This window comes from Lipophrys pholis, assembly GCF_963383615.2.
Source record: "Lipophrys pholis genome assembly, chromosome: 2".
NCBI lineage: Eukaryota > Metazoa > Chordata > Actinopteri > Blenniiformes > Blenniidae > Lipophrys > Lipophrys pholis.
The window spans coordinates 25,180,704-25,469,061 of NC_137636.1; the positions used below are offsets into that span (position 1 = coordinate 25,180,704).

The 288,358-nt window shown below is 40.1% G+C and overlaps 13 protein-coding genes across 18 annotated transcripts in view; 10 read left to right on the forward strand and 3 right to left on the reverse strand.

Moving 5' to 3' along the window:
- Nucleotides 1-42,943: 42,943 nt before the first annotated feature.
- On the forward strand, nt 42,944-74,058 carry dok4 (docking protein 4; the record flags this gene model as incomplete). Its single annotated transcript, XM_080458628.1, has 8 exons — nt 42,944-43,009; nt 67,689-67,796; nt 67,993-68,107; nt 68,681-68,800; nt 69,788-69,977; nt 72,168-72,306; nt 73,010-73,127; nt 73,913-74,058. The coding sequence occupies 8 exons, from the start codon at nt 42,944-42,946 to the stop codon at nt 74,056-74,058; spliced, it is 1,002 nt and encodes a 333-aa protein (XP_080314754.1).
- A 7,698-nt stretch (nt 74,059-81,756) lies between these two features.
- On the forward strand, nt 81,757-94,645 carry nadsyn1 (NAD synthetase 1). The gene is made up of 22 exons (XM_080458802.1): nt 81,757-81,783; nt 81,878-81,994; nt 82,764-82,824; nt 83,034-83,150; nt 84,372-84,425; nt 84,506-84,595; nt 85,025-85,076; nt 85,798-85,886; nt 85,962-86,079; nt 86,254-86,385; nt 86,522-86,593; nt 87,412-87,536; nt 87,608-87,656; nt 87,755-87,857; nt 88,984-89,152; nt 89,326-89,461; nt 90,368-90,474; nt 90,991-91,122; nt 91,232-91,301; nt 92,501-92,629; nt 93,516-93,692; nt 93,862-94,645. Exons 2-22 carry the CDS (start codon nt 81,910-81,912, stop codon nt 93,895-93,897), a joined length of 2,103 nt encoding a protein of 700 aa, XP_080314928.1. The 5' UTR covers nt 81,757-81,783; nt 81,878-81,909; the 3' UTR covers nt 93,898-94,645.
- A 1,373-nt stretch (nt 94,646-96,018) lies between these two features.
- Nucleotides 96,019-122,900, forward strand: tpcn2 (two pore segment channel 2). The gene is made up of 25 exons (XM_080458165.1): nt 96,019-96,334; nt 101,578-101,633; nt 102,382-102,458; nt 104,152-104,329; nt 104,434-104,550; nt 105,246-105,352; nt 106,906-106,978; nt 108,897-108,996; nt 109,079-109,144; nt 109,227-109,291; nt 111,492-111,583; nt 111,840-111,921; nt 113,218-113,307; nt 113,390-113,509; nt 113,585-113,644; nt 114,046-114,174; nt 114,590-114,639; nt 115,664-115,766; nt 116,948-117,019; nt 117,341-117,414; nt 118,659-118,764; nt 118,900-118,982; nt 119,065-119,146; nt 120,396-120,487; nt 120,573-122,900. The coding sequence occupies exons 1-25, from the start codon at nt 96,184-96,186 to the stop codon at nt 120,649-120,651; spliced, it is 2,304 nt and encodes a 767-aa protein (XP_080314291.1). The 5' UTR covers nt 96,019-96,183; the 3' UTR covers nt 120,652-122,900.
- A 409-nt stretch (nt 122,901-123,309) lies between these two features.
- pop4 (POP4 homolog, ribonuclease P/MRP subunit) lies at nt 123,310-130,513 on the forward strand. Its single transcript, XM_080489014.1, has 7 exons — nt 123,310-123,446; nt 125,579-125,634; nt 126,201-126,430; nt 126,521-126,598; nt 126,700-126,761; nt 127,756-127,857; nt 129,719-130,513. Exons 1-7 carry the CDS (start codon nt 123,440-123,442, stop codon nt 129,853-129,855), a joined length of 672 nt encoding a protein of 223 aa, XP_080345140.1. The 5' UTR covers nt 123,310-123,439; the 3' UTR covers nt 129,856-130,513.
- A 3,866-nt stretch (nt 130,514-134,379) lies between these two features.
- On the forward strand, nt 134,380-135,705 carry plekhf1 (pleckstrin homology domain containing, family F (with FYVE domain) member 1). The gene is made up of 2 exons (XM_080491944.1): nt 134,380-134,658; nt 134,851-135,705. The coding sequence occupies exons 1-2, from the start codon at nt 134,397-134,399 to the stop codon at nt 135,429-135,431; spliced, it is 843 nt and encodes a 280-aa protein (XP_080348070.1). The 5' UTR covers nt 134,380-134,396; the 3' UTR covers nt 135,432-135,705.
- Nucleotides 135,706-139,726: 4,021 nt separating this feature from the next.
- Nucleotides 139,727-159,299, reverse strand: pcsk6 (proprotein convertase subtilisin/kexin type 6; the record flags this gene model as incomplete). Its single annotated transcript, XM_080458078.1, has 21 exons — nt 139,727-139,962; nt 140,460-140,572; nt 141,859-141,988; nt 142,211-142,314; nt 142,403-142,490; nt 142,630-142,826; nt 143,423-143,525; nt 145,559-145,711; nt 145,789-145,925; nt 148,720-148,908; nt 149,865-149,982; nt 150,086-150,189; nt 151,119-151,219; nt 153,013-153,225; nt 153,307-153,479; nt 155,063-155,151; nt 155,798-155,874; nt 157,036-157,179; nt 157,260-157,370; nt 157,978-158,082; nt 159,135-159,299. The coding sequence occupies 21 exons, from the start codon at nt 159,297-159,299 to the stop codon at nt 139,865-139,867; spliced, it is 2,712 nt and encodes a 903-aa protein (XP_080314204.1). The 3' UTR covers nt 139,727-139,864.
- Nucleotides 159,300-161,383: 2,084 nt separating this feature from the next.
- Nucleotides 161,384-167,594, reverse strand: rwdd3 (RWD domain containing 3). The gene is made up of 5 exons (XM_080491917.1): nt 167,374-167,594; nt 165,701-165,933; nt 165,267-165,491; nt 163,766-163,884; nt 161,384-163,637 (listed from the first exon to the last, which is right to left on the reverse strand). The coding sequence occupies exons 1-5, from the start codon at nt 167,456-167,458 to the stop codon at nt 163,523-163,525; spliced, it is 777 nt and encodes a 258-aa protein (XP_080348043.1). The 5' UTR covers nt 167,459-167,594; the 3' UTR covers nt 161,384-163,522.
- Nucleotides 167,595-169,241: 1,647 nt separating this feature from the next.
- Nucleotides 169,242-186,763, forward strand: plekho2 (pleckstrin homology domain containing, family O member 2). Its single transcript, XM_080458279.1, has 7 exons — nt 169,242-169,633; nt 180,494-180,643; nt 180,726-180,848; nt 182,779-182,883; nt 183,005-183,103; nt 183,853-184,167; nt 184,254-186,763. The coding sequence occupies exons 1-7, from the start codon at nt 169,625-169,627 to the stop codon at nt 185,601-185,603; spliced, it is 2,151 nt and encodes a 716-aa protein (XP_080314405.1). The 5' UTR covers nt 169,242-169,624; the 3' UTR covers nt 185,604-186,763.
- Nucleotides 186,764-187,688: 925 nt separating this feature from the next.
- Nucleotides 187,689-198,960, forward strand: ankdd1a (ankyrin repeat and death domain containing 1A; the record flags this gene model as incomplete). Of its 2 annotated transcripts, none has more annotated exons than XM_080490886.1 (15): nt 187,689-187,775; nt 188,826-188,929; nt 190,733-190,831; nt 191,343-191,441; nt 191,528-191,632; nt 191,709-191,807; nt 192,574-192,672; nt 193,774-193,872; nt 193,964-194,062; nt 194,399-194,497; nt 194,624-194,722; nt 196,043-196,138; nt 197,474-197,669; nt 198,625-198,756; nt 198,899-198,960. In XM_080490886.1, the coding sequence occupies exons 1-15, from the start codon at nt 187,742-187,744 to the stop codon at nt 198,958-198,960; spliced, it is 1,521 nt and encodes a 506-aa protein (XP_080347012.1). In that variant the 5' UTR covers nt 187,689-187,741. The 2 variants fall into 2 exon arrangements, with proteins under 2 accessions (XP_080347012.1, XP_080347013.1); XM_080490887.1 differs by having other exon boundaries at nt 196,046-196,138.
- A 3,427-nt stretch (nt 198,961-202,387) lies between these two features.
- Nucleotides 202,388-206,086, forward strand: znf414 (zinc finger protein 414). Of its 4 annotated transcripts, none has more exons than XM_080458895.1 (6): nt 202,412-202,549; nt 203,845-203,955; nt 204,167-204,272; nt 204,366-204,880; nt 205,231-205,307; nt 205,430-206,065. In XM_080458895.1, exons 1-6 carry the CDS (start codon nt 202,498-202,500, stop codon nt 205,433-205,435), a joined length of 867 nt encoding a protein of 288 aa, XP_080315021.1. In that variant the 5' UTR covers nt 202,412-202,497; the 3' UTR covers nt 205,436-206,065. The 4 variants fall into 4 exon arrangements, with proteins under 4 accessions (XP_080315019.1, XP_080315021.1, XP_080315020.1 ...); XM_080458894.1 differs by lacking the exon at nt 205,231-205,307 and having other exon boundaries at nt 202,427-202,549; nt 204,366-204,554; nt 204,639-204,880; XM_080458893.1 differs by lacking the exon at nt 205,231-205,307 and having other exon boundaries at nt 202,388-202,549; nt 205,430-206,086.
- Nucleotides 206,087-208,265: 2,179 nt separating this feature from the next.
- On the reverse strand, nt 208,266-217,769 carry mtch2 (mitochondrial carrier homolog 2). The gene is made up of 13 exons (XM_080458184.1): nt 217,640-217,769; nt 216,667-216,751; nt 214,667-214,773; nt 214,339-214,365; nt 213,950-214,006; nt 212,857-212,914; nt 212,652-212,703; nt 212,515-212,574; nt 211,167-211,260; nt 210,081-210,128; nt 209,931-209,998; nt 209,780-209,855; nt 208,266-208,380 (listed from the first exon to the last, which is right to left on the reverse strand). Exons 1-13 carry the CDS (start codon nt 217,724-217,726, stop codon nt 208,294-208,296), a joined length of 906 nt encoding a protein of 301 aa, XP_080314310.1. The 5' UTR covers nt 217,727-217,769; the 3' UTR covers nt 208,266-208,293.
- Nucleotides 217,770-249,882: 32,113 nt separating this feature from the next.
- Nucleotides 249,883-272,685, forward strand: LOC308126487 (prepronociceptin-like). 2 transcript variants are annotated; one of them, XM_080490923.1, is made up of 3 exons: nt 249,883-250,054; nt 267,173-267,306; nt 270,203-272,685. In XM_080490923.1, the coding sequence occupies exons 2-3, from the start codon at nt 267,187-267,189 to the stop codon at nt 270,815-270,817; spliced, it is 735 nt and encodes a 244-aa protein (XP_080347049.1). In that variant the 5' UTR covers nt 249,883-250,054; nt 267,173-267,186; the 3' UTR covers nt 270,818-272,685. The 2 variants fall into 2 exon arrangements, with proteins under 2 accessions (XP_080347049.1, XP_080347050.1); XM_080490924.1 differs by having other exon boundaries at nt 249,991-250,054; nt 267,176-267,306.
- Nucleotides 272,686-280,639: 7,954 nt separating this feature from the next.
- The window catches only part of pdpr (pyruvate dehydrogenase phosphatase regulatory subunit), a 13,808-nt gene continuing 6,089 nt past the window's right edge, over nt 280,640-288,358 (forward strand). Inside the window, exons 1-11 of the mRNA XM_080492513.1 lie at nt 280,640-280,747; nt 281,322-281,595; nt 281,856-281,989; nt 283,273-283,354; nt 283,480-283,643; nt 283,770-283,891; nt 284,184-284,301; nt 285,195-285,344; nt 287,606-287,798; nt 287,920-288,044; nt 288,209-288,358. The exon at nt 288,209-288,358 is cut by the window's right edge and continues 6 nt beyond it. Of these exons, the coding sequence (XP_080348639.1) occupies nt 281,333-281,595; nt 281,856-281,989; nt 283,273-283,354; nt 283,480-283,643; nt 283,770-283,891; nt 284,184-284,301; nt 285,195-285,344; nt 287,606-287,798; nt 287,920-288,044; nt 288,209-288,358 (1,501 nt within the window). The 5' untranslated portion in view covers nt 280,640-280,747; nt 281,322-281,332. The remainder of the gene's footprint in view (nt 280,748-281,321; nt 281,596-281,855; nt 281,990-283,272; nt 283,355-283,479; nt 283,644-283,769; nt 283,892-284,183; nt 284,302-285,194; nt 285,345-287,605; nt 287,799-287,919; nt 288,045-288,208) is intronic.

The window sequence follows — 288,358 nt, forward strand, 5'->3', positions numbered from 1 at the left end:
CAGAGGCACCGGACGACCACCCGCATCAGCACCGCAGCTTGCACGCGGACACGCAGCATCCCCACGGGATCACGCGGCTCCCTCTCCTTGGATTTTACTGTGTCGCCTCACGCAGCTGCACGGAGCCGGTGGAGCCGCAGCAGGAAGGTCAGGAGCGGAGCAGCGAGACGCACGGACCCCAGAACAGCGCACCGGGACCCCGCCCGGACGCACCGCTGCTGGGGGCCCCCGATCCACACCAAGGTAACCCGCAGCTCAGAGTTTGGGGGTGACCCCGTGTTTCTTTATCTCCATCACACTGCTGCAGAGGTGCGACTTTCATACACAGTTAAAACTGTCACTTCACCAAATAACCAGGAGCATTTCATAACAGTTTGTTGAGCTTTAATGGATCATGATTCTGCAAATAAAAGTTACCGTCATATGGATGAAAGTTTGTTCTTATTGTTTAAAATCAAATGACTTACTCTTTAAAACGATAACACGTATAAAGATACTTTATTATTAGATTACGTACTGTAGTCTAGTCAGTTAAAGTATTTTATTAGGGATAAATGATTTTGAAATATTTCAAACTTATGTCTTATTAAGTGGTTCTTTATACACTTTTTTTTTTTTTTTTAATAATCGATTCTCAGTATAAAATCTGTTGTATTCCATTAAACAAATCATAACATGCATGTATATAAAGGTGTGAACTGAAATTACAGAGAACATAGTTGTCCTACCTTTCAGTTTCTAATCTGTACAATTTTAGTCAGAAACTGATTGAAAATGACAGCTCTTGCTCTGATGATTGATGAATGTTGAGGTTATATATAGACCCCCCACACACACACACACACAAAAACCTTCTCCAATGTTCTTTCACCTGATATACATTTCATTTCAGACGTGACTGTGAGTCTTTACACAGTCATATTAGGTAGCAGCATCCCAGCGCCTAAACTGTCTTGAAGGGAAATTATGCAGCAGCAGCGTCACAGCCCCCATGCCGTCCTCACCCCCCCTAGTGAAATTCATTCAAATCAGCCAGAGTTCATCTGAGCGTTGACTGCTGTCATCCAGAATAGTGAACACAGTTTGTTTTTTTTGTGTGTGATTGGGCATGTGTGTGTGTGTGTGTGTGTGTGTGGATTGTGTCACTTTCCAGAGCTGTGCTGTGGTGTAATGCTTCACCCCATTTAAAAGTATGATAGAGTAATGTTTTCTCGTGGGACTTCTCCTCTGCTCATAATGGAGCCCCCCTGTTTAAGAGCTGTTAATGAACCTCTGCTCTCTGTTATCTCTGCAGCCATAAAGTGATCCTGGTAATAAGTAAGTTTGATGATGCCGGGGAGGAGAGCGTTGGGGGTTTGGGGGTGAGGCGGGGTCTTTAACACAGTTACCACGAGAACATTGTTACTAAAAGCAAATGAGGGCAGAGACGGGCAGCCTGGTAATGTCTGTGGTGAATATATTAGCACAATAAAAATCTGTCATTAGGAGTTGGTTCGAGTGTGTCTGCTGTGTGGTCCTTAGGGATTTACACACACACACACGCACGCACGCACGCACGCACGCACACACACACACACACACACACACACACACACACACACACACACACACACACACACACACAAGCGACTTATATTCATTTCTTGCAGACTGATTTTTAATGCAGTCATAACACCAACAAGTCTCTGCCAAAAAAAAAAAGATTTATTTTACTCATGTGTGCTTGTTTATTTATTAAATTTTTTATCCATACGGATAGCAAGTCTGCATAATGTGAGCGTGTAAATATTTTTACGTACCGTAACAGAAACACCAATTACCTCGATTTGTACTCCCTGTCTCCAACCTTCACTGCACTGACTATAACCTTAACCTAATGTCATCCCACCATGGAATTAATTCATCATTATGTCGGTGCTGTGTTTAAAGCACCTCAGGAACAATGTACTAGTTTTGACCCCACCAGTCATTTTGGTTCGTCTTAATAGTGAGCTTGCACATTTTCTCTGCGCCTTCATATGCATCTCTCAAAGTAAAATCCATCATGACTCTATCACAGGCGTCACTGTGAGAATGGCTGGTCCTGCTATGATGGCTGAGAGACCTATTCAAGGGCTCATCCTCCACTCAGTGCCCAGTGGGGTCGTCTTGAGCTCCATGTGACAGCAAGGATGTCCAATTGTTTATCTAGACGGGGCTAGGTTAGTAGTTGCAGGTTCGATTCACCATCTGCCCCTGTCCGGGTGTCAAAGTGTCCATGAGCAAGAAACTGAACCCCAAATTGTTCCCAATAGATGGATTGAGCGCCTTGCATGGTAGCCGCTTCCATTGGTGTGTGAGTGAATGGATGAATGTGATTAACAGGGTTAAACACATTGAGAACTCTTCATGCAGTGTAAAAGTGCTGTATAAGTAAAACCCATTAACAATTTTAATTATCCACAAATAACGTGTAATAGTATTTTATTACAAAGTATGAAACATTCAAGATTTAAATGTCTTTTTGCAAAACATGAATCTAACTATTGAAATATAATTTTTTAGGGACATTTTTGGGAAAAATCCAAATGTATGCGGCCTTCAGCATCAGTAGTACAAATTCCCCTTCACCCACGGCGTTGGTGCTAATGCTACATGCTAACTTACCACTAACAATAAAGCAGCTACTGTCATTGCATCATCCCGTATCTCGCAGCTCAGCCAAAAAAAGAGTTATTTGTAATTGTCACTCTTGTCAAGGTCGTCCTGCAGGCCGTATTGAACCGTCTGCCAGGCCAGTTTTAGGCCTCCGGACGTCTTCGCACCCCTGACCTATGGAGCAGCTTTAGATGACTTCTTGCTCATAACACTAATCTCTGTCACTTTGTCCACATTGTGTTCTGCTAGAATGATCAACCTCCACTGATTATACCACATAACTCAAAGTCTCAGGATACTGTTTGGAAGGGATTACTGCCTCCTCTCCTTGTGTAGGACGAAACAAGCTTTCCAGGCGATTTGCTGCCAGTCTTCTCTGCAGACCCTCTCTCTCTCTGTCTCTGTCTGGAAGCGTCTCCTCAGAGACGTCAGATAGGGTTTAAGTCAGAGCTCCGGCCGGGCCCATCCAGAAATCTGTCTCTCAGCCACTCCTGTGTTTGGATCACACTGCAGTTAAGGTCGCGGCCCTCTTGAAAGGTTCCTTCAGTCCAGTCAGAGGTGCCGAGTGCTCTGCATAGGTTTTAATTAAAGATATTTCTTCATGTCCCACTGATACAACTCCTTGTCTGAAAAGCACAGCTGGTGTGGTCGTGGGTTGGTGATTTCCTGCTTACAGATCAGTAGATCTCTGCAGTGGTATTTGTCTCGAATTATTTCCACTGCTCAGAGGCTTTCTGTATGGCTCAGCCTCACTGTCACATCTTCCCCTCTGACTGTTCATTACATCTGTGAAGAGTTCTGGTCGTTCGTTCTTCCATTTAGGAATAACAGAAGAAGTCACTCTGCTCTTTGAAACCTCAGGATAGCAACGTGTGAGCGTAGCTCCGTAGCTGTGGCTCATCTCTGAGCCCGACACAGTCAGTTTGAACCAGGGTCTGTAGTTGGCTCCGGTCTGTGTGACAGTGACGGCCGTTTGCCCACAATTTGTTCAGGTTTCTGTGTATAAAGACGGATGCAAACGCAATACTGTGTGCTTACACAGGGAAGCTGATGATTGCATTGAGGTTTGCTTCTAAGCAAAGTAAGACACACTATGCATTTATCTCATTTGCCTTCATGAGTGTGGAACATTGGGTGTGATTCAGATCTCGCAAAGCAGTGGAAAGAAATTTATGCTAATAGATTAACATATGCCTTGTTTCTGATTGCGGCTGTTTCGAATAATTGCTGTTGTTGTTGTGAAAAGGAATTCCCCTGCTTTCTCCCCACATTGTTTTGTTTTTCGACTTTATTGAAAGCCTTTTCCTGTATTGTAAAACTTCATAGGTCTTGCGAGCCTTTCTGAATCTTTTCTTTTGCTCTTCTTTCTTGTGTAAACATGGCGAATGCATGAAAAACCCTCATCTATCAACTGTTAATGCTCATGTCCCTTGTGATTTTTGTTCTCGGCTGATCGTCTACAAAATGCGCGCAAACTCTCAGTGAGTCGGGCCCACTGAGTCCAATCAGTGTGTCGTAACTGATCAAAGATGATGGAGAAAATTGAGAGCTCACTTTGAAGTGTCATAGCAGAGAGTTAGAATTTCTATACTTATAGGATCAGTCAAGTAGAATTTATATCAAAGAAAAGTCAGTTTTTCTTTTCGTTCTTATTTTATTTTTTTCTTACTGTATTTGGTCCGACTTGAATTCTGGATCACTGTGGAGGGGATCGACCTGCGAATCAGGATCGACCTGCGGATCAGCTGAGATGAAGCTCAGGTTTCTTTGATAGCAGCCCCCAGTTCTTCTGGTGGGTGCGATGAGTCTCATCTTCTTCCAGATTTTCTTTTTTTTTTTCTAGGTTTCAGATCAGGCTAGTTAGCACAGCTAAGCAAAGCTCAGTACTATTACACTTAGTGTTGAAGTTCTGAATACTTTTGGCACTGTGGACAAGTGGAAAACCCTGCTGGAGACCGGAAGTCAGTCAAATGGAAGCAGGAAATGAAATTGGACATACAATCTGGTGTTGTAGTGGCAGCAGAGGACACGACAGCTCAGATCCTCACTGTGGACTGGATTGGAAAGCTCTCCACTCTTTCTTTACGCTTTGCTCACTTTTGTTCAAGTTCTCCTGTTGAGTCCAGGTGAGACTCTTCTAACGCTGGTTCCCTGCTTTAATATTGTAAATATGAGGTTTTGTCTCCATATCTGGGACTTACATGTTTCTGCTGCTGCCTCTAGATTCTCCGACTTATCTACACTCTTTGTGAATGTCTTACTTTACTTCTCGAATGGATTTTGTTTGACAATCTTCTCCTGGATGGTCCTCCTCCCTGAGTTTAGTCCGACAACTTCCCATTAATCTTCTTTGAAAGCAGCTTTTACCAATCAGATCCGGTCTCTTCTCTGCAATGTGGAGGCTGCCATTAAGTGAATTAATGTGATATACACAATGTGATGGACTGTAATGTTTTGATATTACTGTTACTATTTTTATATTCAGGAATTCAATCATTCAGTAATATATGCATGGTTACATTATGATATTGGCTTTCACAAATTACCCATTGATGTGTGTGTTTGTGTGTGTGTGTGTGTGCATGTGTGCGTGTGTGCGTGCGTGCGTTTATGTACAGGCTTGCATATGCTCATGCATGTTCACATTTCAGCGTGTCTGTGCTTATCATGCATGTTCATGCATGATGTGTGTGTGTTTGTGTGTGTGCTGCAGTCTCTGGTTAAAGGAGGACAGACAGAATGGAGATAGGGGACGTGGAGGGAGAGAGTAAAAGAAAGAGGGTGGGGGATGGAGGGCAAAAGAAGAAGTGATAGTGAGGAAAAAGAGGTTGAAATAAGAATGAGGGGGGAGGAGAGAGAGACCAGGGAGGGGGGGAGGGAGGGAGGGATGCAGGCTTCTCTCCGGTGTTTTTCCTGCTCTAATTTGCTTTGACAGCAGCTTCATTGGCTCGGGCTCTGAAGGAGTCTTCTCGCTCTGTGGAGAGAGAGAAAGAGAGAGAGTCCTAGTATTCTTACTGTCTCTTCAGCATGCTTTAATTGGTGATGCTACAGCGACCACAATCAGGCTGATGTAGTTCTGTAGCTCCGCTGCAGACTTCACTGTAGTTTACCTTCTTGTTAAGTATACAATACCCCAACTGTTTATTATCAACCAACCTGAAGAATGCATGTTTTTCTGTTAGAATAAACAGGACCACTGTATTTATCAATTTATGCATTGTAAGTATCCGAGCCGCAGCGATATATATTTTATAGTACATCACGACAAAAACATGGATGAAGATCAGCTCTAATCCATCGATTCATTTGAATAATACTAAGACTCTGACAATGAAGTGAATTTGAATGAATTACCTAGAAGATTCTGCCTTTTTTTTCTTCATTATAATATGGTCTTATTACCTGCTGATTCCTGCAGACAATAGATTGACCTTCACATCTCACACTCAACAACACCACTAATTCCCTAAAATACTGATTTATTTTCCTGTGTCGGAAAGGATCAGTGAGGTGAGATTTGCAGGGGAGGAAAGAAGGGATAAGTATACCTTCCGTGCTGCGGGGAGGATAACAGATATCTGCCCACATTGTGAGTGAAGGTCTATTTAAATCAAGCAGAGCTGTTTCCTCTCAATCCTTAAGAGTGAAAGTGGAGCGATTAACTCTAAACACACTCTGCACCCAGTCTACCTCACAACAGTGAGAAAAGTCCAGATAGCTGTAAAATATATTGTTTTCAGCAGCTGATTTGTAAGTAGCAAATGACATTTATTGATGAGTTATAGTTGGATTTGGCATGTAATAGGATTTCAAAATCAGTGGACCTGTAGCACTCATTATAGTCTTACATCTCATTTTACCTGCATTCAATCATTTCATTTATTATAAATAACTATAGTTTCCATATTCTTATTGAGTTATTTCCTTTCACTTTTACTGCCCTGAGTCTTCATCCTACATCCACGAGCAACCGCTGGAGTGTTTGTGACTAAATATTGCATCTGCTTCCTCAAATGTTCCCTGCAAGATGCCTTTTTAAACAAATAAAGGGCTTCCCATCAAATACATTCTCATTTTCTTCTAGTGCTTACTGTTTTATATACCAGAATTGGGATGTAGTGTGATAAATGTAACAAAGCTTATTGAACTACAATTTTTCATTCATGTTTTAATGCCATGCTTTTTTATGTGTTCTCTCAATATAAAGGCACATCTTAAAAAAATTGGAACGTCAATAAATACTTTTTAAACTAATCTGTAACTTTTCATATGTAAAAAAGTTTCAAGCACTTCTTGGATTTTGATTATCAAGGAAAAACATGTTAATTTATGAAATAATCTAATATTTTACTGGATTTTCTATTCTCATGATTTACCAGTTTATATTGAGGAGAGAGAAAAAATAAAGAAGCTTGAAACTAAACTATATGGAACTTTTACTATTATGGAGAGTCTTGCACATAGAGAATATATAAAACTAAATATTAATAGGTGGTGAGGAATAACTCAATTCTAACATGAAAACACTTCCAGAGGAAGCAGGCTGAGAGGTGACAGCATCTACCTCGACAGGTCGGGGTTAACACAAGAGACTTAATGCAATATTTATTTAAAATCCCCTTGAATTGAAGTTAAAAGTTCACCTTGTAGGAAAAGGCTGGGTAGTGAGAGGAATCGAGGAAGGCTGTTTTTTTGTTTGGTAAATCCCAGAATAACCTCTGTGCAGGAGTGTGTGTGTGTGTGTGTGTGTGTGTGTGTGTGTGTGTGTGTGTGTGTGTGTGTGTGTGTGTGTGTGTGTGTGTGTGTGTGTGTGTGTGTGTGTGTGTGTGTGTGTGTGTGTGTGTGTGTGTGTGTGTGTGTGTGTGTTAAACGTCTAGGAAACCTCATAAAGCAGAGCTGGGTCTAAAGCCTAATTGTCACATTGTTGGCGTATATAAACAGGCTGCACGTTGTAATAAGCAGAAATAACAGTGCGGAAAAGAAGGTACACACATTTTCACTACAGGCAGGTGACTGCATACTGCAATATTCTTATTATAAATTAGTTCACATTAATTAAACAACAAGCTGTCAATGGCTCAGAAAGATCTTCACACACACACACACACACACACACACACACACACACACACACACACACACACACACACACACACACACACACACACACACACACACACACACACACAACTGAGGTTGGCTTCAGTCCAGAGCTGTGTGTGTGCGATAACCGGGATGTGTTATCTGTGGGCTCCTCCGTGGGCTCAGTGGGTTAGTGAGACGAGCATGTACTCATGACTGGCTGAGTGTTCATTTGCACACACGGCCTTTGGCAGTGGAGGAGCAACAGCCCTCCGGAGCAGATGGATGATGGGATAGGAGGTCAGAAGTAAATGATGAGCGGAGCTGGATGAGGGTGAGGCAGTGGATGAGGGATTGAGCAGACACTATGACAGATAGCTGTAGGACAGAGGGAAGTATGTCTTCATGTAGCACCCTGTGGGTGTCGTATGTCAGCTGTCACAGCAGTATGTGCTCAGAGCCCAGACCTTCCTCCTGCTATTCCTCTTCCTGAAGCACTGTCCACACCGGAGAAATTGAGGTGAACACTTGATTCATGCCCCGGGAGAAACGTCGTCCTGACAGTACTTTATTTTTTAGGAAGGGATCCTAAAGTTTAGTCTTGAAGTGAAACCTTGATTTCAGATGACGTATAGCTCAGAGAGAACAAAGAGCTGGATGATCAAAAGGCTGCAGAAACACTGAGGTGTCACAATTAGTTTGATGAAAATAAATTGAAATATGTAATTCGTCCCATCCATTAATTTACTATATCCTCCTTATACAAGGGGCTTCAGTCCATCACGGAGATACACACACACACACACACACACACACACACACACACACACACACACACACACACACACACACACACACACACACACACACACTTGAACCGGGGACATTCTCACTGTAAGGCGGCAGTACAAAACACTACTCTATGCAGGCTGGTTCCATTATCTCTAGACTGTGGTCTTTTCCTCCCGATCTGAGAGAACCATAACTATAATTCACTGGTTATTTTTCCTACATCCTAAGTGTACTGTTGAATGACAATTAAAGCAATCTGGAGTCTTGAGATTCCAAATTTTCAGTTAAAGAAAATGTTATTTTGGGTTCAATCTTCAACTGTTCTACTGTTTGTTGTGTCTCTGCTTTCAGTCTGAACCTAATCAGATCTCTTGATGTTGTTTTTTAGATTTTGTGTACATCTGAAATAAATCCAAATTGCAAATCCAAATTGAATGTGCCAAGCAAAAAAGCAACTGTATTTTATCTTCTTTGCATTGTCTCTCATTTTCAATTAGTGGCCCTTGTGGAGGGAAATCAATGGGCACTCAATATATTAGAAATTTATCCTAAAAAAAAATTGTTTTCAACCACCTTTTTTACTTTATTCCAAAATGTTTTCATTTTTCTACATTATTTTACAATGAAGCAATGTTCTTTTAGTATATTGCTTTTTACTTTAATAGCATGAGCTGGCATGAGTGTTTGTGTATATATATATATATATATATATATATATATATATATATATATACATATATATATGCTGGAAAAAATAAAAATAAATAATGAATTAAAAAAAATCAAAAGGTAGGATCAATAAGATCGTTTCAACAGGTCTATTAAGTGTATATTTAGAATTTTAAACAACATTTCATTATAACAAACAAGACCACCGAGAAAACAATTAATCTTGTAAAAGCAAAGCGTGAGGAAATCAAACGATTACAGAAAAGATGTAACGCCACACTTGTTTTTCTTTATTTTCTCCATCAGGTGGAATTTTAAACCGTCTGACAGCTGGTGTAAATGGAGCATTAATAATCTTCAAGAGCTGCACCAGAGAGGTGCAGAAGATACTGTCTATGGTCGGCCCACCATCTAACACCCTCCTCCTGTTTATAGTGTTCTTCATCTCTCTTCAGCGCTCTCTTGTCCCCATCCTGGGTTTTGTTCAGGCACCTCTTTAATTTGCTTTAAATGTTGTGTTCAGTCATCCTGACTGCTTGTTTTCTTTCTATTTTCCACCTCCAGTAAAACAACCTGAGTCACTTGACTGAATGACTGAATGAGCTGGTTGATTTCAGTGAATGGAGGATAATCAGTACGGGCAGGTTCAAGTGCTGCAGCAGGAGCAACAGCATGTGTGTAACATGTGTGTTATTTATAACCGTTGTGAGAACCTAAATCTGTTTACACGCTCACATAAAGGGACACTCATCACCGTTAGGATGGCAAAAAAATATGCTCCTGTCAGGAAAATCATGACATTTTGAAGTGAAGAGATGTTCTAAGGTCAGACTAAAGCTATGGTTAAGGATTGGGATTGTGGAAGTAGTAGGTATGTTAGAGTAAGTCTGCATGAATGGAATTAATGTAACTCAATGAAAGATTTCTGGAAAGTATGAATATATAAGATGTGTATTTGTGTTTACTGCAATAAGACATATGCTGAGAGTTTCTTGTGTCTGTGGATGGAATCTTAGCGAGCAAAGGATTGTGTGTGTTGGTTCTCCTTGACTGCCTGTGACAGTGAGAAGGAGAGAGAAATCCAGACAGACAGACAGAGAGAAAGAGAAAGAGAGTCTGTAATTAGTGCTGAGGGCCAAACAACTGCCACATACCACATCTGTGAATGACAGAGTGCAGCGTGGACTCTCTCTGAGTCTGTGTCTCTTGGCCTTCGAGTCCAATCGGGCCAGGCTCATTGTTTTCAAACCATCTAAGAAGAGAGGCGTTTCTTCTACTTTTTCTGTTGTTGTCTTTTCCATACTCCTTTTTTCATTCCTTCTTCAGTAAAACATTGTCAAGTCAAGTCCTTGGGACCAGTAAGTGTGTGCATGTTCAGTTTGGTACTTGTTGTTTAGTTAAATTCCTCCAACTCACCCCTAAGTCTCAACGTCTTCTGTGTTTAGATGTATCATAGGTAGATTTTCAGAGACTATAGCAGCCAATATCCATCCATCCATCCATCCATCCATCCATCCATCCATGGATGGATTTGGATGGAGCTGAGGTGTTACTCTAGCTCAGGGCAAACACAGAAAAAGACACAAACACACACTCCTCTCAAACACATCTCCAAGTAACCTCTGGACACCTTTAAACACTGTGTCGGTCAGACTGCCATCAGAGCAGAGATCAGTTTTTATTTTTCTATTTCTGATCATTTTTCTGAGAAAACTGGAATACATGGTGAGAACATATACACGGACAAGAACCAAATATGCAAACAACTGGATGTTCTCACTGTGAGGCCAGAGTTCTAACCACTGCTCTGTTGTGTCTATCCCAAATACAGTGAAGTAATAGATGTAATAATCTGTACTAGTAAGGTACATTATAATCATGTATGTGGTTGAATCAACATTAGTACGACAAGTCATTTAATATGCATGTTCCATGCATCCACTTATTTGACCCATCATTTGAAAGCTTGTTGATACCTTTATGTAAAAGAGTAGTGTTTGCCTGCTAAAGATTTTAAGCTCTCAGCACTCTGCACTGATGGCTTAACACTTGTTTTATCCAGGAAAAATACGTACGATCCATTTTTTGTGTCAATCAAGTACAAAGCACAGTATCTCATGTACCAGACTACTGCATGAATATCCAGCAAATACAAAGGCAGTAAAAACTACAATAAGGGTGACACAGTAGTGTAGTGGTTAGCACTATTGTGGGATGTTGAGAAGACCCCGGTTCAATTCCAGACTTGGTGTTGCTGTGTGGAGTGTCATGTTCATGTTCTCCCTGGATTTTGACCTGGAAACCTGGTTTCTTTCCACAGTCCAAAGACATCAGTGTTAGGTTAATTTGTGTCTGTGAAGTGCTCAGTGTGTGAAAGCCAGGCTCTGTTTTCCCTGTGATGAACCGGTGATCAGGTCAGCATGTAAACTGCCTACATTTTTTGTAATATTCCATGATGTTATGCATTCTTCTGTGGATTTTCCATTTTTCCCACAAGAATTAAAAGCAATCCAAACAGAGCATAGAGACATGACTGATGAGTCTTACTCATATCTCTGTTAGACTTAGGTAATAGAGTGTTTTTCCTCCATGCACTGTGTTTATTAAGTGCAGTACCAGCACGATAAGGCCTTCGTCTTATGCTTATGTCAACTTCTCCCAGACAAAGAAAAAAAGTCAAGAGTGGATTAGTTTGTCCTCTGTTCTGAGGCTCTCCGCTCAGACATGAAAATCAGCCTGGATCATCAAAATTATTTGTTTGCGTTTTAGGGTATTTAAGACAGAGTCAGAGCGTTTTCAAAAAGTCAATTTTCAAAAAGTTGCGTTTTCAGTGACAATTTAAACGGACCCCGAGACACAACAAAAATTTATTGTTTTCACTTGAAAACATTGCGATGTAAATAGAGCCTCCATTGGATCATTGATTTTTATGTTATTTCAGCCTGTTCAGTTTATCATAAATAATAAACCTCTGTTGTTTCAGAGCAGGTGATAGTGAATACATTATCGAGTCTCCATAAATTAAATATTTTCATTCAATTAGCTCAGTGTATATTATAATGGCACAATTTTGTGTGGCGCAAACAACTCAGACGTTTTTGTGTGTGTGGGAGTTTGTTTGTGTGTGTTAATGGAATTGATATATGTCTTTTAACTGAACTGTGAGGGGCGGCCCTCCATAAATCTTGAGTGGGTGTAATGTGTTATGGTCCGATGATTTGCAGTACAGTTTTACACTCCGGTCCCCTACTACTCAGTGTGATGGATATCAGGGTGCTGGCCAGTTGTCTGCTGTGTCAAACTCTTTTCTGATTAGCTGGCAGACATTCAGTTTGTATCTGACAGTCTCCCGAGAAAACTATTGAGGTTAAGTCCTCAAGTCATAACCAATTGGTACCAGTTACAGTCTGTTTTTATCCGTTGGCTCCATACCAGCATAGCTGCTTTCATAGAGCTGAAATCAATAACACCTGTCAGGTGTCACAAAGCCAAAGACATGGTGTAAGGTGAAGTAATCAGTCACTTTAATGAGAGGAGGCAGGCGCAGCAACTCAAGAAACCTGGGAATAAAAAAAAAAAAAGGAAACCAGCGGAGATCCAGAAAAAAAGCATTACTAATTTTATAATCAGTTGCTGGTGCACGACTGCCAAACGACGTATTGTTACAGTAATATGTTTCTGTATTATGTAGTATTTCTAACATCCCTGGTGTCACACTCAGAACAATGAATGACAAACAAAAGAAGAAGTTAATGAACTTTGTAGTGAATAACATGAATGGTAACTGTAAAGAGGGTTTATTCAAGAAATATCAGTAGCCATGGTAACCCATGCAAATTAACCCTTGAATTCAGTTCCTCAGCATTAATAACAAGTAGATATAGTTGGGCTACAGTAACTATTATGTGGTGGCTCAGCTGAATGAGCTGGTGGTCTTAATGTTGAGGGTCGACTCAAAACTCTAACCTGCTCTGGATGGTGTGCGAGCGAGTTTGTGTGAACGAACGGGTGAATGTGACTGATAATGTGACGCGCATTAAAATTGCTGAAGCAGTAAAAATACACTCTATGAGTCAAGTAATGTACTTTCATGTAACATTTCCTACTTGTCAATACTTCCTACAAATGGATGCCATCTACAGCCTAGATTATTAATGAGCATTATTTTCTTTATGCATGCTCTCTGTGACCCCAAAGAGAAGAAATGAATTATGTTCAGTAGAGTGCAGCATGACCTGCTGTCTATCTCCAGGCTTTGATTTCCTCTGTGGGTCATCATAACATTGAGGACACAAGGGGATGTCACCAAAACCGTCCAGTGAATGAGCCATTATATCTTTGACCCAACTCAAATTCTCCAGGTTTTAAGCACGGACCCGTGATACTGTGTAAAGGGTTTGGACTCATGATAGAGTCAGACACAGAAAGATAGAAGAGTCAAATCCACTCAGGCACTGTTGCAAATTCTCCAAAGTACCAAAAGAGTTTGAATCGGCCCATGCTGATACTGCCTATTTATATTATCTACCTAATCTGTTATTGTAACAGGGGGCTCATGCTAAGAACAGTAGTTGGTGCCCTTACCTCATTGTGAAAACCTCATGGAGTTTGCATGTTCTCCCTGTATCTGGGCTGGGTTTCCTCCAGCTACTCCAGTTTCTTCCCACAGTTCACAAACATGCATGTTAAGTTACTTGGTGATCCTAAATTGCCAATAGGTGTGAATGTGAGTGTGTCTTTGTCCGGTGATAGACTGGTGACCTGTCCATGGTGTATCCTGCTCTCACATATAGTTAGCTGGGATTGGCCCCAGCGCCTTGCCCTGAACAGGGAAGAGCAGTACAGAGGATGGATGGATGGAAAATCTGCTGAATAAGTTCCAGTTTGAATACGTGGGACCGTCTTTGTTCATATGTTATCGTGTCTGAGCCACCTGGGCTGGCCGGGCAGAGTGAAGGCGCTTGACACCTAAATGAAGCAATCAATCTAAGTTAAGACACTCTTAATCTGACTCTGTCGCCAGCCAAAAGTACTTCTGGATCAGTTCCTTCAGAGTCTTGACAGCAGTGGTGTGCTAGAAGTGTGTGTGTGTGTGTGTGTGTGTGTGTGTGTGTGTGTGTGTGTGTGTGTGTGTGTGTGTGTGTGTGTGTGTGTGTGTGTGTGTGTGTGTGTGTGTGTGTGTGTGTGTGTGTGTGTGTGTGTGTGTGTGTGTGTGTGTGTGTGTGTGTGTGTCTGGAACAGTGTTAAGGCACACTGAAATATTGATGGGAGTTTTTGACCAGTCTTTGCCTTCAGCTGCTGCTGGCTGAAATAAGAAGCCGCTGGATCTTATATAACAGGAGAAACTGCTGATCTCTGAGCTTTGCTGCTTTAAAAGTCACAGCCATCTGAATTATAAGTTGGGTAGCAATGTGTATTTTCTATTAAATGAGCTTTATATTAAAGGTAAGTATCAGCTGTTTGACGTCTGCGGTATTGATCTGTGTGGAGTCTGTGAAGCCTTAAATTAGGACATGTCAGTTATTGTCCATTTACTCGCACATGTGCAGAACTATTCACTACGGCCGTGATGTTCAGTAGCAGCGTTTCAGTGTTTTCAGCAGCTCTGAGCAACGTTGTCATCGTTGTAAAACGGACAGCCAAAACGCAACAGAAGTTTTGCATTTTCACTTGAATCAGCGGAAATAAGTAGTAATCGTTGAGTGGTGCTCTGATAGATAAGCTTCTTTCTTTCCCGGCTGACTACATCGTCCTAACGAACAACTTCCTCCCACTGGTGTGGAGAAGTCACTGAAGGATGACGCAAGCATTTCCGGGTTTGCAGAGGCGTAATGACGTGTCTCTGTTGGGGCTGTCAGCGGTGTAGAAAAGCAGATTAGCTCTTCAAAGGTCCTTGATGGAACCAAATATGTCTGGTTGTGGCAGCAGCAGCCCAGAACCAGCATCACGTTCTCTCTTCTTGTAAAGACATATGAGACTTAAATGATGCTCTAATGCAGGTTTAAGAAAGGCGTTGACTTGCTGTATGTGACTTTTTCTGGTACAGTGTGGGTTTAGCACTGCTCCTATCTGCATGCTGCCAGAAATGAGAGTGATTAGACAACTTTAAGTAATGTTGAAGCTAGTCTGTGGGTGTTATTCTTCATCCTGCAGCTGAAATTGGAAGTAAAAACCACTTTTCTGTTTGGACCCCGCTCAAAGGGCCTGAGGGTCCCTGCAGTTCTGTGAAGGACTCTCAGTGAGTCTGACTAAACAAAGCCTGGCAGGATGTTTCCTTTCTTTTCTTTCTGCTAATAAATTCTGCTCTTGACTGAAAGCCAGTGATGAGAGGCCAGTTTTGAGGGAAAGACGGGGACCTCTGTCTCACATTTGCCAAAAAACTTCTCAGCAGCTTTGTGTGCAGCAGTAACCTGAACCATTGACAGAGAAGTGTGTACTCCAGCAAGTGAGATGATTAAAAAGGGTTTCTGTTGGTGTAAAAAAAAGCAAAGAACTACTGGAAGATTAGAAGTTGAGGTAGATCCACATCATTTAGCCGCCATCAGCCCCTCAACAGCTCAGGTATTAAAAGAATCCTGATCCACAGTTCATCAGACTGTGTTCGCTGTTCTGTCACTTCAGAATGGTACAGCTGTGTTCACAGGAAGTCAGAGAGAGTTTAGCGCACAGAGAAGTTATTTGATAACAGCTCAGTCTCTCAATCCTCTGTCCTCATCATCATTTCATCCTCTATCCTCACCCTCACTCTATATTCTATCCTGATCTTCTGACCTCAAACTGCCCTGACCCTATTTTTATCCTTTGTCTTCATACTCGCTTCATCCTATCGTTTATTCTCAGTCTGTCCCCTCTCGCCATTTCTTCCACCTTTGTTCTTTCTCCTTTCCTCACCTTCATTTTATTCTTTGCCTTTATATTCTATCCTCGTCTTTACTTTATCGCATTGTTTCATCCTCTTCTCTCCTTCCTCAGTCTTCATCCATTCCGTACTCACCCTCATTTGATTTCTGTCCTTTCCCTCTGTTCCCACAGATTCTTGGTCCTTACCCTCATTTCATCTTCAACCTGACTTCATCCTGTGTCCTCATGCTCTTTGCATTCCCTTTCTTTATCCTTGTGTCTCCTCGTCACCTTCTGTCGTCTCGGTCGCTACATCTTCTGTGCTTGTCCTGTTCCTGCCCTTTCCTTTTCTTCGCTATTCTTTGTCTTCAGCCTCTTCAATCTGTGTACATCCATCCGTCCATCTTCTATACTGCTTTGTCCATCATAGCCCCTCCAGTTAGATCTGATTCCAACGGGCTCTTGGTGAAGGCTCGGTGATTGTCTTCTATATTCACCCTGAAGACCAGCATGTGACCATTCAGTCCACTGGAGTTTAAAAGGATGAATCAACGAAGATCAGAGACAATTAATGATTTTCTCTTAACCTTGCTTCCACTCATTCCCAGACCCTCTGGTTACACCGTTGTTTTGGCGTAATCAGTCTGCACTGTGAAATACACGTCTGCTATGTTCAGCTCATATTCACAGATCCTCTGAATGTCATCACACAAAAGTCATTTTTGTGGAGCCAGAAATGGAAAGAAAGCGTTCATCCATCGATCTTCTTCTAAGTCACTTCATCCAACACAGGGTCACAAGGAGCTGGAGCTGATCCCAGCTGATTGGACAGGTTGTCAGTCTAAATAGAGAGAGACAGACAATCCTACGCTCTTACATTCACCTAAAGGGGCAAATTCTATTCCAATCATCTCTATTTGAGCAACCAGAAGCACCCGGAGAAAACCCACACATTCCTATGGAGAACATGCAGACTGTGAGACGAGAGTGCTTACCACTACACCACTGTGCGGGCCCGAAAGAAACCATTTTAAAAACGTTGAAATGTTAGTGTTGACTTTGGTTGATTTGGGTTGAAGACGTCGTCACCTTTTCTTTTATGTAGCCAAACGGTGTGTGTAAAATCACAGAGCACAAACGTGTATTTCCTCCCGCCTCCTTCCTCAGTGTCTCCGTCCTTTGTGTTCTTGTGTGAGTGGGTGATGTGCACAGCTGCATTGTGTCCGTTTCCTGGTGCTTCTCCAGCTCGAGAGGAGCCGTGTGATTACTGTCAGCGCTGCCGTGTTACGGCCTGTCACACTCTGACAGAGATGAGTGGGGGTTGCGTGGCTGTGATCACTGACCTTTTCCTACCGTATCTGTTAGTATGTGAAGGAAAAACCTGCTTTTCATTGTTGATTGTTATGTTACTGCTACATGGAATCCCCTGCAGGGACATAGCATGACGTTGCAGAGCCCCGGGGATGATATTGATGAGTCCTCGGCGATGAAGCAGCGGCAGCTGCCGGAGCGTCTGCTCGGGCTTTGTGCTGCAGAACTGCTCCAGATAAGAAGCAAGATTTAAAGGATTGTTCAGACATTTTGGCAAATCGGCTTTTTTTCTTTTTCTTTCTTCGTCTTCTTAGTTTTGTGTCAGATGGGGGGATTAATAAGTGTTTCATCTCAGCAACAGGAGGTGTAAAGCTTAACTTAAAGCACATCAAAGTGACTTTCGTCGGGCTGTTTCAGGAGTGAAAAAAAGAAAAGAAAAAAAGAAACACTTTCCAGCTGAGTTATGGTGTAAATATTGTGTCATATGTTTGCTCACAGCCAAGCATTGTGAGAAAGTGCTCTGATTCATTTTGTCATCAAGGCTTTTGATGTAAAACTGCATTGCACTGCAGTTTGAATTACGATTGGGTTACTGCTTTGAAAATATGCAAATTTGCTAATATCTGTACTGATTAAGGACCTGTCCGGTGTGCAGCATGCCTTCACCCACAGTCAGCTGGGATCAGCTTTAATCCTGTTGCAACCCGAAGTTATAAAAGGTGGTAGAGAAGATAAGTGGAAAATTTTGTACTCCTGTGTCCCAGATTAGAACCTGTAGAAATACTGTTTGGAATAGTTCTTCATAAAGAATACTCATAAATACTCTGTATTTACCATCACTATCAGTGAGAGTATTTCTCTTTTAAGTAAGCTTTTGCTCTTCAAGTGCACTGCTGATTTAAGGCAAAAACCTCATTCTGAAGGCATGTGCTTCAGGAACCACAACATCCACAAATATATTGTCATTAATTCAAAATACAACGTCACAACAGTCTGTGACATAAAGGCTCCGTTTTTAACGGCACTGTGTCATATTGAGTCCTTGACACGAATCAAATAACGTTCAGTGCATATGAAAATAAGACCGTGATAAGGTTTCTGCCACTGGCCCCACTTTGAAGATTGGGAATTGGATATGGGCAAGTATTGATCTCTTATCTTCTAAATATCACTTGGGGACATTTTTGAAAAACTGAAACCTGATAGCATTGGGAAGAATTAATGAAATCATGTGTGACGCTCCATCTGTCTCACAATAGTTTGAGCCATATGGACCAGTGGAAATGTGTCCATGGGGAGGTAACTGACATTACTCTAGTTCAACAATTAAACTAAAAATTCAACAGTTTTGTTACATTTAAGAAAAAGTTAGAAATGACTCAGACTACTACTCTAGTTCAATGTAGTTTTCCAGAGAAACAATGTAGTAAAAATACTTTGATTTAATAAGTGATGGCTCTTGCTTCGGAGAAACATATAATAATATTTTGTAGCCCCTCAGTATCTTGTAGTACTGTATATGTGAAGTATCTGTATATGAGAACAACAGCTTTCATCACTTTCTTGCTTTCATAATGTGTGTGCTTCGTGTCATAGAAAACCGATAATGATTTAAATTAATGGAGAAAGGAAGAGTGGGAGTTTTGGCTTGTTGTCAGGAGACACAGAGTTTTAAATTCGGAATATATCCAGAAACCAACACATAAGGACATGAGCGCAGCACGAACTTAACCGCGGAGTAGTTTCAAAAGGTTAAAACAAGAACATAAAAACATTGACCCACAACTAGCGGTCAAGACCTTGATAATGTGGAGTTTGGTTCAGCTACCAGAGGACCTACTGATGTATGAATGCAAGACAACCAACCACACTAGTGTTCAGTTTTAATGGCTTCTAGGATCATTTTATTGTCTTACATTCATTTACACAAACATTCCCCGCTGACAAACAAGCCTGACCTCAGTTTTAACCTAACATCGGTCTAACTTTGGAACATGGCTACTCGAGCACACACACACGCAGCATACTATTCCTCAGTTGTGGGCAGCTTTTCTTTGTTTTGATGATGATGAGGGTATTGTCCCAGACCCTTCATCTTCTTTCTTCCTTTCCCCCCTCTGGTTTTGAGGTGCATGTCCGTCATGCTGCAGTTTTCTGAAAAGTAAAATGGGGTTGTTTTATCAAACACTACTGGTGAAACATCTCAATGCCAAATGTATGTGTTAAAGAAAAACTAAAGTCAGCCAATGGTTAGTTTAATAAAATGATCATTTGTTTGTTTGAAAGGTGAAATCTGAACAAATAAATACCTGCTGACAGACTGAGGGGGTCAACTTCAGTCTGTTTGTGTGAAGTTTGCACGACAAGTCTTCCTTCTGGCTTCTTCTCACAGTCGTTAGTGTACTCAGCCTTCATAGTCGAGGTGGGATCGCTCCAGAACGCTGAGTTGGCAGATTTCCTGTTTGTAATGTAATGTAATGTTTGTAAAAATGGACGATCAACATTGACCAGCCTGACTACTCGTCTTCCTTATTTTCAGTCTTTATATAATGATGAAGAGTAGAAATCGCTTCCCCAGCTGTACATATTAACAGATATTGTAATCTATTACCATAAACTCCTACAAGGATTTTACTCCATTTATGAGGTGTGGCCAATATTTCATGCTGAATGCATGGTGTGTGTTATTTCACTGGTCTGTTTGAGTTCACCAGCGTTTGAGCCAACTTGAACAATACATGGAAAAAGAGACTTTGGTTGAGAACGTAGTTGCTGATAACGTTGGAATAACATATAAATACTGATGAAATGACTAACAGACCAGAGAAGGCTAGAACTGTTTTGATAATCACATGTTTTGATGATTTGTCACTTTAGCGTGTTGCTGGATCTGAGACATAGAGCATGTGAGGCCAGTTCCCAATGGTTCCTACAGCTGAAACTGCATCAAAATGGTTCTGTTAAATTAGTCCGCCTGTGGCAATATCACTTGGTGTTTGTATATTTCTAGAACATATGTTACTTGCATCGTTAAATTTTGCGGCTTGGTATTTCTCACGTTCTCACCACATGAGCAGCACAGGACCATTACGTGGAGGTATGGATGCAGTGCAGCGGTCTGCAACCTTTATTACCAAAAGAGACGTTCTTGTCACTTTTTAAAACAAATCAAATTTAACTGGAGCTGCAAAACACATTTATCTTTAAAATGGATCCAACACAGCTTGAGAAGTTACACAAATACTTCAGATTTATGAAAAAAATATTTGCAAATTTCCTCAAGTTTCAATTATAATTTAGGATGGGAAACCTTCCATTATATTGTCAGCTGTTTTTTGACCTGGTTTCCGTGGCTCTCATTTAAGCAGTTGTGCATCTTTTCCCCTAATTTTTAAGCTTTTTTTTTTTTTTTTTAATTTAGTAATTCTAGTCATTTTCATTTTATAAACTGTTTTAGGATTTTTTTCATAATCAAGGTAGTTTTTTCAATTTTTTTCCCATTTGCACGATTTTCTTTAAAGGCCTTTTTCGCCAGGAATTACGAGTCCTTTGGAAAATGATGACTGGCGTGTAAATAAGCTGAAATGTTTATTCAGGTATAACTTTCTGAACGCTTCAGGGAGCCGCTGCAGAAGTGCGTAAGGGCCACATATGGCTCCAGACCCGCAGGTTGCAGACTCCTGGTTTAGACATTTTTCATGAAAATGGAACCTTTGCTTTTATGTCACAATGGTCATTTATTTGTGCACAGTTCCTTCCACCTTCAGGAGCTCCTGTTACACACAGACACACACACACACACACACATATTTGTGACAGATGGCGGTCCGTCAGCGGTCTGTCACTGCATGTGGAGCACGTGCTAACAGGACAGAGTCCTTCCCCTCCTTTGTTCCCTTCTAATTCTTCCTCTCTATACGGCACTTGCATTTCTCCTTGCAGTTTGATTTAAAGCATTCATCTTCATCATACATCAGTCATCTTGAACTTTAAAGACATCAATCATAAAATTGCAGCTGACAATTATTTAATAGTATCCACTGTGTTGTATCTGGGTGTGAATGCATGTGTGTGCATTTAGTATTTTAAGATGTCACTTTTCAAATAAAAGTTTGGTAAAATCCTATTACTGCAAAACAAGATCAGCAATTAGTTTATTTATTTTTTCAACATCTGCAGATGAACGCAGAAATATACCACATTTTTCATCAATGCAATAATTTCAAAAGTACCAAAAGGCTGCTGGTGTGTCACTTTAGATCCATGGCCAACTGCTGTTTAAGTATTTTATGGATCATAGCTTACTGTCCTTGTGGCTTTGTGGACAAAAAACAACAAGAACAACAAAATCACATCCAGGTGATTTAAATATAAGAGCCCTTCCTTGTAAAATTGTCCAATTTCCGGACATTTTACCACCAGTTCCTTATTTATTTACCTATATTATGCTGGTTACTGATAAATCCTGATCATACTGTGATAAAACACTTTTAAACCCAATATTATTGTCAAGTTGTTTGACCTGTGAAGGACTAGCGACCTATCTAAAGTATATACTGCATTCGTCTACAGTCAGCTGAGATTGGCTCAATGAATTGGTTGGATGGATTGTATGATGATTTATTCTGGTGTCTTCTTTAGGTAGTTGAGATAAGGGAGCGTTTTTACAATTACATTTTTATATGGACATTCACAAACAATAATGGTCAATTGTTTCATCCCCTCCTCCACTAAGATGATCCGATAGAAGCAGACACACTTTGACAGATTGAGCTTATGTTTTGTCCTGCATCATTAATCGTTGTTGATGATAATTATATATCATGAAATGTCCAAAAAGCCCTAAAGACTAGGATTATTTGACATATTTTGAACCGGTCTCGAGCTTCGGACCTGTTCAAACCTGTCAGATTTGTCCTACTTGAAGGAAAAACTCCAATTGTTTGGAAGTGAGCTTGTTCCAGTACAACTCCAATTGGTCCCGCAAAATTAATAACTAAAACTTTTCCCAGAAACCTTGAATTTCTGGAGATTCCCATGCAACGTGAATAAATGAGCCAACGGCTCTGTCGAAGCAGAAAGACATAATATGAATTAGGGTCCAGTCATATTTTTGATGAATAATTCTCAGTGCAAGATTCTCTGTAACAAACATTTACATGCAATATGAGTGTTTGGAAACTTCTGAAGTTCCATCACAAATCACAGCGTTTGTCCCTCTGAGATGAACGGTCATTGTTCTTGGTTTTCCAGAAAACATCACATTGCATGCATTCAAATTTTCTGAGATTTTGCGACGTTTTGTTGGATGTTGTTAACTTCAAGCGTCAGTAGTTACTGTAAATTGTACTATCGTGTTGTACTGTCTATTTTGCTTTATCTATATCGGTTTGTTGGAGATGATCCCAGCTAACAATCAGCCTTGAGAAGGATACATACTGCATAGTTCACGAGTCCTTCACAAGGCAAACACAGAGAGACAGACGGTCACAAACACTGAAATTCACACCTACAGGCAATTTGGAGTCAACTCTGAAACTAAAATGCATGTCTATGGACTGTGAAAGAAAACTGAAGTACCTGGAGAAAACCCATATATGCAGCCACATACTGGGAGAAGATGCAAAATTGAGAAACCCTTGCAGTGTAGAATTTAATAAACTTGGCAATTTGATCCTATTTTGCAAACACAATGTGAATTTTACACCCAAAATGTTGGACTTTATGGACTGTGCACTCTGAGTGCACGCTCAAAGAAAGTACAAAATGTTTTCTTTTTCTTTTATAGATGTTGCTGAGTTTTCTGTAAGAGAGGGTTGGGGTTAGGGGTGGAGGTCATAATCCCGACGTAAAGTTTTCCTGGCAGTAAGCCTTAGAGTGAAATGTCACAGTTTTTTTCGTTCCACAGCTCACGTTCTCACAGCAGCATTTTCTGACTTTCTTTACCCTCATATTGAAGAATTACAGCACTTCAGCCAGATGACACCAGTGACCTTCTTATAATACATCCATCAACCAGGATTTTGTGAATTTTGTAATGAATTCTTGACCCTAAGTGATGTACACATGTTCTAAGCTACTGTGTGTAGTCTAATTCATGATGTGGTACAAGGGCACAGGTGTAATCTAATGTACATATTAATTTGTTACTCAGTGAAAATAGTCATGAAGGTTACACTGTCACTTTGTAAAGAAGTCTCCAGAACCAATTTACTGCATCTTTTCTCAACACTAAGTCAACATGATGAAGTGGATGGCAGCCAAACAACTGAGGCTGCTCCTGCTGTTGCACTTACTGCAGGTCACTCCACAGGCGAGCGCCAGAGAAACGTCTGAACTGGAACTGATGTGTGGACGCTGTAAGTACCACTCCTAGTGGAGTAACAGCAGAACCTGCAGAGTTCTGCCCTGGCTAATTCCTCACGTAATTATGTTGGTGCTTACGAGGAGTGGTTTTTTGAGAGCGCGGCTTTTCGAAATAAATATATTTATGTTATGATCTTTAGATATCTTTAGATTCTGCATTGTGGCCAGTCTGCTTTTTGTGCATCAGTGTATGAAGAGAAATACAAGAACCAGTTTTTCTGCTCTGGTACATTGACACCAGCCAAGCGGAGACTGTTCTGCTGCATGTTCACATCCCTCGACATGGTTCTCTGGTTGGTTCTCCGGCTGAATCTTTCACTTTGCGCTTCCAGCAAACCTGCTACCTCTTGAGTGCTGAAGTCCAATCCACACTCAGTCAATGTAAAGATGCATGATTTTGTAGTGTAACTGATTATCAGGTGAGATTTGACAGCTTAAAATCAACAGGGAAGCTATTCAGAAGTTGGACTCGTCTTAGTTACCATGTTAAACAAGACAGAGTCTGTAGAGTCAGACTTAGGCACAACAGTGCTTAGTGACATTCGTTGTCACCAACGTGCTCAGTTGTTCATCCAGGTGAAAATCCAGTTGCTGGATGTATGAGTTTTGTGTGTGTGTGTGTGTGTGTCACCATAAATCAAAGAATTACACAAATTAAAATGGCTTTAAGAACAAAATCTTGTTCAGCCAGAGCCGAATATGCAGTGTATCCATTAAGTATTTCAGCCTTCACTAAAGTGATAGATTGACCGAAATAAAAATAAAAATCTCTTTCCTGTGAATGGACATATGGATATGCAGGTGTTGTTTTTTCTCTGCAGCCAACAAAATATCTATGCAAATCATTTAGATGTAAAAGCTTTATACATGAATTTAAACCCAACTGAGGACGTGTCGGATGATTTATTTCATCCTACCAACCTGTCTGAGAAAGCCTCCTCATGAATTAAACATGATCCAGAGATTTTCCCTCTCAGTTACAAGTTTTCTCTGGGACGGGAGCTCAGGTAGCTGCACAGTGGAATCAAGTTGCCAGTGAGCTCCAAATAGGAAACTCAGGACAAACAGAGCGAAGGCTCAAGCTTTGAAAGTGACTTCAGGTCCTGTTTCCAGTTTTAAAAACCCATCTGCGCCATTCAGTGTACACGTTACCCTGTGGAGAACCTCACTGCTCACTGAAGAGCGAGGAGACTGCAGGCAGAGTCAGCGGAGGGACCGAAGCTGTCGCTGACTGGCCTGCTTTGTGTGCTTTGTCGCCCTGCCACTCATTTGTCCACTCCGCTTTGTAACCAGCATGTATAAATGATGAGTTTACATATGCTGTACATCAAAGCACCATTCAAGAGAGACATAATACACACAGAATGGATAATGGTAGTTAGTCAGCAGGTATTAGAGGTGAAATCGAGTCAATTCTGATGAACCTTGACAGAAAAGTGAAATGATAACTTGCCTCAAAGTGAGAAGACCCTGGTTTATTTACAACATATCATATCATATCATATCATCTGACAAACACTTTCCCTCTGTGTCGCCTGCTACTAATGTCTGGATGAAGCTGGTATAGAATAGATGAATTATTGGGATAAATAGATGAAAAAATGGGAATGCTAAAATGTACACAGTCTCTGCTTTAGAGCATTTAATTTCAATGAGGTGTCCAACTAATAATGTAAAAGTAATTACTCACGTTGGTCTAAAAAGTGTGCAAAGCAGTAATCAGTATGATGAATTATTTGACAATGCGACGCGCTCTCTGGTCAAAATAAAACCATCTCGAAAAAGAGCTCCACCAACAAACAAGCTTCAGGCCAAATGAGATCTGATTACAATTACTAGGCAGGCATATGTGCAGGCTACTTGGTTTTATGGGCTGTCTGACATAATATTTACAGTATCATTTGCAATCAACTGAGAGCAATACAGACTCGAATTCAAACGTCTGTATTTCATGGAGCGATCAGTCAAAGTGCAGGTTTTAGTAATGTAAATGTGTTTTTTTTCTGCCCGCATTTCTTTTTTTAACTCAAAAAGAAACAGACAATTTGGAGCAATAGCAAATGAAATAGCCCCCTTTTGATTAAAATGAGGAAATTGGATTGTTTTTTTGTTTTTTTTATCATACTTTCACATGTAGATAACATTTGAATGATCGAATGGGCAATATGATACCTAAATTCACCATTATTTCATGTTAATTGAATTGTCTTCTGTTAAATAGACTAACTACAGATTTGTATTAGTCACATATATGGGTGTGTAATTAAAAATAAATGCACACACGCACAAACATTCAATATGTCATATTACACTCATGAAAGAATCCACTGAATTATTTGCTGAAAAACAGAGGATGTGCTGAGTCTGACCACACAAGCCTGTTTACATGCAAAAGCAGTAGTTTTGTTTCCTGTGCAGCCATATTTCAACCTCTTCATTTATCTTGTCCAGATCAATTATGAGATTGAGAGTCATTAAAGTTTATTTTAAGTTAGCGGGGTTTCTGTGGACTGAATTCACAACTATAAATCCAACATACGAGCAGACATACTATAATCATTGGGGATGTACAGCTGTGAGGAGCATTAGATGTCAGCAGGATGTGTGGATTAATACTGGAGCAAGGAGGCTGATTCAGCTGAGAAAATGAAATAACGTACAGCTTTTTTACAGGAAGCCACCACCGCAGAAAGACAGGCAGACTTCCATTGACTGGGATACTGTTTAATTTGACATTACGAGGATACAAATGCAACTTTCATGACGGTCCGACTAAAACAGTTAAGGATGACTATAACCTCATGGGACAGTGAATGTCAATGAAAATGTCAATGTCAATTTACTCGAAAATGTTTGCATGGCCCAAACTGGACTGGATAGATGAGAGGGGGTTTTGCAATGAAATTTATTCAAATCGCAGATAAAAAAAACCCAAACTAGTTTCAAATCATCATGTGAACCTTTTATTGGTGGATTTTAGATAAAATTTGTATTAAAGTTACTCTACATTGCCAGACATATTCACTTGCCTGCTGCCTTCACACACAAAGTCTTAAACCATCGGATTTAATATGATTTTGGTCCACTCTTTGCAGCTAGGAGAGCTTTAAATCTTCTCGGGAGGATTTCCACAAGGTTTAGGAGTGTGTTTTTTGAGACCATTTGTGAGGTTTTTGAGGAGAAGGCCTTGTCGCAGTCTTCACTCTTGTTCATCCCGGAGGTGTTCTGTCTGGTCAAGGTCAGGACTCTGTGCAGGACAGTCACACTGGATCATCCAGGTCCCTATTGACCTTGCTTTGTGCACTGGTACAGTCATGGAACTGGAAGGGTTCATCTCCAAACTGTTCCCCCAAAGTTGGCAGCATGAAGTTGTTCCAAATATCTTGGTGTGCTCAAGCTTTCAGAGTTCCTTTGACTGGAAAAATTCTCAAAAAACAAGCTCACCTCATAATCCCCCCCCCTTCAAACTTTACATTTGGTAAAACCTAAACTCATCCATAAGATTACCAGGTGCAGAAACGTGATTGGTTACTCCAGAGAACACGTCTCCACAGTTGTAGAGTCCAGTTTGCTTCACACCACAGCATCCGACGCTTTGCATTGTGCTTGGTGATGTGTGGCTGTGATGCAGTGGTCATGGAAACCCCCCTTGAAGCAACTACACACAGTTCTGGAACTAATCTGAAGACGACATGAAGTTTGCAGGTCTGCAGCTTTTGATGCTGCGGAAAGTTGGCGACCTCTATAATAAATATTTTCAAAATTCTCTAGCTTAACTTCCAAAGGAAATTTTTCAGAAACTTTCAGGAAATTTGCCAGAAATTATCCAAAGATTTTCAGCCCTAGGAACTTCTGAATTCAATGATTTGTATAGCTGAGCAAATACTTTTGGCAATATGTGCTTTAGTCAGTCTTGCCCACTTATCAATGAAAAATGTATGGATTTATCTCACATTGTCTCTGAATGGCCTATTTTGACAATGTGTGTATTTATTACATTATCAGATAATATTTACATTTTCTCCAAAGTCACGCCAACTTGACTTTTTCAGCAATTTTTACATGGAAAGTGATTGAGCAAAAAGAAAGTTTTAAGCAACACAGTGCCGTAAAGAATCAATAAGCTGAAGGTTAATTAAAAAAAAACAAGAGGAAACAACAAAACTGTCTTGTGGAGAGTTGGATGTGGATGTGGGATGTACAGTGGGTTTTTATTTCTCATATTGCTGGGTGGCAACTTCACGCTGTGCAGAGCTTTCTGTCTATCATTGTGAATCCAGACGTGCTTTGACTTTCTTTCATAAAAAGTGGCCATGTGTTCACGAGAGCTGTAATAGACTCGGCCGTGTGGTCTGAAAAGTCTCTAAAGTGAGTGATAAGGGCACTAAATGGACAGCGATTGCAGGTCCATGTGTGTCTGTGTGACAAACCCATCAATGTTCCAGCTTCTTGTGAGGCCTTAGTGAGAGCAGAGGTCCAAGCATCCTCCCAACGTCGCGCAGCAGCTTTTAATCTGTATTGACACGTCTCTCTGGTCGGCTGAACAGTGCAAGCAATGTCACGCCAAGCAACAAAATGAACATAATTGGCACTTTGCTGTCACAGTCACTGTACCGTCTGCTGCATGGAAACAAGCCCTCCTGTAGTCTGATTGAGAGACATTATCCAAAACTCCCTCCCAAGCATTTAAGCTCGGCAACATGTTGAAAATCCCAAATCACATTGTGTCTTCTGGCATTCTTTCAGTTTTCTGTTTTCAAATGAAAGCTTCACTTTCCTCTTTTCAGTTTTGTAAGAACACAAATCTAAATGGAGCCCCCCCGTTCCCCCCCCCCGTCCCCGTCCCCGTCCCCGTCCCCGTCCCCCGCCCCCCCCGTGAAGACCTGAAAGGGGCTGTTTATCAAGGCTTTCTCAGAGCGGATGTAAAAATGTGTCCCTGACGACTAGAATGCCTTTTGTAAGATAACTATAAGTGGCTCTGGCTGTGAATACGTGTGTGTTTGTGGAGTATGCACGCAATCATCTGATACGGGTCTGGAGACGGAGTGTCTTTGCTGTCTGTGGCCCATCTGTCCAGGGGAGGGGTGTGTGTGTGTGCGTGTGTGTGTGTGCGTGTGTGTGTGTGTGTGTGTCTATCCCTGTCGTTATCTGTGACAGATAGTTATGAGCAGACAGACTGACGCTTTCCCAAGTGCTAGCCTTGGGGCAGACAAGGGAGAGGCATGAGGGTGTGTGTGTGTGTGTGTGTGTGTGTGTGTGTGTGTGTGTGTGTGTGTGTGTGTGTGTGTGCACGTCTGAGAAAGAGAGAGAAAAGAGGAGATGAGCATTTAAAATGTTTTCCTTAATCTCCTACTCCCCCTCTCCGCCTTTCATGTCATTTTTTTCCACTGCATCCCTCCTCGTTCTCATTCCCTCATTGTCTGCCTCTGCAGCCGTGACTCCGAGTCATTCACAGAGTTCAGTCAAACATCCACTGGAAAAATCTTTTTCTCTTCACTACACCCATCCATTATGAGCCATCTGACCTCAGCATTAAAGAAATAGCATGCAATTTGGGGAGAGTGATACAACTCTCATATCTGCCTGTTTAACATGATACTACATTAATGGGTTGTTTAGTTTCCCTTCGCACAAAGACTGGAAACGGGGTGGAAGCACAAGCTGGATGAGCTGAGTCCTACACAATTACGTTAATTTGTACAGCTTGCTTTTTAGACATTACATCACATTCAAATTTGAAAATCACAGTAAGATAACTCACTCCTTGAGACAAACCTAATTTTGAAGATGTTAAAACATGTTGAAAATAGCAATGACAATTGACTAATGTGAAAATCATCCACAGCTCACATGGGTCTATGGGTTACTGGTTTATTTATCTATAGATCTATACCAAGTAGTAAATATATATATATATATATATATTTTTTTTTTTTTACAGAGTATTCAGGTCAAATATCTGCTTATTACCTGGAATGTGTTTCTTATTTCTTCATCCAGTAAAACTGCTCGACAGATATACAGCTTTGCGACATGTCTCCATGGGGGATTTGTAACCAATATTGAGTGCAATTAGCTGCTAATAACATCAATCAAATCAGGAACATGACTCCATTTTGAAACGTTTACCCAAAATATGTAAGGATACTGAATGAAACATCACTCTGATGCTATTTCACGGGATTATATGCATTTCAATATGAGCTACAGAACATGTCATGATTTAGAATTTGATACTAGGAGCGTGTATGAAAGGCCGTTTGAACAATGCTCCACTTGGTGTTGCATCAGCTCTTGATTGAACGGATGGAAACCAAATGTTGGGGTTTGAAAATGAAACACTTTCACATTGTACATGTTTTTGGAGTTTCTGTATAATCTCTTAAACTGCAGTGATTCATCATGAGCCTCTAGCAGGATCTCGTCAGAGAGAAATTCGTTCAAAATGAGAGTGGTGGTTTCTGATGATCCGTATAAAGAAGACTGACTCGTATCGTGTGTCGATCATTGAGGTCAATACTACAGAACTATGAAATACTACGTTGTGACATGTAGATTTGGCTTCTTAACAGTATTATATTTCCTTTTTTCCTTGACATTTTTGCTGATGCTTCCAATATATATGTCTTTTTTTTTTTCTTTTAAGGTAATAGCTTATTTTCATTGGTGATTTTTTTCACTTGTACATGTGCCAGTACCTGTACCTGTACCTGACTCACCTCACTCCAAACCTCTCTACATGTACTTGTTCATGCCCCCTGTAGTTGACACACTGCTTCTATCTGCACCCCTAAACTGTACACCCTGAACTGTGAAATAGTTTCTATTATCCTTTTATTTAGCTTTTAATTGAATAGTAGATGCTTATTTGTTATCTGCAGGCCTCCTATAGTTCAATCCCAAGACCTTAGAATCTCACCGTCACACATAAATTGGTGATGAAACAAGCATGATTGTCAATACTTATATAAAAATCAGCATTTTCACAGGAAAGAATATTTTATTCTTCAATTGAAAATTTGCTATATTTTGTCGAAAAAAGATGAATTTAAGTAAAATTAGATGGTGGCAAGTAGTGATGGACATTATACACATATTTTAGAGGCTTTGAGCAACCCATCCGATATTTTTTCGGCCCTCTTTTTCCTGAAAATTCACCGTCCAAATGACGGCCGGACAGCTCGCTGCCTAAAACCATGCCTGGATCCTAGCAAATGATGCTTTGAAACCTGTAGATATATTCAAATGGAACAGTTATATATACAAATCACTCTGGTGAAGAAGAAGACAGTTGAATAAAACACAAGAGTCCAGCTTCAATGACAATGGACCCAGATGCATTCGTCTTTCAGCATCCTGTTATCATTAGGTTTCTTACTTTTGGATGCAGATGTGTCACTTGCAGTAGTTTTTAGAGTAGTTCTGACTTGTCTCTGTTTTTAATATGCTGCTGCTTGACATGACAATCCAGTCTGAGCTAGTTACGTCTGCCAAGAACGTAATAAAATCATCGGCATATATTAGTCTGTAGTCCCTTAGCAAGATTACGTCAAAACTACTGCATGGTTTTTTGTTGGACATTTCACCGCACATAGATATTAGGCCATGGAAGATTCCATTAAATTGGAGGTGACCTGGACCCGGTTTCTGGATCAGGTTTTCATTCTATAGGCTTTTAAGGGTTTCACCACTAATAGATTAGAACCTTTGATCAGAAATGTCTGATTGAGCTTGTTCTTTTTCTTTACATACAGAGATTTTGCCAAAATTTCCAAATCAGTTTTATATATGTGTTAACCATAGATGTTCAAGTTATACTTATATTAGTTCTGAGATATTTCACCAATCATTTTGATCAATACACGTCTTTTCAACTTATTTCATGCTTGTGTTCCAAAAATCTGTACCTGGCACCAGTTTTTAAACAATTTATAACATTAGTTTCAACATGTTAGACTTTTCTGGCTTAAATTTTTATTTCAGGTTGAGAAAGTTTTTCCAATCTATTGCAGAAAAGTTGGTCAAAATATTTCCAAAAATGTCACGTTTTAAACTCACTGCAATAGCTTACGAAGTTCGGGGCTCCAACTCACAGTCACACATGAGCAAGTCAATTATATTATGGTGCAGTTTTGCTTAATTAGTTCTCAATTATTGTTAAGAATCGAACACATTTTAATTCAAACCCATTTTAATTAAAACACATCATACATTTTGTAAGGGACGAGAGAAATAAAACACAGCCACCATGACAACTTACATAATTGAACATCCAATGTTGTGCACAGCACAACTACGACGCCAAACTAATACAGAACTCATCTGATTTAACACTGTTTGAGTCACCCCGCTTCAGATTACTTTGACCTTTGTCTCGTGTTATGGTGCAAATCAATTTCATGCAGCATGCACAAATAAAAAAATTAAGAAAGAAAATGAAATTACAAAAACATATGATCATCAACGTTGGAGTTGCATCACCTCACCATCTGCAGCATTTTTCAGTCAACGGATCAGTTTTATTCCTCGTCACTCCTTTTATTTATTTAATTTCTTACAAAAACTTTCAGATAAAGCCAATTTGCACAGACACAGAGACTTGAGAGTCATATGGAGCATTCAGCTGCTCACAAGACTTTTTTTTGTTTTTTATTATTAAACCAGAAAATCTCATTTTAAAAAGCCAACATAGAATTATATGTCCTGGACAAATTACCAGTCCATCGCAATAACAGAGAGAGACAGAGAGAGAGATGACCACACAGTCACAGTCATCATCAATTAACTTCATACAGGTTATTGTTGAAAGAAACTGGTGTACTTAAACAAACCCCTCACACAGAAATCCAAGCACAGACTCAAACGGGGGATAATCTCGCTGTGAGGTGGGAGTGCAAACTATTACACCACCATCCTCTGGCTCTGGCTCTGGCTCACTTTCATGACTTTAAAATGTTGTTGATGTCTGGCTTTTGACGGAAGCAGCTTCTGTCTGAACTGAAAAAAGCAAATAGGGAAAGAAACTGTTTAGGATGAGTGTATGTAAAGACACACAAGGTGGAAAAAGTGGACATATTCACAGAATCAAGGTAGAAGTTATGTGTAAGGTTGTCATCATATGCCTTTTCTTTTGCCCCCACTGAGGCAGACTATAACGCTCTCAACCCTGACTGGGATGTTTGCTCATGTCTATGAATGCAATGCAACAATTAGGGCATAAGTTGAAATATGTGTGGGTTTATGGCTTCATCTCTCCACCTGATTAAGCACCTTGCTCTCCAGATACAGTGTGTTTCCATGTCCCGGCTCCTCCCACAGCACAGCTGGTCGCTGAGGCCTCATTGAACAGCAAACTCCAAGTATGAGAATTGATGTAATGTGACGTTATGAAGTGTGACAAAAAACATTCAGTTCCAATGCACACATAAATAAACTCTTTTTCAGCTTGGGCCGTGGCTTTAATGCTTCGTAAAGATTGACTTAATTTGACAAAACATCTCTCGTCCCTCATAGTGCTGCCAGAATGGCTCTGTAGTCAACAACCTGCGCTCGCTGACGCCTTCAGTCGTTGATTTAAAAAAACTTTAATGAAAATTTACATCACTGTGTGGATAAATCCTCCTGGATTTGAAATAAAATTATGATGTTTGAATACAAGTGAGGAGAGGAGAGGAGAGGAGAGGAGAGGAGAGGAGAGGAGAGGAGAGGAGAGGAGAGGAGAGGAGAGGAGAGGAGAGGAGAGGAGAGGAGAGGAGAGGAGAGGAGCTGATTGCCTGACTGATTTCATGAGTCACCTCTCTGCAGGAGAGGACACAGAGACAGGTGGCTGAGTGAGTGTGTGTGTCCTCATGGTTCACTGCAGTGTGTGTGTGTGTGTGTGTGTGTGTATGTGTGTGTGTTAAATTAAGTCTTGTATCTTCCGTCTTAACAGTTTTAACAGTTCGCCCTGTTCAACAGACCACAGAGTTAAAGCCAGCCGGCTTGATAAACCTGCTGGGCGGTTTGTGTTTCCTTCGTTCCGCCCGTGACAGTAAATACAAAAACGCTGCGAATGTGCTGATGTCACTGTAGCCTACTTCTATGGTACTATTGCTCTAAAACAAGGGTGTCAATCACGTTTTAGTTCAGGGCCACGTACAGCCCAATTTCGTTATGTTTGACACCCTGTTCTTAAAAGGTGTAGTTTTTAGTATTTCTGTAAAGTCACTTCTTCACATCGCAAATGATTCTTTTCCCTTCACTTTTTCTTCTTTAACCGATTGTAATAGAGATGGGCAAAGGTACTACGTGTACAGATTCACCATTCATTTGAAGGTGAAAGTGTAAATTCTACACTTTTGCGAATGCCATTCAAATGAATCTCAGCCGTCCTTAATCCATCCATGTCTATTGTTAAAAACGTCAGAGACTCCAGCATTCAACCAAAGGTCACTTCTTGTTGTGAGACATGGCGTGCTGTAAAGCTTAAGAAATATCTCTGTGAGTTTCGTGAGACTTCTCAACCCTGCTTTAGATCTTCTGCTGCAATAAAAAAATTCTGGGAGAGAGGACACAAGTAGACCTGAGGGAGGGAAACAAACGACCCCCCACCCCCCAACCCCTCCTTCCACACACATCATTCCCTGGGCAGATTGCACCCTGCTTACAGATGCTCAGCTTACTTTAACACACATTGTGATTGGCAGCATGCCACAAAGTGACTTTCTTCAATGTGAGCAAGAAGAATTTGAATTGCTTTTGTATGGTTTTTTAGGACTTTCCAGGGAATAGACTGTGTATACTGTATTGATTCAGTGTCCTCATCACACACACACACACACACACACACACACACTGAAAGGGCCACCAGCACAGAGATGAGCGTGCATCAGTAAATCGATGCCGTGCCCTTGTTATAAAGCTTGCATGAACAGGTTGTCTTGTTGTGTGTGTGTGTGTGTGTGTGTGTGTGTGTGTGTGTGTGTGTGTGTGTGTGTGTGTGTGTGTGTGTGTTTGTCTCAGAGATTCATTTGGAGCATTTTATGTTTTTATTTGAAAGTGACAGTGGAGAAAGAGAGGAAATGTGGGTGTAGAAGATCAAATTCAACCATAGATGGAGTTCTTGTGTTGGGTCTCCGCCAGCTGGTGTGTGTGTGTGTGTGTGTGTGTGTGTGTGTGTGTGTGTGTGTGTGTGTGTGTGTGTGTGTGTGTGTGTGTGTGTGTGTGTGTGTGTGTGTGTGTGTGTGTGTGTGTGTGTGTGTGCGCGCGCGTGCGTGCGTGCGCGTGTGCGTGTGCATGTGCGTGACTCATTGAGTTTGATGGCACACTTGAAAACCATTTTAAAAGCGATTAGTATTTTCCTTTATGTATATTGGCCAGGTTGAAATGTGAATGCTGCGGGGAGATGGACTGCATTGCTGTTCAAGCAGCAGAAGTAATGCAGTCACTGCAGCAGACTCTTCTGCTGATAACGAGCTTACCTGTTGGTACCTCACCCTCATCTGTGATCAGGAACTCTGGGTTGAGATTGAAATCTCAGGGACAAACTGAGCCAAAATGATAAGCCATTGGAAAAATGAAGAGAGCTTCAAGTAGAGTCATTGCTTCTCTGCAATGGGAGGAACCAGTAGAGGTGTCAGATGAACTTCCTCGCAGCTTTCGTCAGGAGATGTGTTGGACACAGTCTACAGGATCATTCTCCTTTGTTTTAAACAGTCCCAGCTGAAGAGTGCAGTATTGGTCTGACCTAAAAACAGGAGCAAACCTGATATCACCTGCAATCATATAGAGAAGTTGATCTACTGCATCTGACAGGCACCCAAAGTAAGGTGCACCATGAAGTGTATTTATTTCACGAGTAGAGAATGTCTTTACTAGATTGTGCAAAACGCTGGGACAAGTTTATGCTAATAAAATAATTTACAACGTGCATTGTGATTGACTGAAAATGTTTGCCTTGTTTATGATCGCGTCCATTTTTAAGATGGAGGTGAAAATTGACTCAGCCTTGAGCAGAGTCGCTGCTTTTATTGTGGTGAGAGACATTTTCTTAGCTGGTCCTCCACAACTTTGCTTTACAGGGACTATATAACAAGATCATTTGTTTGTTGTGCCCCTTCTTTTCTTTGTCTTCACTGTTACTCTTCTTCTTCCCACAGCTTTGACTTTGTGACAAATCATCTCCCGTAATTTATTCTATATTATTTCTATAGCGCCAAACACAAAAGTTGTCATATCAGAAATGCAACAATTCCACTTGAGCAAGCAGAGGCGACAGTGGAAGGGAAAAACTCACTTTTCACTGGAACAAACCTGCAGAACCAGACTCAGAGACTTTCTGCTGCTCCAGTTAGTGTTAAGCTATAGGAAGAGAGAAAATAGGACAGAGAAAGAGAGCAAAAATGAACAGATTGACATCAATCTGCTCACTTTTATAGTTTCCTTTCTTTTTTAACTCTATAATATAATGTTTGATAACTTCCTCCACCAGCCATCCAACTTGCTCATATCACATTTTGCTTTTGTTTGGCTTCATCCAGTGGCTTCACGGTGAATAGAAGCAATATTGTATGTACAAAATACTCATTTGAAAACTTGACTTTTCACGTGATAACACTCGTGGCGTTATTCTTCGTTGATCACCTACAAAACGAACGCAAACAAAAAGCGCAATCTATTTCCACGAGGTTCCAATACAGCAGTCTTTATGAAGGATCTTAGTTTATCATCAGTGCCTTTATCTCTGGAACCAGAGCGAGGACTTCCTGGAGTGGCTGTAGGATATTGTGTTGAACAGAAGCACATGGGCTTCTCTGCTCTGTGTAATTCCTCGACAACTCTATGGGCTGGGCATGAAGTTTTAAAGAGAATTATTCCTGCAGTGGTGCCCAGGATTCATCGAAAAACAACGTGTGCTTGTCACAGGCAAACGGCTTGAAATCGTAGCTTTTTTTCCTCCGTTTGAATTTAATGTTTTCAATTATAAGCTGGATGGGTCACTTTAGAAAACGGTGATAATATCGATACCTATAGACATTTATATATCTGATAGTGCAATTTTGTGATGTGTTAATCCATTAGGAAAGTGAAAGGAGGGCTGGAACTTTCTTGGGAGAAGGCCTCTTTAAGTGCATTACATTGTCTCGCTCTCGTCATGATGGGGCTCATCCACACACGGTCATTATTGCTCTTTTTATGCCGACAGTGAAGCTCATTGGTTTCATTTCAGTGGACTTAATGGCGTATCATCAAACCTGAGTTATGATAGCTCTGGCAGTGGATCGTTGAGTTCTGTATGGGGCATGCGACCTGAAACACAGACAGTCAAAACATAATGGGAAATCCGGTTTCATATGCTCATCATATTTGGAGACAGTCAAATATTTTAAATCCTTGTTTTTATATAGTGAACACAAGGTTTCCTTTGACTTCTGCCTTTCCTGGAGCTCTGAGCGGAGGATTTTGTACCAGGATCACGTTGTTCCTCCACTTTCAGGCCTGAAAGAATGATTTCAATGTTAGAAGTGTGAATAAGTATAATTTAAAATCACAATAGCCTTGATTTAAGGGAAAATCTAAATTATACCCTGCCAATGCATTGAAACCACTGAAAGCACTGATAGGACTGTTCCCAGGGAATTTATGGGGCTGTGTCTAATAACTATTAAGCCAGTGTGAAACCATGACGTTGACCTCTTTACGTGGTATACCCACCAATATCAGACCATTTTACTCTGCATCTTAGCAGAGTTAAAGGCAAAAAAAACTTTTACTAAGTGTTTGTATGCTGCATTTTAAATGCAATAAAAACTATTCAACATAACTTATATAGTCCCATTGCTGCTACTGCTCCTACCAACATTTGGACATTGAAACATCAAACATGCCTACCATTTCAGCTTAGAAAACCACTGCAATGGATTCAAAAGTCTTTGCTGTGGAAGCAACAGTGTAGTTTGTAGGTCAGCATCCGCATCAGCATTCACTGGAGAATTATCTTCATTGGTTGCAATCTCAATGTCGAGAAATGATGCTAAGATGAAATTCTGCAAACGGTGGCAATCCCATATCTCCACAGTCAGGGAGTCTAATGCTCACGCTGCCACAGAGCGAGGCTCTTCAGAGGCTACACCCTTCACAGGGAGATAGCTGAGGATTCAATGCAGTTCTGAGCCCGCAGAGTTTGCAGGTTCTCCGTATGCATGTGTGGGTTTTCTTCAGAGTTTCTTCCAACACAACCATGTTGGCCGACTTATAAAGGATGCCGATAGAAGAATGGGATCCATCCTAAAGCAGCTTGACGTTGTGGCAGTGAATTGTTCTTCCACACTCGACTGAAACGCCGGCTAATTAATTATTTGTGCCACTAACTCTTGTTTCTTCAGACGTCAATGATTCAATCCACCAAACAAGAGTCAGAAAAGCTGTTTGGTATCGCTAAAGAAGATTTGGTGATTTTTTTTTTTCTTTTTTCTCCTCCACCCACATACTCTGGATCTCCAGCTCATCCTCCAAATTGATGCTTCTTACAAACGTTCCACCGTTTAAAGGAAATTGGTGTGAGATTTATTCCCAAGAAACATCGTTAAAACAAAGAGATAATGCCTGAATTGGCTGCTTTGGAAGAAAATCTACCTACTTGTGTGCATTAGATGCCATCTGGTAAATATATAAAACAACATATATATATATATATATATATATATATATATATATATATATATATATATTTACCAGATGGCATCTAATGCACACAAGTAGGTAAATATAAGATTTTATTTTCTTCCTGACTTGTTTCCCAATTAACTTCATGCTTTTTCCCCATTCAAGTTAATAAGCCTTTTTTTTTCAGTGGGACTATTTCTACCGTCACCGTGAGGCAAAAAGCTTCCGTCAGCCTCCTGCTAAGACCAAGCTGAAACTACTCAGTGCATTTCTTCGCTCTGTCTCACCTCTCACTTCGCTGCTTTCACAGAAAAAGATACAAGGTTATCTGTGGTGGGTTTATGTTAGTGAATAGACTTGTAGCTCTGTGCATCTCGTGTCAGGCGGTAGAAGAACTTAAGGTCCAACTTAAGGACTATTTCATAGCTTCTTTTATTGTCTGTCGGCAAAATTGCCCGTCTCTGAGTGCAGAGGTTGCTACTCGTCCTCGCCGGCTGTTTAAGTATTTATGGAAGGCATGCTAATGTTCACAAATGATGCGTTTAATAATGACTCTGTGAATAGAACACCTTGAACTTAGCGCGGCCAAAACAACAATGTTTATTTGAGATGCTGCAGGATTATAGGCTCAGCGTGAGAACCCCAGGGCCAATCACTTTTATTAGGAAGGTGGCATTTACACACTGTTCTTCTTCAGTGTACGTGAACATTGCATTCATGACACGTTGGCATATATTTCCATTTAGATTTTCTGTGTGTTTCTTTAATGTTTAATAGTCTTTTGTGCATGAACCACTTAGCTAAACCAACAGTATCGTAATGATAAGCCTCTCCCATCTCTTTTTTTTTTTCCAGCCAGTGTGCAAGTGCGTGTGCGTGTGCGTGTGCGTGTGTGTGTGTGTACGTGTTTGTGTGTGTGTGTGTGTGGGGGGGGGGGGGGGGGGGGGGGGGGGTGCGTGCGTGTATTAATGATCCCCTTGTTAAAGTTTAATGTCTCTCTTCCACTGTTGTCAAGGAGATTTACCACTGAGCCCGATGGGAAATGTTTGCCCCACTGCTCTCTCTCTCTCTCTTTCTCTCTCTCTCTCTCTCTCTCTCTCTCTCTCTCTCTCACACACACACACACTCTGAACATGTGCATCATGTGTATGTACAGGAGTAATAAATGTGTGTATACATTTATTGTCCTGTATATCATTTTCATCACGTGTTGGTATAGATGGGTGCTGGTGCTCTCTGAAGACGGGGTTGTATCTCTGCCCTGCTTCACATATGGTTTATGCCGGCAGGGTAGGTCGTACACATGGTCGTCCTCTGAATGACTAAATCAAACTTTATTTGTGTTGCACTTTTCAAATTGGTTAGTCCAGGTTAAACAGTAAATGACACCCATGAAAATACAGAATATATAAGGCCATGGAAACTCCAAATACAGGATTGAAACAGAAGTATTGAATTGTACTAAGAATGCTATAGTTTGTAACGTGCTGTGTTGTAAGTATGAGTACAAGCTAAGAAAGTAGCCAATCAAATTGTGTTGTCCTCAGCCTATTAAGAAAGATAGCAGTTTGAACAGTCAATTTAAAGAGTTGAATTGGACACAAACAAAAATGCAAAAATTATATATATTTTCACTTGAAACAGTTCCGAGAGCTCACAGTGCTTTCTCACTCAGCTATAACTTTTCAAGGGGTATGACTCGACTTTCAATTAAATGCATGAAGATTTAAACATAAAAAAGTGTAAAGTCTCAAGATTGATAAGGAAGATGAATCCTTTTTTTCGTCTTTATGACAGTTAAACAAAGCCCAAACATGATCTTTTTATTATTCATTTGTTTACTGGGTTCAGTCGTGCCATTCCCCTCGCTGACTGTCACTCACTGTCGCTCTCTGAGCTCCACCCACAGCTACTCCCAGGAGGAGACCTCTATTATTCTAGCATTGCCAGGAAAATACAATCAAGGACTCTAGAAAGAGCTCTCTGAGCCGGTGAGGCTATACTTCTCTGGTAGCTGAAGGGTTCAAGCAGATAATTGGCAATAATCAGGGGGTTTGGCTCCAGACAAGACAATTACAACTGAATCCTTGTAGTCTGAATTTGGTGTGAAATGTTTTGAGCAATTTGTTGCAAGTTGTGTTTCTGGGCGTCATCTTCCTGCGTCTGTTGTGTCATTGTGCAATTGGCGGAGAAATCTCTGAATCCATTAAAATGTCTAACTTTGTTTGAATGAACCGCATTTAAAATGTGATCTGATCTATATAGAAGTCCCAAATGTAGACAATCACAATGCTTATCCTAAATATATGCAATCATGCGTATGGAAGAGCTTCAACCCGATTATTTAGTTGATGATCCAAGGTGCACAGTTTTCCCATTTTCCTTATGAACTGCTTCACAGATTGTAAAAGCATCTCTTCTGGACTCATGTTTGGGTCATTCAAAAATGTAGATTTTCTTCACTTGAGGTGATTTTGTAATAGGTTTCCTTCTACTGAGCGTCATCCACATTATCCTGTGGGATATATTGATGAACCCCACAGCTTGTTTTACCTTTTTGTTAAGTGATCCAAGCAGCCACATATCATGATGCTCCCTCCACTGTACTTCACAGTGGGATTCTTCGATATCGCAAAAGCATTTCATTCAACTGGCTCAGGAGTCCACGTACATTTGAGCCTGTTTTATTGAATTTTGTAACACAGTTGTTGTGTCTGGTGTTTTTTGGCAGCACTGTGAATGTTGAAAGTGAAACCTTGGAATGGGAAGATCCTGCACAGAGCGTGCTAAATTGCACTTTCACAATAAAAATATTGTGCTTCACTTTAAATGGATTTTTCAGGTTGTTTACAGAGAATAACACCATGGGGGACTCTTCACACAAACACGGGCATTCCTACTAGGTTTTCTATGTGCTTTAACCCTCGTTAACATGAGAACATTCCGCTTGAAACGGTGACGCTGAGCTCCCACAAGTACAAATGTGTTATTGTAGTTAGTCTCCAAAAGTTGTCAAACATTTTGGAGAATTTGAGCAAATAAAGCTTAATTGAGTTAAAAACAAGAAAAGTCAAAATTGTAAATTTTGGGTACAACATGGAAAATATTTTATGAGAAAGTCCCCAAGCATAAAATTTGGTGAGCCAACAGAAACGATTCTCTTCACAATAACTGTTGCATCTCTTTCTGTAGGCTGAGTCGCCTTGCATCATTATTTCAAACAAGGTAAAAACAGTCTTGAGCTTAAACAATATAACATTTTCAGAGTTAGCACATTAACCCATTGGATTAAACTCTTCCTGTGGGGGAAAAGTGCATGATAATCCATGTTTATAAAGGCAAACGGATGGATGTTGGGTTTTATGTCAGGATTTTCAATGCAAACCATTAGGAGGTCAGGTCCAGTGTGTTGTCTATACTTGTGATTCAGACATCAGTCAGATTCTACCAGGTTGTGCAGAGACGTAGGAAAACCCTCAGCGGATCAGTCTTAACACCACATATCTGTGTTGAAAAATTGCAGACAATGAGATGCCATCTGCTTTGATGAGTCATAACCTGTTAGGTTGCAGATCACTGGATCCTTTTGTATTTCTCAGCTGTACAGTGAGATTCAAAAGTCCAACACCAAACACTGAAGCTCACGTTAATGATTGGGAAAAAAAAAAGATTCATGCAGCTTTAAAGGGACAAATGAAACACCCCAGGATACTGGATTTCTGTTTACACATGTGTTTTCACTGCAACCTAATATTCCCAGCAGCAGTGGAAAGTAATGACTGCTGAGAGGAAAAGATGAAGAGATCAGTGTGTTTGAAATGCAAATATAACAAGATAGAAGCAGGAAACAAACATGGCAGGACGGATGTTCGAGCTGTGACAGCAGACCTGACCTCAAATCTCTTTATTCTCCACGATACAGCTCCTCCTACTAGATGCCACATTTTCTGGTTTTCTTTGTAGTGTTTCAGCTCACTGTCGTGAACAAATGCTCTTTCACTAGATTTCATTCATACAGGCTGAAGCAACGGAAGGCAAATACAGCCAGACAGCAAATAACTGCATATTACACAGAACAGCCAACCAGCCCTGAGTTTGCAATGTGTTCCACCAGCATGAATAATGGAGGATAATGTTGTGGTACTCCCTCTTCAATGAATAATATATGTATATTTATCCATTCCTACCTTTCTCTATGTCTTTGTCTGTCCACTTCCTAGAGGTGCCCAGAAGGGAGTGGAGAGAAGAACCATTCTGGGATGAATGAATGAACGGAGCTCAAAAGAAGTGAAACAGAGGAAGAACGAAACACCTCCAACCAGGAAGAACAAAAGAAACACAAACACAAAGACCTTAAACAGAGGGGAAACGTCTGGAGCTCCATGAAGGCGGACAAAAACTGAGTTCTGGAATTTTCTTTTTTTTTATAAAAGAGGGAAAAATAAAGACTCAAAATCTTGAGCCGGACTGAGAGTAGTAGTGGTGAAGAGGCTGGGAAAGATCTGGAAGGGTAAGCGGGAAACGAAAGATACTGTTTGAGGGAGGGAAGAAACATCTGGATGGTCTCCTCGGCTGCGGCCAGCAGGTTTCCTCCCCTCCGAAGATGGCCTCCAACTTCAACGATATCGTCAAGCAGGGCTACGTACGCATGCGCAGCCGCAAGCTGGGGGTGAGTTCACATCAAATTCATCTCAATGCAACAGTCTGTGGAGCACATCATAACACTAATATCCTGTCCCAGTCTGATCAACATGTTTATCCACCGTCAACGATGATCCGTTATAAAGTTGCTCATTAATAAAGTTGTTATTGGAAGCCATTGTTTCTAAAAGACCGCTGTGACTTGTGGCATTGTCTCCCAATTTAATGAAGAGAACACTTTGCGTGTTTAGAGCAATTTCAGAGATTTGCTTCTAATTGTGTCTTACGTATTGGAAAATGATTGCTTTTGTCAGTGAAAGTTGTCGATCATCCAGGTCATGGTATATCCAGTTCTTCTCCTGAAGGCACCTGGACTTGGTTGAGGTTTCATCTGTTAAAAGAAAAGTTTTTTTTTTAATTTTTGAATGAAAAGTCTGAGAATTCAGGATTTATCCTTTTTTTTTGTCCATTTTGATTCTGTGAGTTTTCGACGCCTCTGGTCGTTTGCCCCTGAACAGTTCTACACTATAAATCCTGAATCCCAGACAAGCTCCTTAGACCTGACAAAGCTTTTCAAGATGAGAGAGAAACTTTTAACAAATCCAGCTGCCTTCAGGACAAGAATTGAAATGATTGCGTGTACCTTGTGAAAAGACTGTGAACTACGTTGTGCCAAATTATGGCGCTGTTATGTGGTGGAGAGGATCGCCCTGCAGATTCAAGGTTGGCTGTGTCGGCCCCATCTCCAGCTCATGTGCCAAAGTGTCCTTGTGTAAAACGATAGAGCTCCTAATGTTTGGTCAGACCTGTGCATATTGTTATTTGTATACTGGCATGTCCTATAAATGAAATTTCTGTATAATTTCAATCATCTCCATCACTTTTTAAATCAAAATTGAAGAATTTATACTCTGAAATTGTGCATGACCTCATATTTTCCCCGCTACTGGATGTTTTTGCACTAATGTTTGTAGACACTCCAGAGAAAGAAAAAGTAATGCATTTCATGTGTATCTGTAAAATATTCAGGGACATAAAACCACAGTGAAAGAGCAGGAAGTTAGCAAGTCACTACCTCTACCTTACTGTAGGGGGCAGTGCTGAGCTCACAGGTCCATGCTTGTTCTTCTGTTGCTTTACTTTTACTCTAAATCAGAATCAGGTTCAGTATGCGGGCTTGGCTTATTGTTTTTGTGAGTGAAATGGAACATTTGAGATCCAAATTTGAAAAATAAAATGGACTTTAGGTCAAAAACTGTTGAATTTAGAACAAATTTAATTCAATATTGATTCCATAATACAGTCTGTATTTTTAAATCAGCTTTTTTATATAGTTAAGAATATTTCCTTAATAAACCGGAGTAATGATCAACTTTATTTTTAGCTGATTTCTAGAGTTTTTAGTTTAATCTGAGTCAGTGGTCGTGGTATATTATGGATGGTTCTGATGTGACTTCACTGATGTATTTTTAAAAAAGATGTTTAATGAGATACACTTCAGAAACAGCAGTCAGTGTGGATACCGGCCATTGATTCATCAGAAAAGACAGATTCACTATTAATCTACTGATGCTGCTCAATCTCCTGCTCAGCTTTTAACCTCTCTCGTCAGTAACTTCTAGCTGTATTAGCAGTTTTACTACCAATTATTGTAAGTTTCTTTGAGAGTTTATAGTCCCTAACTTTATTAGCCAGCGGTTGTTGATTTTATAAACAGTTACGCCTTCACTATGTCGGGGCAGTCTGGATAATTGATTGATTATATGAAGACCTAATTTAAGTGTATTTCCTGTTTTTATTTTTCCATTGAAATTTGGCTTCAATATATTACTGCTTTGTGTCTTTAAGTGCCACAGTCTGACAAAGCCCAAATGGAAGGATATTTCATTGACGCTTTAATTTTTTATATATTTTTTTTGCATCTAATAATGCTAATTATTGCCAAATAATGATGACAAGCACATACATACTGCAGTATCCTTCCTTAAATATCATTCGTCGGATAATTTTGCATCTGACCAGCTGCTTGTGAAAGATGTCCTTCTCTTTCTTTGTTCATTTAAAATGACAAAGTTTTTATTTTGTCCACTTTAACCATCTTCACAAACTATTCAATCAGTCTATCCACCCATCTGTTTTATAAAAGAGGTTTCATTCTGTCTTTGCAGCCAATTTTAAGTTTTACTGCGACAGGCTGTGACATTTTTCAGAATTTCAGTCTTCAGTGGATTTTTATGTTACATGGTCCAAAAGTGTCCGCTTTGTAACACAGAAAAGGCGAATTTATGAATTTTCTCAGTGGTTATATAGAAATTCTGGACCTTTTCCTAGTGGGTATACGGCGTATACCTGCGTATCACGTAGACTACACCACTGGGTCTTATCTAATAGATAGTTTGATGCCTTATTTAAAAATGAAGATTCTGCTTATAATACATGTTGTTATTCTATTCTTGAAGTGACATGGGAAATTAATGGAGCTGAAAGAATAGAATTGCTTCATGTGGAAGTCCTACCCATTGATAATTTAAATTTGCTAAAACAGCCTCACATCTTCTCCATGTAGCTATATGATCAGATCATTTGTTTCTGAAATCTGGACGTTAAGTAGGCAAACTTTAAAAGTAGAAAAATGACGGCTCTCCCAGGTCTTTGATGTCTTCAAGGTGTTGCTTAAAGCTTGAGTAACTGGCTGGTTTCATTTGGCTTCACGGATAAATAAATGACTGCAGTGCCTCCTATGAATATTGCATGAAAACAGTATAAACTCAAAATTTGTGTAAATATTTAAAGTTTAGAGCGGCCTTCCCTTTGATCACGGCGACATGCCCCAGCCTCTGCAGGGAAATGTCATGCTTGACGTTTTCCTGCGTAACAAGTTCTGTCACTCAGCATCCGGACAGTCCCTGAAACAGGCGTATTGACTGAATGAGAGGTGTGGCCTTGTTGGAGTTTTATGACTTGATATGTTATTAAATGTCCTGGAGATGACGGTGTAGTTTGACCCGGTGTTAACAGACTGATTCCACCATCTGCTCTGTGTACTTCCTGCCCGTGGGCTCAGCTGCGTCGGCTGCAAAGGGAATGTTAATTTTATGGGCATGAGTCACACATTCAGGCCGTCTAGGCAGCAGAATTCAACTTTGCATGACTCATATTATGGAAACGAACACTAATCAATTTGAGTCAGGTTCGGTTCACCCGCTCACTTCAAATAATGGAGCCGGCCGCTATCGCCGCTCGCAGAGCCGAATGAACAGCGGCGCTCACCTCTCCCAAGAGACCCATGAAATATTAATTCCTCTCTGAATCCAGTGTTTAGAATGTCACCCGAATAAAGCTGATTGTCCTTAAGTTTTAGTCCAGTTAATAGTTTATTTAAGAAAACATCTGGCAAGGGGATAATCATGTTAAGTGACCATTTTGGTTTTATTGCCTTTTCTCCCGTTCACATGTGGCTGAATATAAAAGACGTTAAAGAATTGCTCAGAATTGAGAAATATGAAGTGTATCTCTGTGTCCAGGTTTTCAAAACCAGCACTATCTGGTGACATCCACCCCTGATGTTGTAAAATGTCTTATCGGATCTCTGGTTGAACACCAGGCTTTGCGACACGTTATGTTTATTGACAAGCTTTGGAAATCAGATAAATGAAACAAAGCAGGTAACCTCTGAAGGCATCTGTTGTGTTCATGGTGGGATTTGCTGAAGATTTCCTCTCTCTGGTCTCCATATCTGCTTTTTCTGCTTCACAATGAAATTATAGTTGGAACAGTAAAGTCAGATGTAGTTTGTTGTCACCTTCTGTACTGAGGCCCATGTAAACACAACAAGGAGGCTTTGGGTTTGTTCTGATCCTGGTTCCATTGTTCTGGATCTGGATGATGAATGGATACTCTTCAACAACCTCTTAGACACTATATGAACAGAACAGTACTTGTTTTACAATGCTATATTGCATAGATTATTTTTCTGTTCCAGTTTGGCGTTTTTTTAACTAATGTCTTTGTTTTGATCTTTACCACTTCTCACAAATTTGCAAGAGAATTCACAGCATGTTGTAAAATAAAATGAACCAACCAATAGACCAAATAACATCGTCTATGCAATGGAACACAACACAAAATGGTACACAATACTAATAAACTGAATTATATAAAACGCAATATGGTGAAAACATTTATTGTGGACCAGATACACAATGAAATACTTATATACTCTACTTTGAACATGTACAGGTGTTTATGCTGTACTTATCTGAATGTTTTCATTGTTAGACTTGGCTGCGTGCGGGACTGGAAGGAAACAAGGGATTCATGTAATCCACCCTCATTATATTTCACTGATATCATCCTCAATGTGTATCTAGCTAAATCTATAACAGCCCGCTGAGCTGCTGCGTCACAGCAGGTCCAGTCTCTCAGTGGTAATCCCCGATCTTTTGTGTGTCAGCACTTTTTGAATTGCATGATGCTCTTCAGTTTGAACTCACAAAACATTTTAGAATTTCACCAATATTTTGATTGATAGCTTGAAGAATGATTTTGAAAAAGCTAAACAGAACATGAGCAACAAGGAGAGAAGAAACTAGATTTTGTCAATGAGAACACTCCAAAAGGACCAGACAGAGCTGCAGACTATTTGCCTAATCCAGTTAGAACTAGATAATTAGTTTCCAGTGTGGGATCCGAGGGACTCCTGACGATGGTGCCAAAGATCTTATCAGGCACTGAAGCTCCTCTTCACTTTTATTTGTCAGGAAAGAAAAAACATAAGTCCCTTTCTATGAACTAGAGAAGACCCGGGAAGATGCCCTTTACGTTCACCTTGAAGGCTCCTGCTATAATATATTGGCAAGAAAATGTGTGTAGAAATGTGCCATTTTGGCGAATATGTCATTGGAGATGGAGTTCACAGTCTCACTTTGAGGCAATCTGAGGGGAATGCAGAGAAAAAAAAAAGGTTGGTAAGCACCAGTCTCATTTGTAAAGTTTCTTTGAAAAACTTTCAGAAGTTGGATTGAAACAGAAATGTGTCCTTTCAGCTCTGATTTGAGTCGAAGCTCCGACTGCAGCTTGGGATCTTTGTCCTTAATGAAGTCACGGGTTCCTGCCACTCAGCCGGCACTGGGACACTGGACTGTGCTGGAACCATGTGCTTTGTGTGAAAGAGGCAGTGCTTTGACATAAAAAGGCTGGACAGCAGAGTCGGTGCAGATTATTTTCCTGCCGGGGGCTTGTGAGGACACAGTGAGCCCTCCTCTTGTCCCCCTCGTGGTGTTTGTCCTGTCCCAGTCCAGGCTTTGTTTGAGCGGCAAAACTTGACTGAGTGGGGCTCTAAGAAGGATTGTTTCCTGTCCTCCATCACAGACACACGCAAGTCTGGATAATCTGTCTTCATTTGTTCTCTTTACAATTTTCATCCCTTTTCTCGGTGGACTCTAATCACATTTAAAGGAGTCTGAGGAGTTCTTGATCTTGTAAAGTGAAATGATTGGTGTGTGAAGTTGTAAAGGCAGCGATGAAACAGTGCACACAAGTGACTGGAACCCATCTGATATGCATTGTTTCTATTCTTTAAAAATAACTTGGATATCGACAAAGCTGGTGTTTAATATTTTTAATCCAAAATATATATGATTTTACATCTCTCTCTCTCTCTCTCTCTCTCTCTCTCTCTCTCTCTCTCTCTCTCTCTCTCTCTCTCTCTCTCTCTCTCTCTCTCGCGCTCTCTCTCTGACAACCTCTTTGTGTTGGATTCCGGTGCTAACCGCTCCTCTTTCTCTCGCTCCCTTTGCTATTTAATTGCTCTGTGTCTCTTTTTCCCTCTGCGGTTTTCTGCCCACAGCTCCGATTCTTCACATCTCTTCCTTTTCTGCCTCATTATCTGTATCCCTCCTCTATATTTTGACCCATCCATCTCTCCTGCTCTTTTTTCTGGACTATTTATTGAATGTGCTACTTCAATCCACCACATAGTTACTTGCAGTCTCTCCATTGGGTCTGCACAATATAGCGCAAATCTGACGTAATCGTGATATCAACATGCACAATATACATATTGGGTTTTCATGCACTGTGCATTTGCATGTCAATATGTTTGGCCAATCAGACGAACGCCAGTGAGTAGACGCTCGCCCACTAGGTAGATATGGGTGGTTGAAGTCACAAAGTGTGTGGACAGAGCTTGAAGAGCATTGAGATAGGACAAATATGAGCAAAGTGTTGATTATGGGCAAGAGAAAAAGCATTAAGCAAGAACATTTCTCAAAGCACAAATGCATTAAAACAATCTCCCCAAGTGTGTTTATTGCAAGTCATATTGCAATACTATGACAAAATGATTGCATATTGTGTGCAGCTCTACTGTTTATACATAGATTCAGATGTTGGCATAGTGACTGTTAATGCAGATCAGAAAATATATAAGATCATTATGTTTCTACCAAGGAAACTCAGCTGAAATCCTTATCGTTGAATTTGTTGTATTGTAGCGTCTGGGAAAGTATCAAGAGTGATCTTGGCCTGACAATTGTTACAGAGAAGAAACAGACTGCTATAGGGATATATCCACAATGCAATATTTCTTTAAATTTACCTCAAAAGTGTTGCCATGCACCAGCATAAACTAATGAAGCTGCTATTGAAGCTCAGCTTGTTTCGTTAAATTTCCGTCCTCATCATTTCAGTCACTTTATTGTTCTGGAGCTTTCAAGAAGGCATTGAAACTTGGATATACATAGATTCATAAGCCTTACTGACTATAGTGCTGTTTTAAATAAAAGCTCAACTCACTCAATAATGCCAAGGTCACACTCAACCGCTAAGTATTGTAGCTGTAAGTAATGTTCTGTGTGGATATAGCCATACGTGTTTGGCTTTCATGATAGATTAAAAAGCTTGGCCGTGTGAGAAACACTCAGAGTCGAGCTGCTACTCCTCCACACTGTGAAACGCCACGAGAGGGGCTTAAGGAATGTGATTATAATGCCCCTGGTCACCTCTCGTTGGAGGTGGGCCAACAGGGAGGAGTCCTTGAGGTTGACTTTTGACCTGCTGTAGAGGTTATATCTCTAAGTTGACTTGGGATTGGCTCAGCGTCCCTGGAAAGAAACTGGAGGAAAATCCATGGGATGTATGAAAAGGACTTAGTTTGAATATCTGAATGTATCATTTGACCAGACTGGAAGCAGATGTGTCTATATGGATGGATTCAAGGGTTAATCTGTCATTCAAATGTACACAACCTTAACAGCAAAGTTAGCTGTGGTATGAGTTGCGATCATGAAAACAGTGTTTTAAATTAGTCAGTATCCAGGAAATAGGATCATACAGCTACAGATTTTCTGTACAACTGTTCTACTGACAACACAGTCAGAATGTGCAAAACACTCACACTATGCTATATAAGCAGGATAGTTCCACAAGTAGAGCCATCAAAGTCCAGCGCTGGACCCAGGATCTAAATTTAGTTTGGAGTAATGTCTCTACCCTGAAACAAGAGCCTTAGTGTCGTTTTTAAAAATGTTGTCTACTTTTTTCTGTCATCAAATGGAGGAAACATTTCTGGTGTTTTAAATCTGCCTTGTTACGAGGGCTGATCTCCTTTCCAGTGTTGTCTCAATGAATCAGTTTACAACGCAATAAAGAACGATCGCAACCAGCACAAGTTGAGCTTCCTCCATGTTTATAGTCCATCAAATGAGGAAGCTGCCTTCCATTTTGCTTTTATGGCATCGTTGTCGTATGAGTTTGGTCTACCTCTTATCATTCCCCAACCTCCCGGGACTGGAGGTGCAGTGTTTTTATGTAAATTACTTTTCTGTACATCATCAGTCTGCAGATGTAACATTCCTGGATATTTAGACCACAGCAGGAACGCAGACAACAAATGGTACAGGAACCTTTTGGTTCCTTGAAAGTAACTTTTTGTTCCAGATACTCTTGCTCAAAATGCTGCTATGGTTTGTTGATCTGATTCTTCAAATCTTATCCATCCCTCCATCAATCCATCCATTACCTCCATCCCTGGTACTTGCTGTGTAGTTAGATTCCTCCAACTCACCTCAAAGTCTCAACGTCTTCTGTGTTTAGCCCCACATATCCACTGGATGTATCATAGGTAGATGTGGACCCATAAAGGGTTTGAACTTGATAAAAAATTGATTTTCAGAGACGATAGCAGCCAATATCCATCCATCCATCCATCCATCCATCCATCCATCCATCCATCCATCCATCCATCCATCCATCCATCCATCCATCCATCCATCCACCCATCCATCCATCCATCCACCCATCCATCCATCCATCCATCCATCCATCCATCCATCCATCCATCCATCCACCCATCCATCCATCCACCCATCGATTGTTGCATGTCCTAAAGATTTTGAACAGTTCAAGTACTTGTTTTTTGTTTTTCTGTCAAATAACCTCTTGCATGTCTGTGTGAAATAAACCTTCTGGTTCTCAAGTTAAGCAGGAAGGTGAACTGTCTTAGAGTAACACTACTGAAGAAGGAAGCGTAGCTGTTGTCCTGTATTTTGTAGCAAGATGGAACTGCTGTATGTAGCTGGTGTGATCATATAGTAGTAAGTATTGTTGCTTCACAGTGGTAAACCCTGGGTTCATCGACGGTAAAATCCAACCTTTTGAGACAGACTTTACCTTTGATAAAAAGGCTCATGAAGGATGGCTGGATGTATTCATGGCTTTTTCGAAGTCTATTCTGTTTTATGGATCTGTTTCCGTTCACACAGAAACAAGATGTAAATAAAACACTGACACATAACCCTTGTGATCATTATGACTGCAGACTTCACTTCCCTGCCAACTCTCTTTTGATCTATAGAACACATTGTGTAAAGAAACGGATCTTTAGCAGTTTGTGAACAAATAACCAGCTTCTCTTTGAATTAGTGACACACTCAAGTCGGATGAACGCTAACAAAGCCTCACGTTTTTCTTTTTTGAAGGGGAAGCTTTACTCAGTGAGTTAACGCAGTGTAGTAGAAAACCCAGAGGAGGCACGGAGGCAGACACAAAGACAGAGGGGAGGGAAGGAATACAAAGAGAGCTACATGGAAGGTTATCCGAGTTACTTTCAGTGTCCTCGGGGCATGGAGGAGTTGCACAGCTGAGGTCCTCCTCAAGGCTGAGTAGATAGACTACCAAAGTCATGCTTAATTTATTTCAACAGGAACAACAAAGCCATGTAAAAAAAAAAGGAGGGGAAAAAAAAACTCCAGACATGCAGGGCTGCCTTTAACCAACTCTGGTTGTGTATTAGCCATGATGTTTCCGCACAACCATCTGTTCTTAGTTTCCTGCCTTCGTAGCGCCCCAGTCTTCTGAGGATAATGAACTATTATATTGATGAGATTGATATTGATCAGCCTCTGTATGTGGAACAAATATTTCAAACGCCAACACCCTCTTCAAACAGACGTCCTCTAAGCAAGCACAAAATCAATGTTTGGATGGTTATTAAGCACCACGTCAAAAAGCATATGTGAGATTTGTTAGGTTTTTTTCCTCCATCTGTCTATATGCATAGTTTTGCCTTTTGGGTCTGAGGAAACACTTCCTCATGTAGTGTTTCCCCCCCAACATTCTCCAGCAGTACAATAAATTTTCCATCCTTCAAATGCATCGGCACGGTGATGCGTTGGATGCATTCCAGACTTTGTAATTAGTGGATACGAACAGAGTTGTTCTTAATGCATGACATCAGCATAGAAGTTGTGTTTGCACATCATTTCCAGTAATGACACATTCTTGGGTGATTCTGCCATATAGTTCATTTGCATCGTGGTCTTCTATGTTTCATATTCCCACCACTCACAATTCAAACCACCAGTCTCTGGCATGTCGCACAAAATATAGACTCTGCTCTGCAAAAACATATGTCAATGAGTATTTTCTGTTGATGCTCAAGTAATGAATTGTCTGGTGCTGCAAAAATAGTGATTATTTACAGTACATTAAAGTAACACTATTGCTTTGGCAGCACTAAGTTAGTAACTGGTTACTAGTATGCATCAGTCAACTCATTAATTCAGCAATGTTTCAGGTGTCGAATTTTTGTGTTTTTGTTTCAGAAGATTTTCATGTTTACATGGCAGCATTTTGAAAACAATGCCTATTACACCCAAAAAGTATGTAGTTTCCACATTGGGCCACTAGTGGGTACTGTTATTAGTTTTTTTAATTGAACCACACACACATGCGTGGAGACAAAAATATGCCTTGAACATTAAATCAATGGGAATACACGGACATTCGTGTGGACAGATGACCAAGTTGGATAGCTATTACAGGTGACTCAACTATAAAACTATCAGGACCCAGGTGAATGTGCCCTGGTGGTTATTGTCCATCTACTGGCGCATGTGCAGAAGAACTGTTTACCATGGCCATGGTGCACAGGCACAGTAGCAGCGTTTCAGAAAAGTTGTGTTTTCCCCCATTTACGCAGGGATGGAATTGGAACATTTTCAAAAAGTTGCATTGTCAGTGGCTCTGACCACCATTGCTGTGTAAACGGTTACTCAAAATGGAACCAAAGTTTTGCCCTTTCATTTGGTAGCGTTGCCGTGTAAATGGAGCCTCAGCTGTCTTGTATTCCTTCATAGATCTATTAGAACTATTAGCGTCATTTCAACTGCCACCATTACATTAAAATCCTGTTTTCCAGTCGAGTAAATAACCCTGACAACAACATTAAAGGCAGTTTTCCATGTGTTGTGCCTGTGTTAGGCGTAGGTCTACGATCCAGGTTGAAAAGGAGGTTTGAGACTTCCAGTGTGGGCTTGTCTGTCCAGTTTCCTGCTGCAGGATGAAGAAGTCCTGCTTGCTCTCAGTTCTGAAGTTGAACAGAGAGCTGAGCAGACATATGGTTATAGTGTCCACAGAGCTTCTGCATCCCTGTGAATGGTGAGCAGACAAGCTCAAGAAAGCACCTGAGAAGAAAGACATTGATCGTCATCGATTCTGTGATCACTGCCTTTGTTCAGAAGTCATGCATAACAGCTCTGACACAGTGTTGCCTTTGGTTATGAGCTCACGTTGTTCTTGTGATTGAAATGCATTGTAATGTTTTCATACATACAGTTCCCGGAAAGCTTCCAACAAGAATAGGTTCCCTGGTAGTTTCAACATGGTTCTCTGACATGGTGGAGTACAATGCTACAACCCATTTTATTCAGTGAGAGTGACACCATTTGCAGTTACAATGCAGCCTACATCTAAACTCACCATGTCTTCTCACTCATCTGTAAGTATGCTTTGCATACAGAAAGTGAGACAGCAGCATGTCCCTCCTGGCCTTCACTAAAGGATGTGTCCTCTTTCCAAACTCACACAGCTTCAAGCAGCACTGTTGGAAGACAGCACATTGATTGTGTGGTTGATCTCTCATCGTCACCAGCAGGCCACACAGTGACAACCTGACTGCCTTAATCAGACCCGTCTGGGAAATACTTATTTTGTGTCCAAGAATGTGTCCAACATCAAAAGGACGTTGTTGGGGATTCTTGCACATCAGCACTTCACTACAGTCATTGAAGTGACACAGCAGCACTTGTATGGTCTCAGACGTCTCAGACATTTGGCCGACGGCCCCACTCCTCAGGGGAGACATCCAGGGCAGCATCCTCCTGGGACCCAGCCTATTGTCATGCGACTGGATGTGTTGGCCTCTTGACAACTGGAACGGTCTTCCAACAACTGCTGCCAACAGTTTTGCCTGAATGTGCAGATGCTTTTCCTCCGTGAGTGGTCACTGCTGGATAACCCAGACTGTTGAGATTACCAGCAGTTTTGAAAGAGAGATGGAGGCCAGTGAGGCCACTGTTTGGCTTCACCATTCTCAGATTTGAACTTGTTTGAAGGTGAGGATCCTTTAGTGCCCAGACTGATGGGCTGGGTAGCAGTTAAAGAGACCTGGTCACTTCTCCGCTGTCAGTGCAGACACACAGTAATTGAATGTCAGTAGACACCAAGACATTTTTGAATATGAGTTGTGGTTTTGCAGAACATTAAAATCTCTACAGCTGATTTATTTCCTTTATGTTGTATTTAAAAGAATAGTAAACACTGAAACTGTGCCAGTGACTGTCCCATGTTAAATCACTGCTGAGGCAGGAGGGTTATCTAGAGTAAACAAAATGTGACACTATCTAAGTTTATAGTGCAAGTTGGAATGAATTGTTGTGGGAGGCAACTTATCTATGGGGATTATGTTGGTTTTACTGTATTCTGGATGTGACAGTCACATGGGCCAAGAGGAACTTCATTACAGTCACTAGTTACACATTTGTGTGTTGTAGGTTTTTTTTATAGTTCAGTGTAGAGAATAATGTAGGATTTGGAGTTTGTATGTCACATAATCATGTTTTTGTGAAAGAACTCCATAAAATCCATTTAACACAAGCACGTTTAACAGTGCACAGAACCAAAATCCTGAAATGTTTTCATCATAACAACTAGTTAATGCAAACACATACTCTATATTGATTCAACATTACCAGAAACCAATTTGTTACCAGTTTAGATATTGCTTGTCATCACCTTTATTTTTTGTCATTTTTGTTTCATGGTTGCTTTTCCCTCATACCTGTGCTTCTTAGATAACATGTTTTTTTTTTTTTATAAATTGCATAGATTGCTTAAAGTGATTTTAAAATGTAAATACAAATTTATGTAGTAAAGAATCAAACTACAATAAATCACAATGAGAATGAATGTAGGCCATCCAATATGAACAATGATTTGTTTTATGAGTTGAATATATCGTGGGTTTATTTTCTATGTCAATATGTTTTGGGGGGAAACAAACAATTAGATTTTTGTAAATATAAAATGAGCTTGTTGCTCATTCCAGTGGAAATTATGGAAAATGAAGCTTGAAAATGTAGGATTCAGTGTGGTGCCCTTAGTTTTTTCTTTATCCCAAATAAATCAGAAATAGGAGAAAGATGTGCAGTGAAACTTTTTTTATTTCCTCAAGCGCTCTCCCAGGAGGATCGACACCTTCCGACAGGCTGCCTGGCCACTTGTTATGCGCTCTATGAATGTTTCAGTTATAAGACAGTGTGCAGGGTGGAGCACAATTCCCAGATTTTAGGACCCGTCCACACAGCCGAGCCTCAGGTCGTCCCTGAGGGTCTTGAGGGACCTTTCATACTCACATGACAGCCTGTCTGCCCTACTGCCCTCAGAGAGGATGTACAGGAGTCCCCAAATGAACCCCAGTAGAGGGAGGATGATTCTGTTTTCTTTTCTTCCTGAATAATATGCCCACACTCATTCTGTTTCACTTTGAGGGACCCTTCTCATTGACATAATGCATTCAGAAGTAGTTTTCCCTTAAGAGTCTGTCTGTATAACAAAGTTTTCTCTGAAAACCATCAACTTTCATTGAGCTTTGACTGTTTGTTACAAGATAACAGCGTTAGGAGTCTTTGCAAAACTGGATTTTTTTTTTTAAATGGCTTCCACAGTGCAAAAACACTACTGCTATAAAACACTGAGTACTGCACATGCACTACAGTTGCGATCAATAGTTTTTCTGCACCTGTGTGAGAAGATGGACAACTGTGACAATTGCAGAACACAGAGTGAGTTCCCTGCTCACTCTTTTGAATTTAAAAGCACCTCTCCAACGAAGTGCATATTTACTAGTACATCAACCGAGGCTCATTTCTTCTTTACACCATACAGAGGGCCTTGAAGGACAGCTTAAAGGTGCTTGAATGTTTACAATAAAACTTTGTGCACAGACTTTCCAAAAAACTCAGCACCGGCTTGTGCTCTAGCATGCAAACGACTGTGTTTGCATTGTTTCTCATGTTCCCAAGTGTACAGCGATCATTATCAAAATGATGCTATCTGGATGTCACATATTGACATTGAAAGTAAATAAAATAAATAAATCTGGATGACTTTTCTGAAACAGAAATGGGAAAACAATAATGTTTTCAGCAAATTCTATCTAAATTCTTATTTAAAAAGGGCCCAAGTTATACTAATTGTAGGTCCGTGTATAATCCTAACCCTGATCCAAAATGAATTACCGAAAGCCAAACCTTATTTTCCTTGGCCACCTTATACACAAGTGTCAAACTCAAGGCCCATGGGCAAAATCCAGGCCCCCGTGTCATTTGATGTGGCCCCTGAGAACATCAAAATGACACTATCCTGTCTTGATATTGCAATGTTTTCATCTTGATGGTCAACTTTAGTTTTGGTAGTAAATAATTTAATTGAAATGGTAATGGCAAAAAATAGAAATACCTACGTGTCCAAAAAGAGCCCAAATTTCTTCTGAAAAAACATCTGAGTGAGGTGTAAGTTTAGCCTTCATCAAATAATGAAACTCTCCCACAATTAAAAGGCAGACTGCGGTCACCCTGGAATATGTTTCCAACATGGTTTCTTTATTTCTGTTCTTTGGTAATCATGTGGTGCTGAATGAAGAGAGGTATTCAAGCCTTTTGTATTTTAATAACAAACAGAAACATTTCACACAAACAATTATAAAGGTTGATTGCAAAGACACTTATTGTGTGATTAATCTTCAAATATACAACCGGCCCTTTAAGAACAACTATGACGTGGCTCTTGATGAGAATGAGTTTGACAACCTTGCTCTATAGATTGTAGATTCCCTCTCAGATCGTTACGGTGAAGCCGAATGGTGATGGATTGTTATTTAATTTGACTCTGACGTATTTGATTCTGGACTACATGTTGGAAACCTTTGACCTTGGGTGTCACAGAAGTAAAGTACACAGCATCGCCTGCTGTTAGAGCCTCAGTCTTTTTTCCTCCTGCCTGAGAATATTTGTGAGTAAACAAGTGCCACATATAAAAAGCTTATCGATCCACTTATGCTGTATGTATTTATTAAACCTACAGAGGAAAGATTTTATCAAGATGGGTTGAAGCAATAAACACAACTTCAGTTCCTTGCAACACACCAGCAATGTGGAAAAAAGTGTTGTGAGCAACTCCTCCGCAGCGAACAAACTCTACAATCTTTTTGAGCACTTGTTCAACAGTGCTAAGGTTCTACTTTCATAACAATCCTACAAAGCCCATGACCACTCTTCATTTTAACACCAATCCTCCCACGAGGGTCACAGAGTACATCTGCTAGTTAAACAGCGTGGGTGCTCCATTGAAAAATGACAGCCGCGCTGGTCTGAAACTCACAAAGACATCTGTACTGCCCTCACTGCTGCATCGGATTGAAAAGTGAAGCTAAGAGAAACTTTTAAGTTAGCAAAAGTTTTTGTTTCCACAGTTGAATTCACATCCGTTTTAAGATTTAAAGAAAGCATATCTTTACTGCGGAGTTCACTCAATGTTAATTTAACTAACTGAACAATATCAACGTAAATAACTCTCTGAGTTTCAGCGCACAAAGGAAAATAACCTGATCCTTCTCCAATCTGGCTCTCTCTCGCTTTCACCCTTCCACATCGAGCTGCTCTGCTTCACCTGTAAATAGGCTTCATATGCCTTGAGGGCATCATTATGTAAGCAGCCCTTTGAGACTAATGGGATAGCCTGCTCTGAAGAGCTGGAGCTCCCTGATCTGGCATTCGGCTTCACCTCTCCTGCCAGCGCCGCTCTCGCTGCAGGCGCTTCGACCTGCTCCTCCGCAATATCAGTGCTGAGCACAGGGCTACTGCTTCTCATCATTTGGAGCTCCTTTTTCTTGTATTAGAAAGAAAGAGCATTAGTGGTTATTAGGAGGGGGATTTTTCGGGGGTATTCGGTTCTGACAGAATTAGCTTTGATCTTTTTTTCTCTCTCTGCTCGTCTGTAAAATCTTGGTACACGTTGGGATGATTCAAGAAAAGAAGAGGCCAGCACTGGTCACTGCTGGGATTTTATAAAGCTGTTTTCTGTAATTGCTGCTGTGCAGGAAAATGTTTTAAATGCACACATGAATGATCATAATATGTATGCACAGGTGGCCATTTTAACAACCGATGCCTTCATCACAATAAATATGTTTTCTTCCCAGATGGTCATTAAGGCTCATTTGGGGATTATGAAGCTGCTGAGATATTAAACTGTGGACTGGCATCACCTAGTTAGTAGTTATTTTCCTGTGAGAAAGAAACCAACTGGACAGCTGAATTAGGTCAGAACATGACGGTTTGAGCAAGCTGCTGTAGGGCCGACAGATCAGATCAATGTTTTATTTTTATTTCTATCAAAGAATGCTAATGTTATTTTTGTAAGATCTCAAGGAAAATAGATCTATCATTTTGTTGAGCACAGGAGTTCAAAGACTCCATGGACATGATAGATAAATGAAGTTGCGTGTGTGAAAAAGCCTTTGCCTCCGTTGTGTTTCGTTACTTTTCGGACACGTTTACAAGACGTTTCAAATGTAAAGGTATTGTAGCTGACCCCCTAAAAATGAAGAAAGTGTTGCGGTCACACTCAGTCGTGTTAATGGGGCCTTATTTTAAGTGGCACATAGTGCCAGTACCTGCTATGTGCTTTTCTCCAAGATCACCTTCCCAAAGACTTTGTTAGAAACTGAAGAGAAACTACTAAACTATTTTCTCCTTCCCCTGATGTCCTTGAACGACAGTACTGGTACCCTGCAGCAATGGGTATAATAAACTATATTCTATCTAGATATACATTACATGATCATTGCAGATAGCATTATGTATATTCTCAATATCATCCAAAAGTCACTTCTTATTTTTTTATGAGCTGAAACTTATTTGTTAAATGAAAAGAAATAGTTACTTCGGTATTAATTTAGTATGTCAGCTGGGACATTTTCATCAAGCCTGAAGGCAGTCTGCTCCTCATTTATCATATCGACAGCACACACATAACAAAACTTCATTAACTTGGCAAAAGAAAGTTTGATGAGTGTTTTAAACTTGATGTAGTTATTTTCCGTACATCACATGCTCTCCTACACTGTAACTGTCCGCCTGAAACTGACCAGAATCCTTCTATAAATATATAATAAGAATGAAATTGGAACGATAACACAATAGATGGTCAGAACATCACTGCTTTAGGCCCTTCTCCTCCCACACATGCACTTTCCAAACTACAGGGTCACTTGTCCACCTACTCTATGTCTTGACAGCCTGATAGAGTCTGCAGAGGGAGGAGGTCTGGGTGGGTGAACGGCTCAGCACAACATCGGACATTTTAAGAATAGACTGGTAGGATAGAATAGAAGCTAAAGGGACTTATTCAGATCAGTTCCAAAAGTTTTTACAGAATTTTACCCCCAAAAGTGTCCATACTTCCTTTTGGCATTATATGTGTTAAAGTTGTATGCTACCCAGAGATAGAAAAAAAAAAGAATTTTTTTAAACGACAATCTTGGAAGTTGTGATTTCTACAATAAGTAGATGTACTGTACATTCTTTCAATGCTCATATGTCTGGAATATTGATTAACATTGAATTAAAACAAAAGGATAATAAGTAGAGTAAATAAAGGTTTTTGTAGGTAGTTTGATGCCGTTTTTATTTTCTGTATTATCTGTGAATGTGAGTGTTCAGTGTTGTGAGTATTAATATCATATTTCGCTTTCTGTGTCATTGATTTCAATAGAAAGATTAAAAAAAACATTGCTCACAATGTAGTTTTCTTTTTATTAAAATAGCATTAAAATCATTGTTTTCACATGTGAAAACAATGTGTTCCTGTTCTTCACTTATATCAGCTAATATAGGCCTTATTTTTGCCTCAGGTTGTGTTGGAAAGCTTCTCCTCTATAATCAGAATATGGAGGTTCTTCTTTTTTTTTTAATGCAGTGGAAGTAGGAACATAGGAACACTGTGATGTTGTGGTTAGTGGTCCAGCTTTACCGTGATAAGATCACTTGAGTTTGCATGTTCTCCCTGTCTGTGCACAGTTTCCACAAAAGTTCCAGATTGCACCCTTCCTTTGACCAAATGTCATCTGGGACTGGCTTCAACAAAAGAATTGTTGGTATGAAAAGAGGCACAAACTGTGGTGCTGTGTGCACCCATGTGGAAGCTGATCTACTGAGGGGACATGACACCACATACTGGCGTTCAGCATGTTTACCTTCTCAAATATGAAATATGGAGCTTCTCTCCCAGAACTCATAGATTACTGGGTGGTGGTGGTGTTGATAGATTAATGAGCCATACTTGCTGTATTGGGATTTACTGCCTCTGAAAATGCTTGCGTTGTTTATTGTTCTGTTTCAATGAAAAAGTGGTATCAACCAGCAAAGCCTTTAGCATTGATCTGGTGTTATTGTGAGGAAAGTTATTTTGTCATCCGGCTCCCCACGACTTTTGACTGTGGACTTTATACTAAGTTATGTTTTTGGTATTTTACTTAAATTCAGTGCTTCTTTTGGCACATGATGTCACTCAGGGTTTTATTTATAATGTACAGTTTTTTAAATCAGACCCTTAATTGAGTCTGATTATTAAAAGCAGACCCTCAATTGGGTAAAGTGGAATTAGATGTTTTTTGGGGGGTTTTTTCTGCAGGAGAATGTCTGATTTCTTTGTGGCTATAGATGGATTCTACATGTTCTATCTCGTCATTTCACAGCTAGATGGATGTCCCAATCACTGTTGCTGTCTCTTTTATGTCTCGCGCAAACTCTCTCCTCTGGAGTTTTGCGAGCAATCCACAGCATCTTGTATTCCCACATTTTATTGTCAAAATTACTCCATTAGGCCTTTGTGTTTTCCTCTCATCTGTTTTGTTTCATTTTCCCCTCCTTGAAGCCTCTCTGCGTTTCATTTGACACAAGTTGATTGGCTTTTTTATTATGAGGCAATTTGCAACAGCTGCTACGTGTGTGTGTGTGTGTGCGTGTGTGATTGCATGCGTGCATGTGTGCGTGTGCGCATGCGTGTGTGCTTGCGTGTGTGCGGCACATTAACTACTGTTGCTGATTTAAGCACCATGGATGTTTTAGTGAGAGTTGTGAACATAAGACACTCAGGGCCCGTCGACTGGACAATGATTCTAAGTGGAAACACAAAACTTTCATTGCGTTTGGTTTGTCCGTGTACACAACAATGGTTCACAATTCATTGTGTGCCTTCAGAAAATGTAGGACAAAAATAGAATTTGCATATGAGCGAATATAACGGTCTCCGTCATTCAGTAGAATTCTTCCTTCGGCTTCCACTCCCAAGCATCAGTTCTTATCGCTAAATTTCTTCAACCATATTCCCTTGTCCAACCTAAATGTGCTGAGTCGCACATTCTGGTCTTAAAACCTGTGGTGATCAAGCCTTCAAGACTGTAGCAACCTAAATAATGCTTGTACCTGCTTTTTCATGGTCATCCAATGCTCTCTAAAGTCTGGCCGGTGGTAATGTGCAGCGTCAGCGTATTTCGTAAATTACCTTTTTATTTAGTTTTCTTGTTCTTTTTGTTGATCTTCCCTCTTTTCGCTGGAGGAAACATACAAGAACATCTGTTCAACCTGTTGGAGCTTTAGAATTTAAACAGCGATCATCACAGCGCCGGCTGAGGGAAGCAGCAACTACGAGCCCCACAGTGAGAGAAATACACATGACAGCACAGAGGAAGGATGGAGAAGACATACTGTGGCACAGGCTATCACAAGAAATAGGAGAAAGACACCAACATGTGTTTACTGTTTTTTTCCTACTTCTTCCACTTTGTTGAACGGTGGTGTTGAGAACAGGAATATATCAATTTGAATTTACATTGGTTCCATTGCAGTTTCACCTTGATGAACGTAAACCATGGCAAAGCTCATGTGTAGAAGATTTTCTAGCGAGAATGTAGAAATCTTGCAATTTGCGTTCAGTGTTAGTAGCTTAGACAAATAAAAATGGCCAAATCTGAAAGCTTATGGACTGTGAATGCACAGATATGAATTGTTGATTAACCATCTCAGTGACATTAGTGACAGACCGGTCCATTCTTATATGATTTGATTTCGACAGTGTCAACAAACACTTGCAGCCTCCTGCTGAACCCCTTCTCCTCACTTGGCTTTCAGGGATCTGGAAGTTTTACATGGTAAGGGTATAAAACAGGAAATGATTATCCTATATTCTGTCATAAGCTGCACATATCTTCCTCTTTCAAGCCACTCTCTCCTTTCACTTAGCCCTTCCTCCTCTTCATCTTCTCTTTTCTGGTATCTGCTCGCCATCCCGTGTTTGAAGTAATCAGCTCTCAGCAGACGAACAAGCTGTGAGCAGCGCTAAGTGAAGTTAAAAAGAGGAGACAGAGAAGGAGGAGGCGGATAGAAGAGATAATTGCTCCCTTCTCGTAGCTTCACACATGAAGCTAATGTGAGAGTGATGGGAGTTACACCGAGTCCAGTGGGGTTTGCTCGCATGAGGGATATTCATCCAGGCATATTATTAGTATAACCTTGAAGAGCTGCGACAGCAAGGAGGATTAAATAGATACAGGTGCATTTGTTTTTCTTTTCACACATTTGTCCTTCACCTAGAAGCTGCAGCAGCTCGGCGGTGTTTTTCTGTGTTTTTGAAGTATTTGTACTTGCACACCTGGAATAGTACTTAAAAGGAGAAATGGTGATCATGGACTGGAAATTACTTTAAAAAACAAGCTGCATAGAAGAAGACAGAGCCGTGAAACAACTATGTTGAATGGATGAAAGAAAATTGACAAAGTTTGCATGTTTTTCTTCTGCGTGCAAAGGGTTTTATCTGCAGAACATGCATTTGACCAGAATCTTTTACAATCGCTGAAATGCTTGCAAATAGAAAATTCCAACCAAGGGACGTTTTAAAGGGTTTTCTTTTTTTTTTAGATTTAATCATTCCTGCAGCCTTGTTACAGTCATTTATTTGTGACAAAAAAAGTGGAAAACTGACCAAAATTACAAATATATCCAAGTTTATAACCTATAAATCTGTGTGAACTGGATTTATTTCTCACTCTTTCTGTGAGGATTTATAACACCTCATTCAGCACTTCTAGTGTGTGCATGATTCCTAACTTCAGGAGACGGTCTCACATCCATTAGCAATAGCATTAACATACCTTCCAGTTTCACAAAAGGAGAATTTGAGAATTAATTGTGATTATTAATCACATCAGCAGCTTCGGCACAGGCCATGGTCTTGTAGACGCTGCCCTATGGTTTGGTTTGGTTTGGTTTGGTTTGGTTTGGTTTGGTCTGGTCGTCTGACCTCGGTCAGAAACTCAAAAAGTCATCACTCCAACAACAGGACGAAATCAATTTCACTCACACAGCTCACCACCTCGTTCCCACAAGGATCCCATGGTGATAAAAATAAAACTCAGGGTCTCAGCAAGTGTGTCGTTTAAAGTGACATTGGCAGCAGACTGGCTCTGTATGGAGTCAGACCTCCATCATAAAAAGAGTGACCGTACACGGAGCAATTCAGTGATGCATGTTGGGATTTTAATGTGAGAACATTCCTTCAAAAATTATTTTTCATAATTAAGACAATAGAGTTGACACACTATTTTCATTTTACATGTACTGTGCGTGTTCCACAGCATTTGTAATTTTTATAAAGATATCTGGGAATGTGTTTACATACATATTCAAACTAATGTGCATTTACAACATGTTTTTAGAAACTGAGGGTAATTTTAAACCACCGCTTAACCTCAAAGGCGTGTTTATCTCCTGTGGGAGGAAACCAAAATACTAAGAGAAAATGCATACACAAGGAAAACTCACATACATCCAGATTTAAACCCAGGACATACGTGATGTGAGGCAAGATCACTAACCATTTCAGCACTGTACAGCCAAAAGGGAATTTACAAAACTAATGAAACGATCAAATGAACCTAAAACCGAAACATGGGTGATTTATTTAAAGGAGTGTGTAAATTAATGTTGGTAATGCCACATTTTGTTTAAGGACACAGTGTACAACCAATAATGTCATTATTTTGGAAGAGATTCAATTCAATTCAATTCAGTTGAATTCTATTGACACACTGAATAAAATATAATAAATAGATTTGAATGTTAAAGAATGAAAATGATATAAGCAGGTTGCTTTACCAGTGTGTGTGTGAGTGAGCGATCATGTCGGAGCAACAGTGAGAGATGCGGGGGATCGGAGCAGGTCGAGCTTCGGTACAAAGAGCTGTACATGTATTGAGTTAATGGCAAGTAAATGCTACAGGTGCTGAGCATGAAACCGAGTCCCGTGTCCTGCTTCCCGACTGCTGTGAATAGAGGGAGTTAACCCTGGAAGCTGAGGACAGCAGAAGTTAGTCTCCCCTGTGTCTCTCGACCACGGTCTGGAGGCTGGTCCAGGAGAGACAAACTTCTGTAATTGAACCATAAAACTGTCCACACAGAAACAAAATACCAACCTGATATGAAATGGGCACTGCAGAGTCCGGAGTACTGAGTTGTCTCCCAGCCTTACCTCCTCACAGCTGCGATCCATCTCTCCATTCTCTCAGGGTTTGGGTGATCAAATGAGAGGTATGGACAGCTTATTTGGGCCATCCTTGTATTGACAGTTTTCCAATGGAGTAATAAGTTATTATATGATTGAAGTAGCATTAAAATTTTATTTTCAAAATTGAATAACTTGAGCCAAAACTATAATAATACATAATGCGGCTGCATTTTTTTTTATATAAACATTTTTTTTGCAGTTTGCTGATCAAAAAAAGATATAGTGGATGGCACAGTCATCGTATTCATTCATTGTTAAACAACACTATGAAGCACTCTCTCAGTTATGGTTGTAAATGATCTTTTGTTGTTTTATTACACTATTAGAAAGTTTTTTGCACTTTTGGCTTTATTCCATAAATAATTGCCAGAACTGTTGTTGGCCATTATTTCATTACTGATGGCTGCAATCAGGTTAAACCAAATATAAAAGCAAAAGTATGCTGTAAAACAAAATGCATCAAAGTAAGTAGGTAGCTTTGATCAGGTGGGTCTTCGTTTGGGATTTAAAGATGGTCTGGGACTAAATGTGCCTGCTTATGATCCAGAGACTCTGATCCCGCCTCAGGCACAGTGAGTCTGATGGATGAAGCAGACCTGAGGGTCTGGGTGTGAGTGGTACTGTGGAGGAGGTCTGAAGGGTGGTGGAAGAAAGAGTTTGTGAATAGCTTTGAGTGTACGGAGCTACACTTTTAAGTCGGTACAGTATTTGATGTGAAAACCATGACGTGTGATGTGATTAGTGTCCTGGTGATGATTTGGGCAGCAGCTCTTGACCGCGGGCGGCTTGTGAATGAGTTTATGGAGGAGACCAAAGAGAAGTGAGTCGGTGGAGTTATCCAGGCGGGGTGTGACTGAGGTGTGGACCTCAGAGTTGATAGTGAGAGTAAAGTTTGATTGATGTTTCATAGATGAAAGAAGCTGGACCCAAAGTGCCAGAAGTTGAGGAAATGTTAGAAGTACAGTGTTGAAGGATGAAAATTAATTAGCTAAGAAGCGCGTCTCTGATATCAATTTCCAAACGAGTCTTTGTGTTGGTATTGGCACATTTCCATCAAGTTGGCGGAAACATTTTCCACTTTTTCCATTTTCACATGACAGGTAATTTTCATGTGGAGTTGATAAAATGCAGAGAGAGCAGCCAGTTCACTGAAAATGGGAGGTAATTTTCACTCCATTACTCTGGAGGGGGTGAGAAAACACTCATAGAAGAGAGTTGGTTTTTTTTTAGATTCCTGTCCACATCGTTGAATGTTGTGTGGCACCGCCGCACTTCAGATTTGAAATTGGTGCATGCACCACACTTTGTGTCCATTATGTGCAAATGTGATGTCGTTCAGCTGGGAAAACAGACATGGAAAACATGAGGTCCGTTAGAAAGAGTTGAGACTACCGCATAAAGAATGACTGTTGAAATCAGTTTTGATCCAGTGGGACTGTAGTTTTTGGCTGAAATCAGATGATTTGAATTTCCACTCACTCGTATTTAATGTGAGAAACTGAAAAGGTTTTCCAGTTGGGCACCAGTTCACTATATCAACACTTACATTTTGTTGGTTTGAGAGTCTTCAGACAAACTACTGAACTACGTATGTCCTTTTGTGTTGGTTGGGATTGACTCCAGCACGATGTATGGATGGCCCAGTCTGCATGTGCAACAGTTCAGATATGTCAGTGTCCTATATATATTGCATATATCCTAGTCAGTGTCAGTGTTTTGACTAAGATTTAATTTGGGTTTCTGTTTCACTACATTGTCTGCTAAATGGTTTGAGAAGTGAGTTAATCTCCTTTATGTCTGTACTACCCCCGATCAAGTAAATAAACTGCATTCAAAAGCACAAAAACATTTTCCTGCTGGTGTTTTTCAGAACAATTACACCCGAGATACTTTTTTTTTTTTTTTTTAATGAGTTCATAATTTTGTTTTGACAAATGAACAGAAAGTGCAGCGAGTCTATTTTGGAATTTTCCTCTTTTAAACCCAGTAACAGTCACAGCTCGTTCCCTTTGCATAATTCTTGTTTCACCCTCAGGATTTGCAGACTCTGCCACCTGCCACCTGCCACCTTGTCTCTTTTTTTATCTGGGTTGTTTTTTTTTTGTCACATTCTCAGATTTCAGTGCATCATGACTGATAATGATGACCTGAGATACACAAGTCCAAAGCGATCTGTCTCAGTAGGTTGTGTGTTTGATGCACAGTGATAAACTTAGAAATGATTTGCACACACTTCTACTTTACAGATCTATAGGCGTTGCTGGCTCGTTTTCAAGAAGTCATCGAGCAAAGGACCTCGTCGTCTGGAGAAATACCCCGATGAGAAGGCCGCCTACATTAGAGTCTGTCCCAAAGTAAGTGTAGACCTTATGTAGGTGGGCGCAGGACAGGTGTACAGTGTTCATACGGAGAAAAGTGCAGATGGCTCACAGGCATGTTTAGTTTCTCTACTTTCCAGGGACAGAACATTGACTTTAATCTCACGCACACTTCCTCTCTATGTTTAATAATCTACCCTGATTCCCTCTGCGTCGAACCCTTTTCTCCCAGGTGACAGAGATTAGCAATGTCAAGAATATCACGAGGTTGCCGCGGGATACCAAACGACAAGCGGTCGCCATTGTGTTCACGGATGACACTTCACGCACCTTCACCTGTGAATCAGGTAAGATGTGGACGAACTCTCATTCGGCCAAATGTAGCTGATAAGCACATGAAGCAAACAAAACCCCCCATAAGCATGATGGACCAAAGTGTCTGTCTTTCACTTTTTATTGACCTCTGTCTCTTATGTTTCTGTATCTCACTATTTCTATGTCTCTCTCATTGTGCCTGTTTGTCTTTTCTCTCTCTGTCTCTATTTCTGTCTGTCTGTCTGTCTGTCTGTCTCCTGTTCCTCCCTCTGTGTCTGTCTCCTGTTCCTCCCTCTGTGTCTGTCTCTCACCCTCTCTCTGTATCTGTCTCTCACCCTCTCTCTGTATCTGTCTTGTTGCCTGTTGGCTGAATCTGAATCTGTCCATTTCTCTTTGCTCACTTTTCCTTCCCTTCGTCTCACTCACTCTCCCTCTTTTCTGTCTCTCTTTGGGTCTTGCTGTTGCCTTTTATGTATGTCTTCTGATTTGTCTTTTTGACTCTCCCCGTCTTTCTCATTATGTTTGGTTGTCTCTTACTATTTCTCTGTCTTTCTGTCTCTGGTCTTGCTCATTTTTCCTTCCCTCTCTTTCTCTCTGTCTGTCAGAGCTGGAGGCAGAGGACTGGTTTAAGACCCTGTCGATCGAGTGTCTGGGGACGCGGCTCAATGACATCAGTATGGGCGAGCCCGACCTGCTCGCTGCTGGAGTGCAGTGTGAACACACAGGTCCTACACACGCGCACACACACTCACGCTCACACAAAATCAAACACTTAGAGTATGTAGGTCCCGTCTCAGCGGGCTGTTTAAGCTTCTGCTATAAACCTGTGGTAACTCTCCATTTAACAGAATCTATAGAGTTGGGAGTTGTTACAGCTTCCTCTTTGCATTGGGGGTTTTTGTCTGAGAGAGAAAAACATTACATGTAAAGATGTAAAGTGACTCATGCATCTTTTGAGACAACGCATTAGATTGTTCAAAGCTGTTGAAGGTCAAGAGCAACTTTTAGAATGTTTTTATATATTTTCATTTCCTCAAAATGTTTGTCTTTATTTGTCGGAAATTCCAAGTTCATCCAGATGTACAGTATTTTCCCATCTAAAAATCATAAATGCCTCGGAAAAGATATGTTTTATGGTACCAGTTTAACTCGATGTTTCATGTCAACCGACACTTCTAGTCTAGTGAAGCTGTTCTTACACAAGCTCTTTCTGAGTTGAAATAAAAATATTACTGCACATTTCATTCACACAAGCTGCTTCTGTAGCAGAGCCGTATCCACCAGTAATTATGACCGTCAAGACACGTCTGTGTGCTAAAAAAACAACATTAAAATACAATTTGTGCGGTCATGGCACATTGGAATCTTGAGGTTCCTGAAGCTGCTTTGAGTTTACTGTTGGGATAGTAATATAAAGAGGACCAAGCTTTATTTCTTATCCTCCATAACACTGAAATCAGCTTGGATTTATTGTAAAGCAGAAATATCGTGTTCTGAAACTGGCAGTGAAGCACCCCTGGTATTACACACCCGTTTAACTTTCTCATCTGAACAAGCTTCTTTGAAAGACTAAAGAAAAACGTGCATAAGGAATTACAGCGTCCCAGAAAAAGGCATTTACCCAGGCTAAGACTGTCAGACTCCGGTGCCTGGTCACTGAGGTGAAGTGTCTTACTCGAGCGACTCATTCCTTTGATTCTTTGTCTCGTCAGAGCGCTTCAACGTGTTCCTGCTCCCCTGTCCCAACCTGGACATCTATGGCGAGTGCATGATGCAGATCACCCATGAAAACATTTACCTGTGGGACATTCACAACCCTCGCACCAAGCTGGTCACCTGGCCTCTGTGCTCGCTCAGGCGCTACGGACGCGACGCCACCAGGTTCACCTTCGAGGCCGGACGGTGAGGGAGATGTCTGAATAAAACATGTCCTCTGATCAAAACCAGTCACATTTTATACCAAGGTGTAACACACCTCGTCTATAGCAGCTGAATGCATGCGTACGTGCGTGCGTGCGTGCGTGCGTGCGTGTCAGTCAGTTAGTCTATGGTCAATTCAAGGATACCTGTCTCTCACTGGCTGTGTTTGGCTGAGTTCCATAAAGAGATTGATTGAATAGATTAGTCGATGAATCAATGCTGTGCCCGGCCTCCTTATCTTCTCCTCTTTGATAAAACCTGACCATGACTGGGTCAGCAAGATACATAGTGGTCTGTGTAGGTTTGTGTGTGTGAGAGAATGATTGTGTTATAGTGTATGACCAAGTGAGATAGCAAGAGAGCCCCCTGGCTGTTGATGTGTAGAATAATTTGTAGTTTATTCAGAGTGTACACTACCTGCACTATTCAAACCTAATGGAAACGTAATGGAACTCACCTTGTGAACTATTATTGAATTGACAATCAGAAAATAATAATAGATATTACAAGAAAATCCAAGAGAGTAAACTGATTCTTATCAATTTGGGCTCACGTTAATTTGTTGGATTGCAGAATGAAAGTCAGTGTGTCTGGATTAAGACTTGTGTATATGTGATTGAATATTTGTGTGTCTGATGATATTTGGGTGCGCATGCTTATATTCGTGCACACACAGATTAGTTTGTGTGTCTGTAACTGACTGATGCCCACAACGTCTGTAAACGCCCCTTATCCACTGCCAGTGACGGCAGCGCAAAGCAACCTCTCTGACAGAACCTACAAGTCTAGACTGAGGGCAAACAAAACCTGGACCTACAAACAAACCTCTGTCCTGTCAGGAGAGAAGCAAAAACCATTTGTATAAGCAAAAAGAAGAGTCGACTGAGAGGCCTGAGGTGGACATGAAGACAGAGACATTTATAGTACAGCTCCGCGAAAGAACACTCAAATCTCATTGTGCACACACAAAGCCAATTACATGCGGTGAAACGAAATTACACTCACACAAATTAGATTGTGAATGGCCCCCCTTTTGTTATGCACACACAAATATTGGTATATATACACACATATTGTATTACAGACACACACCAAACAGTGCACTCAGAACTCCAAACACTTCAACTAAATTCTTACCACATCCTATTATCTCATCCACTCAGATCAGTGTGCACACAAATCTAACACATATTTCTTTAATCACACACAGATCAGATGATACACCACAGAAAAGTCTGATGACACACATGTGAATTGAAATTATTCTGCTGCATTATCCCAAAGCCAAAACATGGAAATGTAGATAAATGATATGAATACTTGTTTTAATTTATCTGTTGTCTTCAGAGCTTTTTGCATGTAGTTCACAGTAGTTTGTATTGAACAAGAAAAATTTGCTAAGTTTCATATTATGGTCATATTAATTGTTTCCAAATGGTTGTTTCAAGCTTAAAAGAATAATGCCTGCACACATTTATGTCATCACAAAAAGATTTATTGATTTTGTCAGGATCCTTTTTGGGTCTGTGGATGAACGGAACACAAACAAGTCTGTGTGTCTCTAAGTTGGTTTCCGAGTTTTGGATATATTTATAGATTTACAGCATTTACAGTATTGTGTTGAATTTTCATTTTGATACTGCATCTAATTTCTATATTTTTTAATGATTTGTTGGAATGAATGGACTTTAGTCTGAACTGATTGATGGATATAAAACATGTATATTGATAAATTTGTTCATTTTGATTCTTCTGAGCCTTTCTGTGTAGAATCTGCATGTGCAGATTTTCTCCATGTTTTCCAGTTCCCTTGGCTTATTGGGTCAATTTGCATCTTTTAGTTGCCTTTAGGTATATGCGTACTTGTGTAATTTTGTGGACGTCTGTGGTTGTCCAGTTAGTCGCTGAACTAAATGTCTGTTTTTATCAGCTTGTGTTCACGCTGGTTTATTGTGAAGTAATCCAATGGTGTCAACGCAAAGCCAAATAGAGTTAAGGCTTAAATAAAGTAACACCAAGATTGTGTGGTACTTCTAAACGTCTTAAGTGTTTCTTAATCTTTTCTGGAGTTACAGATAACCCAGAGACGAATACCTGAAGTTTTAATCCAGACAGTAGAAAGGGCTCATATTTCCATACCGCTCAGATTGAACAAATCTCTGTTTTGTGTAGGATGTGTGACAGCGGCGAGGGTCTCTACACCTTCCAGACCAGAGAGGGAGAGCAGATCTACCAGAGGGTTCACTCCTCCACACTGGCCATCGCTGAGCAGCACAAGAAGGTCCTGCTGGAGATGGAGAAAAACAGCAGGGTGAGACTCGCTCTCACAATTTATCCTCATGGACTAAAGAAAAATAAAACCCTGATTCCAAAGATGTTGGGGTCTAATGTGTAAAATGTAAACAAACACTAAATGCACTAATTTGTAATTCTCAATAACCTGTAATTTATCATAAATAAAGTATCACACGTTTAAATTAAGACACATAACCATTAATTTGTAAGTAACTGCAGTAAGAAGCTCTAGAATTGTCAGGACAACCGTAAGCTGCCAAAGTGAGTCGTGCTAATAAAAAAAACACCAGTGGAGCGACATTTTATAGGTAATCAACAGTTGAGTCACCTGATATGGTATAAAAAGAGCAGTTTAGACAGGCACAGAAGTGAAGAGAGCAAACTTCGATTTATCAATCAGAGCAGAAATGTGAAAGATTGAGATAAATGTTCCTCGTTAAGACTTCGACGTTCTACCATACAAAATGTTTACAGATGATTTAATGAATGTTAGGAGCAACAAAGTGAATCCTGCCTCACAGGACTTGTTGGGCTTTGGTTCTGTACATTACCAGAACCTCAGGCAGGCAAAGTTTTGCAGCTGGACAGTTGAAGTTAAACTCAGCAGCTGAAAACTCTCCCAGATATATTTTGATGCAGTGCGTTGTCTTCCAGATGTCTTCCAGTTTGCCAATGTCTTCATAGTATCAATCTCACTGAATCTATGATTCTGTTTCCAGTTACTGTCCAAGGGTTCAGAATCTGGCTCCTACCCTTGCACACCAACTGCCATCCTGCCACGATCTGCGTACTGGCACCACATCACTGGAAACCAGAACGGCATGGAGCCAGGCAGCGGTAGGCCAAACACCTGCCTTTAAATGACTTTTGATTGTGCTTGGACCTGACTTTAATTCTTAATGAACTTCTTGTACACACTATTTGGAGGCCAGAGAGGTTTCACTGTGACTCCTGTATTTATTTCCTTCTGGAGTTAAGCTCAACTATTACAAATCAAACAATCACGTCAGTGGATCTGAACAATCGTCCTGGACCCATTTGAGAGGGAACCAGTGATCACAGGACAGGCTGGGGCTTGGCCTGTTCTATTGTTGTCAAATTTAGATTCACACATATCAAAGAAAATCATAATAAGACACTCTAATCGGACACTGGCTATTCGCTTCTGAAGGCTCAAACTTTTCTGTCCACCAGCTTTTGGCCTCTCTGTAATGATTTGACAGTATAGAGATTGAAGAGACGCTGCAACTTTTCTGCAAAAGGGCAATCTATATGGTAGGGGGGCTCAAAAAGATTGGAAATGAAAGTGTCTATTCTGGCCTTGTGTAATGAATTATTCCTAATTTAATTCTCAGCCTCCGAATAAATGCTAATGATTTTTAAGTGGTTTGAGATCAAATGATCCTTTTTACAAGCAAGGATTGGCCAAAATTGTATAGTTTACCTTTACCGATCAATCTCTTAGTGTGAACAAAGACACAATGATTAGCTCACGTTGTTAATTGACAAGGTAGTGAGGCTTTTTTCAAATGTTCGTACGCAAACCGACCTGCTCCCGTAAACCTTTCAAACACGGAGCTTTGGGGAGTTTTTGTGACGGCAGTTTCCTGCTCTGTTTGCAGGCGACCCTGCAGACGACGAGCTGCTGTCCACCCGCCTGCCTCTGAACCACCACGCCACGCTGCCCCTCGCACATGCACACACGCAGTCCCAACCGCACATACACACAAGCTCCCCAACACACTACCCCACCTACCCGGGACAGTGACACACACAAGACTTTGAAAAGGAGGCCCGGACACACACACACGCACACACACACACACACACACATACACAAACAGACATATATACACACATTCCCACATGCATGCAGGCACACACACTGAACGACACACACACTCCTTGGATGAGCTGAACAGACCAACATTACACCTCACAGGACGTGTCGTCGGCGCAGCAGACACTGGCCACCTCGAATGCAGAAAGTGACGGCGGAGCAGACCGAGCTTCCCTCCATGACTGCACCTCCCCGTGGTAGACGAGGAGATTAAAGCTGAGAAGCCCGGAGGACCGAGGAAAAGCTCTCAGTATGCTTTAAACACACCGAGGTTGTCTGAAAGATGTGGTGAAGAGCCATAAAGATTGTCGGGACACTTACATTGTATTCACTTCATATCACCAGTTTTCTTTCTTAATGTAGATGTTCATAAAAGGCCAAATTAGATCCGACTTTAATAGAGTAGCATTTTGCTTTGTTAGGTACACTCATCAATAACCTCACAATTTTTATGTATTTTATCAGAAAAGTTCAAAAGAGGTTGGAAGACATACAATCTAGGAATGTGAACATTGAATTTTGTACTAGTTGTTTTTGTTGGCTAATTAATGATCAATAATGATCAAATGGTATACAGGAAAAAAAATAAGAATTAAAACACAAATCTTGATATAGCAAATGAAATAGAAATCATATTTTCCACCCCACCTTTTAATGAGGCCATTCAAGACACTTTCAGCGTGCTTTATGACAAGCTAGGTCATAAATGGTGTTTAGCGGCAAATCTATATTGTAATGTAGCTACCTGCCTAGATTGGTAGTTTTTTTTAGTAGGTTATTTATGAAATGCAAATTTTTTCGACCAAATTTCCACACTTTTTTTATATGATGAGTGTACAGTAGGACACCCCCTGGTGGATCGGATGTTCAAGACCGCTGTGGGATTACTGTCAGCAGGTGTCGGCAGGTGTCGGCAGGTGTCGGCGTGCCGGATGAAACACTGTGTGGACCGGAGCTGCACGGAGCCTTAAAAGGAACCACATGGACTGAACTATGACTCCAAACACACCCGGGATTGGCTGTGTAGAAGGCCCCCGATGTGCCGGCTTCAGCCGACACACATGTACTGAGAACAATTTCATTGTTTGTCCACGTCTGGACCGATGCCTTTGATTTTGATGGAAAGTGTTTGCTGAGGTCCCAGACTGAGGGATGAAACTGTGATTGGATTTTTAGTTTAATTTTATTTTTTTCTGTGAAGTGGCTCCTGCACTAAAGCGGATCATCACAGTCAGAGCCTCAGACTTTCTCTGGGATGTATCCGATTACACTTCCAAGTATCCACATGCTTGTATTGAGCTGTATTTGCACAAACCTGTTATTGTCATATTATTTATGGGTCAGAAGGGAATTAGGAGCAGTTTAGAATTCGACACATACTGAAGATACAGTTGCATTGAGCCTGCCAATAACTGATATTTCACATCTTTACATTTGACTCCTTGAGTATTATATATTGATTTTATTTGTCATTTTCCAATTTTCTGGTCACTTGAGCGGAAATTCCTGAAACAGCAGAAAAATGTGTTGAATACCAACATCCATACTTTTAGTGAAGAGGAATATAACACTGGGTGAGGATTGTTTTTCACCCCAATGTTTTCCTGATTTGAGCAGGTAGTCTATACAAGAGATCACTTTCAAAAAGCCCATCCCATTGGGTGCTTAGGAGGTAATTTCTGTTACTATAGTACTCAACATGTTGAATGTCTGAGGATTAAATCAGCTCAACGCAAGTCCATCAGAGGAGCTGAAATGAGTGGACGGCCATGATAAGTTACAAGAACAAACTGAATTGGCCCAGTTGGAATCCCTTTGGGGCTTGAAGTCATTATATGTGTCACATGTTAGGTGGTGACTTGATGATTGAAGCCGGAGAATCAGATACTGCAGTTCTGTCCAACTGCAATCATGACCACCAATGAATGGAATAAAGGTAACATGTAGTACTCAGTGGGATTAAATCCAAAATTCAGTTGTATCATCAAAGTTCAGATGATGTTCAGGTGCCTCGTTACTCCGGTTATCCCTGGTCATCCCTGGTCATCGGACCACAGTTTGGCTCTGATGCTATTTTAAGCCCATGAATTATTTAAGGGGTGGATTGAAGAAACGTTATTGCAAGAAACTAGAATCAAGTTTGGTCATCTTAATCACTAAACTGTCTCCATCGGAAGGTTTGATCATCTTAAACAATGTCCGGACCTTGATTCATGTGGTTTCAGCTTCACTATATCCGTCTGTTTGTGTGTCGCTCCAGTACGAGTGACTCCGTCTTTCCTTTCCCATCAAACTCCTCCCCTCCCATCCAAACCGCCCTGCTACTGCCACCCTGGCCTTGGGAACTACCCCCAAAGTTGTCTCATCGTTTATCATTGCTGTCAAAGGAGAGGGACGAGTCAGAAGACCGTTCTGTCTTTCATCTGGATATGTTGCCTTTCGCTACATTACTGCCTTTGCCTTCTATTACACTTCGACGGAGCATCAAGTCATTGGTTCAGGACTGCAAGTGCATTAGTGGTGGGACGAACTGTCCCTAGCTTGTGCTTTCTCTCCTGCTGTGGACAGAAATTGGGGGGGGGGGGGGTCATTTTTCGATTTGATCATAAGGGTTTAAGACTGTTCATGTAAAACTTCGGAAACACCGCCACCACTCTCACCCACTCCGTTCGCCTCGTATCCGGATTGCGCGACTTATTAATGCTGGAATCTTTCTATACTTTATGGTTTCCGCCTCATTTAAACATGACAGGGCTAAACATTTTGTTGGTTGTTTACATACTGTTAGTTGCTTACTGTGTGTACATGTGTTTGTATGTACTGACAGACTTTTTTTTCACCCTCTCGAGAGCCTTGTACATATTGCTATTTATTTTGTGTGTATGTGTGTGAGAATGAGTGAGTGTGTTCACAAGCCACATTTTGGGTTTTTTTTGCACCTTATACTGTTGAAGCAGCAGATGGTAGCCAGTCCACTTTGTCAGTGTGGGCACGTCACGTATAATCTACACCTGAGTGAACACACGAGTACTTATAGACCCTTCAATCCAGCACCGGACCCTCCTACAACGTTTGTCTTTTCTGGCCCTGGATCCATCACTGACCGCCTTTGTGCCACGCTGCTGTTTTTTTTTTTTGTTGTTTGTGCCGGGAGGAAAATGTTCAGAGGAATATTTCATACAGCCGGATCAGAATGAGCCAAGCTTATCATAAAATGGTTTTGTGTGAGTGAGCTCAAGAAACGGAACCAGAATTAAGTTAAAAACAACTCAGAGCTGCAGAAATCTCAATGAGCGAGGCCTTTAAATTTCCAATAAAGGCAGAAACATCACTAAATAAGACCGAAAATCACTTTTTAGACAGAATTTAAGTATTGTGCATTAAGTAGGACACAAACTTTACTTAAGCTAAGATGTTAGATTGATTTTAAACTGCAGTTCACTCATAGTGTCACAGGATAAAGTCTGACTTATTTACATATTTCTTGTATTTCACATACTGAAAAAAAAAACCTTTCCAAGGTTACACTAAGCCATTAAAGCCATTTTCTATAAGGATGTTTTCCCAGCATGGTTCATTCTTTGCATTTTTGCAAAAATAAAATTACGAAAAGGGGATAAATGGAATTCAAAACTCAAAGACGTGAATGTATGAAGACAAATTAGGATTATACCATGAATTACATTACTACGCCATGAATGTGACGAGTCTTCTCAAAGGTTTCCAATAGCCATTTTTTATTCTTTACAATTTCCATTGATAATACAATTCATTATAATGATAGTAAAATTACACAGAACCTCGCATTCAATAAATTATTGCCACCACCTGTGCCACCTGTGCATGAATCCCTTTTGCTATTGATGCCTCAGAGTTTGCAGCCACGCTTTTATTTGATTTTAATTAAGCTATTTGCTCATGTTTGTCACATCTGTTGTTGAAATAGCTTTAATTGGTCTGACTGTGAGATCAATTTAATTCAAAATCGTTATTGAAGAAGTGCAAGAATCTGCACAGTGAGAAAATTGATGTGTTCAATAAAATATCCAAAAATAATTAGTTTCAATTATGTTCCTTAACATATTCTCTTCCATTTGTCCCTGTTATACATTTGTGATATCTAATCATGTATCTGGAACATATAAATTTCAAATGCAAAAAAAACTGTATTCCAATATCAATTCAAAAATGTTATTACCTTATTGCCAAGTTATTACATCACTGGCTCTATTACATTTAAAATGGCCCAAATCGGTATTTTAGGGGCAGTTATTATAACAGATGCTCAGTGAAACACGTTTTTTGCACCCTTGCTATAGACAAGCAGCACCCCTGAGGTAGTTTGCACATATTCAACCAAGAACTGTACAAACTGAAAAGTAGAGCTGATAATGGTGATGGGATGAAAGTTTTAATAATGTAAAGTTCCATCCTCCACTTCTATTGAACCTCGAATGTTACCAGAGCCCGTAGGAACCATCACCCTGCTAATTCTGGGTGCCTGCATCAGTTTGTATTAATCACATTCTGAGTCTAAATCACAGGAAAAGCGAGTGCTGCAACCAGTATAAATGAAAATGGGGAACCCTTTAAATAATTGCTGATTTAACCTTACACTATGAGAGAATAAAATCCTGCAGATACTCCTCATCTCTTGTGTTGAGCTTGGCTTACATCGGTGCCTCTCCTGTATGAAACACTACTCTGGCCTCAAAAGCAAAGCCTAAGTGATGAGTTGAAGAGGTGATTGATGGAAGAGGCTGTAAAGTTTCCTTCCAGCTCGGTGTGAAAGCAGCAGACGGCTGTAGTGTGTGTCTGTGCTCGTAGTGTTTCGACAGTGAGTCCTCTCACCAATGGCTATGATCTCTTAGCTTTCAAACTAGTGACACAATGATGTCCCCCCCCCCCCTCCATTTACACTGTCTTCACTAAGTGCATGTTTTGGAGAAAAAAAAATGAAAATAAAGTCCATTACTTACTTCTGTTGTGTTGTGATATTATTGCTATGAATGAGTCCACTTTGGTTCTATTTCCACACATATTTCTTTAAAATCAATAGTCTGATTGATCACCTAGATGAATAATAAATACACAAATAGTAGCAAGGCTGGGGATTGCTGCATTTGGATGGATTTACCAGATGTTTTCACCTGATTCACTCTGAACCTTTAATCTTTATTCCTTACAGTTGTGTCCTAGAACAGACATTTTCAGTTTCAAAGGAGAGAGAAAAAACACAACTTCCTTTTGAAGGTTTGATAGTAGTCTTTTTTATTTTTTTTACCTAACTTTTTTTGTGACAGCATGAAATGCTTTGTAGTTATTCTTCTCAAACTTCACTACTGTTTCTTGTGGGTTTCCATGGTGATTCTTGCAGCTCAGAACTCCTAGTTACCAGGTGGGAAAGTCCAATTCCCACTTTGGAGTGTCCCAATGACAACATGAAGTTGCGCAAAAGTCACCCTTAAAAACCAACGCAGATGAAAAGATATTTATAAAGTTGATATAAGTGTAAATCTTCTCTGTACAATTATAAATAATGTCATTGTTGTAACTTATTTTACTCGCACACTGCATGTTTATCATGAAGCAATATTATTTCTCGCGTAGATGTACATTTGTTTTTGTCTGTGTTGTCACATCACTCCGAGCTTTCCCAAACATTCTACTTCCCCTTTGGGAAAGTCCCGGATTGACAACATACCGATGTTGTTATCTCTCATTGGGAAGTGGGAAGTTTCCCTGTTAACAGTTACTCATGAAGATGGCGCTAACATTGTACACGTTTAGCTGCAGAATGAGCAAGTTCATGGAAAGGTCTGATTCATTATAAAGACATTAGTCTGGATTGAGGTTCGCCACAATACTTTACAGTCTGCACTGCAATAATTCCACATGAAAGTCTAACTGTGTGAGAAAAACAAGTGCACACAAAGAGACAGACACACACACACTCATATCAATTTAAAATGCATCCCACGGGGTCACTTGTAACAATTTCCTCCTTGTCTTTGAGAGTTAAGCTTAACTTCTCTGTGTTGCTATGATAACTTTCCCGCATCTATCATGTTAATACATTCTTACAATTTTCCTCCTCCATACATACAAGGTAATGTATAGAAATTGAAGTTATTTTTGAAGATAAAGCTGCATTGATGACTGTTTATATGCAACGAATGGATAAAATAGCCATTTTTATGTGTATATGGTCCCTAAGATCAAACTTTTGAAGTTTTTTTTTTGTTCTTCTTCCCATCTGTGCAAAGCTTTTTGTGTCCTTCAGCTCATTATTTTGCTTTACTGCTCCCAACGTAATGATTTTAGAGAAATCTCACCACTCCCAGAAGCTCCCAAGACTTCTTTATTGCCAAATAAAGTGGTGAACATTTTTTATTTATTTGCCAGTGGAGACCAAACGTGAGCAGAAAAGGGAGTGAATATCTGATTTCAACATTACTCTGCCATTGAAGTGTAATATTAGTTTCTGGGGTACAAAATAAATTGGATTGAATTTAAGCTATTGTTCCTCCTTTGACTGTAATAAAACTGCTATGAAGGACCTGAATCTCAAAAGGGCTGTTTGAAGAGGGGGTTGGTGCCAATATTAGAAACATTTTGATGTAAAGTTTACTTTCAAACAGCACTTTATTAGGACCATCACTTCTGGCCCACCTTTGAGTTCCAGAAACGTCTTCTGAGATATGTTGACATGATCCATCACTTAATTTCTAAACATGTCTCCGCCTCCATTCAACCACATTTCATAAGTGTCATGTTAATTTGTGGCTATATTCTTTTGTGAAATGTGTCCTGATCCTACTGGCTGTATGCTGCGGCTGTGATAAGAAGAACAACACTGAGACAGACCGAGGCATTTAGAGCATGATTGATGGTTGAGAACCACTAAGCTGATCTTCCTGGCCGCACGCCGCCTCACCACCGTGTGCAATAATTGCATCAAAGGCATCAGCTTTAGAAGTGATGATAGCGATGTTACTAAAGAGTTTAAAAATGTGCCCCTGAAGAAAAACCATTGACAAATGATGTATGGATTGATAGAAACATACAGAATCACATATGAAAATCTGTTGAAAGATTGATTCTGGTAATGCAACTGGCGTGTCAGACCTACAGCCCGGGATCCAGATCCAACCCACCACAGGATCCAGGAATGAACTTTCATAGTATAAACATTACAGAGAAGGCATTCTCTTTTTTTTCTTCTTGTAACTATTGTTTATACACTGGATATCAGGCTTAATCGTAGTGGACATGTAATGATGCCAAGACACAAACTGAAAAGTGACAGGCTTTTATCAGTAGTAGCTTCAAGAGAAATACCATCATTCGGGGGTCTCCAACCCTGGTCCTCGAGAGCCCCTGTCCCGTATGTTTTAGCTCTCTACAAGTTGCAGCACACCTGATTGCAATGAGGGGCTCGTTATTGGGCTTTTTCACAACCTTGGTGATGACATCATCTTTAGATTCGGGTATGCTGAAGCAGGGAAAGAACTAAAAGAGTGCCCTCGAGGACCAGGGTTGGAGACCTCGGATTCTAATATCTGATGTAATACCGTCTTTGTCCGCCTGGGAGCAGCACCTCTTTCAGAGCCTCCAAACAGACCAAACTGGAGAAGAAGAGAAAGAGAGCAGGTTGTAATGTACTTTCTGTTCCCTCTGATTCTCCTCTCACTGTTTGTTTATTTATTTACGCCCTTATAAACTCCACAACCCTTGCTCCCGCTAGTTTTTACTGACACCACTGGAAGTGCACAGAAGATGGGCCGTAAAGTGACGGTGGCCTCCTGCGCTTTGAATCAATGGGCTCTGGACTTTGAAGGAAACTCTGAGAGAATATTGAGGAGTAAGTGTGTTTCTGTTTACTTTATTAAACTGTAGGAAAAGTATGTTGGAGTCAGCGAGGTGTGTCTGTGGGCTACTTATGCAGTTTAAATCTGTTATGAGGGAATGTGGTGGGGGTCATTGGGGCGGCTTCCCTCGCTGTGCAGCTATGACACAACCTGGAGTCACGTGCCAATCACCGTATCAGCCGTGTTGCCAGATCTCGCGACAGAAACAGGCAACCAGGTATCTGAAAACAAGTACTGTGACTCATAGTATGAGTACAGGATTGATCTGCAGAGGGTCTTAATTCCTAAACCATTAAAACTGCAACATTTGCAAACTTAAACACTTTGAGCAAGTAGATTATATACTCAGTACTTCCTTCAGAACGGCACTTCATTATTGTTTCCATGCACTCACCTTCCTTTATGTTTTAGCTCCCTGGTTCTCTAGATCGAACCAGGAGAAGGAACCCAGTTCGAAATCGTGCTTTTCCTGCATGATATGAGGTCAACATATGCTTTGCTACTGAGTATTGCGATGGCCTCGTCAGTTGCAATTAAAAAAAAAAACAAGAAAAGCCGAAGTTTAAAAAGTTCAAATCTTTGTTCTTCAGAATTTGTAATTTCAGTTCAGTATTTTTGACAATTGATATTATATTTGCCACATCTGAGCATGCTGCTGGAACGTCTAATTCGTTGATCTTTCAGTTAAACAGTATGTAGTTCTTACAAAGCATTCTGACAGGCTGTACACTGGTACATTTGACACGGTCCTTCTCTCTCCAGGTATTGACATCGCTAAAGGTCAAGGAGCCAAGTACAGATTGGGTCCAGAGCTGGAGATATGGTATGACATAAAAATACATGCATTCATTTTAAGTTTTCTAGATACATGTATACAGTGTATATTTTATTGGCACAGTGAGTTCACATGAAAATACAACACAACCCGGAGCTGCTATAAAGTCATTATCCTCCAAGCTATCAATGTCCAGCTCCCACAGCGCCAGGTCTTAAACAGGTTAGAGGTTTGACCTCATTTCTCATCCTGCACAGTGGTTACGGCTGTGCGGACCACTTCTATGAGTCGGACACGCTGCTCCACAGCTTCCAGGTCCTCAGGAATCTCCTGGAATCTCCCGTCACCCAGGACATCATCTGCGATGTTGGAATGTGAGTAAAAAGCAGCTTCACTGGCTCATTTGTGAGGCTTTGGCACCATCTAGTGATATTAGGAGACGGCTTGTGAGGGTTTTCTTTCACGCACAAGAGAAAGAATTGCTTTTTAGGTAAATTTTTTTTTGTTACATTTCCCCTTAAATGTGAATATATTTGAGTATAAGTGGTGGCCTGTCCAGTTTGTACTCAACCTTTCACCTCATGATGCGACAGGCTCCATGTCCATGTGACCATAACAAGGATACAGCAGCTATAAAAGATTGACGGATGAATATGTCTTTAGGGGTTAGTTTTACTTTTGTTAGTCTGAGTCTTTCCGTGTGGAGTTTGTATGTTTTAGCTGAACACGGATTCTCCTTTCTCCTACACTTTACTGTCTTTACACAATCCAAAAACTGACTGGTCAGGTTAATTAACGACTATAAATTGGCCTTTAGGTGTGACTGGTTTTTACCCACTGTGTGCAGTAATTTAAACTTTAATGATGAGCTCTTTGCTATTCACCAAATAAAATATCAAGAAACATGTTTAAACTTAGACATAACTCATAAAGATGTAGTTTTGTCAGATGTATAACTGTTTAAGCATTGGTCATTTTTAGGTTTCAGTGCTTTTTGTTTTTTTGCTATTTAAGAGTTGGGGTTTTTTTGTTGCTGTTTTTAACCCGTTTTAGACTTTTTAACTATGTTTACCTGTTTTAGTCATGCCTAAAAACATCTTAAACAAATAGCAATGTTTGCTGTTTCACTCTAATTAACCTCTTTCAGCAGCCTACAATTTTTCTGTTTTAATGGATTTAGCCATCCCAGCTGTTTTAGCTGCTTTATTTATTTGAGCAGTTTGAACTTTGACATAAATGTTTTGTAGTTTTAGCCATTTCTGGCTTATGACACTTTAATCATAGCTTTTTTGCTTCCTAATTCTCGCTACATATCAAGCTTCATTAACAATTTAATCAGATGAGTCCACATTGAATAAAATTGAACATGTATCACCTGCTGTGAAATACAACAGGCAGGTGAAGCATGTATTAGTTGGACTACCATTGAACTCATTTTTTTTTTTTTTTGAAAGCTCCAGGGAGCCACTACAGAGGAGATGACGATCCAAATGTTTGGATTAATGTGTGAATTTCACTAACAAACAGAGCAACAGTTTTCTAAAGTCTCACCCTGTTTGGTGTCGTATTTAAAGTGTTTCCATTGCTCTGCTCAGGCCCATCATGCACCACAATGTGCGCTACAACTGTCGAGTCCTGTTTCTCAACAGGTACGTCACAATGCACACGTTAGTCTGCTCACAGAACTCAGATTCTACATCACTCAGCACTTTTTTTTTTCATTTTGCAGAAAAATCCTGTTGATCAGGCCCAAAATGCTGATGGCCAACCACGGGAACTACAGAGAGATGCGCTGGTTCTCACCTTGGAGGCGGATAAGGTCAGTAAAGCCCTCACAGACCTCCACCTCTTCTCTGGGTGACACGTTAAAGAGAAAATTGAAGTAGTCCTGCTTCTGTTGTCCACTGGATGGCAGTATTGAGTCATTTTAGCGCCAGTTTCTTCTGCTTTTTAAAGTTTTGGCTCCTATTTATCTTTGTTGAAGTGATGATAGATGCTGATACCCATTCATCACAGAGACATTCAGTAATAGTGGTAATTATTCTTCCTGCCGCTTCTTTGAGTGGCCAACTTTCACTGCAACACCAAACAGATAATATGCTGACTTTGGTCGAAATACCTGCAGGAGAACAGGCACAGGGAGCCCTTTAACCGAGGAAATTATGTTAGAATACAAGGGATTATTTGTTTCCATAATTCCTGAAACATTGAAGGTGATTTAATCTAACTTTGTGTTTTTCTTTCCAAGGCAGGTAGAGGAGTACTTCTTGCCCAGAATGATCCAGGAAGTAACAGGCCAGGTAAGAAGACATCATTCCTTTAAAGCTTGTTATATTTGGTGTTTGATCCGTAGGGAGGAGCAATTTAGTTGAAGGTCTTGATAGGAGACCAGGCCATGCTGGCAGCCAGTATGAAATCACACAATCGTACAAAATATGTATGAATACATGTACAATGATACACAGTAATATGTAGTTAGGGCATGAATTGAAGTATCTGTGTGTAAATTAATAAGTCAAATATTTTGATATTTAGGAGTGTGATTTTTCTAACCGTCTTTTGAATAAAAAAGTGTAATCGTGTAAAAAAAATTAAATAAAAGACCACAGTGTTAAATATTTTTTACACAATTCATTGTTCATTTTCACATTAAAATGTGTTAAATTAACCCTGAAAAATAGACTCTGACCTTAGAGTACATTTCACTGTAATTTTGAGTGGGACCAACTGTTATCTGAGATCAATTTAACTCTAAAAGTGGTGAATTGACGCTGCTTTATTTGCTGTAGATCTGTCCATTTAAATATTATTAGTGCTTGTGGAAGCAGTCAGTGATGTTTGCTTGAATTCACACTGATGAAAGATGGGCTGAAACCTGGTTCAGATTTCCTGCAAGGCATTCAGTGCAACACTGTTCACTAATATGACCTAGTTTTACTTCAGGAAAACTTAGGAAGAACTCTTTCTTCCTAAGGAACGTCAGAGGAGAAGTATATCTGCTATTTTCTCTGTTTTCATCAGGATACTGTTCCATTTGGTGACTGCGTCCTGTCCACTAAGGACACATGTATTGGGACTGAGATGTGTGAGGAGATGTGGAACCCGGACAGGTACAGCAGCGGAGGATTGTGTTGATGATTGTTACTAAAGACAGCTCTAAGTCTTATTTTCCTCTTCTCTCTCAGCCCTCACACTTACATGGGACTGGATGGAGTCGAAATCTTCACTAATTCGTCCGCCAGCCATCACGAGCTACGTAAAGCCGACCAAAGAGTCAACCTGGTGAAGTCTGCCACCACTAAGGTATCTATTTCTTATGTTTATTCCAATGGAAGTATTACAAATACCTTGCCCCTTCTGGTGGGCCAAAGTAAAGGGAGGACCACCAGAGGGTAATTTGTATCAAAACAGTACCACATTGTTTTTATACAACATGCTGGAATTTGAGCACTTATTATATTGCTGGTGATGTTCCAGAGCGGTGGTATCTACCTGTATGCCAACCAGAGGGGCTGTGACGGAGACCGCGTCTACTATGATGGTTGTGCCATGGTAGCCATCAACGGAGACATTGTGGCACATGGAGCTCAGTTCTCCCTTAGCGATGTGGTATGTGTACACACAAGGAGAAATACACGCATGCGTCAAAACGAGAGTGGAAGCTGCATGTCTGGAAAAAGAGATATGCAGTGGCATTGGTGTGGTGCATCGGGTTGGTAATTCCTGATCACTGTTTGTATTGTAGGAGGTGATCACCGCCACGCTGGATCTGGAGGATGTCCGAAGCTACAGAGGAGAACTCTGTCAGCCACAGATGGTGAGGGAGCACCAGCACGGAGCTTTTAGAATGCTCAAAGCTTTTTACATTGTTTGGCCCTGCATCTCTCACAAAACTTTACAGTCTTATTGGGTTCCAAAATAAATGACTCCAACCATTCGCCAATGTTGTGCAAGTCACTAAAAATTAGCTATTGATTTGAGTTTTTAGGCATTTTCTTTCTTGTTTTTGAAATATCCTTGAAAGTAACTACTGCTTGACTTTTAATTGTCCCACTCAAACTAGAAACGTACACACAGCTGTTGATTGTAGCGACGCTGTGACACGTGAGCTTTGTTGGCACGATGTGGGTCAGTTTAATGACTGATTCTTTACATCAATTAATGGGCGGAAGATGCTCTATAATCTGGATGTAGAAAACGGATTTGAAAACCAAAGATAATGAGAAGATGCACAACAAAATAGCAGCGATAAACTACCAGTGTTTGTGTAACGATGCTAATCTATCACAGGTGCAACTAATGTTAGTGTAACTTACAGTCGGACATCTTTTACGTCACGAGAGCCGAGTTAGTTCAGGTTAGACCAGGAGCCACTAACTTCATAAACAGGAGTGGTATTGCGGTATCATGCCACCAGTTGTAAACATGTATTTTCTCATCTTTTTTCTTCCAAGCTTTTAAAATGTCTTCATAGTTCATATTTAAGGTTAGTCTTGGTCTTTAAACACATGTGAGATGGAGTCAATAACAATTTATTTTATAAAAAACCATCAATCTGTTGTCTGAAGACATATTGTGATCATTATGTGAAAGTAGTTTTAACTAAGAGTCTCTTTGTTTTCCACTCTGCTGCAGGGGACTGAACCCAGACCATGCCACAGGATTAAAGTCGACTTTTCTTTATCCAGCTGTGATGATGTCTACCTCCCCACCCACCAGCCGATAAAATGGCACTTTCACACACCAGAGGAGGAGATCAGGTACTGACAATATTCATCTTTGACATTGACAGACCCCTTCAGAACCTGTGTGACTTTAAATATGTGTTCAGCCTCGGACCCGCCTGCTGGCTGTGGGACTACCTGAGGAGAAGTGGACAGGTGAGGAGGCACACACTCTGAAAACAACCAAATCATATATGTCTCTTTTCGAATAAGCAGCTTTACAATCATGGATTGACTTAGTGTGACGGTTTCAGGCTGGTTTCCTGTTGCCTCTCAGTGGAGGCGTGGACAGCTCCTCCACTGCCTGTATTGTCCACTCTATGTGTGTGCTGCTCTGCCAGGCTGTAGAGGACGGCAGTGAGTAACATTCACTTTGCTTTGACTGCAAACACACAAATTCTCCAAAAAAACCACTGAAACCAATGCTCTTTTGTTTGAAAAATCTGATGATTGTTTTTTTTAATTGCTGTCCACCAGGATTTATTGATTTGTATGAACGTGATCTGATTTGCATCTGAATCACTTAGTGTAGACAAACTCTTAAGTGTTTAAACTAATATGTAAACAACGCTTATATTTCATGTTTTTATTGAACAAAGCCATTAAAAATGTTCATGGCTACATTAAAGAATTTAAGTAAACCTGAAATTGAATCCCGCACTAAGCACCCCATTCCTAAAAAGGAAATTAAACCCAAAACAAGGAAACAGAATTTGCCTTTTAGCTTCTTTTCAGCCACTTGATTAACAGCTGATCGGAAGCTCCTGCTCCCAGTGAAGTAGCTACACACACCTGAAAGAGAGAAAGAGAAAAGAAAAGCCAACAGAAGGAGTGTGTATCAACCAAGCCTCACTTAGACAAACAGGGATCAGTTAGTCCTGGAGCTACTCCCTCCAGAAGCAGTCAGCTGGCAAAGTTCATTCTGAAGGTAAAATGCAGGATGCAATAGGAAAGAAAGAAGCCTGGAGTAATGGCTGAAACATTTAAGAAACCACGTATGTGGAGGGATGTCATGGAGGTTATTGCTTCTTTTGTTTTTCACAGCACCTTCAGTGAGGTATGGTGGAGGCAGCATCATGATTTTAGGATGCTTTACTGCACCAGGGCATCAGAGGCGAGGCTGCATTCTAATAAAGGCCTAGTAAATACAGTGTTCATCTGGAATTATAGATCATGTCACTCTTTACAACCATGTAGAAAACTAAGAAAATGTTCCCTTATTGTTATACACGTGTGCCATACACTTCACACTGTCCACACTAGACAAACAACATCGGTTAGGTTGACCGCTGTAGTTAATTTTTTTAATGCAATTAATTCTACATTCATTTGCCATCAGTTTCTTGTTTTGCTATTCTTCTAAAGTATAAAGTAGAAGGTTGGTCAAAGTATATTAAAATACAGACGCAATAACAGGAACAAACAGATTTTCAATCTGTTTCTTCTTCCACCCTGTTTATCTTTCCGTCTGTATTTTCCTCAGGCCGTCAGGTGCTGGAGGATGTCCGGCGTGTGGTTGGAGATGACTCGTATCGCCCGCAGCACCCCAGAGAGCTTTGCGGTCGCGTCTTCACCACCTGCTACATGGCCAGTGAAAACTCCTCGGAGGACACGTGCAACAGAGCCAAAAGCCTGGCCCACCAGATCGGCAGGTGAAACCATAAGAACACTAAAATGACTCACTAGTAAGACGGTCCTAGTAAAGCAGATCTTCAGGGATTAATTAGCAGGGTTTTAACCCCAAAAAATCTATAAGTTATGAGTTTTCATGCTTTTTTTTTTTTTTTTTTTTTTTTTAATCTTCTGTGCAATCTTCTGTCTGCAGCACACACATGAACATTAACATAGACATGGCAGTGAACGGCATTCTGGGCATTTTCTCACTGGTCACTGGACGCTGGCCTCAGTTTCGTGCTAATGGAGGAAGCCACAGAGAAAACCTGGCTCTGCAGAACATACAGGTTCGACACTCTTCATCACAACTGCCATCAAAATCAGCGCTTTGTGTTGGTGGCGGCGGTATTTGGTTTTTCTTGTCTTCATGCACACCTTGAAGTTTTTCCAAAGTTCAGGGGTGTGCAGCCTGCCGCTCTGGAGCCACATGTTGCTCTTTAGCTCCTCTGAAGTGATTTCCTGACATTTTCTGAAAATTATTTATGAATAAACATTTAGCTTTCAGTTTTATTTATTTGCGAATCATGCTGAAAAATGGTCTAATCAAGACTAAAAAAGATAAAAGAAGCAGAATAGCTGGACTTGTCAAAAAATTTATTAAATTGCTAAAACTACTCAAATAAAAATACTGCAAATATGGTGAAAGTAAAATGACAAAAAATGCTTGTACAGAGTTTTTCTTTTTTTTGTCAGGAAAAAAAAAAGAAAATGGGTAAAGAAAGGAAAGAGGAAATAGAAAAAATGGGAAAAAATTTATTTAAAAAAATGCTAGTATTGCTAAAACTACTCTAACAGCAGCTCTAAGTATTTAAATCGCTAAAGTGGCTAAAATAGCCAAGATACAGTACTTAAAATGGCTCAAGCAAGCAAACAACCTCATTTGTGTAGCCGTTTAACTGCGGTGGAACAAAGTTCTTGGCCGTACAATAAATTAGGTGTAAAAATCCACAGTGCACAATTCACACAGAATAGAATAGATAAAAGATATAGATAATACAAGTATAACAAAACTTTTACTACGAATAGAAGGATACAAGGCAGGCATCTAAAAGACAAAAAAGAATTAAATAAAAATTATTGAACGTCGATAAAGGAAATAATAAAATATTGGTAAGAGTGTGAGTGACTCAGGCAGTAAAAGATTAATAGCAAAAGAAGTAAATTAAAAGAAATGCCTGTGTGTGTGTTCCCAGGCCAGAGTGAGGATGGTCCTGGCCTACCTGTTTGCCCAGCTGAGCCTGTGGGCCCGGGGTAAGCCTGGTGGATTACTGGTGCTGGGCTCGGCCAACGTTGATGAGAGGTACTTCTGAGCACAGGCTGTGTCCTCTGCTTATTTAAAGATAAATACTGGGACTGCCTCTGCTTTGTCTTGGTTTTTGAGTTTTCTAGATACCATAAACTGTTTCGAAGTTAGTATGAGGTCATTAGAAGCATGAATAGTGCCAAACTGGAATTAAAGGGTTAAAGTTACGATTACCGTGCAATTCATTAACTTCTTATTTGCCTTGAGCATTCCCACCTCCAGGGTTGACAAAAGCAGGGTCATTTTAAACTGGACAGAACAGTTTCCAAAGTCGTGTTTCGATTCTCATAGTGTCATATTATTTCTTTGACATTTGGAGAAGTTATTTGCAGAACTGTACTAATACTCCTACTGCTGGTTGAGTTTTCTATTTTTTTGAACATGACCGACATAAATGGGAAAAGCATCAGTTATGAAACCTTGTTTGTGGGTTTTTGAGCAGGAAGAATTTTCTTTCTCAATGACTAAACACCGCCTTACATTTCTTCTATGTCCTCCGCTGTTCCTGCTCAGTCTGACGGGTTATTTCACCAAGTACGACTGCTCCAGCGCTGACATCAACCCGATAGGAGGCGTCAGTAAAACGGACCTGAAGAGCTTCCTGCTTTACTGCGTGGAACAGTTCCAGCTCTCCGCTCTGAGAGGGTAAAGTCGGTAACACTACAGCGTTTCTAACATGCCCGCTGAGGAAGATGTGGTTTCACAAGCATGTGCGTGCTTCTCGGTTTGTCGCTGGTTTGTGTTTCCTCTGCAGCGTCCTGGCGGCTCCGCCCACTGCTGAGCTGGAGCCGCTGACTGACGGGCAGGTGTCACAGACAGACGAGGTGAGACCGGTTCAAACACCTCGCTGCACCAGAAGTCACCGGAGGAGTCTCAAACAGACATGCTCATGCTCGCTCTTCGCAGCATTTTCTCCAAACACTCAATACATTTAGGTTTCTGCTCATCAGTCTCACAACACACACACATTCTCATTGGGGGTTTTTAAAGGGGTTCTGAGTCAAACTGAGGGCGTTTATTTGCCTTGAATTTGGGTTTTTTTGTTGGAAAAGTGAGGAAATTTGGGTTTTGTAGATTCAAATTTCAATCATCAAACTCACCGAACGAGAATCAACCGCAAAGAAAAGCTGTTTGACAGAAAAGACCTGATAAACTTCAGCTGTGCTGCTCATCCTACAAATGCATGTTCTTTATAATTGTGGCCCAAATGGTAGAAGATTATTTGACAAAAAGCATTGTTACAGAAATGTACTTATTTTTCCTGTATAGTTTAATTGAAGCAGCTCCATTTGAGAAAATATCTAGACCTTCAGATTAAATATTCTTATTAATATCAATTATCTTGTGTAAAATTTAAGCTTACATGTTGCCATACTTAACAAATTTCATAAACTCCATATTTCTGTAACAATAGAAGTTTTTTCAATTACTTCGTGATATTTATTTTCATGATTTTGATAATATTAGTAATAGATGTAAAAAAAAAAAAAAAAAAAAAAGTTGTTACAGAATCAGAAATACTTTATTAATCGATGGGGGAATTATTGTAACAGAAGTATGTGTGTGTCCAGCTTCTTGTGTCTGCGCTATGTAAACATCTGTAAACAAGTCCAACCTGCTACCAGTAAAAAGTACTCATTGTGTAGCTCCTGAGTCCACAAATTGTAGTATGTGTATATTCAAGTCTAGCAAAGAAAGATTTGAAGAGTTTCTTTTTTTTTTTATTTCTTGAGCAAACATGAAACTAGATCTCGTCCCCAAGTCAGAGCAGAGCAGGTTAAAACCTCGTCATGCTGCTGGTTGAGGGGAATGTTAAGGTTAAATCAGTGTTGGTTCTCTTTTGTTGGGTCTAATTGTACTCAACTTTGTATCAGATGAAGTTATAACAATTTCAAAATGCTTTATGTGTCCAAGATCTTCTCTCTGATTCTGGGCCCGGGAACTAAAGTCAGTCATTAGAATCAAATAACTACACTTGTGTGAATTGATCCTAAATCTTTGACCCCTTTCCCTCCCTCGTCAGGCAGACATGGGGATGACCTATTCTGAGCTATCTGTGATTGGACGACTACGGAAGATTGCCAAGTGCGGCCCCTTCAGCATGTTCTGTAAACTCATTCACATGTGGAAAGACGCGCTCTCGCCGTCGGAGGTCAGTCGGATTCCTCACAGTGTAAAGTAGATATCGTCATGTCCGTTGTTTTGTCTCAAAGTTTGATGAGACAGACTTCCACTTCGAATGCCACTGTAGTTGTCGGATGCTACATGAGGAATGAAGTTCTGCCCAGATGATTTGGTGAGAACTTCCAATCTGTTGCGGGAAATAATGATATAGATCTTTTGCCATAAGCCTGAGAGAGAACAGCTTCCTCTGTTATGTTGAAGTGTGTGTAGTTAATGTTGGGGTTTAAGGTTCAGGGCTACCATTCTAAATATGGGGAGGCTAACCCAGAACGTAAGATCTGTGTTATTGATTAACTGTTAGGAGATAAGTGCCTGCTTTAATGGAAGACGGGACAAATATGCTCTCTGTTTGTACTCAAATGGATAAGGACGGAGCCTTCTCTCCATCCTCTGAGTTCATTTCCTCCAGAATTCGGTAAGTTGCCAGGGAGTTTATGGATGCATCGTTAACGGAGTATCACCAGTGATGACCTGTGGGGGGCAGTGTTTTAGCAGTATAGCTCATGTGTGACCAGCGAGAGGAGCAAACCAGATAACAAAAATAATGATCGAGGAGGACGATTCGAGAAGAGTCTGCAAATGTGTGTGTGGCTACAAGCAAATCTGCAACGTTGCTTCACGTGGACATCGAGATGAAGAACATTCAGATTACTTGTGTAAAGAGTTTATAAATGTTTTCACGTTGCAAAGTTGAAAACCTAAAGCACATGAAACCCACAATGTGTACATCTTAACGCAGGCTGTTTGTTTCAGAGCAGACTTTCCTCTTGATTTAGATGTAGTTGAGGCCGCTGCCTATAAGATGCTGCTTCATGTGATTTCATGACTGAGAGAAATCCTGGGTTACCCTTCAGGTGGCCCAGAAGGTGAAGCACTTCTTCAGGATGTACTCGGTGAACCGCCACAAGATGACCACGGTGACGCCGTCCTACCACGCCGAGAGCTACGGTCCTGACGACAACCGCTTCGACCTCCGACCTTTCCTTTACAACACACGCTGGACCTGGCAGTTCAGGAGCATCGACAGCCAGGTAGAAATCCTCGCGGTGGCATTGGGGTGAATTCAGCCTTGACTGAAAAACACAAGATTGAGGACATTCAAGGACGTTCGACATAATCTTTTATTTAGTAAAGATGGATACAAATCAGAAGTCGATACAATTTCCTCTATTCTGATATTTTTCCTGTCTTTTCCCACAGGTGTCTGAGATGTCAGCAAGCACTCCAAAACAATGAAAGTCAAAATCTTCCTGTCGCACCGGATCAGAGACAACAGGAGGATTTCTCTAAGTTCCAGTACAGATACAATCTTGTGTACATCAGGCGCTATGCAGTGTTTTTCTACCTCAAAGAAGGCATTAAAAAAATCTGACTCTTCTGTCAGCTGCCTGTGCAACTTGAGCTTGTTAGTCTTCATGTGAATATGGAGGATTGTTAGATATTTTCCAGGAGCTTGTAAGTGAGCAACTACATTTTTATCTGCAACAAACACCTCCAATATTCCTCTTTGTTTTCCTTCGGTACAACTGAACTGATTTCCATATAAACCTCACATGCACACAGTTAGAAACATGACACTAAAATCATAGTTTGACAGCCTTTTAGGCTTTGGTAGAAAGTTGCAAGCTTTCGTGATTTTTAAATCGTGTATTTTAAAGGACATAAAAGTGAATATGGTAAACGGAGAAAGCGTGGTCATCTGCTAAAACATCCCAGTCACACAAGATGTCTCTGACATGTTCTTAGGATGTTCTCTTTATGTCTATCTTTGAATATGTATGTCTCACTTTATCCTCCACCTTTCAGTCTTGGGTCTGTGGGAATTTTTTTTTTTTTTCCAAATACATTTCACCAAATAATGTAATTTGCAAAAATAAATGACTTCAACATAAAAAGGAATTTGTGGTATTTTCAGAAAAAAATGGACTTTCAATGTCACATACTGACATTCATAAATTCTCTATTAAAAGCACAACAAAATGCCACAACTGTTTACGCGTCTGTTTATATTTACACACAGCCTCTCAGCAATCATCCATAGCAGTATGACTACTGGCAGGTGACGGGATTAACACATAGTGGAGGGAAATATTCAGTAGTAAGAAAATATTTTATCCAAAAAAGTCTCAACTTCTCAACCTTTACATTTGCATATTTACACCATTGTAGTTTATATTGCAATTTTGAAAACACGAAATCATCAATTTGGCATTCCTGAGGCCTCTGATGCTTTAAACACGAGTGTTTACCAAATAATGTCATCATAGTAGTTTAAAGTCTGAGATCAGAAACTCAAAATCGCAGAAGGCTGTCCTGAAGATTTAGAGCAGAAGTGTCAAACTTGACCTGCAAGCCACTTGTGGGCCATTCTTTTCTCACCTCTGGACCGCAGTTAAAATAATGAAAAACAGCTCAATAAAAAGCTGACTGTGCCCGGAGAAGAAGGAGAAGAAATAAAAGATGTTTTGAAATGCATTTCCACTCGCTGTCAAACACTATTGGGTACACATCTGTTTTGGTTTAATCTGGAGAATGTGGCTGGTCAGTCGAGACTATCAATTTGTTAACTTTTGATTGAAAAGTTTCAATGATGTACATTTTCGAAAAGGAAAATACAGATTTCACTTGCTGTTTGCATTCTTTTATTATCATCCGATATTTTCAATAAAAGAATACAGTTTTTAGAATGAATTGTCCAATTTTCATACTCAAACAGTGAGGTGGCCTTCCAATCAGATGAAACTGTTGTCATGCGTGAGTGGAGTTTTCCTACAATAGAGTTGGTGAAAACCTAGTTCAGATCAACTGATGAGACATTAAGGAATCTGGTTGTACTAAATGTTGAATGTAAGAGAGTGAAGACTTAAAGTATACATTTTAATTAGATTTGGGTTTTCTTTAAGAATGTCAACTAATGGATTGTCATATTTCCAGCATGGTGGATTATACTGTTACCTAGAAAGAGTTTGTTTGTATATGTAGAACTAGTCTTTATATGACCTCTTTTCACTTTTTGATTTTCTGTTTAAATTTTGCTTTTGCACCATACGCCACAAATCTTCCTTATAGTCCTGTAAACTGTATTCTACTGTAGGCCATCTGGCAATGAAGTGTTTCTGATTCTGAAGAGCGGTATCTGTGGAAATGACTGTGAGGTGTTTAAAGTCCACCTTAAAACTTGAGACGGGTTACTTTTCCCACTGTTTTTCCTCCGTTTTCCATGTTTTCCCCAGCATTACTACCTGTCCAGGTGGAGCTCGTGCCCTCACAGCCCACCTCGCCTCGTGCGCCTCTGCTCGGTCATGTGACTGCAGTGTACGGGACGCGTGCAGGAGGAGGAGCCGAGCCTTTAAAGCCAGTGTAAAGTGAGACACGCGGAGGAGGAACAGGGGAGGAGCGGGGGAGCGACTTCGTAAAAACAGGAGCGCCTCCTGCACTTTCTGTTTGACTTGTTTGTTTGTGTCGGACGCTCCGTCCCGAGCGGACTAGCAGCCCCCCTCCCCCCGTCTGGAGACCTCCCGGATGGAAACGGACAGTCTGCTGAGCGGGACAGTGAACGGAGCCTCCGAGGACTATGGCTCGCGGCGGGGCGCGGGGCTCGCAGGGGCCGCGGGGCGCCGGCGGATGTCGTACTCAGCGGCCGCGGGGACCTGCAAAGTGGAGAGAGGCACAGGTAAGACAGAGGGGGGACACAGGTGAAGGGGAGGGGGTGGGGACATAGGTGTGTGAGAGAGGGAGACAGTAGGTAAGGTGGGGGGTGGGAGGGGGTTGACAGGTGAGAGAATCTTGTCATGAAAGGTAGAGTCGCGACAGAAGCCTGGACCAAATATTTCACTGTAAACACTATCATGGGACTTATTAAATGCTTGTAGTTTGTTCTGTGGGTCATTAACATCCATAGCTTCTATCTCATTGATACACATGGCTCACCTGTGTTAAACACTGAGAATAACTCTTTTTACAGTCACACTGGGCTTTACAGTAGCCTTATTCATCTGCTATATTATGTTCTGAAGTTATTATCCTGGGACCACTCTATAATTGGTGTACTATAAGTTCACAAACGTGCCATGATCACTCATATATATATATATATATATATATATATATATATATTTATTTTTTTTTTGTCTGGTACCGTTAAAACAAAAACACGCACACGTTTTAGGAGGAAACGTTTGGGGTGCAACAAAAAAAAAAAAAAAGCAAAGTAAATCAAAAAGTCAAAAGAGGATTGGTGGGGGTGTCAACTGGGGGAGTGAGGTCGAGGGGTCTACTACCGTTCAGCTGTCTGACTGCAAAAAAAAAAGTGAGTTTGAGTTTCTCAAAAAAAAAAAAAAGAAACAAGAATGTGAAAGTTTGCTTTCAAAACAGAAATCTGTGAAATTCATCAAATAAACTCCTTTTGGTTAATTTCTCAGTGATTCAATGACCTGCACACACCTACGATCTGAGTCAGATTATCAGAAGGGCAACACGTCTAAATACAGCTAAATAATCCAGAGTTTCAACAGTTTGTCATGTTTTCAACAAGTTGCTCAATCACCAAGATGTTTACATGTTTTCTGGAAGTGAAGCAGAGAAGAAAGTCAATGAGAGAAGTGTGTGAAGGTCAGACACACACACACACACACACACACACACACACACACACACACACACACACACACACACACACACACACACACACACACACATACACATACACATACACATACATACAAAATTTTGTCCTGCTCTGGGCTGGAGCTGATGAGAGCTAAGTTTGGATGAAGGCAGGTTACACTCTGGATGGGTCACCAGCCCACCACACAGGCTGCCATATACTTGTTTTAACACATTCACCAGCCCACCACACAGGCTGCCATATACTTGTTTTAACACATTTAACATGCAAACGTGTAAACTCCACAGGAGCGGTCCAGAATGGAATCAGGACCTCAAGGATTTTAGGATGATCATCGAATATCAACCAGTAATTTGTAATTTGTTCGGATATTTCCATTAAAAGACATTGCCTTTGTTCTTGTTAAATAACTTTGGGAGTTTCATGAAATATTGTGATTTTACAGTATTGGTTCAAATGTGTTGTGCAGGTAAAAACAAGAGCTGTCTTGCAAATAAGCAGATTCAACAAATCACCAACTAATAATATGACTGTGTGAAACTGGTTTAATAAAAACTCACCAAATCATTTTAGTCAACATGAGATCAATGCTGAGACGTACAAAATATAAACTCTGCAGTTCCCATTATGAGTCTGAATTTGTCGAGCTGTGCAGGCCTCTGCACTCATTGTCCAATTACTCTTTATATTTAAGACAAAAATAGTCACAATTATCACCCACTGATGAAGATCGGCCTTATTTAACCAACATTATGTTACCACCTACTACTCCTCCATCCTCTACCTGCAGAGTCCCATCTAATAGTCCAACTGCTCTCCTTTAGTTTTTTTTGAGTTTATCTTATGTTATATTCCCATCGTGTTCTCACCCTCTATTATACCTCGTGTCCAACCTCTTCAGTTGCTCTTCTCACTTCTCGTGTAAACCTCCAGCACGTTTCCCTTAAACTGCTGTCTTTAAAAGCTTAAGTCCAGTGATGGAATCAAGCTTCTTTTTGTGACTTATCCCCCCGATCAAACGGTCACACATCAGAGTTATTGGAGTCGACTCGTCTGTCTGCCACTGAAGGACACTTTGAGTGTGAGGACAGGACGAGCAGTGTGGGAGCTTCCTGGTTAGAGGACTTTCCAATCTGACACCTGAGCTCAGTCAGTACAGAGGAGCTTTTGTATTTGTGTTGAGAAAGTGGGGGGTGACTAAGTGTTTTTCTACTAACCGGCAGGTAGAAATACTTTTTTTATAGCCTCTTTGACGCGTATTTAATGCTGAGACCTCACTTTGGAAACAATCAGGTGATGAAACAAGGCAATAAATAGAGTTGGTTTGATCACGTTCAACAAGATTGGGTCAGGGGAAAGAATGCTTTAACCTGATTATCCAGCTCCTCAAATATCAACATACATTGTCAACAACATATATTTTTAAAAAGCAATGTGCGTTGTTTAGCAGTTAATCTAAAGGCAAACATGGATTCTGATCGTTGCACTTCTGCCCTGTTACTTAACTCTGCATGAACAAACTGGCAACGCTGCTGTATTATAGAGTCACAAAGGAGCAGTGCAGCAAAGGCGAAGTACAGATTCACACAAATTAGTTCTGCAGCGTCTCAAAAAACACCTGATTGTAGTAGTGCTAAACCGCTAAAGGGATGAGCATTGAACTCGGACCATCAGATAGTTATTAGATATCAGTAATATCTATATCTCCATTAAAATCTCAAACTATAACTCACAAAGTCACTCAATGGAAAAGAAGATAAAAAGAATGTCCACTAAATAGGTCAGACGTTTCAGGGAAATGTTGATAACGTGGTCGTCTATCTTCTAGTCTGCAAAACAAAAACTGTCTCCTAATCCTGAACTGAGAGGGAACTGGAACACATTATTAACATTGTTTGGAGTGTGGATGCGTCACATTTCCAAATAAGTATCTCCGTTGTGAGAAAATAAAGTTGTTTGTCAGGTAAATTCATGTACAGTAGGTGTGTTTGAAGGAACATTATTTCACAGCTCATGACACTGAAGTTATAAGATTAGTCAGGATTTCCCTTTGTGAGTGTGTGTGTGGTTGGGGGCGGAGGGGGAGGGGGAGGATGTGTGTGTGTGTGTGTGTGTGTGTGTGTGTGTGTGTGTGTGTGTGTGTGTGTGTGTGTGTGTGTGTGTGTGTGTGTGTGTGTGTGTGTGTGTGTGTGTGTGTGTGTGTGTGTGTGTGTGTGTGTGTGTGTGTGTGTGTGTGTGTGTGTGTGTGTGTGTGTGTGTGTGTGTGTGTGTGTGTGTGAGAAAATGCAGCAGTTTGCAGTGTTCCTCCCTCAGAAACAGCCCTGGCCGCCACTATATGACACATCCTGCTGTGACGCAACAAGTCGCCACACCAAGTGTGTGTGTGTTTTTGTATGGTGTGAGTGAGTCATCATTTCTGTATGTGTGCAACTGCTGGCTGAAATAGTTGCAGACTTAAAGTATCACCAATCAACTGCAGAACAAGTCTGATAGACTCCATGTTTTTCTTTATTCTCATTTATTGTATGTGATCTGTGAGCAGGTTCAGTTTACGGTCCACTCAGTCCATTTAAAATAAACTAAAGCCTTTATCGTGACCATTTTTGGACCAAAATTACCAAAATCCATTACAATCTAAATTATTTAAATAATTCACATTTTTCAGCATCTATTTGGCTAAATTCAGCTTCTATCATATTAAAGGTCAAAAATACAGAGTTAGCAATTAACAAGTATTTTCAGCAATGGTAATGCTTCTAAATCATTGAAACGTTTAACAAATTAGGTTAAAACGTTTTCACATTTAAATCTGAGTTGCAGTAGTTTCTTGTTTTAAAATTGAGTTATTGGACATTTACAGGCAATGTTTACTATGTACATTTCTATTTTGAAGATATGAAAAAGAAATGCTAATGGTCCATAGATGGCAAAGTGTGTGAAGTTTTAAGTAGTTGGACTTCACTTCTACAGCCCCTTACAGCTGCGTGAGCAGCCCCAAAGCGCTTTACATCGTTCATCACATTCACCCACACATTCACACACCAATGGAGGCTGCAGCCATGCAAGGTGCTGTCACTCCAATGGGAGCTGCAACCTTCAGATAGGGAGACGACCGCTCTACCAGCTGAGCCATGCTGTCCCATGCAGTTTTGTTTATGTAGCCTTGACTTTCTTCTGCCAATGATTAGATCTATGCTCCTTTAACACACCCGGACTTAACAAGATGTATTTGTGAACCCAGGTTAGAGCTTTATTCTTTACATGCAGGATCTTCAGAACTTTCAGAAAGTAACAGAACTCTATATCTTTTACGTTATCTACCCGATGGCAATATGATGCTGCAGTTTTCCTTTCATATGAACACACATTGTTAAAAACTATTTAAACTGTTTATGAATACAGTTTGTTAAAGACTGTTTTAACCACAGTTGTCATCATAGCAGCCACGTTTTTAAACTGAAAAGTTCTTGTGGTTCTGTTTGCGTTTCTTTGCGGCTCCTGTGACGCTCACATTTGCATGCGGGAGCTCACGCAAATAGTTGCGAAAGTGGTTAAATGCGCTGCCAGATACATGCGGTGGTGGTAACTACAAGTACTGAAGAATTAATGCTTCAGCACCTCCAGTCACAAAACACTGTGTTACTGACGACTGAGGCATGAAGCCAAGGAGGTTAGCGTCAAAGTTGGCTTTGCATTTAGATAAAGCCTCATTGAAATAAGTGAAATCTATGAGGAGTGTGGCGTTTACACTAATGGACTTTTGTTAAATGAAATTACTAAGCATTTTTACACTTTACAGCAATTTTAGATTTCTCGGGGGTAATACTGTTCCCTTTGAAACTCTCTCCAATATTAACTGATAAGTGCACCAAAAAAAGAACCACATAGGTTTCCATTGAGTGGAGCGGTAAAAAAGACCATATTCAATGTGTTTATAACAACGATGTAACGTAGGAGGACATTCAAGCTGCTCTCCATTTGATTCCTCCAAACAGTAATTACATTTTCCTGAGAACTGATTGGTCAGAAAGCAGATCTTTCATATCTTTTCCGGACTAAAACCAGGTCCGAAGCATGTTGCCATGGTGATCTGTTTATCTGGATAGTTTTGGCCTTCGGAGGAGATAAACCTCAGGAAAAAGGAGTTTTCACCACTAAACTGCATCTTAGTTCTCATTTTGTCTGTCGAAAAACACGGTGCTTTGTCTGTGCTTCCAGCTTATCCAGTTCTGTTGTCAGAAGCATCTCAGCTTTTATCTTTCTGTTCTTCTTATTTTCTACCTCCACAGGTGATGAGGAACTTTACATCCAGCAGGCTGTTGTATTCATTGAAGACGCCATACAGGTAAGTCCAGTTGTATTCTGTCAGTTTATGTATTCAAACACGCAGTTTACGGCACTTTTAGTCATGGCGCTACTAATTAATAATAGTCATGTTGGGGCTTGTTACACAGTCTGGTCAGGAGGCAAAAACAAACACAGAAGTTGGTATGGGAGGAGAAATGATTATTTGTAAGTCTTGGAACCCAAAATTATGAATAAAACGCTGCACAAATTGATTATATTTGCAGGATTAAGCATCTTGATTTCTGACAATAATGGTGCATAGAGGTATTTGAGGAGGGCAAAAGTCAAAGCCCCAACTTTCATAATCCATCTAGCTTAGGTTCTACTAGAGTTGCTTTACTATAAGAAACAAAGCGTTCCACGAGGAAGGAGAGGAGCCCAGACTTGAGTCTGTTCTACAGCCAAGGCTGAAAACTGAAGGTTCCTGTTGTTGTTTTCAGCTTAACAACTCGTAGAAAGCCGAACCTGTTGAACCTGGAGGAGAAATGCTGACTAGGAAGTGATTTCAATGCAGTGAGAGAAGAACAAATAAACTAAAAAGCAACATTCATGCTCATCCCACCATAACTTGCACAAATGTTGCTGGATGGGAATCATAAACATAATGTACTATAAGTTTGGCTTTCACGAGACTGAGAAGTGTACTGTATTTACATATTGTATTGTGGCCTTTCTCTCTATTGTTACTGCACCAGGTAATTAAAGAAGTATTTCATATTGTAAAATGAAGGTCTGTTTGTCTGCAGTACCGCTCCATTAACCACCGGGTAGATGCCGGCTCACTGCGCCTGTATCGATGGTACTACTCCAGGATATGTCAGTGGTAAGTTTCCTCAATCCATCAGTTGATTTGTGTTTGAGGCGTTCCAAAATATTTTACTGAGGAGAAAATATGTGTCAAAATGTTGGGGGGGAAAAAATCCAAAACAACTTTTGCTTATAGAATTGCTTTTAGAAAGATTCATGTATATCATATTATTGAAGTGAGAAAAACACAATGTCTCTCACCTCTGTGGAAAAGAAGCAGGGTTCTATTTGTGAAGCAGCCAGAGAGGGAGTGAGGCATTAATACAATTTACTCTTATTAAAAAATGCACATTCATCACTGAATTGGACTAAAAATGTATATTACAGATGCAGTTGAGACAATAAAAAATCCATAACCATGACTTGCGGAAGGCTGCAAATAAATACTTACCATGCTTTTCAAAATTAAAAGAAGTGTCAGCTGTTGTTTATGGATCCATTAGCAGCAGTATCGTTTGATGTGAAGTTTATTATTCAAAATTACCGCTTGGTGAGAAACAAAGTGTTTGTTGGATCTGAGCTTGAGTTTACTCCTGATGTGTGAGAGTTGAGGACTCTTGTCTCAGATTCATTAATCATTTAATTCAAGGGTTTTGTGAAGTTGGGGTAAAATAGCCTTGGCGATTATTAGGGGTGGTTAGATTTTCCCAGCTTTAAAGTATTTTGCGTGTCCCTCCAAGCTCCCCCGAATTAAACCTCAAACACAACAGAAAATGGAAAGCAATTTATTGGATCATTATGGAGCTACAAGGGAATAAAAAGAAAGTTTTGTTTCCTAGAAACTGTTTTCTTCCCTTTTTTTAAAACTCCATTTATTGAAAGCTCAAGTCATGGTTCAGCGACACTGAAACCACAAATGAAGAAATTGTGTTGAATGCAGTGAAATATGCTTCTATTATCGTTCGTGTTTGAAACCGCTCCTCTTTTGTTGTCGTACATATGGCATGTGTCGGCCTCACAACAAAGCAACATGCTAATAGGGACTAATGGGGAACGTGATGTAGTAATCCTGTGTCAATGTTAATATTGTTCTATTCACATTATATTCAGTTGTCCGTAGACTAAAGATAACATCTTAGGTGACCATTCATGCACGCCAGTGTGATCTTTTTCAGCGTTAAATGTGTGAAAGGATCATGCTGACTGTTTGTGGTCGGGTGAGACGGTTTCTCTTCACGGTTTGATTTCTTCCTGTTTGCCCCTGTCGACCACCACAGCATCGTTATACAAGTCATCTCAGTTTGAGCTTTGCTGCTTTATGGGGGCTCTGGCCAACAATCCTTTCTGCAGTTTTGGAGGAGCAATTGAACTAGTTTTCAGCAGCCTAAAAGTCTTAAATTATAAGAAAACAATTGACACTATTCCCGTCTATAATGGCATGCCTACTTCTCTTCACTGAAGGTGGAGTAAAACTCCACTTGCAGAACATTGAGAGTTTTAAGCCGTGCAGATTTTAACCTTTTATAATGCAACAATTACGTTAGGTACCAACGATTGTTATCCTTTGAATCCATCAATCCCTTTTATTTATTTAGCAACTTATGTGGAGGTTAGTACAACTCAGAGTAGAGAGGGGACAAGAAAACATTAAAGACAAGACTTACTAAACGTGATCCTTAAAACTGAGTAAATTAGATGATTTCAAACAACTGCAGAATCTCACTCAAGAGAACTTGTCCTTTTTTACACATCTTTTGTCGTTGTTTTAGGGGTTTGGGGCTGAACATCGCAGTGGTGCTGTTGCTGGCGTTTGTGGAGCGCCCGTCCTCCCTGTCCATCTCATCAGACCCCCGGTATCGCTCTGAACCCTGGCAGCCCCCCTGTGGCTTGACTGAGGGCATTGAGCTGGTCTGCCTCCTCATCTTCACTTTAGATTTTGCTGTAAAGGTAAGTTCATGTTGTTTGAAGACGTTTATTTTCACTCATCTTGCTTCCTGTTTCTGTAGTAGGAATTTGAATATCATCTATTTAAACGTCGACTTTGTCTTCAGAGCTATCTGATTGGCTGGGAGGAACTGAGGAAGAGCAAGTGGCTGATTGGCTACACGGTGGTCATTTCGGTGTCCATCATCGACTGGGTGCTGTCTGTCAGCATGCTGTGTGACGAGGTGAGGCCCGCGTTTCCAAGCAATTAGTGCTCAGGTGTTATCTAATCCGAAATGAGTGTTTAGCCAGGCCTGATATCTTCAAGTAAAATACCAGGTTCCCTTTGCCTGCAGTGTCTCTGACTTCTCATTACTATGAAAACATTTGAAAATCCAACGAAGAATTCATGATGCTGGCCCCATTCCTTTAACAATATATACATATAGTCTTTAAAGCTAAATGTTTTATCCATTTCTAAAATCAAAATTCCAAACATTGAAACTTCTCGCAGATCAAATATAAAATCTTCACTTTTACCTGAAACTGTTAGAGCGTCACCAACCCGAAGTTTGAAATGTGAGAAATTTTACACCTGAAATTTTCAACTTGGAAAAATTTCACATTTGTGTGAGGATATGATGCAAACCTTCAAATAAGTTCATGTAGAATATTAACAAAGTGTTTGAGCGTTTGCTGGATTTCAACGCAATTGTTGCTAAGGTGGATTTCTCAGCTGTTGTCAACGCTTCAACACAACTGCAACAACTTATCGCCTCAGTCAGCTAAACTGAGGTTATTGTGCAAGAAAAACCTATATTTACTCACTGAGGTTTCTACAGTCTGCTCTTCAAGATCGACTGTGTGAATTCAAATGAATCGTCTATGATAAGATAAAACAATCCATCAGTGATGTTTCCTTATTTCTTTTTTTTATTAGAAACTGAGGGTCCGGCGACTCCTGCGGCCGTTCTTCCTCCTGCAAAACTCGTCTCTCATGAAAAAGACCCTGAAGTGCATTAAGAGGACTCTGCCAGAGATTGCCAGGTATCATAACTCTTCACCCTGTCAGGCTGAGATGAAACATGCAACATATTTCAAGCTATTTGAAGGCTCCTCACTTCATTCCTAATTGCACTACTAAGATTGGTAAATCTCCCTGCAGTTAGGAGGAAGAGTCAAGATTTGCATTGAAGGATGTTGTACCATGTTAATAATTTTTTGAGGAGACTGTGCACATCATAACTTAAAGCCAACTAGAGTTGCTGGTTCTAGTTTGAGTGTTTGACTCGGCACACCAGACAAACCTAAGACAAAACTGTTTCTCAGGGTTTGATGCATTGAGGCACTGTGCCGTCGTCATGGTAACTGACCTTGTTTACTGGATTACTTCTGCATTAAATGTGAAAGTAGATATAGAAAAAAAGAGATACGGTTCCCAACAAAAAGCGGATTATGTAACAAGTAGATCATGTGTCTGAAGTCACAGGTTATTTTGTATTTAAAATTCTGCATGTTTTCCTTGGAAAATAAAAGCGACTGTATTTTCTGGACTGTAAGTCACATCTGTCAAACAAATATACATTATGAAGAGGGAAAAAAACCTAAGTTGCACCTATTGTTCAATGTCCAGACTTAACTGTAGCCTTCATAACCCTCAGCAGACTGCAGATGTTCATCTGTGAAGTTGTTCCTTCAGCTCTGTCCAGCTTTCTTGGTTTTGTTCATCAGTTTATCTGCTTTTCTCCCTCAAAAGTTTATCACACACTCTTAATCTCTCTGTGATGCTTTGTTTCCATGTTATGCTACAGATTTAATCACTTCCAGATTAAATTCTGTTTGCTGGCTTTTTCTTTTTGGTGACATTTTGCACAATCGGCCAAGTAATGGAGGTTTTTCTGTGATTCAGCATCAGCTTTCTGTTTACAGTGACATCTAGTAGTCCCAGATAAAATTCACTGGTCTATTTTGAATATAAGTTGTGTGACAAGCTGTGTAAATATAACAGCATGAGGTATCCTTCAGAAAGTGTCAAATGGCCAAGCAAGCAAACATAAACACCGGATGAAAGAAGCCTCACACCATCGCAAAAGTTAGACTATGTTATGTAGCGAAACTCACTTGGGGCAATAACCCTTGGTCAGTGTTTGCTGTGATGACAATGAAGCCTTGTGATTAAGTTTCTGCTCACCTGCCCTGTCACGTCTGGCTTGATGCCACAGTTCTAGTTCACAATGGCCCATGAAAAGATATACCTCCTTACATTAAAGGTTTTTCCAGAGAAACATTGAGGATATACATCAGGCCCAGCTGATGTTAAGAGTTAATCGGTTAGTAATAATTTCATGAATAAAAACTGCTATACAGCATCATCAAGTGCATTTAAAACCAGATTCTGATACCTGAATAGAGGGTTTTTTTTTTTTGCCAACGTCTGGATGAACTTTGGAACATTTCATAACATCAAGACATGAAATATGAACAAAGCAAACCCAGATTAGACCTATTAACAAGATAAAGTTGTACAGGACACAGTGCTGGATAAGAGATCTGAAATTAGCTATGAAACATAAGATCCGATGGTTTTTCTGTCTTTGCAGCGTCATCCTGCTGCTAGCTCTCCACCTCTGCCTCTTCACCATGATCGGCATGCTGCTGTTTGCAAAGACAGAGGTGAGTCCGGTGTGTTTGTGTGTGTGTGGCCACGCCCTGTGAAACATGCTGGCTTGTCGTGACGTGTGTGGCTCAAGTGTTAAAAGTTGTCTGGATTTAAATCTGGAAATACGATGACAATAATGAAAAAAATGAGAGCCTTTGCAGCTGATGTGAATGTTCCTTTGGCAAATGTTGGGACGTGATGGTCTTCAGGTTACAGAAGTGAGCTTGTGGTGGAAATCCCACTGCTGACAGCACGCCACTGTGGAACCATGAGCAAGGCACTTGAACTATAGTAGCTTCAACTATGTGTACTTCATCTATGAGTGGTGTGGGTTATATGTAGAGGAATCATGATAATCCTGGAGGGGATCAATACAGTTTACTTTCTAAATATAGATATGGAAACAAGCAAGTGAAATCTTAAAATTCAACATGAATTGCTTAAAAGCAGATTATTACCACTTGCAATAATTCTCTTTGGTGCATTTGTGTTTACAGTCCTTAATGAGGCTACTTTTCTAAAAAAAAAAAATGACTTGTAGTTATACTCCTTCATAATATTTCTTGACAATATGACAGACACACAAATCTGGTTTATTGCATTTCATTGTGTACTTTGAGTCCACACAGTGATGATGGGATGTTGATGTTGTTTTTTCCCCACTGAGAAATGGGAACTTTCCCACAGTTACTCATGAACACGCCACAAGTCATCCCGGACTGCACACAGCATCCACAAATACTCATGAGAACTGTAAAGGTTGTTTGATGCACAGCTAAGAATAATCCCGGAGAATTCCACTCATTCCGGATTGTTCACAGCGTCTGATTGAATATACGAAATGTAAATGGAAGACAACAAACTGCCACTGCCGAAGGTCTGTGAAGCAGATGTGCGTTTGTGCTGTTTACATAGAATTTATTGAGAGAGTACTTTAGAATCCAACATCATTGTTTTGTACAAATTAATATTTTAAACTCTTAAAAGGTTGTGTAGTGCATTTGCAGATTCGGGACATATTTTGATGAGGCTGGTTATACAGGAGCCGTGACATTTATTCATTCATTCATTCATTTTCTTCCGCTTATCCGGGGCCGGGTCGCGGGGGCAGCAGTCTAAGCAAGGAAGCCCAGACTTCCCTCGCCCCAGACACTTCCTCCAGCTCTTCCGGTGGGACCCCAAGGCGTTCCCAGGCCAGCCGAAAGACATAGTCTCTCCAGCGTGTCCTAGGTCTGCCCCGAGGCCTCCTACCGGAGGGACATGCCCGGAACACCTCCCGAGGGAGGCGTCCATGGGGCATCCGAAACAGATGCCCGAGCCACCTCAGCTGGCTCCTCTTGATGCGGAGGAGCAGCGGCTCTACTCCGAGCTCCTCCCTGGTGACTGAGCTCCTCACCCTATCTCTAAGGGTGCGCCCAGCCACTCTACGGAGGAAACTCATTTCAGCCGCTTGTATCCGGGATCTCGTTCTTTCGGTCATGACCCAAAGCTCATGACCATAGGTGAGGGTAGGGACGAAAATCGACTGGTAAATCGAGAGCCTCGCCTTTTGGCTTAGCTCCTTCTTCACCACGACGGACCGATACAGCGACCGCATAACTGCAGACGCTGCACCGATCCGCCTGTCGATCTCACGCTCCATCTTCCCCCCCACTCGTGAACAAGACCCCGAGATACTTGAACTCCTCCACTTGGGACAAGGGCTCTCCACCGACGTGAAGGGGGCAAGCCACCATGACATTTAATTGTGTTAAAATCAGGGAAGGCTAAAATGTTTCTGAGTGGAGGCAGCTTTTACACACTCTTAAGATTTTTCGTGATGACCCACAAACACTAAAGATATTAGGTTTTTATCTCCTTATAGTGTGTTTAGAGTGTGATGTGTGTCTCTTTCTCTCCCCCCCCCCCCCCCCCTGCCGTGTTTCTGCTCAGGACCCCAAGAAGAACGGGGAGTGGGAGCTGCATTTCAGAAACCTGCCTAACTCCTTCACCTCTCTGCTGGTGCTGCTCACCACAGCCAATAATCCAGACGGTACACCATCAGTCGCATGATCAGCACACACACGTAGCTGTTACAGAGCATAAACTTTTCATTATCTTGTGTCCCATTGCAGTTATGATCCCCGCCTACTCCCTCAACAGAGCATACTCCATTTTCTTCGTTGCGTTCAGTGTTATTGGTGAGCAGATGGTTTCTCGAAGCGGTGCAGTGGATTCATTATTGGTGCTTTAGCGTGACATATTTGCTTTGTGTCTTCCCAGGAACGTATTGTCTGATGAACTTACTGACGGCCATAATCTATAACCAGTTCAGGGGATATTTACTGGTGAGTCACTCAGAGCTCATTTTATTTATTCCATTGAGCCTTTATCAAACAGGGTTGTAATGATGTGTGTGAGAATCACAGTAGGATGATGATTCAGACAACGGCGTTATGAAAAATCACAGCCAACAACGTATACCAACAACTAACTTGAAACATTGCAGGGACGCTCGTTACTGGAGCCACAGTCTAGGTCAGGGGTATAGTGGCTCATTATTAATCTTTTTAATAATTATATACACAAAATGATACATTTGTAACTGTAAAAAGATGATCCCTCCTCCCTCATAATGGTTTGGTCCATTTTTGTGCCTGTGGATCAGTGGAAGTGTGACAGGGTGAAGGGAACTGATCCCAGATTGCTGCCTAAAGTAACTTCACTGAACAGAAATAAAAACGCAGCCGCACCTGTGAGCTAGATGGATTATCTCGGCAAAGGAGAAGTGCTCACTAACAAATTTGTGAGTAACGTTTGAGAGACTTTGGCTTTTTGTGTATATAGAAAAACTCTTAGCTCTTTGAGTTCAGATCATGAAAAATGGCAGCAAAAACAGAAAGTGCTGCATTTATATTTTATTTCAGTGTACATAGATTAAGTTCTGAGACACTTTTGAAAAGTAAACAGAATTAAGTAAATACATTTTTTAAAGAGAACTGAACACTTAAATGAAATGAATCCAGTGTGGATCCAAGTGTTAGACGGTTGTTTGAATTGTTTATTTTGAGGTAATAACTTTGCAGGAAATCATCGTGTGATAAATGTTACAGCTGCTGAGTTTTGTTTTGTTATCAGAACACAGCAATAATATTTACATTATTGATATAATTATTTGGCCATATCACCACATCCCTGCATTATCAAAAGTGATATAAATCAGCATACTGAATAACAAGGATTTATTTTTATACATTTTACACAACTATATTTGACAGCCGTTTTTAAAGAGCCCAACAAACATCTCATAGTGTTTTAAACATGTTTCCTCAAACATGGCATAGAATTTCCTCACCTTGACATCACGTACAGTTATGTGAGAGAGAGTTTATTTCTATTGATCATATTCACAACTGCCATTCCCAGCTGGGAAAATTACATTTTAAAAACTCTTAACTTGTGAAAACACGTCTGCACAGAGTCATTTCATGAGCCTCAGTAAGGCTGAAGATTGTCAGTTGACGTTTGTTCTTGAGCTCCATAAAGAAAAATCTTTTTTTTCCACATATAGATTCTTTTCTCTTCTGCTGCCGTTCACTGAAGAGTTCAGAGCAATAATACAGTGAATCTGTAACACTGGAAAGTCACAAGATGCAGTTTATACTTAAGAAAACCAGTATAGGTCAAACGGCTGGAACCATTATCATCACGTCAGTCAACCCTCTTTCACTGGAAAACTTCACATGCAGCTTTGTTAAACACAGTTTTCAAAATAAGTTTGAGTCTTATAATTCCAAATGAAAATATCCCAACGATGATGGCGTTTCCTCCATTTAAAGTTCCTACAAGCTGAGTAAGCTTCTCCACGTCGACAGCAGGCTGCACCCATCAGGCTCATTACATCCAAGACAAACGGCAGAGAATCACTCAAAGACTGGAAAACGATCAGATACATAAAAGACATGTCTAAGATGCTCTGAAAGAGCTTCGAGTGTGACATTCTTATGAAGTAAACTGCCTCTTTAAACATGGACGTTTGTTCTCTTTTGAATCACACTTGAGTCAAACTGTGAACAAAGAGCTTCCTTGAGAATAAATCCAGAAATATTAAATTGTTCTGCTTGCATTTCAATTTTGTCAGGATTGTGTGTAAAACAGCAGCAACTACACACACACTGACACTAATTTCTCAACACTTTCAGGCTTGTGTTGAGCCACCACGTTGTAACTGAGACAAGACTGCCCTCTGCTGGAAGAGGAGCAGAGTTGAACTAAATTGTGCAATGAAATGTGCAGCGACCAGACGTTGCGTTCGACTTTCTTGTTGTCTGACATTTAAACAAAACAAAAAAAGTAGGGGGGGGGGGGGGGGGAAACACTTCTTTAAGTCAAAAAATAATAATTATGTTCAGCTGATGCAGAAATGACATGTATGTTCTCTTGGAGGTCTCTGTATGAATTGAGCTACTCACACCAAACTAGAGAAAAGAAAAGACACAAAAGCTGTAAAGCAGGAGTGTTGAGAGGATCTGTCACGTCTTTGTTCAGATGTCGGTCCAAACGTCCATCATCAGGAGACGACTCGGGATCAGAGCTGCTTTCCAGGTCCTCAGTTGCCACGGAGCCCAAAGAGCTGCTGAGTAAGAGGCACACACACACCCAAGAAACATACTTCCTGTATGTCTCCAATTTTAATTAACCTGCACGTAGTAAATGACGGGGTAAAATAGTTGTAAGTATGAAAACACATATTATTAATAGCAGATTACATTGTGATGCTCATTTGAAACGCGGATAAACTTTTTGATGGACTCGATCACCTCGGTCCAGTTCCTCTTCACGTTCCATAAATGTTCTGAATCGTACTGCAGTACTCAGTGCTGTTTTCTCTGTCAGGGAGCGAGTTCACATCGACGCTGTGATGGAGGTGATGTCCAGAGTCAAGACGAGGAATTACTACAGATCGGCCATCACCACGGTCAGAACGCACACACTCTTTTGCGCTTTTTGGCACATTGACACGCATCCATTTATATCGGACTTCATAAAATTCACCTGCAACTATTGTAGTTTACCTAATAATATAGAGATGCTACTTATGACTACAGGTCCCCGTATTATGAGTTTATAAACAGACTAGGTCTTCACTATATTGCATAAAGTGAGCACTAAAGATGTACATATGCTGAAGTTTACAAAAAGACAAAAAGAACCACCTGGCATCGCAGCTGACTGTATAAAACACTGAGGTGCTGAAAAGCCAGCTCGGTCTCCTTGATGCACCATTTGTCAGACTTTTACCATCGTTATTACCAACCTGAACAAGCCCGATTACTTGTCTACATCTAATAAAGCATACATTATTTATCAAATGATTGTTTACTGGTAATTCTATCAGCCACACTGTACAAAGCAACAGCATTATAACAATTAAACTCCTCTCATAAATACAGCAAGCCACCACATGAACAACTGATTTTCATTTAGAAAATATATATATTATTGCCTATTACTTTTAATTGCATGTATTATATATTTTTAGTATTTTGATAACTTATATCTCATTTGACATTTCCTGTACCAGTAGGAGGGGTTCAGATACTATTAGTGGTATATAAAACACAGTTTGAGAATCAATGCCTCACTGAAAAGCCACATGCATGTCCAAGTACAAAAAGGTCCACGTTTATTTCTCACAATGTGTTCATTTATTTGAAATATTTGATATAAAATATGAACATTTTTCATACAGGTTTTTCATCGTTTAAATTGCACAAACATCATTATTTTAATTGCGCAGAGAAAACATACTTAATTAGTCACAAAATGTCGCCATATTTGTGACAAAAAGAGGAACGGCAGCATGTATTCAGCTGTAACATTGTGCAACCTGTTTCTTTATAACTTTGATTTCATCTAAAATGATATTGTACAGAATAGAAATCAAGACCCAGGACAGTCCACTTTATGCAGTTGCAAAGTAATTTAATGTACATATAAGTAAAAGAAATGAGATGCGGTGATGGGAAAATGATCTTCACGGAAGAATAACCAAGACATCACTGACAAGCCTGGTATACAGTGGAGATGAACCTTTGAAGTTCTTACCATGCATGTTTCTTAGTGTTACATTTTCAACAACGGGACAAACTTACAAACTTTCTCTACTTATTCTGAAGTTGTTTTTAGGAACGCTTTTTTTTTTTTTAGTTTGCTGTCTGAACGTGTCTGTGATTGCAATGCTTCTCTCTTCACTCATGTACACCTCCGACAGGCAGCCCAGCGCTACGCTGACGTGGGTTCGATGGATCGAGAGCAGTTCAGGAAGATTTTTGACGAGCTGGATAAAGATCGTATCAAGGAGGTAGGACTGTGCTCACTTTGTATATTCATTCAGCGCTCCGTTCATTTCTGAAGTGTGTGTGTGTTGTTGTTGTTGTTTCCAGCACCCCCCCTTGCCTCTGTACACGTCTCCCATCCTGCAGAGACTCCAAGTGATCTTCAGTCACTTCTACCTTTCTGTGCTGGGAAACGCTGTTGCCTTGGCCAATGTTATATGCATATGTGTGAGTTTCATGCACACACACATTTAAACCAAGCCTGCCATCAGATTGTCACCTACCCTCTTTTGATTGTTACAGACCATCCTGGTACTGAACTCTGAAAAATCCACGGAGGAAAGAGACAACTACAACTTGGAGGTAAATAAAGTAAAAAAAAAAAACACTCCATGGTAAAGTCCTGTTATGTAAATCGAGAGAAGAATCTCCTGCAATGATTATGAATAGTATTAAATCGGTAAAAGAGTTGATGAGATTTAAAATACAGATGCATTAAGAGAATCGTTCCTAATGTCACTTAGACTTTTTGCAAACTTGTTCCCATAATATAACAATTACATTTCAAGTATTTTCATGTGGCTGTTTATTTCTGATCTTTCTTCCAGATCAAATTAGGCCTTTGTCTATGCAAACGTCCAGTTAAATGGATCATTTGTACTCACTGATTATTTTCTGAATGCCTGATTAAATTGTTAACAGCAGAGAAATCTGTTCTTTGCTTTGTGAACTGATATCACGGTTAATCTGTCCGACTCTTTCAGATTATCAACCTGTGTTTCATCCTCTACTACCTGTTTGAAATGTGCGTGAAGATCTTTGCCTTCGGCTGGAAAGGTTACCTGTCTTACAGGAACAACATCTTCGATGGTTTCCTCACCATCCTGTTGCTGGTAACTCCGCTCAGACTTCTATCTTCATGTTTAGTTGGATAGTTCAGTCATCCATCCACCCGGTGCACACACCGAGACTAGAACCCATCAGGAAGCAGTGAAAGAAGTGACAGAACACTGATGTTCCTGTGCAGTTTGAGCCTGCACAGTTTTAAAGAGCAGGATTATCATTGACAATCAAGTATTTGCTTTGAAAGTGTTTCTGAGTCAAGGGATTTGTCAATATAGTGGAAGTTCAGTTTGATCTAAAGACAGCTGCAACCAGCCGCTGTTGAGGTAAAACCTTTTTATGGCAGCATTTGTCAGAAGAACAGTTGCTGCTGCTTTTTGGGGAGAATAATACTTTAATTTGCAGTTCCACACATTTTCACGTATTTTCTATCCACTGATCCTCTTGTTTGTTTCTCTTCCTCAGACCCTACAGATAACTATATTTATCACTTACAAACTGCCCTTTGCTTACTGGTAAGTCTCTACAGTTTTTCACTGGTTTTCCAGAGAATGTTTGTGTATTTAAATCCAGCTTGCCAGTTCAGACTGCAGAGATGAAGCTCATTCAGTCAGATGGGGTTAACCAGATTCAAAGTTCACACGAAGCACATCCTGGTCCTTAAGCTGAACTTCCTGATCTGAAGGTTTTACTGTCTGGCAGTGATTCATGGCAAGTCAGATGGTTTGTACATGTGCCGACACTGCACTTTTGCTTGACTTACTGGACTCTGCGTGCAGTCTTCGCTCTGCCACCTTCAGCTCTTCATCACATGGCCAGAGAGGAGGAGCTTCTCCTCAAGAGTCAACTAGGTGACTTTTGTCATCTTGGCCCAAGTTGTTGTGATTAAATTTATTAGAAATTGGAAAATGCCAACAAAGATACAGAGACAAAATCTCACCCAATAAACAGTAAGGATAATAGTTTTCACAGAAATGACTGAGTTTAAGCTTCAAAATGCTTTCACACACCACTGTAGGACAAGTTTTATTACTTAGTAGTGTTAAGTCTGGTTCACAACTTGTGTGATTTGTAGATGAAATGTAGTGAAGCGCTGAAGTTTGTTAAATTTTAGCAGATTTTGCTTTGTGTTGATTCATCGCCTGCAGCTCTCTGTGTTCCTGCAATGTTTATTATTGACATGTCCTCCTCAACATGGGAATAAAATGGATCACGAGCTGATGGCACATAGTATTTTGGATTTAACTTTATTCACAGGGAAAACCTTTATTTTTATTGTTACATACTGAATAACTTCAGGCTTTAGCTAACATTCTCTCTTTTCAGCGACTAGAAAAATCAACCTTCATCATAGAAATACACCAAAGTGTGAAGCTTTTAGAGTGGAACTCGGATGTTCGTCTACTTAGAACCACGTCATGAGAACTTGTAAAACATGCCCTGGCAACAGCCACTTTAGAAGATTACTTCCGCTGGGTTTATCATTGTACTTCATCTCCATAGAGAAGTGTGTGTGTGTGTGTTTGTGTGTGACCACAGGGACGATCACTCCTCCAGTAGAGCGATATCTCTGTGGGAGATGGTTCGTTTGGTCAACATGCTGATCGTCTTCCGCTTCCTGCGCATCATCCCGGATATTAAGGTACATCTCAGTGGGCTCGTCCTCTGCACTGTTACAATCAACACATCCGCAAAGCACATAACAGACCTGCCACCTCACTCGGTTGATAATTTATTCAGACCAGAGGGTTTTGACGTGTGTGAGGATACTTTCCTCCGTCACAGCTGTGCGTGTAGATTCGAATGTCTGTTGTCTCTTAAAGGGCCAGTATTAAAAGAAAAAAACAAATGATTCTTCAGTTGTGCCTAATGGAGCCCAGTTAGTCATCAAAACTCAAAACCGTTTTAAAAAGTTATTTTATTAGAAATAGGTTATGAAAATAACAGCTGAGCTCTTTCTGCAGTTTAAAGAATGAATTGTGTTTTGAATTTTACTCTCAATACAGAAATACAAAAATAAAGCAAATATTTTTACATTTAACATTTATCATCAATGGTATAATTTCACCTGTGGATAAGCATATTATATTTGTGATCAATTATGTATTGAAACGTAGGTTAAAACTACTGCGTCGTTGCTTAATTGCTTTATTTGATTGAATTTATTTTTGAACATGTAAACAGGGAACTCTATTGATAAACTATTCATTTTGAGATGTATAAGGATGACAAATTGACTACAGGAAGACAAGAAAAAACTAAATGATCAGGCATGTACCCTGTTGAAAAAGAGTAGGAACAAGTCTACTTTTTAATTATTTCCTTTTTTAGCGCTTGACTGGCCTAATAGCTGTATGTATATACTTTACAACACCATCACTATACATGTATTAAAAATATACAATTTTATATGAACATAATACATCTAGCATTCACATATTCATGAATACAAATATACAGACACCCGCCTTCCACTGTCTCACTGATCTACAATGAACTACAAATCATTAAAAATATATATATATTTCAGATTTGAAGTTAAATTTCATGTTTTCTTATTTAAATTTAGCAAGTTTTTAATTCAGGTTTTCACTTTCTTGAAGAAATAGACGGTGATTCTCACAGCAGCTGAATGGTTGTTGGATTCATGATTACATCAGCATTGTTGCTGAAGAGGCACACAGTTGACTGACACTAGAAGCTCAAGTTGTAACGAGGATAAGACCTAAAACCACAGTTGATGGGAGCTCCAGAGCTTCATTATCAGACGAATACGAACAGAATCCGTCCTTGGGGTTCATATCCACTTTGGTCTCTCTGCAGCTCATGGCTTTGGTTGCCAGCACTCTGTTGGACCTGGTGAAGAATCTCCGAGCGTTTGCAGGGATTCTGGTGGTGAGTTTGTCGAACGCGTCACAGGAGAAATAATCCCTCTGCTGTCAGTGACGTCCATCACAGACGTGTCACATGCTCAGTATGTAGTAAGTGTAGTTTCAATTCAACTGTTTACACCAGTGAGGTGAAAATGAATATCTCTTGACGTTTCCTGCTATGGCACAGATGAAATGGTGACCATACACTGTATATTCTTTAGTAGCCTCTGTGGCTTTTCAAACTTTATACATGCTTTAAATATAACACATTGAAGACAGCAAACTTACTAATAAATAATTAATCATCACTTTTCTTGCTGATGCCTTGTTATTTTCTCCGCAGGTGGTGTACTACGTGTTTGCAGTTTTTGGGATCTGGCTGTTTGAAGGAGCCATTAAACCTCCACCAAATATGAGGTATGAAGCTGTGGAAGCAGCAAAAAAAAACAAAAAACAGGAAACCTTTGAGTTCAGAACCCAGAACGATAACACAACAACACTGTACCTACGTATGGAAAACCTTCCATTTTTATGGACTAGTTCCAAAAAACCAAGTAGGCAGCTTAGATTGCAGTTATGAACAGTAGATTTACAGTCGTGATACAAACATTCCATGACAAAGACAGACAACATAAACAGGAGGACTTTTGAGTTTTGGTGTTTTAGAATCTGCTGATTGGCTTTGGATAGCAATGATTAAAAAAAAAAGCACAATACATAATGAGGTAACACATAGTGTACCACCACCATTTATGTCGGTAACATGCTCTTAAAAGATTATAGTTACAAAACAAATTTAAAATGACATTTAGTTTTGTTGATGCAGTTATCTTACTACACATCAGTTTGATAAGATTAGCATGCATCCACTGTAACGTGGCTCAACAAAAACATCTACCTATCTTTAGAGGAATCCACCTTCTGCTGATTGTTCGGTTGTAGGTTTTCTTTTTTTCCTCAGTTCATTAAGATATTTATTTTTTCCGGACCAATGAAGCTACAGATTTGGGGGTTTCAACCTCTAAATAACTTCTTCCTGAGACGGGCCGACCCAGTGTGGACAGAAATACAAATTCTCAAGTGATGCCTATGTATTCACTTTTTTTGTTTTTTCCTCTTATTTGTTGCATATATGGTTTAAGAGCACTGCGACAGTATCAGAGTTACTTTTGTACGTCATTAATATGTTTAATATGTAAGAAAAGAAAATTGAGAGGCAAAAAAGACGACCATGTGACTGCCAATAAATTAGTATTTGTGATGATGTACTCAGGCCAATGATGTAATAACTTGGCAATAATGGCAGTAAAAATAATAAAATAGTGAAAGATTTGCGTTTTTATTTCCAAGAAATGCAGCCCTACTTGTATATCCTTACGTCACTGGCTGCAGTTATTGCTGATGTTCTAATGTGACTTCAGTCATTTAATAAATGTTATTACCATAATGGATGACATATCCTATTATACTATTGATAGGTTCTTATTTTATGGGTTTTCTTGTATTGAAAAAGGCCCAAATTATTACAATATTGTCAGGTATTCTACGTATATGTTGCCATTGTTACATTCTAGGTTGTTACACAGCTTCCTGTCAGTGAAGAGACATCAGCTGGTTCAATGAGCAGTTGTTGTGTTTTAAAGTGTTGGTGTCTCTCCCAGTGTGATCTCTAATAGCTCCATGGAGATCGTCACCACTAACTTCAGTGTGGAGTGCGGCACGTATGAACAGCTCAACTACTGGCCAAACAACTTCGATGACTTTGCAGTGAGTTGCACTGAAATCCAGACTTTTCATCTAATCTGATTTCACCTGGACTTCTCATGTACTATTTAGAATAAAAATGATTCATTTCGGGATTGAAATATAACCTTTTTTGTTAAATTCTTCTTTTCTTGACAGGCGGCCATCATTCTGCTATATGATGTGATGGTAGTGAACAACTGGCAGGCCTTCATGGAGGCCTACAGCAGATACACCACAGAGTAAGAAACACACCGCGCACACACATCGATCAGCTGTCGATGAGCGTATCTGGTCACCAGGATGATGATTATCGTTTCCCAGGTGGTCCAAGATCTACTTTGTTAGCTGGTGGCTCACCTCCTCCGTCATGTGGGTCAATTTATTCGTGGCGCTCATCTTAGAGGTGAGTTCAAGAAAACACAAACAGCAGGTAGATGGTTCAACTCCACATGTGGTTTGTTTTGCCGGTGTGCGCTCCGAATGCACGAGGCTTACGACAGCTTGTTTTCCCTGCTGAGCACTGATTGAACTCATTCAGCAACGTCTCTCTATCTGACTAATCTGATCAGATTACTGCACAGATTCTCAGATTTTCACTTTCTAACAACAGCAACAACAGATCTGGCACAGTTGTTCAGGTTTCTGCTTCAGTGGAGCCGTGTGAAGAATGCTGAGGAGGCCCTCAAGACAGATTGCTTTTACTATGGGAACCAGTGATGCAGTGACACCGTAACAATTGTTTTCTTTGGCCTCAGTCTAAAGTCACAGACTCATTTTAAACAATTTTGGTCCAATCCAGGTCTTCTCATGTTCTATTTGAAATTGCTGAGTTTTGTTCCAATGCTACTCGGTTAAATGAAGCAGGTGGAGCTAATCGGACAAAGCCTGTTCCTCTCCCGTTGCCACCAGGTTTGACGTAATGTTGAACCAAGGGGGAAAAAAAACAACCAGCATAGATAACAACCAGCGAGATGATTCATCCTGATAGAGATCTCAATGCTTTTTGTGTTCAGACTTTCTGTCTGGTTGGAATTCTTCCTGTAAATTCATGTAGTTTCCCTCAAATATAAACCTGCTTCCTGTTGTCAGTGAACGCTGAGCCTTTTTCAACCCGCAAGAACAGGATTACTATTAAAAAAAAAACAAAAAAAAACAACTCATCAGCAGGGTGAAACTAACCTGTCACGGCCGTCTAAACCAGCTCACGTTCCCTGTTAGAACTATCCAAGGCCTGGTGAATTCTGGTAACACGACCAAGAGAAAAAACTCACGGTTCATCTCTTCAATTATACGATTGAATTGCCGGCGGTCAAAAGACTTAATAACACACAACCTGACAGTTTGTACCCAGGGCAAAGAAACAAAACTCCACCAAGATGTCTCTTGCATGGATCTTTTTTAAATGAGCTTAAATACGTTGGGGAAATCTCATTAGAAACACACTTACACCTTTAACATTAAACACACACCTTGCTATTCTATAAGTCTGCTATTCTCCTCAGGACATGCTGACTCAGGATTCCCTGACAGGCCTAAAGTTTACTGAATATTTTACTTGTTTCCAGGTACATTACCCAGCCTTATGTTGCAAAAATTAACCTTTTTACCTGTTGAACGGCTTCGGTTTTTTGTGTTTTGTTTCCCTCCATTAGAACTTCATTTACAAGTGGGACCGCAGCTGCAGCTGCTCTGTTACAGACGTGGAGAAGATCAGATACGAGACCTCCGTTCAGCTCATGTTCAGGTACGCCTCCTCTGTCTCTGCTGCGAGTCTTCAAGCTGAAGGACCGGATGTGTCGGTGTGTAACGGATCTCTCCTCCCCCTGCAGAGAGCAGATCCAGGAGCCCACAGAGGAGGAATTAGTGTGTCAGCTCCACCAGCACCCCCACTTACACCTGCAGTGGTGACACTCGCCACCAGCGTCGGTCTGAGATCAAAACACTGAGGACTCTATTCCCCCTCTGAACTGCTCCTTTGTGTTCCTGGAAACTGTAACCACTTCTACTAGACCAGTAGGAAGCACTTTTTAATTGTTACTCATCTTGTTGTTCTGGGGTGAAACCACTGCCAGCTGCAGCCAGGATTCCCAAAACCACACTGACATATGACCCAGCGTCTTTCACTGGATTATTAATAAATATATGCAAAACTTCCAGAAAATGTTATATTTACCAAAAAAATAGAATAGTAGCTGCTAGAGGTTTTTTATTAAGACCTAAGGAAGAGTGAAGAAGTGTTGCCACGAATGCTTAATCAGTTAGGATTTCTTTTTGAGAAGATGGTTTTTCCAGACATGCAGCCATAAAAAAACCAAAGCAATGTATGAGACCTGCTGCTGTAACCAAGTGCCTTGTTTATGGAAGCACAATGCAGTCGTGCAAGAAAAGACAAAGCCACTGTTTGTCCTAATTATTGAAGGTTGAGAAAGTTTATCTTTTTGTAATCAAGTAAACAGAAAAGCTGTATTTTCCACAGCTTTTCTGTTAAAAACCTTCATTTGAAATATTAAAGCTCAGTAAGTCGTCTTAGAAGTTTTGAGGAAGATCCTCATAACAGACCAAAGGCTTGTTTAAATGTAAATTGTTCTCAAGAAACGAGTCCTTGTTCTGTGCAAACTTATTGCATTCACATATAAAACATCACAGCAGTTCTGATCCATTCCATCTGAGGTTTTGACTCGGTGAAAGGACTAGTTGTGCCTCGCCAGCTTTAAACCAATCCTGATCTTTGTCCTGTTGGAGCTTCATCCAACACAGGAGATTGCATGACTGCAGTGTAAATGTCTGAATGCACCGAGCTGGGTTCCTAATATCAGTTCAACAAGCCAACTTGGATGATGACGAGCAATCGGGTACATTCTCTTATGTGTGTTTTCCTGATGATTTACACCCGTGAGCTGCACAGTGGATTAGTGGTTTGCCCTTTGGTTTGATAGTAAAATGACCCAGGTTGAGTTGGTGTGTAGGTGGCCTCTCTGTGAGACGTTCCCACATTCTCACTGTGCGTGCATGGGCTCTCTCCAGGTGTCCTGGTGTCCTACCGTAGGGAAGAAAACATGCTGCTGAAGCTGATTTGGAGATTTTAAAAATGTCTATGACTTGTTCTGTCCATCTGTGATGAGCTGGTGACATTTTCTAACCTGCCTTGTATCCTATTGATCTGGGATGAGCTCCAGCACCCAGTGACTCTGAGTAGGATGAAAGATCGCAGGTGTGCCCGGGTCACAAAGGTTCATTCCAATTCATCATCTTCATCTGATGGGGATTCCCTGATGGCGCTTTATGAACTATAATTGACATCCATCAGCGCTGGTAAAAATGCAGCACATCAACCTGTGCGGTTATCAAGCCCGAGCCAGCTGGCGGTTACATTAGTGTCACATCGTTGCCTGTCTCTCTTGTCAGGACATCTTGTCACACTTGGCTTGATATGTAGGTTAGTTTCATCAGAAGATTTACTACAGATTGATAATGTTGATGGCTGGGAGAAGTTATTGAAAAACGTTGGATTCTTGGTGTTGCGGTGGCTTCTGTTTGCCAGCCATAATTGGAGCTGATGTTTCCTTTGTGTCTGCGTCCATTAATGTCCAACCATCAGAGTTACACCAAAACTCACACCCGAGGTGCCAAATGACGTCTTGAGGTCATTTAACCAGCGATGACAAGTATCCCGCTTTGTTTTCTTTCCTGCTTGTCTTGTGGACTTTTGTTTTATTTTTATTTCCTTGTTGTGCGACTTAAACAGGATGAAAGACACATTCAGAATCAAGAAAGACGCCTGTATCTGGCACTGAGCTTGCACAACAAGGAGGGGTTTTTAATTTCCCGTAAGACAGCCGAAAGGATGGCGTGAAGCCAAAAACAATAATCCATCACCAGAAATGGATATTGTGTTTCATACAGTGACAAACGGTCATACTTTGTATTTGTGGTATTTCTAAGATATTTAGGTCATAAAGTGTGAAAGAGTGCTTTAAATTATGTGGTTTTTGGTTACTGACCTCACAAGATAACTGATTCATTCAATGTGATAACTTAAAGGGTTAAAAAGGGATCTCAGAGTGGCCGACTCCTGTTATTTGAGAGGGTCAACTTTGGTATTTATTAAAGATGATGTTTGTTTTATGTTAGGAACATTTTATCAATGTAATAATAAATGTTTTGCAAAAATGTAAATGTGTTCTGTGGATTGATTTGTGGCATTTCCTGAGGTTTTACTATTGTGTGCAGGAATTTTCTGTTCATTATTCTTCACATGCATATAAATTACAAATATTCACATTACTGTAAATAAGTACTACTTTTGAAATCAATTTACACTCCAAATACCAAACAAAAAACTAGCTGCTTTTTTTTCACATCTTTTGTTTTCTTAATTATATTCCAGCATTTCTTGTGAAAGTCTTCTATTAAAAAAAGCAAAAACATTATTCTATTTGCATCTAAATGGTTCCAACATGTGTAAAAGGAAATTATGACGCATCTATTTTCCCCTGTGGAGTCCAGCTCAGGAGTGTGAATACGTTTATAACCACCAGGGGGATTAGAGCGCAGCGAAGATCCTCTAAAACAGACAAAGAAGAAAAAGGCGGAAGTAATTTGTTGTGATGTAAACACGTGTCTAACGTTCCAGGTTTAAATAAAAAAATTAAAAAGGTAGCCTTTCACGGATCTTCGTGTTTCAGAATCTCCAGTAATGGAAGGTGAGTTGGTTTAAAAGACGCCGGTTGGTTCTCAGGTCCGGGAATCCTGCTACTTGATCCAGTCACGTTGTTTTGTGTTTCCATCCGGCTTGTTGCTCCTCTCGGCTCGTAAGTCAAGAAGAGGGACATGGAGCTCACTGTCATGTCTGTCACATCCAGTTTCCTTCACCTTCAGACAGATCAGTTACAGCTGTAAATTGAAGGTTTTTAGGTGGATTAGTGTCTGTGAGCTGATGTGGTTTATGTGAAGATGATTTATTTATTTATTCAAAGTAAGACTGATTAAAAACGCATGGAGCACATTACACTTATCACAGCCCTGTCTTTCAATAAGACTCTTTAAATGATTTTCAAGTGTTGTTTTCGATGACCTTCATGTTAAGTTCATCAAAGTTTTCATTGCAGTATTTGAAACCACATGCCCCATGTCTAAATAGCCAATATCAAAATGATTACTGAAAAATAATCCAAAAATAAGCCACCAAGTACGGTAAACAAAGATTTCCTTGTTCTGGTACATAGAAATGCCTTCGTATTTTAATATTCTCTTCAGGTGCATTCGGTCTGCTTGTTTGGAGAACACCAGGGTGTGGAAGGCAGCGTGCACACATGCAAAATAAACCATGTTAATATATTAATCACTGTAGGACCTATCTAAAACGTGACAAGTGTGAACACACACCAAAAGAAAAGCTGTGGCAAGTCGCCTTTGAAGACTCGACGCTTAAGTGAAATCCTGGCCAAAGTTCAGGGAAATACCAGTGTGTGGTTTGAAAGCGTGAGAGTTTCACTGGGAGTCTGGTCAAATCCTTTCTGACAGGTTTGTAAGAGATGCTCAGGCTGCACACACACATTTCTGAAAGGTTTGCTGCAGAAAAAAGTTGCCCCACTTGTTTGTCTGGAAATACTGAGGCCAGAAGACAACAGAGCACCTCTGTTCATTGTTTTCTGAAAGCTTTGAGGACCGCTGCTAATGGTTTGCTGTTCAAGAGCCCTCCAATTCTATTTTGTCGTCTCCTCATGTTGGTTGGACTAATGTTAAAGGTGTCCCTCAGGGTTCAGTTCTAGGGTTTATTCTGATACCTCTGCCTTGAGTTAGATATTGTTTATATGCATCTGGTTTTACATTTCATAGAGACAATACCATGCAAATCTGTTCAGCACGACTTTCTAAATGATCTTATTTGACATATCGCCACTAAACTTAGAAAATGATTCGACGAACAACCCAACTTCCAAGCCCAAGTGGTGGAGTAAACAAGTTGTCAAATATATTGTAGAAAAAGATTCAGCGAATACATTCAAAACTAATATTGTGCACATACATGAGCATGTTTGTGTGGTTTACACTTATTTACATGCAGGTGGTCACACCGACATATGGAGATATTTACACGTGCATGCTTGAATCCATAAACGTATCGGTGCGCGTCGTCGCTTGAAGGAGCCTCAGTGTTCACACTGGTCACGTTTGGTCCTGTTAAAAATAAACTCAGGTGTTTTTACAGTTGACACAAAGGGAGAAAGCTGCCATTCAAGCCGTATATTTAGAAAGCAGGTCTCACCTTACCTCCAGACAAACGTGGCATGCATTTTGTTGCACATTGTGCAAACACGCTTATGACAAGGCAAGGGAGATTTATTTATAGAGCACCATTCAGACACAAGGCAAATTCACCGTGCAAATAAGGAAATTACAGTTTCCTTTATCACAAGAGAAGTGCAATTAAGAGTGGTTATTGTAAATAGAGAAGCTAAAAACAGCCCTTGTGGGTCAGTCTGTTCATGAGAATAAAAGCTTAATAAAGTGTAAAGTCAACACAACACACAAAGAGTGCCAAAGAATAGAATCATCGCTCTTTTTATTACCTTCTTGGACACACCCAAGACTTTGCTTATAGTTTTATTTTGAACCAGACTAGAAAGTCCAGTTCAGCTCACAGTGACAAGCAGTAAAAAAAAACGTGCATTTTACATAAATGTTCGTGTTTTGAAGAAAGACATTAGCAGTAGTAGTAGATTTTTTTTTTTTTTGCATGCTTTTCTTAAGAGCCTTAATGAATTTGTTGATATGATGGGGGTTTTTGTGTTATTAAAGCTGGATAAAGGTTTTCTGTTTTGTTTTTTTACAGAAGCACTTCTGCGAGTCGCCATTCCTCATGAGATTGGGAAGATTGTTGGTGTAGCGGTAAGTGGGAGGAGGGTTATCTGCACCTTTTATACACTTTGAGATTGTATGCCAGTCATCAAAGACATAGGGCTGACATTAAACTAAAAGCTTGACTGGTCAACATCCATCTATCCAGGCAATTTCATTGCCTAGTTGCTGGAGACGATCCCGTCTGTCTGTGGGTGAAAGACGGGTCACTACTAGGGCAGGTCATCGGTCCATCACAGGGGAAACGCAGGGAGTTATGGACAATTCATAATGACGGGTTGACCTCAGAAGCATATTGTTTGACTGTGGGAGGAAAGCCAGCAGGACCAATGATTTCTCACAGTAAAGCAGGAACATTAACCACACGAATGATTTTTGGTACAGCAAAGATATCAGTTTTACCTTTTTAGTGAACTTTTGTCAAACACCTGCTGTTATATGTCCCTCTGTCTTACCTGTTGCTCTGCTCCGGTCTCTGCCTCACTTTCATTCACTGCCTCCAGCCCTGGATGCCCCAGCCTGGCATTCATGTATTTACAACAGACCACATCACACACTAAAGTAAAATATTCTTGCTGCCACTTTCTGGTTTTCAGTCTCAGACCCCTCCGAAAGCCGCTGCCTTCACTGAGGCCTTCCTGAAGAACAGCCTCCAGCAGCCTGAGCGGTACGACTTGAAGAACATGCTGAGTCACAAGGCGCTGATCCTGAAGTACCACAGGCCCAAGAAAGACTCCGCGAAGAGGAGCAGCAAGAAAGCCAAAGGTCTGAACGCCCGGCAGAAGAGGGCCTTGAAGATCTTCCAGATCAAGCCGGAGCACCAGAAGTGCGTCGGGAGTTTACTGTACCTCGTGTGAAGAAATGGTTTCCTGAAGTATTACGAACTGAAATGCATTTCTGTGTCGTGTCCTTGTAGATATGAACTTTTCCTGCCTCTGCACGAGCTCTGGAAGCAGTACATTATCGACCTGTGCAACGGATTGAAGCCAACAAGGTAAACCAGTGAGACGCTTCTATACATGCTCAGTCGCCTCTTCAGCTCTTCACTAGTCCCCTTGCTTTTACTGAACACTCAGCCTTGCGTTACTTTCTCAGCAGCCCACAGTCGGTGCAGCAGAAGCTCCTGAAGGCAGATTTCCACGGTGCCATCATCACAGGTACGTCGTTTCTCTGTCACACAGCAAATGTTACTTCAACGGCCCCATCTCAGAGCAAAGTTTACTGTGCTTCCACAAAACGGTAGAAACAACAATCGGCGACGGGTCAGAGGGATTAGCTTGTTCGACAGGTTGGTCCAAAGGCAGCTGGTAGCGGCGGCTTGGTTACCTTGAAATGTCACTGTCACCCTCTCAGCTAGAAGAACCAGAAGAGACCCGCCCGACATTAAACTTCACACGGAGTCAATGATAAGCCGCGGTGATGTTTAACCTCCACGAAAGGTCAGACAGGGAGGAGGAAAATGACTTGAAGGGAGAGAAGACGAGACAAAACAATGCAGATGAGAGCATTCTGGTAAAAACACTACAGTGTTCGACATTTGATTGGTATTTTCGGTTGCTAAACATGCTGACACAGCGCCTTATAGTTTGAGCCAAAGCTGATGCTGTTGTTGGTGCTGAGATTTCAAAACTACATATGTATCTCCATTGGAGGCGGGCAGAGGAAATATTATTGAGTGCAGTTGTAATATTTGGCCACATTTTGAATGTAAATTTAAATACTCCAGTGGTAATATTTTGACAACTATCATGCACAAATCAAGCTAAAAATGAAAATATTATCTGATAGACAAAACTGATTAAATGTATATTTTCATTTGATGGAGTCTTGCAAACGCAGTAGTGAAGTTCTTCATGTCCACTTTCATCATATTGCAGCACAACTAAGCAGTAGTTGTCATCAACTAATACATTTAATCAAAATCCAAGTACTCGGCGCGCTCAGAGTTAAAAATTCAAACTCGGCACGAACATCCTGTGAAATTGTTTTAAACTCCTACAGACTTTAGAGCTACAAAACCTTCAGAAAGTATCAAACTGTCTCTCTGCACTCATGGAACGCACTTATCATTTGAGCCTCAACCTGAAGAGAAATGTATTCTAAAGTGACTGAATGCATTGCTAATGCTTCCTGATCTGTCCCTTGTCCCAGTTGTCCGCTCCAGATGTCCATCGTATGTTGGAACCACTGGGATCCTCGTGCAGGAGTTCAAACACATCTTCAAACTCATCACCAAGGAGGACAGGCTGAAAGGTTGGCTATATAAATGTGTGTCAGTGTCTGAAAGCGGGCCTCCGGCTGTTTGGCTTCCTGTGAGTGAAGGTGTGCTCACGCTTTAATCTGATTAACGAGAAACCTGGAGGAAAGAGGCCAAAAGGTCTTCAGCAGACCGACCGAAGGTCAAAGGGTCAGTCTCGACACATCATGGCGCCTCATTGATCTTCATGTCTCATTGAAATGCCGAGAAGAAAATATTCTGCATAATCTCAAGTACGTGGACGTTATTATGTGTCATGTTAACGACAAGCCAAGCCACTCGCATGCAAAAGTTTTTGTAGGCCAGCGTTCAGGTTTGTGTGGCATTTCAATGATGTAGATATTTGCACGTCTGTCAGGAGCTCTTTGGTCTGAGCTATGTTTAGAACTGGAATAACACCAATGTTTATGTGCAGATGATACTTATTTTCTACCTATCGGTTGGTCGGTGCATGCACAGATTCAGATTGAAGTTTTCACTCTCTTCACATTTGTAATGCACAAACAGGGCGGTAACTCCAGGGTTTGTTTTCGAATAACCGAGACGTGACGAGTGGAAAAACACACTTTCACACAGACAAAAACACACATTTGTTTGCCAAAGCATTCTAGTCCAATCGCCCCACGCTGCCACTGACGCTCGGCATTTGTTGTGTTTTGAAGATGTTTTTTTTTTATTTTATTTTATCTGTTTTTACTGTGAAGCACTTTTTGACTCCATGTCTGTGAAAAGCGCTAGACAAATAAAATGTACTTACTTGCTTACTTACTACTACTTTAATCCATCTCAATGAACATCGAGTTTCAATGTTTTCCTGCACGATGCACACATTTGTTTGAACCCACCTTTTCCACATGCAAGCAAAAACAGCATCAATTTTTCTTCTAACCAGCGTGCAGATAATGACACACAGTCACATTCACACCTAAAAAGAGTCACAAATTAACTTCCATGTTTTTGGAACCTCTGAGGAACCCTGAGTACCTGTAGAAGACTCCACACAGAAAGATTCCAATGAAGTGATTCTCGCTGTGAGACACGAGTCTCAAACCTCTACATCACTGTGTGGCTCTCGGAAACATTGGAAATAGAAAAACCAGTAAGAAAAGACATTGTGGGTGTTTTTTGTGACTGCAGACATTGGACTTGGTGCCACAGTCCTGCTGTTTGCTTGATGGCGTGTTTCCAACATGTGCCACTTGTTGGAAAGAAGCCATCCCTCATCACATTTGTCATCAGCGCTTTAATGCAGGCAAACAGCTGCAGTGTCAACATTGAGAATAGTTTAAGAAACTTGTAGTTCGTCAGTGTGAGTCAGCTCTTCTTCACACAAACACTACGACTGAAAACCAGCAGTTTCGATCAAACAAAATCCAGCTTCAAGAGATTTGAGCATTCCTGATTCCAGGGGATTGGTTGGAGACAATTCATATAAATTAAATGAATTCAACTCATCCATTTTGACATGAGCTGTATGAACTACTCTATCTGTCTAATCTAATTGGTTCTATGACAACAGTGCTACACAGACTAAAGTGAAGGAGACTAAATGATGCACCGAGCCACTGATCAATCAGCAAATTGACACCCCACTTCAGTACACCACATGTCCATTTTGGACCAAAGTCGCATTAATGAATTGAGCAAATTCCTCGATCGACAAAACACACAGTGAAAATTTAGATGTCATCAGCATCCAATGAATGTACATTTTTAAAGTAGCTTCATTAATAAAATGTTTGTACTTTTCCTCATTCTATAAAAGGAGACACCTGATGTCCGGGTGAATTTGACTTGGCACCATGTTCACAGCAACGCTCGGCTCTTCTCACCCTTTCCTTCTCCTTTCCACCACAGTGATACCAAAGAGGAACAGTGTGTTTGCGGTGGAGATCAACGGCTTCGTCTCGCACATCTACGGCAGCAAGTTCGAGCAGCGAGCCAGCGAGCGCTCGGCCAAAAAGTTCAAAGTGAAGGGAACCATCGACCTGTGATCGCGTGTCATGTCGTGACCCAAATACGCTGGTACGAAGCGCCTCGGAGTGCCGCGCCGTGGACAAGCGTGTGTCTCTAAACGACTTTACTGCAAACGCAGTCAGACATGTGCGTCTGTATTTGTACTCCAGTGATTCTGCAGACCTGATGAATTGTAAGTACAGTATGAATTCAAACAGTCTCCTTGAAGAAGTCATCCAGGTTATTGTTGCTTGTGCTGGCCGTGCAAAATGTGAAAGATGTGGGCGGGGGGGGGGGGGGGGGGGGGGTTATGCACAGGGAGGCCTTAAAGAGACTGTTGAGCTGGTAAATGGTGAACTGTGACTGCAGGTGCATACTGGCAGGAATTGTTCAAATTTGTATGCATTCATAACATCTCATTTACAGCTGCTACTGTTGCATAAAGGCTGTGTCAACACTGAAACATGCACACCAGATGAACTGCTGATGATGCATTCCAGTGTTTATCGTTCCCAGCAGCCTCCTCATAGTGCTTTAAGTTGTGTGATTTTCATGCTTGAAACGTTTTAGTTTGTATGTTATGAGCATAGAAATAACCAACGAAATGACATTTTTTTTTTGCATGCACCTGTACTTTGTTTTCCACAGCTGCTCCATATTATAATAAAACAACCTTAAAGAGAAAAGTGTGTCTTCAAAGCGAAGTGTGAACTGGTCCACTGTGTGCTGTTGTTTGTCTGATACATTAATGTGCAGAACATGTAGAAAGAAGAACACTAATCTTTCAAAATGATCTGATGCCTGAACTTGAGCTTCATCCAAGTCACAAATATCAGGTGAATTTTGCGTGTTTTCATTGAACGTAGCTGTCAAACCTTCACTGTATCGCTGTGGTAACAAAGCAAATGATCCGTGGATTTAACAACCGGTTGAACTTCATTCGACAGCAAACATTCAACTTAAAGCTCCTCCAGATCCAAAATCTGTTTTCAGAGTATCTCTATTGGATGATAATCTTGATGATCCCTCCACCTTACTTTATTGTCACATTTCGGGGCCCGTGTCGGTATGTGCCGCCCTTTCAAACGCTATACGTGTTTGTATTGTTTTCTTCAGGAGTTCAGCCTCACTGCTACCAGTTCATGTTCCTGGTAGTTGTTTGGTTTTGATGTGTTTTGACAAACGTCTACAGCTGCTTCCTCTGTGGGATATTTCCATTGACTCAATAATAAACTAATAAATAAGATGTTAATTAGGGACCGAGCACCAAAGGCCAGGCCTCCAAAGGTCTGGAGGCAAGGACCCTGTTATTATGGGAATGTTTCTTAGGATTCTTATTCCGACCCAAGTTTGACCCACTAAACACGCTGCAAAACTCCCCAAGTTTGGTATGCTCGTCCAGACTGGCCAAACATTGATGAAAATGTAAAAATTAACCCCCAGAGTTCCAAAATGTGCTCTCTTGCGCCACCTAGAAACACGAAAACAGCCACCACGACCCGTAGGAATGTTGTAGAGAGATCAAATCAAAATTCAATAAATCACACGCTGATACCCCGGAACTAAATCCAACAGGAAGTCCGCAGTTTCCCTTTCAAAAAAACCTTCACCCAAAACAGGCACTCAGGCAAACGTTATCTCCTTCTGAGGGCGAATGACGTATTGGCTTCGAAACTATTAAATGTCACAGGGGGCTCTTCTGTTCAACTTTTTGACGAGTCGAAACGTTTTTATTAGCCGTCAAAGCTCCAAATGCCAAATCTCGCCTCCTCCCTCCTCTCATTCAAATACATGGGAAGACCAAAATGTCTCTTAAAAAACAGCCGTGATAGAACACGACATAACACATGACCTTTTTGGTGAGAGGGAACCATGCTGTCATTTTTTTGTTCTCGCATTTTCAAGGAACATTTCTCATTGATTCAGATGGAGCAAAATCGTGCGTCTGCGTCAAACTGCGCCTCCTAGTGTCTAAGGTTTACGTCTGACTGCTTCAAAACCCACACAGGCTGCAAATCCAATCAGTTATTTCGGGAGTCATGAGACTTGGAGTCCGGTTTTATTCCAGCCATAATGTGAAACGTTAATGACGATTAAGATACAAACTATCCAAAATATTCACCTGGTATTATTGTTTGTCAATGCTTGTGATTTCTATGTCATTTTAATGTCATTTAATGTTTTTATTCTCAAGAAACTGTCAAGTCTTCTTTTTGCTGGAGGTCTGACACAAAACTGGACATTTATTCTGACGACTCAGTATTTTGTTATCTTTTCTTAGGATTGCTCTTGAGTACCTTTTTAGTAGAAACACCCCACACTGCCCATCTTACAAGGTAGAGGGAAATGTGTGTCTGTCTCTGCGTCAGCGTCAAACTTTTCGCAGCACTTCCCTTTCATCGCAGATGTGACACACAGTTTGCAGCGGTGTCTGCTTTGGTTTACTCCCTTCAGCCGTGTCCTTCAGAGTTGTTCTTTTCACTTTGTCACTCAGGTTTTTACCACAGTCAGTTTGATTTATCACATTGTGTGAACCAGGTTAGATACTAAATCAATCAAACTTCATTTTCATTGCACAGTTTAATGCTGGAAAGCTTCACCGTAGGTTCTTGTATTAACGGTGGGAGTGACTAAAAGGACCTGAGAATTCATGATGGTTCACGAGACACAGGGAGCCTTCAGAACCAGTGTAGTGTGATTCTGGATTCTGGTCCTCGTCAACACAAGAGCAGCTTTAGTTCTGGAGAAGCTGAAGGTGAGATGGTAATGATCAATCCGACTTGAGACAAAGTCATCCGCATCTCAGTGTTGGCCTGGGAGAAAACGGCGGGCTCTGCATATGTTCCTAAGATGACAAGAAAAACAGTTTTATCCACATGCTTTACATGTAGAATAGAACCAAGCTTATGACGCCCTGGTTGTTTACTTGATCTGATCTTTTTAAATCCAATACCTGTAATGTTTCTCTCTCTTAGCATCAGGAATGAAGACAAATATTGGGTTTTCTCCCCATTGAGTTGTAGAAATCCTCATCCCATCCCAGATTGATTATCTGAATTACAATTAAAAAGGTCATCAATTGGCTGCATGTCTTCAGGAGACATGGGAATGTACAGCTGTGTGTCGTCAGCATATACAGTAGCTGAGAAAATCGATGCCATGGTGCCTGATGACAAGTCCAGAAGAATTGAGCCTGAAACTGAACCTTGGAGCACACCATGTTTGATATCATGAATCCCTGAGGAGCATGTATGCAGGAATGTTTTGTGAGTGAGCACTAAGATCTTAAGTGAGTCCAAGTTGCATCTAAAAATCATCGGTACTGTGGTTCATTCAAAAACTATTATTTTTCATTGAAAAATAATTCAAGTAAAAACAAGTTTCTCAAAAATTGGCTTAAAAAATTGGATAAAAAAGTTGAAAATCAATGATCTAATATAACACTTTGCATATGTAGGAGTGATGAGCTGCTGACATGAAAAACAGTAGCACCTCAGGAATAATAAAACTGATCTTCAGCCCTTCAATTTTATTTGTGACTAACTTGTTTCATCCAAAAGTAATTTGTATATATTGTATTGTCTCCTTCATCTATGCGTTTCATAATAACATGAAAATAGCTGTATAATTACACTTTAGCTGAGCATTGCGTGACTCAGTCACTGAGTCACTCATTAAATTCTGTTACATATCTTAGCTGGATGAAGTTGCTTTATATAGTTTGAATTAACTCCAAAGTAAAAAAATAAATAAATCTCTAATCTCATTATTCTCTCCTTGTTGTTTTTATTTTTTTGCTCTTATCATATTTGTTTCTTACTGTAAGATATTAATTATTCTCACACAGCTAAATAAATAACACACCAGGTTTGGCAACAAACAAACATTTGACAACGTTTTCCCTCCCAGACTGAGCTGTTCCGCAGGTCAGAAAGGATTGCTGTCTGTGTCCTCTCCAGTGTTGTCAAGTTTTTCTTGCTTCTCCATTTCTGGCGACTGAAAAATGTCTCATTGGTGCTTTGTTTATGTATTTATTACCTAAAGAAAATAAACTCCTATTTTGTGCAATTTGGATTTGCTGTGATGATTGAATTTCCCAGTGTGGAAGTCTCATGTGGTTCTACCTTAATAAAGGTAATATTTGGAACATGTAATGCAAATAAAAAACAATACTTGTATAATGTGTGGATGTGCTTTAATCCTATTCAAGGCCTTTTAATTTTAGCAGTGCATGCATGGTTTTTTTTCTCTGGACATTTCAGCCTTGTTATTGCTGTCCTTTACCCATTGTCTGAATCTAAAGTGAGTATAGGAGATACATTGAATTTCTAAATTTCATCCAGTGAATCAGCCATGCCCACGCACAGATGAGTAGTTTCAGTTGTTGTTATTCTTTGAATGTCATTACTCCTTTCTGCAGAACGTTTTTTTTTTTCCTGAATTCAAATTTTGCTCACGCCCTCAAATGTGTTGCAAAACGCGTCACTTATTTTGGAAAGTCCCGTTGCATCATCGAGGGCTTAGGCTATAAATGGCTCTGCCGGCTGAAGAGCGACGACAGTCTCACACCCGCAGAGGAATGATGGAGCTCCCAGCAGCAACACTCACGTTTGCACAGGAGAACCGTGAACGCATCTATGCAGTTCAGCACTCCTTTGGCCCACTGGGGAAGCCGTTAGTGGAGCCCAACCGAGTTCTCATCGGAGAGGGCAGACTGATGAAGATGAGCCCCCGGGGGGGCCCACAGCCCAAAGTCTTCTTCCTCTTCAACGACGTGCTGGTGTACGGCAGCATCATCCTGAACGGCCACTGGTACAAAAAGCAGAAGATCATCCCTCTCGGTGAGCGTTCTTCTGCAGGACGTAATCCAGCTGAATAGGAAGTGGTAGACACTGCAGGTGTAAAAAAATATTATAAAAAAAAAACATTAAACCTGCAACTGTCTGTTTTAAACAAGCTGTATATTCGAGTGGAAAAAGTAGCCTAAACGTTTGGGCTTTTTTGTATTAACATGCCATTTGTCAACATTTCAGAGCAGATCCAAATCGAGGAGCTGGAGGACGGAATTAAAATGAAGAACCAATGGTTGGTCCGCACGCCGCGCAAGTCTTTCTACGTGGGAGCGTCGTCGCCTGTCGAGAAGCAAGCTTGGATCGAACACATCAGGGACTGCCAGGCCGCGCTGCTGCAAGGCGGTGGCCGCCAGGCCTCCTCGGACTTTGCCGTCACCTGGATCCCCGACAAGGCCTCGGCCATCTGCATGCGCTGCTCCAACAGGTTCTCCCTGACGCAGCGTCGACACCACTGCCGCAGGTGCGGCTTCGTGGTGTGCGCAGCATGCTCCAAGGCTCGAGCGGTGATCAGTCACATGCACCCGACGAAGCCCCAGAGGGTGTGCACCATGTGCTACTCCGTCCAGACCAGCACGTGGAGCTCCGAGAAGATGGGCTCAGAGGAAGACGAGGTGGAGACGTCCAGCGAGGACGAGGAGGTGGAGGAGATTTACCAGGAGGTCCATGACCCCGGCAGGTGGATGGACCCTCAGATGAATTCATGGGCTGTTCATGTGTACCTCAATCCAGAACACACAAAGCCCCAAACAAACGGCCCGTGAAGAGTGTTCACAGCCTCGGACAATGCCATGCACAAACTACACGCCTTCTCATGCGAGGCAAAATGTATAAAATACTTTTACTTTATTTATTTTTGTAAAAAAATATATGATCACTGGCTGCTGTTTTTTTTTTTTTTTTTTAACATTATTCTAAAAACACTCTTGCTGTGACATTCCAGTGTGTTGGTGTAAATGAGAACATGTGACCCCAGCCTCTGCTGCACGTGCATCTTTTGATACAAACTCAGAAAATAAAGAATTGAGTACATTCATGAACTGATTTGTCCGTGTTGTTTGTGATTGAACATGTCTGCTGGAACAATTGCTCAGGAAGTAACATTTAATATAAGTTCCTTAAATGGTATTAATCTAAGAACCAATAGACCAGTTTTTCTATTTCATCCATCCATGTTATATATAATGAATTTGTGACCATGATTGAACATTGAATAGTGTGAGATGCTGCACAGTATGTACATACTGCATGCAACAAACTCGCAACTCTTTTTTTTAAGACACAAATGATGTGATCGTACAAACAAACGCTTCAGCCAGAAGGTAGGAGTTGATTCTAGACTGAAAACTTAAAGCTGAGAAGCCACGTAGTATGTATTTGATCAAAACAGAGACATTCTTTTTACCAGAAACTTGAACCGACTGAACCTTTTTTTAATGTTGACATACTGTTAATATGACTTATTCCACTTTAGCTACAGGCACACATCAGTGAAGAATAGAGGTTTTATACCACTTTATCCAAGTTGTGCTTCCGGGGATCCGGAGCTAATATCAGAGAAAGAGTTTAATCTGGACAGATTTGCAGTTCAGAACACAACCAGTCACACACACTTCTCTAAGTATCTATCTCAACATCAAATGCCCACCAAAATACACATTTTTTGGATTAACTGCAATCAGTTTGTTTAAATGCTTAGTTTTAAACGAGCAATCTATATTTGTCTTGAACTTTTTGGACACGAAGGAAAGGTATTTTATACTTGTACGTAGGAGTATGACCATGTTCATCTAACAAGCACGTCATTATTAGACAGGGTTTTCCCCTGAAATTTCACCAATCTCCAATTTTCCAAAACTCTGAGTGTAAACATACCACAGCAGGTCAGCCTGCCTTCAAGCACTGCTCACACCACCTCAGGGACTTTGTGACGTTAATCTATTTTCTCACTGCAACCTGGAAACTCTGCCGTCAAACCTGTTCGACAGACTTGCCTCTTGGCTTTGGATTTAGGAAATACAGCCCATATATATTACACAATGATATTCCATGATTCGTCCTGACAGAATGGGTTCATTCACTCAGACGGTTGGATCTTTCTGCTGTTGCAGGTCAGATCTAATGTCTGCCTTCTACTTCCCCCTGAAATTAAACAAGATAAAATTCTCAGTAAGTGAAATGACTTCCAGTGTTTTGAAAGAATTCATAGTTGCTCTCACCTCCAAATGACACCGCTTCGACAAGTACTGCAAATGAAAAGTACAGTCAGAATGGATCAGCCTTGCAGAGTCGTGTCAAATTAGCATCACAAACATATTATTCTGTAAATCTGATAGAACATGCGTGTTGAAAGCAGCAAAATGTTTCAATCTGAGGACATAGCCGTGTAATTCACATCAAGTAGCATTGTTGACTATGGCTTTTATTGATCGATTGCACTTATTTTCCTTCAACTTCTTTGGGTTTTTTTAATTGCAGACATTTTTAAATTGTACAAAACGCACTTAAACAAGTAAAAAACTTTGGATTTAAAAGGTTATTATGCTGCCATTTTACTGGTCCGGCCCAGTCAGGATAAAAATGGACTTTATTAATTAAATATTTCATTTTTAATGATGATGATGTGAGAAACCCTGGCTCAGTTTTAATTATGCCAAAGAGTTTGTGAAGTTGATAGCACTGCAGGGTGTAAATCATCCCCAAATAATTGTATGGCTTAGAACCATATTTATGCCAAATTAGTGGCTCAAATGCTCATGCATCAATAAATGATGTGCAATAATTTGAACTTTTAGTAATGAGGTCGAACGGAGTTGTCCATGTTTGGCATAATTGGTCAAAGTTTACATAAAATCCACAATCCTGCAGCATCATAATGACTCCTGGCCTGACGTCAGTCTAAAATGATGAATAAACATTGATAAATAACATCAGTATCGATGTATTCAGTACAGCTGCAATCAGTCATCCTATGAACTGTGTCAATATGTTCATAACAAAACCCCTACATAAAAAAAAAGTGTAAATATGCCTCTATATTCAAAGGTAATAACACATAAATAACTATGAGATGAACATTTGGAGATCATTTAGTAGTGCAGAGTCAAGGCCTGAATTCAAAGTGCAGACGGGTGAGAGAGTCGAGGCTCTCTTCACTCCAACCAGCAACATTTCAGATAAAGGAGAAGGAAATGGTGACTGTGTAACTCTTCCTCTGTGGTTTTCTCAGAATGTCACGTTGCTTCCGACTGGTTCTTTTGAGGATTTCCAGATATATGCAGATATTCATCTTATGACCTCACTTCATCTCATTGTTTCATTTTTTCCCTAAAAATCAGTTTCGTGTTACCTTACACATATGTACAGGGAAGGATAAGGAGCAGATGAGAGATTCGAAGGTCAACATGTGGATTTTCAAACAACAGATTCTTAAAAAAAAAAAAAAAAATAAAGTTTTTGAGAATTTGGAGATATTGTCTTTCATTCTTCCTTTCATGATGCTTTTGTGGATCGACATGTCGGAGATGATATTGTATGCATTGTTTAATCTAAATTGTATTTGTAATCTTAAACAATGACATTGATTGCAACTTGTTCCTTTAAATGCCTTTTTTTCTAATTAAGTGAAATGGTTAACTGCAGTGTAGAATTATTCTTTTCAGATGTAGAGTTATTCTGTTGATTTTTGTTAGGCTCATTTGTGCAAGGCTTTGCAGCAGCAAAAGCGACTTCACTGTGAACTCATTAAATAAACCACAATACAGTATTACGCAATATCGGATTTAAAAAGAAAACAACCAAAAAACGTGGTGTCATCTTTCACCTTCAACCACTGGCATTTCTGGTAAATGAGAGGATAACACGATAGTATTTTAAAATATTATTGTAAATTTTCATTCAGTCTTTAAGACCCATTGGTTATTCCTAAAAAGAATTTCAAGTTGTAGACTGAAATCAAAAAGAAGTGTTTTTGTGTTTTTCAACTATAACTCCAGGTTTTACTACGTGTTATATATGAAATGAGCATCACAACAGTCTGGACTTAGTATTTTAAAGGCTGCGTTGGTAAAGAGAGACAGTAAATAAAACCCAGAGTAACACATCTAACAGGTTCTTGTTTGCGCCTCAGTACACACACATCAAATGCATTACACATGCATACGTGGTATTATACTGTTTGCTGTTCTGACAGTCCCCTAGAAGTCCCCTCGACCTCATAGGTCAAGATAGAAGACGACTCCTCAGCGTTATGATGACCCTGTTATGTTTCTCAGTCTTTTCAGAAGTCAAACCGTCTCACATACAGGAGCTCAGTCGGTCCATGCAGATATAGAAAGTGCTGCAGAGGGCAGTAGAGTTTCATGAACTCACTCGGTGTTCTCACTGCTCCATGCACTGATTCTTCTGCTTCCAGGATTAGGCTCAATCCATAGTCCTCATCTCTGACATCTGTGTTCTTGACGACTTTGATGTGTGTTAAACTAATTTAACCTTTATGGGTGGGGGGTGGGGATGGGGGGGGTATTGAAATAAGCATCTTTTACTTTCTTTAAACTCAATTGTTGCAATGAGGAAGTCCAACTTTTGCCTCTACCTAAAAATCAGACACCAGTGCATTTAATCTAAATGCAGAAAATACACTGTGAAAAGCATCAGTGACTAGAATAGTGACTCAAGTTTCCATATTGAAGCAGCCTTAACAAATGAGTTCACTCACTGACCTTTGCCCTGAGCTGAGTTGTTGACCAACACAGGAAGTAGTGACGAGGAACATAATCCCTCCATGACGCAGTAACCAGATGAGTGCAGAAGAAGACAGGTTTTATTAGAATATTGTTTTTAATTAACCTAAAAATAAACTTTGAATACAATGAAAAAAGACTAGAATAAAAGTACTGTTTGGTGAGACTCAGCTTCAGACAATTTCTATGAAAGCCTTTATTATGTGAACTGTACAAGTACACATTCAGCTAATTCACTTAATATAGAAAAAGATTCATGGAAATCACATTTGACTTCAGCAAATTCAATAAAAACAACGAGAGCTTCACTCCAGTGAGACCCTGTCAAATAACAGATGCCTTTTAACGAACAACATAAATTACTTTATATATATATATATAAAGTAAAGATTAGCAAACTGGGGCTCTTTAGTGTTGAGAAGAAGCGGCTGCTTGAGAAGAAGAGGCCCGGCTCCTCATCCGTTCATCAGACAGGTGCGGCAGCAGAACTGACGATAGAACTTCCTCTCACACAGTCGGTTGGACTTCACCGTCTCACAGAACACCTCCTCAGCTGGGACACAACACACAGCAAGCAGGGAGTCAGACAGATGTACAGCCTGCAAACTCCATGTCCAACTCATTCGCTTCAGAAAGACAAGATTTACTGAAACAGTCTTCACACTTCCAGTTCCAATCAGAAATCCCAATGTGGTCCTGATTCCACTCTTTTTAACTGTTATCATAGCAATAAATTCCATGTAAAGTAACTTTTATTTTGCCCAAGTCCAGTTGATTTCAATCAATCGGTTTTTGGGACAAATGAGCTTCTTGATAAACAGCTCCACATGTGATTACTCTTAACTATAAGTTCTGTTACTATGAACCCAGACAGACACCTGTAAAATGACCGTTCTTGTGTTTAAGACTAAATATGTCATGTCTTATGTTTGTGCTGCTGCAACAATAATAATAATAATAATACCTTAATAGAAGACAGTTGTATCACATTTTAACAGCTTTAACCTTAAGAGGTCAGAAACATTAACAGAGAATGATCCTCCCTCTTACCATTATTACAAGAAGCCTTTACTATACACATCTTGCTGATTAGACTGTAACCCGCTTTGCATTCAGTGCAGGTTGTTCCAGGTCCGCTGCAGTTCACGCAGTTTTCTTCACACCTGGAGACACACAGCAACGATTTGATTGATTTCTTTGGAAAATCAGAGAAAGACACAAGTTTGTTTCACAGTCATGGATTCTGTCATTTAAACAATGTTACACTGAGATAACACAGAAATACTGCATATTTATATTTAAATGTAGGGTTGCTGCAGTAGGTAGGAGCTCTACTGTGGTATTTACAGCACATTGCACTTACTTGCAAAGAGTTAAGGAAATACTGTATGCAGGGATATTATATTATGGAAGTATTCTACAACAAATGGTATTTGTTTTCAATGTTAGTTTTTTTTTTTTTTTTTATATTTTAGTGTTTTTCCAATCCTCTCATAATTTAAACTACTTATCCCAAGTGACCAAATACATATGGAGGAATAGACACTTGTAAATAATATCAGGTGTTGTGGGTAGTGGGATTACAATTTTTACAGCATGCCAAGGATTTACAAAACTAAATAAACATAATTAAACTAAACTAATCTAAAATAAAATGAAACAAAGCCCTTGGTTTTCTAAATGTATTTCAAGGTTTACTTTCTATTGATATTACTGTTATTCTTTTGTTTATCTGTTTACAAATACCTGCCTATAAACAGTATTATTGCTGCTACGAAAATACAATTCTGTTGCATTAAACACAGTATAAGTACTGGCATCCAGCTGCTGGTAGGTTACTATAAAGATTTATAGCAAAGTTGCCAAAAACTCTCACATTTTTCAGTGAAGTAGAGACACATCGTAACTGTTCTCACTGTAATAATGTCTTTGTCCGCAAGAGTTAACTTGAAACATAGTTTTAGGTCAAAAACTGAATTATTTTCTAAGAAAAAGGATAAAAACCTGTCAGTTGCAAATTCGATTCCCAAAAAATGTAAGTCTTTGCAATCAAAAAATAGTAATTAACTTATTCAGTATGAATAACTGCTACCATCGTTGTCTTTGATTGTTTCACTGCAACTCAGAGTTTGATAGAAATTAGACACCTTAGGAATGTAAGAAATAGAAAATACAATATCCAAATACAAAGGCCCAAAAGTAGAGATTTTAGGGAAGGGAACTAAAAAGTGAAGTAAAGTACAAATACCCCAAAATATAAAAAAAAAAGTACAGTAACACAGTAAAAATACTGTGTTATTTTCCAAAGCGGGCAGCAAAAACAAAAATAATGTGTGAATATAGTTTCGAATAAAAGCTACAGTTGCACATTTTAATCCCAGTGTGTCTGTAAAGGCCGACACTGATAAAACAATATTGATGATGAGGTCACGGTGAACGCCGCACTCACCTGTGACAGATCCTATGTGGGAGTCCTTCTGCCTCTGCAGAGTAATATCCAGGCGTGCACGCCTGCACACACTGCCACTCCTGCTGCAGGAAGCCCTCAGCACACTGGATACACTCCTCCCTGCCCGGCCCTGAGGAACACCAAAACTAATGTCAGGCTACCTGTGCACACACCACAGCTTGAGTTTGTTCTGCTTGTGACGAATTGCAGACTTCACTGGCATGGAACCTCTCTCAATTTTCTCTCTTTATTATCCTCTAACTGGTCTCCACCTCTGTGTTTGGAGGTTTCTAACTTTAAAAACAGCATGCTGTGACTAAATAAATCAAACTAGATTAAAAGTGAACCTGACCTGTACAGGTCTTGCAGGAAGAATGGCACAGGCTGCAGGTCATGTCCTCCAGCTGGAAAAAAGTTCCTTTAGTGCATTCAGGCACGCATGTCATCCCTGCCAGGCTGAAGGGAGAAACAACAGCTCTGCTGCAATTTGTTGTTTTAAACTGAAGCAGGAAACCTTAATGAGAGTCAACCTGGGCTTACATACCTGTAACCTTCAGTGCAAGCGGTGCATCGGTCTGCGTCCCTCAGACATGTCTGACAGGTGTCATGACACTTCAGACACTGCCTCTGATCTGCGCCACACATGATAAACGCATAAAAAGCATGAATATGGCAACATGACGCAGGTTCTTGATGAGAACAAACATCTTATTTATGTTCCATGTACTCACTCAATGCAGGCACAAACATTCTGTGTCTGTGTTTACTTACTCTCATCACCAAAGTAACCTGGAGGGCAGATGTTGATGCAGCTGGAGTTGAGTGTGTTGAGGTAAAAGCCTCCTCGGCAGGAGAGACACTCGCCGACCGATCGCCCAAAGCATTTCTCACAGCCTTTATAGCAGCGTCTACATCGGCGAGATGCTACATCCTCGTAACGTCCCATTGGACAGTGGCTCACACAAGTTCTGCACACACACACACACACACACACACACACACACACACACACACACACACACACACACACACACACACACACACACACACACACACACACACACACACACACACACACACACACACACACACACACACACACACACACACACACACACACACACACACACACACACACACACACACACACACACACACACACACACACACACACAGAGAGAGAGAGAAAGATGCAGTGTTTACAGATTAACCAATTAAATTCAACTTTATTGATATAGCACCAAATACAACACTGTATTTCCAGGTGTTTTTAACAGAGGGAAACCCAACAGATCCACATGAGTAACTGTGGAAAGGACAAACTCCCTCTAACAGGAAGAAACCTTTGCAGAAACCAGACTCAGAGGTGGCGGCTTTTCTGCTGCCGGTTGGGGTGAGGGGATAGAGGAGAGGAAAGGACAGGACAGGAAGTGTTGATTCAGAGATGCTGTACAAAATGATGTCAGTTCGATTTTCCAATCTAAGCACAAATTGAGAATCTACGAATCACAATTGATCAACTTTTAAACTTTGTTTTCCCTTGAGCAGCATGAATAAACCTCACCTGCCACTTTTCAGGCTGCCTAAGCTGAAGTGGACACAGTTGAGGCAGTGGTCAGCATCTGGTCCATCGCAGCCCTGGTCTCCACACTCACTGTCACAAGGTCCTGAGGCAACACCACACAGATCATGAGCCACTGCATCACCAGCTCCATCTGCTGTATCTCCTCCTCCTCCCTTCATCATCACTATGATGCTTTATCATCATTGTAATCATTGCCATTATCATATTTACCATTAGCATAATGGTCACTGTCATAATTCTCATTATCATAAAAATCATCATCATCATTTTGGTTGATTTAGTCATCGTCAACATTGTAATCATCAGTCACTGTCAACATCATCATTATATAAATTATCATCATCATCATCATCATCATCATAATTATTGTCCACATTATTGTCGATATTACTGTCATTGTTATACCATTAACTTTATTGTTGACATAATCCTTTTTGATATCGTCATCTTTTTTTTACCATTACCATCATTGTCTTCTGTATCATCATCATCATCATCATCTTTAATATTATTATTACAGTCATTGTCATTATCACTGTCATCATCATCATCATCATCATCATCGCCCCAACACTGTGGCCGCCAGCTGTGATTGAGCATTTGTAGGTGATGTTATGTTGTATTTCTGGGTAGAATCTAGCCCCCCCCATAATGGCACAAAACTTGTATAGTCTAGACACTATGATTAATCTTTTACTATTTTTTCTCGGAATTGTCTCATGTTTACCTCAAGAACCTTCACGTCACCCTCAAACTCCCCTGGAGCATTACTTTCTCCACTGTCACTGACTATTAGGACTTTGTTCCTGTGGCTGAATGCTCCTCATGGCATCCTTGTGTGGCCACTGGCACTTGAAAACCATTTAATTTGCTTTGCTTATTGGCTTGTTCCCAGCCACAATGTGCAGTGAGAGGACTGGCTGTGCTGTGCTGTTCAAACTATGAGTTACAATAATGTACGAGCACCTTGTCTCAGTTTAAAGGTGATTGACTGTTGTTGTAGAAATTACAAAGACCCGTTGGAATGTTTTAGAGGGAGTTAATCAGAAATCTGCGACTCTATGAAGAGAGTAGTGTAGAATTATTGCTTCTTGGTCGTTTGCCTCGGCCAACAAGTGAGGTAGCTGACTTTCATGCATGTCCAGACACGTATAACAGATGTTACGGAGACTGTGAGGAATGTTAGAAAACGTATTCAATCGAGTTTGAAATATTGATTGCACAAACTTCAGAACACTCTGTTCTTGACCCTTTGACTGTTGGCCACCAAAGTATATTTGTTTCATCTCAGACTAAATGCTAACACACTATTCTTATCCTTATTCAAAGAAATTCCATGAAGGGTCACAGTTTGTCACAAGTGATTGTCGAAGCTGATCTCTCTCATACTTAAATGTGCGGGTGATTTCATTCAGGTGAAAAGCAAAGGACAGCCCAGACAGGCTGTGGGTGGAGGGAGCACACTTAGACTGATTTTATAGAGTTAGTCTGTGTGTGTATATGTGAAGCAAAAAAACAACAAAGAAATATACAAACAGACACACTGCTTGTATCGGTATTTATGTAATCAAATACATGATCAGGCTGCCAATAGCACCACAGGCCGAGGCATAATAAAATGTTGCTCTACTTGATTACTTGTTTATGTCATTTCCTAGTCATATGAAAATTTGCTACTAAGCAGTTTCAGTCTATTGACACAGGGTGTGATAAGACGTGCAGTTGGATGATCTTAATAAGAAGGAATGGATATTCTCTTTAATACTACTACTACTACTACTACCACTAATAAAAATAATAATAATAATTTGTGGTGACTTATCAGAATCGCTCTTGCTTGACAACTTTAGTCTGGATGCAAATCGGAGGTCAACACAATGATAACATTGTGTGTATGTGGTTTAGCTTGCAGAGATGTTCTAAAACAAGACATCAGAGGTGCATTCAAAAACCTGTTGTACATTCTCTGTGGCATTTGCATGTTTTTCCTGGCCCTGTGTTCATTTTACACACTTTGGTTGCTTCTTCCCTTATGTTGGACTCCTGATCCATGCAATCCTTGCCTGGATTAATCCGATCCTTTTTTTTTGGTGTGTTTCTTATTGTTGTGCTCACCATCAAACTCATCGTCATCCTCATCCTGCACACCAGGCTCCTCCAAAATCTCCTCTGAGATCGGGGCCCCCAGCATCCTTGACCGGGAGTGCTGCAGGCTGTCGGGGGCCTGAGATGTGCCGTGAAGGATCAGAGTCCATTCTTTCAGGTTACCTGTGCCAAGCAAACAGCATGTTATTAACTTGAGACAGGAGCAATGTAGATTTAATTGTGAGCCTGTTGGTTCTCACCGAGCACCTCCGGGTTGCGCAGCTTTGACGGAGAGTCAGTAATTTCCAGAGTCCATGTGCCCTCTGCCCTCTCACCCCAGAAATGAACTGTCATAAACTCCCAGTTCCTGAAGCCCTTGTTGGAATTGTCAAACAACCTGTTTAACAACAAGGAGCTCAAGTGAAATGAGGGAAATGTAAATGTAAATCCTCTGTGCTTATGGTGCTATGGAGCCACAAACAGCCTCATGTTGAGGACTCATACCAGGTCAGTTTGTATATATTCATCATTCTGAAAGTTTGGCTGCGGAATGCATTAACAATTCCTATTCTCCTGAGATCCGCACTAAGCTCCTTTGTTTCTTTCCTTGTTAACATGAATTGCAAAGAACTCCACTCACAGCTTTGAATGTTTCTCCAGCTTGTCATAAAGATGCTCTAATAACTTTAACATTCAACATGTTTGGAAATTATTCTCTAGGATTTTCCTTTTCATGTCATCTGATACAACAATACTCATGAACACAATCTTGACAATCTGCCTGTTTGAAATATCAATGAGGACCACTCAAAGCCGCATTGGGAAGGAGATTCAAACATTGTGTGCAAACAGACTTTTACCCAGCTGGACTTGATAAGAGTGTGTTGTGAATGTTAATGCTCTTCTAGATGGGTTAAGTGGTTTACATTCATCATTGTTGCTGCTGTATATATTCAAAATATTTGTTAAAAGTATTAGTATTATAGGCCATAAGTAAGGAAGGGAGAGTGCTGAGAAGCTGCAGCACCCCCTGTCTGATGGTGTAAGAACTGCATATTCACAAATTTAAACATAAAAAATGAGCATCTAAACCTATACTTATCAAAAACGCAAAAATACTGCACAACAAATCTTATACTGGTGAACCTCACAGCATCCCTAAGTTGAGATATATTATCACATCTATGATCGATCTGAATAAAATCATTATAACAGCTCATGAAAATGTCAGTGCGATTAAGCAAATGTTTTTATAAAATATTCCTCATTCATGTAAAGCGAGCTTGTTTTGTCAAAGAGAAGAGGAATAAAGTGAAGCTACATTATTACAAATAAAATACAGTAATCGTACAGTGAATGATAATGGAGCTTGAATACAGAATATATGAACACAGTAGTAAACCCAGGAAAGGAAAATAAGCCTCTTTTATACCAAAGTACACAGTTGGCCTTTACTCTCAATTCCTGCCTGTCTGACTCCACTTCAGGTCATGGGGAAAAGCAACAGCACAGAGGCCATCGCACTGCTTTCTATTATTTTTTCCTGACCAGCACCATGAGTTGCACGTGACCAGATAGATTATGGGGAAAAAAAACTGCGTTTCCTTCACTGTGCATCATTATGGATGTGGTATATGTATGTATGTATGTGTGTATGTATATATGTATGTATGTATGTATGTATGTATGTATGTATGTATGTATGTATGTATGTATGTATGTATGTATGTATGTATGTATGTATGTATGTATGTATGTATGTATGTATGTATGTATGTATGTATGTATGTATGTATGTATGTATGTATGTAAGCTATTATACAGCTGCACCACTTAAAAGATTTTAGTTGGATTCAAAACTAGAAAAAAATAATTACATTTGCGCCGAATTTGACAGAGCTGATGAAAGATATAAAATCCCATCCTGTACTGTGCTTCACTTCAGACTAATGTTGGTAAGGATATATGATTTGTTCATGCATGCTTTCACAACTTCAGTCATGTTATTACAAACACATATTTATGACATGCTTTGCACAGTTATTACAATCAAATACACTGTTGACACATTATTTCATTATTGGCTGTTACAAGCTTGGCCTTGTGTTATGTCAGCTGTTCTTTCTAAAACAGAATATACTCCAGTGAATAAATTAAAAGCAGAAGTTACTTTTATCAAAGAATCAAAGTTGATGTATATCATAAATTTTACAATGTGTAAGGTAATTCTGTGGGCCAGAATAAACCCTGATGGGCGGGTTTTGCCCTACAGGTCTTATATGTTACGCGTGTGCTTTAGATGTGTAGTCACAGTACTGTTCCAGCACTTTTTCCTTCATTTGGATGCATTCAAATCATTTTGAGACTTTAAAGATTGTTTTTCACAGTGTATGCAGGACATTATTGGTAGTTGTTAACATTTTTTTTTCTTTATCAAACTTTAAATGCCAACACTTCTGACAATGCAGTTCAATAATTAACGTTCTCCTGACAGAAAGTGTCCTTCTCGTTGCTGCTTGTGGGGAAATGAATAGCAGCTGCAGCAAAGAGGTCTGGAATGGTATTCAAATTCTTTTCAAAATATAGTTTTTCAGCCAGTACTCAAGCATTACTTTGGATGTCCTTCAGAGAAACTACAGGCTTTATGTAACTTTAAACACATGTAGCACCTCTTCCTGGTACCTGGAAATGAACAATGCTCACTTGTCTGATTTTATTCCAAATGTATTTTGTAATGCTCTAAAAATGCAAAGATTTGATCCAGCAGCTCTGTACAGAAAATCCAGAAAACTATAAAATAATGAGCTGCCATTCCAATAAATGCCTTCTCTGTTGGTTTTGGAAGCACATAATGAAGAATACCTGGTGTTAAACAACCAATCCTCTCTGAGTGTCAAGTGGATTAAATAGCCATAAGAGAAAGCAAACAAAGTTAACTTTGATTTCAATGGTTGTTTTCCAGCTTTTTAAAATAAACTGGAAAAATGCTTATCAGACAAAAATCGAGTCTTTCTCAAATCCTCTGATGACACACATTCAAAAGCAACTGTGTAAATCAAAAAATTTGCTTTTTCTCCACAAAGAGTTAGAATAGATACAGTAAGAATTCATTACTAGACATCACAGGGGTATTTAGTTTTACTGACCTGACCTCTTCATTAATGTGCTGCTGTGAGCAGTGTGGCTCTCACCTCCTGGCCAGCAGCTGCGATCTGGTTCCAGATGGAGAGACCAGGTTGATCTCCAGGTCTCCTCGACGCGGGTGGAAGATCAGGACCTTCACCACAACGTGCTCCAGGTAATCCACGTGCTGCTCGGGGTCTTGTGAGCATCCAGAGGTGAAAACACTGCTGTTCAGACTTTGGCCAGGATGGATGTGTCTGAGAGAAGCACAGCCATTATAGAAATACCTGCATAGTAAAGACTGCTTTCCAACAAGTTCTTCACTCCAGTGATCAAGACGTGTGTGTTACAAGATGAGATCTGGTTTTATAAAATTACCTATACTGCATTTCAACTGCCATGAATACAATTAATGTCATTCTTTATGGGATTTATTTTAGACCAAAAATATAATCTATTTTGGCAACATAGTGTATTTGTCATATGTTACATATGTATTTTCTGTTTGATGAATGATGAATGTGGCTCTGTGAAGATGTGGTTGAAGAAAGAAATCCATCAGTCACAAAAGAACCATTTGTTTTGTTGATGGCTTGAGGCATGAGCTTAAAAGATCTTGATTACTAGATGCATACTGTGTTTGGTTTATCAGGTCGATTCAAAGACAAAATATCCACATCTGTTTCTATATTTGCATGAATGAACCCATGAAATCACACGCACGTATTTAAACATAAACATGCAGGCATGCAAAAGAACAAAACCACTTCAAACAAAACCCCAAAACAACATTACAACATGATGACAAGGTCCTAATCATCATGCACCACCATCTTCACTTAAGTGCAACAAGAGTTGTCTATCATACAGGGCAAGATGCACTCCAATCTTTTTGCAGGTGGAACATTTCTCTATTAACCGACCTACAATGGTAACTAACTACAAAAAACACAAATGCTTCAAATTTGAAAATGTGTCTTTCTGAGACAGCTAGACAACGATGTGCTTTCATTCCTGACATACCCTTTAAATACATTACGATTGTGAAACTTCATGGTTAAATTTGATAAAACATAGACTATAATTTGGTCACTTTTACATTTAGCTTTAAACCAAACACATGTCCACAGTGCACCATGTTACACCACTGAGCTCTTACTGTGAAAGTGGGTATACCTATGAGGTGGAAGGATGGATAGATGCATGTACTCACCTGGTGCGTCGCTCCGGCATCTGTGTGCAGATGTGCTGAGCAGGAACGGTCCTCCACTTGGCGGCCTCCAGCACCATGGCCTCCGCATCCACCAGGCCGAAGCCGTACAAGTGGCTGACTGAGAAAGACCATAAGACAAAGACAGACTCACGACGTCAACACCGAGCTTCAGACATGCTCGTGTTTCGTGTATGTAACATTAGAGGAAGAAAGCAGTGTGCCTCTGTGTCCGGCAGCGTTGGTCTTCCAGTCGTCAGCCTTCAGGTGAACTGGTCTGGAGGTTCTCACCAGCAGGTGTTGCACATCCCTCCACGTCAGTAAGAGGCTGCAGGAAACAAACATCTTAATCTTATTTCAACAAAGACTGACTTAAAGAGAGCCGGTTTAGTTTTTGCCTCTATGACAACTCATTTCCAATATTTTACCTAATAGAAGTTTGGAAAAAAAAAAAAAAACATTTACAATTTTGATCATGTTTATTTAATTATTTTTTATACAAATGTACCACGAACTGAAGCCACATATCAAAGTGGCAGTGTGCTCATAGGGATACAGCCCTCAGCCATTCAGAAACAATTGCAAGATCCAAGAAGACTGAGAGGGTATGATAAAAGATAAAAGTTGTAGTGAGCCAGCCGTGAAAAAAGCCTCCCACCACAGAAACAGCAGCATTTCAGGCTGAACTTATTTAAACTTTTTCAAGCACATTAAAGAAAACAAGAAATCAGAATCAAATCGCATTAGACACTGCACTTTCAGGTATTTGCATGAACTGTCCTCAGAACGCATGTCATGTTCATGAAGGCAACTTGGCTAGACTTATATTGTTATTTTGTACATCTGTTGGATGTTATATTACTGCTTCCCTATAAAAGATCTGATTCCATATTGTATGTCTGTAATATCAAGTTTGAGCCTATTTCTAAATGTGCAAACCTTGAGTAGATCATGTTATTGGATGAAGAGTCTCGATATAAAGCCTCCAGTGATGACTCTAGTTTTGTATTGTGACTTAAATTAGAATTCATATCTGTTGAAAAAATTAGCATTTTAATCCATATTTCTTCTTTCTAATATGGGTTTTTATTACTGTGGGTTTTGATGTATTTATCCACACTCTCACGGTTAAAACACATAGGAAATTGCATGATATCATGTTGAATAAATGGTACCAATTGTTTGCAGAGTAACCCTAACAGGACAGCTGTAAGAACGAGTACAGAGACAGATGGTGATGTCGAAGAGTGAACTGACTTGGCCTCCAGAGCGAGAGCTACAACTCCGGCCGCCATGGGAGCGGAGACAGACGTGCCAGTGTGGCCGTCAGTGCAGCGCTGCGACGCATCTGTGGTGAACTGCCGGGGAACAAATGATTCAACTATTACGTATATGTATTATTCATATATACCTCTATCAATGTCATGAGTGTTGTATTGTTTATCAGTCATCAAGAGAAATTTTGCAACGATTGTAACTTTATGTTCAATCACAAAACATCTGTTAATTATAAATGAGGATTTCTACAAATGTTATTTCTGCTGTTGGTTTTTCAAATATAATGCTGGAAAAAGTAGCAATCGGGAGCCTAAATAAACTTACCGGTATATCAGGGATATTTTTTATATTTTATATTTTCCTTATTGCGTTTTTGGGAAATTATAATGACTTCAATGTAAAACTGAGTTAATTTGTAGAACACATTAGAATAGCATATAGCTAAAAAGTGCTTTTAAATGAAGGATAAGATCGAAAATTCAGAATCTACAACAACTTTTTCAGAAAAGTTAGGACATTCTGTCAAATGTCAATTACATAAAATTCAAAGATTTGCAAAGTATTTTTTTTTAAGTGTGATGTTGTTTGAAATCATAAAGAGGGCATTCCTCGCCTCTCTAAGAGGTAAACATTAGGACTGCAGGGTTACATGTTTGTGTTGTGGTGGGTCGTCACGATGCAGTGAAACGAAGTTCACGTGACCTGAGCGTGGCTTTACTGTGCCAGCATGTGGCTGTTGTACTGGACCGGCTCTCAGACCTTGACCCAGTGGGGGGTCTGTGGGTTTTTGTTATCAGCGAGTTCAAACAGCCGACATGAAGCTGCAAATGAATCAGCTGTGTGGGCTCATGTTTATACACACCTCTTCAAGCACACAGGAGAAGAATCAGAGCTCAGTTCATCCATGTATCTAATCATCCTCTACACCTGTATTGACAATATATAGCTTTATCCACTGCTGCTGTACCCCAAACCAACCAGTTATGTTCCAAAGCTATCCTCCTAAAATCCCAAACAACATAGACTGAAAACAACTTAAACACTATTGAATATATAATAGTAATATATAAGAATATTTTCCCTGAAATCACAGCCCCCCCCCCCCCCCCCCCCCTCCCCCCATATTGCTTTGGTTACTTATGATCAAATGACCAGATGAATGGACAATTTAGCTCTGTTTTCATGAACGTGTCAATAAAGTGCAGTTGGACATAACCAGCGTCCAGCTGTTGTCTTTATTTGTATGTTTAGAATTCAAAAGCATAAATACATTGGAAAACACTGTCAATTGGTTCCTAAGAGAAACCTTTCCAATCAATTGACTTCAATCTACATTTCAAATCATTTTCTCAGCGAAACTTGCAGGAATTTTAGGAAGCCAACCATACTATTAAATTCATTTTAGACAGATTAAAAGCTTTGAGGCTGATCATTATACGGTAGCCCAAGAGTAGCCATCCTGCTGTACAGTCATATTAAAATAGAGTCTTAGATAATAAAATAGCAGTGGTGTGTGTGTTATTTTGTGAAGCATTTTGACTAAAACTGCTGGTAATCTGGTAAAGTAATAGTTTCTGCTTTCTCTCACTATCGCAATACAATCCTGATAGTGGTAGTGACCCACAGGTAATGAGGATGTTTGTTATGCCACTTGTGGTTGTGGATAAACCCTCTACAAATGTAACCTGGTCAAGATCTGTCACATGTCTGCCTGGACTGTGTTCAAAAGTGCAAATCTCTCTGTGCTACTTCAACCAGAATCACTAGAAAAGAAAATGAGATACAGCTTCTGGTTTCACTTGTAGATTAGAAACCACAAACACTCATAAATTGTTTGTGTTTTTTTATCGACATTACATGAATGAGTACTTACAATCTTCCTCTCATTAAACTCTCCGCTGCTGTAGGTTGAGGCCATGATGGAGCTGCAGGCCTCCAGGTACCAGGGCTTGTTTCCATTCTCCGTTGTGCTGGAGATGGAGATGGTGTAGATGCTGCTGGTGTACCCGTCACATGAGCAGTGATCCCCCTGCCGACCTCCGTTACCTGAAGCCCACACGAAAATGGAGCCCAAGCCTCGACGGCCCTGTGTGAGTTAAACAGACTGTGACGTGCTCATGTAACTCCACACGTGCAACTTACACAATCACATCTTGACTTTAATGACCTTTCTGATGCCTTGCTCAAAAGCCCGCTTGGTTAGCGGCCCAGGGCCGTCAACTGTCTTGCCGTCGTCTTTTGGCCCCCAGCTGGCACTGTAGATGTGGATGTAGTCGGGTCGAATTCCCAGCGACTTGGCCTCCACGATATCGGTCACGTCGCCATCAAGCATCCGGATCCCTGCGTGCAAGATAACATCAGCCTCAGTGGAACAGGATCACTTCATGTGCGCTGGACGCTATCTTCAATGTGGATGAATAAAGAGTCACGAACTATATCAGATTTTTACAGCTCCAATGATAATGTCCAACAGCTGCACAAGTAACTTGACTTGGCATACACAGCAGATGAGAAATGTAATCTCTTCAGTTTAAACAACTCTGCAGTATTTAAAGTATAAGGAAAAATGTGTTGTCAACCACAGCCAAACTAAATAATTAAAACAGATCAGCCACTATATGAAATTAATCTCATAATCATGCAACAATAAGCAATATTCTCTGCTCTCAAGTGGTGAAGATCATTTTTCTAAAGAGGAGTCAAACAATGGCCGTCCTGCAGCTCTTGTACACACCGGGTCAATTATAACACAGATTTTATTTAATTCTGCAGACTTTGTGTGAATTGAGCTAAAATGATCATTTTAACACAAATAGCTGGAGAGGAAGTCTCTGAATTTGAACCCCTTTAGCAAGAATAACACATAATTCATGAGCCCCTGTCCTCTCTGATCAGTTAGTGAAGTGATCACTGCAGAGGAAGGTGCAGCTGATAATCCCCAGCTCTCCATCAACATGATCTTTCATAAAAAGGTGGGGGAACAACATAGAAAGGTCATAAATAAGATCATACTGAGTGGAGCTGCTGTTCTGACTTGCTGTTAGCAGAAGATCCATTGTCACCAAACATGTTCGCTTTTATAACAGCAGCATCCGGCAGTACAAAGAAATGGTCCAAATAAACAACACTGACATCTCAAATAATGAATCCTGACCTAAATCTGACTGAAAACAATTGGAGACTCTGAAGTATGTCACAAACTTAAGAGAACGGGAACAGATGACAGTGGAAAAGACATGATCCAAGGCCTGAGACAATAAGCTCCGCAACCAGTGCAACAATGTTCTTGTTGTTTAACCAGAGGCACATGACGACTTTTTACATTTCAAATTTTTGGATCAAACAAACATGATTCCTTTTGCATGTACTTGTCAAAATACTCCGAATTTTGATGGTCGATCTGCTGCAGATTTGGATTTACAGTATATGGCAGATTTTGGACATGCCGGTACCAGAGATGAGTTGTAAAGCAAAGCCCTTCGTTAGTCGACATCTCCACCCTCAACTATGGTACGGACTCTGGATCATAACTCCAAAAAGGTGACCACAGATACCATTCGCTGAAATGAGGTGTTTGGCCTCACTTTGCCCCCCAGTCACATCCCAACTAGACGTCTAACCAGGCATGTCCCAATGACATGAGACCCCAAAGTAAAGAGATTGCATCTGTTTGTATCAGGTTGCAGCCTGGGGTCCTCCTAGAAGAGCTGAAGAAAAAATGTCTGACCTTATTTGCTGAATTAGAAAAGTACTGAAAATTTAAGGGAACAATATTTGTTGTCTTCCACTGAACTTCACATCTAATGAACATTTCACCCCGATTTGTGTTCAAAATGAACATTAGTCATTTTATCAGGCTTGTCTCAACGATTGTCCAAGAACATGGACACGAACACAGATGTGGAAAGGACATCAAAGCTTACCTCCAATGCGAGCGTTGTAAGCAACCCCAATGATGCAATGGGAGTTGTTTGCTGCTGCTGCAACTTCACCTGCACACCGAGTTCCATGTCTACGAGTCAAAGAGCAGGAATTACATCCTGATCCACAGTTGGGATCTGTTCAATGCCTTTATCCAAGGGCTACAGTATGAAACAAATAAAGCACATCGATGTCCATTCATGTCATTTGCAGAGTAGCTGCCGTCACATCACATGCACCGAGATCTTTAGGGCATACTTTTCTCTGCACGCTCCAAAAAAAATCTTTTTATAAAGGCTGAAACATCGTATTTCTCTGTCAATCCTTTTTGTACAGGAAGCGAACACACCTGGGAGTTAAGGCAAAAATAAATGGTCTTGCAGCCATTTTCCAGAAAAGTCAAAGAAAGAAGTTTTCAATCAAATAAAAGAAAGGAAATCCAGAACCAAAGGGAAGAAAGGGAAGAAGTAGGTTGCAAGGAACGCAATGCTAAACTAATCCATAAAATAATTAATTAATCTTATTGGTTAACATTGGGACAAAGGCAGGAACAAAACTCAACAGGGTGTTCTGGCAGCCATCTGCTTCCAGTGGTTCAAATATCTCTTGATCTAGAGAAAACCTCTCTGATCTGTAACATGAGCCATATTGTTCATTGCACTGGTTTGGAGGGCAGAGTTGTTTAAAAAAAAAAAAAAAAAGGGATGGATTTATTATTACATTTGTGGAATTCTTACATGTTCTCACTGCGTAAGCCATATCGAGGCGTGGGGTCGTGATCGTTTCCATTGACGTCATAACTTGCGAGATGGTCCTATAGAAATGATAAAGCACCAAGTGACACAGATGTGACAGAGAAAAGAAAAATCCACCTCACCTTTCTTTCAGTCGTCTCTGTGTGATGTTAATAAGGTTGATGGGCAAACTTACAAGCAGTGTTACGAATAATGAGTTATCAAGCAAGTGTGTTACAGAAAATTACTGAATTCTCTGACACTTCCATGAGATTTCTCTCGTTCTTTTGTTTTGCTTATCAGACATAAAAACAGCTGCTGTCTCTCTGTCCTGCTCCCTGTGCAGGCTGTAAGCTTTAATGTTAGCCGAACGTCTTAATGGTTACTACACTATACCTCATCTACCCTGAACTCACTCGGTCGTCCCGATAGTAAAATGGAAGATATTAAACCATAGGTAACAGTAACATTATAGCCAAAATGCTTCTGATGTACTTGTAACCTCAATTAAACACCCGCTACATGTTATAAGAGCTGTTTACAGCTTTGTTGTTGCTGCTTTTTTCTATTTGTCATTAGTTTTCAAATCTGATTTAATGCAGTTTTTTTTTTTTTTTTTTAAATCAGACTGTTCAGACTGCGTGCACATTATTCGGACACTAACAGAGATGGTAACAAAATAATGTCCCACTAGTTCCTAGTAAATAATCCATCTTATGTTTGACCCCTTTGAAAACATGTTGTACATCTTTGTCGTTGTTTTAGTGTTTATAAGAGTTTTCAACATATTTCCTGTTTTATCTTGAAGTGTTTTTATTTTTAAGGATGTTAGCAGAAGAAAAAGACGAGGGGAAAAACCATGAAAACCAATGCACACAATGAGAGAGTGAACTGAAAATGCACTCTACGAAAAAGGTTTGATTTAATTCCAAAGCTCCGATAAGACGTTAAAGCTTTTATCGCCTGGTTGTACAGGTTTATGTTGAGCCAGTTTATTTCTATGGACCTGTTGAGAATGTATGTTAAGAACATTAATAGTGTGTTTTTGTGCTTCGTGCACAACTCTTATGCTGCTTTGGGGACTTTCAATAAATCTTACATTTGTATTACCTTATAAAGTAACGAACAAGAAACTAGTTACTGTAAATAAAAAACAACATTTAGTAACTTGCAAAACTGTGGTTGCTAATGCACTAACAAATAGATCCTTGTGCTGTATTCATATATTGAGATGCACACACGTAGTTTTGAACCAGATCTGGATGGTTCCTCTCAATGCCGTCGTCCAGGATGGTGACCACTACGTTTTTGCCGGTGTATCCTCTCTGCCAGGCGGCCAGGATGTTCATCTCAGAGCGACAGCGGCTGCTCCCATCGTTGCAGTGCTGAAGGGAAAAAACACAGACACAAACACCTCGTATTTCTGTCCCAAGACGGCGCTACAACCCATCAGTACTATACTTACAATGTACCACATGTTGGCCCATTTAGGGTCATTGAAGTGAATGAAGTTTGGGTCACTCGGGGCGTACCTTTTCACTCTTGGTTTTACTACCTGCTGCTGGGCCCAGTCCACCTGCAGAAGGATAACAAACATGTGCACAGTTTTGTCTTGTGGTTAGGAGTAGGACCTGTCATGATAGAGGTTTGGGTTCAATCCTGGGTAGTGTCACTTTTTTTTTTTCCCGTTGCGTCATGTCATCCAGAAGTCTTGTTTGGACGTTTATATGACATCCAGACAGGACGTCCATGCGACGTCCAGGAAAGACGTACAAAAAACTTTCATTCTGGCCTCCCTGAAGACGTCTTTTAAACGTAAGGAAATGACGTCTTAAAGTCGTCATCTGGACCACTCGTTGCTCAGTGCGATGTATGTTGTGCAAAATAAATGAGAAAGACAGTGACAATTTCCCATTTCCTAAAAACCTATTACCTCTTTTTGAATGTGATGGCACCATTACTTCTAAAAAAAAACAAAAACAAGTTGGGACATGTGTTCCACTGACAGAACTCCAAGAAAATGTATTTTTCATTCTGTGGTTCCTCCCACAGGTTTATGACAACATGATGTGCTCCAGTATAGACCGCCCTGTTCACACAACGCCGTGCTCCAAACTTTTGTAAGGGACCAGACAGGAGGAACAAGCCCCTGCTGAACATGGTTCCACACGACAGAGACTCACCTTGGGGTCCATGTGGATGAAGCTGTGCGGGCCCCTCAGAGAGTACGCAGCCCTGCGGACCACCCTGCTGTGGTGGAAGTGGTAATGATCCTCCAGACTTCCTATCTGACCAAACAAGAAGATAATCACAGAAAATTCAGCATTCGATCAGTGCAAAGCTACAAAAAAAAAAAAAAAGTGCTTAGAATTTCAAGTTTTCTACATGTGTACAGAAAGATTGTCAGTCAATAAAAAATTTTTCTTAAAATTGCATCAGAAATGTGAGCTGGATTGTCAACACATGTGCTTTTTCTTCAAATACGATCGAAATCTGACTTTTCCTCAGCTTTCCTTACACTCTCTTTTACAAACTAACTTGTTCCAAAAACAATGTTTGGTATTGCTATCTTTTCAGTAGCTTGTAAAGATCCACACATTACATGTGACAGCCTATCTTTAGACGTAAAGATTTCTGGAGGTTTCCTCATTTTTCAATTCAATTGTGAAATTTTGCAAGCGGAGTTTTACTGTTAAAGCCCCTGCTAATTTTTGTATTTCAAGCTGTTGCATAATGTAATAGCCTCAACAAATGGTTTATCAATCACAACAACAGAAGGGCTGTAAATAGTTACTCTAAAAGTAATGAAAAGTTAGATTTTGGTTCATAGTGGATGATACCAGCCAGTGAGCACGGAGAAAAGTCCTTATAACTGCTCATTTCTGAGATCTGTAGAGAACCAGCACATCTTCAAAAACTGATGAAGCTGACTCACTGTGTTAATCATCTACTGGAAAAGTGCCGTGTTTTTTATTTTATTTTGGTACAGTCATGACATACCACTCGAAGGCCACGCTTAAATATTTCTGTGAAGAAAAAAACGTGTGATCATACAATAGAAATAGGAACTCTTGGAATGAAAATCGTCAATCTAAACAATAGAAACAAATTATATTTCCAAGATATTTTGATGTTAGTTCTGATTAGACTTCTGACTTCAAAATGAATGATTTACTCTTTCACCCATATTGATCCACTGTAAACAAAAGATTTATTTACCGTCACAAAGTTTGAAATTGTTTCCTGTAATAGTATGAATTGATCCATACAGAAAGAAAAACAAAATCCCCCATGGTGTTTTCTGCCTATGGTGAAGAGAAATAAGCAGAGCTGTTCTTACCTGTCCCAGGTTTCTGTATCCATACTTTGCTGCGATCTTCTCCGCCTGGTCCGGACCTCCTGTTATCCTCACTGCCCAGTGGTTGGTGAACTGATCCTCGCGTCCGGTAACAAGCTGCAGCCCGCCGGCGACACCCAGGAGCACCAAGAACCAAAGGAAAGGCATCCCGGTTCCGGGACTTCACAGACTCCTGTGTTGAGTTTGTGATTAGATGAGAAGTCAAGGTTCCAGTACTGTCCGGTTGGTTCCCATCCTGTCCCGGTCACTGTTCCTGTGCGCGCGGCGCTGCGCTCCGAGGCGCACCGAGCCGGAGGACGCGCCGCTTATCAAAGGAATAATGCAACGGTGATTTAAATGATTAACTTTAGTTGTTTTGAAAAAATAACACAGTTACATAGTTCCGATATCATGAAGCCATAAACACATAGGAAAGAGGTGGGAGGAAATACAAACACGATGTAATCTCACCCCATCTCCATCAGCTATCAAACAATAAACGACAGAATTGCTTTCATGTTGTACAGAAGAAAACGATCTTTTTAAAAAGAAAATATGGAGCGACTGTATATATACCCTCTTATTGTTGATCTGTAGAAACACATCAACAATACTACCACTACTCACTGTCAACAACCTAATAAACAACTTTAAAAGTTTGCAATTACAAAAACAATCGAGTTCTGCACTCCCCATGTTAGCAGCATTGAATTAATTAAATAACATTATAGAAAAAAATTTGAAGAAATAAAATATGGACCTAGATGTGAACAATATATAACCATAATATTGTAATTAAGCATAAATATTGTACCTCAAAAAGGGTTTTATTCAAAGTTTATCCAGCTTTTTCTTGATTTTCAACCATTTGAATATTGGATCATATGAGCTGCATTCAGAATCTGCTGCGTCTGTGTGAGCTGGACTGGCTCCGCCCACACATGCCCATCTTGGGAAGAGGAGGAAGTACTTCCTCTCGTGGTGCCATGTGCCAAAGCAGAGGTGCCTGTGGGAGGGTCAAAGGGAGGGCCTACCTTGATTGGGATTGGCTAAACCCCCAATGACACTATAAAGGGTTTGATTCCTGATTCGCTCATTGGAGCAACACACTTTATAAAAATTGAAACAAGCCAGGGATAGAGATGTCAGACTTTCTTCACTTCTGGGGCGTCATTCTAGGTATGGGGACGATTTTTACTGCTAGAAAACCATTAAAGATTGAATTTTGCATAATATAACCCCTTTAAAGCTGGCTTTTTGAAACTGTTGACATAATGACTTCACAGATATTATGACATTAAGTTCCTATGTTGAAAACATTTGGATTTATCAAACTGTACCAGGACTTTTTTAAACCCCCCTATATGCTCTTTGTATAACACTCTGACCTTCAGATCCAGACTCTTTAAATGAACCCAGACTCATTATACTAAACATGGACTCTTTGAAGTTGACCATGTTTTCATGTGACTGAGCCCAACAGCAGCATTATTTATAGCATTAACATTACTACAAGCCAAATCTCACCTTCAACACTGATGATGGTTGTATCTGTAATGTAAAATGGTAAACTCTGGCGACTGTACCTACATGAGTAAAATATGCTTATTGGGCTTTGTTTTGTCACTGAATGCATGTATACACCAGGAGGTCTTTGAAAGGTCTTTTATTGCCATAATGGAAAGGGTTTCACATATGAGGTATGTGTCCTCGGATATAACCATTTAAGTTGGATTTCCTTTAGTTTTGCAAGGATTGAATTCTAAAATGATCAGTTTCCGGTCAGATGGCTCCTCTTTTGTATTCGAAGGAAGCAGTGTGTAAGACATCATAACTTATCATGGATGGACAAATTACAGAACTGTCCAACTATCAGTCCTACATGGTGTGAAGTATTTTAGAAGAAAACTGCAGTTTGGTGGCTGACCGTAGGTTCAAGCTGCTCACTGAACCGGTGGCTGTGTGATCATTTGTCTTCCGATCAGAGTCCGATGTGGAAATCGCAGTAAGACCAAGACTGTGTGTTGTCCTGATCCGTGTTAATGACGATCCTGTCATCGATGGTTCTGTCTTCTCTCAGACGTCCTGTCAGGGTCAACAGCTCTGCTCGGGGCGACGGTTGAGTCTGGTGAGTTTATTTTTGGACATGTGGGAAAGCCGGAGCTTGGCGCCCCTGCTTTGTGCAGATGAAGTAGTGAAATATTGATGCAACATGAATCTAGGTTCATCCTACAAGAGAACATGACTTGTTTGGGGACAGAAAGGGAACCTTTAATTTCAGGTGAATTTTTCTAGAGGTCTTGTTTATAAGTGACAGCAGTTTTGCTAAAAAATATACTGGACTGATCAAAAAACATTCCGTGTAATACATTAAAGACAAGGAGCACTGTGGCAATTAAATGTAAAAAATCATCAATCTGATCTTGCACTTGTGCATTGAGGGGTTAGTTTGTACATTTTTTGTTCTGTTAACAATTTACACACAATATCAGCTGGGCAAAAAAAAAAGAAAATCCAAATCCAAATGGGATGTGCCACATCACTCTGGTAATTTGTAAATGAGACTCAAAAATATCTAAAAGTATTTCTAGAGTTTTGCAATTTTTTCACTTTTTTTAAAAAATTTTTTTTAAACAAAACAGTCACATAGTTGTCAGATATATCAATCACCCGATATAATACATTCATTTAATATTATCAGTCACGTTTACACTTCAAATATTTTATTTGTATATTTCAATGTATGAACAATTTCAAACATTCACTATTGCATGTTTTTATTATAATTTCAACTTCATTTTGTGGGCGGAAAATTATATTTTTGTTATTTTTACTTGAATCGTGAGTTTAGCCAATACAGTGAATTTTGGTTCTGTGTGCAATTGTTGTATCTGAATAAGAATAAAGTCATCAAATAAATCCCCTACAAGATTAGTTTTCCGCAAACTGGAAGGTTCATGAAATGAGAAGCAAGCTTTCAATGTGAGTCTGGTCTTCATCCAGATTAGGGTTTTCATCCACAGCTTCACCTTTAACTAAATGACTAAAGACAAACCGACTGGTGACTTAAGAGAGAATCTCAAAAGGAGCATCTTGCCAATGGTGCATGGGTTTTGTGCAACATGTCATCTTCAGGCAAATTCAGGCAGGTGGTTCAGCTGACAGTCTTACAAGATTGTTGCAAAATTGCATGAAAATAGCTTCTAGTTCTTCGATTTTCTTTCAGTTGAGTGCCTGCAGCTACTTACAGTGCAGTGGCATGCTCAGGAAACCTCAATCACTCCACAGTTACAGCTGCAATGCCATGGACAGGCTGGTTTGGTACCAAACTAAGTAAAAGAACTTGGCACACTGATTATTTCATATGCTAATATGTCCACATGACATCTGTCTGTTTCTATGAGTATATGTAAATGTGTGACTCCATCTTTTGTCACATATACATATGGCTATATTCTTCATTTGTGTGGATGTTTCCATGGTTACATGTGTAAATGTTATGTGTAAACTGTATATGTAACATGCTGGCTGAGTTTTTAACTAATAGCCCCTAACAAATCCATTGTATGCTGAACATTCCTTTAAATAATCTGAGCTGTTTTCAAGTCAGCCACAAGGTGGAGCCAATCTCAAGGTTTTCTCTTTCAAATCCTTCAATAAAAAATAATCCTGTGCCTAAAACCACCAGGTGAGCCAGAATGAGAATCAAAACAAAATGTGGTACCAGTGTTTAAAAAGCAACAACAACAGTTTAGCTGCTGTAGCTGGTAGTGTAAAATTAATAAAAAATCTATTAGGAATAAAGTAAATAGTGCATACCGGGAGAATTAAAGTCTATATTAACCTGATAGTTGATCAGCAAGGTCACTTGCAGCATTTTTAACGTCGTTTGTTGAAGGACTGTGTTCCTAATCCCTCAGGCAGGAATATAAGATGCCTTCTGTGAGGAATTAGAGACACAAAATCTGCTTTGCTCCTAAAGTTATTGGAACAACTAGGCAGGTTATTTCTTACTATTATGGTGTGTTGTTGAAAACAAAACCATTTTAAATGGTAGTCTATTAGTATATGATGCGGCCTTTAAGGTTCTGGTTTTTAATATACGAGTACATTTGACATTTCTATGGATTTCTAACGCTTCTTTCAGAACTTATGGTCTCCGGAGGCTGAAAACCAATCCCCCTGAAGGGACATTAAAGCTCTCATAAATGAAAGACTGGTTTCTGAATCCATTGTATGGGAAAATGAGGAAGCGATTCAAACATGAGCAGTATCAAAGTGCTCTTTTTCTGTACATCAGGTCCTTTGTATTTATCAGTTGATGCTACCACACAGGTATTGTTGCGTTGACAGTCGAAGGAATTATGGAGTTGGCTTTCGCTCTTCTTGGGTCAGTCTTTTAGTGAAGAGAATATGCACTGGTAAAGATCAGCCATGTGAAGATGTTCGAATGCTGCAGTCAGCTCTGTGACAGAGTCGTAGTTCCTCACTATAAAACCCTGAAGGCTGAAAGACAGAGAGAGAGAGAGAGAGAAGAAGGGGGTGGGGTGGGGTGGCGGCATGAGAGCTACTTCAACACCACTGTGTGATCAGAATATAAGGTCTGAGCTCAGTCACCTGTCTGCGATCCATACCTGTGGTGGCTAGAGGAAGAAGAAGGTGTTTCGATAAGAACCTTCATCATCCTCTCCTTGCATTTCTTCCCTGAGGAATCCACGTCCACCTTCACCGTCTTCAGCCGGTGACAAAACTCCTGGAGACAGATGACCAGTCAGGCCTCCTCACTACTGTCACTTATCAGAAAGAAACACACAACCTTTACTCGCATGTCAAACAAGAGCTGGAACTTGAGAGTTTCCGTTGTTGCACAGAGCAGTTTGTCTCTTGAGATCTGTCAAATAATGTTCTGAACTCCTGGGGGGACCTACGTTTACTGAAGGTCGGCCTCTTAGAATAAGTAAATAAAATGTTTTACATTTTCAATCTGGTAAATTAGTTTCTGACTCCTCAAAATCTCATACAGATAAATAGAAAGTATTTACAGATATTTCAATCAAATGGTGATCAAAGCTGTTTACAAAGAAGTGATAAAATTCCATAACATTCTTTCTCTATCTGATCTGTGAGTTTTCCACCAGTTATTTCTTTCATTTGGTTTCCCACCGTGAAGTTGTGTCACCGCTGACCTTCAACCACACTGTGCATGTGAGCGAGAAACAGACTTCAGAACTTACATTCCAGGGTTGTTTTTGATCACACTGGGGGCCGTAAGGACTGTGAGCCTTTATGATTTTTAATTCGGCTTCAAACTCGCTACTGTGGGCCATAAATGACATTTATTAACAAGCACCAGTTAGAGCTTTCTACTTGTATTTATCATTGCACTGAAATATATTTGGTCCTCATTATTACATCACATTAAATGCAGAAATTGTTTGCAAAAACAACAAGTTATACATTTTTTTGTTTTTTTTTGAGACTTTGACTTTTGAGTATAAATTTATAGGAAAATATATACAAAATTAATTCAAAAATACTGCAGAAACACAATGTTGAAAATGTACAAAACTACAGAGCTAAATAAACAGATGATTTAATTACAAAGCATGATATTTAAAACGGACAAAAATGGCTGATTTCATGTTTTGAAATGTCAATATCATTGGGTGGAAGTTTGAAGCAGGAATTGAAAAGTGAGGAAGTAAAAAATCTGGAAAGCTTCCAGGTTCGAAAACAAAAAGCATTTCTACCAGGTGCAAAGTCGTATTGTGGTTTATAAACTAATGAAAGAACTTTTTATAGGTGCAAAAATTCATGGTGCAAATCCCTCTTTCTGATCTTTGTATTCATGCAGCTAAATCAGGAATTAGCTGTAATTGGTGAATTGTGTTGGACTGGAAAAATTACAGTCAGCATGCTTTCGTCTCTGTGTTGCATTGCAAAACAATGACTGGAAATGTTTTTTGCAATTTTGAAACATTTCGCAACTTCTTCCTTCTCGGCTTTGATTTAGTGCTGCTATATCTAATGTGAGGTGCATTAATGCCTCTCCCAACCTTTGAAGCAACGATCAGCACCTCTGGTTTGTCTTTGTTTGCTACATAAAAGCAGTGTTGGCTGTGTTGGGGCAGTTACCTTGATGTTGTGCCTGGCTCCCTGCAGGATCACTAGTATACTTTGTCCCAGTAATAAAGTCCCGGCCAGTTGCAGCTGCTGACTCCAGCGCTCCAGCAGTCCAATGTAACGGTTCCGAGATCGCATGTGATCCAGCTGCAGCACCGTTGTCCACTCATCCTCTTTTTCTCTCGGTTTCACTGTCTCCTCTCCTCCTCTGCGGGCCTCTGTCAGCTCCACGCACTCCTGCAGTACACAACACAGACTCAGAGCATTAGTTAAGTTGGTTTCAAAAACCAATGAATCACTAGACTTTTAAATACTCTGTAATGACTGAAATACCAAATGCTAATTTCCTAGGAAAAAACTAAATGCATAATAAACAGCTCTGACACAAAACTGAGCGGTTGGGGGTTATAGTCCAATAATAATGAGGACTGATCATCCAGCTTTACCTGGAAGAATTCCACCAGCTGGTGTATCATCGGCTCTGCAGGTAACTCTGACGCTCGTTCCTGCAGCTTCTGCCTGACGCTCTGACACTGAGTCCGGGAGAGAGCGGTGGAGGACACAGAGATGTCGGGGGGGCGTGACGGGTAGCCTGGGTGCAGGTGGAAAAGCAGACTCGCGTCGCACGCCTCCTCTCCTCCACCGGTGCAGTTGATTTGGACAATGAGGCCATCCTGACCTACAAGCACAATGAACAGACAGAATGGGCTTTTTCTTTAATCAGTACTTTTTCACTGAAATGAGTCACTTAGCATAGAAACAAATACAAAGTGTGTTTTAGTGAAGGTGCTCTGGAATGTAAATATAAGAGCAAAGGACAAATATGAACAGAATATCAATGACTTGTGCTATGTAAAGTGAAGCAACTGATTATAAAGGGCTGGGATTAAAGTGCTCGGCGAGAGGTCTTGATTTTAAAGTGTGAGTAAAACTAAATCTGAAGGGTGAGCAGTGTTGCATCTACAGCACAGGATTCTGAGGAGTGACAGTTTTCCCAATTATCCTATCAGCAGGGTGAGTATTGACCTCGGCCATGACAGCACCAGATGAGATGCTCATCGAGATGGAAATCAGATGAGAATGGCCTCCATAATAGCCGTGTAGGAGTAAAGTATTATTCTCTAAGGCAGGATGAACATTGTTTTTAGCTGCAAAAGGAACTTTGTCATCGTGAGTAGTGAGTGTTTTGTATTGTGAAATGTGACAGCAGTGTCAGAAACAGCAGACTGACGCAGCAGTATCTCAGAGCACAGATTGTTACCACTGAGGGGGTCACTGCTTTAAGACTTTACTAATGACATGCTATCATTTACTTAAAACTATTGCACCAGACTCATTTCAAATTCAAATTGAGTGGTAAGTGACAAATACAGTAAATGTAGAACTAAACATTAATATTTAGCTTCAATCAACATGCATGCATGCATCTTATTTTAGCATAGAAGGGCACCTTTTAACCCACAGAACAGCCAACAATGGTTAATTGAAGTTAGAAAAATTCATTCATATAAACCGGTTTAAACTGAACTGAATTTCCAAGCATACATTTGTGAAACAAAACCTACCAGCCAATAATGTAAGGGATGTTACTTAAAGGTTTTCAGTGGGATCAAAAATCTGAAGTCTGACCGTAGGCTCAGTGGACTCACTCCATTGTTTATCAGCCTTTACTACTAAATCTTGTATTTCATTTAATCAAAAAGAAAAACAGGATTAAATCAAGTATACATGCCACCAAAAACTGCTTTTGGGTGTAAATTAGAGGATTAAGTCCATGTAGGATGCTGTTAAGTTTGAGTGGTTTGGATAAATCAACTGAATGTCCACAGATTTAAGGGTTTAAATTCTTATTTTGACTGACAGCATCTTTACTGAACCTGTGTGTGAAAAATGTTTTAATTGAATGTTACTTTCATCTCACATCAGTGCTCAGAACAGCTGCCAACAAGTAGAAATACATGAACATCGTGAGTTCTGACTGAAATGAAAATGAAGGGCTTGAAATCATTGAGATGCATGAGTCAATGTGGTTTAACAGCACGTGGTTTTTTGTAACTGAATGAATTCAGTATCTTGAGGAATGATCATCCTTCCTCTCTGGTGTTTGTTGTTAACTCACCAGACTGCTGCAGCAGAACAAACTCTCCCTCTCCGCAGTAAATAGACGATAAAACAGAAACTTCCTCTAAAGCAGCCTCGGACATTATCTTTGAAGCAGCATCACGAAGCTTTAAACTGTTTGTATCCCTGAAACAACACCAGGCATGTCACCAAACACTCAGCTACACTCCCAACTCTCGTCAAGCTCCATATTGACAGCTGTGTCCGTTTGTCTCTACTGTCCGGGTAGTTTCACATGCACATAATCTTTGTTCCGCCTCGTAGGCAAGCGCCTTAACGTTCTTTCACACTTTACTTCTTCTGAATTTTAATTTTATATTTGCACTTATAAATGTGTAATCTGAATTACTATTGATATGTGGGTATTTTTTAAGTAATAATAACTATTATACTGTTTACCAACAGAACAATGTCCAGCTTCCTCTCTTATTTCTCCTGCTTTGTGAGGTTTTAGGGAGATACTTTGATTTTAAAAAGGAAAAAACGGAAAATAAAACTGATATTCATTAAAAAAAAAGATAGACATATCCAACGACTCACACATACAACCAAAGTTGTGCATGAACAGTTTTTCAGTAGGCTGAAAGGATTAAAGGCCCTATAGTGAACCGACCAAGGTATGTTTTGTTAGTTTGATTTGTTGGCAAACAATCAGAAAAAACAAAAAACACCCTTTTTTCGTGGATTTTGCCAAAAAATCAAACTAACAAAAGGTGCCTTGGTCAGAGTGCAGTTATTTATATTTTTGAAAAAAAATTTGGGTGTGGAATAGCAATCTATGCAGGACAAAAATCTTACTATTTTTCACAATGTTTCCTCAATGGTAACAAATACAAAAACAGGTAGAGTATAAATATCATTGGCTTTTATATTACATTTAAATTACTTATCCTAATACATAAATTTGTGCTAAGCAAAATCATTGTGAAAATATAAATATGTAAGCTAGATGTTTTACAGAAATGTAAAGAGAGCCGGTGGGAGGTGGGATTTTTCTCTCTTTTAAAAAAAGTTGTTTTAAATTTATCTCAAAATGCTAATCTGTATGTGTATCTATGAGAAGACATAATTAAGTCTGGTAAGTCCTATCGGTAACTTCTACACATTTTATTTTCTTTCACAGTTTTTTTTTTTGGTGGTGTCTTTGCATGTGGACATGAACATGTGATGACTTTATGTCAGCCATATAGATGATCATAACTTTAAAAAAATATATATTATTACATTTGTACATATACACACAGTTAAATAAATGTGCCCACATCCGTCACAGCTATAGTGTATATAAACTCACTAATACTCACAATAAAGAGTGAAAAGGAATAGAAAACCGCAAAGCTGATTTGATGTAACGCCTCCTTCTATACCTCAGTTACTAGTTCTTGTGTTCTGAATCCTATAAAGCCTGTTTGTTTCACTGCCCACAATATTTATTTAGAGGCTAAATGTTCAAACCAAACATAACAACTCTTGGTATTCTGTACTCACAGGATACACACATGGCTCCCTATGAACATTATACTCACATCTCTCTGATAGTATTTGTATTGTTTTTCCTGTTCTATTCCATACATCTTCTAATCAAATGATCGATTGATGGTTTTACACAATAACCCTGCCCCAGGCCCCAGACTGGCCCCTGGCAGCCATGTCAGTAGGTTCAAACAGAGATATTCTGTTTGCCTTTGCAGGTTTCACTCATCACAGGAGGAGGCAGGAAGTGGCCATGCTGGCATGATGAGAGGCCACAGCTCTTATATGTCCTTTATTACACTGTAAAGGCGAATGGTGAGGATGGAGAGAATCCTGTGAGTCTGCAGCAGGCTGGGGGTCTGTCCCTGTCCGGAGATGCTGGTCTGGGCCGGGGGAGATCGGGGGGAGATGAGGCGTGGAGGCAGGCTGGTGCGTTCTGTTGGTGCGCACTCTGTCTGTTGCTCCTCCTCAGCGCGCTTCTCGATTCGAGAGAGTAAAAGGGACTTCAACCGGAAACCAAACTTTTTCTTCGAACTTTTTTTTTTTTTTTTTTTTTTTTTTAGTTGTTGCGCTCAGAGGCAAAAGAGGAAAACGAGACGACCCGTCAGCGTCACAGACTTGCACAGTTCCTTCTTTTCTCCCGTTAAGGCGTGTTGCTTGAAATGAGTGATCCGCTGGCCGAGCGCCGACGAGGAGAGAGAGAATAAGGGCGACGTCGAGAGGTTTTTTTGGGGGGGGCTCGTCAATAGCCACATAACGGATCCCGGCTGTTTATCATGGGAGATGTGAGTAAAGTCTCTTCTCTCTGTCTCTGAGTCCGCCCGCAGCTCCGATCGGACTTTTTATTTTCCTCCCTACTGATAGTTTGATCAGATCTAAAGTTTCCGTGTGATGGGGGAAAGTTTCGGGGAGTAAAATAGAAAGAACAGCTCCGTCAGGGCGCGACCAGCTCATTGGAGCAAGGGTTCGGGGCCGCTGAGATGCAGGCAGACAGAAAGAAGTCCCCTCGGGTTCCACAGAGCTGTTCTCCTGCAGTCTGCTGCAGGTTCCAGGCTTTGGCACGGAGCACCTGCCCACCTGTCAATCTGCTGGTCTGCTGGAGAAAACTGGAGCTTTGCTTGCAGGGAGGCGACACCCTGTGCAGAGGCTGTGTGTGTTACTACTTCTTCAAATATGCATTTGGATGGAGTGCATTCATACCTTCCCCCCCCCCCCCCCCCCCCCCCCCCCCCCCCCCACCAATGCAAGGGTGTCAAACATAGGGTCAGCGGGCCAAAACGAGGTCGCCAAAAGTAGTGTTGGGTCAACAAATGCCTGCATCTTATATTGAACATATTTCTAATAAAATGTTCATAATTTCTCCGTCTGGAAACTGTTTGAAAACGGTATAAATGTTCACAGGAGGGTCAATTCTGATAAATTAGCACCACTTTGAACCTCAGTTGTTTTATAAAAATGAAAGAAAACATTGAGAATGTATTCATAGAGCACCATTCACACACAAGGCATTCCATAGTGCTTTACAAGGAAATGCAGTAAAACAAGGCGATTAAGAATCATAATCCAAAGCGATTAGGACTAAGAAATACATTAAGACAAAGCGATTTGTTCATTTGCACTGTTAGAGGAGCAGGTCTCCAATTTTGTTGTACATTGTATAATGATAAATTATTTTCATTCTATTCTTACTCTTCTAAAAAGACAAATAAAGGAGAATACGTAAAGTGAAAACTTTATTAGGATAAACACAATAAAATGGTTTATTAGTGAAATCTGACAGGCAATTTTGTAAATCCAATGCTGATTTGCATTTGTTTACACTCTTTTTATACATGTGTCAAATCCATGCAGTGTTGTTCAGTAAAGTGCATCGGAAAGCATTAAGATGTTCCTAATGGTTTCATCTGTCACAATGGCAGTTTTCTGGATGAAATTCTGTTAAATCTATCAAAGAAATTCCACTATACAAAAGAAACCTTCAATGAATGGCTGATCAGTTCGTCTTCTAAAATAGCCGATCAAATTTTATTCATTTATGTCATGAAATATCCGACATTAAAGCCAAAAACTTGTTATAACTCATCAGAATTGTTGATCGTGTAAACCTTTAAGTCGGTACAGACATATTTCAGAAGGGGTTCATTCGTTTTTTGACAGCCACATTAGTTTTAGACTAAACTCTGTATGAAACACTGGAAGCACTCATTTGGATGTGCTCCCTCAAGGGAGATATAATTCCCAGCAATCAGGCAAAACTTGGTGGAAATTTCAGCTCCGTCTCTGAAAAAGTCTTTTCAGGGCTCAAAAACAGATTTTATGTGCTGGACTGTACTCGCCCGTGGGCTTTTACAAATGCTTATTAATGTTTACTGCTTCCACATTAAGCGTCTGAATCTGTGATTGGAGGTGTGTGTTAATACTGTTTAGAAAAGACGGAAGAGAGGAATTCCTTCATGTGTGGCATCTAAATAAGAGTACATAGTTGATCTGAAACTGTGCAAAGGTCGTGGGCTTATGTGCAAAAATGGCAATGACTAAAAGTTTTGATGTTTGAGGAAGTCCCTCGAGTAGAAAAGGGAAGTTCACTTGAGGTTTACCTGCTGTTTGCAGGGACCCTGTTCCAGGCAGTTTCGTGCATGCAGCTTCATTATCTTGGCCTCTAAAGTTATTTGATCATTGATTTTTATTCCTTCAACGGCAATGAAAAACATTCCTTTACTGTCCTTGGACGACTCACTACATTGTTAAGCGTTTGCAAACAGTTGATGTCACAAGCTTTTAAGAAAGCCTTCCCTTTGTACATTTTCCAACATCAGCCATCAGGAACAAGTCCACTGAAAAACGTGAAGTGCTAAAGATGCAGAAAAAGCTGGATTACATATAGAAGTACTGTAGTTTCATTCTGACATAGAGCCTCAAACAGGTTTCGCATCACTTGCAAAGTGACTCTTTGAACAGGAAGATCAAAACTGTGAGCTCACTGTCATGAGTGTATCGCTGTGACTAATGATCAGTGTTGTGCAAGTTACTAAAAGTTAATGATTTAGTCAGTAATCCCAGTTACCTTTTTAATGAATGAGTGGTTACGGCACGTTAAAAAGTTTTCTGCTTTATGTGTACCTCGTTAGTGTTTGTGCCCTGAGAGCACCAGGAGTGCAGTCATCTGATCTAATGTCGTCTCTCATTAAATTGAGCTGAAGTTACATTAATTAAGTGGCGGGAGACGCTCTATTAGGTGGATCTGGTTCATGAAAGAAGCATATGTATGAAGTAGCAAAACAGCTGCAATAAACTGCGAGTGTGTGAACAGGAAGAGGCGTGTCCCATAAAGACAAGCTCTTTATTTCTGAGTGGAAATGGATGACGGGTACTGTGGCCAGTTGTAATATCACTTAAAGTCACATGTCTTTTTACGTTGCCGTCAGGAGTATTGAGTGCAGTTCTCGTCCAGTAAACAGGACTTCAGTGAAATAGTCACAGAGCTGTTCTTTAGTGAAAACAGATCACGTTAATGCAGCACGGAGAGACAGCAACTCTGCAACTCTTCTCACGTTTGACTATTGCCTCACTAATCTCAGTGTAGTATTTGATTAGAAGCATGTTACAGAGACAAGTAGTTGACATGACAGAAGTAGTTCCTCTATAAGAAGTGATTCACAACACAGCTTCTGACATAAGTGTTGTACTTCTCCTCCTTTTAGTATTTGTTGGATATTATGTTCATAATTTGAATCTTTGGATGTTTATGAAGCAGATAATAGAGGAGATGGTCTGTATTTTTATTCTTTACCGGCATTCTTGCAGCTTTGTTGAAAACTGGTGACATTAGCACTGTCACATTGCCCTCCTCTCTTCCTGGAAATAACCTTATGAAATACTGCTAATGATAATTATGCTCTAGTAGGCCCATAACACCTGGACATGTTAAAAGATTTGGTCTGAATGTGGTGGTAAAGTTAGAGAAATGAAGGACTTGAACTGAAATATGATTACTAAAACTGTATTATCCAGAATGTAGATTTTTGTAGTGTCTACATCAGCAAAGACTGAAGCATCAGGTAAAACGTTCATTCACAAAATATTACTTTTATCTAAAGATGACCTGATTTTTGATTGCTGAATCAAATTAGATTTTTTTAAAATTGGGTATCAATTCATCTTGATACTTTCCCAATCCGCTACTTACATTCATTTAGTATATTGACTTGTAATGAGGTTTTATGTTAAACCGAATGGCACGAACCTGTTAGTTTTCAAATTGTTCATCATCTCCTGCCTGGATGCCCTTCAGGTGCTCTTGTAGGAGACCAGTGGAACTGGTATGTATTGCCGAACTGAAAAGTGCCACTTCTTGTTTTAAATCATCTTGTATTTTGACACACACTTTGTTGTGGAGCTCCGGTAAGGCAGAGCCTCATACGTAATGTTGATAAGACAGGACAAACCAGAAGCTTTAATAATGTCACAATCATTTGATTCACTAAATATGGTTCGCCACTTCTGTTTACTTTTTGTTGTCGTATTAAACAAAAGAAGCTCTGAAACTTTCACCTCTTGAAACTGTTATTGTAGATATTAAAAATGCTCGTTGGACTATTTCAATTTTCTACTTTGAAGCATTCACAAATGATCAGCTGTGATGCTGATACTGCTCCATGGATATTTATGATGTTGAAAACCATTTTCACTTTTACGACAACTGTGATATAAGAAATCATCTGAACTGATCTTGATCAAATAATGAAATAATCGTCCTAATCCGATACTGCCCGTCGATTATGAAATTCCGTACTTTCACGTATTATTTTTACAGCAGTTGGGACAGGGTAGATGTTTGAAATCTAAGAATAATGGCAGTATTCGAAAGTGAAGAAACTTTTTGTATGTATTCTGTCGTGTGGGTTTGATGGATCAATTCTGTATCAGCATTACTGAGGTTAACAGTCATCTCTTCGTGAAACAAACATGTCCTAGAACACGTTGTCAACAGTCTTCGGAAGTCAAGGGAGGTTTTAAACTTTGGTAGGAGGGTGTATTCTATGTGAAGTGAACTGTAATCAGTATCCCTGCTTGTTTATGGTTGGAAAGTGATGTGTCAGTACTTGGCTTATCTTAAATCTGTCATTTCACTGCTTTATTGTCTGCATTATTCACTCTCCAAACCGCTGCAGTCCTTCCACGATGATCATTTGTTTGAGTTCTGTGAGTCATTGCTTCATCTCCATCCATCTGACCCAGAGAGCACGCTGTGACGTGTCTGCCTGACCCCGTTCGACAAAGAGGAAACAGACTGCCACATTATGTGTCAGGCAGAAAACAATTAACCCTCTCTCATGGTCGCCCTGCTATCAAGGCCTGTGCTGCACAATGGATGCATGTGTGTGTGTGTGTGTGTGTGTGTGTGCGTGTGCACCCATCGTCTTACTGGGGCGCCGCTGACGGTTTTCTGGGAAAGTGCCTTTATGAAAAAGAAAGGGTCCTCATCGTGAATGGCTGTGTGTTTTTGAGGAATGTGTTCTTACAGGCCCGGCGAGTGCTCGAAAGATGAGCAAAGTGTCCGTCTGGAATATTTACCCTGCTTGGATCGACAAAAAACTCTGCTGAAAGACCAGAGCAGAGAGTTTCAGCTCGTACTTGAGTGTGCATTGCTTTTCTGCTAGAATCATCGAATCAGTGAATGAATAGTGATGTTCTTGATGAAGATAAAATATTTGTGAGAATAACAAAAAACCTAAAGTTTCACTTAAGTTATCAAGTTAATTTAAAGGTATAGAGAAAGACACTCACATTAAAATCTCAAATCTATCTTTTTCTATGCATGCCTGAAAATTAACTCAACATAATTCTACTGTATGTGAAGTGATTTGGCCATAGCCTTAACCAGTGGAAACTAACAGGTGTCAGCGTAAGGCATTTAGAAGTAATACTTTCTTTTCTGGATAACAACTGGTGAGCTGATACTTGACATTACTGACAATGAACCACAAGAAGAAGAAGAAAAACAAACTCTAACAGATTCTCATGTTCAGTTTTAGATTAAGTCAGTAAGTATGATCCCATATTTGGCTCAGATTGCAAAAAAAAACCTACATTAATTTGACTGTTCTGTGAAGCTTCTTCATCAAACCAGCAGGATCACAGGTATCAACATTCCCTACCTGGTGGAAAATCTCCTGCACAAACCAAGACTGTCGAATTTTGACTTATATTTTGGAATGGTGGTAACAATATCAAGGCAGTTGGCTCTCAATGGGTTGCAGGTGTCTGTGTGTTTTCTGGCAATTTTATATGTGTGTGGTGGACTGGTGACCTGCACAGGTAACCTGCTTTTTGCCTAGACTGTCTGACAGGAGAGGCTTTATTCCCCAAGACCCTAAGTCTGGATGGATGGATGGATGGATGGATGGATGGGTCAAATGGATGTTGGATAGATGGCTGAATGAATAGATCAATTAATGGATCAATGGGTGGATGGTGGAATGGACCAATAAGTGACTTCACAGGGACAGGAAAATATATAGACGCGTGGGTTATGGGTAAACAGATGGATGCATGGGTGGATAGATGGACTAATGGGTGGATAGACTAAAAGACCTATGGATGAATAAGTAGGCAGGGAAATATATGGATGCACAGGTTATGGGTTAATGGAAAAAATGGATAAAGTGATCATAACAGCAACAACATGAGGAGGCCGGGTTGTAAATGGAGTACTGTTTGAATGAGTATCAGCTCTGACTCCAGTCAGCTGATCCCATCACAGCTGCTGATTGATCCAATGAGTCTGAATCATGCTTAAAAAAGCTGGAAACAGCAGGTCTCATCAGTCTGCTCGGTCTGTTTGGCTGCTGCTGTAAATGTTTATGAAAGAAGTTGGTGCAGCTGTCATCATGCTGTAAGCTCGAGGAAACATTTTGGATGTTATTTGGGCTCTGTGGCTCATTTTTCAACATCCCACTTCACTGGCTGCTACGGTCCCTAAAGAATCTGGCGCCCAAGTGCACTGGATAGGAAGTGAGTCATGGTCATGATGTTGGATGGCTCTGGCAGTCTCTTGGTGAGTTGCACTCATTTCACTGCAGCATGCAGTGCATGAACAGTGGAAAACAGCTGAACCGATTCAGCAGAACACTGATTAGTTCATTGTAAGGAAATAAATGTGAGGCTGTTTTGATGAAGTCGTTTATCTTAAAAAGGCACCAGGGATTTTTCAACTATCTCTGATTGGAAGAGGTGTCCCTCCTCTCTTCTGTTTGACTTGTTGGCCATTTGTTTGGGCTGACCATCTCTTCAGAGCTTGGCAGAAAACAGTAAATGTGATCATAAGCTACAGCCTGAGAATGTAATGCCACACTGCACATCTTGTGGTGTAAGTGTAGCTGTTTTTTTCATGAAGTGCAATCGCAAGTCCTTAATAAAGATTTGTGTGCATGACTCTTTCATATGAGAGGAAGAAGGTGCTTTCATTGCACAGCCTCACATGGGCTGCCAGCATTATAAAAATAGATTTCCTCCCTGTTTGACTAATAGATTGCTGAAAAAAAAGAAGTGACACTAAAACTCTCCCCCACCTTCTGACACCACACAAGCTTTTCTGATCGGCTTCAAACTTGTTAAGCCTTTGTATGGTCTTCTGTGGGTCGAGAAGAAGGAAACAGATTTAAATTCAATATAACAATATTTAGTAATTAGATTAAGAAATTAATGTGAGATTTGTGTTATTTTTTCTTTATTTCTTTGAAAATCTTACTGAAAAAATCTGAAAATGTATTTGGATTATACCTAAAAACCTTCAAAGTTCAAGAGTTGTTTTGTCAGGTTTCTGATATTAAAGCATGTTTTCTGGGTTGTTTACCATTAGTTGGAATCACATTGGAAAAGCTCGTGTCTGTGACTGTAGGGTGTGGACGGTTTTATGAACCCTCGCAGCCGAGTGTGGAACCGTCCTCATTTATTGCAGCACATTTGGCAGCAACATAAAATGGGAAGTGTATTCTCAGTGTGCAGCTGAGCAGCCGTTAACCATCTGTAAGCAAGAAATCTGAGATGCAGATCAGCTTTCGTCAGGCGGAAGTTAGAGACATCGCCAACCGGCCTGCAAAAAGCCCAAAAAGCCCAAGCAGACACACAGAGGTGCAGCCCTGCTGTCCTGCCCCCTGCTCGGCTTGTCGAGGTTAGCAGGGGTGAAGTGTGAGTTCCACTGAGTCTTGTGGTGAGTTCAAGCTGGGCAGGTCAGTGGGAAAATCTATGTGTTCCAGATGCGCCCCGACCTAAAACTTCATCAGAAACACATGTGTGGCGAGGTGTGCCTCTTCCATTAAAATTCTGTGCTTTGTTTTCTCTTCCTCTTTCAGGACTCCGCTAACAGACCAAAGCTGGCTGCAGTGCTATTTGGCCCTGCGTATTCAGTTGATGCAGGTTGATGTGCTTTGAGTTCGCCACAGAAACCACATGCCAAGAGAATATATCGTACTAGTGGACTGGTTCAAGTGAAATGTTCGGTGGGCTTGTGCTTTCGTGTTGACTCACCGCGTTCAAAATTAGAGTGTCACCAAAAGTCTGTGATCGCCGTGCAGAGCTGCAGCGGCCAGCTGAGGCTTGAGTAATGGAAACCTCTCACTCTCTCAGGGTTCGGTCAGTACTGTACTGAAGTGTTCCACCTAGCACCGTCCAGTTATTTCCATGTTCTTACATATTAGAGCGCTGCCAAGGCTTCCGCACAGAGCGGCAGCTTCATCTTTCTTTAGGGAACTTAACATAACTTCTCTTTTTTGAAGAAGTCTTTTTTTTTTTCACCCTTCTTGCCTTCTGGTCTGGCATTTCTCTCCTGCCTGCCTTGCATGCTTTTCTTTTGCAGCTGCACTGCTGTTTACTGCACTAAGACATTTTTGCAGCGAGAGTAAAAGTGGAAAAACAGTTAGATGACCTCCCACCTAATCCCGAACCAGAAAAAAAAAAGATATCCTGTGGAAGTTCCTCCTGCAGAAACAAAGACTGTGACTTTTTGCAGACACCTGCACATGCTGGTGTTCCAGTAACCATGAAAAAAGGGAGTATGGCGCTGAACCAAAGCTTACTTTGCAAGTCTGCATGTGGAGATATTTCATGGAGGTCAGCAGTCTGCTTGGACTCAAAGCATTTGCTCCAGATCATGTTAACGCTTGCCTGGAAAAAGGGTAAAAACGTCGAGAAAAGCTTCTCACACACTGTCAGTACGAAATACACACCATAGGTTTCTCACTGACAACTTCATTTTCACATTCAGCATTCACACACTTGTATGCCATGCTTTCGGCCGCACTGTGTAAGTAATGTGTGTTATAGAGCTTGTGTTGGAACGAGGTTGAAAGAAAAGCTGTTTTTCTTTATTGCTTGCTCAACTCAACAAAATTATCTTATAAAATCTAAACGTACAACGTGTACACACATATTTCAAATTGTGATGTTATGCGGAGGTTTTTTTTATCAGCCTGCAAGGGAGAGAAGAGAAATGATTGTTTACCCTTTCAACCTATAGCAGTACATCTTCTCTGACTCGTCTTGCTTGCAGATAAATGTACTGTGATAAAAGTACATTTCCCTTTGAAATGTACCCAAGTACAGATGAAAGAAGACTATAATTGTAAACAAGTAAAGCACAAGTTGGCTTCGGACACAGAAGAGTACCAAGCTGTGTTGTGAATAATGCTTTGTAAAGTAGGTGTTACTATAAAATCTCTATTTTTGGAAATAACTGGAATTTATAGTATCAATTACTTATGTATTAGTACTGTATTTTCTGCACAATAAGTGGGACTTTTTTTTAATTGTTTGGTGACTTTTAATAAGCAGCTAACTAACTTACTGATGTAACTCTTTAACGGCTCTTGAAGTTAAAGGGACAGTATATTTTATTGCAAATTGAAAATGACTCATATGATGTAATTTCAATTGTGTTTATGTAATATCATTTAAGTATAAGTCGTGAAGAAATCAGGTCAACTAGGGAAGCTCAGTTTGTCCAGTCCTTAAATGGAAACACAACAGAATCTGAACCTCTTGGAAATTATTAGCTAAAAAACAAACTGCCAAGCCTTTGAGAGGAATTCAAAAGATCTGGGACTGTAGTTTGTCTTCAGTCCAGCTCTGTGCAGTGACTCACTACTGCCACCCAGTGCGAAGAAGTGCCGGAACTTAGATTTACCTAGCTGCCCCTTTAATGTGTGAATTCCTTTTCACAGTCCTGACAGCTCCGTCAGTGTGTAACAGCAGAGCTACAATAACAAAGCCATGTGTACCTAATTGAAGCAACAATAATTACTGAGTTACTTTCCAGAGTAAGTAACTCCTTTTTATGTGCATTAGCAAGTAAAATAAGTCCTTTGTGTTTTAAACAAAAACACTTTCTCGCTCATATAAAGAGGTGGAAAATACGCAAACACATACATCACTCTGTCACTCCACACCCATCTGCTGCAGCACAGTGGAACAAAACATGCAGGCGGCTAAAAAAAAACCCCTTTCTGTACAAAGGTTGTGATCGTGTTAGGTGAGTGGAGATGTCAGAGGCACCGTGTGCTTCCTGAAAAGAGGGCAGAAACAAGAATGTCAGGTCAGAAGAGAGAGACGCTGCCTCTGCTGAGATCCGCTGCTCCGTGCTTGGAAGCAGAACATATTTTTTACTCGCTGGCTGCACTATAGTGTAAACGTACTCAGTCTCTGGGTGAGTCATGAAAAACAACAGAAGACATCTCACATGCTGGAGCAGGGAGGAGCCGGGAGCAGAAACTTGTAAATAGAGAACAACTTCTGCTTCATAGCGAGAAAATGATTTCTCACACTTCCCCAGATGTGATTGGGGAAGGTGTGATGTCAAAATAAAACTGTCCAGGAAATAACACAAGTATCAGAGCAAGAAGAAGTCAGCTATTGTGAACTGATATCGAAATATTACATCGGTCTGGATAAGGAGCTACAGATACTTGCTGATTGTATATCTGTCCTTGTGCAAATAGTCAGCCAGCGTGTGTATGACCACACACAATCATATCACATCATTCAGAATGTTTTTAAATTCCTACTTGAAGCCCTCTAACAATGTACTACAGCCAGTGAAACTGGCACATTCAGGCTTCCTTACCTCCCTTTGGGCTGTGGGTCTATATTCCATTTCTTGTTAAGGTATTAAGTTTGCTTCCGTGTTATTATGCTACTCTCCAGTTCCTTAAGATTTAGAATTTAGTGGTGTGTTCAGTGTTGTGGTGTGACAGAAAGAAAAGGCGTTGCTCCCATTAGGTTTGTTAGAGGACAGCTTAGATGATGTCATTAGTGTGACATGTAAGCATAAACTGTAGTTTTTAGACCGTTTTCATGACTTCGACATAAAGCTCTGCTCCAGTGTTATCTGTTACAAATGTGTAATGTTTTGAATTCAAACTCTTTATTAGTTAGCCAAAGTAAAACTCAACAGACTGTTTTCTGATTTCATATGTTGTGACGAACTGGAAAACAACTACCATTTTTTCCATTCCGAGCCATTCTCACCAAATCTGAGCTCCGACGCAGCTGTAAAGCAGCATTACTGAAAGCGATGTTAACCATGTGAAGTCTGCTGATGCTCTGGGTTGTGCTTTGAGTGTGAATCTCTTTCTTTTGTGTCGTTTCAGGGTGTAAAAGAGGAGCCGGCTCAGCAGAAAGAGCCAAAGTTCCTGGGTAAAGCTGGCTGGCTGAAGAAAGCCCCGGGCAGGCTGTTGGCAAGCTATAAAGACCGCTACGTTCACGTGGAGAAGACAGAAGTGGCGGTGTATGACAATGAGGTGCGTCACTTTTTGTGACAAGACGTGATGAGGCTTCATTTTCAGTCGGAATTGCAATTAAAATTTGGGATTTGTCTTGTAGGGCTTGGAGAACTGCACAGAGAGATTCGACCTGGAAAACTACGACAGATGTCACGACTTGAAGAGCCCCTTCAAGAAGAAGCACAGGCTGATACTGATCCGATCACCGAAGTCTGGGAACAAGGTGAGCCGAGAGCTGGTCGGGGGACAGCGGGACTCGCGTAAATGTTAAGTAGATGCCAAAGTGTGCATTAGCTACCGTTCATTTATCGCTAAGCAAATATTAGACAACACACTCAGACAAAGAAGATTAAAGTAAGCAGGTGACTGGAGGGTAAAGGGTGGAACACTAAAGTCAAATTAGAGGAGTCTTGAGCGTCTACTCTGCTCCAACAGCAGTGGTGGGTTTATAGCAGTGGTTTCTCGTGAAGTGGGATTGTGGCTTTTGTTACATATAAATATGTTTTAACTCATTGCTGCATTCAATTATTTGACACGTCCACCAGACTGATCTTTTTACAAGCATTACAACAAGGCCTCTTGTCACTTTCTGTCTTCAAATGGACCCACACATAAACCATAATGTTCTTCTTCATCATGAGTTTTTCTTGTTATGTGTCTCCAGTAGTGCAGATGCAGAGTCACACATCATATTCAGGGACTTAGAATGGGCAGTTGTCACAAAAGACATTGGGAAAATGGTCCCCAAGCTTTCTTCCTCTGAGCTCCCCTCCCAAACTGCCTGAAAGAAAAGACCTCCTTTTCTAATCTCTGATTTGCAAAAATATTGCAGTGAAGCCAAGTGCTGAAGCAAAGACAAACCCACTCTCACCTGCATACATAGATAGGAGGCTTTAAAATGAACGTTGAGGGTTTTTATTTTTACATGTGCAGGTCTGACTGTGGTTTCTGGCGCCTTCTCAATCATTTATAGATCAGATGATATGCATGCAGTGCCCATTTTTATAGTGTTAGTTTTATGACATTGTTTTACTTCTTTTCACAGTTTCCTGAATAAAGTTCTGTTTAAAAAAAAAAGGATTGGTTGCTACCATTGGTATTTTGTGAGTGGAAATAGAACAATCTACCATTTTAAATTGATTTTGAATTCATTGACTGTGAGGTTCTGGATCTGAACCTAACCCCCCAGTTGGTATGTTGTTTTATTGAGGTTGCTGAGTGTGAATGGAGCGAGGGGGGTCCGACTAGGATGTGAGGAGCTATTTGGCTGCCTCCTGCTTTCTCCGTGGTAACCGTGTTCAGCTCCGGCTCTGTGTGACCGAATGATGCCAGAAAGACTTTGTGGAAGCAGATTAGCAGAAGATCAGCAACAGTGTTTCTCACAACCAACAGCCATCAATTTGGGGCTGCAGTGCAGCACAGGTCCAATTCTCAGTATTTAACAGTGGAAAAGCATTAGTCTAATAACAACAATGTTTATTAACAGGAATTGTCATTGTGAAAATGGAACAAATCCTGTAGCACTGAGAGCAGTGGAACAGAGTGGTAGCTGTCCAAATAATAGGAACTACTCTTTTGGAGATGAAAATTTGAATTTTATATATACACACACACACACACTCACACACACACACATTGGTATGTATTGATCTTGATGCTGGTATGTGTGTTAGCATTGTATTGGTACTGGCATGATGTTGGTATGGGTGTTAATATTGCTATTGATATTGGTGTAGAATCTACACCAATATCAATTGATCAATCTACACTGTAGATACTGGCATTGGATTTACTGGTAGCATTAAGTATTAGTGTTGGTAATAATAAATGTGTCAGTATTAGCGATGGTGTTGGAATTTGTATTGGTAGTGGTAAAGAATGGCCTCCTGGGATTAATAAAGTATTTCTATTCTATTCTACTCTATTCTATTCTATTCTATTCTATTCTATTCTATTCTATTCTATTCTATTCTATTCTATTATATATATAGCATAGAATAACATATATAGCATATATAACACCTTTGAGGAAAAAAGCTGAATAATAATCCAGTTTGTCGTCAGATGAAGGCAATGACTGTACAGTAAATGTTTCCTTCTACTCTCTTCGGGTGATTTTGAGATCATCGTTGGCCTCTTTCTGCTTCTGGCAGGTCCATGACGTGAAGTTCCAGGCTCAGAGTGCAGAAGACAAGGAGGCTTGGATTAAAGCCTTCGGAGATGCCATCAACCGAGCAAAGAACAAAGTGTTTGATGAGGTAACCATCAGTGAAAATCAGTAGAATCAGTAGTTCTGAATTCATTTCAATCAGTGATGATCAAGTTTTATACTGTACTTGCTAAGCTTGTAAAAGCTCCCTGGGTTTCATGTTTTCTCAGGTGAAGGTTGATGAGGCCAGTAATTTAGAGCATGTTACTCGGACAAGACCCAAAGGCAACCGAAACCGCCGGCCACCTACCAGGATACACATGAAGGAGGTTTGTGTGTGTGTGTGTGCTTGGGAGTCCATTAATCTGTGTGTGGGTGGGTTTGCTTTTTCAGCAATGCGTTGGTTTACATTTGAATCAGAACTTGTGTGAGATTTTTTATGGACACACACAATTATGCTGTTTGTGACTTTACGTTACACAGTTTGATCATAACACTGACTGTTTCATGGTAAAAAGTTTCTTTAACTATTTATTAGTTAGGATTAGTTACAGATGCTTTTTGTAGTTAACACAAATTCCAAACTTAAAGGTTTCCACTGCGTTGGGGATACTTCTCTTTTCATTGCATTTATAAACAGGGCCATGGTGAAAAGAATTATTTTTTACATGAATTTCAAGAAAAAATCTTCTATATCAAAGCAGTAGAACATTTTTTTTAAATGGCAATGTTAACCAGCTACCCTCCTCTAGTCAGTCTATGCAGTAGTAGATTTGACTAATGTAATTCCCAACCTCTGCTGTTTCGATTCTGTTACTTTCAATAAGCCATTCATAAATCCCTAGGGTTTTTTTTTTCTAGCTTTTATTGTGAAATATTTCCATAGGAAGTGTTGGTTTTATTGATGGTAACATCACAGTGATTAAAATGCCCTAAAGTTTGGAGTTGAATTTAATTTGCGAAAAGAAGTTTCTATTCAAAAGAGCAAGTAGCACAGTCCTGAATGCAATATCGCCCTTTTTGCTTCAGCATGATCTTTCATTAACAATTTCCCTGATTTTATTGTTTGTTTTTCTAGGTAGCTGATGTGTCATCTGATGGGATCCTGCGTTTGGATCTTGATCTTGAAGATGCTGTAATGCCTAACGGGACCCATCTTGCTGCTGTTGATGGCACTCACACCTCCAAAGACACAACAGCCACGACTCTTCAGTACAATAGTGGTGGACCTGCAGAGACTCCGCGTGTTCAGAGTGCAGATGACGAGACTCAGCCCAAGCTAGAGGAGACTCCCCAGAAAAAGGTCATCAAACCACCCATGCCGCCTACCAAAGAGGCTAAAGCGATTTCAGTGTCTCAGGATGAGCGTGCAAAGGACGGTCCAGAGAAAAAGGTCTGTATGATGATGTGTAAAAGCATTTTCTGTGTTTGTCTTTATTAAGTATCGAGGCTTATATTCTGTGATTGCATGTTTTCAAGGTCCTGAAGCCGCCCATGCCTCCAGTTAAAGAAGCCAAGCCTTGTGCTTCACCTGTAGAAGAAGCCAGAGAGGAGACACAATCTGAGCAGGTGCCTGAAATGAGTCCTGAAGCCAGAAAAGATTCAGACCCACCACCGACCCCCCCTAACAAACCGAGCTCTAACAACTCCATGAGCCTCTCGGAAGCCTCACAGCCCAGGTCAAACCCCCACCCTCCCATTCCTCCATCCAAAGAGAAGAAGCCCGGCCATCAAACTGTGGAGTCAAATCAAGAACTCCAAAGCTCAAACCAGGAGAATAAAGAGAAGGAAGAAGAAGACAGCATGATGGAGACTGTGGTGGAAACACAAGAGGAAGATGAGCCCATTACAGAGCCGGAGCTGCTTCATGTCACAGATGATAAACCTGAGAGTCCCGGCACAGATGGAGAGATTTCTGAAGAAGAGTTACAGGAGGACTTTAGTGGAGTTAACGCAGAGTCCAACAATGAGCAAGAAATACCTGCAGAGCCTCTGAGAAAGAGCCCCAGTCCTCTACTGACCTCCAAGACAAATCCAGACTCACAAAACTGTGCAGCTGCAACTCATATTGCTCATCCACCGGACTTCTCTGCCTCTGATACCTCAACCACTTCCCTTCAAGCAGAAGACTTGATGCCAGAGAGTGAAGTACCGTCAATAATAGTTTCTCTGGGTGACTCGCTCAATGACAGCCTCAGCCTCAGTCCACTGCTGTGTCACTCGTCTGGGGAGAAGAAACAGAAGTCGGAGGAGAAATCGGTGGACAGCGGACAGCACTCAGATGATGAGAGTGAATGCTCTGGTTGTGAAGACACACTGGCAGCTTCCACGTCGGCACTCAGAGGGAGCCATGTCGGTCTGGATGTGTTGGACAACTGTGAGGACGACATTCAGACCTCCGTTATTCCGATCCAGAAACAGGCTTCGAACAAGCCTCAGATCAAACCCAAGACCTTTGCGTACCGCTGCTTGAAGCCCACGGCTCATCTCAGCCACTCAGTCAAGGCCAAGTCTGCGTCCAGCGGGGATCTGCTATCCAGTGCTGCCGTCTGCACTCTGGTGAAACAACCGAGCAGAGCTGAGAATGAAAGCATGGGTTCTCCCCGTGACGAGGTCATGAAACTGGAGAGTGAGGTGGCTCTGGAGATGGAGAACACGAGTGACCTCTTGAGCAGAGTGTCCGACGTCCAGAGGGGAGCTGATGGGGAGGGAATCCCGGAGGACTTGCTGGCTAAGGCCATGGAGAAACTGAAGAAGGCAGACCACGTCCTCAGGGAGGTCAACAAACTGAAACTCAAACACAACTCACACGACAGGAAGAGTTGGTGAATGCCCGCCTGGATTTGTCCCGTCACTACACAGATTGTCCAACAAGGCCCAGAAACTTGTCAAGCTTTGGACTTGTCCATGTGAGGCTGAAGGGAAGTGGTTGTATGGTGCATACAAGATGTACAGTGGCGGGGCTCAAACAATCCTTCAATCTCCTGAGCTCTTACTCATGGTAAAAGCCAAACATAGCATGTTCAGTCAGCTCATGAAACTAACCTGCTTTGCTACAGCTCAGAAATATTCCCAGTTATTGTCTGTCTACTTCTGTCATGTGATCAATGGCCACAGGTTTAATAAGAGTCTACCTATTTCCAGCTTTTCTTCTATGTGAGTGGCACATATGCATTGTGAGACCGGAGAGCCTGTGAGGCAGCGTTAGCTGGGGGGGTTAGGGTTTACACGATGGCCAGACGACGGACAGAAGTGTCTCAGTATTGATGCTTATGTAGCGCATGCATCTGATCGCTCTTAATTAAATATGTGCAATTATTTCCAGTTGATGTTTCACTGCAGCGGAAGGCAATACTTTCTGATCTTTGTGTGTTTTGTTGTGTTTATAAAATTTGACTTTTTTTTACCGAGGAATAATTACTTGAAAGCTCATATGAGAAAGCCTAATGAGATAGAAGGTCTGTGTGTTTAATAACTTTGAGAATAAACCGCTTCAGTACTTAAAAATGTGTTGACGCCATTTTACACGACAGTTTAATTTTACTCTGTGAACTTTAAAGTCCTGGTCTAGGGAATTTATACTGTACATACTTTTATACTTTTACTGCAGTTTGTCCCTGGTGAAAGAAGTACCAGCATAGGCTTTTCTCTGAAATACATCGATAAAAGCAAATCATGTGGTGAAATGAATCAAAGAGTATTTTCTTATGTCACGCAGAACGATTACAGCAATGTTCATTAGTGGTATTTTTCATACTGATAATGCAAAGCAGCCCTTCAATGAGACCCTCAGTGACATTCCCTGCAGTGTGAGATATGAATGAAGAATTTCACCTTTACCATCTCGTTCTTTGTAAACACATGTGATGGTAGGTTTTAAGGCCATTTTAATGTAATGTAATGTAGAGCCTGTAAAAATATTTTCTAACATCAAAAACAGTTTTGTACTCTTTCATGAAATGTGTTCAATTAAACAAAATGGAAGCTATTTTCTCCTGGCTGTGTCTTTTTTTTCCCAGGTGTAGTTTTGACTAAATACATTACCCAATATTTGTTTTTCTTAGTACTCCATGTATGCTTCTAATATTTGTCACCTATTATTTTGTAGTTACATGTGCCTTCAAACTGTTTTTTGTTGTGATTAGTTTGCATTCATTCCTCAAATACAGTGTCATTACACAGGGGGACCCACTTATTTATTATTGATGTTTTTGGGACATAAAAACTAATATTTCCCTCTTTTTTGGTATGCTTTGGTGTAATCATTGTGGCAATAAAATAGATTTTGCCCCAGCTGCAATTCAGACATGCAGAATTATTGTAATTAAAAAAAACAAACAAACAACTATTGATCTTGAGGCTGCGAGGTGGTTCGCACTCTTACCTCACAGAGAGAAGATAATGGGTTTAAATACTGGCTAGGCCTGTCTGTGTGGAGTTTGCATGTTCTCTGCTTTTCTTCCACAGCCCTGAAACATGAGATTAATTAACCATAAAGTGCAGTATAGGTGTGAATGTGAGCGTGTGTGGTTGTCTGTCTGTGTGTCTGTTTGCCCTGTGATAGACTGGCAACCTTTCCTGCCTTTACAGTAAACTGATGTTTACTGGATTGCAAAGGATGAAGCGGTATGTGGGGTTGGATGGATGGACTCTTGGTGGTCGTAATAAAAAGAACAGAAGAGGATCATTAGGCTCATTGGTAACACATCGAGAATATAAACAAAAATACGTTTTTAAAAGGGCTGAGTCTGAAAATTGAAAGACAATTAAAGTATTAAAAATCGCTGGGAGCGGGGAGCCTTTACTCTGAAGGCGGAGCACCGGAGGTGGTTACGTGGCTGGCCAGATGTTGATCCGTCCTGTGTGGATCCAGCTGTGGGACGGAGGAGGGAGGAGACACCGGCGGGAGGGGAGCGGACTGAGCCCGGGCTGAGATGACCGGAGGACGGAGCGGGGACGGCTGAACCATGGAGGACGATCTGGTGTCGGAGGACGATGTGTGTGAGTACGAGATGCATGATGCCGTCTGTCCCGCACAGAGCCTGTCCCGCACACCCAGGCTGTTCCGGACACGGAGCCTGTCCCGCACAGCCTCGGTGTGCGGGGTGCGGAGGGTGTGGGGGGCTCAGTGGGGAGGCAGGGGGCAATTTTACAGCTGATTTCGATTCCATTGCAGCTGAAGAAAACGAAATGCAATAAGCAGGGAATTTCACAGATGTCATGCCAGCATGTGGAGGAGGATTCTTCACTTCAAATACCACCACGTATGGGGTTATTAGCGCGATAATAATATGATTGGCGATAAATTCAAACGCTTCATTAGATTAAATCAACGTCTTTCTGCTTTGAGATTTGTTCTTCCAGATAACAGTGTTCTTTCTCTTGCCCCTTGAATCATGTTCTTACCCCGTGTCACATGTGTAGAATAGAATAGAATAGAGTAGAGTAGATTAGAATACTGTATAATTCCAGGGGGAAATTCCGTTGTTCCAGAATAGTAGAATATCAATAGAATCTTAAAATATCATATTCGTAGAAAGAATAAAATACTGCATGTGCAATGCATAAATAACAATAAATAAATACAACATATACATGGAGAAAGACTTGACAGTAAAAACTAATATTTACAAGGAAAATGTCTGGTCCAATCTGCCTTGTTTGAAACACTTTGTTGACTTTTCTTTGATTTCTGTGACTTCTGGCCTGTGGACACCTGCTATGGAGTCACTGGAGCTGCCAATCAATTAAGATGAATCTGTTAATCACACAATTTTTATGAATAAATCATGATTAATCAAAATTTTCTTTCAGATTTCAGATCTGTCATGCACCACGCAATGAAGCATAATCTTTTGCTATATAAAGAGCAGCCATAATAAGATTTGCTTGATGCATATCAGGCATGACAGCAGTGATCAGTGTTTCCCTGCAGATCACGCCAACGCTTCGGTGTGTGTGTGTGTGTGTGTGTGTGTGTGTGTGTGTGTGTGTGTGTGTGTGTGTGTGTGTGTGTGTGTGTGTGTGTGTGTGTGTGTGTGTGTGAGACAGTGCTGTGTTCTGAGAAGGAGCTCCACGATGCTGCCAGGCGGAACGACACGGACAAACTGCAGGAACTGATCCGAAAGGGTGTGGATGTCAAGGCTAAAAACAAGGTAAGGCTGCCAGTGAGCAAACACACACACACACACACACACACACACACACACACGCTCATACCAAGAAAGTATGAGTGGGTATGTTAAATGTGTGACTGTGTTTGTCCTTACACCACAGTGTTTGCTTGAATTGGCTCCCTGGAATTCAGCAACCCTCAATTCAACGAAGCTGTAAAGCAGATCAACTTTTACTTGGACTAGTAACATTTGATTGTCTTTCTCAACTACGATGTGCTAGTAGCGTGCACATAGTTGTCTAATTGTGCATTTACTGCAATTTATCTGGTGGATTTGGAACAATTTACCAGTTGTATGGAGCTGTACACAAAAACAGTAACGGCAGTGCTAAACTCCTGACGACGCATACAGCAGGAGACAGCTCTCATAAAGTAAAGTTTATCATCACGGTTACCATGGAAACAAGCTCATGTTTGAGTTACAGTTTTACATCTCTCGCGTTGCTGTTGAGATAGTGTAGGATTAATGACGTCCTCCTGCTATAGTAAACAGCATTTGACAATTAATAACCGTGAAGAAAATAGCTTTAGGGTGAGCTGACAGCTGACACAGTGAGCAGGACAAAGAAAACAGCTGCTTCAACACTGTTTTTATATTCAGTAAAAGCAATGGTATCACAACTCGTCTTGCTGTCATAACAGAAACTAATTACATGCATGTTACTGCCAAAAGTGGTGGCATTACCATAATCACTTTATAATGTCATGTAAAACCCAGCTACATTTGACATATTTCCTATATTCCCTTATAAGTCTTCAGAATAAAGGTGTATACATTGTATTTGTGTAATGTAGTTAAGAATGTATGCAGTACAACGACACAACTGTACACTCTGGACTATTTTTATACGACATACACACATCATTTTCATTACATTGTAAATCTTCTTGTACGTTAAAGCAGTTCTCATGTATTTGAGCTGTGTTGTCAATAGCCTTCTGGTTATGTGTTTAGAACATTTTCTACCACAGCAGAGGAATTCACTGTCTCTCTCGAATTGATCAGATTTAATTATGGGGATTGGGGCCTTTCTGGTTGGATCATGCATGTTCTTTCTGAGTGTGTGTACATGTCCAAAAATCGTGGTTAACTGGTGACTCCACAGGAATGTGTGTGTGAGGCTATGTGTCTGTCCAGGTGTAACCTGTCTTTAACTAGTCAGCTGGGATAGACTCCAGAACCCTTGGGACCCAAAACTGAATGAAGATAGATGGATGTATGAGAGCCAGATTCGTAAATCATGCATTTATGCAGTCAATGCGCACAGTTTCTGAACAGTACTACAACTAGTATTACCACTGGTCTGAAAATGGCTTTGCCTTCTCCCCTGTGCAGCTGGTCTAAACTATACAGAGCTGCATTATACCACGAGAGGAACAGAATTAAAACAAATCACATTTTTATGGGACTATTTGCCGCAGTGTCATTTAAAATCAACAGAGAGCTGCTGGCAGTGACACACATGTGAAAAAGGTGCAAAGTGGTGTTTGGTGAAAGGGTGTGTGTGTAGACACACCGACCCCGGGTGGACAAAAATGTGTTCATGGTGTCTCTGAGGAGATCCCAGGTGACGTCTTCACATGAGTCATCTCTGCTGCTGCTTCGCTCAGTGTCGCTGCAGACGAGGCTCACAAATATGATCACCGAGATGATGTGATTCTCTGCGTGTGTGTGTGTGTGTGTGTGTGTGTGTGTGTGTGTGTGTGTGTGTGTGTGTGTGTGTGTGTGTGTGTGTGTGTGTGTGTGTGTGTGTGTGTGTGTGTGTGTGTGTGTGTGGCACAGATTGAGAGGAAGGCCCTGCACTGGGCAGCCGGAGGCGGACATGAACAGGCTCTGCGTCTGCTGCTGCTCCATGACACTTATGTGGACGAGAGGGACAGCGTGAGTATCAAAAGTTCCCACTAATCTGTAACATCACACCACACATCTTATTTTTAACTGTTTTCTTCAGTGAGCGATAAAGAACCAGAGAACATTTTTTAATTTATGGTAAACTTCCAAAACGCTGTGTTGTGCAGCCATTGCTAGAAATAAAGGTAAAACAAAAGATATGGTCAGCGGTGAGAATTTGACTATTTAAATCTTATGCAAAGGCCAGGAATTTTTCATTTTCAAATGTTTTACAATAAAATAATACAGGCTAACATTACACATTTTTGAAAGATATCGCTGAGAGAGTCACATTTCCAGAAGCAAACATTCAAATTAATATCTCCAGGTATTTCCCGCTCAAATTTCTAAAGATGAATACATGTCCAGCAATAAAAGAATGTTGTAGTTGTTACAGTGAGAGGTATGTGATCATGAAGATATGTTCATGATACCTGCTGTATTTTGTTCCAGGTAGGCTCACAGTCAGAAACTCATTGACGTTGTGAACGTGTGTCCACAGTTTGGTATGAACGCTCTGCTCCTGGCCTCTTGGTTTGGTCACCTGAAGATCCTGCAGATCCTGGTGTCCTGTGGAGCCAAACTCAGTAGTGAGAATAAGGTCAGAGGTCGTCCAATCGCCTGACCGTTACTGACCGTCTGACGGAAACCTCACTCAGTGTGTGTGTGTGTGTGTGTGTGTGTTAGGATGGGCTCAGTATGCTGCACTGTGCCGCTCAGCGAGGCCACATCAGAGTGTTGGAGTTCATCATGGAGGACCTGGAAGATATCTCTGTAGATAGAGTGGACAAGGTGACGCTCTTTGATATTTTACACACGTCATTTGCTCAAACTGCGTGTGGTGACCAGCCGGCATCTCGTTAAGAAGGCAGGGAAGACGGCGCTTCATCTGGCATCTGAACATGGACAGCTTGAAGTGGTGGAGTTTCTCATCGGAATGGGCTGCAGACATAGTTTGAAGGACAAGGTAGATGTCCACAAACACACAACGACAGAGCTGTAAAATGCTGGGAAATGTAATTATTGTTCAGTCTTAGCCATAACCAGCTGCAAAAAAATGCAATTCGACTCTTGACTTGTGTATAAAATAATTAAATAGAATCAGTAAAAACACAGTTATTATTTAAAATTTCTAAAGCAAAATAACCAAAATATATGTTCTATTCCAGAAACATCCTCCAGATGTTGATATTGATATTACGATTGATGAAAAATAATAGATTGATATCATTATGCATTGTATTAGATTATTTTAACCTACTGCTTTGCCCCATCTGACTCATAATGGGCACATTAGGAAAAACAAATCAGTGTTTAAATATTTAAATGTTGGGACAAACAAAATAGGACTGACGACATTGTTGAACCATGACTGTAACTTAATGCTCATCTGCAGGATGGTTGGTTTCCATGATTATATTTGTTCACCGCTCAGCTAAAACTTCTCCCTGCTCCTGCAGGAAATTCTTCTCACTGCAACTCTGCATTCATATTTCAGGAAGTATTGGTTTAAGATGTAACACACACTTCTTTACTCCTCAGTGCACGTACACACCAACGCACACCAGCTGAGAGTTTATCATTGACCTCTTTTATTTTGAACGTTTTAGATCACTGTATTCATATTTAATGTACGACAGTGTGAGTGTGTGTGTGTGTGTGTGTGTGTTTGTGCAGGAAACAGTGTTTGAACAGCAATCTGGTGCTCACGTGTTGTTATGTCTGGACCACAGGAAGGGAACACAGCCCTGCATCTGGCAGCACAGCGAGGCCACGCTGAGGTCCTGCACAAAGTGGCAGAGATCGGCGTGGACGTGGACGACAGGAATATAGTGAGTATCTGAACGGGGGCTGCACACTTCAAGGACAATCTGACATAAGTCTGGTTTTCATTTTGCTACGTCTGATATCAAACAAATACCAGCATGTAAGCCTCTTGTTTTTTTGGGGGGGGGAATTTAAATCCCATTAATCAGAACTGAGATATATACACACCTCATCCAGGAAGTATTTGCACGTATTTGTTTGTTTTTAAGCATTTACCTTCAAAGCACATTTCCAAGCAAAATATAGACAAAGTTAAAAAAAAGAGATAATTTCACCCTCCACTTAGTTCAGGAAATAAATATTCTGCTGCACCCCAGTCAAAGCTCTCGTGTGACTCCCACACATTAAGAATCTGCAATGTGTATTAGAAACCTCTGCAGAAATAAAACGGGATTTAAGAATGAGTACATCAGAGGGAGAGCTCATGTTGGACAAGTCCGGTGATAAAGTGAGAGACGAGGCTGAGCTTGTTTTGGTGTGAGATGTATGAGATGACGGCTATGAAGGCTGAAGCTGCCAAGTAAGAGGAGAAGAAGTCTTGAGGTTCATGGATGCAGCAAGAGGGGACGGGGAGGCGACTGGTGTGAGGAAGAATTTTATTTATTTTTCCAAAGTAGATTAAATCGTGTTAAATGTACTTGAGTAAGGCTGAATTTCCATTCTTGGAAAAATACTCCAAACATACTACTTAGCTCCAGTAATGTTACTGTAACTTCTTCCAGCAATGGAGGGAGTTGTTTATACATCAGGGTGTACAGATGCACAGGAAAATACACTTATTAGTACTGTCACGATTGTCAAAAATGTATTTTGTATATGTTGCTGTATATGAGCTGAACATACAATTGTATATTAATAATTCACTGTTTTCTCTACAGCGTGCGTTTTCACATGTGATGCATTAAAACTTTAATCAGTGACTTGAATTGTTCACTCATGTTTAAGTCTTTCATGAAGAAGATAACCTAATTTTAATGACTGAAGATGAGGATGAGCCGAGACTGTTTATATATATGCTATGCATTATGAATATAATTTCCCTTTTGGCCTTGTTGCTGCTTGTTTGCTGGATTAATTCCTCTTTCCTTGCATCTGCTGTGTTTCAGGACGGTCTCACAGCCCTGCACATGGCGGCAGACGGAGGTCACTATAAATGTGTCCAGCTGCTGATGGAGTCCGGCTGTGATGTCAATGCACTGACCAACGTATGTGTTTAGAGAGGTGCTGATTGCTTGAAATAACCGAGAGATTACAGAGTGTTTGGATCTTCTCAGCTTGGTTTGTGTCCGCCTGCAGAAGAATAAGAGCGCTCTTCATTATGTCGCCCAGCACGGCTTTGACAGATTGGCCAGGCTGCTGCTGGAGGCGGGAATCAGTGTCGACGTTGTGGACAGTGTAAGTAGAGCAAACTCCTCGGAGCAGGAACTTCATGTGTCGGAGGGACTATAGCTGGATAATGTCAGTTTTGACCTCTCTGTTGTGTGTTTTTTATTCACTGTTAAGTCTTAAATTTTCAACTTTTCTACGCCTCAATTATTATGTTTTAGCGTGTGTAATTTCTATTTTAATGTGACTGCCTTTTAACATATATTTATGATAAACGCTCCGAGGTGAGGCAGTGGTTCATAGTGATGTGAAGCTGGACTGCACTGTATTAAGATCTCATTTGTGAGGTGATGAGATGGAGGCGAGTGCCTCTATTGTGAAAATCCTTCTGTGTGTTTGAAACAGCAACACGTCACGGCCCTGCACCTCGCCGTGTTCAACAACCACACAGAACTCGTGCAGCTGCTGATAGATGCCGAGTGTGACCTTGATGTGGCTGACGGCGTGAGTACGAAGCCGCCCAGAAGTAGTGTTTGCTTGAATACAGCAGTGCATTATACAGTGACCTGATGACATGCAACACAGAAGTGGCAGAGCAGAAAGTAAACAGACGAGTCCTGTGTGTCGCAGAGGCAGCAGACCGCCCTGCACATCGCGGCAGAACAAGGCTTTCAGGACGCTGCGGAGATGATGCTGATCGCAGGCGTTAACCTCAATCTGACTGACAAGGTACTGCACTGCTTCACCATCCAACTCAGTTTAATTTTCACGGGCCAAAAACAGTCCAGATTGATGTCAACGGGGATCAAATGATAATAGCTGTAATGATTGTACAGTATTTTACACATTTAATATTAGTTATGACAAATAATTAGTGAAGAGCTAAAAAGGGGTAGAAATAAAAAGTGTTCACGTCTTCCTGCTTCTTTTTTATATAGAGATATAAAATAGAGTATAATTTTTTCTCTTCCTATCTTTATTCTATATATCCAGTACATATCCAATCAAACGTTGTATTATTTAATTTTTTGTCGCCTCTCATACTTTTTTATTTTTGTTTTTGAAGAGGCCATTCTGACTTTTCTTTTTAACAAAGCCTAAATTGAATAACCTTGAATATTTCAAGAAACTATTTGTAAGCTGAAATCTTTTTCGAAAAAGTATTTCCTCTTCATCAAAATCTTTTTAGATTTATCCTGTTCAGGATCATAGGGTGCTGGAGCCGACCGCAGCTGTGGTGCATCCTGCCTACATCCAGTCGGAGAGACGTTGGCAAAAGCCTGTTACTTATTGAATGTCTTCTTTGGTATCTGCAACATTCAACATGCACGTTTGCTTAAACAGATGGAAGTTGATTTAACAAAGGTATTCATGTTCCTTCTGGACAAATATAATGAAAACTGCCGCCAAAAAACCCCGAAATCAACTAGTGCCAACAAAGTAAAGCAGCTTACAGTAAACACAAATAAAAGAAGTGAACTAAAGGAGACTGGAGCAAAAGGCAGAGTTGAGCAGTACACTATAACAAAAGAGCTAAAAAAAAAAAAAAAAAAACCTAAACAATTGGAATAATAATCTGCAAACCAATAAATCAGGAGCGATCAACTGAGAAGCAGGGAGTTATACCCACACACACTAAGCTCCTTACATATTAACATTCCCCTTCTAATATACAACACGAATATCAATACTCATAGTTAGTAGTCAGCTTACCCACAATCCACTACTGGATAACAGGATGTAGAATATGGATTTGTGGGTCTAATTAGATTATCTTCATACATTAAAGTGATGATAGGTTACAAGGAGGGAATTGAGCTTTGGATTACGCTATCAAATCCATAAAAGCCCCATAAATAACCCAGACGGGTCCAGTGAGTGACGTCAGCCTCGCAGATAGAGATACAGGAGGAACCTCAGCGTTACAGTCCAGAAGGAGTTTGTATGTAAGACAGTGAATATCGAACTGGAGAAATGTACATATCTGTAATACTGGATGAAGGTTCCTGTTAATTTGTGAATGATTTAGTTTGACCGTACGTTACACAGCAGCGGAAAACGTGTCTGGAAGTGGCTGCAAGAGGAAACCACATCCTCCTGGTGGACATGATCATCAAAGCCGACCGCTTTTATAAGTGGGAGAAGGTGAGTCCGTCCTCGTTGTGTGTGGATCTGCAGAGATTCACGTGGAAAACACTTAAGTAGAAGATATTTAGAGGTGAGGGAAGCAAATTTGTGACTAGAAGTTTGCTGGTTTGAATCCCTCTGCTGACAAATTGTCACTGTGGGCCCTAAACCAGCTCCTTCAACCCCAACTGGTCAATTTACACCAATAAGTGAAACTAGTGTCGAACCAAACATGCAGGTCATATCAGATGTTGCAATGGCCTCAGAACAAACGTCTGACACACATTTTCCCTCTTTAGGTGGTTGTTGAACAGGGACATTAAACATATTGTATAAAATACAAACACGTCATGCACATAGTTTGTTTTTAGCCAACGCTGATTTGCGATCCTTGTCTCTGCTTTTAGTAATAAAAGAAAATAATTTGGATCAAAGTAACAAACATCACAACGACATTGAGCTATAGAAACATCTCACATCAAATACAAGAAACTGAAATAGTATAATGCCATTGATTTGATTTCAATGATTTGTGGAAATACATTATAGAATAGAATTGAGTACAATTTTGTTTGTAGTTAATCAATGTACTTGTTTTCCATGACCATAAACATGTCGAATCTTGGACATATTTCGTTTCTTTTGCTACTTGATCTTGTATTTGTAGATTAAATGATAAAGTGTTTTCAAAGATTAGGATTTGTATGTGTGTGACACATTGTTGAAATGTGAAATGTGTCTTAATGCAGTTTGGCTTGAGGGTCCTTCATTTCAGAGGTTTATAAATCATGCTTGCTCATTTCAACTAAGTGTGAAATGGGGACATGATTCTATATAAATATAGTCTATATTCTGACATAGGACTGTGGTATGCAGGCTGTTCAGTGCCAGATAAAAGCAGATCATTTATTTTGTTGATTTTATCCATTTCTGCTCTCTGGCCTCTCTGGCTGGAAGACATTGCCACATCTTGTTATGTCAAAGGAGCAAAAGACATCAGAGAGGACCCGACATATTCGGGGCATGAACGGCTCCGGCTGCTGCTCCTCAGGCAGACCTATCTGCTGTGTTGTTCATTTCTTCACACTGGACTCTTCGTAATAGTATCTGCTGCTACATTTTATAAAACTGTACAGAAGTTAGTTTTATTTACGAGTTACAGACATTCATTTCAGCGAGTATCATACCTTTATATATTATATATATATTGTTATATTATTTATCTACAGTGTGAGTCACTGAGTTGGTGTCATAGTTATTCCTAGTTCAAGTCCTGGAGGCCGACTGACTCAGTTCTATGCACCAGATGATGTTTCAGTAAAAGCTTTTTGTTGTATTACATGGTGGATTCAGGATCACAGAGAGCAGGAGCAGTGGGTGGGCCGACCGCTGAGCTTCAAGCAGGACCACCAGCCGGAGACTCAACACCTCAGGTCTGTTCTGTGGAGACTGGCCACCAAGTCGCTGTGCAGGGGAGAGTGGAAGATCCTGGCCCAGCACTGGGACTTCAGCGACGCACATATACGAGCTATAGAGCATCAGTGGACGGGTGAGCACAGCTGCTCTTCTAAAGCATGATTTGATGTGTAGATAAAGAGCTCATCGCCGAATCCACGAGCCGGCGGTGAGCGCTGTTTGTGTCTCAAGAAGTCAGACAACGTTATGACCTATTTCATTAAAGGGAAGTGAACAAAAGATATTCAATAAAATTAGATGAATTGAACAAATGCCACTTAATAAGTAACAAACAGGACAAAAAAAACCCACATTAATACAAACTTTCTGTGAATTTAATGATATAACGTAGCAAAACAAGAGGTCCAGCTGTATTATACACAATACACAAGACGCTACATGCAAGTACATTACCAATCCTACAACAGTTACGACAAAGTGCTCATAATATTGACTATTCCAAATGTTTTATCTGGTTTCAGTACAAACAGTTACAAGCACATTATAGAAATTATTATCTTTAATGAACGTTTTAAAACATCTTTCATGAATAATCTAGAATTTCATTGTTTGTTTGTTGCATCTCTGCATCTTTCAGTTTACTTTTTTTTTGCAAACTCACAGTTTGGATTTGATGCCAATAGAATTTGACTATAAAAAGGCTTGCTCGCTTTTTATAGCAGCAGTTTTCTGTCCAGTTGGGTCTGCGAGTGTTACTAAAACAGTGCAACTCACCAGTGAACAAGTTCAAAATAGCCGTTACCACAGTAGTAAGTGGATTGGACCCTCTAATAAGACAATTTTGGCTCATGAGCCATACGTTTAAAACATGGCTGCAAACTGAGGCAGTGGATTTTTTTAATAGATCTGGGAAACAACTTGCAGCTGTAATACAGAATTATAAAAAGTTTGAATCAAAATACAGTAAGTCTTGATTGAATATGTCACCGTTGTCACGTGGAATCATTCGATGCTTGTATCCTGCTTTGTGCTCATGCTTGCAGCCATATTATTGGCTAAAAAAGATGCTGTTTTCTTCCACTGTGCAGGTATGAAGAGCTTCAAAGAGCACGGCCACCGCATGTTGTTAATCTGGCTGCACGGAGCCGTGGCGGCCGGGGAAAACCCCATCAAAGGCCTCTACGAAGGACTGGTGGAAATCTCCCGGACAGACCTGGCAGGTGAGCTCATCCAACAGTAACTTAGCTATCCGTCGCTGATATTCTCATGCGGTCAGCTGCATGATCCGTTTCTGATTCGGGCTGCATTTCTGTTCTCAAGGTCTCGAGACTTGACGATGTGTTTCTTTGTTAAATGATCCAGAGTGCATCCGCCAGAAGGCAAATGCAGAAACCAGCTCTCCAAAAATCTGCTCTGCAATGTGACAGCGGCCCGCCAAGTCCGCAGCTTTCAGAACCTGGTCCGGCTTCGGACGTCCAGAAGTGAGTCCGTTCGAGGCCGTCAGTGTATCGTGGCTGCAAACTCTGTGTAACCTCTGCTGAGAGACACTGAGAGGCCTGTGCTTTGATCGTGCTGCTCACTCTACTACTCATTCTGCACTGATTCTGCACACATTCACACATAATATGACCACCTATTCATCAGATTAATGATGCATTTCTATTTATGCCAAAAAATATGGATTATCCAGTAAAACTGTTCGACGACTAGCTCCTCCTCCATGGGATGGATGATACTGATGCACATAAGCTATTTCTTTAAAGAAAGGATGTCTGTGATGACTTAGGTCATTTGTATTTGCACAATGCGTGCAGACGACTTGACCGGATTTTTGTGTTTCTCACACTTTGTAGTCGTTCCAGCTGGCAGGAGAACAGTCGCCAAGAATTTATATATTTGACTTATCTGGGTCTTTTTCCAAGCAAAAACACTTTTAATTTTCCTTTTTTTAATTCACCTAAATTGTGAAAATAAATATAAAATATTATTTTTATGTGTTTATTTTGTTGCATTACTTTGTATGCACTGTTTGAAAAAAAACTATTTATTTTAAGTTCACTTATTTTTTTTTTTTTTAGAACTTTGTAGAGCAGCCAGATGACTGAGTGAAAAATGAGTGTAAAACACAACAAGACATTACGCATGTGACATTAGATGTCCAAGTGTGTAATATCGAACATGGAGTTCTATTTTTCAGACCAAAAAACATGTAATTAAAATACAAAGACTTCTATTATGCAGCAAGACTTTCATAACTGCCACAGTGTACTGTGTGCTGGGCTGAGGGAACTCAGCGGTTCTTTGTGGTTGCAGGGAGTTCAAAAACAGGTTATAAAATATCTAAAAGGGAGTAAAAAGAGCAGCAGGAGCTGCTTTGAAGCACAGACCGACTCCAGTAAAGACCCTCTGAAGGCACGTCTGATCCCATCTGTCACCGTCTGCTCTTTCTACATGTGTTTGGTCTGTGGAGTGTCCAGACTTTATACCAACGTGAACCACATAGCCACTTTGCCAAGGCTTTTCTGTGATGAAAAATACAGCAGGGTTCACATTGCATTGTACAAACCTGCACAATTTTACAACAGTGAAGCGGCAATTACACCAGGGTCTATTTTTATGTCTTCTTATCGTTCCATATTTATGTGTTTACATGGGAATGGTGCTTTTTTACAAACCTGACTCACTAAATGCAAACATGCAGCTCTGCACACTGTTATTCATAATTACAGATTCTGTACGAGTGAGTCAAAGCCACACAAACGGAACACGTGAGGGTAAAAACCATCAGCATCTTCACTATTGTTCTAGTACATATGTTAAGTTTCTGCTCCAGTATTTGAGGACAGTTCTACTTTTGTGGTCTTGAAAGTTCAATGTGGAGTATTTATGTTTTTTAATATGCTCATATTTTAAACAAAGCTATGGTTTGAGAATGAAGGAATATTATGACATTATGTGTATTGTGTTATAGCTTTAAAGATATCCACCAAGATGAGCACACTAACCAGCTACTGTATTTCCCAGAATGTTTGTCACATCTTTAAAAAGTGTGTCATAAGTAACACTGGTGTGTAAGACACTTTTTTTTTTACATGCACAGATGAAACTGCATCATTATTAAGCCTCAGTCACAGTGGTCCCCGAAGGTATGGACAGGAAAATTAAAAAAGTGCAACTTGTAGTCTGGAAAATACTGTCATTGTCGTATCATGTAACCCTGCTTCAGGACACTAGGTGGAGCTGTTCCAGGGTTCAGAATGTATCTTTTAGAATAGCCTAGGTTCCTCTGAGTGAAACTAACTTGAGTTGTTCATTGAACATGATAGAAGTTGTTATTTTGCAAGTATAATTACCTAAATAGGCCCAATTTCATTCGCATAAATGGCTTAACTTCATATGCACAGAGTCAAAAAACCCCTATGTGCTGAAGAAAACATTAAAACTAACTAATAATATTACTTCATATTGATGTTGACATGTCGCCCTTTTCAGAGTTTCTTGAAATGAAAACCCTGGTTCCTTTTCGATTAATGGGAAATTGACTTAAAGAGACTTTGTATTTTATTACTTTTGTTCATCATCGTGGAAAACAGCTTGAATTCCTGATGTCCCAGGCTTCGCCATGAACCAAACCTATTGAAACTTAGCCACAACTTTCAGTTTGAGGGATGACAGTTGGAGAAGATGAAGTGTAATGACAGTAGCTGTGATGGTTTAACTCCCACCTGCTGCCCTGCTCAGGCAACAGTGGAGCCCAAACTCCTAGAATGAGTCACAAAACAAATCTGAAGTGCAGCGGAAGTCAATTAAGAACAGAAAGTAACCTTGAGCTGTTAAATCCAGATGACAGAGACGGCTCACAAGCAAGTGGAGATGACTGCTCTTAACAGGGGGAATCTTCATGGCTGTTCGACATAAAAGAAACTCATCAAACTGTAAATATAGAATCCACCTTTTTAATATGTTGGGTTTCATAAAAATGGTCTTAAATTTGCTTTATACGCTTAATAAAAGACAAATCAGCTTCTATTCTTGCATGAGGTGAACACATATTATTGCTCTCTGAGTAAAGATGTCATTTTGTATTGGTTTCTCTGGTGTTGGTTTGTAGCACTGTGCCGTTGTGTGCCAGTGTACGGCAGAATCTTCTGCTTATTTATAATTCTATATGTTTGCATGAGCTGGGGCAGGAGGTCACATGATGCCACCTGCAGGGGGGGTCCTTGAATGCCTCCTGAGATTATTATTATATCAACATTTGTTGGTTTTTTTCTCATGTCAATGCAATAATGTGTTTTTTCTGCACTAATTCTAAATTGTTTTGTATAAACCAAGTGGGAACCTTCAGTGCAGCTCTGTACATGAAATGTACACGTCAATAAATGTCTTCTTACAGAATGACGTCTGGTGCAGTTTATTCCAGGGTTAAGGCTTGGATTAAGATCAGAATACAAAACAGTCATGGAAACACTCTTTTGATTAAAACCAGTTCAGATGATGTCAGGTTAGACTTCCAGGTTTTCAGCAGCCGGCCCAGGGTCCTGACAGATCTGATCCTCAGACGAGAAGCCAGATCTGCTGTGTTGCTGAAAATCTCCAGCCGAGATCCAGAGCTGGACTCCTACATCCGACAAGACTATCGTCTTGAAAGCAACTGGATTTGTTGAGATTTTGAAGACATTTCACCTCGTCTAAAAAGGGTTCATCAGTTCTGACTACTTCATAGCAGAGGGATTGTTCAAACTAGATTCCTAGAAGACAGACAAGTTCAAACTATACAGCCCAAAACTATTTACTACTCTACACTCTAGTCCATTGGGGGGCGACCGAGAGTCTTCACGTGGCTCTTACAGTCAGAAGAAGACTGTATTGCTCGGAGGGGGCGTCACTTATCGTGGATGGGGCGTGGTTTGATTTAACCCCATTCTCTTCGTGTTTTTAACGTGTAACTGAGCTTAAACATGATGTCTCCTGTTTATACCGACCTACAAACTCCAGAAAAGAGGAACGCAGGTTTGGAATTTCGCTGACATCTTCGATTTTGCCTGTGCAGTGTTTAGACATTAACACCAGCTGTGAAGCTGCGTTTGCACTGCTAGCCTGCTAGCAGCTTTAGCGGAGTTAAAGCTCCTCTCTGGACTCTTCAGTTACTCTAAAGTTATGTTTTAGTTTTTGTGTTAGCACTGCTCAATAGCTGATGCGTGTTTCGATTGTCTTGCGAACTCCAAAGTCCATAAAATTAAACGGATTTCCAGCAAAACGCACAGCTACGGCTCACAACAAGCTGAGCAGCCAGCTGCTAACACAGCGCCTGCTAAACGGAGCCAATATGTAAACAAATACTTGCATATCATTGACAGAGGAAACCTTTATGACTTTGAGTTAATCGAGCTGCAACATCTGAGTGACTTCAAGAAATTTTAGGTTAATTTATGAATTGAATCATCAAGAAAGTCTCCAAACATCCAATGATCGATAGACAGGAAGTCACCCAGAAATGTGGAGAGATTTACAATTTGAAAGTAACACTAAATGCATAATGAGCAGTTTAGATGTTGACGTAAACTACAAATACCTATCTGTAGATTTCCGTAGATTTCCATTTAAACTATTTGTGTTCACAAAAGAATACATTTGTTATGCTGATTTTTCCCCCCATTAATATATGATAAAGCGTATTTGTGTGTGGATTGACTTGTACACTTTTGAAGACATGCAATTGTATATGTTGTTGCCTCAATCCAAGTCTTTGGAGCACATGTCAGGGGAATATTAGAGGCGATCCACAGAAAAGGCAACTGCAGATCAAATTGAAACAAAAAATGCTAATCATTAATTAAATACAAAAACTTCATTTCTACAATCTGACCTTTGCAGTCAAGAAACTGTTGAGTTTCCCCTCCTCTGACCAGTTCTACCCTTAGGTGTCCTTCACCAGGCCTCAAATGATTTAAGGCAGCAGCTCAGAGAGAGAGAGAGAGGGGCAGTGACAATTAAACCATTAACCATTCTAATTATTCATTTTCTAGAGTTTCGGCAAGCAAACGTCACAGATCAAGAACAAACATATAACCTATTACAATATCCTATTATTTCATCTTCCATCAATCAATTCCTTTATATAAATTCACTGTTAACTCATTTTAACTACATTTTTTGCCCCAACAGTACAGAATCCCCAAAATGTAATTATAGATTATTCCGTGTGACAACTGACTCTTTACTCCTGACGTGACAATAACGAATGAGTGAGTGTCTCACAACTGGCAGTGTGTCTTGCTATGTAAAAACCTGTGTTTGATTCCCAGGTCAACAGAAGGTCCCCTGTCCGCTGCATGGCTGTAAGCGGGTTTACAGCGAGGTGAGCGCTCTAGAAACGCACATCAAAGACCACGAGATCCCGGCTCAGTCCATTCCTGGTGAGTCTTGCTCTGAGGTGAAGCTTACTGCTTTATCAAAATGGGACCCGATTCATAAAATCAAAAATTGCTATTACTAGTTTACCACTGTCTATCTTAAATGCCTTTTGAGTTGTTGGTCCAATGTAGCTCCAGTCAATAATGTGACAAGTACATGTTTTGCGGGAGTGTGTGTTGATCACGCTTCTCATGATGTGTATCCTCCCTCCAGGTAAGGTGTTGATGTGCTCCACCGTCGGCTGCAGCGGTTCCTTCCCCGACATGCAAAAACTCATGGAACATATGAGGCACCATCACAAACTCAACATATTTTTCCAGTGAGTTCTCCTCTTGTGCTTTGACTCTGGGCTGATCTGCTGTTGACGCATTGATGCACACGTTGAGTCATGTCTTGTTGCGTCTTCCTGAAGGTGTGAGAGCTGTCGGACTAAGTTGCGATCCTACCGCGGCCTCCTGACTCACCTACACAGCTGCTCCAAAGTGCCACGAGGGAAACTGAAGCCCTTTGAGCCAGCACCGCCTCATCAGTCTGCCGCCCTGACCGACCCCACACCAATGGATCAGCAGCCATCACAGCCAAAGCTGGAGGCCGCTCCACAGCAAGTTTCTGCTCAAGTGCCACTCCAGATTGAGTCTCTCCCTGCTGCAGGTCCGTCACAGCCTGCCGTCCCCTCTCTGCTCAGCCCCTCCAGTTTCCCTCTTCCGGAGACGTCCCCTCCACAGCTAACTGACGCAGCTCCACCACCTCCACCGGTCGCCAACATCACCTCTAACCAGCCTCCTTCACTGGAGGTTCTTAAAGCAACAATGGACCCTCCTGAAGTGCAGGCTCACACCGAGACCAGGTCCCCTGAGCCCCTCCACTCTCCTGTATCCTCACCACAGTCTCCTCCCGCTTCAGCAGCTGTCTGGAAGAAGAGCCAAGGTGGGTCTGTGGTGTCCTCACATTCTGCACAGGATGACTCAGATTAATGCTGCTATTTAATTTCCTTCCGTTAGAATTATATATATATTCAACTATTTTGAGCTTGTGTCACTAGGAGGTGCAGTTTGACCTTTATTCAGCGATACCAGAAATGCATCAGTGACTTAAAACATAAATAACGTCTAATGATGCAAAATGATGGCAGTGCTATTTGATTTCTGTATGTTTATGTATTTCTGATTAATACAGGAGTCATGTTACTCTTGCTTGTTAGACTGTTTGAATGTTATCAATTAAGCTGCATATGCATGTGATTTCTTTTTTTCCATGTGTGTACGATGGCTCATCAGACACTTCACACTTGGAAAGTTGGAAATGTGATGTGAAAAATACTGAAATAATACATTTGGATGTTGACACAGCTCAGGTGATAAATGTGCAAAAAATTCCACAGATGTGAGATGAAACTGACACTTTTTCATCTTGAGTGGTTTTTTTTTTGTTTACTTTTTCTTCCAACCTTGACTGTCCTTTTTCATACTTTTTAAGGTGTGACTTGCAACAGACGCATCCTTTGGCAGCACACCAGAGGGCGCTACACATGCGTGCAGTGTGGTTACTTTGCATCCAACAGGAAGGAAATGTCCAAACACATCAGCTGCCACCACAGTGGAAGCAAACCAGCTGAGGAAACAGGGAACTCTGCTACTTACGCATGAAGAGGAGCTCAGACTGTCTGGATGTGTTTCAGTTGAGCTGCTTCTGTCGTCTGAAGAGGCTGTGTGTGCAAAGTGTTTTACATGTCCGGTAATTATTTAAAGATTATGTATGGAATTTGTCCCTATTGTTGGTTGAAACAGTATAAGATGTATAGTTTGAACTTGTCTGTCTTCTAGGAATCTAGTTTGAACAATCCCTCTGCTATGAAGTAGTCAGAACTGATGAACCCTTTTCAGACGAGGTGAAATGTCTTCAAAATCTCAACAAATCCAGTTGCTTTCAAGACGATAGTCTTGTTGGATGTAAGAGTCCAGCTCTGGATCTTGGCTGGAGATTTCGTTTGTATGTTTTCTAATGACTCAACGTGACTGAGGAGTTAAGAATGAGATGAACGGGGTATATTGAGCCTGATGGTATGAAGTTCGCTCACTTGTAAACTGTGATGGGAAATAAAGCAGTAATGTGAATAAAGAAACTGTCATCTTGGCCTTTTTTTTTTTGTGAGGAAATGATCTTTCAAATTTATGGTTAAAATGGGGCTGACAGCAGGAAAAAAGGCAAAACTGCCTGGCACAGGAAAAAGATGGTTTACACAAACAATAGAAAGTACTCATGAATGAAAACAAACAAGCGTGAGAGTAACAGAATCAAATCAGTTTACACACAATCATTACGCTGTAAACACAACCTGTTTACACTAGGTGAGAGGAATAAATGATCAATGGAAAAACTTATATAGTGCCTTTTCACTGACAGTAGCGCTTTACATGGTTCATCACATTCACGCACACATTCACACAAGGCTGCAGCCGTGCAAGGTGCTGTCACTCCTCTGGCAAAACACTGAACCCCAAAGTGTTTCTATGGTCCTGCAGGCTGTGCACAAGACTACTGCACCAACATCAGCTTATTCTTTGGAAAATTCAATGTTTGAGAACACAAATGTAAGTTATTTGAACAAAACCTATCATTCCCGGCACAAGTCTTGCTATTTGTGGTTACAAACTAATTTTGTAATTTTATAACCGAAGCTGCTGAACTTAAGTCAGGCTGACCTCATCTCTGGCTGCAGAAATGGATAAGGCCAATCCTCACCATCTTTATGTCTGTCAATGCAGTTTGGATGGATTAAATCGGGTGTAAGTAATGCTGTGTGGGACTATTTTGAGAGGCGTCATAATCTGGTATTAAAGGAGCAGCATGTGTAGGGAAGGAGCCCCATGAACTGCAGTGTGTAATGACACTGTGTCAAACAGAGACTCACTAGTATATTATATAACAGCTATAGAAGTCATTAGAAAAGTCACAAAAATCTAACAAACTGGGGGAATTGTTTGGCTGGTCCTATTTCTGGAAGCGATTTGCAGAGACTAAGTAAAATCAAAACAAAGCAGACAAAAAGGTGAGACGAGGTCAAAAAAGTCTGTTTATTTGGGTCAATCAGAATGAGTTGAAACAAGCATTTTAAACTGATCAGTTTGTGTCAGCTCAGGCTCTTTTTCATGCCTCTGCACATCAACACATGCTCCCATACAAACCTGTACTCTCGCCCCGGCTTCCCATCATCCCCCCACAGTCCACATTCACAATAACTAACACATCAAAGACAAGGTCACATGGAGAGAGGTCCCACTCGATTCATTAACATGTGAAGCACAGGTCGTCACCACATGCAGACGGAGGCGTCCCGTCATATTAACGGGGTTCACAATCAACACGGAAGGGGGGGGATGGGGGCTACCATAGTTTTAGGCAGCGAGCCATCCAGCCATCATTTGGACGGTCATTTTTTGGAAAAGACGGCCTAAAAGATGCGTGGACTGGTTGCTCAAAGCCGTCTAAAATATACGTGTATAATGTCCATCACCACTTGTCACCGTCTAATTTTGCCTAAATTCATCCATTTTTGCCAAAATATAACAAATTATCGGCTCGAATGAACAACTCGTGACTGACTTCGTTTGTATTACGTCCAGTAACGAGCAACCTAATTGGTCAAATGATACCATGTGGAATATATGTTTTGAAAGGCGGCCTCTGATTGGTTCGTAATTTTGTGAGTCGTACCGAGGAGTTCAAATGCCGGGGCAGAGGAAAGGAATTTGAACAAATTTTAATTCCAAAATGCTGAGGAATTATATCTGCAGAATATCTCAAACCTATTATCGATCTCAATTTTTCATTTCCAAAATGTTGACAATTGATTGATTAACTGCTTATCATCCATGCTTTTCATTGAAGAATAAAATATTATATTCTTTGCTGTGAAAATGCAGATTTTGATGTAAGGATTGACAATATGCCCCCCCCCCTTTGGGATGGACACCAAAACCAACGATTTCTGCCTAAAACAATGGCACCTACACACAGCGGCTCCGACAACACGAGCCGCCCTACCTCCACTGTCTGTACACGTGGCTCTTTACAACCGCTGCAGCCAATTTCTGTTAATCAAAAACAACCTGCTGAAATTAACTGAAAACTAAAGTTTTTCTTTTGTTTGTTTTGTTTTAATGTTATTTCACATGAGGACAGGCTGTTGGAAAAAAAAAAAGCTCAAGGAAAACGAGAGCATACAAAAAAAAAAAAGAATAAATGCCGACTGGTTCACCTCCAGATCAGGCAAACTTGTTTTTTTTATTTTTTTTAATGTATTTATAACAACTATGTTCAGCTTAGTTCTCTTGGGGTTTTTAAAAAAATCTCTTCTGGTCGATGGCGTATATCTTTCCCACTGGAAGCTTCCGGAAAAATAGACTGTTGCCTCGGCTCATGTTGCCCTGAAACGAAGAAACGATGGTTGACTTCAAGAAACAAAGACTGAAACACAAAAACCCAAACTAAAAGCTTGAAATTCAATCCAACATCAGTAATGAGAGAAAAATGTAATTCTGAGGATATTAGATAGTCTTAGCATTCCCTGAGGATTCAGATTTTAAGCTGAAATCATATCAAGACCGTTGCATCTTGGGAATTTAAACTTTCTCTTTTCCCCCCCAGAGACAAGATCCCACCAATGAGCGTGTTAGATGTAGGAAAAGGCCTCCTAGACACACATAAAAACATTTTAAAATTCTGTCACCTATTTTAATACAGATAATCTTATTGAGAAAAGTTCTCATTCTCAAGAAAACTGAAAGGAGTTCCTGCTTTCTCTGGCATTTTAGCATTGACTAAAATTCTCAGTAGTTTCTAACTGGACCTGGAGCTTAAGACATGTCTAATCTTTTAAGAGACCTCGAGTTTTGTCTGTGCAGTTATTCATTATCTAATTGTTCACAACATGGTGTGAATTACTTCTCTCGTGACCAGCGTCTGTTTTAAGCTCCTCAGTGAAATTTCAAGTCAAAGTGATTTTACCTCAGGGGACAGTCAGTGCAATTTGATCTCAAGTGGGTTGGACCATTAAATAATGACATTATAATATATAAAAGACTAGAACTCCAACTCTTTTTTTTAGTGCAACAAAGTATTAACATATCATTAAGAAGTTCAGTTACAAACTATCCTTTTTCAAAACATGGCAATCCTGAAATTTGAATAAAAGAACTGCAATTTCAACAATAGTCTGCCTCAGCTCACCATGTGCTTGAAAACCTACAGATCAGTGGTTTTTAGTCACACTAATTACATCTTTAAAGGCAGAAAACATTTGTCTACATGTAACTTTAAAGTATAGCAGGCTAGTTTTTATTATGATCAGAGCAACTTGTCAAATTGAGCATTTCTACATCCTTGTCGTAATCCTAAACACCTGAACAGATTCATTGCATAATACAATACTAAAGTGTGCCCCTGGTGGTCAAATCAATACATTGCAGTTAATATCACAATTTCTCTGAATTGGATTCTCAGATGCGCCTGTTTGGCTTGCGGGCTGTTCGTTTGACACCCAGAACTCAAAGGTGCCGTATGCAAGATGTGCTTTTGGATAGGCCTTTATATGAAACGAGGGGTCTTCATTCAAGCAGTTACAACCAAAATCTGAGTGTTCACAGACAGTTTGGACTGCTGTTTAAGAGGATACAGACAAGACATATATAATATATAGTGGTTCACTTGGAAAATGTGCAGCACAAGCTTCTTTAATATGTCATTTCTGTAAGATTTAAAAACTAAAACAAACCACTACATGTTAAAGTGATAACTAAAGCACATGGTAGGTTGTGATATAATTACCTCTTTGCTTAGATGCCTCCAGCAGTCCACCCAGGTGGGGTATACAGATGCATAGGGGGGCAGACCTCCAGCAATCCTGACAAGACAGTACAGTCAGTCTTCTAGTTCACACACTGAAGGCTTCACAGCATCAGGTGGTAATCCCACTCACCCGCAGTTATTGACAGCCATGAGGTTTGACACCAGAACAAAGGGGTACGTGAGCATACTGGCGAAGAACTGCAACAGAGAGCAGAGATTGAAGAAGAGGAAGGTGAGCGGACGGATGAAGCAGAGCGCTGCGGATGTTGGTGGCACTCACCCCCGTCACGGCCTGAGAGCAGTTCTTGATTTCTCCTGTGTGACTCATCTGCACAGAGCGAGAGGAACGGCATTAAGTGAGGCTGACAGCAGCACAGCTGGACACAAACGTTGAGGACGACGGCAGGTCGAGTCTCAGTTTAACAACCGGCCATGTCTCCACCACCTGACACATGAGCTGCTCCACTAAATGTCGTGGTCAGAGGTTTCAAGGCTGTGTTCACACTTTATCAAGGAGGGGAATTAATCCTTCCGAGGTTAAAAACCACATTGCTGTGAAGATGAAGTCAAATCAGCTCAACGAACATAAAATCTCATCACAGAAAGCAGCTTGTGAGGTGATCGTGGAGAGGTATTATTCCTGCTCTGCATAAACATCCATCTTCTCAGTGCGTTTTGTCAAACCGTAATCCTTAAACACAGAATTTTGTTTTACACAAAATAAATACACTGGTTTACCTTCAGTCAATAATTATAAAAGACGTCATCGACTTGGCAAGAATTATACATTCGGCAATCTTATTTATTTTCATTATGAGCCCTCAAGTTGGGTAATTGTTAGTTCTGCGAGCCAAGGTGTACACAAGCAAAGTCTAAACACAAAACAAATAAAGCAGACATCTTCAAAAACAGAAGTGAACCAGTTTTATCACCACGCAGTCATTTTCATTTGATTTATTAGTTTTGATTGACCATGACGTGTAAACACAACTTGTACGGCTCTGAAGAGTATAATCTTGTATTGTACTGCACCATTTGTCACAGTACAGATTTGGCAAAAGCCCCACAGCTCGTAATCAACTGTTCATGCAGTCAGGAAATACAAAAGGCCAACTAAACTTTCCCTGTAACTCCAGTTTGTGATCAATAATGTTATTTTCTTCATAACACAACTGTGCTCAGAGTTTCTATGATTAATAAAAGGTGTCATTGGGACTTCTGGTCAGAGTGGAGGAACCCCGACAGAAGGAGCTCCAGTCGGAGGAGTGACTCAGACCTCGGTGTGCATCGAGACACAACGTGTAGGAGTCGCCGCTCCAGAGTCCCCGACCTGTAAATAGACTGCGTGGTGCGTGAGGAGACATACCGAGTCATCGATGGCGTACGTATTGATGAGATGAGCCAGCATGTTACAAATCCACAGAGACAGGACGTCGCCCAGCAGGCGAGGGATCAGTCCACTGCAAGGAATGAAAATGCAACTTACAGCATTTTGAATGAAGGTAAATATCACTGCACAGTTTGTGTGTAAAAGGAAGAAGTCAGGCAGTTTGTATAAAAACTTTGAGGGATCTCAGTTAAATGCAGTTGTTCTTAAGGGAATTTCCAGTCATGCGAATCGGCTAAAAGCACAATTTCAGTGTACTTTAATCCAGTTTCTATATAAAGTACAGTCAGATTGATCACAAGTTTGGGTTTCTAAACCAGAATAATAACACGCACTGATGATGTTTCCATCTAAAACTGTTCTCACTTTTTCTTTACTTTGCAAATTTGGACCAAAGTGTACAGACTAAATAAACATTTAAGGCCCTAAGAGATGGCCCGGAGAGGCAGGAAATGCTCTGCGCAAACAAACCAAAAAGGCATTTCTCACACTTTTCCCATCCTGTGTTTAATCCATTCACATAAACACACTCAGACTCCAGTCAAACCCCATCAGAGTGTTTTTGGAAGCAGAGTCTGACCTGCTCTATAAGACCAGGCTTATGATTTACTTTTGCAATAATATGGATTTATAGATCTTTGGTGTATAAATGAATGGATGGGCATTTATATTTTATCTATAATTCTTACATGGACTTATTTTTGGTAACAATCAAGTATTATAATAAAGAAAGAGGAGTTGTTTACTTGGTTACTGGTTCAGTCAATCAGATTGAACTCTTTCCAATAAAGAGATCAGGAAGACCCGCTAACATGAATGAAGTATTCAGATTCATGTGCAGTTGAATTTAGTCAACGAATCAATCGTATTGCTTTGCAGATCTAAAATCCAAGTTTACCTGGAAATATCAAAGGATTTAAAAAAAATTTTTTAAGCCTGATTATTTGTGTTTCTTGTTCATTTACCTAAAATAGGTTGTCAAAAATTTACTTGCTGATGTAAAAAAACTAAACTGAATCGGATGTTTTCTGAAATTTAGAACACTGGACTTCAAAATATGTCCACTGATTTATTTTATTTAAGCTCTTGCTTTGTATGTTCATAAAAGTAGCTGTATTTGGCTTCATTGTAGTGCTTTGGAAGATCACACCTTAACCTAGAAGCAACCTGGGGGTGGGACTCTAAGAGAAACATACAATTTCTACCTACTGACTGAGCAACAATCTACTACAGGAACATTCTGAGAATTTGTTCCAGAAAAAGGAACATGAAGGCAATCAATCAAAACAGGTGTAATACAGACAAAGACAAGAAGGATCCAACTTACGCAAAGAAGCCCAGTATACCTTCTTCTCTGTACACTGTGGCGATCGAATCAAACACCCCGCTGGAAACGAAAGAAACAAATCTCTTAAAGCTGTGAACAACTTTCTTCTAATTCAGCTTTATGCTTAGAATATTTACCTGTACTTTGTTTCCCTCCCAATAAACTGGACCATACATCGCAGAGTAATCACTGAAACACAATGAATGGGAAGAAACGGGTCACATTCAGACTCTCCTCAGAGATTAAATGACCAGCAAATGCATCAGAGCTTAAACAACTTTATTCTGAGCTTAAACAACTAGTCTGGAAACAAGCGCACAAAGTGAAAAGTGTCTGACGCACCGTGGAAGGGATGTGTGACGATGGTGGCGCAGGAACGAGCGATCATCTCTTTTGTTGTCTGCAGAAGAAATGTGAACAATCAGCATGCGAGGGTACGTATGGATTATTTTGACTGTGGGCCAAAGAGGAAGTGCTGCTTATTAGTTTTCTTTAATGAAATCAGTTCCAGCAATCACATGTGGAGGTTTGGTGGCTGAACTTCTTTCCACACTTTAATTAGCAAAAATGACATTTTTATTAAAAGAAGTTACACACAATGACAAAGTATTTTTAAATTTCCCTTCAGGGATCAATCAAGTAAATCCTATCCTCTCCTAATCTACTGTGACTGCTTTGCAGATCACGTGAGGCAAACTTCATGGGATGGACATACAAGTTAAGCACAAATGTGTGTAGAGTACATAACCAGGCCACAAGAAGTACAACAATCAAAGCAGTGTGACTGCTGATGAAAGCTATGAAGCACCTCTGAAGGAAAAACGGTTTGCTGGAGCACAAAGACCTGAGTCACTGGGACTTGGAAGGAATCGATAAAGTCATCCAAAAGTTATCAACTTATTCAAAAAATTTCAATTTTACAGCCTTCAGCAGTTTTTATAAACTCAAATGTGGCTTTAATGCCAATACTACTTCACAAGGAGTAGTGTAACTAGTTTCCACTGTGATGTCTGATACTCTTACTAAAGCAGTGAGATCCCTAGTACAGAAATTTTATAAAAACTTCCAGTCAAATGTTTTCTTTGCTATTTTTTTTAGACTTTATAAAGTTTGATAAAGGATTTGAGCTTTTAATCTTCTGTACATTAGCATTTTTTATTTATTTTTTTTAAATGGCTCCAATTTGTGAAAGTTACCAATTCTTATTTTTTCTTATAATTAAACTAAAACGGGTTTCCCCCATCACAACTTCAAAATCAGTCAGAATTGTTTCATACAACTCTTATTTCTCCAGGTTGATTAAACCGACTGCTGTAATGAGATTTCTATTATATAACCAATGATCTGATATAAGTTTTAATAGGTGTGTCTTGCGGTTGTTGTTTTTGTTTGTTTTTAGAATCATTTCTCTCAATAGAAATGTTTTGTGTCTTACCTCATTAACAACATGCTGTAGGGAGCCTTCTGCAGCCTTCTGCTGGCCGCCCAGGACCTGAACAATACGGACAAAACTTTAGGCGACTTCACAGTTTTAATTTCACAGACTCCTGAAACATGGCAGACAGCTGCAGAAGGACAAGTCGCCGTCTGAGTTGTAGCAAACAACTTCATAACCAACTCCTAAAAGTGAGACCATTCAACTTTTCTGGGTCAATAACAGTGCTTGATGATGAAAGGTGTCACGCTGACAGAAACAAGCTGTAGGATCTCCCTATCCAAAAGCTCGGAACAAACAAACATCACTAAGGAGCAGAGTCTCTGTTAAAACTAATTTAAAGTGAGCACAAACATAAACTAACCTCTCAGTTATTCACAAACTCTTACCTGCAGTGAGTCTTGTTCCTGACATTTCTGGAAGAAAAGACAAAGCTATGTTGGCAAGCTGCATCACAAATGTGAAGTCTAAAAAGCAAATCCATTACAAGCTGGTTGGTATCTGAAAATCAACACTGCTATTATCCAGGCAGAAGTTGATTTAGAATCTAACAAAACAGCCTGTACGCCAAACAAAACAATTTCCACATGGCTGACAATGAAAGCAATTCCACCACATAGAGCTGAAAGACGAGCCTCGGTGTGTGTGATCATCAAGAGTAATAGACAAAAGGCAGATGTGGGTGTAGTTTCATATTTTCTCTCCACTCTGACCAACCTGCACGACTTTGCTGTGGACGACTGTGCCGATGGTTCCGGCGCAGAGCCGGGGCCCGAGGCCCTTGAAGAGACCCGCTTTCCCATCAATCTTAATGATGTGTTTCGCTGAAACATTCAGAAAAAACACAGCAAGATCAGGTTAAAATGGGGGCAGACTGTAAAAGGGAAGATACTTGAAATCATTCTAAAGATTGATCCACGATTACATGTATTATGCAAATGAGGACACCCCCCCCCCCCCCGCACTGGTTTGTGTTCCTACAAATGTCACAAGATCAAACTCATTATCAGCTCATTGTTTTATCATTTTAACTGAGTGATTAAAAGCTTCATGTTGGCATGATAATAGCAACTCTCCATTCAGAAACTGTCACTAAATATCTAAAAAAAAACTAAACAGGGAAAGCCAATAACTAACTGATGGAGGTGTCACAATCACGATACAATATACTTATCTGAAAGGTATATGAAATATTTAACCATTGTACCGATTCTGCTTTAGCTGCAGTAGAAATCTTATTTCTGCTGCTTTGAGATTTCAGGTGTTTTCTCACTGGAGGATCAGAACTGTAAAACATTTACCAGTTATTCAGATAAAAGTTCATTAACAAAAAGGAGCAGGTCTAACAGATATTTCAACACAGTTGCTGTTCTTAAACACTCAGGGAAGCAGTGGCCTCGAGATTACAACAGTGAGCTTTAAACCGAAAACGCTGAGGTTGGAATCCTCTTGAGGAAAAAGAAACCTCTACTGTAGAGCTTATTCCAAGTCGAAAACATGTGGACACAATCTGCTGTCGCAACCCTGTAAGGCAGAAGCTGGACGAAAATCGTCAAGCCTCGTTTCACATCAGAAGTGTAGGTTAGAGGCAGAAACTGAGCTTTTGTTTTGATGCTGCAATAGTACAGATGGACAAAACAGCTTGATCATCACGATAACCTGAACAGCAGGAAATGGCTGCTGTGAGCCAGAATTCAGAGGAGCTGAAGTTAATGTGACTCTAAACCAAAGGAACATGTGACACTGATAAACTCTACTCATTTGTCACACCGAAGGAATGAATTGCAGAGTGAAAAAAAAAAAAAAAAAAAAAAAGAAAGACCTGGAATGTTTTTTTGTGGAATAGACAGGATTAAAAACGGTTTTCTAAACAACATCCCATCCAGCTCCAGTTTTATAATTGAGGGCTTGCTTTGGTTAGTTTAAAGAAAGATATATTACAGAATTTTTTGTTACTTGTTTTGATGTATTCAAGTCAAACCATGGCAATATTTCAGAAGCGTAATGCTGCCAAAACAGAAACCGTTACCTAAATAGAGTGAGTTGGTTTGCCATTTCAAGAGGAAATTAAGACATCTCATTATATTGTCAAACATTATCACCTTATGACATAAAAATTCACACTACAATATGAATAGTTTTACATGATTTAGCAAACTTTTATGACAATATGAAACTATGGTAAAGGGTGACAATTTCACAATGAAAGCTCATTATAGCTGAAAATGTTATTTACATTAAAGCTGTAAGGCCACAAAATGCCTTTAGATGTTTCTGATATTAAAAGACGCAAAAAAAAAACAAAAAAAAAAAACAACCCTCAACTTGTATATCAAAGAAATAGTTTTAGAGTTTCATGTTCAGACATAATACAGTCGAACAGTTACAATTACATATCCTGGAGACAAATGATCTTTTTGTGTTTCTTCAGCAATCATAAGGTTGTAAAAAGGCAAAGGCAGTAAAACAAATGAAACGCATGGAGGAGAACGTGACAAACTCTGGCCGTCGCCTCAATTGTGTTTGTTACTGTTACAAGTTGTGTCTGAACATTTAGATGACAACAGTGACAGCCTCGTTGAAATCAGCATTAGTGTTCACATTTCAAGTGCAAAACCATCTTAAAATGTATAATTCAAAAACTCATTCATAACTGAAAGTTAAAGTAAACACATTATCTTTTCGTAGCCTGGCTCTCCCTAAAAGATCACACTCACCATAAGCAAACAGTCCAGGCAGCTGATACACTTGTCTGCCAAACAGGTTCCTGCCCAGAGTGGGAGGGAGCGGCTCGTGACCCACCTGATAACACAATGATAACAACGGAGGTCATAACACAGGGAATGGGAGGACAGGGCAACCACACAGTCAGTGATAACTAATATACAATATATGTAGCACGGTACTGAACGCACAGCCAACACACAGAAAGACGAACAAAATGTTCGCACACTGTAATGAAGGCACAAGAATAAAGGCGCACGCACGGAGTCATTACGCAGCGTCACGTTCGGGAACGCGCCCCTGACGCACAGTTAACTGTCACACACACTTCCGGGTTTCTTCTTTTTACCCATATTAACGTAGTTTTCACCCGTGTAGCCTAAAATGCAACACGTTCACAGATTAAACACCTTTCTCTAAGCACGTCTGATTTATTCTTTCAAATCGTAGGTTTAAAATATAGACAGCTGTCAACACCAATGCAGTAGATTAAAGCTAGATTGTTAGCGGATGCTAATGCTACAGTAGTAATTACAGTGGGCCAAAGGGCAGCAGTGACGGGTACAGATATCCGAACTATGTACCAGTAAAAACAAACACTTTTTCCACGTTTGTGTAAATCAAGAAATATAACAAAATTGAGTTGAAGAAGTTTACTGAAATAACAAGCGGTGTGCTAGCGTGCGTTAGCTTGTCCATTTAAAGGTGACAGGTGAGCAGAGAGACGGTGCGCAGACCTCCCGGGACAGGAGGACACATTTCAACTCCACGACATCTTCAACAGCACCGCTGACTCACAAAACAAGAACGAAAGCTGCGGGATGTTCTGTTTGGTTCTGCTATCAGACGCTCGGCGTCAGTGTTTTGGAAACAGAAGGTCATCGGGACGCCGGAGCAGCAGCCCGGAGCTTCACGCTGTCTCCGGCCGCAGCTACAGTAAACACCCCCAGTCGGTAGAAGTCTCACCTGGATCAGGACCTTGATGTACATGAGCGGGTGGGACAGGACGGTGAGCCCCGAGCCCAGGATCACCTGGCCGCACGTGTCCGCCATCTTTACAGAGACAGAGGAAGACAGGAAAAGCTCTTCTTTTCTTGCGTCTGGGAGCCGGTGAGGACCATATTTGAAATCATTAAAACATTACTGCCATCTAGTGGTCATATGGAACAGCACACTTTATGTAAATGCACAGTTATGACCACAACATAAGATAAAGCTGTTATATATTAATAAATTACTCTTCTAACCAAAATATCACAATATTTTGTAAATATGGAAATAAATGCATATATTTCATGCAATTTACTATACCAAGAACAGACTGTGTGGGACAGGGGAGTCAAACATGCAGCCTGTTAACTAGACCCAATCTGACCTGCATGCAAAGTGTAAAAGTTACAAAAAATATATGTATTAAGATTTATCAACAACATAAACAAATAATGTTCAGTACTTGTTAACTGTGAATCGCACTGTTTAAATAAAAGTAGTACAGTATATACATATATATGTATATGCTTTGTTTTTTGTTTTTATTTTTTTCTATTATCTATTTCATTTTATCTACTTATTCATTTCAGGCAAAAGCATTCCACAATGGAGCACAAGAGAGACAAAGTCATTACATGGTTCGTGACATGTCATATCAACATACATCACGAACCATGTGATGATTAAAAAAATAAAGTAAGAAATATTGCTTTACCAAAATCCAGACGTGAATAGTAGATGCCCACCATGCTTGTGGGTGTGAGATCAGTGCTGTAGCTATGAAAACTGCTCTAATGTTAACGAGGGGCCGTTACCATCAAAGCAATGAATGATGCGTATACAAAATATGTGGAAATGTTTTACCTCAAAATTATTGTCATAGACACTAAAACAATCCAGTTGAAAAACATTATACATTTTTAAATCCAAAACTGGTAAAAACTGACAAATGTTGACAATTGAAACCATTGTAATCTTAATCCCTGAATAGATGAGACAAGGATTAAAATATAAATTAAGACAGAATGGAACAATTTCTAATTCACAAAACCTTATTTTTCATTCACATTAGAACAAAGATGACGTGTTAGATGATGACAGAAAGACAGAATCCTGAGGTAGCAGCATATCTCAAAAGAAGTTGGGATTTGGGCAACAGCAGAGTGATAAAGTAACTGGCACTAATCAGAGAAAAGAAACTCCAGGAGGAGCATTTCCAACCCTTCAGTTAACTGGCAACAGGTCAGTAACATGACATGGACAGGTGGTGTGATCGGGTGACTGGCAGCGTGCAGCGCATGCTGTAGGCGACTGGTGTGCAGGTTATGGCGGCCCCCATCACCATCTGATGGTTCATTATACAAAAAGCCGAGTCGACGGTGAGATCCAGGCCACAGGCACAGACACAAGACTGAAACTCCGCACACAGACTTATAAAGCTCAACCAGCTCTGCAACATCTGCGCATCAGACTCAAAGAGACGATCTAAAGTGGACGTTATTCTCTCAGTGCGCCACAGTGATGCATTTAAAGAGTCATATATGCAAGTTACACATAAAACTCGTGTCGTAGTTTTCATTTAGAAAATAACAGTGTAAATACAAACATGTTAGATTTAAGCTATATTGTGGTCATCTTTAGTGTTTTTTACTTGTGTGTTTTGTATTTTGGTTATAATCTTGTGTCTTCTTCCACAGTCGCTCATCTTTTTATGACTATTTTGGCATCATCAGGTGGTTGTTTGATATTTATTTGTCGTTTTCTTTCTTTGTGTCTCTGATGGTTTCTTGTTTCAAGTGATAGTCACAGTGAGTCTAATGTCAGTGTGGTTGTTTGGTTTTTTTGGTCTCTTTTTAATCGGCACATTACTCATGTTTTGAATGTTAAATTGTAATGTTGGGTCTTTTTTTAAAGGGTGTATTGTCACTGTGTTACTATTTTGTTTTGCTTTATTTATCATAAGGGTCTGTTTTTGTCATTTTCTCACAGTTTTGTGACCTATTCTAATTGCAGCGTATTTCATTTTAGTTGTTTTCGTTCCCTTTCCGGTCACATTGTGTCAATTTGTGATTTGTCTCGATTCTGTGAGATCCATTGACTTTAGGTAGTAATTTTCGATGTCAGTGATGTCTTTCGATTTAGTTTTAATCTCTCAATTTATTTGTAGCCGTTTCCTTTTTTTATGTAATGTCTTATAGCGCCACCGTGTTTAACTTATTTATTTTTTGTACCTGTCATTTTGTTAAATCATCTATCAAAGCAGTCAGTTTAATTCAGCCCATATTTATTGTTTTTGCTCTCAATGTTTTGTGAACTATTACCATCCTGCGCATGTATTTTTCTATTATACGTTGACTACACCTTTCTCAAAGTGTTGTGGGTTCAAGCACTTGGGCTTGATTTCTTTCTGTGTGGCGTTTGCATGTTCTCCCTGTGCGTGGGGATTTTCCTCCCAGAGTTCAGAAAGCTGCATGTGAGAATTAGTGCCTGTAAGTCTCTGATTAAGTTGGATGGTGAGCTGGTCAGGGTGAATATCCTCTCCCATAGTTGGCTGTGATCGATTCCAACACCCTGCACTAGAAAAAGTTACAGGAAATGGAAGGATGTGGCCATATTTTGCCTCTGCAGCAAATTCTTTCTACTTGAGGGGCCACATACAGCCCAGTTTGTGTCAAGGTGCCACTGTTGGTGGAGCAGAAACTAATTTCATTGGGAGCCTGAGCAAACCAAAAACCCCACTTCACAAAGTCCCCGAGGTCACAGGTGATAATGATGAGACACCGGAGAAGCACAGACTGAGGTTCTGGAGAGCTCACGACTCAGGGATCCAGCAACAGAACCGAACAACAAGCAGAACACACAGAAGAGGCCCATTATATACCACAGACACCAGGTGCAGACGATCACACACCCAGGCACGGGTGAAACACATCTACACAAGCAGCAGCAATCGAGGAGGGGAAGTCAAGGAGCCTGAAACCAGAGACAGCGTCAGAAACCGAAAACAACACGACAGTTTGATCTCAGTTGTGCTGTAAAATGTGACATAAATGTAAATACTGACTCCTCCAAAATGTGTCATCTATTTCAGAGCACAGGAGTAGGACAAAGCGCTTTGCTTAAGAAAATATAATGGAAGTTCTTTAGAAAATAGAAAAGGTTGAATTTGAGATCTTCTTTTTTTTCCACTGCAAGATTTCTGCAGCCTTCGACCTTTCTGTTTTCATCAGTTCATCCTCGGGCCATGAGTTATTGATAGTTGTGTAATTTCACTAAGGAAAGTTTGCTTATTTTCACTGCTGCTTCGTTCCGGGTCTCAGTTTTCTGACAATTTTACAAAATCAGTAGATAGCGTATCTGAATTAAGATTGTTGGAGTCGCACCGTCTGCAGGAGTTTAAAGAGATGACTTTGTGAAGAGAAGAAATGCAATTATTATCTATCCTTTAAATTCTATAACTTAACTCTATAAGTATCATCCATGGCTTTGGTTTGATCATTCGTTCATTCATTCATTCATTCATTCATTCATGTTGAACATCTCATTTCAGTAGTTGTCTTGCTGTTGTCTTCTTTCTGTGTCTTTGAAGTGGTTTCACATTGAGGTTTATTTGTCATCCTTCTGATGCTGTGACTCAGCCAGTAGAGCGAGCTGTCTCTCAATCAGAAGGTTGCAGGTTCAATCGGTCCACATGTTGAAGTGTCTTAGAGCAACAATACTTATGTACCAATTACAATTTCGAGTCCCTTTTAGATATTTTTAAGGCTTATTTTAGTTGACTTGTTTTGCTAATTTGTGAGTGCGAATTGTGTGTCTTTGTACTCTTGTGTCTCTTGAGCGTCAGGCCCAGAAACATAACATGAAACACCAAAGTTTCTTCAGATATTAGTACATGATGTTTGCTTTGCACAATTCCTTGAGAGATTTTCAAATGAATGCCAATAGAACATCAACCGATTAACAAATGCAGTATATCAGTATACTAATGAAGCGTTCCATCGGCTCTGTCTTGAGTCATTCAGCATCATCATCATTATTCTCAGTTTGTAGCTCTGCTCAGGTCTGCGGCTCCCCCGCCCCGTCCCTCCACTCTGCGGAGGATATACTGGCGTGACGTGCACGGCTACGTCAGTGCTGAGCAGCAGCGAATGGATGTCACGATTACCGAAACACTGCACTCCTCTTTTACGCAGGAGAGGTGGAGGAGCAGGTTTAAACAGACGGGGGCAGGGTCAGCGGAGAGGAGGAGGTCACAGCTGACACGAGTGTCTGGATTTAAAAAAAAAAAAAAATCAAGTTAGTGCTCCACGGGCATGTTGACTTTCTTTCAAGCTGGTTAATTTAAAGTAAATGTTTGCGCCCCACCTCTGAAGGGAAGCTGGAGGACTGAGAGTGATTAAGACTCTCAAGGCATTTTCCTATGCAAAGGGCAGCTGCTTTGAAGAATAGGTTAAACACTCCCACTGTTTATGCTATTCACTTTCAAACGGCGCCTTTCTCCTATGGTAATTAGCCTCTTGTTATCGCTCTCACACAGACAGGTGCAGTACACATGTCAATCCAGAGGTTAACAGGGAAAAGCACCGAGGAGGGAAATACATTGAAGGAGACTTTTATCCTTTATCACAACCTTCGTCGTATTTTGAGAGATTTTGAGCAGTCAAAGTATGGTAGAGTTTTTAGACCAGGCCAACAGGCTCAGTGATAGAAATAGTGGGAACTCTTGTGAAGCCCAATGTCACCATGGTGATTCGCCACAGTTTCACAATTTCAACCCAACGCTGAGGTTTGGAGTCTTGCAGTGGAATTCAAGCCAGCAAGCTTCTGGTTACTAACTTGTTTTGTTTGTTTGTTTCTTTTAACCTGGAGGCCACTGCTGCTCATTCCTTATGAAGTATGACGCTCTCAATTAATGTTAAAATTGAATTGATTGTGGTTTGACTTCAGGTGTACATTTCTAAACACAGTTCATGTATGTCCCTTAAGCTTGAGTGTATATATACTCACTTGTACCACACAAACAGTAATTGTGTGAGGAGAAAGAAGCAAAGCTTATTTGATCCTTCCTCTTCTTCTTTATCTCAGTTTCTATTTATTATTTTCCTGACTCCGAGACTGATAAAAATAAAAAGTGTTATATGAGATTTACTTAAAAAAAAAATAGAGCAACTTTTGACTTTATTTATTTATTTATATTAAGATTGCTCTTTGTTTGAACTACTTGATTTATTTCTTTTTTTTAACATGAAAAATAAAATCCAAGTGAATTGAACTCAGTGTTTTTTCCTGTTTCAGGATCCTGAAATCCATCTTTGGAGTCTATGCTTGATAGATTGTTCATAGTCTAACACAGCAATATCTCCCGCCTCTTTGTATGTCTTCATTCTATCTATCTGTGGCACTCGGGAACCCTAATGGCTTATGGGTACTGTAGTATTGGTATTTTGAAATACTGGATGAAACACAGTAAAGATAAAAAGATTATTATTTGTTGTGCGGATGGATTATAAAAGAGTACTACATTACATTACTTAAATTTTCCCAAAAAAAGAAAAAAATCAAAAACAGACTTGTATTATGAACAAATATTTTTTACTTCAATACTAGATCTATTTGTATAAAAATACTAACTTGAATTGTTTTTGTTGATTTCACAGATTCAATTAAGTTGAATTTTGTTCTCCTCCTCAGATTTGTTTTTCTCAGTGTGTAAAGTCTACAAGATTTAGTGAGACGTTACATAGTCAAAACATGGATGAAAATATACTTATTGATCTTTTGATCTTTTCCCGGTCTTTTACACAGAGCCGTAGTTCACCCTTTGTCCGGACTCCCATCCAGTACTTAATTACCATTTTGTAATTTGATATTTGCCTCATTGCCTTGCTTCTAGAAATGACCAAGAATATACATTTATAGCAAACTGTTTTCCTTTTTGTGCAAAGCTCATTTCAGGAATGGTAAATAATATTACTGTTATTGTTATCATTAACACTTTATACATGAAGTACTACTATTGTGGGGGTAAATGTGTTAAATGTTTAGTCTCTACTGTTACTCATTTTGAGCTTTAATTTGTTGTATCTGTTTATTTAAAATCACCTCGTTCATACAAATGAACTGTGACGGTTCATTACATGGAGCTTTCCTTGTTTCCTATTTTTCTTTGACTGTGTGTGTGTGTGTGTGTGTGTGTGTGTGTGTGTGTGTGTGTGTGTGTGTGTGTGTGTGTGTGTGTGTGTGTGTGTGGGTGTGTGTGTCTGTGTGTGTGGTGATGAGAGAGATAAGGGTGGAGGGGTGGAAAGGAAGGTCCGACTTCTTATCTGTTCCTTTGTTAAGATGACACGATTACAGTAATTGTTCCGGCCACTAATCAAACCAATGCAGTAGATAGTGAATGCGTGTTTGTGCATGGGTCTATTTTGGTGTGTGTGCGTGTGTGTGTTGGGGGGGGGGCTCTATATATATTTTTGTCGTATGCACAACTGTGTGTTTGCCTTTCTATCTATTTTTGTGTAAAATCACGGCAGTATTGTCATGATTAATCCCTCTTTGAGATGTTCTTTCCAACGTGACACAGGGGATGTTGCTGGAAATCCAGCGACAGACCGAGGAGCAATAATGTGATATATTAAAAGCTCCACGTACTGTGGACATTACCCAGCACCCAAAATTCCAGCAACATCAAATATCATTAGAGAGCCAAATAATTGTGTGCAAATGCTCTAAACCCCAGTGACAGCAACTGTTTGAAAAATATATTTATTTTTTGATACACTCAACATGTTGGGGAATATCTGGCAAAAGGATCTGAGAAGGAAACAACTCATACAAGATGTTATGACTCAATAGAGGAACGAGCTTCAGATTAGTCTAGTGGTTTGGTAATCGACAATATTCTCAGAGAGGCTGAATCTTTCCTACGTAAAAAATGTACATATAAGTATAATTATTTTATTTGTGGACGTTGTTTAAACAGTAAAAATAGAATGATCTAAAAAAAAATAAATCTCCAAATACAGTTACTTGGCTTTATAAGACAAGTAACTGCAACTTCCTAATTTCCTCTTGATTATTAATGTTGAGAGGATGATAATCAAAGTCTATATGATTGGATGCTGTACTGGCCAGTAGATTGTGTAACTATTTGCAGCTCTCTTTCCAGTAAACAGTTTGTACCACAACATTACCTATTCATGTATAATGTTGTTAATATTATTCAATTCAAGAATGTACAAAGCCAAAAAAAGTTAAGTCGGAGTAAAAATGTTGTCTTTTAAAAAAAATGTATTTTCAGATATCCCGAGGACCTTGTAAAGTTTTCAGGTGGTTCATCACACCTGATTGTGGTTCCTGGTAAATCCTCTCAAGTAAAGTGACACGATGCGGAATTATTGACGGTTGAGGTGACAAATGTAAAAGGTTCATAGTTATATGATCAGAATCTAATCACCTCATTTATCAATTCAAACACATGGAAACTTTTTTTGGGGACTTTTACTTGCATCCATCTACAAAGAAACTATATGAACTTTAGCATGAATAGAATTTCACTCTTTGCATCTTCATGTATGCTTCACATTATGATTTACATTATTATTACTCTTGTGTTACTTCTCATTCTGTGTCTCTTTTGTGCTGATTCCAGTTTCTTTTTCTTGTTTGTCTGCCTGCTTGTCTCATCAGTTCACCTCATTCATAGAAACAGTGTTAATCTGTTGTTTGTTCCCAGCCTCTCCGAGTCTTCCTGTTTTGCTGTTGTCTGTAAACTCTTGTCTTTAGAGTTTTGTGCCGCTTCTGCAATGTTGCATGGGTGAGCTGCTTTGCGTAAATGATTTAATCTGACTGATCACAATTATTCAATTCGTTAATATTGCCGTCATGTTCTCTTTGTTAATCGGGAGTCAGTCACGTCACCAAATAGGAAGCTTGTTTTTCAAACACAACATCTGAGTGCTAATTTCCAGGAATAGTTCTTTTCTCAAGTTCATTTTATTTTCTCCAACGTGTGTTGGGCTTGAGGGAAGGAATCAAACTGATGATGCATGTTTTATAATCTGTTACCGGCCTAAAAATAACAGTCAAGATTGGTAGTAACTGTCTTAATGAATCATATCATCAAGTTAGATGTCATAAATCTTGTCAACTGTAAACTTTGAAATGCCTGCATATTAATCCATCATCCACTTGAAGCTTGGGGCGCAGTAACGTGTTGAGGATCCTGCAGAAATGATCTGCTTTCCTGTGAACTTGAACACACGATGTAACAACCAATAATGTATAAAATAAAATCAAAAAGGCTCTTTTCTTACATCCATGTTTGAGAGAGTGTTACAGAAAGTGAATCTTGCTTTTTGATAAGCAAACTTGCAAAAAAATGGCTTTATTTCTTAGAAATGGCACTCTATTTATGTTATTACATATTAGGTTTTATTACACTGAGAAATGCCAAAATGATTCTATTATGGGCAGGTATTATATGGTTGTTCCGTGCCCCTGTCTGTAGAATTATCATGTCAAATTCCTCACCTGTACTACCCAAACTTGATTTAAACCTCTTTAAACTAAACTTTCCATTTTTTAATGATGAATCAGCCTGACATTGAACATTTAAATATTGTCTTACAAAGGTAACTGGTTTATTCTCATGCTCAACTATTATTAGAAGTATAAACCATCTCCAAAAGTATTTTACATAAAATCGTCATCAAAAGCTGATGCCCAGTAGGTGTGTTATTTTATCTTCTTTTCAATGCTTCAATCATCTCCATAATTAATCAAAAAGCCGTATTCTACTTTTGAAATCACTGAATTCAGTCTTTTGAAATTAACATTACTCATTTTAACGGCCGTCTAAGATAAGAGAGAGAAGCAATTAAGGTTTTTTAAAAGTGTTTATATTCTTATTTTGACAGATCAAACCTTGTATAAGTAGGAAACTTTTAATGAATGAGCAAGAGAGAGATTCCAGTACTGTCCAAAAGGTTTTACTGTCTGGCAATAACATCAGTGACGTATAACATCTGGATGTGACCTGAAGTCAGTCCGCCGGAGTCCTGACCCCAGAGATGTGACGTCAGATAGAAGGGTTAAAGCGACGCATCAAGCCCCACTCAATGCACAAACCCAAACCAGAAAAACCTCCAGCCGAACGACCCCTAATGAGATCTGAAATGGTCGCTTAATATAATTGTCTTTATTGCCAATTCCCTCTGTGGAGGGCACGGTGGGGGCTTGGAGCTGAATGCTGGTGCTGGGTGGGTGCAGAGGTTGAGGAGGGCGGTGGAGGTATGGGACTAAAAGCCGAGGCCTGGTCAGGAGTCGGCGAAGATTGCTCTTTATGGCCTCGGTGGCGGAGGTCCTCAGCAGAATATGGTCGTCCATTACTGCGAGCTCTATTAGGTTAATGACTTTAGCAGCTTTATGGGCATGAGCTCATTACTTAGACCGCCCAATCTAATCATCAGCCTGCCCGCGACGACGGACACTGCGAAAATGGCTGGTGGCTGAAAACGGAAGGGATTTCCCTGTGCAAACCGGGAGAAGCCGAGGTTTCTGCTGTGTGCCGTGTATCTAAGTCAGCAAACTGGAACTGCACAGATGTCAAGTGAAAGTTAACCTTTCGTTTTGTCAGGAATACCAATTTATTCCTATATGTATCTATAATAATAGTTTGATAGACTGAAAAGAGCTTGTGTTTCAGCTGTGGGTGCCTGAGGGCTACATGCACGTAGAGAGCTCACCGTGTGCATGCGTGAGCGTGTTTTGTGTCCACCAGCAGTCAGGCAGACAGTGATGGAAAACAGCAGCAGCGCCATCGACTACTTCTGCATCGACTCATCGCCCCTGATGCTTTCTGGGTTTGGAGGGTTCAATAGGGAAGCTGCAGGAGCTGGTTTGGTTCACCTCACACATCAACCACTGACAGGGTTATTTTAAACCAACACTTTGATCGTACACAGTGGTCCAGAAAAATGGTCTCAGCCCCCCGTACTGTGGAGCTACTGCCACTGTGATATTTATAGACGTCACCCTGCTCCTACACACCTTGTTTTAATATAAACACTCACACTGTATATCCTGTTACTAAAAAAATACAGAATGTGCTACCCCATCCCGGAGTCATCTCAAGTAAAATCTTATCCTGCAGATTTACTGATTAACGAAAGGCACCGGACTCTCATCCATTTATCATTTCGACCTGAAGAGTTTGTTGTTACTCCTACGTGTGCGCTGTTACAAAACCACATTTGCTTTATCATTTGTGCAATTTCAAACTTTGCATTCATTTGTAGGTTCCAATTTTTTTTAAATGTTTTTCAACTGACGCTCATGATCTCTTTCGCAAAGATGCACCACCAAAAGTTTTAAACATAATCCGTGAAAACAATAGTCTGATATCTGCATTTTACCTTAGATTACTCCTTTGCAATGGGGATTTGACTCACGTACGTTAGAGGAGGAATACGTTAAAAAAAACACACACACAGTAACACACCAAGAATGAAATTGAGAAATTGCTAAGTATTATACAAATAACTGGAAATCACATCTGAATTTAGAAATAAGTAAGTAAGTACATTTTATTTATAGATCACTTTTCAGAGAAAACAATCACGGTGCTTTACAATAAAACACGTTACAGCTTTAAACACTGAGTCAATGAAAAGCCTCTCTGTGTCTCCAGCTGCTTTTCAACAGAGTCAATGTATGTCTCTGTACTGAGGAAAAGCAACAGGAGCGATTTCCACAGTTTCATGACTGGATCGCTCGATCTCCACGAGTTTGAAACCAAATCTATCACACTACAATCAGACTTCAAAGCAAAACAAGAAGATCTGAGGTCTCAGCAGGTAAGAGACGTATTGCAGAGCTTCAGCATGTAGAGCCATAAAAGTTAAGACTCAAATCTTTATATGAATTCTAAAATGTACTGGAAACCAATGAAGGGAAGCCAAGGCTGGAATGTTGCTGAATAAATGTCAAATATTAAGGCAGTGATACCCTTTGACTGCGAATAAGAAACACTGAATCATTGTTGAATGTCCAAAGAAATCCATTAGTATTATTTTCCACATTTGTAGTTCTGTGAGCTGAAAGCACTTGGCTGTGTTTACAGATTTAACATGGTGCGTTTCCACAAGGAATCATAGAAAGAGATGTGACTGCAGGTATGTAGACTTTTAATTTATCCTTTTTTTTTTTTTGCAGGGTTTTTAACTTTTAATTGCATGTAATTAAAACACCACCAGTAGTTCATGGAGGCTCAGTTTAAATTAGTTTCTTGCTTTTATCTATATTAAAGGATATTTAAGTTTCGCCAAGTATTTCAGGTTTAATCAGTTCAATTGTGGTTCAATCCAGCTGCTAGGTTTAATGGACATGTTTTAGTCCATTTCTAACCCGATAGCTTTAGGATGTTCCTGACATTTCCCACGGTGAGCCTGCTGAGTGAGAGGCTTTTGTCTCATGCACGACCAAGGTAATTGCACATTCACCCTTTCTTCTAGTTTGCCACCATTGGTGTGTGTGTTTTCAGGTGTTCCCCCCTGTACTCTTCATCCAGTTCAGTCATTGCTGACTCAGATTTTCCAAAGCATGGATTTACCAATCTTATACTGGCAAGTAAAAGAGATGCTAAATGAAGTGAAAAGTTGGACATTTATCATCTCAAGGTCAATTTTTCTTTTCCAACCGTGAGAATAATGTAAGTTTTCCGAGAAAATTGGTCAACTTAGCTGCGTAATTCATGTTCAGACCTCTGCATTCACATGGATTTATTTTTCCTGCCGTGAGCAGATCCACTTAATTTAAATCCTTTCAAACCTTTAATCGCTTAGTATTTTCTAATTTCAAAGTCATTTTTGCAGCTTTTTTAAATCTCATTCACTACTGTAGAGTTCTATGAGGTTAAACATTTGAGAATTTTTATGAAAATAACCCTCAACATTCTTTCAGTTATGGACTTTAAGAGGATGCACACAAAGATTAAGTTAACCAAATCCAGGCTCCTGTGCGTGTGTGTGTGTGTGTGTGTGTGTGTGTGTGTGTGTGTGTGGTTGTAAGTCATTGCATGATTTGCGTGTGAGAGACAGAGAACTGGCAGCAGAAATGCAGCATCCAGGGAACACTGGTAGATAACGAAGTGTTTCTGTTCCCCGCTCTACTGAATACCAATCACTTTCACTTTCAGATAAAGCCCAGAGGAATGAACGAAAACAGACTCGTGTGTGTGTGTTTGTGTGTGTGCGTGCGTGGGTGCGTTTGTGTGTGTTGGTGTGTGTATGTGTGTGTGTGCGTGTGTGTGTGTGTGTGTGTGTGTGTGTGTGTGTGTGTGTGTGTGTGCCCCCACCTTCAAGTCTGTCCAGGGGCGTGTGAGAAAAGACCATTTTGTGTATTAAAAGTGTCGTATTAAATATTTCTACGGTTTTGCTGATCCAGCTGTCCTTGAGTCACTTTCCCTGTCTTGTTTTGAGTTGCCCCTCAGGTAGAAGAAACCCCCACAGTAACGGTTGGGCCGGGCTTCGCTCAGTCCCAGATGCTTTGGCCTTCTGTCCACATCCTCATTTCTAAGTTAATGGTTCTGCCCTCTATTAGTGCCCCTTTCTTTCACAGACTCACCTCTTCTTTCCTGTTCAACACATATCGCTATCCTCTGTTTCTGCTCCTCCTTCTTCCTAAATGGACTCTCCGTTCAACTCTTTACTTTTCACCTAAGTCCGAGAGGAATGCACACTGGCCCTCACTTTGGCAGCATCAGGAGTGGTTCAAGATGTTATGGCCCTCTAAGTTGGCTAAAACATGAATGGGACTCATGGAACATGAGGGTTGGGAAAGAAATACTCAAAAAAAGCACTTGAATTTGGAGAAAGCACCAGTTAAAGACCTAAAAGATCTATAACTGAGATACATGCTTTTGATGCTTCGTGCTGAAAATTTTCAAAGTGTGGGAGGATGAGCCCTCCCTCACATTGCGCTCCTCTAGCTTACCCGCTTCGACACTTCAGATCTTTGTCTCAAGCAGTTGTTTTTGGTTGGATGCCAGACTTCCTGATGTTTTTAGGATTATAAAATATTATTGCTCATGGCTGTCATATTCCATAGGAAACAAAAAGCAAAACCCTTGATGTGCTCGTTAGAGGCTTTGAATCTGAAATACGTATCTAGTAAGTGTTTATATATAATATGAAACACTTACTGCATTGCATTAAGGCTCATTTTATCATTTATTATCCGTGTTTATTACACTTGCAACAAAGTTGGTTCTAAGATGTGTTTTAATAAATCTGTCATTCAAAAATGAAATGGGGAAGACAACATGCTTAGAAAATCAATTCTCTAACACCCAATTAGACTAGATGATATTTTTCTTAGGAGCTAAACTGACAATCATTTGCTTTTTGTCAGGTGTCAAAATGTAAATGTAAACTGTATTCCTTAAAATATCTGCTGTGACATTTTAATTTCACTCCGGGGATCAATAAAGTAGATCCTGTCTTGTCTTGTCTTGTCTTGTCTTGTCCTATCCTATCCTTCATCTCCAACACCTTGTAACACTGTGGACATACTGGTTTTCCTTCTAAAAGAACAATCATATATCCACTTCCCCACCTTCATCTTTCTTTCTGTTTGTCTTTGTTGGTTTGTGCCTTCACACCTGTTAATGTGGACATGGGTGTACATTTGGTGTGAACAAAAATGGATATCTAATACATTATAATTATGAATGTTTCTACTTTTGCCTCTCTGTATGAAATGTTGCATGAGCTGGCGGAGCATCATATCTCCATGAACACTGAGCATGATTCTCCTAGCAAGCACTTTTGGTATTGGCGCCAAATAAGGTGGAAAATCGGCACAACTCCTGAAACCAGCACCCCATACGTCCATCACTGATTGGTCTCCATCTAGACAAGGACCTCTGTGGATGGCTGAGGGAACACTCAAGCTGTCAGGTTAAAATCCTTTTCTCCTCCTCAGCTTTCTTTTCCTCCTCCTCCTCCTCCTTTTACTCATCTTGTTTTATTGGACAACCAACAGTTAGATTATTGACGATTAAACCATTGACCAGCAGATGACTTCTCACTATTTTGGCATATTGCCTTGGATTTACAGCTCTCTGTCATCATTAAACCTCACAGCTGAAATGGGCAATCAAAAGACTATGACGGAGAAAGAGATTCATTCAATCACTTGCTCAGCAGATCAAGCTGATGCAACCATCCCTGTGTGACTTTTAGAGGCGGATAAATCAGCCATTGTGTTGGAGTTGGGATTGAAGCCTAATTGGCTCTGGCTTCAATACCTCCTGCTAAATGAAGCCAGCAATGGTTGGGATTACTAGTTGTGGTCCCTGCTGTCGTCACAGTACACATCAGCCATGACAATTAGATGAGGCAAAATGCTTTCTCTCGTGAGAAGCCTGTACTGATGTCACCAATTGATCAGGAGAATTGACCCAGCTTGTACATGATAATCATAAAGAACCCTTCTTCATATAGAATGAGATAGAGAATGTGGCTGGTGAGAGTCCTTGCCTTGAATTACAGTCTTCTTCAATCCAGGAAATCCTAACTCATATTGATGTCTCTTCTTCTGAGAAATCACATTGAATGATAATAGGAACTCAGCAAAAAACAGTTGTGTGCGCTATTGGAAGTATAAATAAGCACATTATGTTGTATTTAGGTCACAACAGTGCTTTGACTTCATACTATGACCCAACCGGATGTATGAGTTGCACGGAGCCATGTTATCCACCCCTGGCACATACTTTCCGTCTAATACATAATTTTGTGTCCCTTATTATGCCTCTGTCTTAATAATAATAATGGCAACTAGAAGTCAATATAGGTCTCTCTTTGTAGATGTACTAAACGGTCTTTGAAAATATTTTCTCAAAACAATCACCCCATGAGAACCTGGTGACTAAAGGCATGCTGCAGACATACGAGCCAGAAAAAACAAACATTTCAGGCAATATTTACAAAAGGCCTAGAGTTTTGGTGATGTTTGCAGCAGCTCATCATTCTGTAGTGAAGTGGAAGAAGTTTCCACTGACAAGGAATATTAAGAGTTTTCCACTCCTAATGTCAAATGTATGTTGTGTATGTATGTATGTAATATACACAAACTTAAATGCTTGTCTCAAAACAGCTGATAATATCATGCTGGTAGAAACTAGAAGAAATACATTTAATTAGAAGACGATAAGAACAACCCCAGGTTTCTTTTCAGCACCAAAAAGTCACAGCTCTATCGAGCCTCATATCCCCTCTGAGCAGCAATGACTTTATAAACTTCTTCAACAACAAGATTCGAACTATTATAGAACAAAACTGAAGATCTACTCTCCACAGTTATCACTGACCCATCAACTACATCTTCTTAATCTGTTATTTTCAATTGTAGCTTCATCTGAACGGTACGTCTGTTCACTCCAAACCTGACTAGACTGAATTTTCCCTTTGATTGACACATCAATTCAAGATCAGATCTATTTATCACGCTCAATTCCGGTGTTGTAACAAGTTACAATAAAATATCCAACCTACCCTTTATTTTTAAAACCTTGTAAAATCTTCTAAATCTATTTGAGTCTTTCCCGTCAGGTTTAAAGCTCATTATAGCACAGTGACAGCTCTGGACAAAGTTACTAATAATCTTGTTATGGCCTCATACAAAGGACTGGTCTCTGTCCTGGTCCTGTTAGATCTCAGTGCTGCATTTGATACTATTGATCAAAATATCCTATTATAGAGACTGGAATATATCATTGGGATTAAAGGTACAGCGCTAAACTGGTTTCTATCATATTTATCAGACAGGTTCCACTTCATTCATGTTATTAATCCCTCTTCAGCTCAGACTACAGCTAACCATGTAGTCCCAGAGGGTTCTGTGTTAGGACTCCCACTTTTCACATTATGCATGCAACTTCTTGTAGGGAATATTAGGGAAACACCCCATTAACTGCCATTGTTATGCAGATGATACACAAATCTATTTACCTATCAATCCAGATGATATTGATAAACTTGTTAAACTAGACGTTTGTCTTAAAAAAAAAAAAAAAAAAAAAAAAAAAAGCTGGGATGAGCTGTAATTTTCTACTCCTGAATTCAGCAAAGTTTTCCTCCTGTTAAAAAGGAGTTTGTCCATTCCACCATTGCAAATGCTTGCTCAAGTAGGATAGTTGTTTTTCTCTTGGTTTTCTCAGTACAAGGTGCCTTGTTATGACTATGCTTTTATTGGCACCACAGAAACAATACTGAATTAATTTGAATTGAATTGATCAGACCAAGCATTATACAAGATCAGTCAATTGATCTTAGCAGGACTGTTGCTTTCTAATAATGACTGTTTGTTTCGTTTTTTACAAATAGCTTTGGTTGTGCTGTGAACAGACACTTGATCGCAGGTGATGAAGGTCGTGACAGGAGGAACATTTGCTTTAATTGACCACGCTTCAATTAGAAGAGAAAGAAGTGCAGACTGTAGCGGAGAGGAAAGGGGCAGTCACAGTAACCTTTTTGGCATCTCGTAGGCAGGAAAATGACAAGGTCTGACACTGAATCACATCTGTGACATTTGTACCGCCGAGAATTGCTTACGTGTGGTGAGCAACGCTTCCACTAAAGCAACTGAATGACGCAAGCATGGCTCGGAAACAAAAAGTTCACGATCGTTCACCTCCTGAAGCAAAATTCAACTGTACTTTACCTATTACGAACTTGTGAAAGTATGAACTTTGATGAACTTCAGCATCAAAAACACAAACTAAATGTGAGTGTTGTTTCACTTTGGACACTTTAAACCTCTAGTATTTCTAACAAAAAGCTTCCATTGGCATATTCTCCACCCCCAACCTGTTTCTTATTGAGGCTTTGGTGTAAAAGTCGATGAATTGTTTTAACCAGGTCTTGATCGGATCAGGTCTCTCAGCGTCTGGCAGGGGGAAGATAAGACCTCTTATCTCTTTTCGACAAATCTGCAACCTCTCTCGTCCTCCCCATGGCTGGATCAGAAAAAGGGAAAAAGACACAAAATACTGAAAGACACACACTTACAAAAGTATAATGAAGAGAAAAAGATTTGATCAATTTGATGAAAATCTGTAAAAAGACATAATAAAACCATGATTTCTGTGTGATCACAAGCAAAACTACAGTGTTTAAGGAAAAGGATCGAAAGCGACGGGCAGAGTAGATAATTATATTAATAAAGTATCATTTGGCCCTATACTTGGTAACTTGTTGTAGACACTTATTTTCTCTAAACAAGTCTTATAGCTGCTACAGACAAAAGTGTTTTTTATTCTATGGATATTCATGGTTTTCAGCATTAGCTGGTAAGAAAATGTGCTGCCCTGAGATGATGAAAATGGGTGAAGATGAAGAAGTCCTAGCCTTCACCTATGAACCTTTGACCTACAATGCAAAAAAGAAGAGATGCTTCAGGAACCACATATGTAGTACTTGTTCCCACTGGCCTGTTCAACCTCTATATCTGGTCCCTATAATAATCATTATTCTATAGCAATACCCAGCAGACCAGGTATTTGCAACAGGCATGCAGAATTTAGTCAGTATTCCTGCATCAAAAAACCTTCCATTGAGCTGTGAATCTTCCTCCGAGGCTCCTCCAAAGGACCAGGCTCTGGCTGTCTCTTTCCAGAAGATGGATTTTCCATGTTTGAAGTAATTGTGTAGATTTACTTTGATGTTTTAGGTCATTGTCATGCTGCCTCACCCAACATGCCAGCTAAAATTACATCACCTTGCAGATGCCTTGATACATTTGGGAAGTCATGTTCCTTTGGTGATTGCGAGCTTTCCAGGACAGAAAAGCAATAAAACCTAGCTAAATCCGTCATCGTATTCAATATTTTCTTCTCTCACACAAACATTGATGAAGGTAAGTGTGTTCTTCAGCAAATTGAGTGGGTGTTCTCTTTGAGGAAGACTAACCAAGCTCCCGGATCGGCGTCCTAAAAGTTCTCCAATGGATCACAACCATCAACAGTCTCTGGGGTTTGATTTCAAACAGCTGTTGGTGAAACGTTTGAGGTAATTATGATGTGAGGTATGGCACATATTGACAAACGTTTCATGATCAGCTAAGCCAAAGACGTCAAAAAGTCTCTAACTCCCCAATTTGAATTTAACTGATTAGACTCTAGGTTTCACTGTGATGCTGTTTATGTTTAAGACCAGTTGTATGAGCTCGACAAGTAGGCTGTAAAGTATTCTGAAATGTCAAGTGAGGATTTTAACAGTAATGCGATCCTGATGTGTGTCTGTTTGTTATTACAATCTCTCTCTGACACTCTCTCTCTCTCTCTCTCTCTCTCTCTCTCTCTCTCTCTCTCTCTCTCTCTCTCTCTCTCTCTCTCTCTCTCTCTCTCTTTAGTTGAGGTCCTGTCACATAGTTGTGTATTAAATTTCCAGGGAAAGTTATGTCATTGTTTCAGGCATGGATAGGCCACAGTCATGTTCCGAATCTAATCAGTCCTTCAAGTCTGTTTTTGTCTTCCTGTTCACTGTCGTGACTGTGCCCCTTATACTCAAGTATACCCATATCATATATCTACTGTCTCATGCACTACCAGTTGACGTCAAGTCTTGCTTTTGGCTTTGGCTTTTGGTGTGTACTAGTCCCAAGACTAAAAATTGGACCTGTTTTTCTCAGAAACTCTTCACAGATGAGTAATCCGGAAGTGGAGTAAAAACGAGGGAGTCTTCAGCACTGATAAACACTGGACTTGGAGACAGTATTACATTAGCTGGATGAAAAAAGTCCCAGATCAGTGAGCAGAGGCTCAGCTTTCCACATCATTGTAGGATGTTGGTCCACACCCAACCAAACAGCAGCTGGTCAACAATGACACACACAGGTGCAATTAAACAAAAATATGGAAATGGGAGAGTGAAAACTGTTTATGCTAAGCTCATCCATCCATTTTCTCAACTTATCTGTTTCCGGGTCACAAGGGTGGCAGTCTGAGCACTGTCACCCAGATCACATTGCACCGATTAAGAACCTTCCTGTGGGTGGTGAGCCCACGGGAAGGTGGTGCATGGCGTGGGACACAAACCCACTCCCTTGAGATTGCAAGTCTCATGCTCTACCAACTGAGCTAGCCAGGGATGCTAAGCTCATTAGAGATAAATAAAGACTTTCAACATTTCTTGTTGTAATCCTAATAATTTCTGTCATGATCTGTCACATTAACCCATTCAGGCATTCACACACCAATGAAGACAGATGCCATGCAAGGACCTCACACATCATTCTGAGGGATTTTGGATGTTTCGTCTTTCCGTCAAGGAGACTTTGACATATGGACAGGACGAACTGGAGGATCAAACATACAAAATTTGGAGGGCAGAAATAAAAAATAAAAAAAAGCTTCATTGCCAGTCATTCTCTTATTCTCTACAGATATACAACTTACACTGACGTAGTTTGTTAATAGAATTGGACCAAGCAGGGCTGTATAACAGAGGATAATGCATTCCTCAGTAATTTCCCCAACTAAAAATATCCTGTACACATAGGCAGCATACAGCACAGACAAATGATTTATTGAAAATTTGTTGATTACAGCAGTTTCATGTAAAGACACCTCATATAGCATCACAAATCATTCCCTTGATTCTTAATCTTGTCATTGGACCTCCTTGATAAAAGCAAAAAAAAAGAGCAGCTCGCTTATTCGAAAAGACGAGACAGACTTCTGTTAGTCACAGTGTGTACAGTATGAAATAAGTGAAGTCTTAGACAAGCCTGTGAGTAATCCACTGGCAGCCATCCACCAGTGACCTTCTCGATATGGTTCTGACATAAAGGAACATGCAGTTAGAGTGGAGGTGGCGTCCTGGAGATTAAAGTTAAAAGGGCACTCAAAGGCTGCCTTCTAATAAAGATATCCTGTCATGAACTGAAATGTTTGCCAACTGATCATGTTGATAAAGTCTGGATAAACCAGCATATGAAAATACAAGATATTACGGAGTTTAAAAATGGAGATAAAATGTAAATTTTATTCCCCAAGTGATTAAAAAAGAACAAAAGAAAACCTGACCTTCCAAACAAAGACGAGTTTATATAATTTAACAGCAGTCTTAAGATAAGATAAGAACAGGGAAAAGAGATCTACTAAAAGATAGATGAATGAGTGATATGAATAAATAAGATTCTCAGAGTAATATATAAGATAAAAGATGTAATTTTGATCGCGATTGTTCAGATGTCCTACACTGTAGCATTTTAAAAGACATATTTCCTCATGTTGTTAGGAAGCTAGCTAAAATTAGCATCTGCGGTGGTTCTGTCTAATTTACTGTTTAGCTATCAGCCATTTCCCACAGGAACAGTCTTAACGAGTATTTAATTAATGACATTGATTCATTTGGTGTGGGCAAATCTGCTTCATGGATCAGACACTGAAAGCAGACGCGCTTTCTCATGTTCTTGGACATTCCTCTTCCTCGTCTCGGCCCGCCGCCCCGCAGCTCCCTGCAACCTCTCTAATGTTTCAGACGAGTTTCAAACGGACCCGTGCGATACCATTGTAGGAGGACTCTTTCTCTGTGGTGCTGTTGGGCTTAATTAGCGATCAGCTGGATGCAGTCAGCTCCACAATACAAGCTAATTGCTCATTTAGCATCTTGTGTCTCCTTTCGGGCTGCCAAAACACCAGAGTGTGTAATCAGGGGTGGGCGCTCGATGAGGCGACTCGAATAAGTCAGCTCTGCACTGTGTGGGTGATAGTCTGATGCCGTCATTTGGTCGGGTCTCTGAAGATGGAGGAGAGAGTAGCTTTGATCTGAAGGAGATATGCGTCTGATGACTCCGTTCCTGCTCTCATCATTACATACTATCTGCTCTCTGTTAATTCGATTTGCGTGTGAGCTGATTCCATATGATTTGATTTGAGCTAAGCTTGTCCAAGTTGAATCAAGTCGTATTATTTTATCCTTTCTGGCGGTTTTCTGACGAGGGAACTCCCACCGCTGCCGGTCAGCATTAATTACAACACTGTTCTTCATCTCTTTAGGACCAACTCAGGAAAAGTTATCATTCACTCCACCATAATTGCTTGAAAAATTAATTATACCGGCACAAAAAAGTCATAGACTTGACACTGAAGTCATGCCACTGAAGCACAGTGAACATTATGTCATCACAATCCAGATGGACTTCAATTTTCTTTTACAAGTTGAAGTTAAGAATATCTCAAGTTTCATGTGTTTCAGATCTTTTTTTTTTTTTTTTTTAAGTTTAGTGAAGTGGGTTGAAATGCTGAGACTGAATATACTGGAGTGGGCAGCGAGCCTTTGACGTCCTGGTTACAGGACTGCCTTTTGCTTTATTTGACTGAGCTGCCGTCTCTCCTCTGATGGCTATCTGCTAATGAACCATTGAGGTAAAGAGACAAACACAATAATGGCCTATTGACCTCCCGAGGCTTGTCTTTACTGCTGCAACAACCTCCTTCTCAACAACAGTTTGTTGAATATGTGGCGGCGACATTTTTTTGACTGTGTCTCACAGAGATTAGACTTCAGCAGAGACTCTCAACCACACCAGCTGACCTCAAGAAACTGTTTTCTGAAATGCCCTGTTTTGCATGTAGATGAGAAAGAACTGAATGAGAATGAAAAACTGTCTAGCTGGATAATGCATGAAGCTGAAGCAGGGATGTCAAAATGTGGCCTGGGGGCCAGAAGCTTGACATGACACTGGCCATATGTAGTCCTTTAGCTCTGCATGACCGGCCCTCAGGTGTCACTGATTTAAATTAAAATTACTGCTATTATTGGTTTTTAGATCTAAATTTTTAAATTAGTTGTGTCTCGTACCAGTTGTACCCTCGCAAAATCTGCATTTCACAGTTGAAAAAGAAGATGGTTAATGAAAAAAAAATGAAGGTTTTATTTAGGTATTTACTGAACTCAGACAGGCTGTGGGAAAACAAGTAACACAGGGCAATAGCAGCTTTTAATAATTGTGTTAAAAAAACCAGAGATGATTCTTATTGAGGAAAATTCACGTCAACTTATGTCTCAACTAATATTTCACGTGGCCCTTTAGGAAAATTACCCCTGCTGTAAGGTGTAAATTGAAGTGATATGTTCAGTTTTAGATTTTACTAGCGATTGCAGTATTTTAGTAAATGTGACAGATATAATACAACACTGAGGCCCGAGCTGATTCATTAATGACGTAAAACTGAAAGCGACAGTAACTACCTTACTGATGAAGCTGCATTAGCATCAAAGCCACACTTGTGAGAGTGCATTTGTAAAAACATAATAACACAAATAACTGAATTTAAACTGTTTCATAATGCATTCACACCTTTTTGCTGTAAAACTAACAAGAACTTTGGGCATTTTCCTGATTTATTTATTCTAAATGAAAAGTCATTATCCATTGATCAATTCCACTGATTGATCCATTGCACTCAAGATCAACTAGGACTCTATATGGATTCCCGGACTAAAATGAGTTTGACACGTTGAGCTGAATCTAAGCAGAGGTTGTGTAATGTTCACTTCAGAAGTATTGATATATTGGCAACAAAAGTATTCAAAGCCTTAAAAAAGGTACAAATGTGTTTCACTGCTCCTCCTCCGCCACCCACAACAAAACTCGTTCCCATTTTCACTCTTTTTTTAGTGTGTGGCTTGTAGATTTGCTTTTATGTCAAAGGCATACAACAAGCACCACTTTATGCATTGTTTTTGCCGGGTAAATCTTTTACACATCTTTGGAGATTTGTCATGAGAGAAATAAAATTAAGTAAAAGAATGATCTTTGATGGGTCACTGTCTGCTCCGTCTAGACTGAAATCGGTGTGCTGGGCTGGGCATGTTTTAACCCCGCAAGAGCGAAAATAAATCCTCCGTACCGGTTCTGTTCAAGCTATAGCTGTTAGGCTTATGCAGCATTAACTGTCAGCTTTTGCACAAGTGATGGGCTTCATGTGTTTGAATGTTTGAGATGCTAGGTGTTGCACAGCACGAGACAGGCAGCATTCAGGTCAGTATCACAAGACCCTGTGCAGACCTGAAGAGTCTGGAAGCAGACAGCAGGTGCTGGTTTCCTGCTTTGTGTTGTTGGGAAAAATTAAAGAAAAACAAAGTGAACAATATTTGTGTTGAAATGTGGGAAGTCAAAATATTTTCAGAAAAAAATCATTTGAGAGCAGGCACATGAGAAGACTGCATAACAAGAAAGGCAAAGTACTTCCCCAAATGTTTGCTCAGCAGAAACACAATCTGCCAATGACTGGAATTTCTAAAATAAGAATACTTTATCAATACCATAATTTTAAACCATACTTGTAAAATGACCACAAAGCGGTTTTGGGGTGCGATGCATGTCATCCTCCAATCCCAAGGTATTTGGTTCGGTCACCATCCTTGTTTGTATGTTTATAAAGTGTCCCACAACAAAACAGTAAGCCCACAGTTACATTGGTATTAGAGAACTGTGCAGAACAGCTCCATCATCTATTATGTTTAGATGAACGTGACCAACCATGTGAGAAGGTTACAACTGCTGAAGGAGTATGCAACAATTCCTAATTGTATGTTCAAGCAAAATGAAATGATTTTTAATCATCCGATAGTGTGAATATACTTTTTGTATGCACTGCCAGAGTTCCCAAGTGTAAATTTACTGTTACACTGTTAATCATATTTTGCTTTGGTCCACTGTCTAATACTGTAAGTTTTTTTGAGAGAAAATATGAGAAGTAAAAATAACAAATATTTGATGCATTGTTAATACTATATTTATTTGGCCTCTTGTTTGAATGTTACTTGACGTCTTTAATCCTGCAGTGCAATGACTGATGAACATCACTTCGGGGTTAATGTTCCTTTTGTCATCTTCACAAAAAAACAGCCGACTTAAAGTTAATAAACAGCACCAGTTTCTGATGAAGATGGATGAATGACGTTGAAACATGTCAAGGTATGTTTTAAATCTACTTGCGCGAAAAGAGCAAAGCTACTGTATATACATATTAAAAAAAAACTAAAGACAATGAATTTAATTGAACAATGAGCGAACAGTGCCATAAATGGGTTTTTGTTTAAAGCGTTTGGTAATTGGAGTGGTCAAACAAATGCCTAATTGTAATTAATGAGCTTCACAGTGTTGCTGTCACAATGATTGACAGATGCAGATGAGTTGCATGGCTCAAGCTGCTCTCAGTTCCAGTCCAACCAGCAGAAATAAAATTTTGCGTATTTATTTAAGCTGTTAAGGAAGAAAAATGGCAGTCCCTCCAAATATCAAAGCTGTGTGTGGGTGACTGTGTATGTACGTCCGTATGTATGTATAGGAGAAGAAGCAGACCCTCTGCAGTGTTGAGATCTAATCTCACAACGGGAGCGTCTGTTGACTTAAGGAAACCAAACATGATGGACGCTACCTGAGGCAGGAACTGCTCCTGAAATAGTAAACCAACCTGCATGTTTGACATGAATCCTCATGAGGAATGACCACTTGACTAAACCTATTTTAGCTCGCTCCATCTCCCCTGAAATTGACTGAAACCTCCTTGATAATTTCATTCTGCCTTTTCTGTTAACATCTAACTTGCATTTTCAAAAGTGTGAATCCTGGGGGTGTCACACTGACACATATCACCAACCTTTAATGTCTACTTATACCACGCACTGTAACCCCCCCACCCCCACCACCACCAATACCAGCAATGTTCCCTGATGGCAGGAGAATAATGAACCCCGCCACATGACATAAATGATTCAAGAATGATTTGCGGTTCCTGATGAAAGGTGTGTCCACTTTTGCCTTGTAAATAAACCTTTGTATTATTGCTGTTTTAAGGTGGCCCATGTGTGAAAGTATGAACGCTGCCATTCTGGAGTGAACTAAACAAAAATGAGACCATTTGACAGACAGTTCTTGGTTTGTTTGAACCACACAAAACTGTGTTTCCGAATGTATAACTGACAAAATAAAACATGTGGGCTTGGGAAGCTCTGTATGTTTGCAGCACATCATAACTAATATAGACAACCGATTTATGCAGCTGTGGTGTGTCCTTTTTGTATTTTATGCACTGCATAAAAATGCATCGTGTACGTCAGTTATAAAAGAAAGTCTAAGTACAAAATCAAATTTACTTCTCTCCCCTATATAATTGGTAAATAATAGATCACACAACATGAACACAACAACAAGATGGTGATGGCATTGTCTCCAAATCCCAAAAATGCCAGCCATGTATTTAGTTTTTTGTGCAGGAAACATAACGTGTGCATCCATTGGAAGTTGATGTTGAGACAGCGCTCCCCACCATAATAGTCAAAACATAAAGTGAAGGTTTATCTTCACCAGTAGATTTTTAGAAACCTTTACAATCAATGCTGGGGTGCACCTTAACCTTAAACCAAGACAGCTTCTGTTTTACTTAAAAAAAAAAAAAAAAAAGAGAAAAGCTGACAACAAGCAAATAAAAGGTCAAATCTGTTATCGTCACATATCTATCATGTTGTCAGAACTGACTTTTTTTCTTTCTTTGATGCAAAACAGGTGCAACTGGGTGAAGCATCAAGTACTGGAACTGTGTTTTTTCTTCTTTGTGAAGTTTACTTCAACTAACTATTTACTATTAACTATTTAAGTATTGATCACACCAACTGTTGCCACGACCTTCAAATCACTGTATTTGGACAGAAGCTGAGCAACTCATGCTGGATATGTTATTTTTTTCTGAAAGCTTAAAAGTTTCAAGGTAATGTGTAACCACACTACTGTTAACTGCTGCTTTCCAAAACTGGAACTCTGGTAATCCTGTCAAAGACCAAAGTATTTTGTTAATTAAATGGATTCGTCATAATAAGTACAGTATATAAACGTAAGTTGTTATGAAACTGTTTTAATCAAGCTCATACATGTTTATATCAAAACAAGTAATAAAAACAAATAAAAACATTGAACAAGCAAGGAATACATGAAAAACTTCAAACATTTGAAATATGCCATAATCACAGATTTGGTTTCAAAAAAGCATTAAAAGTGTTGACGTTTTTGCCGTCACAAACTGCTTTGGGGAATGACTTCTAGAGTTGGGGGAGCCATTGGTCTGGTACTCCTTGAGGAGGTAAAGAGAAGGTTGCTGATGAGTGGATGTTGTAGGTGGAGGTGGTGAAGTTGTGTAGGGATTTGAAGGTGAAGAGGAGCAGTTTATTTTGGATGCTGTGAGCGATTGGTAGTCATAAAGAGTCTAAAGTACAGAGGTTACCATGTAGTAATGAGAACATGTTTAGATGAGGAGTTGGGCAGCAGTTTTGAAAATCTTGATTTATCTTCAAAGCTTTGGAGTGGGAACTAAAGAAAATTATGTTATCAATAGTAGTGATGAAGGCCTGAATGTGTCGGGATGGGTGGACATGGGAAATGTTACAGGGATGGAAAAAACAACTATTGTGGTTAATGTTGGTTGATTTGGGGTTCGTAAGTGAGATTGGCTTCAGAGAGGTTGTCAAAGAGTTGGGAAGGAAGTAAAGTGGGGCGACTTCCCAAGGGACTTGTCCACTAATGATTATGTTATCTCTGTTCTCGTGATCTCAGTGCTGTATTTGATACCATTGATCATAACATCCACCACAGTATTGTAGTGGATGTTATTGATTTAATAGAATAAAGGTATAGAACTAAACTGGTTTAATCAGATAGATTGGACTTCATATTAAAGACGTCTCTTTATCTCAGACTAAAATTAACCATGGAGTTTCACAGGGCTATGTGTTGGGACCCGGGCTTTTCACATTAGTCATGCTTCATGTCGGAATCGTTATTAGTAAACAGTAAATTCACTTACGCTGCTATTCAGATTATAGACAAATCTATGTATCTATGAAAACCGTTGATCAACTTGTCAAACTAGCTGCTTAAACGCCTGGATGAGCCGTTACTCAGATAAAACATTTGTGATCTGAAGGTCTAATGTTCATTACGTCTGCAGTGAGTGGTTTTATGCCAGGTTTATTGCTTGTTGCTCAGAGTCTGGTGATGGATCACAGAAAGGGAGAAGATTGATGATGAAAGGAGGGGACCAAGCACTGAACCTTGAGGGACACCGTGGAGCAAGGAAGGACGTTAATAATCTTTTTGTTATCTGTTTGTAAAGAAAGATTTGATCCAGATTATTGCAATGTCTTTGATAATGATGGTGGTTTTAAGATGAAAGAGAACATGTAACTGTGAAAAGCATTAAGTAACTTTTACAGATGTACATCATTTTAAAAGCGGTATTGAATACATCTCATGTCTTTACATGGTTCACTATCCACTCACAAGTTAATGATATCAAAGCTTCCTTAAGCGACACTTCCAAAGTAGCTGTGGGTACAGCTGAAAAAAGCTTCAAAGAGAAGACATCAAACAGTAAGATAGTTTGTGAGACTTAAAACAGCAAAAATGTCTTCCCATGCTTCCTAATATGACTAATGAAAATATATCAAATACATGCCACTCGTACCCGTGTTTACTTAACTACACACAATCTGTTCGGCTAATATATTACAACCAGACATGCAATAGTCTTTGTTTCCAGTAGACTTTGTAGATCCTAATTTGTTTTTTCTTATTTTAAAAGACACTTGAGTGTTTCATTTGGCTTCATCCTGCGTCAACAGGCAAATGCATGGCCAAAGCAAAGTAACCCTAATCAGAGAGAAACAGGACGCATCCTCCTAATAATGAAAGCCGGACAGACACATTATAATAAAGTCTGGAAGGCACGCTTGTCGTGATTCTTTTGTTTCCAGCATGTTTTTTCTTTGTTTGTGAGGAGAATGACAGTAATACAGTCCTGCCACTGCCTGAAGAGAGGTTGGAGGACATCTGACTGTCACTCCCACGACTTAGTGGAGGAGTGACAGCCAAAAGTCCCCCAAACTGTCCTGAAAACATCGCAGCAGATCACAGATTCCTCATTTTATTGTGTTTCTAAGAAAAGGTAGCAATACTTTTAATTGTATTTTGGAATGCATTGAAGAATGTTTGGCTTTACCTTAGTATAATACAGTGTACGATCATCGGGCTTAAGCACACATTAGGCTCATGTCTTCTGCCAAGTAGTTATTTTTTCAACTCACTCAAGGCTGTCCACATTATTACTTCAAATAGCTATTTTAAATCAAATCAAGGATAAGGTCATAGAAGATGTAGACCTACTCTAATGACTCCAGTGGGAAAAATTAACATTAAAAAGCAATTTCAGTGAAAAAACAAACCAAAAAACATCCGTTGTGCTGATTAACTTAGAGTATGTTATTGATTAGGTTTTTTTTCTAAATCAAGTTTTGACTTGAATCTGGAAATTGTCATACTCAACCTCAAACTGTGACGTAACAAGAGCTCTCACCTTTTCGTTACGACACATTTGCAAACTTAAATGGTGTTACTTGAGCCACATAAGTTAAAAAACAAAACTGCTTAAAGGGGACATATCATGCTAAATCCACTTTTTTAGCCCTTAAATGCATTTTGTTGTATATTTAGAGTGTTTAGAAGTACAGAAAAGTTCAAAGTAGTCTCTTCAGGTGCTCCGTTGATATCTTTATATTCTGTTTTGGTCATATTTTGCGATCGGTTTCGATTTTTCTATTCTCTATTACGTTTTTTGAACAATGACATCACAGTATTCTCAGCGGAAATGCCAAATTAGGACATCGACATTTCGAGCAATCCGCCATTTTTGTTTCTCGCTGCGATTTTGTAGTCCAACCGAAGTTACGAGAGGATAAGTCGAAATGTTCGGTTGTTGGATGTAGTAACCCACAAGCTTCGTTACACCGTCTCCCAGCATCAGAACCTTTTCGAAGTGCCTGGTTGAGTTTTATTTTTCACAGAAATGTACCCACATCTGTGGGTAAGGTCATTTTTGTGTGCGCGAATCACTTTAAGGACGACTGCTTCAACAACCTCCGCCAGTATAAAGAAGGATTTGCCGAAAGACTTGGTCTGATTGAGCGGTCAGTTCCTTCTATCTATGGAGACGACGAACAGAGCACTTCGGTAAGCTGTATATAACGCTAAAAAGTGTGATGATAAGACGTCCCTGTCATTGTTTTGTTAGCATTAGCAGTTGCACCGTCTTCATATGTTAGCGCTGTGTGCTCGTTTTAGATTATAATGTAACTTCTGTGTTAAATAGTCGTTGTAATACAGGCAGTATTGTAGTAGTGGGCATGGATGGAGAAGTTAGTGTAAATATAGTAACACACCATTGCGTTACATCCATATGAAGACGTTGTTCTGCAGGTGCATCATCGTCATTTTCATCTCGCTCCGCCGGGTCCGACTCTGGCTCCAACATGTATGGCTGGATGGACAAATCTTCCGTTGTTGACATTTTGTAAATAATGTGTGAATATAAAGTTTCTGCGCCGCTAGATAATTGTATCTGTTCTATCAAACTACAAAGATGGCCGAACAGGGTGACGTTGAACCGAGTATCACCTCTGCAACCTGGAGAGGAGGCGGGGTATGAAGTGTCTCATTTGCATTTGAAGAGACCGCCCCAAAACGAGTTGCTCTCAGAAACGCATCAGAAAAGGGGTTGAAAAGGGGCCTGTGGAGCTATAATAATGAGGAATTCAGACCCAAGCATTGCAGTTTCGCGTTGTATAGACCACAACTGTATGATTTATATGTAAAAAGGAAGGATTTAAAAGCATGATATGTCTCCTTTAAAACAATCAACTGGTGTTGTCTGACTAATGTTTATTTTTTCCTTTCTCTCTCAGGATTGATCAAAACATACACCCATGGTGGAGACCATAGAGTCCCTAAAGCTGACGATGCAGCCTAACATCACGTCTGTTTAATGTACTGTATATAATTGAATCAGTGACTGCAATGGGGTTATATCAGTGCTGGGAAATATAAGGACATACTATGTGAACATTACCCCATTACCACCTTTTTGGTCATGGTGACAATAATTTGGATTTTACTTTGGTTGGCTGTCTAAAAAAGATTATCTTTATTTGAGTCACGGATGAGACACCAAAACTATCCAAACAAAAATAGATAAAATGATCAACCAAAAACCAGAGGAACAAATAAATAACAGACAGCTAACATGGCACGATTAAAGCAGGTGTCACAGGGTCACAAGACAGGAAACAAGCAGACTCAGACTTATAGAGTATTTGAGAGTAAAGTTATCCTCTGCAGGTGAGACACATGGAGGACACTTCAAATCATGACAGGCACCAGCCAAAGACAACAAGCATAAAACCTGACTTGAACTAGACTGACAAGATTAAAAAACAGACGTCATGGATATTAAAATCCGATTAGACGATGTGACCATAAAAGATAAATCAGACATGAATCAGCAAAAAACCTGTGAAACCTAACACAAGAAAAGGGATTAGACGTGAGAGGATACAAAGAGAAATCACAGTCTGCAGATCACCTGCTCTTGATTAAATATGTAATTATTGTAATGTTGTAAGTTAATTTGTAATTTACTGTGCTTTTTGTTGTAACCTCAATATTAATTATTCCCTATGGTGTAGTATTGGCACTCTCACCTCACATTAAGATAATGTCTTGTTGGAGACCAGGCTTGAGAACTTTTCTGTTCAGAGTTTGCATGTTCTTTGTATGTGTACATGGTGATCGGCGACATGTACGGGTTGTAGTTCACCTTCCCTCGTTGTCACCTGTAATCAGCTCCAGCACTCCACAATCCTAAATTATATAAAACTGTAGAAGGTGGGTGGACTTTTCTTAAAACCAATAGGTTTGTTTCTTAACTCAATGCACCTTTTCAAAAAGGGTCGTAACCTTGAAGTCAGGGGTGTTTATCGTGTTTGAAATCTTTTCATTCCTTCTTTCATAATAATTGTTTGGTGGTTTAAAGAAATAAGGCAGCGATATAAGAACATCTGTATAGATAGATTAGCTTGTGTTATTGTTGCATTTTCATAAAAATGATAAACTAAAGAAAAGGAGCGATTTAGTGAAGCGCTATTGTTGACAATCTGAGGATTGACACCCACATCTGCATCATATTACACCAGGATCAGAGAGTAATGGTATTCATAGGACATTTGTTGGTACTGCTGAATGGAATGAACCGAAAACATTTGGTACCAATGTTTGTATAATAACTACTGTGGAGTTAATCAGTAAATTTCATCCATCCATCTTCAATACCACTTTTTACAATTGAGGTTCTGAAGCTGGTGTCAGTGGATTATAGGAGAAGCCAGAATACACCCTGGACTGTCCATCATAGGGTAAACACTCAGTAACACAGTCACAAACGCACACATGTTTACAGCTATGATGGGATAGAGGGACCAGTTAACCTAAAATATGTTTGTGGACTGTGGAAGGAAACCAAACTATCCAGAGAAAACTCATGCATGCACAGGGAAACCATACAATGTTCACACTGAAAGGCCCTCAAACATTTAAAAAAAAGAGATATTCTCCTTATGAGGAGGCAAGCACAAACAGATTTCTTAGTTCATTGAGCTTACTGGAAAGACATTCGAGCATAGTGTTGTTGCTGTGCTCAATATCAGGAAATTGTGTTTGAAATACAAAGTTTGGCCCGAAGCGTATGTGTGTAAAATCAATGAAATAACTTGGCAGAATCATGCACAATGTTTGACACTCAGTTTTATATTTAACTGAGTTCACAGCCACACAGTTTTGATTTGTGTTGACAGCTTAACTGTCATTTTTTTTGATAAATTCCAACATTAAAAAAAAAAGTCATTTAAATACTTATTTGTGGAAAACACATCATAAAAGAGAAAATTAAAAAAAGATTTTTATGTTGAAAATTATTTTTGACAGATTTCTTTAATGATTCATTGAGTAATTATTTTTCTTTTCCAAGAAGGACATCACATAATTTAGTTTCTCCCGTGCAACTAAACCAGAAGAGGTGAACATTGGAAACATAACATCATTCTTCAACCTTTCTTTTTGTCTGGCTAATTCTTCGCCCTGCTCATCTCTTTCCTTCTACTCCTTTGATTGTCTGATTGTCTTCTTACTCCATTTTCCCAGCTTCCTCACCCTCCCTCCTTTACTTCTAAGCCATCTTCTCCCTCCCCCTCCTTTCCTCTGTTTCTGCATCCCTCTCTCTTGTGAAAGAGGGACTTTTGGAAGAGAGGAAGAGAGAGAGAGAGAATATCAGAGTGGGGAGGTTGAAGTCGAGGGGTGGGTCCCTATAAGAGCAGCTGGCTCAAGCCTCCACGTAGCCAGAACAACCAGACAGACTGAGAGAAGGAAACATACGGTGACGAGCCTCATCCTGCACCCCAGGGGACCCTCCTATTGGCACCTACAACCTCACCCTCTACACAGGTAAGAAAGCAAAGAACAGCTGGAAAAGAGACTGCTTGACTTCTGACCTTTGATCCAGACCTTTTATTTTCTGTATTCTAGAAATTGTATTTCTATTACTACAGGGAAAAAAAGGTGCCACTCAATTTTACATAAATGTTAATGCTCCTTTTGTGCTTTTAATCCTTCAGTATTGGTGATGTTGCAGAGTCCGTCAGAATTAGAGAGTCCTGAGAATAATAACGTAATCTGAGTGTAGCAGAAGCGATGGGACACGAGGGAGGACAAAGGAACCAAGTGATGTGTTTGTGTGCTTTTGTCAGCCCTGTCAAGAGTAATGCTTCTCCCCAATCAGTCTTCATCACTTCTCCATCATCCACTGCCAAACGGAGCTCGCCCGGGGTAATTGTTGGAGTTACTCTTGCGATGTCGTGACCTTCTGACTCCTCCAGACTGAGTACTGCTAATCACGCTGATCGCTCTTTAAGTGAAACACACTTTTGAACTGGATGATTGACAGGAGGCGAAACGTCAAGTTAGGACGTTAAATGAGTGACGTTAGTCACTGATCACATGTTTATTACGATCACCCCCAAAGGAGCTCTAAGGTCCCATACTGGCCACTTCTTTTGGTTGGGTTAAGAGGCAGTGAAGATGTGCACCAAAGAGAGCATGAGGTGAGAAAGGCTGTAATGTGTTTAGCAGATGCATTGGTATTTTACAGAAAGAGGTCGTAAATAGTTGGTTTGATCACACATTAATCACTGTGGCCTGATTTACGGAGTCCCACATCTACAGAGGAGAATCCTTGTAGAAAGAGACTGTTTACACCTTTGACAGTTCAACACGGTAATGAAAAGGCAAACTGGGTTAGTGCTCATTGTTTCATCAGGGTAAGACTTTAAAGAACTCACATCATCAGGTGGATATTTTTAGGTGGTCAGAGACATTTATGTGGCACTTACACTGTTTTCATTGAGTGTTGTGCAAATTATTAATTGTAAAAACCCCTGAAGGTAATTTAAAATCAATTAAAAGAAGTATGTCATGAAAATATGACCAGATAAGCTACATTTCTAAACCGTCTAATGAAAGCTTCATCCTACTCACAGTCACTGAGTATGGACATAGCAGGGTACACACTGTACACTAGTTCATTACAGCACATACACACAGAAAGACACACACAATGGAGCACATGCAGATTTACAACTGATAAAATGTAAACTAACAAGCATGTATTTGAACGCTAAGCCTGAATTCTATGTCGCCCACATATGCACAGGGAGAACATGTACCAGTCAGTCGCAGGGCAGAAATCACACAGGCTTAGGTGGAAAAAAAATCTCTGCCATCCACACTGCAAAAAACTGTATGAGAGAGTGGTTCTGGGAGGTGGAAGGTTAAAGTGAGTAAAGTGTCAAGGCAAATCTGGATCTTAATATGGACCTCGATGATCATTATAAGACTGAACCGTTAGGGGGTTTGGGTAATAACATCTGAGGAAAGGGATTCAAATAGTCAAATTTTTGGTCAGTTTTACTCATAGATAGTTTGTCTCATGAAATTGATAAAAATCAGTCCCCAATTGAGCATCTTATATAATAATTACATTTGTACCTTCCGACAATGCCTTTAAAAGCAAAGTATTAAGTTTATAATAATCATCATCATCATTCACACCAGGAGTGGTAAGCTCCATTGTAGCCACAGCTGCCCAGGGGCCTGCTGACAGAGGCGTGGCTGCCAGTTCATGCCGACGGCCCCTCCGACCACCACCAACATTCATGCACCATTCATATAATTCAATGTGGGTAAAGTGCCTTGCCCAAGGACACAACGACAATGACTTGGATAGAGCGGGATTCGAACCGCCAACCCTTCGGTTATTGGACGACCCAGTTTAGCGGCCGACTCTTGAAGTATCTGTCTCCTTACGTCTGAATACATTTCCATGTAACACTCATTGCTGAGAGGTGTGGGCTCATTACTTGAGCCGTCAGGAAACTTTAATGAAATCAACAAACTTGAAGAGGAGGTCTCACTTTGCATTTCTTCTTCTTTTTTTCCTGTGTTGAATAATTAACCTCATGTTGGTATTTAGCCTGGGGGCTCATTCTTCATTTGACCTTGAAGGCAGCTCTATAAACAAAGGCTACCTGCAAGATTTCATGCTCTCAGTTGAACTACTAGAAAAAGGACTACCCCCCCCCCCCCCCCCAAAAAGCCTACCTGATCTGAATTTGCAAGTGCATCGATCAGGTTATAGGTTTTTTTTTTTCCCTTTTAATCTCTATTTTCTAACACATGTAGGATAGTACTCTGTACACACTAAAACAAGGTCATTTTTAAAAGGGAGGTTGAACTGCTTTCTCACACTTTGAGGCAAATGAACAGTTCTCTCACTAACAAAAGTGTAGAAATCGTCTGGTGGTTGGCTTTAAATTATGCTCGAGCTATTTTACAATGGCTCAAGCTTAACGCCCTTGCGTTTTCATTGAAGCTGTTTGCAAGGAGTCGGCAAGTCAATAAATTTGTTTAAATCACAGTTGTAGCTTATGTGCTAGAGTTTTAGGGTTTAAACTCCAAGGAAACCACGAGAGGAGAAGCTGAACCTCTAAACTGGTGTGTGCAAAGGAACATGTTGGGTATCGGAGGAGCTGTGTCATTCTGAAAACACATTATCTTCTCTTGATGACTGTTATTTGTTGTTGTTTTGAGGGTATTGTGTTCCTTCAGGTAACTTAGACAAACACTGACAAGGCGACAATAACTTATGGGACCAAGAGAAACACACAAATTAGTTTTGGCACCTCATTTTATAGACTTTTAAATGGGACATGTCTGAAATATCTAAAATAAATATCGTTGGGGCTTCTTGGTGCTTTGTTGTCAGAGTAAAAGAACAAATTTGTTGAGTTATTCTTCTTTGGTGATCACACTGGTATGAATCTGTCTCAAGACTTTTTAAAGCAACCAAACAATATAACCCTGTGTTTTAAAGAATGGCATACATTTTGATAGAAATATTGTTGTAACAAAGCTGATGTAAAATAAGTGAATTGCTGCAATTATTAAGCACAAAAAAACAACAACATTGCAATAATCCACGTGTCATGAACCTCATTGCTTTAAAATCCCCTTTCAATCCATCTCCTCCCCTTTTCAGTATCAGTGTATTTTGTCAACTCCCTCCACAATGCCGCACACCTCATTAACTTTATGGATAAACTAGCCTGGCCCTTACTAACCTACCCAGATCAAAGGCGAGATGGGGAAAATGGAGGGAGGGGATTACAGGTCACGCTGCATGCAGCGGGTGCGCACAACCTTGACAGTTGCGCTGAAATTGGCTGTAAACGTGTGGAGTTAATCTGAGGAAACAATGTTCCTACCACAGTGGGCGTCCCCATCCTTCCATTGATGAAGGGAGAGTTTCACTGAAGACTTTTTATATCAACCTGCAGCCCCTGGGGTTCCTCTTTTCTCTGGTTACACGCTCAAGTGGGTCCGGTCGGACTGAGCTGCTTGAGGAGACAAACCCTGGCCTTTCTTCCGGCTCCTGCATTCATTGGCTGTTCATTGTGTTAATGAAAGGGATTCATTTGAGAACGATTCTCATTTATGATAGAGTGAATATTGGTATTTATTCTGTCTTTAAGGTTAACATGTATGACGAGAGCAGTGTATGAGGCTTTACGCGTCTTGCAGCTACAAATTATATTCTTTTGCAATATTGCAAGTTAAAACACATTTTTAACAAAAGTTAAGATGTCTCATTATTAGAAAGTTTTTTAAACCCATTTGTTTTCCCCTGCTTAGGAAAAGAATATGATCCTCCTAATCCTGAGGGTTGAAACGCATCACAATAATTTAGCTGAAATAGTTTTTACATCTTACCACCATCTTTGCTCATATCTAACCAGATGTAAGTTTAGAGAGCATCATATACCCACCCTCCACTCTGAAACCAATGAAAATAGTTTCCTCTCAACAAAATATAGTCACAACCTATTGTACTATAGCATAGAAAACCCTAAAGGTGTGTTACAGATGTATATTTTTAAACCCACTGGACATTTTCAGACCAAGTGTTACACGGTAAAGTCTTGTTAATGTACGATGAAAGCAGACACTAACACTAATAAGACTGATGTGAAAACATGCAATTAGATGTGAAACAGAGGCATCAGAGAAAAAAGAAAACAAGAAAAAAAAAGGACTGATTACATGCCTGTTTATAATTGGCCATTGGTATATAAATCTATTTCCCTGAGAGTGTTTAACAATAAATACTGTTAATCCAGACTTAGTGTATCACTTTTTGTATAATCCACCTGACCTATGCTGTAAAACATGGCGGGGATACCGTCAAGCTGTATGGCTGATTGACTTCCTTTGGTACTGAACACACCACGGCATGTTAAAGGAGACATATCATGCTTTTAAATCCTTCCTTTTTACATATAAATCATACAGTTGTGGTCTATACAACGCGAAACTGCAATGCTTGGGTCTGAATTCCTCATTATTATAGCTCCACAGGCCCCTTTTCAACCCCTTTTCTGATGCGCTTCTGAGAGCAACTCGTTTTGGGGCGGTCTCTTCAAATGCAAATGAGACACTTCATACCCCGCCTCCTCTCCAGGTTGCAGAGGTGACACTCGGTTCAACGTCACCCTGTTCGGCCATCTTTGTAGTTTGATAGAACAGATACAATTATCTAGCGGCGCAGAAACTTTATAGTCACACATTATTTACAAAATGTCAACAACGGAAGATTTGTCCATCCAGCCATACATGTTGGAGCCAGAGTCGGACCCGGCGGAGCGAGATGAAAATGACGATGATGCACCTGCAGAACAACGTCTTCATATGGATGTAACGCAATGGTGTGTTACTATATTTACACTAACTTCTCCATCCATGCCCACTACTACAATACTGCCTGTATTACAACGACTATTTAACACAGAAGTTACATTATAATCTAAAACGAGCACACAGCGCTAACATATGAAGACGGTGCAACTGCTAATGCTAACAAAACAATGACAGGGACGTCTTATCATCACACTTTTTAGCGTTATATACAGCTTACCGAAGTGCTCTGTTCGTCGTCTCCATAGATAGAAGGAACTGACCGCTCAATCAGACCAAGTCTTTCGGCAAATCCTTCTTTATACTGGCGGAGGTTGTTGAAGCAGTCGTCCTTAAAGTGCTTCGCGCACACAAAAATGACCTTACCCACAGATGTGGGTACATTTCTGTGAAAAATAAAACTCAACCAGGCACTTCGAAAAGGTTCTGATGCTGGGAGACGGTGTAACGAAGCTTGTGGGTTACTACATCCAACAACCGAACATTTCGACTTATCCTCTCGTAACTTCGGTTGGACTACAAAATCGCAGCGAGAAACAAAAATGGCGGATTGCTCGAAATGTCGATGTCCTAATTTGGCAGTTCCGCTGAGAATACTGTGACGTCATTGTTCAAAAAACGTAATAGAGAATAGAAAAATCGAAACCGATCGCAAAATATGACCAAAACAGAATATAAAGATATCAACGGAGCACCTGAAGAGACTACTTTGAACTTTTCTGTACTTCTAAACACTCTAAATATACAACAAAATGCATTTAAGGGCTAAAAAAGTGGATTTAGCATGATATGTCCCCTTTAAGGAACTTAACTCTGAAGATTATTAGGACATTTTAGTGAGAATTGTGTAAGCCAGTGACAGAAAAAAACATAATTTGAAGTGAAGCTCCTTTGAGCAGCACAAAAAGCCCAAAACATACAAACCAAACAGCTCAAAGGAAAAGAGGAGATGGACCGTTTCAAAGTGTCCAGTAACGATCTAAATCTCACAGGAAGTCTTTAGAGAATCCAACAATCTGCTACTGTGGAAAGGACTTCTGCAAACTTAACTGAATATTGGGAACAGTTCAAGTGTCAGAAACTCACACAAAGCAGAAGCTTGGAGCTTGTAAGGAGATATGTTTATAAACGTTCGCTGCTCCCAAAGACGAGGGAAGGGCGTCAATGAGTGCAAAAACATTACATTTTATGTTTGGACTCTTTATGCAACTGAAATGTTGGTTTTCAGTAACCTTTAATAATTCTATCCATGCTTTTGATGAAGACAGCTCACCTGGTTTACATAAAAGAAACATGTTCCAGTGGTCATATTGAGCAACTTCTGAATTTTCATTGGAGGCCGTAGATGTGTGGTGCTGTGGACTGAAGAGGAAAGGGACCAGCTTGATATCAATCTGTACGTATATTGCCCAAAACAGTGATCGAGACAATTCTAAATCACACTGATTCCATTACAACCGTGTGGCTTCATATTAATTGAGTCCTGAGTGCATGTTAGAAGAGACTCCATGCCGTCAACACTTTTAACTGATAGAAATGATCTGAAGCATAATAAAACCAATCCTCCAGTTGAGAAGAGCAAGAACTGTTCTGGAATTTTACACCTGATGAGAACATTTCTTTCTAAAGCTCAAGTGAATTATCTTTTCAATTTCCTAATGTTTTCAGACTGTTGATTAAGAATGATTAAGACATCGTGTTTCTAACTTTTCTGAGATATTTCAATATTATTGGAAAAGGTCTTAAATGTCTTACTTTGACATCACTGAGTCATCTGATGTGAATAAAAGGAAGTTTTCGGGATTATTAACATTTGCTGAGCTTTTGAACATTGGAACCACAATATCGGTCAGTGGTTTCAAAGCATTACTACCATACCATTGTTATGGATCTTCAGTGGTCTATATGTCAGAATTTAATAGTTGATAAACACAGTTTAAACAAGGCATCCTAATATACAGTTGTATTGATGTAACACACCTGTGTTTAACCAAGACAAATTGGCTATATGTGTGGAAATAACTGCCCTATAGTGTTGATATCAATCTCACAAACATGTCTTTACAGCCAAATATCCACAACTTACATTCCAAAAGTACAAGAGGAAAAAACAGGAGGACGAACAAACAAAGGTCAAATTTGTGCAGCCGCCATGGTAAAATCAGAAATTATAGTCCTTAACCTCATTACAAAGCATAAACCAAAAAAAATCAATAAGAAATGAGTCTGCTGTGACCTCTGAGTGAGTGCGCAAGAGCCACCTCTTCACCATCAATCGACCTTAGGTGATTAGATGCATAGAGAAGGGAAATTGATTTAGCTTAGCGTGTCTGCCTGTAATGGCTTCAGCTGCCACGTCCCGCACAGCCTGATTGACAGCGAGCGCCTTGTGGCTAAAAAAAATAAAAAAGGTTTCTTTTTGATGTTTCTTCTGACCTCAGGTTTGTTTGAAGCAGCAACTCTGCAATACATCTGCGAGTACCTATGCAGCTAAAGTGACCTCCAATGAGGAGACAATCAGTGGGACGGTGATAAACATTGCCTTGTGCCGATAACAGCACAGCTGTATTATCACTCCAGTCCATTACTCAGACTTCTTACAATAAATCTGCATTTTTATAATAATCTAACTAGAAAAGTGTCTGGATACTGAATGTCTTACATTATCTGGAAAATACTGATTACTATCTTGACGTAGAAACGATAGTACTTACACTACAGATAAGCAAACAGTGTGTAACAGACGTTTTTTTTTCATTAGGATGAATGTCTTCCTCGCTTTTGTGGAGCCTGCACATGAACTACCAGCAGGAGTAATCGTGTAGGAGAGAGTAAATAAGAAAAGAGGCCGTAAGAAAGAACCCTAAAGAAAGTGCTGGTCTTAAAGTAAAGTACATACTAACAAGAGGGTAAATGATGTAAACAGGTAGAGAGGATACAAATATAGACTGGCAATCTTTGACCAACATAGATCTGCTGGTCTGAAATGTGTCAAATGGATGACCACTGGCATTTTGTCAGAGAGACATCAATATTACAACGAAGCAACACAATGTATTGTGAGTGGGCTGATGACAATTTGTCAGTCAAAGTGACTTCCCTGACAAGATGAAGTACTCTGGCTGCAGGCGGAAGACTAACTAACGTTTAATTACCCGTCAAACTGACTTGTCAGCCAACAAAATGAAAATCATGAATACTCTCTAATTATTCCCTATAAACAGTTTTTCTTTAAAGTCATCTTCCTGCCTCCTTTCAAGGTTAGAAACCATTGTTCTTCTATTGAAATTAAAGTAACAACTTTAAATCTACCTTGCCTTTGGTTATCAGAAAACAAACAAAAAAAACAAAATTTGTGGGCCTCACTTCTGTAATAGTACTGAAGACATTCTAAAACATCAAATAGTTCCTTTTACATTCCATATATATATATATATATATATATATATATATATATATATATATATATATATATATATATATATATATATATATATATATATATTCAGGGACTTCCCTGGTGAAACTGTTTACAATTCAGAGTTTCAAGCTTTTATTTTCTTTAAGCCCTCCAGAAATACAGATTGTTTTTTTATGCCTCTATGACATGTTGCACCCAGCACTTGACTAGACTCCGTTGCCATGTCACATTGGTCACTTTTAAGTGCCGAGAAGGCGGCCTGCCTGCACTCGGTCCTTCACTGTCACCCACCAAGTCAGGAGCACACCATCCGAGATCGTCACAGCAATTTTCCAGCATCAATTACCGGTTCAATGTTGCACAACCTTTTGCTCAAACATGGACAACGAGAAGCAGAGTGAGACTTCCCTCAGAATTAAGTCCCTGCATGAGACGCTCTTCTCTTATTGAGATGTCAGCATTAAGCAAAATGCAAAGATCATTGAGTTAGTGAAGTGCCTCTCCAACTCAGAGCAGGAGAAGGAGAGTCAGGTGAGAGCTTTGGAAGCCCAACAACAACTGATGGCCTCACAGCGGGAGGAGAAAGACTGCCTGCTGAAAGAAGCTCTTGCGGCAAAAGAGTTGCAGGAGAGGAGATACGGCGAGCTGAAAACTCTCTCTGAAAAGATGCCTGCCGACAGCAACAATCACTGGGAGGCGCGCTGGAACATGAGGGAGAAACAGGTGGCTGCAAAGGAGGAACACCAAGGCAGAGCCTCTGGCAGAGTGGGAGCAGTGCTGAGGGCTTCGTGAGGAGGAGGAGGTGGCAGCAGAGATGGCCTGTCTCACCCGAGCAAACACCTCCTCCCCCGCCTGGACTAGGAGGAGAGGTTGAAGGAGGAGAGCTTCAAGCAGAGAAAGGAGTTGCTTCAATATGTCGGAGAGCTGAGGAGAGGTACAAGCTCGACACCAAGGTCCTCGTGGATAGAGACATCCAGCTGAATGCACTAAGCGCCACGTCCAGGGTGAAGAAAGCTGAGAGGAAAACTCAGGAGGAGGCTGGCAAAAGACACAAGAAAGAGATGGAAGAGAGACGTTAGGAAAGAAGCAAGGAGGATGAAATGAGGTATAAGTCCACATTTCTCTGCCTGTTTTCATTCTTGTGTGTTCCAAACTTGTAAATAAATTCATCTAAATGAATCTAAACGAATCCTGAAGCTTACATTTGCTCATGTCTGGTAAATGAAGTTAAGAACACGTTCTTCTTCTTCTTCAGATTTCAATCATCCCATCCAGTAAATAACACAAAACAAGAGTCAAAAGCAGAATAATTAGTTTGTCACGAGTCAAGAACCCTGCTCATCTAACAAATGCATTTGCCTCAAAAACTTGGCAATTAATAAATAAGTATAAAAAAATATTTTTGCCAATAACAATTTTGTTAAAACAAAAACAATCATCCAAATGCAAATGCTCAAGCTCAGTGTAACCTGCTCTCTTAATCCTGACATTTTTCTTGAAAGTAGTTGTGCTATTAAACTCAGACTTTAACTCTTAAACGCACCTTAAATATATAAAGAGGCATTAAAGAAAATTACTATTTTTAGTGAAGTGGTCTTGAAAGCGCAGTCTCCCTCCGCTTTAAATACTGACATTTCTTTATGCCGCTATAATATGTTGCTCTAAACCTATGCATGTAAACATCCAGCATGCATTTATAATTGGACAACGTAACATCAATAATACATTTCATTTGTCCTAAAGTTTCTATTTGGAACAAATCCTATGGTGTCACTTTTTAACATGAGCTTCATGATTATGATCTGCTGTTATTTTCAAGACTTACCCATAAATGCTGCCTAATGCGTTTATGTAGATTTGAGACTCAATGCATGGACGTACCACAACTACAAAAGACAGAACCAAGTCAATTTTAGTAAAATGTAAAATAACAGAAAAGATGAAAATGTCAATGAACATGTTTAATAGGTGAATAATATAATCTATAAACACGCCCACAGCCTGGCCGCAGCTTTGTATTTTTCAACACCTTCATTTAGGGTTCTTCTTCTGTCTTGCCGCTGTTTGAAAGTCTAATATATATGGCGAAACAGAGCAAACACCCAGCCAGTGGAGTTATAGCCGAGTAAAGGTACTGACGTGGAGCTGCGCCTCGCCGGTTTGACAGCGTTGTGCTGATCACACAAGTTATGCAATAATCTGCAGTTCAGCTTTAAAACACTCTATGCAATGTGCTCGTCCGTTCAACCACGCGTGGATAATCCGGATTTAAGTTGTGCTTCAGCTGGGAGTAATTTATTTATTTTTATTCCCATTCTTGATGAGAAAATGGCAGTAATAGAGGAAAACGATTCCTGAAGGACTTGATAAGACGTTGTGAGACCATTTAAGAATTTCTGAAGGCCGTGCTCAGAGAGTGAGGAGGACGTGAATCAGACCACGACTCACAATTGAGCGTTTCCTCAATAGTACTTAATAGTGCTTGACGAGCTGTACTTTTTCAAATTAAGAAGTTGAAGACAGTCACAACCCAAGTTGCATTTACATGCACAGTTACCCACCTCGATACAGCCATGAAGTTTACAAACGTTTACAAACTACAAACGCTATGTCAATATTTCCAAATTGATCATAAAAAGTAAGGAGACCTTTTGTTTGGTGGAGCATCTTTTGTTGTAATGAACGTGCAATTAAATCAATAGGTACATTTTAACAGCTGACCCATAAGAAATAAATAACATTTGTTGAAACAGTCAAAGTAGAACTTCTAGTTCGTGTCAGGGGAGGGTAGACCTGGACAGTCAGCCTAAATGCAAACAGAGATTTGAACAAATCTTGAGGGGGTAAAATCCAGAATGAACACAAGGCAAAGCAGGGGGCTTGAGTTCAGACTAGGACCTCGTTTATGCGACACTTCAAATGAAAATGCATAATTTTTATGTTTTCATTTAAGAAAGGTTTCCCGTTTACACAGCAACATTTTGAAAATGATGCCAGTTTCCACAGAAATGACAAAAATGCTGAAAATGATGTAGTTAGCATGCCAGGCCACAAGTTGGCACTGTACCACATGCACACATGCACTCAGAGAATAATATGCTATAGACATTCACAATGGTGATTACACAGACGACGAAGATGGATTGCTATAATGGGCGACTCTGTAAAACTACCAAGTTGTCGTGCAAACGGACCCTGAAAATGCTTTTTGCGTTTTGGATAAAAACTTTGTCGTGGAAATGGGTGCGATGAACGTGAAACTGACATTACAGAGGACAGCACATGAATACACACCCGGATTGTTAGTGAATAAGCCACAGCTGACATCAATCAAGGCGTAATCATGACACACAGAGGGTGGAGCAACGAGACGCCTGCAGAGAGGAGGAATCGAGCTTTTGGACGGAGCAGACATCCATCACACCGCAGACACGTGGTGAACAACAAGATAGAAATCAGGTTATTTCCTCAAGCTGCGGAGATCAAGAACAAAGTTACTCTGGCAGTAACATGTCAAACTAAAGAGCAGCACTATTGGGAAAGTCCTTGAAGGGCTTTTGCTCTTCCACATTTACTACACTTGCTTCAAATGTCTGACAAATAGCAAAATAGTTGTCAGACATTACAGGAGAGAGAAAGTCATGTCAAGACGAGGTGCCGAGAACAGGCTGCGATAACGCCTAAACAAGAGCTGCCTCGGAGAAACAGAATTGATTCTTCTCTTCTTGCAATGTAAAGACCTTGAAGCCAAACATTAAGTTGAATGTAGAGACATCATGAAACATGAAGCCGACAAGGCAAATATAAATAGATGAGACAGGAGCAGACATAAACAGACTGACAAAACTAAAAATACTTCCAGGCAAAAACATGACAGTCCAGACTAGAAACATCAACAACAACCGACTGTGTTCGTCACAAAGTGCACTCTGGTCATGATTGGTGTGGACAAATATTCGATGATAACAATATTATTATCAACAGAAACTTAAACAATAATGACCCATCAAATTATTTTTTTTCTCCATATTGCTGACCTTTCTGTTCACTGGCTACGTATCCCAAGTTAGTACAGAGTGCTAGCTTAGCATAACGAATTGAAGTTTGTCAAAAAAAATTAAAGAATGTACCAAATAAAATGTTCTCGTGCTGAGTCTAGATAGAACATGGCTTCAGGAGCCCACCTGAGAGGTTGAGAGACAGTACTGATCCGCAGGTTTCCTTTCGTGTGAAGAAGCCCCACGTCGTAATGACTTAATTAACTGGCTTATTTAGTGGTTAATCAGTTAATTAAAAGCAGAATAATTAGCTTTAAAGGCTCTTGGGAGAACCTGGCAGACCATGGTATGAAACCACAGGGAAGATCAGTTGATGAGGAATCTGCTTCTTTTTTTGAGGTGTGTGGAGTTCGAGGGTGAAAAAACAACCCTGCCGTGTTTATACCTGGCTGCCGCAGTTAGGATAGTTTGTTAAGCATGAACACTTCTAGTGGCTTCTGCTGGTATTCATGTTGGTCACAATAGTTTCCTCCTCCAGACCTTAGGTGAAGTTTTGAGACTGATCCTTAAACTGTTACTGACAGCTGTCCAGACGTAATCCTGGGGTCATTTTTGAATCATTTTTCACAAAGTTATGGTGCCTCGAGTATTGAGGTAAACATCCTGATGTGAGGCTTCAAAAAGAATTGAAAGCTTGAGATATTTTTATAGTACGCATATGGACTTTGTGGATGGACTTGGTGGTTGTGGTCAGTTGTTGCACCTTGAGGCTGACCCATGTAATCTTTCAGTAGGTTCAGTCGGTCCAGGGTGAAATACCACAAACAAAACAGAAAACTTGATAACTTTTGCATCTTCCAATTTGTCCTCCAGTACTACCATGAGGCCAGCACTGAATCTGAGTCAAATGTCTCATGAACTATACAACCATTGAGATCGATTGCCATGAAGTTTGCAAGTCATCCAACTCGACTTGTCCAAGTCATTGACTGCATGAAAGATGGATTATACATCACTGTTTCCTTCCCCCTTTTTAACAGTGAAGCCAAAAGAGTCGTTGATACAAGCTTCCATCTGGTGTCGGTGACGTAATCTGCAACCTGATACTGTGGACAGAGTGAAGGGAAAGCTTTGCTGAAAACAAGTATCAATCATGACTTTACATACTGTTTTTATTGGCTCAAACAACACTCTTAACATTGTGACAACAAAAATGCCTCAAATAGCAGAAGCCATTGTTAGGACCAGTTTATTTCAATTGTTTAATTGTTCTTTCTCTTGCTAATGCATATGCAACGGGAGGGTGGAACTCCACCGGGGAAAACCACCACTTCGACGTTACATTAGGATTTTGGCAAAGCTGTCAAAGAACGAATGGTTTTATATAGTAGGCAAGACATCAAACAAAACAGTTGAAATGACAACAGCGCATGCACACTACAAGTAAAACACCACATTATCAGTATGAAGAACATCAAATAAAACATTAAAGAAATCCAATAAAAGTCCAATGTCCAAACGTCTGGAGACTATTCATTCTTATTATATCCTTCATGTGCATTGTTTTAGTGTTTCCTTGTATTTCTTTTTCTTGTACTGTGTATGTAGAATCCTATTTTCTATTCAGACTTTCTTCATTGGCATAACTATCATTAATAAATACCTCTAAATACCTTGGTTTTGTTATCTTAATATTTACCAAAGCCACAAAGGTAAGATAAGACAAGATACGAGACGAGACAAGACAAGATAAGTTATCATACTATTACACAAATATATCAAAATAAGAATAATAAATATAGATACTGAATATATCAATATATCAATTCAAAAATATATCAATAAACTTAAGAATAAAAAATACAATTTGCAAAAACAAACACGTCAGTATTTACAACTTAAATAGTAAAAAATAAAAAATATACAACTGGCAAGCTCGCTATACGTGTTTCAAAAGGGAAAAATATACATAGTTACAGTGGATTATGGTCAACTGGCAGCAATGAACAGGTTAATTGCTATCAGGGAAACAATTTTTTTTTTTTAATTTAAAAAAAAGAGCTAAGGAGAAAAGCCCACAGACAGAGCGGCAACAGACAAGAAAAAAACACCACTGGCCACCACTGCCAACCTTGACATTGTTTATGATTTATTTGCTCAATTCCTAAAATATTTCACCTTAACATTGTGTTTTTCAAGTTTGTATTATATTATATATGTTATAGATATTAGCCTGCCATTACTGTTTACTTAGATGGGAACAACACAGTTTATTCAAATGGGAACACTGGCACTGTGAGCATGGTTCCATACTAACGTAACTTTTTTGCCCAAAGCAAACTACCAATTGCACTGTGGTTGGCTTTTGTTGTGAGAATATTGTACAGAAGGATCTGCTGATATAATGCTGGGGTTATATTGTATTTTTTTTCCCCTTTAATGGTCTTTTCTCATTGCTGGATTACAGATACCTGGCACACCTGCCTTTGCTTCCTCTGGTCACGCCTCAGATGAAAACAGAGTCGTGAATGGCTCCTTTGCGCATTATCCTTCTGTTTCTGGAAGTCAGAGCATCGTCATTGACGGGAGGATGGAGAATGAGATGCACAGTGGCCAAATGAACACACCCAAGCTGTTTGTCTGAATCCACTACCATCTGCTAATCGTGGCCCACCCTTACATTCTTGCCTAAAATGGTTATTTTGCTCTTTTGTCCTTGACTGACAAATACGTCTGCTCTCCTATCAGAACAAGGAAAATTAAGAGGACATGACACACACTTCTGCTGTTGGTGCACAAGAGTCATTAATTTTCACACATTTTGCAGCGTTGCTCTTTTATGGGTAGTTACAGATTAGAACAAACTGGTATGCTATTATACATTTATCAGTTTTTAATTACTGTGAATAAATTCCAAGTTTCGAGGACATCATGAGACTGTTTGAAGGGAGACAAATTTGTTTTACTTCACTTCCACCACAGCAGTTTTACAGATAACGGCAACCTTCAGCTGAGAGAGCCGCTTAGACCTTAGAGAGAGTGTGTGTGTGTGTGTGTGTGTGTGTGTGTATATATATATAAATGTGTAAGTTCATGTGTCGGTATTTGAGTGATGCATGTTTGCTGCATCCGAGTTTGAATGTGTGTTTTTGTAAGCAAGAAACAATGAGTCAGTTTGTCGCCAAAGGCATTAATTGAGGCATCAATTAAAGGAGTTAACGAGTTTGTTTAATGAGATGAAAACGCTGGTTGTGCTTCTGACGTCAGACTCACCAGATTGGGCTGTCTCTACCAGAATAAGGTCAAACTGTCTCATTTTCCCCTTCCCTTTGTCACTGTCATTTCTTCTTTTGCTCTGTATCAATTTTATCGGTTCCTTCTTTTTTGCCATTTAGATTTATTTTTCTTTTTTCGGCAGCTTCAACATGTCTACTTGTCTAGACCTTCACAGGACTGGATAAGTGATACTGCGCAGACGAGTGACCATAAAAGTGCTAAATATCACTACATTGTGTAATCTCATATTAATGGAATTGTATGCCAAATTATTGAATAATTAATGGATGCCAGCTGTATAGATATGATAATTATAATGTATTTGAGACTCTTTCTCATATCTGAAACACATTGCTTAAGAGACTTAAGGGTATTGCAGCAAGCTCTAAAAAAGTTATTTAACCAACCAGCTGAAGTAAATGATTTCATGTAATACTACTTTGTACCACAGGGTGGTGTGGAGAGTCGCTTATCTCATTCATTTGAAAATGAAAGTGGAAGAGACATGTTATGAGCCAGGTTACTGGTATAACAAAGGCTTATGCTAGTGAACCTGGAGTATTACAGTTGGAATAACGTTTGGTAATGTGTACAAAACATCATAAGACCGTTAAAAGTATACTTGTCAAGCAAAAGGTATCAAAATCTGTAAAATATTGAGGCACCGTTACCATAAAGTGTTGTCCCTGCCACTAATTAGCAGCTTCAAAATCTTCAATGCATTTTCCTTTTTTTGTACTTTCTTCATTAAATAAAGAAAAAATATTCAGCAAATGATAATTACAAGCCACATTTAAGCAAGTCCATTTAAATGACAAAGTGTCGAGTGGACGAGACATGGCCAATAGTTCTTATAATCTCACACACTTTGTGTCTTTAAATATTTTCATGCATTGACTTGTCTCACTTTCTTTTCAAGACTTCTTTGTAACGTGTTTATAACAAATGTTTGCTACACTTCACGTTGTGCTGCCAATCAGGTCTCAATTTTTTGCTGTCTATGCAACAACTCCAGCAGAAGACTTTGAGTTTAAGCCACATTTTAACACTTTAAAAATGATCCACTGAATCAGCTTGAAAGGTGATGATGCTTCACAGCCATGTTCACAAGTTGTACTTGGTTTTGCGACATCGGCACTATGCAAAGAGAAAAATTGCCACCGTGGCTCAAAGCAGTTTCTGATGACTCTGTACTGTAACCTTTAATCAGTTCTCTCACAGTGACATTTGTGAACAAGACTTCCATTGGGGTTAAGTTGTCTCTACTATCATAATGACTATTGACTATATAACATGTTGGCAATTTTCTCTCATAAATCAGTTTCTTCCATATTTCCTGAGTCCATGTTGATTGGTTGATTAAAGACTTTAAAAATCCACCATTCGATGCAAACCACACGCTAGTGTACATTCATAGCCTAGATAAAAATCAGTTGTACACAGTGTTGAAATGAGAGTCTGTGTTGGACAGCTCGGACCCCCCACCTCAAGGACACTAATGAATTATCGACAGGGCAGGGTGTGTCACAATCGTTGACCTGAAAATTTGTTTTTATTGTGCAGCAGACGGTGGGACCATGAAGACCGTGCTAGCTCTGCTGCTGCTCTGCCTGTGCGATCCTGGACAGAGCGACTGCCAGGCGGACTGCCTGTCCTGCAGCAACATCCTGCCCAAACAGCTCGGCTTCAACACTGTGGTGAGGAGGGGGCAGATTCATAAACAGGTTGACTATTGAAGGATTATCACTCTATCTAGGCAGGAAGCATTAGTATGACTTAGTCAAATATGGTAAGTCATATGGGTCAAACATTGTATGTTGATAAATGTTATTATTTTTGACATTGCGGTCATCATGGATGAAGTTCTGAAAGTCAGTCTCACATTAAAGGTTCTCAAAGTGTGGCGCCAGGGAGTCTAACTTTGGATTCAACAGCAGGAGACATCTTGTGGTTCACTGGATGCAAGAACACTTCTTTTTATTTTATCATTGATTATTGATCTCAACGGCCATCAATAAAAGTATCTGATTATACGAAAGTGATTAGGAAATCTGACAATCAACTACAAAATTGGCACGGAAGATGTGAGAACCACTCAATCGATAGATAAGAAGTATTTACAAATGTGTGATCGTTTTTGCTTGAATAGGTTGCAATTATTGCACCTTACGCATTCATAGTTTGGATTGGCTTTAATTATTCGTTGCATTACATTCAACTGAACAGATGTTAGTACCAATGCCTACTTCAGTGGCTTTTTGGCACAGTGGGAAAAACAGCCATTGTTTAGATTATTACTCTCTTAAGTCTCGAGTAAAAAAAGATGTTGAAGAATCAAAATAATCCATCCAGACAAAACTGGATTGGACTCACACACAGCACAATCTGTCCACTGGGACTTTCTTTTCATTTGGTGATAAAATAAGTGGAACGCTCTCACCCCACCTTCCTATAATCATCCCGACCTCTCTACTGCTCCCTCACTGTCTCTGACTCAACAAATTACCCTTTTGCCATTTGAGTTTTAATTTGTTGTGGCTAATTGATTCCTGGGGATAGATGTGTGTTCCTCCTCTCCCTGCTTATGCCCGCTGGTTGTTTCTCTCAGGAAAATGACATGTCTCTTTCCCAGATGCTTTTGCAGAGAACACACTTGAAAAAATGGCTTAAAACAACTCCTGTTTGCGTTAATGTTTGGCACCTGGTTCACTGGTGTATTTACAGGAACTTTGAGTGACCAAACTTAAATCATAGTTTCTTTTTAGTATCTGATAAAGCAGTTAACCTATACATTTCATGCATTATTACATTCTTAGTTTAAAGCCCACTACGCATTCCACCATGTCAGCACATGTACAGTTGCATCACTCATGTAATGTCAATATAAATCATGTGATACAGCCATATTGTAGAAGCCCTCCCTCCCGCAAAAACATTTATGATATAGTATATATTACCCATGGGAAAGGAACACGTGTGAAGTCCCAGTAAGCTCAATAATAGGCTGATACGCTCCAAATGTGACAGATAATTTTTTAATGTCAAAAAGACAATGTAGTTAGAAGTGAGTGATTAAGTTATTCAATAACATGTAATTCATTTCAAAACATATAATTAGAATTGATACTAACAAACTATTACAGTATGATGATTGGAATTAGCATAGTAAAAGATTAAAATCTTATTAAGGTCAAATAAAATACATCTCTATTTATCTTTATGAATATAAAACTATAGTAGTTCAATTTACCTAACATTACATAAAAGCAAAGCTGAAATGGTTTGATTAAAGCTTATGTTTGAATTATCATTATTACTATAACCATCTACTTCAGCTGTGCAGACTATTTTCTGAACGTAGACCATTTCTAATCTACAATCAGATTTATGTCTCCACAGCAGTAATGGATGCCCATCCAGACACACACAAGCCCACCTAATTGTTTAGATTTGGAGATATCGGTGATAAACAGGCTCCAGATACAATCAGTCCGCTTTTGTCGTATTAGCGGGTTAAGACCATTACTCTCAAGTAACACTGATAGGTCAGGTGCTTTGAATAGGTAAGGCAAGGCGAATTCTTTGATATAGCAACATTCAGACACAAGGCAATTCGTAGTGCTTTAACAATGAAAGGTATATTAAAACAAGGTGATTAGGAAAAGACATAAAGAGAATAAATAAAGTCAAAACTTTATTAAGATAAAGATAATACAGTGAGTAAAATCTTTTTTTTAATGGAAAACCTGATCAAATACTATTTTAAGTCCTGATTTAAAAGAAGTGAATGTGTCAGCAGTGCTCAGGTGTTCAGGATGTTTGTTTAACAGGCCCACAAGCAGCCAGTGCATAGATTGAAGCTCAGGGATAATGTGGTCCACCCTCAGTGGTGAGGACTCGGGCTACAGCGTTGTAACACTGCAACCGGTAAACACACCTTTACAATAATTCAGCCCACTGAAAATACATTATACATATATATATATATATATATATATATATATATATATATATATATATATATATATATATATATATATATAATTTATTTTCATTGGGCGGCATTATTGTTCAAATATGTAATTTGTGTTTCTAAAAGCAGAGAAAACTTAACACCAATACCCAATGCCTTAGAAATAATTTTTTTCACACTCTCTCAGTAAGTCTGGGAGCCCTTCCCACACACAATGTTCTTAACAAAATGTTAACATTGATAAGTCAACATGCCAACAATCAAGATCTCAACCCATTGATCATTTGCAGGTCTAAAGTTCATCTTTTAGTCTGGGTTGGGACACAGACGTCTTCCATTACTTGAGCATATATTTGGACATTTTTGGATCACGACTTTGTTGGTGGTAGACGAAAGGTTAAGGCTTTAATGAATTGAATCTGAGGGGAATGCCAAAGTCTGCACTGAATTTCATAGCCGTCCAGCCAAGCTTTAAACCATGATTGACAGCATCATTACAGGAGTCACTACAGCCGGGGCTTCTGCTGTCTACTGGGACTGCTTTGTCCTGATGTCAATGAACTCCTCTGAACTCACTCCAGAAGAAAATGAAAATGATTTCTTGTCTTTGTCTCTGACAGGTGTGTCTCCTTGAGTGTGACGGCAATGTGTCCCCATCCTTCACCTGGGATTTTTGTCGTAAAGCATTGTCCTCACCCACCTTGGCCCTAAGTGGTATAATGCGGAAACGATCCGAGGAGGAGGCGGAGGTCCTTTTCCCGGAGGAAGAGGGTCAGATGGAGGGTGGTCCGTGGCTACCCATGGCATTGCAGAGGTTGGATCACGTCACCCGGGCACTCGGTGAGGGTGATCTGGGTGGCAAGGCCAGTCGGCTGAACACTGCTTATAACTCCCAGAATACCCTGTCCCTTGAGGATGAGTATGATGAGGAGGAAGCCAGGCAGGAAGAAGGGGATGTTGATGTGGCAGCGAGAGGACAAGGTGACGGAGAGGTGAGCATCTCCAAAAGATTTGGCGGTTTCGTCAAAGGGAGGCATGGCTACAGGAAACTGATGTCCCCTGGCAGATCATACCAGAAGAGGTATGGCGGCTTTATTGGCATACGGAAGTCGGCCCGCAAGTGGAACAACCAAAAACGTTTCAGCGAATTCCTGAAGCAGTATCTGGGGATGAGCGCTCGGGCCACCGAGTTCAACAGCATGTCAGAGGACCTCACCCAACAGAATGAGGTTTAGCAGAGTTCACTTTAAAAATCACTGCCAGAAAAAACTAAACAAACAACCTGATGTGTTTTGTTCTCCAATTGCATATGTGTCCACATCTGGAAGGTACAATCTTTAAAATTAATAATCCACTACAATAATCTAGCACATTAAACAGAATAACAAGAATCAGAGCCTCATCTTAAAGACGTCATCGGAATTTGCTGCAAAGCTTCTTTTTCAGGTAACCGTCTGATAATACCACTTTGTACGACTAGAGGGCGTGATGAGTCTTATCTGGTTTCTACACTGAAAACACTCTAACGCATCGAGTGTCTCTGACACAACAACTAAAACATTAGGTGTCATTTTTTGGGGAGGCTGTGGTTGTTGCATAGTTGACCAATTTCCTACTGACCTTAGTCCTGAATGCTAATGCGGATTATTGCGTGATGTTGCTTGCATATATTTTCGAATTAGCGTTACCACACAACTGCTTTATCTTGACACCCCTAGCTTCCTGCTAACGTTTCTGTACCAAATAGTGATAAGTTGATTTAGTTGTTAATTAACACAAAGTTAGGATAAATTGCAAAAGCTGGCTAGCTTAGAAAACAAGGAAGAAACAGATCAGACGCTCAGAAAATTATAAATCTGTACCCAGCTTGATAAGTGGTTTTGTTGCAGTGGATTTTTCTGCATTATCACTGTTTGAATAGCATTACAATGGAATTATTGTACTCGTGAACACAAAGCATTGTTTATTTGCTCCACTACGTGGTCCATACACTTTTAACCAACAGCAAATTTCCAAAAACCTTGACTTTGACTCAGCACTGCCACCCTATGCATAAAGTGGTATTACAAGATGATATTCAGCCTAAATTTTGCATAATGTACCTATTTTCACCTGGCGTCATCAAAGTCGACCAGTTCCATCTAAAGAATCTACGAAAATTTAGAGTTAAAGACTCTCTTCAGAGTACCTGCCGTATCTATAACTTTCTTCTTTTACATCTCTTCTTAATGCTGGCTGTCTGATTCCTGAGCGTCCACTGTTGATTTCAGTGGCAGTAATGGAAATTCAGACCCTGCTGACCTTCATATTCTGGGGTATCATTTACATCTCAAATATTCAGACTTCCATTGCTGGACCCATTTAGTTTGATTAGTTTGCGACTTTGAATATTCTTGTTGGTCATGCATTGATTTCAGTGAAATAAATTTTACTAATCAGTGCAACCTCTATGAATTAACACAATATGAATTAACACATTAACACTGATTTCTGTTATCTTTGATCATTGTTTTTAATCAGCAAGTTACTTTAAACTATCTTGTCACATACAGACCCCATTGATTGGGATCTCCTCAATGATAGAAGTGTATGTGATCCATTGTCTTTCTTATGCCACCCTCTTGTGGTAAGATGCATAACTCATTTACCATTGAACCAGTCATAAGAGTGGATTATTTTTTTCTCTACACAATTTGGAATAATGATTGAAAGTAACATCAGCACTATTGTATAATCCACTTTGTGTGAATTCCGAATCAATGAAAATTTGTCAAACACAGCTAAAACAAATTGCACCTGTGCGAAAACACACAGACGGAGCTACAGAGGGAACACAACTGAATTGGATAATGAACTGGAGGCCTGCACAGCTCTAACCGTCTTACACAGATGCTCCGTCTGCGAAACTGATGTTATGTACATGTGAGCACCGTCACGGTGTTTGTGTCTGGAGGCCAGACTCTTGTATCTGTAAACAGTGTTGGATCTTTGAACTGTGCTGGTGTGAACTGCTTTTGTTGCCCATCATGAGAACATGTAAATAGCTGAATTCAAACATGTCAATAAATATAGTTTACTATTTCCTTCGTGGCTTGTCATGCAGCAACTGATTCCGTGTCTTGAGGTGGTTTGTTCTTAGTATTGATTGTACTGGCAAAATGAAAATGCATTTATTACATGTTGGTGAACCATGAGTAAACCCCCACAGGGTTTCTTTACAAGCATCATAAAGCTCGCTGGAACTGATTATAGCTCTTGAAAAGCTTTCAGTTCTCACAACCTCACTGAAGCCAGAAGTGAAAAATCTCATAAATCTCCATGCAGTAACAGTTTTCTTTCTATCAATCTTGATATAATGAGACCTGGATGAATGCTGATCTTCACATGCACGGGTTTCTTATATTCAAACACGTTAGCACCTTTCGAAATTCAAATATCTTTAATAATTGATTCTTAAGATGAGCTATTAAAGAGGAGAGAACTAACAGATTTTCAGTTATTGAGAAGAATGTGCACATTCATGCAGAGTTTTATTCACACACCAATCTATTTGGTCTATCTCTGTAAGGTCTGCGCAATAAAAAGAAAAGATAATAATATCGTCCACTTTATTAAGCAATTCACTTTATCAGGTAACTCCTGTAGTTCTTTACTTACTCACAAATTGTAAGCTATGACACTAGTAAAGAAAAAAAAACCTTTGATCAAAGAGTTGTGTTAAACATTAGGATAATTGCTTGTATGTAATTGTGACAACTTGTGGAAATAATAAAGATACATTGAAATACTTCACACTTCTCATGTTAACAGAAGTACCAAAGCATTTCTTACCCCAGTCAGTGCATTTGATGGATATCTCACCTGAAAATAAGAAAATACAGTGGTATCAAGTACAAATGCTGTGTGCAAATTAAAAGTACTGCCAAGAAACTGTATTCCAATTTTAAATATATAGAAAATATGTCTAGTAAGTCATATCATAGGCACTATCTTATATATAGAATAACACAATACAATGTGGCAACACTCTTGTACAGTCCTTTACAAAGATAAAGATCCAAAGATGAAATGTATCCTATTATGAGATATTGTGAAAGGTCAATGTGCATAAGTTTGATCATTTTCACTCTTTCCAATAGATTTAATAATAAAAGAGTGTTTATAATATTTCCCAGAAGGTACGTACTCGGTTTTTCATTTTCTTGATGAAAAGGTTTCAGATGTTGGCTATATTAATAGCAGACGGGTTAACAGGTGGACACCAATGAACACAACATATGAAAGCTGAATACATAACAGTAACAGGGTGGAATATAAAAGGCTTCAATTAAAAAAAAAGAAATGAAAAATACTAGCCAGCTATAATATTAGCACACAGTGATCATAAAGCAAGATTTTTAGGTATGAGATTGAATTATTCTAAAACACTGCAAAACATCACTCTGAGAGTGATATACTGCTTCCTGTGAGTCATGTGACCTGTAAAATGATCATGACATTGGAGAAGCAGGTATTGTCACAAGATCAGGCCCGGAGTGGCTAATCGGAAGAACCAGGACAATTCTATGGAGGTATTATTGGTGAAAAAGGTTTGAGCACTTGTAAAAGTAAAATTATAGTTGTATACTGTGAGTTGTGTACCTGTAGAATTATTTTCTCTCCACAAATACAACACCCCACTTAAACACTCAAAACTTCTTAATTACTGAAGCACAAATCCTGTTTTACAGATTAAAAAACTGTCATGCTGATTGTTTCAGCAAATCTGGTGAAAAAGATATTCGTGCTCCTGTATCGATGTGCAGTTCTTTCACACAAGTCACAGATTGTTTTCTTCAACTACAAATCACACATTGTGGCTCCGCTGAGATATCTGGTGAAAAAAACCTGTGCTTTCAGTCAATGGAGAAAAAAGCAGTGATTGACAGATTTCACAGCCAATCAGAGGAGAGGGACTGAAGGGTTAGGGTGCGAATGTATATGTAAATGAGCACTTGACGAAAGAAAATGCTGATATTGCAAAAGAGGCAAGACTGCTCAAAAAAGAAAAATCATATTGCGGCAACATGGCGTCTGGAACTGTAGAGTATGGATAAGAGTGACAGAGGGAATAAATGCAGCACAAGTAAAAAGCATAAGCGATCTCACAAAATGTAAAACATAAGATCAGTAATATAAAATCCTTGTTTGTGCAGAAAAAAAAAGTCACATTGTCAGAGAATTTAAAAAAAAAACTGAAAAGGATTCAGAAAAGACAACATAGAACAGGAAGACAAAATATATGATATCGATACACGTGTAGCTGAAAAAATATTTAATATTGAAAATCCCTGTGAATATTATAATGAAGAAGCATTCAATGAGAAAAAACGTTGAACTCTATCCATTATCCATCTAAACAGTCGAAGTATGTCCAATAAATTTACAAAAATAAATGACTATCTAAGTGAGTTTGTAAAGAAATTCACTATTATCGCGGTTACAGAAACATGGTTTAAAGATAATACGATGAGTGAGTGTCAGGTCTCTGTGTCTGCCAGTGTGTCTCACCTCACGTTTCTTATTAACCAATGATCTTCTCCCTCTGTGTGCTCCCATCGTTATGAGTTCCACCTGTGTCCACCCTTTCCCTGTGTATTTAAACCTATATCCGTCTGTTGTCTTTGTTGCTTTTCAACATGTCGCTCCTCTTGTTGCCCAGTGTTCCTGAATCACTGTTGTTTTTTGTGTTCCCTGGACATTTTCAACAATAAACTCTGTTTTTTATGGAACTCTGAGTCTGCGCTTGGGTCCATCCGCACACCACCTGGCAGTGAAATTGAGATGGATGATCTCTACTCGCTAAACAGAAAAAACAAGAGAGGCGGTGGAGTTGCATAAATTCAAATCTGAAACATTAGATGGTTAATGAGATGACCGTGACAGAAGATAATGTCATAGAAATGATAACTCGACTCGACTATTAACCAACCAAAATCAAACCAGTTCAAATTTGACAAAGTGTGAACGTGTGTGCCACAAAGGTTCACAAAGTTGTCAATGCATCTTGCACTCATTCATCTGTAACAACTTCAAATGGTCTGTCTTCACGCTCACAGATTCCAGCTTCTGCGCAGGAGCCAGCCGTCTCTGCACGTTTTCGGACGACTCTGGTAGTTTATGGAAGCGAGTACAGAGAGAGTGTGGACATGAGAGGGGACGAGGTGCCTCCAACTTTAATTTCCATCCAGGGAATCAATGAGGACATTAAGCAGATATCTCTCCATGTTGTCGTGGTCACCAGCAGGAGCACCTTCAGCAATAGACTTACTGAACCAAAATACTCTCCAGAGCACCACAGGAGATCCTTCCTTCCTGTGGCCATCAAACTACAAATATTTTGTGTCAATAGTTACGGTACTTTCTGTCAAGCCCTTCCAGTTGTATAATATGTACGTACTTATGCAGTGTTATGGAAATGTACTTTAGAGCAACACCATTAAGAATTTCTAGCTGGGAATAAGAATCCTTCTGATGTGGAGACATAAAGACAGTGTGTGTGAGCGTGTCTGGTGAGCTTTGCGTAGTGAAAAAGAAATTAAATCATACTCGGGGCTTGACATTAAGGATTTCGGGCATCTGCTTACAACTTTTTACTTGCCCGGACAAATTTTTACTTGCCCGAAGTAAATTATTCACCTGGCACATGCTTTGTCGGATCTATAGAAGTCCGGCGCTGAACCACCAACTCTCTGACTCTGATCACTCATTGGTGCTCACATGCTATAACAAACTATCATTTCCAGGTGTTGTCTATTTTGCACTCGCAATTGCTCTCCTAAATTCAGATAAGCTATAAGGTACATCCATTTCTTGATCTGAATCTTGTCTTTTGTCTTTAATTCCTAAATTCTGTTTCATCATTTCTTGTTTACTCATCCTTGCTCTTTCAGTTAAATTCTCAGAACTATGAAATCCTCACAAATGCTTCTGCTCAAACCTCTGCTCTTTCTGCTCCAATTACTTTTGTACTACCAACCTGTCGTACTGGTAATCCAGAGTTATTTTCCACTCCATTCATTTTCTGAATCATTCCCTTCCCCATATATCTTTTAGTTGTGTTTCTCTCTCGGAATTAACGTTTCAAATGTATGGTGACTTTTAACGAGCCGAAATGCTTTTATTTTTTGCTTTAATTGCGTTGTTACATCTCTCATCCTACCATAGGACAATTTTCCTCGTCTTTGCTCCTTTTCTTTTTGGGATTGTCTGTTCTGCAGCTTGTACAATAGCCTTGACTATAACCTCATTAAAATTCTCAATATTTTCCATATCTCCCTTCTCAATATCCCGACATCTGTCCTCACTCGCAATTCGAAAAGTTTGCCAGTCTGCTTTATCCAATTTCCATCTTGGTGGTCTTTTTCCTCTATCCTGACTTGGATTAACTCCAATCCTAGTTTCTATTGGATAGTGATCACTCCTTAGTGTTGATTGATTTAGTACACGCCACCTGCAACATCAGAGGATATAAGAATTAAATCTATGGCACTTTCAGTATTTGTTGGGCTGTTATATCTTGTTCCTCTTCCATCATTAATGTAAACTATGTAGGCTATTTTTAGGGGCAAATGTCTGGTCATTTCTTTTGGTTATTTATATTGTTCGTTTCTTTCCTTGCACTGTGGGCTTGTTTGTGGGTATAGGTGTTTATGTCTGTAGATATGTATGAATGGACGTGTATGTATATATATTCTATGTGTTGCACAGGACGTGTGTGTGTGTGTGTGTGTGTGGGTGAGTGGGTGTGTGGGTGGGTGTGGGTGTAAGAGATGGAAGGAAGTAATTATATTATTTATTTGTGACAAGGGGTGAGAGTAAATAAGTTTTTACTTCTTCTCACTCCTTTTCGAATACTCTCTGACGATGTTTTTTTCTTGATTTATTTTATTTTTGTTATTCGTTTATTTATTATTTGAGAGGAAAACTTTGTTGTTAATTTTCTTTTCTTTTTTTTATTGTTTTCGTATTCGAAATAAACATTTCAATCAATAAACCAATTGATTTTCTTCTAAAAACTCTTCTATCGCTAATCCATTTGTATCAGTCTCTTTACTCGCCCACAATGTGCTCTGGGCATTAAAATACCCACACCATAGGCTATCACCTTTCCTTGTATTTTCCCACTTGCCTTATATATATCTTCCTTATTAATTCTACTACCTGGATTATAATAATTCATTATTTATATATTAATCATCTCTATCCATATATTTGAAATTATTAATTCATATTCTTGACTTATTTTTAACATTGTATAATCAACCCCCACACAAATGGTCACAGCTCCCACGCAAGGAGCTTGACCTCCATAAGGATTCAATGTGTTGCTCAAGGACTGATGGATGTATGAATGGGGCAAGAACTTATAGAAAGCGGTTTTGAGGATTTTAGTTTGAAGGTTCAGACAAGAAGTGCTGCCCATTTGGCTGCTGCACCCAAACAATAAGATACATGTTATGACAGTGGTGGTACTAATGCTCTAGACTTTGAAGCTATGGTTGGTACTTTGTAAATCAAATGGTTAAAATCTTTTATGTGACATACAAACTCCATGTGGTTCCACATTCAAAATTCTTTATTTACAAAACTAGGAGGAATAAAATTTCAGTTTTTGTTGTGACTTTGAGATCACCAAAATATCATTAAAGTTATGTACATTTCACAAACAAATACTCCAGTTTTGGAAAATGATGTTCAATCATACTTTTTCACCTCATAATTCACCTCTGTCGGACAGTTGAACGATTTTATCTGGTAGGAAAATCTTTTTTCAAACAGGACCGGTTTGATGAAAATATAATATTTGTGAAGGATTTATTGAATGACAATGGTCTTTTTTTGAATTACTCATCCTGTGCTGACAAATATAACATAAACCGTGAAAGTAAAATATTTAATAAGGTTTGTAGTGCAATTCCAGGGTCATTGATTCAGTTGATCCAAAATACACTTCTGTATTCTCAAGTAACAATTTCCCTCCAGAAGCTGAAGGTTAATGAATGTGACATCTTAGCTTATAATTGTACAAATAAGCTAATCAATGAGGGTTTGAGACAAGTAATTTACCACGACTACAAAATAACTTCTTTCAAGAAAGGCTATGGTTCAGACAATCATTCAATAAGAGTTAAAGCTCATTCCTCATTTGTTAAATGGCCAATTTCTCCAAAAGTGAAGGCCACTCATTTCAAAATAATAAATTATATCTATCCTGTGGGCCAATTTCTTGAAAGCAGGTTTAAATTTGATGTTGACCCTTGTGTTTTTTTGTAACCAAGAGGCTGAGACTATTTGTCATTTGTTTTTTGACTGTCACTAATCGCAGGTATTTTGGACAGATGTCCATAATTAGATTAACTTAAAGCTCAATATTCCCCCTTTTCAGATTTCACACATTGTATATTATATGGATAATTTGGACTCTTTATCATCTACTGTCATAAATGTTATAATACTTTTGGCCTAATACCTTATTCACTGCTGCAAATGGAGGGAAATACACCTTCTTTCCCTTGTTTTATGAACGAATTTAATATGTATTACAGCTCCCAAATAACTTTGAAAGACTGGAAAACTGCACTGATCACCAGCTACCAAATTTCTACACTGTTGTTATTTTAATGTCTTTGCTCCTTGTCTGAATAATTATTTTTGTATTTAATTTAATTTTATATATACAATATATGCTATTGCTGGTTTGTGTACCTCTGACGCCCTCTTGCGTTCTGTTTGTTTATAGTCCTCTACGAGAGTTTGTATTATTTTGTATTCAATCAAAAAAATAAATAAAGGACGTGATCGCCTTTCCCTAACGCCTTTAGGAAGCCTCCCAACACCTTAGTAGAAAGTGAAAAAAGGAGAAAGGTACCCTCGGAGGCAGTGACGTGCGGTGAGGTTCATGGCTGGTGAGGCACTGACTTCATCACAGTCAGATTTACAAACATATGAACCCTAAAGACTATCTTATTCACCATTTGATTGGCAGCAGTTAACGGGTTATGTTTAAAAGCTCATACCAGCATTCTTTACACATACAAACTGTAGCACACAAAAAAAGCACAATTAATAAAAAAAAAACGTTATTATGGTCTTACCTTTACTTATAAATGAAGTCGAGAGGAAAAAATAAACGATCGCTGCCGCTGCACTTGACTTGCTAACTGTAGCTTGTTGTCACTTATTCTGCAGCCGAGGAGTCGCAAGAAGGATCCCTGGGATCACTAGCGCCCTCTACCATGAGGCAGGAGAACTGCGTGCCTCACCCAGTGCGTCTTCGCAGCCGTTTTATGATTGCTCAGCACAAGAAACACGTTACACACATAGAGTTGTTGACAAAACACACTGTACATTATATACCTCAGTTAACTAAACTATGGAAATTTCTAATATAATTCACAAATCAAAAGTGTTTGAACATTTTAATAGCGACATACAGAGAGATAGCAATACGGTCTCACTGCACAGCAGGCCAGCAATTAGCCGAGTCATTGCGCAATCCATGGTGAGGCTCAGCTGGCTGCTGCCTCACCGCAAGTCTCTTCTCAGTATTTGAACGGTAAATGTGAAAATTTAGCGATTTTGAATAAAAATAATCTAAAACTGGTGAAGTTAAATGGAAAATAACTTTATAGTATAATAACTGGATACATATAACAATTTAATTAATTTTTTTTCTTTTTACATTTTCTTTCTTTCCATGATGGCAGGTGAGCCTCCCCTGACTGCACGTCACTGCTCGGGGGTATCCTCAGGTTGTTGGATCAGACCGGAAGTGATGCCCGTTTGCCTGCTCTACCCAAGCAAGAATTTCAATCGCAATGTTCAGACTCGAAGTGCTGCCTTTTTTAATCTCATACACAAACATAACTTTTAGTTTGAATGTTCAGACCAGATGACTGCTGTATCTAAACACGATTGTTCGTCTGAAGGTTCAGACCGGAAATGCTCCCCATTTGACGACTGTAACAAACCAGACTATTAGTTTGAAGATTCAGACCGGAAGCGCCCCTGTGTGTATCTCAAACTTGACCTGACTGCCGGAACCCAAACAAGACTTTTAGTCATATCACTCACTACTCACTCCTGACAGTAAAATATCACCACGCCTGGACAGGGCTGACTCGGTGAGTAGTTGTGAACCATAAACGAAAGCGCAGAAAGCACATTTGTCACCGTGTCTGAGGTTTTATCCGCCGAGTTAAAGTAGTAAACAGTAGCTAGCTTCCCGATAGCCTTAGCTTGCGGTTGCTGCTCCCGTCACCTCTAACTTTAACTTCAAACTCTCAAAACACTGAAGTTTTCATGTAACTTCAAGAACATCACATCAGCCAAACCATTTTAGCTCAAAACAAAACTTTTACGATGATTCCGAGGTGTACCACTGTAGCGGGAGCTCAAGCTAGCTGTGAAGCGACGTGTATGTTTACAGCTAACGGCGGTTTGTACTCCCGAGTGTTGAAGGACTGTTGCAAGTTAACCTTGTTGACTTTTCAGGCCCTGGTTTTCTCTAAAACAGTCTTCAATGTCATATTTATAGTCAGTCTGTGGAAGTTCAGAACTTTCACAGCCTGTGAGAATGTACAATACGATTAGGGAAATCTGCATCTTCGTGTAACCTTGTACACCTGACATTTACTGAGGTGACATTTTAACCTACATTATGATAACCCTGTGTGTGTGTGTTTGTGCGCTTTACAGTAAGCACAGCTATGTGCAGCTGTGTGCGGAGCTCCAGGGCTCTGTCCCCTGTGCTGATCCCCAGGCTCCTGCTGCCCCACAGCGGGTACAGGGCGGTCGGCCGGGGCCTCTGGACCTCCACTCAGTGTCTGGCAGCCAGTGGAGACTCCCAGCTGATCCCACTGCCCAGCCAGGCCCGGGTGGTGATCTGTGGAGGAGGTGTCGTGGGAACGTCAGTGGCTTATCACCTGGCCAAGCTGGGATGGAAGGACATTGTGCTCCTGGAGCAGGGCAGGTGAGATGAATGTCTGGAAGTGTCCCTCAGACAGAAACATGATCTCTTCTAATGTGGCATTTTAACACAGTTATTACATGTTAGCTCACGAGCTTGCTTATTATATTGAGCCTAAGAGAGATGGTGAGTTTATTCCAGTTCAGTTATTCTTGTTGTCAAACGGGGCATACAGTGACAGTCAAAACTCTGGTTTGTTTAAATAATACGCTTTGGTGTTATATTGTTCTGAAAATGTCATATTATTTTGATATCCCAATCAGACTTGGTGCAGGAACAACCAGATTGTGTGCTGGCATCATCAGCGTGGCCAAGCCTATCTCCATCGAATGTCGAATGGCGAATTATTCCAGTAGCCTGTATGAGCAGCTGGAGGAAGAGACTGGTGTCAAAACAGGTCAGACACTTTCATATGACTCGGCTCTGCTCTCATAAAGTCTATAAACAGACAGTCTCACTGTATCAGTTTATGTAGTGACATTAAAATTTTTTTTATTGATGTTACAAAGTATTATTGTTGTTAATGCCAAAAATGTATTTGTCCATAAAGGCATTTATCTATCTATCTATCTATCTATCTATCTATCTATCTATCTATCTATCTATCTATCTATCTATCTATCTATCTATCTATCTAAATGTAAATGAGATTATGACACTCAAGTTTGGGCTGTATGTGGCCCCTGAACTAAATTGAGTTTGACACCCCTGATTTATATTGCTGGTCACATTCACTGATTCACCTTCTCACACACCAGTGCTGACCCTGCCATACAAGGTGCTCAGTCCATCCATTAGAAGCAGTATGGGCTTCAGTTCAAGGACACTTTGACATACAGACAAGGGTAGGTGGGGATCAAATATGGAAGTATGCAAACAGAGAATGAAGCAAAACACCCACAACTTACACATGGCAATGTATATTAAGGAGTAACCTTTACAATTCAACAAAAACATTTGTCTTAACGGCACGGGCCATTTCCTTCAAAAGGTAACAGAAATTGTATTTGATGTGCCTTTGATTAATAATAAGACACAACTTGTCCCGGTGGTTTGTAAAGCTTTCTGACCACACTCCTTACAAGAGCAACACCTGTGTGTGCACAATGGAGAGAACAGCTCATTTACACATCTGTTTTTTTTTTCTCCTGATGAACAGCGAGGGTTGTAAATAAAATCAGATGCCTTTTAATGAAAATGGTAAAGAAAGCTAATGTCTTGCGGCTGTCTCTGCATATCACGCAGATGCTTTGTCAAAGCCATCAGAATATATAACCTGCAGGGTTTTTTATGCGTTAAACACAACAAGCCTCGAACAAAAAGTATTTTTTATTAAAGCAATTAATGATATATTATTAAGCTGAGTATATATAAAGACAAATGGGAGCATTTGGATTATATTTTATTGTCATTGCTAACAATAAAAGTGAAGTGATGCATCATCCAGCAGCTGATGGACATCAGCATAAATCTCAGCCTGCAGATGCTTGTTGGATTTTGTAGTTGTTTGCTAAAGTTTGCTGATGTTTATTACACAACCCCATTACGGTATGAATAGCTAGAATGATAGCAATAGATATCTCTTCTTTATTTGAACAATGAGGAGCTTTGAGTATTTTTATTTTTTTAATCGTTATTCATATAATATGCAGTTTTGTATGTATGCACTATGTGTTCCAGGTTATGTGAAGACAGGGTCTTTGTGTCTGGCACAAAATCAGGATAGATTCATCTCTCTGAAGCGCCTGGCATCAAGACTCAAGTAAGACTTCAAGTTGTTCTTTGGTTTAATTACTTTCTGCCTTGATTCTGCAGTTAGGGAGTGTCATGACCTTTTAAGAATGACCCTGCTTATCATATGGTGAACTCGCGTATTTGCGCTCTTAGGGTAATGGGAATCAGCTGTAACATCATCAAACCAAAGGAGGTGGCCAAGCTTCACCCTCTTGTGAACATTCATGACCTGGTTGGGGCGCTCCACCTTCCTGCGGATGCTGTTGTGTCTCCTCCGGATGTGAACCATGCCCTCGCTGTGGCTGCTGCCGGTCACGGTAACACAAACTCAGCTTTTGTGTTTGGATACGCTGACAATTTCAGGGAATATGTTGTATTGACGGTTGATCTGCTTTTGCTGTTGCCTCTTGTTCCCTCTCTTCTCCCCACCTGCTCTTGTCCAGGGGTTCAGATTCTGGAGCGGACCACGGTTCAGCAGGTTCTCGTTGAGAAGGGTCAGGTCATGTCTGTGGAGACCGACCGTGGCTCCATAGAGTGTGAATTTTTCGTCAACTGTGCCGGACAGGTAAATGTCATGGTGGGATTACGTGATCAGAAATGAAAAGACTGAGGGATTTGTGAGAGAAAACCTTTCGACACACAAGTAGGTTTTCACATGTGAGCCATGAAGACCTGATGAACAATATTGAGGTTTACCATTAGAATGTAGTTGTTCTTTACTCCTGTGTTGAAACAAATTGCAGTTTAATGGAATTTGAAACAGTTATCAGTTATAAGATAAAGCTTATTCAATAATTCACACTATTTGGTGGTTTGTGCCCAGTTAACCTTTCTTCTTTTGTCTGTTTGTTCTCCAGTGGGCTTACGAGTTGGGTCAAGCCAGTGAGATGAAGGTGTCTGTTCCTCTTCATGGCTGTGAGCACTTCTACCTCCTGACTAAACCTCTGAAGGAGACACTTCCCCCCGACACACCAGGTCTTAACATATCAAACTTTTCTTTTATTCTTTTGTTCACTGAAATCATATCAAAACTCTGAATCATCTATTTATCATTTGAATTGAATCAAAAGTGTCCTCTATTAATCAGCATGGATGACATAGAAAAATGACTTAAGATCACCCGTTTCTTAGAAAGTATCCACAAAGGGTGTAAGAAGTCCACAAAATGCAGGATATATCTGTCTGTGAGAAGGCACAATCTCTAAAACTAATAAGTTTACCTTGAAGTGAAAAGCTACTGGAAAAGTTCAGCAGAACACATCAGTCCTTAATAACAAGCCAGTTATCTCCCCCAAGTTCTCCAAAATCTTTAGTGTTTTTACAGTTTCCTATACACCAGCCGATGAGTGATGGAGTCTGTCTTTAAAGGACATCTCTTAGTTTGTTTTAGTCCAGCATGAATAACTCCGTGCTTGCTGCTTCTCTGGTATCTTTCCCAACGTTAATGAGGAAACTTGACACCTGGTTCTGACCCCGGTGCCACGGCGGCCTCTAGCCCTGGTCAGTGCACCGGCTGGAGGCACTGTAACCTCCACTGGAATGTTTGTGTTGCTGAGGTCTGGAGATTGACGGCAATAGATCCAGAAAGATGCTGACCACATTTGTGTTTATGTAACACGCTGCAGGTTCAACATTTATTGTTCATCCGTGTGGAAAATGAGACCAGGAGCGCCACTATGTTGTCTCTTTATATGTTTTCATCTCTTTCTGATGTGTTGCTGTTAATCTAACTTGCAGAACAGTGAGGACAGAATATGCTGTACGAAATAGTGATGTATGTTATGTGTTATATGTTGCTCCCTGTTATCTGAGCTGGCAGAAAAACACCCAGACTAGGCGTGCTAACTGGCTGCGTGTTCTGTCTCCAGTGGTGATGGATATGGACGGCAGGATATATGCCCGGCCGTGGCAGGGAGGCCTTCTGTCAGGAGGCTTTGAGAAGAACCCCAAACCCATCTTCACCGAGGGCCGCAACCAGCTGGAGATCCAGAATATGCAGGAGGACTGGGATCACTTTGGTAAAAGACAAAACTAAATAAAACCAATCAACATTTTAATGAAATCTGCAAGTAAAATCATGTGACAACGTCTACTTGACGTCAGACATTAAAGCAGTAATGCCGACTCGTCGATTAGTCTGTGCACCCCCTACTCAGCAGAACCAGCAGGCAGTCCATGACATTCTGTTGGCTTTTTGTCTTCTGTAATCAGAATTAGTGAAATCGATGTAGAAGTAGGAGTCGCAGCTTCAGTTTTCTATCATTGTGTTTCTTTAAGTCCATCTCTTTCTTTGTCTAATCATTTCAGGACATGAAATAAAGTCTGTGTGGACTGCGAGCATCACAAAATGGCCAAACTGCCACAAAGCTGAACTTCGGAACCACATAGATCAGCCTTTTGACAGAAACATTTTACAAACATGTAGAATATATTTAAAAACCTCTGGAATAGTGATACACACAGTTTAAATGATCACTGCGTTTGCTTTCCTAACCTTTTTTATATTATCTATCCACCATAACCATTTAGATGTACAATGAATAGAAGCGGACCATAGTATGCCTCAATCTGGCTGCCACCACATTCAGTCAGAGAGAAATATGTTGCTATTATCAAAAGTGATAGTGGATGTTAGATGCTGATGTCAACTCCTGTGAAAAGGCAATTTTCTCAGTGGATTCTGTGTTTTTATCTTGTTTTCAGCAGCCGCGCTGAGACAAACGAGTTGTTGCTGAAAGAGACGGGTCAATCGATCCACTCAGACGTCACCAGTGTAGCACAGACACAATGTGTGTTTTGTTTTGTTCAGCGATACAATGCCATGAGTGTGAAGTCGTGCATTGTTGAAAGAGAAGTTCACTTAGACAGTCAATCTTACAGTTGCTTTTGATTCCTGTCGGACATGCGTTTGGGAAAATTGCAAATGGCCTCTTAGGCTGAGCATCTGTATATTTATAGACTGTCACAGACTAAAGTGATTCCAATCTGTGTGTCTTTGTGTGTAAACAAACACCTGTCTTTTGGCCTTGGCCCCGTACTTGTAATGTGAGAGACCTTTAAAGCTTGACAGGCTGTCATAAAGAGTGACGCTTATCACCGGCCAGTCCTCCGTTGCAAGCAAGACACATGGCCCAGAAGATCTGTCATACATACCTCTCCAGTCTCAGTTTCTCGTCACTTGTTCATGTTTCACTTCAAAGAGAAACTCTGAAACAAGTGTCTCATTTCACTCAAAGGGAAATTTAAGTGAAGGAAAGTTGATAATTCATGTGATACACACAGAAAAGTAAACGTTTGGGATTATATATTAGATTTGCTGTGTCAGCAGCAACTGATTGTTTCTCCTCATACAACAGGAGAATTGGCTGCCTTTTGTGATAGTAAACTAAATGTTTAAAGGTGTCTCTTAGTGCTCAAAGCAAATTTGAGTCGCATTTTTTTGTCATAATAAAACAATTCATAAACAATGCAAAGCATATTCATCAGTGATGCTCAAGTGTAGTAAACTTAAAGTAAAGCGTTTCATATTTCTATGTTTGGGTTACAATATCTTGAGCTCAAATGTTTATGTAATTATATTTAATATATCTATATTAAGTCAATAAAGCATGCTAAAGTCCCATTGGGTCATATTTAGACATCATTAATCACCATAAATGGATTCAGTTGCACTGTTGGCATTGCTGGTTCAGCTATAATGTTGGAATAACATGTCGGACTGTTGTTGGAATAACATAAGAAGAGGGTGCAGTTCCTGCTGTGCGGCAAGACACCAAAGATGAAATTTTATTTCTGAGCAAAACATTGTAAAAAATAAGAAATGCAAGTATCTTCAAAGTTTGACTATATTGACCCTTCATGGAACTGTCCCTGCATCTCACATGAACACATGTACATCTACAACATTCATCTCACACACACACACACACACACACACACACACACACACACACACACACACACACACACACACACACACACACACACACACACACACACACACACACACACACACACACACACACACACACACACACACACACACACACACACACACACACACCAACCACAACCATTGACAGGTGCCACGATAAAGAGATGGACAGTGTCATTAACTTAATAATGATAATGATAAAACCAAGACTGGAAGGTCTCCATGGAACAGGTCAATGAAGTTCAGTTCTCCATATAACTCCTTTGAATAATGCCCTACATTGATGTGAGGATCGAACCTCCTGAAGCAGACAGAATGTGTGACGCTGTGGTCTCCTACCTCCAGAGCCAATGCTTAGTGCCTTGCTGAGAAGAATGCCAGGTCTGGAGACAGCCGAGATCCTTCAGCTGGTCAATTGTCCGGAGTCCTTCACACCAGACATGCGCTGTCTGATGGGTGAGATACCGGGTGTGTCCGGCTACTATGTGCTCGCAGGGATGAACTCCTCTGGTCTAGCCTTCGCTGGAGGAGCTGGCAAGTGAGTACAAACATTTGCTGTTATACAGCTTTCTGTACAAACGTGGCTGGACTTTATTATACCTCTTGAATGCCGATGGTAAAACCTGGCACAAATGATCCATTGCGCTGTTTTTATCCAGGTATCTGGCAGAGTGGATGACCTATGGCTACCCTACGGTCAACGTGTGGCCGCTGGACATCAAACGCTTCGGAAACCTGCAGAGCAGCCGAACTTTCCTGCGACACAGAGTCATGGAAGTCATGCGTAAGTAACAATCCTGTGAAACATACTTGATACTGTATATAAATGTCGCTGTGTTCCCTGTTTCTAACCAGACCGTAGCGATGCAGTCATCCAGATAATATTGATTGAAGTGTTAATAAACACCTCGGCCTCTCTTGTCTTTAATTGTATGCGTCCATTTACAGCCTTGCTGTACGAACTGAAGGTTCCCCGGTGGGACTTTCAGACGGGACGTCAGCTGAGAACCAGTCCTCTTTATGATCGTCTGGACACCCAGGGCGCTCGCTGGATGGAAAAACACGGCTTTGAACGGCCTAAATACTTCATTCCTCCAG

Excerpts from the sequence above, each read along its gene's own strand:
- nadsyn1 (XM_080458802.1), top strand. The coding sequence starts at position 81,910 with ATGGGCCGTAAAGTGACGGTGGCCTCCTGCGCTTTGAATCAATGGGCT. Across the intron at positions 83,151-84,371 it reads ATCATCTGCGATGTTGGAAT|GCCCATCATGCACCACAATG; the intron begins GTGAGTAAAAAG and ends TGCTCTGCTCAG. Across the intron at positions 87,858-88,983 it reads CCAGGCTGTAGAGGACGGCA|GCCGTCAGGTGCTGGAGGAT; the intron begins GTGAGTAACATT and ends TATTTTCCTCAG.
- tpcn2 (XM_080458165.1), top strand. The coding sequence starts at position 96,184 with ATGGAAACGGACAGTCTGCTGAGCGGGACAGTGAACGGAGCCTCCGAG. Across the intron at positions 109,145-109,226 it reads CGTTGCGTTCAGTGTTATTG|GAACGTATTGTCTGATGAAC; the intron begins GTGAGCAGATGG and ends GTGTCTTCCCAG. Across the intron at positions 115,767-116,947 it reads GCATCATCCCGGATATTAAG|CTCATGGCTTTGGTTGCCAG; the intron begins GTACATCTCAGT and ends GTCTCTCTGCAG.
- pop4 (XM_080489014.1), top strand. Across the intron at positions 125,635-126,200 it reads GGAAGATTGTTGGTGTAGCG|TCTCAGACCCCTCCGAAAGC; the intron begins GTAAGTGGGAGG and ends TCTGGTTTTCAG. Across the intron at positions 126,431-126,520 it reads ATCAAGCCGGAGCACCAGAA|ATATGAACTTTTCCTGCCTC; the intron begins GTGCGTCGGGAG and ends GTGTCCTTGTAG.
- plekhf1 (XM_080491944.1), top strand. The coding sequence starts at position 134,397 with ATGATGGAGCTCCCAGCAGCAACACTCACGTTTGCACAGGAGAACCGT. Across the intron at positions 134,659-134,850 it reads GCAGAAGATCATCCCTCTCG|AGCAGATCCAAATCGAGGAG; the intron begins GTGAGCGTTCTT and ends TCAACATTTCAG.
- rwdd3 (XM_080491917.1), bottom strand. The coding sequence starts at position 167,458 with ATGTCCGAGGCTGCTTTAGAGGAAGTTTCTGTTTTATCGTCTATTTAC. Across the intron at positions 165,492-165,700 it reads AGCTGGTGGAATTCTTCCAG|GAGTGCGTGGAGCTGACAGA; the intron begins GTAAAGCTGGAT and ends TGTGTACTGCAG. Across the intron at positions 163,638-163,765 it reads TCTTCCTCTAGCCACCACAG|CCTTCAGGGTTTTATAGTGA; the intron begins GTATGGATCGCA and ends TCTGTCTTTCAG.
- plekho2 (XM_080458279.1), top strand. Across the intron at positions 180,849-182,778 it reads CACCGAAGTCTGGGAACAAG|GTCCATGACGTGAAGTTCCA; the intron begins GTGAGCCGAGAG and ends TGCTTCTGGCAG. Across the intron at positions 182,884-183,004 it reads AGAACAAAGTGTTTGATGAG|GTGAAGGTTGATGAGGCCAG; the intron begins GTAACCATCAGT and ends ATGTTTTCTCAG.
- znf414 (XM_080458893.1), top strand. The coding sequence starts at position 202,498 with ATGATGTCTCCTGTTTATACCGACCTACAAACTCCAGAAAAGAGGAAC. Across the intron at positions 203,956-204,166 it reads CCCGGCTCAGTCCATTCCTG|GTAAGGTGTTGATGTGCTCC; the intron begins GTGAGTCTTGCT and ends TCCTCCCTCCAG. Across the intron at positions 204,273-204,365 it reads AAACTCAACATATTTTTCCA|GTGTGAGAGCTGTCGGACTA; the intron begins GTGAGTTCTCCT and ends GTCTTCCTGAAG.
- mtch2 (XM_080458184.1), bottom strand. The coding sequence starts at position 217,726 with ATGGCGGACACGTGCGGCCAGGTGATCCTGGGCTCGGGGCTCACCGTC. Across the intron at positions 214,774-216,666 it reads GCCTGGACTGTTTGCTTATG|CGAAACACATCATTAAGATT; the intron begins GTGAGTGTGATC and ends TGAATGTTTCAG. Across the intron at positions 214,366-214,666 it reads TCCACAGCAAAGTCGTGCAG|AAATGTCAGGAACAAGACTC; the intron begins GTTGGTCAGAGT and ends CTTTTCTTCCAG.
- LOC308126487 (XM_080490923.1), top strand. The coding sequence starts at position 267,187 with ATGAAGACCGTGCTAGCTCTGCTGCTGCTCTGCCTGTGCGATCCTGGA. Across the intron at positions 267,307-270,202 it reads AGCTCGGCTTCAACACTGTG|GTGTGTCTCCTTGAGTGTGA; the intron begins GTGAGGAGGGGG and ends TGTCTCTGACAG.